The sequence below is a fragment of the Aspergillus terreus genome, genomic scaffold (assembly GCF_000149615.1).
Source record: "Aspergillus terreus NIH2624 scaffold_9 genomic scaffold, whole genome shotgun sequence".
Classification (NCBI taxonomy): Eukaryota; Fungi; Ascomycota; class Eurotiomycetes; order Eurotiales; family Aspergillaceae; genus Aspergillus; species Aspergillus terreus.
The window spans coordinates 1,327,885-1,593,843 of NT_165932.1; the positions used below are offsets into that span (position 1 = coordinate 1,327,885).

The 265,959-nt window shown below is 54.0% G+C and overlaps 90 protein-coding genes across 90 annotated transcripts in view; 44 read left to right on the forward strand and 46 right to left on the reverse strand.

Annotated features, from left to right (window-relative positions):
* The window catches only part of ATEG_06740 (NuA4 histone acetyltransferase complex catalytic subunit ESA1), a gene marked incomplete at both ends in the record, with an annotated part of 1,672 nt that extends 1,502 nt beyond the window's left edge, over positions 1–170 (reverse strand). Inside the window, 2 exons of the mRNA XM_001215918.1 lie at positions 8–72; positions 159–170. Of these exons, the coding sequence (XP_001215918.1) occupies positions 8–72; positions 159–170 (77 nt within the window). The remainder of the gene's footprint in view (positions 1–7; positions 73–158) is intronic.
* Positions 171–715: 545 nt separating this feature from the next.
* cef1 (putative cell division control protein (Cdc5)) lies at positions 716–3,137 on the reverse strand (the record flags this gene model as incomplete). The annotated part of the gene is made up of 2 exons (XM_001215919.1): positions 716–2,690; positions 2,758–3,137. The coding sequence occupies 2 exons, from the start codon at positions 3,135–3,137 to the stop codon at positions 716–718; spliced, it is 2,355 nt and encodes a 784-aa protein (XP_001215919.1).
* A 541-nt stretch (positions 3,138–3,678) lies between these two features.
* On the forward strand, positions 3,679–5,092 carry ATEG_06742 (60S ribosome subunit biogenesis protein NOP53; the record flags this gene model as incomplete). Its single annotated transcript, XM_001215920.1, has 3 exons — positions 3,679–3,812; positions 3,878–4,816; positions 4,873–5,092. The coding sequence occupies 3 exons, from the start codon at positions 3,679–3,681 to the stop codon at positions 5,090–5,092; spliced, it is 1,293 nt and encodes a 430-aa protein (XP_001215920.1).
* Positions 5,093–5,370: 278 nt separating this feature from the next.
* rex4 (putative 3'-5' exonuclease) lies at positions 5,371–7,418 on the forward strand (the record flags this gene model as incomplete). The annotated part of the gene is made up of 9 exons (XM_001215921.1): positions 5,371–5,708; positions 5,782–6,381; positions 6,444–6,490; positions 6,520–6,554; positions 6,599–6,610; positions 6,765–6,945; positions 6,995–7,072; positions 7,128–7,327; positions 7,377–7,418. The coding sequence occupies 9 exons, from the start codon at positions 5,371–5,373 to the stop codon at positions 7,416–7,418; spliced, it is 1,533 nt and encodes a 510-aa protein (XP_001215921.1).
* A 1,198-nt stretch (positions 7,419–8,616) lies between these two features.
* On the forward strand, positions 8,617–9,784 carry ATEG_06744 (uncharacterized protein; the record flags this gene model as incomplete). Its single annotated transcript, XM_001215922.1, has 2 exons — positions 8,617–8,902; positions 8,955–9,784. 2 exons carry the CDS (start codon positions 8,617–8,619, stop codon positions 9,782–9,784), a joined length of 1,116 nt encoding a protein of 371 aa, XP_001215922.1.
* A 530-nt stretch (positions 9,785–10,314) lies between these two features.
* On the forward strand, positions 10,315–11,257 carry ATEG_06745 (putative mRNA decapping hydrolase; the record flags this gene model as incomplete). Its single annotated transcript, XM_001215923.1, has 2 exons — positions 10,315–10,948; positions 11,016–11,257. 2 exons carry the CDS (start codon positions 10,315–10,317, stop codon positions 11,255–11,257), a joined length of 876 nt encoding a protein of 291 aa, XP_001215923.1.
* A 205-nt stretch (positions 11,258–11,462) lies between these two features.
* ATEG_06746 (ubiquitin carboxyl-terminal hydrolase) lies at positions 11,463–12,263 on the forward strand (the record flags this gene model as incomplete). The annotated part of the gene is made up of 2 exons (XM_001215924.1): positions 11,463–11,514; positions 11,563–12,263. 2 exons carry the CDS (start codon positions 11,463–11,465, stop codon positions 12,261–12,263), a joined length of 753 nt encoding a protein of 250 aa, XP_001215924.1.
* Positions 12,264–12,379: 116 nt separating this feature from the next.
* ATEG_06747 (MT-A70 family) lies at positions 12,380–13,774 on the reverse strand (the record flags this gene model as incomplete). Its single annotated transcript, XM_001215925.1, has 1 exon — positions 12,380–13,774. The coding sequence occupies one exon, from the start codon at positions 13,772–13,774 to the stop codon at positions 12,380–12,382; it is 1,395 nt and encodes a 464-aa protein (XP_001215925.1).
* Positions 13,775–14,306: 532 nt separating this feature from the next.
* On the reverse strand, positions 14,307–18,010 carry ATEG_06748 (putative RNA binding protein Jsn1; the record flags this gene model as incomplete). The annotated part of the gene is made up of 3 exons (XM_001215926.1): positions 14,307–14,312; positions 14,366–17,693; positions 17,772–18,010. 3 exons carry the CDS (start codon positions 18,008–18,010, stop codon positions 14,307–14,309), a joined length of 3,573 nt encoding a protein of 1,190 aa, XP_001215926.1.
* A 2,654-nt stretch (positions 18,011–20,664) lies between these two features.
* Positions 20,665–23,142, forward strand: ATEG_06749 (putative signal transducer; the record flags this gene model as incomplete). Its single annotated transcript, XM_001215927.1, has 2 exons — positions 20,665–22,597; positions 22,652–23,142. The coding sequence occupies 2 exons, from the start codon at positions 20,665–20,667 to the stop codon at positions 23,140–23,142; spliced, it is 2,424 nt and encodes an 807-aa protein (XP_001215927.1).
* Positions 23,143–23,848: 706 nt separating this feature from the next.
* ATEG_06750 (uncharacterized protein) lies at positions 23,849–24,878 on the forward strand (the record flags this gene model as incomplete). Its single annotated transcript, XM_001215928.1, has 2 exons — positions 23,849–24,094; positions 24,156–24,878. 2 exons carry the CDS (start codon positions 23,849–23,851, stop codon positions 24,876–24,878), a joined length of 969 nt encoding a protein of 322 aa, XP_001215928.1.
* An 834-nt stretch (positions 24,879–25,712) lies between these two features.
* On the reverse strand, positions 25,713–26,084 carry ATEG_06751 (uncharacterized protein; the record flags this gene model as incomplete). Its single annotated transcript, XM_001215929.1, has 1 exon — positions 25,713–26,084. One exon carries the CDS (start codon positions 26,082–26,084, stop codon positions 25,713–25,715), a length of 372 nt encoding a protein of 123 aa, XP_001215929.1.
* Positions 26,085–27,447: 1,363 nt separating this feature from the next.
* Positions 27,448–28,674, forward strand: ATEG_06752 (uncharacterized protein; the record flags this gene model as incomplete). Its single annotated transcript, XM_001215930.1, has 3 exons — positions 27,448–27,653; positions 27,775–27,834; positions 27,972–28,674. The coding sequence occupies 3 exons, from the start codon at positions 27,448–27,450 to the stop codon at positions 28,672–28,674; spliced, it is 969 nt and encodes a 322-aa protein (XP_001215930.1).
* A 462-nt stretch (positions 28,675–29,136) lies between these two features.
* Positions 29,137–29,595, reverse strand: ATEG_06753 (uncharacterized protein; the record flags this gene model as incomplete). Its single annotated transcript, XM_001215931.1, has 2 exons — positions 29,137–29,211; positions 29,362–29,595. The coding sequence occupies 2 exons, from the start codon at positions 29,593–29,595 to the stop codon at positions 29,137–29,139; spliced, it is 309 nt and encodes a 102-aa protein (XP_001215931.1).
* A 6,231-nt stretch (positions 29,596–35,826) lies between these two features.
* On the reverse strand, positions 35,827–37,297 carry ATEG_06754 (putative transmembrane transporter; the record flags this gene model as incomplete). Its single annotated transcript, XM_001215932.1, has 3 exons — positions 35,827–36,224; positions 36,404–36,772; positions 36,997–37,297. The coding sequence occupies 3 exons, from the start codon at positions 37,295–37,297 to the stop codon at positions 35,827–35,829; spliced, it is 1,068 nt and encodes a 355-aa protein (XP_001215932.1).
* A 1,018-nt stretch (positions 37,298–38,315) lies between these two features.
* On the reverse strand, positions 38,316–40,099 carry ATEG_06755 (asparagine--tRNA ligase DED81; the record flags this gene model as incomplete). The annotated part of the gene is made up of 2 exons (XM_001215933.1): positions 38,316–38,442; positions 38,502–40,099. 2 exons carry the CDS (start codon positions 40,097–40,099, stop codon positions 38,316–38,318), a joined length of 1,725 nt encoding a protein of 574 aa, XP_001215933.1.
* A 588-nt stretch (positions 40,100–40,687) lies between these two features.
* ATEG_06756 (uncharacterized protein) lies at positions 40,688–41,750 on the reverse strand (the record flags this gene model as incomplete). The annotated part of the gene is made up of 5 exons (XM_001215934.1): positions 40,688–40,740; positions 40,783–40,912; positions 41,197–41,367; positions 41,434–41,468; positions 41,738–41,750. 5 exons carry the CDS (start codon positions 41,748–41,750, stop codon positions 40,688–40,690), a joined length of 402 nt encoding a protein of 133 aa, XP_001215934.1.
* Positions 41,751–42,548: 798 nt separating this feature from the next.
* Positions 42,549–45,059, forward strand: ATEG_06757 (putative differentiation regulator (Nrd1); the record flags this gene model as incomplete). Its single annotated transcript, XM_001215935.1, has 1 exon — positions 42,549–45,059. One exon carries the CDS (start codon positions 42,549–42,551, stop codon positions 45,057–45,059), a length of 2,511 nt encoding a protein of 836 aa, XP_001215935.1.
* A 774-nt stretch (positions 45,060–45,833) lies between these two features.
* ATEG_06758 (uncharacterized protein) lies at positions 45,834–47,319 on the forward strand (the record flags this gene model as incomplete). Its single annotated transcript, XM_001215936.1, has 2 exons — positions 45,834–45,900; positions 45,959–47,319. The coding sequence occupies 2 exons, from the start codon at positions 45,834–45,836 to the stop codon at positions 47,317–47,319; spliced, it is 1,428 nt and encodes a 475-aa protein (XP_001215936.1).
* A 921-nt stretch (positions 47,320–48,240) lies between these two features.
* ATEG_06759 (uncharacterized protein) lies at positions 48,241–49,044 on the reverse strand (the record flags this gene model as incomplete). Its single annotated transcript, XM_001215937.1, has 1 exon — positions 48,241–49,044. One exon carries the CDS (start codon positions 49,042–49,044, stop codon positions 48,241–48,243), a length of 804 nt encoding a protein of 267 aa, XP_001215937.1.
* An 8,243-nt stretch (positions 49,045–57,287) lies between these two features.
* Positions 57,288–60,895, reverse strand: ATEG_06760 (uncharacterized protein; the record flags this gene model as incomplete). Its single annotated transcript, XM_001215938.1, has 6 exons — positions 57,288–57,363; positions 57,471–57,583; positions 57,652–58,385; positions 58,439–58,850; positions 58,906–59,034; positions 59,393–60,895. The coding sequence occupies 6 exons, from the start codon at positions 60,893–60,895 to the stop codon at positions 57,288–57,290; spliced, it is 2,967 nt and encodes a 988-aa protein (XP_001215938.1).
* A 663-nt stretch (positions 60,896–61,558) lies between these two features.
* Positions 61,559–62,146, forward strand: ATEG_06761 (uncharacterized protein; the record flags this gene model as incomplete). The annotated part of the gene is made up of 1 exon (XM_001215939.1): positions 61,559–62,146. The coding sequence occupies one exon, from the start codon at positions 61,559–61,561 to the stop codon at positions 62,144–62,146; it is 588 nt and encodes a 195-aa protein (XP_001215939.1).
* A 2,415-nt stretch (positions 62,147–64,561) lies between these two features.
* Positions 64,562–66,584, forward strand: mirC (siderochrome-iron transporter MirC; the record flags this gene model as incomplete). The annotated part of the gene is made up of 4 exons (XM_001215940.1): positions 64,562–64,782; positions 64,836–64,975; positions 65,019–65,753; positions 65,809–66,584. 4 exons carry the CDS (start codon positions 64,562–64,564, stop codon positions 66,582–66,584), a joined length of 1,872 nt encoding a protein of 623 aa, XP_001215940.1.
* Positions 66,585–67,532: 948 nt separating this feature from the next.
* Positions 67,533–68,433, forward strand: cdc42 (Rho family GTPase CDC42; the record flags this gene model as incomplete). The annotated part of the gene is made up of 4 exons (XM_001215941.1): positions 67,533–67,552; positions 67,712–67,831; positions 67,943–68,321; positions 68,374–68,433. The coding sequence occupies 4 exons, from the start codon at positions 67,533–67,535 to the stop codon at positions 68,431–68,433; spliced, it is 579 nt and encodes a 192-aa protein (XP_001215941.1).
* A 770-nt stretch (positions 68,434–69,203) lies between these two features.
* Positions 69,204–70,773, reverse strand: ATEG_06764 (agmatinase; the record flags this gene model as incomplete). Its single annotated transcript, XM_001215942.1, has 3 exons — positions 69,204–70,195; positions 70,246–70,372; positions 70,435–70,773. The coding sequence occupies 3 exons, from the start codon at positions 70,771–70,773 to the stop codon at positions 69,204–69,206; spliced, it is 1,458 nt and encodes a 485-aa protein (XP_001215942.1).
* A 596-nt stretch (positions 70,774–71,369) lies between these two features.
* Positions 71,370–74,421, forward strand: ATEG_06765 (uncharacterized protein; the record flags this gene model as incomplete). Its single annotated transcript, XM_001215943.1, has 9 exons — positions 71,370–71,465; positions 71,632–71,718; positions 71,763–72,029; positions 72,078–72,446; positions 72,491–72,626; positions 72,752–72,973; positions 73,067–73,186; positions 73,295–73,957; positions 74,015–74,421. The coding sequence occupies 9 exons, from the start codon at positions 71,370–71,372 to the stop codon at positions 74,419–74,421; spliced, it is 2,367 nt and encodes a 788-aa protein (XP_001215943.1).
* A 571-nt stretch (positions 74,422–74,992) lies between these two features.
* Positions 74,993–75,863, forward strand: ATEG_06766 (mRNA guanylyltransferase; the record flags this gene model as incomplete). Its single annotated transcript, XM_001215944.1, has 2 exons — positions 74,993–75,580; positions 75,801–75,863. The coding sequence occupies 2 exons, from the start codon at positions 74,993–74,995 to the stop codon at positions 75,861–75,863; spliced, it is 651 nt and encodes a 216-aa protein (XP_001215944.1).
* Positions 75,864–76,523: 660 nt separating this feature from the next.
* Positions 76,524–78,137, reverse strand: ATEG_06767 (dolichyl-diphosphooligosaccharide--protein glycotransferase subunit OST1; the record flags this gene model as incomplete). Its single annotated transcript, XM_001215945.1, has 3 exons — positions 76,524–76,649; positions 76,701–77,730; positions 77,815–78,137. The coding sequence occupies 3 exons, from the start codon at positions 78,135–78,137 to the stop codon at positions 76,524–76,526; spliced, it is 1,479 nt and encodes a 492-aa protein (XP_001215945.1).
* A 314-nt stretch (positions 78,138–78,451) lies between these two features.
* Positions 78,452–81,095, forward strand: ATEG_06768 (pseudouridine-5'-phosphate glycosidase/carbohydrate kinase family protein; the record flags this gene model as incomplete). The annotated part of the gene is made up of 7 exons (XM_001215946.1): positions 78,452–78,632; positions 78,682–78,854; positions 78,936–79,035; positions 79,082–79,123; positions 79,177–79,407; positions 79,454–79,751; positions 79,811–81,095. The coding sequence occupies 7 exons, from the start codon at positions 78,452–78,454 to the stop codon at positions 81,093–81,095; spliced, it is 2,310 nt and encodes a 769-aa protein (XP_001215946.1).
* A 451-nt stretch (positions 81,096–81,546) lies between these two features.
* On the reverse strand, positions 81,547–83,385 carry ATEG_06769 (putative MFS sugar transporter; the record flags this gene model as incomplete). The annotated part of the gene is made up of 4 exons (XM_001215947.1): positions 81,547–82,065; positions 82,126–82,317; positions 82,380–82,783; positions 82,992–83,385. 4 exons carry the CDS (start codon positions 83,383–83,385, stop codon positions 81,547–81,549), a joined length of 1,509 nt encoding a protein of 502 aa, XP_001215947.1.
* A 462-nt stretch (positions 83,386–83,847) lies between these two features.
* ATEG_06770 (UPF0075 domain protein) lies at positions 83,848–85,282 on the forward strand (the record flags this gene model as incomplete). The annotated part of the gene is made up of 3 exons (XM_001215948.1): positions 83,848–83,919; positions 83,987–84,061; positions 84,113–85,282. 3 exons carry the CDS (start codon positions 83,848–83,850, stop codon positions 85,280–85,282), a joined length of 1,317 nt encoding a protein of 438 aa, XP_001215948.1.
* Positions 85,283–86,208: 926 nt separating this feature from the next.
* ATEG_06771 (putative C6 transcription factor) lies at positions 86,209–87,503 on the forward strand (the record flags this gene model as incomplete). Its single annotated transcript, XM_001215949.1, has 3 exons — positions 86,209–86,541; positions 86,603–87,187; positions 87,417–87,503. 3 exons carry the CDS (start codon positions 86,209–86,211, stop codon positions 87,501–87,503), a joined length of 1,005 nt encoding a protein of 334 aa, XP_001215949.1.
* Positions 87,504–88,024: 521 nt separating this feature from the next.
* Positions 88,025–89,531, reverse strand: ATEG_06772 (dienelactone hydrolase; the record flags this gene model as incomplete). Its single annotated transcript, XM_001215950.1, has 3 exons — positions 88,025–88,437; positions 88,495–89,145; positions 89,201–89,531. The coding sequence occupies 3 exons, from the start codon at positions 89,529–89,531 to the stop codon at positions 88,025–88,027; spliced, it is 1,395 nt and encodes a 464-aa protein (XP_001215950.1).
* Positions 89,532–89,876: 345 nt separating this feature from the next.
* On the reverse strand, positions 89,877–90,695 carry fmn1 (riboflavin kinase; the record flags this gene model as incomplete). The annotated part of the gene is made up of 3 exons (XM_001215951.1): positions 89,877–90,185; positions 90,250–90,441; positions 90,579–90,695. 3 exons carry the CDS (start codon positions 90,693–90,695, stop codon positions 89,877–89,879), a joined length of 618 nt encoding a protein of 205 aa, XP_001215951.1.
* Positions 90,696–91,224: 529 nt separating this feature from the next.
* On the reverse strand, positions 91,225–93,459 carry ATEG_06774 (Zn(II)2Cys6 transcription factor domain-containing protein; the record flags this gene model as incomplete). The annotated part of the gene is made up of 3 exons (XM_001215952.1): positions 91,225–91,242; positions 91,295–93,111; positions 93,219–93,459. 3 exons carry the CDS (start codon positions 93,457–93,459, stop codon positions 91,225–91,227), a joined length of 2,076 nt encoding a protein of 691 aa, XP_001215952.1.
* A 1,863-nt stretch (positions 93,460–95,322) lies between these two features.
* On the reverse strand, positions 95,323–97,505 carry ATEG_06775 (MFS transporter; the record flags this gene model as incomplete). Its single annotated transcript, XM_001215953.1, has 8 exons — positions 95,323–95,383; positions 95,511–95,583; positions 95,630–95,763; positions 95,816–95,927; positions 95,980–96,389; positions 96,438–96,557; positions 96,610–96,889; positions 97,112–97,505. 8 exons carry the CDS (start codon positions 97,503–97,505, stop codon positions 95,323–95,325), a joined length of 1,584 nt encoding a protein of 527 aa, XP_001215953.1.
* Positions 97,506–98,372: 867 nt separating this feature from the next.
* ATEG_06776 (kleisin alpha) lies at positions 98,373–100,216 on the reverse strand (the record flags this gene model as incomplete). Its single annotated transcript, XM_001215954.1, has 2 exons — positions 98,373–99,896; positions 99,953–100,216. The coding sequence occupies 2 exons, from the start codon at positions 100,214–100,216 to the stop codon at positions 98,373–98,375; spliced, it is 1,788 nt and encodes a 595-aa protein (XP_001215954.1).
* Positions 100,217–101,188: 972 nt separating this feature from the next.
* pmr1 (Ca(2+)/Mn(2+)-transporting P-type ATPase PMR1) lies at positions 101,189–104,790 on the forward strand (the record flags this gene model as incomplete). The annotated part of the gene is made up of 5 exons (XM_001215955.1): positions 101,189–101,290; positions 101,370–103,860; positions 103,912–104,383; positions 104,598–104,661; positions 104,758–104,790. 5 exons carry the CDS (start codon positions 101,189–101,191, stop codon positions 104,788–104,790), a joined length of 3,162 nt encoding a protein of 1,053 aa, XP_001215955.1.
* Positions 104,791–107,237: 2,447 nt separating this feature from the next.
* Positions 107,238–108,665, forward strand: ATEG_06778 (ammonium transporter MEP3; the record flags this gene model as incomplete). Its single annotated transcript, XM_001215956.1, has 4 exons — positions 107,238–107,346; positions 107,408–107,739; positions 107,804–108,432; positions 108,581–108,665. 4 exons carry the CDS (start codon positions 107,238–107,240, stop codon positions 108,663–108,665), a joined length of 1,155 nt encoding a protein of 384 aa, XP_001215956.1.
* A 616-nt stretch (positions 108,666–109,281) lies between these two features.
* Positions 109,282–111,882, reverse strand: ATEG_06779 (Golgi transport complex subunit COG4; the record flags this gene model as incomplete). Its single annotated transcript, XM_001215957.1, has 2 exons — positions 109,282–109,324; positions 109,361–111,882. The coding sequence occupies 2 exons, from the start codon at positions 111,880–111,882 to the stop codon at positions 109,282–109,284; spliced, it is 2,565 nt and encodes an 854-aa protein (XP_001215957.1).
* Positions 111,883–112,402: 520 nt separating this feature from the next.
* On the forward strand, positions 112,403–113,602 carry ATEG_06780 (uncharacterized protein; the record flags this gene model as incomplete). Its single annotated transcript, XM_001215958.1, has 2 exons — positions 112,403–112,525; positions 112,583–113,602. The coding sequence occupies 2 exons, from the start codon at positions 112,403–112,405 to the stop codon at positions 113,600–113,602; spliced, it is 1,143 nt and encodes a 380-aa protein (XP_001215958.1).
* Positions 113,603–114,204: 602 nt separating this feature from the next.
* On the forward strand, positions 114,205–115,900 carry ATEG_06781 (putative hexokinase Kxk; the record flags this gene model as incomplete). The annotated part of the gene is made up of 5 exons (XM_001215959.1): positions 114,205–114,244; positions 114,304–114,426; positions 114,482–114,507; positions 114,562–114,969; positions 115,025–115,900. 5 exons carry the CDS (start codon positions 114,205–114,207, stop codon positions 115,898–115,900), a joined length of 1,473 nt encoding a protein of 490 aa, XP_001215959.1.
* A 1,524-nt stretch (positions 115,901–117,424) lies between these two features.
* Positions 117,425–119,401, reverse strand: ATEG_06782 (WD40 repeat domain-containing protein; the record flags this gene model as incomplete). The annotated part of the gene is made up of 4 exons (XM_001215960.1): positions 117,425–117,576; positions 117,625–118,477; positions 118,536–119,030; positions 119,084–119,401. The coding sequence occupies 4 exons, from the start codon at positions 119,399–119,401 to the stop codon at positions 117,425–117,427; spliced, it is 1,818 nt and encodes a 605-aa protein (XP_001215960.1).
* Positions 119,402–120,998: 1,597 nt separating this feature from the next.
* On the reverse strand, positions 120,999–123,054 carry ATEG_06783 (uncharacterized protein; the record flags this gene model as incomplete). Its single annotated transcript, XM_001215961.1, has 3 exons — positions 120,999–121,031; positions 121,109–122,043; positions 122,097–123,054. The coding sequence occupies 3 exons, from the start codon at positions 123,052–123,054 to the stop codon at positions 120,999–121,001; spliced, it is 1,926 nt and encodes a 641-aa protein (XP_001215961.1).
* Positions 123,055–123,973: 919 nt separating this feature from the next.
* On the reverse strand, positions 123,974–125,103 carry ATEG_06784 (STIMATE family protein; the record flags this gene model as incomplete). The annotated part of the gene is made up of 2 exons (XM_001215962.1): positions 123,974–124,600; positions 124,651–125,103. 2 exons carry the CDS (start codon positions 125,101–125,103, stop codon positions 123,974–123,976), a joined length of 1,080 nt encoding a protein of 359 aa, XP_001215962.1.
* An 881-nt stretch (positions 125,104–125,984) lies between these two features.
* ATEG_06785 (small nucleolar ribonucleoprotein SNU13) lies at positions 125,985–126,534 on the reverse strand (the record flags this gene model as incomplete). Its single annotated transcript, XM_001215963.1, has 3 exons — positions 125,985–126,135; positions 126,191–126,305; positions 126,513–126,534. The coding sequence occupies 3 exons, from the start codon at positions 126,532–126,534 to the stop codon at positions 125,985–125,987; spliced, it is 288 nt and encodes a 95-aa protein (XP_001215963.1).
* Positions 126,535–127,407: 873 nt separating this feature from the next.
* ATEG_06786 (putative pre-mRNA branch site protein p14) lies at positions 127,408–128,181 on the reverse strand (the record flags this gene model as incomplete). Its single annotated transcript, XM_001215964.1, has 5 exons — positions 127,408–127,508; positions 127,572–127,699; positions 127,786–127,842; positions 127,986–128,009; positions 128,150–128,181. 5 exons carry the CDS (start codon positions 128,179–128,181, stop codon positions 127,408–127,410), a joined length of 342 nt encoding a protein of 113 aa, XP_001215964.1.
* A 948-nt stretch (positions 128,182–129,129) lies between these two features.
* On the forward strand, positions 129,130–133,367 carry jhd1 ([Histone H3]-lysine-36 demethylase; the record flags this gene model as incomplete). The annotated part of the gene is made up of 2 exons (XM_001215965.1): positions 129,130–132,459; positions 132,516–133,367. The coding sequence occupies 2 exons, from the start codon at positions 129,130–129,132 to the stop codon at positions 133,365–133,367; spliced, it is 4,182 nt and encodes a 1,393-aa protein (XP_001215965.1).
* Positions 133,368–134,588: 1,221 nt separating this feature from the next.
* ATEG_06788 (uncharacterized protein) lies at positions 134,589–136,495 on the reverse strand (the record flags this gene model as incomplete). The annotated part of the gene is made up of 2 exons (XM_001215966.1): positions 134,589–135,035; positions 135,089–136,495. 2 exons carry the CDS (start codon positions 136,493–136,495, stop codon positions 134,589–134,591), a joined length of 1,854 nt encoding a protein of 617 aa, XP_001215966.1.
* Positions 136,496–137,031: 536 nt separating this feature from the next.
* Positions 137,032–137,998, forward strand: ATEG_06789 (TFIIIC subunit 6 family protein; the record flags this gene model as incomplete). Its single annotated transcript, XM_001215967.1, has 2 exons — positions 137,032–137,142; positions 137,204–137,998. 2 exons carry the CDS (start codon positions 137,032–137,034, stop codon positions 137,996–137,998), a joined length of 906 nt encoding a protein of 301 aa, XP_001215967.1.
* Positions 137,999–146,044: 8,046 nt separating this feature from the next.
* Positions 146,045–149,408, forward strand: ATEG_06790 (glutamate dehydrogenase (NAD(+)); the record flags this gene model as incomplete). The annotated part of the gene is made up of 3 exons (XM_001215968.1): positions 146,045–146,363; positions 146,423–149,256; positions 149,304–149,408. 3 exons carry the CDS (start codon positions 146,045–146,047, stop codon positions 149,406–149,408), a joined length of 3,258 nt encoding a protein of 1,085 aa, XP_001215968.1.
* A 1,044-nt stretch (positions 149,409–150,452) lies between these two features.
* On the forward strand, positions 150,453–151,349 carry ATEG_06791 (putative alkaline lipase; the record flags this gene model as incomplete). Its single annotated transcript, XM_001215969.1, has 3 exons — positions 150,453–150,522; positions 150,568–150,816; positions 150,880–151,349. The coding sequence occupies 3 exons, from the start codon at positions 150,453–150,455 to the stop codon at positions 151,347–151,349; spliced, it is 789 nt and encodes a 262-aa protein (XP_001215969.1).
* A 346-nt stretch (positions 151,350–151,695) lies between these two features.
* Positions 151,696–153,965, reverse strand: ATEG_06792 (putative mitochondrial respiratory complex I chaperone (Cia84); the record flags this gene model as incomplete). Its single annotated transcript, XM_001215970.1, has 2 exons — positions 151,696–151,864; positions 151,924–153,965. The coding sequence occupies 2 exons, from the start codon at positions 153,963–153,965 to the stop codon at positions 151,696–151,698; spliced, it is 2,211 nt and encodes a 736-aa protein (XP_001215970.1).
* Positions 153,966–154,427: 462 nt separating this feature from the next.
* On the forward strand, positions 154,428–155,190 carry ATEG_06793 (mitochondrial 37S ribosomal protein bS18m; the record flags this gene model as incomplete). The annotated part of the gene is made up of 3 exons (XM_001215971.1): positions 154,428–154,581; positions 154,683–154,918; positions 154,981–155,190. The coding sequence occupies 3 exons, from the start codon at positions 154,428–154,430 to the stop codon at positions 155,188–155,190; spliced, it is 600 nt and encodes a 199-aa protein (XP_001215971.1).
* Positions 155,191–156,560: 1,370 nt separating this feature from the next.
* On the reverse strand, positions 156,561–157,484 carry ATEG_06794 (uncharacterized protein; the record flags this gene model as incomplete). The annotated part of the gene is made up of 2 exons (XM_001215972.1): positions 156,561–156,660; positions 156,931–157,484. 2 exons carry the CDS (start codon positions 157,482–157,484, stop codon positions 156,561–156,563), a joined length of 654 nt encoding a protein of 217 aa, XP_001215972.1.
* A 1,006-nt stretch (positions 157,485–158,490) lies between these two features.
* Positions 158,491–159,505, reverse strand: ATEG_06795 (SDR family NAD(P)-dependent oxidoreductase; the record flags this gene model as incomplete). The annotated part of the gene is made up of 2 exons (XM_001215973.1): positions 158,491–158,702; positions 158,782–159,505. The coding sequence occupies 2 exons, from the start codon at positions 159,503–159,505 to the stop codon at positions 158,491–158,493; spliced, it is 936 nt and encodes a 311-aa protein (XP_001215973.1).
* A 1,203-nt stretch (positions 159,506–160,708) lies between these two features.
* ATEG_06796 (uncharacterized protein) lies at positions 160,709–161,666 on the reverse strand (the record flags this gene model as incomplete). The annotated part of the gene is made up of 3 exons (XM_001215974.1): positions 160,709–161,056; positions 161,117–161,337; positions 161,483–161,666. 3 exons carry the CDS (start codon positions 161,664–161,666, stop codon positions 160,709–160,711), a joined length of 753 nt encoding a protein of 250 aa, XP_001215974.1.
* A 598-nt stretch (positions 161,667–162,264) lies between these two features.
* On the reverse strand, positions 162,265–164,100 carry ATEG_06797 (uncharacterized protein; the record flags this gene model as incomplete). The annotated part of the gene is made up of 3 exons (XM_001215975.1): positions 162,265–163,385; positions 163,619–163,642; positions 163,875–164,100. 3 exons carry the CDS (start codon positions 164,098–164,100, stop codon positions 162,265–162,267), a joined length of 1,371 nt encoding a protein of 456 aa, XP_001215975.1.
* Positions 164,101–164,775: 675 nt separating this feature from the next.
* Positions 164,776–165,285, reverse strand: ATEG_06798 (uncharacterized protein; the record flags this gene model as incomplete). The annotated part of the gene is made up of 2 exons (XM_001215976.1): positions 164,776–165,132; positions 165,190–165,285. The coding sequence occupies 2 exons, from the start codon at positions 165,283–165,285 to the stop codon at positions 164,776–164,778; spliced, it is 453 nt and encodes a 150-aa protein (XP_001215976.1).
* Positions 165,286–165,915: 630 nt separating this feature from the next.
* On the forward strand, positions 165,916–171,521 carry ATEG_06799 (uncharacterized protein; the record flags this gene model as incomplete). Its single annotated transcript, XM_001215977.1, has 9 exons — positions 165,916–165,931; positions 165,982–166,070; positions 166,131–167,834; positions 167,997–168,053; positions 168,227–169,579; positions 169,629–170,016; positions 170,073–171,140; positions 171,207–171,368; positions 171,421–171,521. 9 exons carry the CDS (start codon positions 165,916–165,918, stop codon positions 171,519–171,521), a joined length of 4,938 nt encoding a protein of 1,645 aa, XP_001215977.1.
* Positions 171,522–171,919: 398 nt separating this feature from the next.
* On the forward strand, positions 171,920–173,404 carry ATEG_06800 (TADA1 family protein; the record flags this gene model as incomplete). Its single annotated transcript, XM_001215978.1, has 4 exons — positions 171,920–172,139; positions 172,188–172,504; positions 172,567–172,675; positions 172,740–173,404. The coding sequence occupies 4 exons, from the start codon at positions 171,920–171,922 to the stop codon at positions 173,402–173,404; spliced, it is 1,311 nt and encodes a 436-aa protein (XP_001215978.1).
* A 929-nt stretch (positions 173,405–174,333) lies between these two features.
* ATEG_06801 (U4/U6-U5 snRNP complex subunit PRP6) lies at positions 174,334–177,311 on the reverse strand (the record flags this gene model as incomplete). The annotated part of the gene is made up of 3 exons (XM_001215979.1): positions 174,334–174,477; positions 174,542–176,825; positions 176,929–177,311. The coding sequence occupies 3 exons, from the start codon at positions 177,309–177,311 to the stop codon at positions 174,334–174,336; spliced, it is 2,811 nt and encodes a 936-aa protein (XP_001215979.1).
* Positions 177,312–178,001: 690 nt separating this feature from the next.
* Positions 178,002–178,922, forward strand: ATEG_06802 (dimethyladenosine transferase; the record flags this gene model as incomplete). Its single annotated transcript, XM_001215980.1, has 2 exons — positions 178,002–178,130; positions 178,188–178,922. 2 exons carry the CDS (start codon positions 178,002–178,004, stop codon positions 178,920–178,922), a joined length of 864 nt encoding a protein of 287 aa, XP_001215980.1.
* Positions 178,923–179,122: 200 nt separating this feature from the next.
* Positions 179,123–181,273, reverse strand: ATEG_06803 (GTPase-activating protein GYP1; the record flags this gene model as incomplete). The annotated part of the gene is made up of 7 exons (XM_001215981.1): positions 179,123–179,197; positions 179,229–179,321; positions 179,373–180,250; positions 180,299–180,786; positions 180,860–180,968; positions 181,068–181,077; positions 181,247–181,273. 7 exons carry the CDS (start codon positions 181,271–181,273, stop codon positions 179,123–179,125), a joined length of 1,680 nt encoding a protein of 559 aa, XP_001215981.1.
* Positions 181,274–181,781: 508 nt separating this feature from the next.
* On the forward strand, positions 181,782–182,161 carry ATEG_06804 (uncharacterized protein; the record flags this gene model as incomplete). The annotated part of the gene is made up of 2 exons (XM_001215982.1): positions 181,782–181,825; positions 181,888–182,161. 2 exons carry the CDS (start codon positions 181,782–181,784, stop codon positions 182,159–182,161), a joined length of 318 nt encoding a protein of 105 aa, XP_001215982.1.
* Positions 182,162–183,468: 1,307 nt separating this feature from the next.
* ATEG_06805 (RNA-binding protein) lies at positions 183,469–185,012 on the forward strand (the record flags this gene model as incomplete). The annotated part of the gene is made up of 4 exons (XM_001215983.1): positions 183,469–183,505; positions 183,561–183,724; positions 183,785–184,814; positions 184,879–185,012. 4 exons carry the CDS (start codon positions 183,469–183,471, stop codon positions 185,010–185,012), a joined length of 1,365 nt encoding a protein of 454 aa, XP_001215983.1.
* A 721-nt stretch (positions 185,013–185,733) lies between these two features.
* Positions 185,734–188,029, reverse strand: ATEG_06806 (transient receptor potential ion channel family protein; the record flags this gene model as incomplete). The annotated part of the gene is made up of 3 exons (XM_001215984.1): positions 185,734–186,059; positions 186,113–187,657; positions 187,720–188,029. 3 exons carry the CDS (start codon positions 188,027–188,029, stop codon positions 185,734–185,736), a joined length of 2,181 nt encoding a protein of 726 aa, XP_001215984.1.
* Positions 188,030–194,624: 6,595 nt separating this feature from the next.
* Positions 194,625–195,515, reverse strand: ATEG_06807 (bZIP transcription factor; the record flags this gene model as incomplete). The annotated part of the gene is made up of 2 exons (XM_001215985.1): positions 194,625–195,286; positions 195,347–195,515. The coding sequence occupies 2 exons, from the start codon at positions 195,513–195,515 to the stop codon at positions 194,625–194,627; spliced, it is 831 nt and encodes a 276-aa protein (XP_001215985.1).
* A 5,531-nt stretch (positions 195,516–201,046) lies between these two features.
* On the reverse strand, positions 201,047–202,442 carry ATEG_06808 (branched-chain amino acid aminotransferase, cytosolic; the record flags this gene model as incomplete). The annotated part of the gene is made up of 4 exons (XM_001215986.1): positions 201,047–201,059; positions 201,108–201,803; positions 201,852–202,149; positions 202,208–202,442. 4 exons carry the CDS (start codon positions 202,440–202,442, stop codon positions 201,047–201,049), a joined length of 1,242 nt encoding a protein of 413 aa, XP_001215986.1.
* An 855-nt stretch (positions 202,443–203,297) lies between these two features.
* Positions 203,298–206,041, forward strand: ATEG_06809 (putative protein kinase Scy1; the record flags this gene model as incomplete). Its single annotated transcript, XM_001215987.1, has 2 exons — positions 203,298–204,732; positions 204,783–206,041. The coding sequence occupies 2 exons, from the start codon at positions 203,298–203,300 to the stop codon at positions 206,039–206,041; spliced, it is 2,694 nt and encodes an 897-aa protein (XP_001215987.1).
* A 576-nt stretch (positions 206,042–206,617) lies between these two features.
* ATEG_06810 (uncharacterized protein) lies at positions 206,618–210,854 on the forward strand (the record flags this gene model as incomplete). Its single annotated transcript, XM_001215988.1, has 9 exons — positions 206,618–206,745; positions 206,811–207,690; positions 207,743–208,750; positions 208,934–209,010; positions 209,183–209,787; positions 209,847–209,883; positions 209,932–210,073; positions 210,151–210,503; positions 210,554–210,854. 9 exons carry the CDS (start codon positions 206,618–206,620, stop codon positions 210,852–210,854), a joined length of 3,531 nt encoding a protein of 1,176 aa, XP_001215988.1.
* An 827-nt stretch (positions 210,855–211,681) lies between these two features.
* On the forward strand, positions 211,682–213,571 carry ATEG_06811 (putative RSC complex subunit Sfh1; the record flags this gene model as incomplete). The annotated part of the gene is made up of 4 exons (XM_001215989.1): positions 211,682–212,025; positions 212,093–213,265; positions 213,321–213,405; positions 213,470–213,571. 4 exons carry the CDS (start codon positions 211,682–211,684, stop codon positions 213,569–213,571), a joined length of 1,704 nt encoding a protein of 567 aa, XP_001215989.1.
* Positions 213,572–214,022: 451 nt separating this feature from the next.
* ATEG_06812 (uncharacterized protein) lies at positions 214,023–214,736 on the reverse strand (the record flags this gene model as incomplete). The annotated part of the gene is made up of 2 exons (XM_001215990.1): positions 214,023–214,061; positions 214,131–214,736. The coding sequence occupies 2 exons, from the start codon at positions 214,734–214,736 to the stop codon at positions 214,023–214,025; spliced, it is 645 nt and encodes a 214-aa protein (XP_001215990.1).
* A 694-nt stretch (positions 214,737–215,430) lies between these two features.
* On the reverse strand, positions 215,431–216,780 carry pex20 (the record flags this gene model as incomplete). The annotated part of the gene is made up of 4 exons (XM_001215991.1): positions 215,431–215,546; positions 215,607–215,697; positions 215,801–216,610; positions 216,667–216,780. The coding sequence occupies 4 exons, from the start codon at positions 216,778–216,780 to the stop codon at positions 215,431–215,433; spliced, it is 1,131 nt and encodes a 376-aa protein (XP_001215991.1).
* Positions 216,781–217,275: 495 nt separating this feature from the next.
* Positions 217,276–218,530, forward strand: sec13 (GTPase-activating protein SEC13; the record flags this gene model as incomplete). The annotated part of the gene is made up of 6 exons (XM_001215992.1): positions 217,276–217,278; positions 217,336–217,380; positions 217,451–217,566; positions 217,629–217,659; positions 217,743–218,152; positions 218,206–218,530. The coding sequence occupies 6 exons, from the start codon at positions 217,276–217,278 to the stop codon at positions 218,528–218,530; spliced, it is 930 nt and encodes a 309-aa protein (XP_001215992.1).
* A 778-nt stretch (positions 218,531–219,308) lies between these two features.
* ATEG_06815 (putative MFS myo-inositol transporter) lies at positions 219,309–221,743 on the reverse strand (the record flags this gene model as incomplete). Its single annotated transcript, XM_001215993.1, has 5 exons — positions 219,309–219,650; positions 219,709–220,149; positions 220,412–220,454; positions 220,762–221,286; positions 221,346–221,743. 5 exons carry the CDS (start codon positions 221,741–221,743, stop codon positions 219,309–219,311), a joined length of 1,749 nt encoding a protein of 582 aa, XP_001215993.1.
* Positions 221,744–222,725: 982 nt separating this feature from the next.
* ATEG_06816 (putative AAA family ATPase GCN20) lies at positions 222,726–225,399 on the reverse strand (the record flags this gene model as incomplete). Its single annotated transcript, XM_001215994.1, has 8 exons — positions 222,726–223,077; positions 223,134–223,602; positions 223,664–223,750; positions 223,798–223,971; positions 224,026–224,329; positions 224,385–224,465; positions 224,549–225,274; positions 225,337–225,399. 8 exons carry the CDS (start codon positions 225,397–225,399, stop codon positions 222,726–222,728), a joined length of 2,256 nt encoding a protein of 751 aa, XP_001215994.1.
* Positions 225,400–229,944: 4,545 nt separating this feature from the next.
* On the forward strand, positions 229,945–233,101 carry ATEG_06817 (uncharacterized protein; the record flags this gene model as incomplete). The annotated part of the gene is made up of 2 exons (XM_001215995.1): positions 229,945–230,887; positions 230,973–233,101. 2 exons carry the CDS (start codon positions 229,945–229,947, stop codon positions 233,099–233,101), a joined length of 3,072 nt encoding a protein of 1,023 aa, XP_001215995.1.
* A 656-nt stretch (positions 233,102–233,757) lies between these two features.
* On the reverse strand, positions 233,758–235,706 carry ATEG_06818 (MFS transporter; the record flags this gene model as incomplete). The annotated part of the gene is made up of 4 exons (XM_001215996.1): positions 233,758–233,931; positions 233,983–234,061; positions 234,112–235,233; positions 235,288–235,706. 4 exons carry the CDS (start codon positions 235,704–235,706, stop codon positions 233,758–233,760), a joined length of 1,794 nt encoding a protein of 597 aa, XP_001215996.1.
* A 2,294-nt stretch (positions 235,707–238,000) lies between these two features.
* On the forward strand, positions 238,001–240,253 carry ATEG_06819 (uncharacterized protein; the record flags this gene model as incomplete). The annotated part of the gene is made up of 3 exons (XM_001215997.1): positions 238,001–238,248; positions 238,304–239,956; positions 240,010–240,253. The coding sequence occupies 3 exons, from the start codon at positions 238,001–238,003 to the stop codon at positions 240,251–240,253; spliced, it is 2,145 nt and encodes a 714-aa protein (XP_001215997.1).
* A 2,123-nt stretch (positions 240,254–242,376) lies between these two features.
* Positions 242,377–243,645, forward strand: ATEG_06820 (uncharacterized protein; the record flags this gene model as incomplete). The annotated part of the gene is made up of 2 exons (XM_001215998.1): positions 242,377–242,386; positions 242,435–243,645. 2 exons carry the CDS (start codon positions 242,377–242,379, stop codon positions 243,643–243,645), a joined length of 1,221 nt encoding a protein of 406 aa, XP_001215998.1.
* A 1,603-nt stretch (positions 243,646–245,248) lies between these two features.
* On the forward strand, positions 245,249–248,322 carry phoC (putative cyclin dependent kinase inhibitor Pho81; the record flags this gene model as incomplete). Its single annotated transcript, XM_001215999.1, has 4 exons — positions 245,249–245,533; positions 245,683–245,823; positions 245,877–245,924; positions 246,043–248,322. The coding sequence occupies 4 exons, from the start codon at positions 245,249–245,251 to the stop codon at positions 248,320–248,322; spliced, it is 2,754 nt and encodes a 917-aa protein (XP_001215999.1).
* A 718-nt stretch (positions 248,323–249,040) lies between these two features.
* ATEG_06822 (uncharacterized protein) lies at positions 249,041–249,772 on the reverse strand (the record flags this gene model as incomplete). Its single annotated transcript, XM_001216000.1, has 2 exons — positions 249,041–249,192; positions 249,253–249,772. The coding sequence occupies 2 exons, from the start codon at positions 249,770–249,772 to the stop codon at positions 249,041–249,043; spliced, it is 672 nt and encodes a 223-aa protein (XP_001216000.1).
* Positions 249,773–249,978: 206 nt separating this feature from the next.
* On the forward strand, positions 249,979–251,034 carry ATEG_06823 (mitochondrial 54S ribosomal protein uL3m; the record flags this gene model as incomplete). Its single annotated transcript, XM_001216001.1, has 2 exons — positions 249,979–250,897; positions 250,946–251,034. The coding sequence occupies 2 exons, from the start codon at positions 249,979–249,981 to the stop codon at positions 251,032–251,034; spliced, it is 1,008 nt and encodes a 335-aa protein (XP_001216001.1).
* A 1,909-nt stretch (positions 251,035–252,943) lies between these two features.
* Positions 252,944–255,284, reverse strand: ATEG_06824 (putative JmjC domain protein; the record flags this gene model as incomplete). The annotated part of the gene is made up of 2 exons (XM_001216002.1): positions 252,944–254,967; positions 255,017–255,284. The coding sequence occupies 2 exons, from the start codon at positions 255,282–255,284 to the stop codon at positions 252,944–252,946; spliced, it is 2,292 nt and encodes a 763-aa protein (XP_001216002.1).
* Positions 255,285–256,150: 866 nt separating this feature from the next.
* Positions 256,151–258,225, forward strand: ATEG_06825 (putative para-hydroxybenzoate-polyprenyltransferase Coq2; the record flags this gene model as incomplete). The annotated part of the gene is made up of 4 exons (XM_001216003.1): positions 256,151–257,297; positions 257,442–257,467; positions 257,728–258,007; positions 258,074–258,225. The coding sequence occupies 4 exons, from the start codon at positions 256,151–256,153 to the stop codon at positions 258,223–258,225; spliced, it is 1,605 nt and encodes a 534-aa protein (XP_001216003.1).
* Positions 258,226–258,442: 217 nt separating this feature from the next.
* Positions 258,443–259,942, reverse strand: ATEG_06826 (ethanolamine-phosphate cytidylyltransferase; the record flags this gene model as incomplete). The annotated part of the gene is made up of 4 exons (XM_001216004.1): positions 258,443–258,757; positions 258,810–259,584; positions 259,642–259,759; positions 259,819–259,942. 4 exons carry the CDS (start codon positions 259,940–259,942, stop codon positions 258,443–258,445), a joined length of 1,332 nt encoding a protein of 443 aa, XP_001216004.1.
* A 618-nt stretch (positions 259,943–260,560) lies between these two features.
* ATEG_06827 (uncharacterized protein) lies at positions 260,561–261,573 on the forward strand (the record flags this gene model as incomplete). Its single annotated transcript, XM_001216005.1, has 2 exons — positions 260,561–260,766; positions 260,823–261,573. 2 exons carry the CDS (start codon positions 260,561–260,563, stop codon positions 261,571–261,573), a joined length of 957 nt encoding a protein of 318 aa, XP_001216005.1.
* Positions 261,574–262,069: 496 nt separating this feature from the next.
* ATEG_06828 (putative mitochondrial protein sorting (Msf1)) lies at positions 262,070–262,690 on the reverse strand (the record flags this gene model as incomplete). Its single annotated transcript, XM_001216006.1, has 2 exons — positions 262,070–262,483; positions 262,538–262,690. 2 exons carry the CDS (start codon positions 262,688–262,690, stop codon positions 262,070–262,072), a joined length of 567 nt encoding a protein of 188 aa, XP_001216006.1.
* Positions 262,691–265,013: 2,323 nt separating this feature from the next.
* On the forward strand, positions 265,014–265,711 carry ATEG_06829 (putative NADH-ubiquinone oxidoreductase 21 kDa subunit; the record flags this gene model as incomplete). Its single annotated transcript, XM_001216007.1, has 3 exons — positions 265,014–265,073; positions 265,135–265,631; positions 265,687–265,711. The coding sequence occupies 3 exons, from the start codon at positions 265,014–265,016 to the stop codon at positions 265,709–265,711; spliced, it is 582 nt and encodes a 193-aa protein (XP_001216007.1).
* Between the last annotated feature and the right edge of the window lie 248 nt (positions 265,712–265,959).

Genomic DNA, 265,959 nt, shown 5'->3' on the forward strand with positions numbered 1-265,959 from the left:
GGCTTACTAAAAAGAAGGACCGTCCTTGCGTTGCCGAATCGACAGGATTTCTGCTTTTCTCAACTCGCCATCCTACATGTCGAGTTAGCAATCTGTGTCCCTTGATATCACGTGACGCGATATCAAAAGAGGCTGCAGCGGCGTGGCCGAGAACTGACCTTTTGCACCATGGCCTTCACACCGATTCTATCGCCATAATCAGCACACGCGCCCGATAAAATCGATACGAAATATTCCAAGAAAATATGAATCCACGATTTTCGCGACTTACCGGATGGTAGCCAGGGTGGCGAAGCCCTTTTCGACGGGGTCGGGCGTCCCCGTACCCTCGCCGTGAGAATCTCGGACGCCCATGGCGATTTTTGGATAATTCTCAGCAGTTCTAGTGAGATTTCTTTGATGGAAAGAGAATGGTGGTGGTTCTGGCTGATGGGCGAGAGGGATGGAGGGTGATGGGGAGGACGGAGGGAAACTCCGGACGGGCGAGAATGATGACTTCCCTCCGGGCGGCAACTGGTCGCTTTCGGCGTGCGTCACTGAATGCCACCCAGTGCAGGCCACAGACTATACGGAGTAGAACTACATCGATGCAACACCACCACTAGTGTAGATATTTTACAGTAATTTGTACAACATGTACTGAGTGCTTCCAAAGGACAATCAAATGGATATAATTACATTCTGACCTTCAGACCTGACTAACTATCAACGCATTTCAATGCCATCCATTTACCATCCCTCCAGTCCCAGCGACCAGTTCGTCCAATTCCTCCTTTCGCGTCCGGTAGAGCTCTTGCGCCTCGCGCTCTCGTCGCATGACAAACGCGACATCGTCCCGGAGCTTCTCCAGCCTGCGCGAGAGCGCGGATTCCTCCGAGATCTGAAGGTTGCGGAATGCATCAAGCTCTTCACGGGATTTCTCCAGAGCCGAGTTGGCCTCCACAATCTTGTTGCGGAGCATCTTCGCCCGATTCTGATATCCTCCGTAGTGGAGAGCCAGTTTCTTCTCGAGTTTGTTGCCTCGTTCCGCCGTAGCGATCAGAGACGCCTGGACATTGTCGAAAGCGCCGATCATGCGTTGCTCCTGCTGGTATACATCCTCTTCCTCGTCGTCTGCGTAGTTGGACAGGCCAGGAAGGGATTTCGAGTGAGTGGATGACCACTGCGCATCGAATCCCTCCTGCCATTCGGACTGCTGGGCCGAGGAGGCAGCCTCGGCCGCGATGGCAGCTCGCGCGGATGCAATGTACTCATCGTCCAGTCGCTCCAATTTGCGCGCCTTGCCTTCGACCTTCGCACCTGGAAGAGGGAATTTTCGTGCATCGTGAGCAATCAAAAGCGCAGCTTCCCTAGTGATTAGGCTGGCGATTGGATCCGTAACGTGAGAAGCGCGCTCCATCAAAGCATCAATGTCGAGCACGCTCGGCCTGGGGAGCGACCGCTGGTATACCTGCGACTGGCGTTTCAATTCAGCCTGGGCGGCTTTCTCTCGTGCCTCTTTTTCCTTCCGATCACGCTCGGCCGCGTCTTCCTCGGTGATTTCAGTTGCGACAGAGGGCTCAGCAGTTTCGGAGGGGAGTTCTTCCAGCTCCCACTCAGTTTCTTTTGGCTTAGGGAGTGCAGCTAGTTTGCTGCGAATGCCTTGGCGTGCGAGATTCTCGTGCATCTTTATATCCTTCGGGGTGGCGGGAACAAGCTGACCCCCTTCCATCCGGTTCAGGGAGAAGTGGTCGCGAGGAGTGCGCAAAGGTGTCGCTCCAGGACCAACACCTCCGTGCATGGGTGTCGCACCGACACCATTTGCTTGCCGGAAGGGAGTGGCCATAGGGTTGGGGGTGACAATCTGCTGACGACGAGGAGCGATTCCGTCGAAGCCTGTAGAAGATCCGCCCTCGTGTAAAGGCGTGTTCTCTCCGCCCAACAAAGACGACTGAGTCTCGGTCAACGCCCTGATGTTCTTGATCTCATTGGCGATATGATCCTCTTCCGGGGGTGCGCGGGGAGTCCGAATCGGTGTGCCTCCAACCATAGCCGAGTAGTTTCCAAGCAGGCCTCGAGTTGCTTCTTCGTCTCCTGCCATCTTGCTGGCCCGGTCACTAGCCATACCCATCTTGATAATGTCCTCCATCTCGCCCTCACTGACTTGCGGCGCAGGAAGGACAAGAGCCCTGCGTTTGCTGCTCTGTTCCGCTTCACGGATCTTCTGCATCTGACCAGCACGGGCCGCAGCAGCGAATGCGGCCGAGTTACTGTTCTTGTCGTTCTTCCTCTTCTTTCGCTCGGCATCCTCGTCCTGGTCACCCTTCCGCTTATTCGCAAGCTGTTGCTTTCGCGGATCGAACATCTCCCTCTGGCGCTCATTGCGAGATAGTTCTTCAGTAGTGTCGTAAAAACCCGGCGCAGCTGGCTTCTCGAAGGGGATATCTGCATTGTAATCCATTTCGCCCTTCTTCCGTGTAACCACCCTCACGTTGATGCCCGCATTCTTCAGCTCACGACGTTTCTGTAGCACTGCCAGTCTCCGGGATTCCTCCAGTTGACGCTCTCGGGCCTTGCGCTTCGCCTTCTTACCCTGTGTGTTCGCCAGACGAGCACGCGCCTCGCTCAGCATTTCCTTTTCATCTTCATCAAGGTCGATCGTGTCCGGACGCGCGGGCTTCGACTCAGGGTCAGGATCGAGTTCGCCGGGCCTATGTAGTCACCGTCAGCACAAATCTTCCACAATTCCGCAAATAGGCCAAGTCTTTCGAGACATACCGTAACCGTCTAACATCGTCTGCACTTGGAGCCGAAGCTTCAGGACCAGCAGGACCTCCCAGACCCAACTCATCGTTCTCGCGAGCTTCCGCCTCATCCAGCAGTTTCTGATAGCGTTCCAAGCACTGAGTTGCCGTACGGCCCACAATCGGCGCAATCGTACGCCACTGCGTGGGCATCAACTTGGCCAGGTGCAGCAGCTTCTCGTCCTCCTCTCTCGACCATTCGACCTTTCGAATGCCGGGATCCAGCCACTCAACCCATCGCGCTTTGCATTGCTTCGGTGTCTTCCGCGCTAGCAGCGAGGATACTCGCGCCCACTGGTTGAGACCGTACTTCGACACCTGCAGTCGGTTAGACCCGTTAGCATCACGTCGCATCGCGGTCGTGGCGTAGACTCTTGTTTCGTCGCCGTGAAAATCACGAATCGTATACGTACCGCTGCCCGAAGCACTTCATCTTCGATATTCGTCCTAAAGCACAGTCAGCCGGTAGATTCTTGGGAAGCGTAATGATGGAATACCTACCAGACACCTCCTTTGACAACCGGCATGGTTGCAAGATTCCACAGGGCAGACTGGCCCAATCAGTTCGACAAAATACAGCGACAGAAAAGAAATGCTGACAGAAAAACACGGAGTCTTTCTCGTCCGGAACAACAGGTCCGCAGTGCCCAGTGTCGACGATGGCTGACGCGGGTGTGAAAGTTCGAGTAGGAGCAGCGAGAGAGCCGGCGGCCGTGCAGATTAGCCGCAGAACATTTAACGCGCTAGCCGCCCCTGCGCTCGCCCCGCGCGGTCTTATGTAAGCGGGTCCAGATTTTTGATCCGAAAATATTCAGATCAACGCTTATCTATCGACAAAAAAAAATCCCCCATCTGGCGCGACTGCAACATTATTTGTCTCGGTCGTGTCGTCAAAATGTCTGCTACTGTGGAGGCCCCGAAACAGTTCAGCCAGCCATCCCGTAAGGGTAAGAAGGCGTGGCGTAAGAATATTGATGTTACGGAGGTGCAAGAGGGCCTGCGTTTACTGAAAGATGAAGAGATCAAAGGGTATGTTAAATTCTTTCCTCGACGGAACTCTCACCACGGAATTCTCTTTACTGACCTTGTTCTAGTGGCGTTCTGGCGGAAAAGCCCTCGGAAGAACTGTTCACCTTCGATTCCTTCGGTTCAGCGGAAATCCGCAAAACCCAGCACAAGAAGCGCAAGCCTCTCAAGGCCGACGAGATCCTGGCGCAACGGTCCGCCATCCCAGCTGTTGATACCCGCAAGCGCCTGAACTCCAAAGTGACGGATGGTGTCATTGAGCCGAAGAGCAAGCGACAGAAGAGCGACTGGGTCAGCCGCAAGGAATGGCTGCGCCTGAAACAGGTCGCCAAGGAGAACAACCCTGGAAAGAAGGTTGAGGGAGGTACGCTCTATGACCCGTGGGCTGATGAGGAAGACAATACCCCGGCGATGGAAGACCCGCAATTTGACTACCTGGAGAAACCGAAGCCGAAGGTTGCGCCGGATACGTTGAAACAGGGTCCGATTTCGCTCGCTGCTAATGGGAAACCGGTCCCAGCGGTCCGTACTCCTGATGCTGGAACGAGTTACAATCCGTCTTTCGAGGAGTGGGATCGTCTCCTTCAGGAACAAGGTCAGAAAGAGGTGGAAGCCGAAAAGAAGCGGCTAGAAGAGGAGCGCAAAGAGCAAGAGAGGCTGCGTTTGGTTGCTGAGGCTAAGGACGACGATGGAATGGTCAAGTCTGATGACGAGAGTGCCTGGGAAGGCTTCGAGAGCGAATATGAAAAGCCGGACTGGCTCAACAAGAAGCGACCAGAGCGGAAGACGAAGACGCAGAGGAACAAGATCAAGCGGCGCAAGGAAGCGGAGCGTCAGGCTAAGTGGGAGGCGAGAATGAAGGAGAAAGAAGAGCAACTTGCGCGCGCGAAGGCAATCGCTGAAGAGGTTAGCAAGCGGGACCTTCAAGTCGCCCAGAACTCGGGCGACGACTCTTCAGAGGGAGACGACACTACGTTGCGACGCAGGCCCCTGGGCGGCAAGAACAAGTATGTCTTGATCTATTCTACATCTCGGCTTTGAACTATCACTGACTCGATCATAGGGCCCCCGAAAAACCCCTAGAGGTGGTGTTGCCGGACGAGCTGCAAGACTCTCTGCGATTGCTCAAGCCGGAAGGCAATCTCCTTGACGACCGATTCCGGACTCTCATTGTCCAGGGCAAGCTGGAGTCTCGGAAGCCGGTGACGCAGGCGAGAAAGGCCAAGAGAGAGGTGACGGAGAAGTGGACATACAAGGACTTCAAGGTGCCGGGCGCGGAGTAGATTTCATTTATCACTGTTGGATGTTTCTCATATAGAATTTTGCCCGTAATAATCCGAGCGCTGAATACAAAAGTTCTTTGCATTAAGAGTTGTGCTTTTGTATACTCCATCTACTGTCCAAGTATAAAGTGTCGGTCCAGACTGCCGCCGGTGGGCCGCAGTCCGAAATTTTAATCTCTAGCGCCATCAATTTCCGGCCGACTTGGTTCCTCCGCATCAACAGCTTTTCTCTGTCCTCTTACTTTTCCACCATGCAATAGGTTCTGCTTCTAGTTGGAATGGATCTGAAGAATCTCTCCAGCAATTGGAAGAAACTCCAGGAGACGTTAAAGAAGGAAAGCGTCTCCACCTCGACAAAGCGCAAGACTGCGGACCGCGAACCCCAAAATGGTGCCGTGAAGAAGCGGAAGACCGAGGCCTTGCAAGGAAAAACCAAATACGAACAAGCCCGTGAGATCAAGAAAAGGAAGAGGATGTCTGAGGTCTCTTCGGAGGACCGCGGGAATGGTGTCCAAGAGACTGAAGTGAAAAGTGTTTCGCGGAAGAGTTCCACTGCTACCCTTGCGGTCCGCGCAGAACCCAAGACGGCGAAGGTCAACGAAGGCCGCTCTAAAACGTGAGTTCTTTCTTATGGCCTGGCTCTCTATGCGAAACTACTGGATAAAGTTGCTAATGTCTTTTCTGCACAGCGCCGAACTGGGAAAATATGTCGCGATGGACTGCGAGATGGTAGGAGTCGGTCCCAACCCCGATCACGACTCAGCCCTCGCCCGCGTCAGTATCGTCAACTTTAACGGCGAACAAGTTTACGACTCCTTCGTCAGGCCCAAGGAAATGGTCACCGACTGGCGGACGCATGTGAGCGGTATACTCCCTAGGCATATGGCGGAAGCGCGAACGCTCGAGCAGGTTCAGAAGGAGGTGGCGGAAATCATCGATGGACGGATTCTGGTGGGCCATGCGCTTAGGAATGACCTGGATGCGCTTCTCTTGAGCCACCCCAAGCGCGACATCAGAGATACTAGCAAGTACCCGCCATATCGAAAGGTCGCGGGAGGTGGCTCACCCCGCTTGAAAGTCCTCGCCTCTGAATTCCTAGGATTGGACATCCAAGGCGGTGCTCACTCTAGTGTTGAAGATGCTAAGGCGACGATGCTTTTGTACCGGCGAGACAAGGATGGATTCGAGAGGGAGCATGCGAAGAAATGGCCGGTACGGGTGGTAGTGGAGAAGGAGAAAGGGGACGACCAGAAGAAAAAGAAGAAGAAGAAGAAGAAGACTCGAAAGAGGTGATTGTCTTTAGCACGTTTTATACCCATAGCATAGATATTGGATGACTGCATTGATATAGACAAGACATGGTTCCCACCCCGTTAAGCAATAAATTATCGACCATTGGTTTGATCCGATGGATTTGAAATAAACAGAACCTCCCATGATAAAGCTCAATTATGCCCATATCGTAGGTCGTGCTATTGTTGACCTTGCAAACTACCGGATGTATAGGCCTACTTCGTAGTAGGGATTGACCGCTTTTGGATCTCCCTCCCACTTTACGCGCTCCGTTGGCCGCGTCGCGTCTTCCCGAACTTCAACTTCCAATTGATCGATCCTCCCCTTCCACCTCTTCTTATGAATTGGAGCAATTGAAAATACTGGAATTACTGTGCAGATATCAGATAACTCTTTCTCAAATTGGACCACAGCCATGTTTGCCCTGCAACGCCCATCCCAATCTTCGGACTCGACCTGTCCCGACAAATGCACACCCAACATTCTCCCTTGCCGAGTTCATCACGACGGTCCTGTCAATTCGGTGGATCGCTTCTGGATCCCGGTACCTGACGAAAAAGGTGGGACCATTTGGCCTATGTAGATGTTGGGAAATGCTCATATCGGTAGACAAAGCTCTCCAAACCGCCCACTTCCGTGGCCGGAAATTGCGCGGTCGACATGTTGCGGTTCCAGAAGGCTACCAAGGTGAGTCATCCCATAACGGTGGAAGTTTGTTTGCACTGGCTGACCTACTTCAAAGGAGTTGTTGCCGCGCTTACAGAACGCGTTATCCCGTCGAAACCAGCGGAGAACGATGACTCTGCGCCGGAGGAACCAATTAAGATTTTAGAACAGCAATCGACCTTTAAGGAGGTAGTGGTCTGGGGACACGAGACAATGCCGGCATCTGATGACCCGTTTGTTAAGGGTGTCGAGGAATGGATTAAGCTGGCTGAAGCGGTAAGCTTACTGTTAGGTCTCTGGATGACGATATGCTGATTGAAGACAGATGCATATTCAGCCTAGCAGCGAAAAGCAGCCATCTACATGAATCGACGTCAGGCAAGCTGGACTAGCCTAATTCTACTCTTTGGCTTCGATACATGAATCGTCCGTGGAAGCTGCTCTTGTATGGTCATTCCACCTGGATATGGACGAACACGGTCAGGTAAATCGGAAATTGACCATGGTTGCGGTAATGGCAGCGCTCTCCATTCATCCCTCCTTTCCACAAATGAATCTGGGAGAGAACGCATCCTTTGCGAAAATACGAAAGCGACAGTACATGCGCTGCTGGGCTATTCCACTCGGCCTCTCAGCTCCTTTAATCTGGTACTTCGAAACATAGCTCCATACCCAGAACGACGTGCATATGATTTACGGACACTTTCAGATGAGGGACATTGGTAATTTATGCATGGTTTTAATTAGGATAGAATGAAATCCCAAAAGAAAAGGAAGAAGAATACATACTACTACTTCATGAATCTTAGCACTTCATGGTGGCTTGTGCCAAAATCCCTGCTTAGGCCAACATGCCTCTGTTGGTCAGCCCTGCCTTGGCAGTGGCTTTACCCCTATCAACACTTTATCTCCTTCATAGATTCCTTCATCTGTGAGAACCAGTATGGGAGGTCAAATGCAGCTGGCTGCCAACTCCCTATTTCACAGTCCTTTTGGTCTCCAACTCGCACCCAAGTCTTGGGGGTCACGTCCGTTCTTCCATATCGACTTTCCATACCTTCAACCTCTTTCAACAGTACGGACTATGGGAACTACTCTGGTATTAGACAAAGCCCCAGTTCCAGTATAGGTCAAATCCGATCCATATTCTTATACTAGTGGCCGATGGCTTCGCCGTGACAAGCTGGAACGAGATGCACGTTACATCAAATTTGATTTTGGCGCTCTATGTCAGAAAGTTCTCGCGCTTTGCCCCGATGCAGTCTCTGTTGCAGACTGCCAGAAAATTGAAGGGGGCTTCAATCGGGTTTTCATTTTCACCCTTGATAGTGGCAGACGAATAGTGGCTAGGCTTCCTTTCTCGATTGCCGGGCCAGCACAGCTGACCACTGCCTCCGAGGTGGCGACCATCCAATACCGTAAGTTGGTGTCTCATGTTTCCAAGTTATGTGCATAATTTGACTTGGTTAGTACAAGCAAAGACCAGTATACCGATACCTTAGATTCTTGATTGGAGTCAGGATGCCCAAAGCGCTGACAATGCCATTGGAAGCGAGTATATCATCATGGATCATGCAGTGGGTGTACCATTAAACAAAAGATGGCGGGAACTCAGTGGAGACCAACGGGTGATCTGTATAGATGCAATATGTCGGAAGGTCAAGGAATCGGTCGACCTTGAGTTTCCGGCTTATGGGAGTTTGTATCTTGCGGATGGTCAGGCCGGATGTCGCAATCAACAGGCGTTGGACAATGAATTCCTCATTGGACCCCACTGCGGCGTCCGCTACTGGGACTGCAGCGTAGGGGAAAGCCGTTCCTATCACGACTTGAAGCCCAACCGTGGACCTTGTGAGTTGCCTACAGAATCGCCATCGTCCAGAGTGTTTTGCTAACCAGACAGGGAATGACATTCATCAATATAGCGATGGCCTGATCGATGCCGGGCTTTCAAGACTTCCACCTAGTACCTCCGATGGAGAGAACAGACCATCCTATCACGGCTCCATCGAAGAACACAAAATCCTCCTAGAGCAAGCCCGGATCTTGTTGAAGGCAATATCTACGGATCATAGGATCAAAACATCTTCACAGCCAGTGTTATACCATCCGGACTTGCATACGAGGAATATCTTTGTATCGGAGAAAGACCCCTCTGTAATTACCGGCATCATTGACTGGCAAGCAGCGAGTATCGAACCGGCCTTTTGGTACTCCGACGAGATCCCAGACTTTGCTATATCAGATGGAACTGGGGATGATGTTTATACGCAAGCATTCAATGTGGCTTCTCAGTTCCTTACCCCTGTCCTCTTTAATCCCCGTCTGATGGACGAAACCCTCTTGCGACCTTTTCGTTACAGCTACAGAACCCGGAAGGACGGAGCGGTAGCCCTGCGCCATGAGTTGATTGAAACGACCCGCAACTGGGAAAAGCTAGGCTTCTCGGGCCAATGTCCTTTGCCCTCACCGACAACAGAAGAACTAGCAAACCACGAGCAAGAATACAAGTTGTTTGAGGCAGCGCAAAATCTAAGACGTTACTTGTCGAGTTTGCTCAACACTGCAACTGATGAATGGATGCCACCAGAGAGCTGGGAAACAACGAAGTTGGCACACAAGGAGATATTTGATGAAATGCTGCAGGCCGTGTTAGCAAACGAGGCAGTGGACGATGATCCTGTGAAGGATGAGGCAACCCTCAGGTCAATTTGGCCTCTTAATATTGATTAAGTCGCCATGGTTCGCGATCTATATGATCTATGAATGCGTCGTTGAGAACGCCCAACGCTGAGTGTATATAGAGTGGCTGTTTTCTCCCAGGGTCATCCTTATAAGACTCAAAAGTGGCTATGGGCCAAAGCAAGCTTACCCTCACTCGCCAACAGGTGCTCTCCTTATCATTCGTACAATCGAGGATATATCCAGAGATGATTGCAGTTGGCTGGTACGAGAGTGTCCATTAATCAACAGGCCTGACCGCCTAGCAATTCTGCCAGGAACGAGGATCTGGGGTAAAACACCAATCAATCGTTCTCCATGTAACTGGTGATTATATTCTAGCCTCAGAATAGCCACTATGGAGGCCAACAACAATGGCAGACCTGCGCCTGAAGCGCTTATCTCGAAGTTTGAAATCACCAAGCTCCTCAAACAAGGTCAAATCCCCGCCGCCATTCCCAATCCGTTCACTTGACTGCACAGCGCTCTGGAAGAGGACCATGCTAACACTCACGTTAGACCAGAATGGCCGCCGCATCGCGATGCTCGGAACGATTGATGGTACGCAAGGAATCCTAATTGCCGAACGCGCCGCCTTCGCCACGGAATCCCTCCAAGTCCTCCGTGCATTCCATGCAGCCATCACGCGCGTCAACAACCTGGGCGACAATGACATCTACCGGTGGTACATGGCGTCGTCCGGCTCGGACGCCGCGAGCGAGTCCTCCGCCGATCTCAAGCTGAACCTCATCTGGCCGTGCACGGAACAACACATCAAGAAGTACTCCGATCAGGTGCTCCGCATGGTCACCGAGACCCCCGAGATCTACCGCGACTACATCCGGCCGTACATGAGCGCCAAGCGGGAGGAGGGCCGGCTGAACTGGGTGTTTAATATCCTGGAGGGGCGCACGGAGCAGGAGGATGTCATCCTGCGAGATGCGGGTCATGGGCCTGAAGATGGTTTCCTGATGCTGCCGGATCTGAACTGGGACCGGAAGACGATGGGGTCGCTGCACCTTCTTGCTCTTGTGCAGCGGCGGGATATCTGGAGTCTGCGCGATCTGAAGAAGAAGCATATTCCCTGGCTGCGGTATCTGCGGCAGCGACTGCTCGAGGGGACTGTTCATATGTATCCGGATCTGGAGCAGGATCAGCTCAAGCTCTATGTTCATTGTAAGAATCCTAAACCCCCGTTTATTATCCTTCTATTGAGAAACTTTCTAACACTGCGTGCGAACAGACCAACCGACATACTACCATTTCCACATTCACGTGGTCAATGTGATGCTAGAGGCCGGCAGCACGCAGGCCACCGGGAAGGCGTTCGGACTAGAGAATATCATTTCCCAGCTGGAGACACTCTCCGGCGACGAGAATGCGAGCATGGCCGACGTTGGGTTGACCTACTTCCTCGGCGAGGCCAGCGAGCTCTGGACCAACATCTACGAGCCGCTCAAGCGGGGAGGAAAACCATTGAACTAGATATAGATTTATGATAGACACGATGGAATGACATTGATTACACTGCTATAGGACTGATCGTCTGGTTGTACTATCAAGGCGATCTGGGAAACTGTATAATAAGCGGATAAACCGACCCCGCAATATTGATTTTCAACCCCTCACCTCCATCACCCCAACCTCATTTTCCACAACCATCCTCCACACACTCTCTATTACATCCAAAATGGCCGACCAAGCAGACGCCCCAAGCACCAACAAGGCCTTCGTGCCACTGGGTACACTCCCTCCCCTCCCCTCCAACAAACACCAGCTAACCGCCGCAGAAAACAACCCCGAGGTCATGTCGCACCTGGTGCACCAACTCGGCCTCTCGCCGGCCCTCGGCTTCACAGACGTCTACTCCATCGACGAGCCCGACCTCCTCGCCTTCGTGCCGCGCCCCTCGCACGCCCTCCTCCTCGTCTTCCCCGTCTCGCAGACCTACGAATCCTCGCGCCTCGCCGAAGACAGCCAGCTCCCCGAATACACGGGCCGCGGGGCCGGCGAGCCAGTGCTTTGGTTCAAGCAGACGATTCGCAACGCGTGCGGGCTGATCGGCCTCCTGCACGCCGTAGCCAACGGCGAGCCCCGTAAGCACGTCGTGCCTGGGTCGGATCTGGACAGCCTGCTGCGCGAGGCGGAGCCGCTGGCGCCCGTGCCGCGCGCGGACCTGCTGTACGAGAGCAAGGCGCTGGAGAGCGCGCATGCGGACGCGGCGCGCCGCGGCGATACGGCGGCGCCCCAGGCGGAGGATAACGTTGATTTGCATTTTGTGGCATTTGTGAAAGGCGCGGATGGTAGGTTGTGGGAGTTGGATGGGCGGCGGAAGGGCCCATTGGAGCGGGGTGTCCTCGGCGAGGATGAGGATGCCCTCAGTGAGAAGGCGCTGGAGCTGGGTGTGAGGCGGTTCTTGAAGACGGAGGCTGCGGGTGGGAATCCGGATCTGAGGTTCAGTCTGGTTAGTTTGGGGGCGGTGTTTGATTAATCATTAGAAGGGGTTTACTGCTTTGATGTTTATGGGGCTTGGGTCTCGTTACATGTGCGGTGTTTGGAGTCAGGTTGAGGGAATAGATTGTATGTACCTATGAGTCCTCCTGTCCACTATTGCACCCACCACGTATCCTGGTTGAACTTCAACACCTCATCGCCGCAAGCCCACCACCCGGCCGTTAGATTCCTCGCAAACACCTCCAGCGCAGAGTAGCCATCTCGATGGTCGTCCGACGGCCCAAAAAAAACGGTCTCCAGGACCTCTCTCAAATTCGGCTTTCTCGAATGCACGTCCGGAACAGCCGCAATAACCCTCCTCGTCATAGGCTCATCCTCAACACCCACAGTATGCGGATGCGAGCCCAGCCCACGACCTCGTCGCCCAATGACCAGAATCTCATACGGCTTGCGCCAGAGCCCGTCCAACGCGCAGATGGGCTCGCCATCCGCCGTCGTCTTCGCCCACACCCACTCCTCGCACACGCACATCCCGGCGTCCCGCAGTGCGTCGTACGCGACAGCGCGCGCCTTCCCCGAGTTCGTGATCCAGATGGCCGCAATAGCTCGCGGCGTGGGCTGGAGATGCGTGCGCAAGATGTCCGCCACGCACTGCGTGAGACCGTCTCCTCCGCGGTAGGACTGCGTGCGGTAGTGGCGGCTGCGGCGCACCGATTTGTTGTGCCATGGGGGGTCTAGGAGGATGAGGTCGAACTTCCTGGAGGCCGAGAGGCCTGGGATAGGGGATGCGCGTGCGTCTACAGACATGTCTGGTGACATGGGGATCCTGCACAGGACGAAGCTCGACAGCGGGGGAATGCGGAAGGCCACACTGTCGCTGGGGTTGTCGGCATCTGGTTCTGATGGTGCGTGGGTGATTTGCAGTGTCGCGGGTGCGGACGAGGTGTTTCTCGTCGAGCAATTGTATACATCTGACGGTGAAGCGAAGATGTTCACGCCTGGAGCGAGGATCAACGGTGGATCGTCGCTGGGGGTGGCTGTTGACTGAGCAGATGATTCTTCGTCGAGGATGAGCGGGAAGTCTCCCGGAGGTGGTGGACGACCATCGACGTGGTCGTACTTCCTCTTGGCTTCATGGACGTCATCTGTGGGACTATGGTCCTCTATCACACGTCGAGAGAGACACCAGGCCCCCTGAATATCTGAGTTATTGGTGCAGATATTGTTCAGCGCGTCGCGCACCAGCGGTTCAATGATATCCGCGTGGTAGACGCGCTCCGCGGGCGGTATCCTCTCGAGGAGTCGTGCGCGGGCGACATCTGTTTTTGGCTCTGAAGACAGAGGGTAGGGCTTGTTTAATGGTGTGGATGAGAGAAGATGTGCTGTTGGACGTTTCCTGCTCTCCGCCAGGGCATTTTCTGCTGGGGTGGTCAAGGCGGCCCCGGCTTGTACTGGGGACAAATTTTGTGCCAGGGCAATGGAGGTTGGAATGTCAATGACGAATACTGCGTTGCTGGCATTTTTATACAGGATAGCGGAGTCTGGCATGGTCCTGTTCCATTTTGGTGGATGAGGTGGTTCAGATTGAAGTTGATGTTGTGGGGTAGATATTTCCAGCCGGCACACAAATATATCTTAGGCTTCAGAGATAACCATGTTACGCCAATTTCAAGTCAAGGAAATTCGTCAGTCCTAAACGCACATATCTAGATCACCACGAGTACATGATTCCAAATGCTTAACAAAAATCAACGGGATTCGTCATTGATAACTGGTCTTGGATCCAACACACAGACGATGCTGGAAGGTAAACCACAGCAAAAACACCGCCATGCTCAGACACACATATAGATTGAACACACAATAACACTTTTTCTTCGTCCATTTCTTCTTCCCCTTTTCCAAGACGATCCAGCGTCGGTCTAGGTGTAATCAGGGTCGTTTCGCCATACTACTCTGTATCCCAAAAAGCAGGATAGACAGGAGAAAAAAACGCAAAAGAAAAGAGGAGATAGAATGTAAAACTTTGTACATATAGTTGAAGTCAAAGACGAATTAAATGCCATAGATGAGATCACCGCTAGAACTGTCATGTTAGCTGCGTTTCGTCACAGGCATCCTCTGAGCGGGCCAACTTACACGTCCACGGCGGGCCCCAGCCGACTGTCCCTGGGTCGGCTGAGTCGGATAATTATACGGGGGAGGATACTGATACATCTGAGTCGTGCCCATCACCGGACTGAATTGCTGGGGACCAAAGCCTGGCTGATTAAGCATCGAATTCGGGTTCATTTGGGTGGCAGCGGGCATAGGCGCTGCTTGAGACGGCATCGCACGGAGATTCTCCATGGAGGGCGTTGCGCCCGGATATCCAAAGCCGGAGCTTCCAAGACCAGGGTAGAGGCCACCCGGAGACACGCCTCTAGCCTGTGCCGCTAGATAAGCCTGGTATTGCACCTGTTGTTGCGACAGGGGCATCAGGGGATCCTGACCGTACCCAGGGCCAGCCATTCCGTTTAGCGAGTTCATCGCCCCCGTCGAACCCAGACCATTAACTCCATTGACGGCGTAAGGATCAAACGGCGACGAACCCTGCTGCTGTTCAGCCCCGACAGGACGAACCCCGTCCAAGTTCTGAGCGAGCATGCTTGGAGGGAACTGTCCATTGTACGGCCTGTCCATGGAGGGCTGCGGAGGATAATTGGAAGTCGCCTGTCGGGAAGTGGGACGATGTTGCTTTTCGGAACCAGGAGCATGGTCTCGTCCATGGTTGTCTCTGGACCCTCCGCGGGATGACAGACCGACTTCATCCATCAGGCGCTTGTAGCCCTGGCTCGGTGTGGCCTTCAGCTTGGTAAGAACCTTCGACACGTTCTTTACAGCCTCGGCGCGCATCGAATCATCGATAAAGGGGATGGTAAGAGCCTTGAAAGTCAAGGTGGCGCCGGAAGTTTGGTCGCTAAGAATCCTTTCCAAAACCTCATCACCGGGGCTGAAGAACAGAGCGTTCAAAACGATATCACGAGCATCGGGCTCGTTGCGCTGGTTGATGACCTTGAGAACGGTCAGGTAAGCAACCTTATGAGTGCACAGATGCACCAGATGAGGCACCAGTCTGGGAGCAAGGACGGTGCGGCGCCGGGGGAAGTTGCATGTGTCCAGGAACCAGGTAAGCAAGAGAGCCCCATTTGCGTTAGTTGCCAGCGGCACACTGTGAAGAGCAATGGCCGCCGCGAGCATGCGCTGCTGATCTTTCGTAGCGTGGTGACTTTCGAGACAGGCTCTCATAGCACGAGCACCGAAGCGACCCTGGGCAACTTCCCACATCCGGCTGAGCATCGTTTCGAAGATGAAGTCATTGTACTGAGAGCCAAATCGCAGGCAGCACTGGAGAACGTAGTTTCCGTATTGGTCAAGGAAAAGAGGCACAGTATACGGACGGAGAGCGTCCACGATCATCTTCATCTGGGTGGGAGTCTGGGCCACATCAATGATCTTTTGGGCTGCCCAAGTGCCATTCTTGTGCACACCGATCTCAGCCAGGTGAGGGGCGATTTGGACGAGCATTTGCTCCTTCACAGACTCCGAACAGTGTTCGAAAAGTTTTTGAACAACAGTGTTGCCCAAATAATCCGAGGACAGTTCGGCAATCTCGGGAAGCATGGCGATGGCAGTTTCCTCGATCTCCTGGGGCGAGCACACATTGTTGTCAATTCTCTTGCGGATATCACGGAGACGGGGTGCGTCAAACATCCGCGTCTGAGTCGGTTCAGGAATAGGAGGAATTTCGTCTTCAAAGGCTTGGAAAGCAATCGCGCGCTGAATACTGGCAGTGATGTTCCGTACTTCCTCGTCTTTAGCACCCAGGTCCTGGACGATTTGTCCCATCTCGGGCTGAAGGTCAGAGAGAGGTGGGATCTCGGGGACAGCTGCGTCAGAACCTTCGGCACCTTCGACGGCATTGGTTTTGGTGTTCAGATCCGGAGTCGGGGATGACTGAAGGCCATTCACCCCAGGCGTGCCAGACGCAGAGGTTCCAGGCACTTTCGCATATCCAATGCGAACGGGACCAGCGCCGGGGAAAATTTCCGTCCCGTTGAGCATCGATCTCGCTTGAACAGCACTGTCAATGCGTTCGAAGTTCACGAAACCACAGTTCTTGTGGGTCAGGACCCGAGTTGATTCAATCTTGCCGTATCTGCTGAAGATGGCCGCCAAGGAAGTGATCGTGGTGGAGACCGGAATACTGCCGATCCACAAGGCGCGGGTCGGCCCATCCTGGCTGTTATCATCGGCCATGTCGCCCGGTCGCATCCCCATGTTGGGGACGCCGCCCCCGTTCAAATGCAACAACTGCACCGCATCCGACAGCTCATCATATTCCTCATTTTCAGACAGGTTGAGATCTGCAGCGCTGAAGCTGTTGTCGAGGCGAGACGGAGTGGCGAGATAGTTGCGGATCGACGAGCGCTGTGGCGGCGCTTCCAGAATGCCCGCAGTCCGAGCCCGAGGGCGGTTGACCGACGCATGATTCGCGAAAGCTCGCACTGCAAGGTTATGCTGATGAATCTGAGCCTGGGTGTGGGCAAGTTGGGCGGCGGCGGCGGCGGCGGACGGGGTGACGGTGCCTGAAGGAAGGGGAGAATAGCGGCTCTCATACTCGAGGTCCTCATCATCGGCGTACTTCTCCTTCGCATTCACCGAATACGACCGGAAACGATTGTTGTTGTTCTTAATCATGGCCAGTTCAGCAAGCAAGGGAGGCAAGGAGGAAGTTTGCTGTTGCTGCTGCTGCTGCTGCTGTTGTTGTTGTTGCTGAAGAATGACATCCACTGGAGGTCGTACAAGGTTGGCCCGTGCTTGTTGCGGGGTTTCCGCAAGTCCCAAATAATCCAGCGTCTTCACATCGGTATCGGTGAGTCCGTCTCGCGAAAAGGAAGAATGACTAGGAGAAGCGGGGCCCTCTGACGATCGGATGCTTGTCAGGGTCGTTGCACGGTCACGTCCGGTAGCCCAACTCGTTGAGAACAAAGAGGGCCCAAACGGGCTGGAGGAGCCTAGGAAACCCGTACGCTGCGGCATGGAGCCGGCTCGGAGGCGCGACAGAGAGCCGGAGCTTCTTCCGCCAGCGGTAGTCGAAGTTGTCGCGCCTGTGTCGATGCCAGGTACGCCGGCAGGGCGGAACGGGCTTGTTGACGGAGTGGTACGCGTGGTTTGAGGCATGAAAGGCTGCTGTAGATTCACTTCGTTGAGCGCCCCCACAGGAGAAAATCTCGAAGGGACCGTGCCCGCCCGGGCTCTACGTGCTGGACCATTCATTGCGCCACTGGTTGTGGGAACGAGGTCGGGAAAGCCCTCCTGACTGGGCGACTCCGGGATGTTTTCACGCAGCGGGGTGGAATGGCCGCTGGTTGGGGGACCCCAGATACTGGGAGACACGCCTTCCTCAGCTTGGATCTCTCGCGCGCTAATTTTGAAACGATGAACCGTCAGCTAGGAACCATTTGCGTTGATGCTAAATCCAGGGTACCAGTGAAACACGCACCGTTTGGAGTACAAGCGAGCACCGAGGTCATGAGAAGGGGATCCAGCCCCGAGCCTGGCACTTCCAATCGAGCCTGCGGCGCCATTCAGACCGGGAGAAGACCCGAATGGAGGTTTCACAGCAGCCGACGAGGACAAGTCACTCGGGGAGCTGCGTCCTGTGGAGGTTCCAGACATTGGTTGAGTGGTGGGAATATAATTGAGGTTCATATGACCCTCGGGTCGTGAAACGGGGAGCATTATAGATTATATCCCTCTGCCCTGAGGAGGCAGGCGCCTTATTACCCAACGTATTAATTGTGTTTATGAATGATGACGGAAGTCGGAACGGATGGGGTTCGGAGTGGGTAAATATACGGATCAGTCGGGAGATGCAGATTAGACCGAAAGAACCATATGGTCACGCCCACTTGTTCAGCTAAAAATAGGATATTCGTCGAAAGATGATGATTCGACACCGATTGAGGTACGGCAGATGACGGATTGAGGCAGCGTTGACTCTCAACAAACGTTGTGTGCGTTCGACCGTGGAGGATGACGAGATTGTCAAGGGCGTTCGCAGGCGGGGTCGAAAGGAATACGTAAGCTGGATGTGAACGATCGATATGCAGGGACCGTATGTGGTAAGCCGAATCAATGCTGAAGAGGCGAGCTATTGGACGCGAAGTCGATGTCAGAAATGGGAGGTAAAAGAAGAGATGGGATGGAAGGATGGAAAGAGTGGATGGACGATGATCCGGACGAGTTGTGTTCAGATCCGACTCACGACCCACCAGAACATCCGTCACGAACTGGGTGATGGGCTTACCGTCTTTTTAACCAGTTAAATCCGTCCGTAATGACCGTGAGAACAGCAATGAAGTTGTCCGGATAAGACGGAGGAGCCAGGGGAGTTGTCAAGGAGAAAGGAGAGCGGGCAAGACGGCGACAGTGAAGATCCCGGAGTGCAGGTGGCTGGAAAATGGCACGGACTCGGGAGGTAGAGACGATGCCACCGAGCCAGAAGAGGAAGAGGAGAAATAAAAAGCGATATGCTCTAATTGCGAAAAAGAAAAAGGATTAGAGGGGGGAAGAAGTAAAGAAGAAGAGAGAAAAGGAAACGATGAGGAGTGGACGTTTGTTGAAAGGGGAGAGAGAGGAGGAAGAGGAAGAGGAACGATGGACGAAGCACAGGAGAAGATGGTTAGTCAGTTGGCCGGATTACCGGGGACAACGACGAAGGAACTTGCGACAAGTTGATTATTATTTCTCTTTCCAAGTCATTTTTCTATAATTTCTAGACTCGGGATTTATTTCAGTGTAAATATAGAGATTGAGAGATCTGTATTCTTTCAGATCTTGAGATCGATGGCGGATGGTAGAGCCGGTCGGCGGTTGAAAGAAGCTGAGGTGGTACCTGAAGGAACGCCTCGAGAACGCGGTTCCAGCGTCTCTGTTCCCGTCGTGCAGCCCGAGCTGCAAACCAGTGCGACCCTAACATGCATTTATATTCTCCTACCGCTCTCTACTCTGGATGATCCACTTGACGGCTCTGTACATAAAGACTGAAGTCCGGTGGAGAGTTTATCAAACACCTCCTCATGGGTATCACTCTCATTGTTGTCTTGATGACGCTGATTTGCTGCAGCAAGACGGGGTCTATTTTCAGTCACATTATTCACTCCTCCCTTAATCTCTTTGAAACATCTCCCTGACGAACATAAAGACCCTCTCTACCAGACTGGACAAGTGCCAACGGTCCGTCGAACATCAATTACCGTAGGGAGAATCCATTATTCCGAATTGAGACGGGCATGGATCTAGGTTCTTCCAAGCAATCATTCGTGCCCTTCTATGATGGTGATGATTATTGGCACGGTGAAACATCCCTTTCACCCCGCATTCCGTCTGTCCGTCAATTGTTTTGACGTGGCCTAAACTCGCCCTGTTTCGGAGATTCAACCAACCACTCGCAGAGCAGATGCGGATAGCTTCGTAGGTACCTATGTTCATATTCGTTAGGTACTAGGTACCTTTGCCTATGTCCTGGCCGGTGGGAGATGAGAAGCATTTGGCGTCACAGCTGTTCTACTACCGTATGTAGATCGTACACTCAGAGGGAGTGCCAGGAAGAAAAGACTATAAACAATCGTTCAACCATTCATAGAATCGGAGATTTTCTTCCAAAAAAACCCTGCAAGGGACGCTGGTCTATTGAACTTCCCTGCAAGGGATAATTTGTCTTCCTCATGACACTTGTCTTCACACCAACACAGATACATTCCGGACTGACCTTCAGCAGTAATACTAACAAGGCATAGCATGAAGTTCTCCCTGCTGATCTCTGGTCGTGCCTACAAGCCAGTACGGGATGCCAACGGAGTCCGTTTTGAGCCGGTGATTCCATATGGTTCGCGTACCTGAACCGACCTTTGCGAGGTAGTACTGATCAAATCTGGCCGGTCCGGTCAGACAGAAGATCTCCTCGACTAGCTATTGTAGTATTCATAGAGAAAGGCCTCCGATTGACACCTTATTTGTCTGATTCTCACGTTGAGGGCTTAGGATCATCGTGGATAGATGCGAAGTGTAACTAATTGTGCCTGAGGCATCAACACTTGGGAAAGACCAGTAAAGCTTAGTCATAATCCCGATGGAATGCCTTTTATTTTGCCACCGCCTTCCCAAACTCACTGGTGAAGCTCCTCTACTCATTCCCTCCACATCATCGTGAAAACCTAGGGGCTCCCACCTTTTACCTATATAAGTCCTAATAATTCAAGTGCATGGGATTCGCGATTCCTACGCTGTTTGCATCGCCCCGTCTGGGTCGCGTCTCCCGATTGCATCCGCGGCCGATACACGACCTCCGAGATCCCCTCAACCTAGCCAAACAATAAAGGAAACACTCCAACATGGCGGACGACCACGAAACGCCGACATCTACGGAAGATGAAGGCCCCGTCGAATCCCTCATCCAGGGGCGCGCCAAACGCGCCACCGCCGGTCGACACATGTCCGCCCTTTTGGACGCCGAGGCCGACGACGACTTAGCGCTTCTGTTCGAGGAAGTCGACGACGACAATGAGTTCGCCGTGGACGTCGAGGAAGAAGGCGGGGAGGAAGACGATATGGGGATGGAGTCGTCGGATGACGATGACGATCAGGGTCCCAACGCACGCGCCGACGACTACGAAGGCGAACAGCAGATCCAGAAGGAAGAGAGGGCCGAACGGAAGAAGCGACGCGCCCAGCAGGACCTCCGGTACAAGATTGCCAGCAAGAAAGTCAAGATCGATCCCACCGCTGTGTCTGCGCCGTCTGCGGTTCCCGCTGCCTCCCGGCCGAAGAAAAAATCGGAGCGTATCTCGTGGATTCCGACCCCGGAAGAAGGGCCGACGCGGTCGTCGTCTCGTCGTCAGACCATGCAGAACAAGGAGCTGACGCATGCGCGACTCAAGGATAGCGAGGAGAAGCGTATCCGGCTGATTGCTACCATGGAGGAAGCCGCCAAACGGAAGGCACAGTTCAAACCCAAAGAGATGACGCAGGCTGAACGTCTGGCCGAGGCAGAGCGGGTTGAAAGACTCAATAGTAAGAGTCTCAATCGGTGGGAGGAAATGGAGAAGAGAAAGGCCGAAGAGAGGAAAGCCAAGATCGAAGCGTTGCAGAATCGTCGCTTGGAGGGTCCTGTCATGTCTTATTGGAGTGGCATTGCTACTTGGACGAATGGTCGTCTCACACGCATTGGTAAAGTCGACGTCGTACCAAAGCCTGAGAAGGAAGAGAACGCGCGAAAGAAAAGCAAAAAGGCAGATAAGGAAGAAAAGAATGCGCCAGAGCAGAAGCCCGCCCCGGACGCTGCTAACGGCACTACTGCACAATCTACATCTACGCCCCCGAACCCTCAAACGCTTACGGATCCTCTGAAGTCCACAGAAGAAGCTTCGACGCAGAGCAAAGACCAAGTCCAGCAGAATTCAGAGGCACCTGAAGAAAGATCAAAACGCGAAAATACAACTGGCACTGCCGAAGCGACTACCGCAACTCCAGTTCCAGATCAGCCATCCACGCCTGCACTCGATGCAGCAGGTAAGGAGGCTACGCCGAAACCCGACTCCGGAGAGATCGTTGGAGAAGAATCAGTGGCAGAAACTCCATCGGCTGTGGACAATGAACCACCGAAGGGCGATAAGCCGGCTTCACCGGTTGCAGAGGACGTATCAGAAGGGGCACCGAATGATTCAACTCCTGTCACACCAGCAGATGCGCCGAAGAACGAGGCCACCGCACCAAGCTCTGAGCCACCCGCAGGAGAACCAACACCAATGGAGATTGATAAAGAGCCAACCCCCGCCTCTGCAGCTGCTCCCTCCATCGCAGAGGTTCCAGCAGAGGCGAAGGAAAAGACTGATGAGGGAACGAAAGATCCTGTCTCGGAACCAACGACAGCCGCTCCCCCTGCTCAGCAGGAAACATCAGAGACAAAAGAAAACATCGATAAGGGGACTAAAGAGCCGTCGCCAAAATCGCAACTACCTGCCCCGTCTGCTCAAGCAGAGACACCTACGCCTTCGACTCCTACTGTCGCAGATGCAGCCGCTCCAACTACTCAATCTGGTGACCAATTGACACCCGCCCAGCAAGCAATAGGGAAGTCCGAAATGCATACGGACCAGCCGGGTGTCCCAAAGGAGGAAGAGCCGCAACCGCAGGTTCCTCAGGCTCCTCCCGTCATTGAACAAACTGGGCGGAATCTTACTGTCCTGGAGAATTTCGACGAGAAAACGGCACAAAGTCGCGAATTCAGCATCTATTTCAATGCTAAGAAGCCCCCTCGCCTTACGAGTAAGTTGAGCCGCAACGGACGTGGAAAGGATGGGTAGCTAACAAACAGGGCAGAAATCTCGTCATCGCTGTGTGTCATAACGTCTCTCCCATCGCGTTACCGTGACCCTGAAACTTCGCTCCCTTTTGCAAATGCCTACGCGTATCACCAGATTCGAGAGGCTGTCGCCCAAAAGTATACCTGGAGCGGTATGCTTGGTTGCTATGTTGGCCCGGCCGGGGTTGCCGCAAAGGGCGTTCCAGCGAGGTTTCTCGATCCCAATGCGCCTCCGGAGCCTAAGGAGAGCGAAAAGAAAGACTCTTCTGGAACGGAAGCGTCTAAAACCGAAAAAGAGAAGAAGGATAGTGAAAAGAAAGATCCTGCACCTGCGGCGCCTACCCCCGCCCCCGCATCCGCCCCTGCACCTACTCCGACTCCAGCATCTGCTTCGACACCTGTCCCTGGTGGTGCTTCTAGTACACCTGCACCTGCAACTGCACCTCCGGCTACACCCACACCCGTGGCAGCGGAAGCGGGCGATCCAATGGACGTCGATAAGCCGTAAACGGTGGAGTCGAACCTGTACTTATCTATGATACCCAAATAAATTGTTTGTTCTAGAATACCTCAGTGATGTAGCTATGCCACGGCCGGGGTCATTATAGGGTCACAACTAGCTGAGGAGTAAGCCAAAGTCAGATATACGGCTTACAAGACTTCCCATAGCTACGCAAGATAGAGAGTCTTCTGACGTATTCCGGACACTTCCCCTCTCTATTCATGCTTCCCATCCCATTTTTTTCCCGCTTACGGCTACTATTCTCACCACCAGACTGCAACCTCTCGATACACCCCAGTTCTTACCTCCCTGAGTCACCATCAACCTCAAGTCCCGATGGGTGCCTCAAGAATAAACAAAGCCATCACAGCCGAATGCGACCAATCGGGCCGGCAAGACCTTCTCACCGAAGCCCGGGACCTCCTGGAGCTCCCGGAGGTGACGCCCGTTGCATGGGCGTGTCTCTGGTTTGCAGATCTCTCCCGTCTGCGCGACATGATCAGCATGGCGCGCACGCCGCCAGGCCGGGCGGCTCTACGTCTCGCGTTGGAATCGCTCGGCCCGGACTTTGTCAAGACCTGTAAGCGTGCGTGTGGATTAGACCTGTGATGAGTCGTGCTGAGTTGGCGTAGGGCTGGATCGGGCGGTCCCGCGCTGTTCGTCGACGTCGGTGCTGTCTGCGACGTTTGCGGGGGGAGGTTCTTGTTCTCCTATGTCTTCTGCGACGTGTGCTGGGGCGGCGGAGAGGGCGTCTAGTGAGGGGAAGATTAATGAGAAGAGAAAGTTTGGTGAGGCTTTTGGTGGAGATGAAGTGGAAGAGGAGGACGGCGAGGAATACGAAGAAGGAGAAGTAGGGGAAGAAGAGGAGGGGGAAGAGGAAGAGGGAGAAGGAGAAGAAGCAGAACCTGAAGAGAAGGACGCAGACTACATATATGATGGCGGGAAAGAGATACAACAGGTAAAGTGCTCTCCTCCATGTCCCAAGCACTCCACTACAGCCGGATACTCACAGCCTGCAGTGCTTCGAGCGCGACAAGCGCTGCTGTGCGGTGACACGGATTGCGTGGCGACTTGAAGTCGCGCACATCGTCCCCAGCATCGGTACGACGACACCGGCGTCCGTAACGTTCTGGGACACGCTCGCGCTCTTCTGGCACGAGGAGAGGGTGCGCAACTGGGCGTGGGAGGTGAACGCACCGCGACCCTGCGCCAACAGGATGTGCATGGCGTTGCATGTGCACAACGCATGGAAGCAGGCGCGGTTCGCCCTCAAGCCGACGTCGTTTGGCGTCGGCGGCAATGTGTCGATTACGTTCTACTGGCTGAACTGCAAAATCCCGCCGTCGAAGGTCGATCTGCTCGAGCGTCCGACGCTGACTGGTACGCGGGTGGACGAGGGGACTGACTCGCTCAAGTTCTGGGAAAACGTGGACGACGAGAAGATCTGCTCGGGCGGGGAGTTCGACATTCTGACGTCGGACCCCGATCAACATCCGCTTCCCTCGTGGGGATTGCTGGAGATGCAGTGGTTTCTTCAACGCATCGTGGCGTTCTCGGGGCTGGCACATCCGCTCGAAGAGGATGAGAGTGATGATGATGAAGAGGAGGAAGATTATGAGACACCTACGGAGGGAAGCAGTGATATTGCGGAAGAGGAAGATGCGGAGGCGTTGAAGAAAGAATTGGCTGATTTGATAGAGGAGAAAGAGGAGTATGCGCGCTCACCTGTGCCCGTCTGGTGATAGCAGGAACCTGGGACTTGTTTTCTGGTGGATGTCTAACTAGTACTAATGTATGAGGGAAGGCATAGGTAGCGCAAGTAGTAGTTTTCTAGTTCTTCTACTGTATTCTTTGACTACAACGTTTTCGTCCAAACATCTACTACCCGTAAGGTTAACCGTGGTTTGGCTCAAGCGCGGAAACCGCCGGTAACCCTGGTTGCTCATAGTGGTACCAGGCCTGAAGTATACCGTCAAAGTTTTCGTCTATTTTTTCACACCCAGGGGAATTGCGTGCGTGGGTGAAATGGGCGCCTCATCTTCAGTTGTTGGAGGATCAGGTCAGATAAGGCGAGGGCACATTCTGGTGTGCCCAACAAGCTGCACGCTGTGATATGATGTGATTGCTTTCTCTCCCATGTCGGTATGAGGATTTAGTCAGAATTCTGGTTTCTAGCATGGCCACATCAGCACGCTCAGAGTACCTGCGAATTCTGCAATTGTCCAGATGCATGATAACATCGCGTCAGGCGGAAGGGCTTTCAATCCATTCAATCCGTACGGAGTGCCGTCAGTTCAGATTCGAATGAATCGCAAGAACAGAGCAAAGTGAGGCATTCAACCGAGGCCCCGTTATTGTCGTCATTCTAGATCGCCCGGCCAGAACCCCGGTTGATGCCTGGAGCATCAACAACGGCCAGGGAACGAAGGGAGAATGTTTACTCCAGTGGTCCACTTGGCAAAAGAAAACACACCACACGGACGCGACTGGCGGGGGAGACCTGTCGGAGACCGTTCGGAGAGACGATCCGTGGCACGGGGTTGAGGAAGTCGAGGGAATTGCGTTCCGTCGTGGAGTCAGATCATCCACTTTCTGGGTCCAGGAGGTGTCATATTTGTTTCTCTTAGGTATTCGTGTACGTTTGACCTCATCATCGCCGGACCCCACCAACTACGTTGATTTTCGTGGGGAATCATAACAGAACCACCGTGGGATTCTGATTGATTTCCGCTCCGGCTCATTGTCCGTATTTCCTCTGGATATCCAATCGGACTCGGAGACATGCTCATTGTGTCGAGATTTATGGCGTCATGTCCAGTCTTTGCATCAGAACCATCAGACTTGCACGATTGCTTCCGAATGGCCTTGTTTCCACCCTGACCCCTCCCTTCTTCAGGGGATCTGATCCAGGTTTCTGTCGGAGGGGTGAAAAGCTCTTTGGCCGCCATCATTGGACCTGGACCGATGTCGATCGGACCACCCAGACTCCCTCATCGCTGCAGAATCAGAAGCCCAGACAGACACACGGACGCTTTGTCTAGACCAAAGCAGTGGAGGGGTGGAGCTGACGGACATGGATGCCCGAAGAGTGAGCGCCCCGCGTGGCAGCCAAGACAAAACACCAGCTCATCATGGTCCGATAAGCGTGGCTCGGTCGGTTAGAGAAAAATAATCATCCTGGATACAGTAGTAGTTCGTGATAGGGAGAAGTCGGTACCTCCCCAGGTCAGTCGATGATGTTAGTATAAAGAGAGTCATGGTCTTTGACGGTGATGTCTTCGAGGGGATTTTTTTTCTGTCTTCTGCTCCACCAGCAACTAAATATAGCGACGATTGCGACCTTGAGTGGTGAGGTAAGCAGGGCTGTTGCTGCCTCAGGCTCACTATCCATTAGTCTAGACCGTTCTTGCCTGACGTGCTCGGATTACGTTGACTCTTCTTTCTTGCTCGCCTTCCTCTTCTAGACTTCCGGTTCTAAATATATTCGTCCGTTGCATCCTCATCCTCATCTTTCATCCCCCTCTTAAACCACTCGGACCCTTTTCTGTCGGCTTGTTCTGTCTGTCGTTCCCCCCCTTGATCCTCTTGTACGCCCTCCGCAGTTGATCTCCCGAGCGATTTACCTCGTCTGGAGCTGTGTCAACTTGTGAAATCCCGCATACTATTCGATCTTAAGCCTCCTGCATACTGTACACACCCTCGTTCATTTGGACGCAGAGAAACAAGACGCTACACATCATTCCCATTCCCCATCATTCCCAGCATAGGTATGTTTTATGTTGCTCGCCGGACACACTCGAACTGTCCTTATCTCTCCCCACTCACAGCCCGTTGATAACCGGTCGCTCATGACTGATTCTCAGCAGATAACACCGCAAAGCTTATCATTCCTTTGTTACGTCTGGAATTACACAAAATCTTCAAAGCGGCCTCTCTCTGAGCGCATCTTCGTCGTTCTGGCAAAATCACGCAGATTATCTGGTCCTACTGTATAACGAGGAGAATTTCCCGGCCAGCCGACAGTTCCCCTGCCATTGCACCATCCGGGAACGTATGACTACTACTGCTGCCTCCTGAGACAATTGTTCCCACCAGTCACGCCTTGGGTCCCCCCCTGGCTGCAAATCCCTCATACCTTGGGGATCGATCGACCCGTTGTGCTCCACAGACATTGCGTCTTTTTTGGGGAAGAGGCGCCAGGTACCATTGCTGGGCCATTCCTGATAGGATAGATACGGGTCGCCCTATCCCATCTCGGTGGCACCTTTCAACATCCATATATAAATCTCCTCCGGGTCCTCACCGCCATCCATGACTCAAAGCCATTTCTCTCATCATCGGCGCTCTGCCTCGGGCCCCAATGCAACCAAGGCCAGACCTGCTCGTCCAGCACTACATCGAAAAGGTACATCCTTTGTGAACCACTCCATCTCCAAGCTAGGCACCGGGCTGGTCAGACATTGTGACCCCGACGACGATTGTCCGCCCGAGATGGCCGCCAGCTTCCTCAATTTCTGGTAAGTCCAACGCTAGCATCACATTCCCCCCAATTGTTGTTTCTCGTTATCATGTCGTGTTCCCCTTGCGCATTGGTCATGCTCGCTTATCGGGAATGCTGGTCCTAACTCTGCTGTGTAGTGCCATGTGTGAGAGACAAATTACTGCACCTGATAACTCTCGCCTCTACTGCAGTGAAAGGTAAGCTGATTTGTTCGCCTTATCTCGCCCCCGGAGACCTCAGCCACCTTGTTTAGTTTATTTATATCCCAAGTTCCCCCAACCTTCGGTGCATTCTCTGTTTACCTGATATCATCTGACCGAGTCATTTATCATAGTTGCCGTCGCAAGGACTCTCATAAACCCCTCTCCGCCTCCCTCTCCTCAACTTCCCTCTCTTCTTCCTACACACCTCCTACTTCTCCTCCTTTGTCCCCACGAACCATTGTGGCACCCATGACTCCCACGAAGCTCCCCCCTCAGCAGACCCCGGCTATCCGGATACCGTCCGAAGTGAACGACTCCAAGACGGATCAGGATCCCACCGAATGGAAGCCGGTAATATCGATGAGCGCGGGCACCAGCCCACTGGCGTCATCCGAGGCCTGGCAATATCTCTCCCAATTCCATGGTGGTCAGGTGCCCCTGGCGGTGCGTCGGTCCCGGTCTGACCGTAGTTCGGCTAGCTTGTCGACGCTCATGAGCGCCACCGCCACCATGCCGTCGCTCACCCACACTCCGTCGACGATGGCCTCATCGTTCAGCAGCAATGCATCGGAGCCCATGAGCTACTCGCACGAGCCAGTGCACCGCCCACTGCCGCCGCGTCACAATCCCAACTTCTCCAGCAGTGCCAGCGGCACCAAGGGCCTGGATTTGGTGGTGCCTCACCTGAAGGTCCGTGTCGAAGAGGACTCTCCCATCCACTCGACCCGTGGATCGATCTTCCCGGCCGATAGCTCCCTCTGGAGCGACAGTGCCAGCGAGAAGACGCTCACGGCCAGCGCCATCAGCATGTCACCCCGTCAGGTGTCTTCGTGAAACATGGTCACCCATGATATGAGACTATGATGTTGGGAAATTAGTGAACACGACGAAGAGTGATAGGTTTTACGAGAGCGTATGATGTTACGGATGATGGATAGGCTTTCTTTCTTTTGGACGTCTGGATTTCAGCGGTATCCAGATAGATTTTAATCACGGAATAGGCTTGGGCATGGCTACATAGATAGATCTGGTCAACTGAACAAGGGCCTTACTTTGACTCTCTTCCAATCCATGAAGTTAGGGGCATTGGTCTGGAAATGGCCGCTCCAATGTAACGTCTCCAATGCAACGTAGGTAGCTACTCCATATCGGCCCGAACCGACGTGGAGACGTCTGACAAGACGCTAATAGACGGTAACGGAGAGTGTCCATGAGAATAAATTAACATTGTATAATCTGTTTTCGTACAAGCGTACATCCCCAGGGACGGGAGGAACCCACCCAACTTTGGGCTGTCTATTCCGGATCCGTCTTGATACCAGACTCCAGAAAATCAACAATATATTGCACGAGTAGATTGCGCAGCGGACGCTTGTCGGAACAAGACAGGAAGAACAACGAAAGGAAACAACCTATCCCCTCTTCTCATTCCCATCCCCGAAAAGATGCATATGGTCATCAAAGGCATCGGCATTGTCATCAGATACGCAGCACCGGTAGCAGCCCTTGCTCTCCTTGTACTGTTGACAGTAGCCTGGTTAGTATGAACCCTTTTCCTTTTCCTGTGAGAAGGTGAAAGAAAAAGTAGTGAGAACTTGCCTCGGGCTTCCCGAGCTGTCCACACGACAGCTCCTTGGCGCTCGCCGTGCACGCGCCGGTACAGAGGGTGTTTCCGGTGTCTGTGCCGGTGTTCCCGGACTGGGCGTAGATGCCCGTGACGAGCATGCACAGGGCGGAGAGGAGGTGCGGACGCATGTTGGCTTGTTTTTCGGTGAATTCGCTTTGTTTGTAGGATGTATGGATGAAGCGCAATGGACGGGGAGAAGAACAAGGAGGTTGAGCTAGATACTACGGGGCTGGCGCGCGCGTCGTTTTGGTACTTATATACCGGGGGGAGGGATGGGTACTGGTAGGTCCCTAGGCGCGGTGCAAGGGCGTGAGCATGCGAATAGTATCTCGTGTCGGCTATGTAAGGGACTGGGGCCTGGCATGGCGAAACTTTGACCGGGTTCGCGGGTTGGGTCTTTGGTGCGGAGGTGTCTATCCTGATTGAGAGAGAATGCAAAGCATCCCCTTTGGAATTCTTCGTGGCCTTGGTATGTACCCAGGGTGGTAGAGGGAGTACAGCCCATTGACTCCGGAGCTTGCGCGCGGGAGAGATGGAAATGTGCTTCTGAGAGATTCATTCATGCGCATGTGATTGTCTTCTTGGGTTCTGGGCATGTGGCGTGGATGTCGACATGGTGATGGTGGTGGTGGTGCACCGTCTGAGAGCCGATCTAGGGATAACCAGGGATGGGTCGAAGTTTGTTGAGGGAGACATACAAGATTTCGTGGAATGTCTGAGGAGAACTCACTCCTCTGGTGAGTCAGTGTTATGCGAAGATCAAGTCAAAATGTCAGGATGTTTGTTGGGAGTATATTTGCACTATACTCATAACTTAGTAATAGTGGCCTTATGCACATGCATACGATTAAGGTCTATTGGTCAAAGTAGGAAGACTTCATCCTTGCTCGTTGATCGTAGACCTGTGTGAGAATACACCTAGTATAGGCAACTCAGTGGTAGCTTGTCAGTAGTGTCAGCACATCATGTACCGGAAGACCTTGTTTGTTCCCATCAAGACAATGTCCCCTACGCTGGTTCAATCACCCACGCTGTAAACATCAGTGTAGAGCTGAAGAGCAATTGAAACAACTGATCATACTCGACCCTAAGCGATGGAGCCTATCCATGGCGTCTCATTGTGCGAAGTCATGACAGGCTCCGACTGTCTTCCTCGAACAAGCGCGAACAAGCGATAGGCGCTAAACCCGAGGTCGAACGGATCTCCAGGCGACGGAAATTATTTCCAAGCGAACGAGATAAGACAACTTTCCAGGAGAAGGGAACCCTCGTAGCAAACATCATTCAGTGTGACAGGGAACCTCAACACAGAGAGCATCAGCGCACATCAGCGCACATCAGCGCACATCAGCATATTGACGGTCTCTTTCCATCTAGGTTGTTCGAGCGTAACTTCATGTCGCTCACTATAACTCCAAAGATGGCCCTTTCCGCGCTAGGCTTCTGAGCGTAATCCCGAAATGGCCCGTGAAGAACCTGGTATGTAAAACTCACAGGTGTTAATGGGGCTTATGGCAGTCTTGTCAAGGATTGCCAGCTGCGGGATTCAAATTACTTCCTCTACCCGTGTGGGTGATCCCCTGAGGCAAAGTTTGAGCTTCAAACCGTCCGTTGAATGCTAATGCCAATAGAGACGAGCCCTCCTTTGACTTGACTCGAGAGAAGATTCTGCATCTGCACGCCGTTAGTAATCTTAGATACACCTGTCACGGTGCTTGACAATTCATCCGCAGCATAACAGTTGGCCATAAGCCCGATGAGGACTCAGGAAACGAGTAATTCATGTTTTAAGAGTCTCGAAGGTTCCTGTTCCCGGGAGGGATAATATGGTGGAGCCCCAATGAAGTTCTCCAGGATGTATTTTCCTTCACTAATTAGGGCTCCGATTGGCGCTACTCGACGCCAGGCTTTGACACTCTGCCTCTGTCCACTTCCCTTCCTGTGCAGGGACTGAGAGGTCCAAGGCTTCCCTCTGGAACAGGCACGATATGTGGTCGGTGGGCTAGCTCACATATGGCAGAACCACCTGCCAATGGATGAGAGCGTGGTCGATCTTGATTCTATGTCGGACCGTTGCGTCTCCCTCGGGGATCCTTGGTGCCAGGCCCCTAAACGCTTCCTCGGCGTGAGGTTGTCGATACCTGCTGCCATCCCCAGCATGCCCGTCCGCTGACCCTCTGCATGCAAAGCAAAGCAAAGTCATTCCAGTCAAAAGCCCCTATCCTAGTTACGGGGGCGTGCTCGCGCTCGCTCACGGTTGGGGTCTAGGCTTTGTCCAAAGTCTTCACCGATCACTTTAGGCGCCTCGCTGCTGTGGACAGACAGCGCGTCTTGAGAACCAAGCCTTCCCGGCGCGCTTTAGGGTGGAGATGACAGGCAAACGTGGCACACTGCTGCCAGAACAGGGGGAAGAAGAACCCAACGTGAATCAGGTAGTGAAACACCCCCGACCGCAGGACGGCAATGCTTGCAAGACCTGCTAACTATGTGGAAGAATCATGAGAGACGGCTCAGCTTGTGCATACATACCTCCCGACGATGCACCATGTTGTCAGATCGCCCCTACCGATGAACGGCCAACCAACCCGAGACGACCCTCCCACAAAGACTCTGCGAATCAGGCCGAATCGGATGACGAGCCTTAGTCGACATGACAACGACAGCGTGTATCCCTGATCCTAACTCTGGATATCTTCGGCGCCGTCCGACTACAGCGTCGGAGCCCAAATCCTCCACCCCGGAGGAAAGTGTGTACACCATGCCTTGTATTGTGCGATTGAACATACGACGGCGTTTTCGCTTTCTTGCGTCCTGATTGTCTCTCACTCATACCTGTTCAGCACAGGGGATAGGCCATTACCACTGTTACCAACATTCGCGAGTACGGCTATGGCAACCAAGGACAAATATAAGGCCTCACTCATTCGACTTATATGGGTGAACCGAATCAGAAAACAACCATGACGCAAGGGTGTGACCATATATCTGAACTGTGATCATAAGCGTACTCATCGCTGCTCCCGGGGGACAGGGTACGACTGCACGCTACCTGGTAGCCATGCTGTACCGCAACGCAGTGCCTCTTCCCGGAGCTGTTCCCAAAACTCTTTCCCATCGTGGTCTTAGTATCCACTGGATACCTTGATGAATCATCCCACTTTCGGGTTATTGCTCTGCAGACCATGCAGCTTCTCCCTATTTGGCTTCGCGGAGACTTCCCAATATTCCTCTTGGGTATGAGCAGAGCCAACGTCTGGCCTGTAATTCGCGGGGCAGGAGGACGGATAATCGACAGGCCGATCCATCACGTCGAATTCCTGGAACAAACGGCTTATCTAGCGAGTCCGTGGTTCTGTGAAGGTGTCGGCGATCGTGGGTCAACAGAAATCTCGAAGCCTCCGGGGACATTTCGTTTCGCTCGATTTGGATGAGAAAGGAATCCTTGAACGGATAAGGGACTGTCCAAACTCCGTGGGTGGATATGATCCTGTGTGAAAGAGACTGCCTAGGGGTTGTCTGCTCAGTTTCACGCTGTTGAAAGCCACATCCCTTTCAGAAACATTCCTATGGCCTGCGACCTGGATTTGGTCGACGGAACCATCCAGCTGATACCTACCTCCATCAAGCCGTCAAACCGACACAGAATGATTCTCCCAAGACTTTTCCAGGGCCCTCCCTCTCCGGCAAAATCGGGCCTGTTCCAACGGCCGTGACCGCCCCATCTGCAACGGGATAGAGGTCAAGCATCAGAAAGCCCAACTTTGGACGCTATATCATCGTTCGAGTCTTCATGCTCCCCTGAGCTTCGTGTCATGAAGGCTGCAACCGGTTCGAAGGCATACTGGGATTGCTGATGGCCGAGCGAGCGGTCGAGATTCGGAGGTGCCCACGGTCGGTAGGCAAGGAAGTGGTCATGTGAGTGATGTGATATAAGCGGTTCAGGTGAAGAAGACGTGCATCTATGGCATGTACCTAAACCGTCAGCAGGTCGTCTTCGAGAGGATGACTGACTCTGGGCGATGTTGTCGGCATGCATCTCTGCAAGATACTTGCAGCCCATGGAACAGCAGCCCCTTGGGGGCCTGATTCTATCGGGTACCCTTAATCCGTTGGCGGCGGAAGAAATAGAGACCAATACCGATTGGAAATTCCAGAAAATCACACGTTCAAGGTTCAGGGGCAGCACTGTTCGAACTCTGGCGAGTAAGTTGATATTGGCAAAGCAGGGTAAGTATTAGAGAGAAATGGTCGCGCCCCATTGGCTTGATTGGCCGGCAAACTATTCCGGACCCGTGAGCAACAAGATGGGTAGATCACAATGCCCGTCTACTGGATATCCAGTTGCGACCGTTCCATGGCAAATGCCCCTTCCATGGCGGCGGCGTCCATCGTGTCCCGGTACAACGACAAACAATATTATTGGCGAGCGATGATTGGGGCTGCCAGGAAAATCGACTGGGAAGCGCATAGTCGAAGCACCCGCGCTTAGCCTCCCCATAGTTCAACCGCTGGCAATAGCGGGCCTCATTCCCGCCAGACAGAGAGCTTGCCTGCCCATACGCATACGAGTGGCTGTCCTTTGCCGTCCATGACTCCGAGCCCGAGCCTTCTTTGAGCGACACCTCCACAAGTACTCCAGACCATTTAGAGGAGGAACCCCCACAGCGACAGGATCAGCGCAGCTCTGGTTACCCTCAGTTATGATTATTGTTTTCTCTGTCTATCCAACCTTGATGTTTTAGCTGCCTTCGGACAACCTCGCGTTTGGTCGAGACCCACGCAGTCGTCTCCGGTGCGTGGGAAGAATCCGGCCAACACGGCATTCGCTGGTTCGCAACCTGCGTCGACTGACGTTGCCACAGTCAAGAACACCCTCGAATCTTCGCTGTTCATTTTAGATAGGTTTTTTTCTGAGGTCAAGACGCCCACCACCAATCGTCATTCCTCCCACCACCCCATCGAGCGCATAATCCGGACCTTTCCTTCGCCAAAGGAAACGATACGCCCGGTGTCGAAGATCGACAAAACCCGTCGCCGCCCATCTGTAACGTTATCGGCATTCAGGACAGTATCACCTCCAGAAGAAAGATGGAGCAGCGCGGTCAACAGCCAGATCAAAGGTAAGATGATGGCGCACTGCAGGTTAATGCACTGCAGGTTTCTCTGTTGTTTCGTATGACTGATGTAATTAACATGGCCATAGAAACGGAATGGGTAGCCGACATGATCATTCCAACCAGACTGCTGACGAACACGCAAACACGGAATACTACAGGAGCTTCCTGGAACGACTCTTAGACGTAGTCTGCAACGAAGGAGAGGAGACTGTCTCCGAAGTCATCTCTGTCATACGCTCCGGTGCGTCGCACGACGAGATCCTAGCCGCTATGCCCGCGTCCAGGGGGTCAGGTGGTCAGGAGAGAAGGACGGAATCCCACGGTCGACGTCAGTAGCCAGGCCAAGTCACAATCAAAATGGCTTGGGCTCAGCCCATTTCTCGATCTGCGGGACGTGGTTCTGTGTTTGTGGATCCTAGCCCTGGGGTGTTGTTGGAAGCTCACGTCGAATGAATACCATGCCTGGTCTTGGCGGTCATTTCGTCAGATCCGGGTGATATAACTGATGTTCCGTTGATGGGTTGCCCTTAGGTACTGGCTCTGATACTGATTGGTGTCTAGCCTCTCGTTAGTTGTGCTGGTGAACAGGAAGTTTGAGTCAAAGTTCGTACTTACTATATTTACATCCACATGTATGGTAGGCCGGTAGGCTCCGTCCAACCTGGGACGACGCAAAGGCCTCATCGCCAAAGCGAGCGCCTCTGACTTGGGTATCTCGCGGGAGTTGCGAGGAGAGTGATCTAGCTCGGAAGATGGGGAACAGGACTGGCAGCTCGAAGGGTGAGGGGAGACGGCCTTGGGCCTCTTATCTGTCAGGACTGGGGTGATCTCAACTGTTGACGCGATATTGTGAATTAACAGGCACTTCACGAATGCGAGCAGTGAGTATGAACCCGAGTCTTCTCTAATGAAGCGTAAAAGGACGTGTCAATGCGACCTGGATGGATGGCATGGCGTGGTGTGAGATGACGACGGAAGGAAGTCACCTGCCTTCAACAGAGGCTGTCCGTTAGATTTAAGGTATGAATATAGTTACCGGACCCTTCCATTTCGTTTACATCTTCTCGCAGATCTCTCCTACGCTTTTGAAAAGCTCAGTACCTATTCTCCTCTCCTTTCTCTAGTCGCCCCATACGTCACAAGTACGAAAGCCTCTTGGCTCCCAATGGAATTGTCGACTGGGACCCCCTTATGTACAAACTTGCCACCCCCCAATGATGAATTGTAAGCTCTGCTCAGATCTCACAGGCTGAAACGGAATGTAGGGTCATCGTCCCCGAGATTATTGCGGATCGTTTCGTCCAACTGGAATCGGTAATCCCTCTGACCTTGATCCCGCTTCTTATTCTCAATCGCCAGCCCGGCTGCAAAGACAGTGCCCATGATGCCGCAGAGGACAACCATAGCAAGCGAGACGCTGTAACCGACGGTGTACCGCGGTGCGGCATCCGAATTGAAGATATTACTCGCGACAATCCCACCCAGATTCCCAAGACCGATCTGAATTGCGAGGCCGATAGCCCGCTTATAATGTCCACTTAGGTTGTTCGCCATCCACACGATTGCGACAGGCTGAACGATGTAGCACCCGGTGGTCACGATAAACACAGCCATATAACGGACATGCACATTGAGACCGCCTGGATGAGGACCCTGACATAACAGGATGGTGTACACAATGCTGGCAGATATCACACCAAACATGATGAAGCCATACCGATGCTGTAATCGGTCTGTCAAGAACGAGACAATCACTGTGACGACTACTGCAACCGCCCAGACAGGAATACTGTGCACCTGGCTATCCACTCCAGAGTACCCAAGGGATTTGACAATAGAGGGGATAAAAAGGGCTGTGGGGTAACCAGAGGAAGATAGATCAGACTGCCGACATAGAGCTTCCAGTCAGACATGATCCGTTTCCACGCGGGTCCATCGAGTCGATCCATTCTCGCTCCTCCACCGTCATCACGCGAGTTGCGCTCTCTCAGTAGTTGCTTCTCATCCTCGCTGAGAAACTTGGCGTGTTCTGGCCAATCTGCGATGATAAATTTGACCGGCATCGCGAACACAATCGAGAGGAGTCCTTCAATGATAAAGATCCACCGCCAGCCAGAGTAACCGCCCAAGCCATGCATATGGTAGAGCGCAAAGGCTAGGAGTCCCCCGAAGGCCCCTTCGACAAGACCTGCAGCCCATAAGAATGAGAAACGCTTTTGAAAATCATATCTATGATAGTACATGGACATGAGATAAGCGCAACCAGGAACGAATCCGCCCTCGAAGAGGCCCAGAATGAACCGGCATGCAATCAGACCAGATCCGTTTCTTAAAAAATCCCTGGCACATACACGCGATACCTATTTGACTCCACGTCAATAATAGTAGTGCAAATTGATTCGGCATGCTCACCCCAGAAGAAAGACAGAGCGCTGATCCACGTCGAAGACGCGAATATTTTGAGGATGATGTTGCTGGGGATGTCCGTTAAAATATAAGGAACAAAGTATATTTGCATTGCGATTGTCATCTCTGTTCCTGTCATCCGAAGTTCGGGCATGATGCCTAGGACACTGATATTGCCTAAGTTGATTCGGTCTAAGAATCCAAAGACGAATATGACCCAGAGAGGCACCATCAGATGGATATCAATCTTACGCAGACGTGATTTCTCCCGCGTTTCATCCACAGAAGAAGTCCCATTTTCGGCCATCTCAACTTTGTTGATTGCTTGTGCTGGTTGTTTCTCCATCCTTCCTATGTGTCATCTTTCGTAATTCTTGACCAGGATGAGAGGACTGTTGGTAAGTCAAGACAGACCGCTGCCCTTAACACCCTTGTGAGAGGAGGAAGCTGCAAGGTTATTAAGGGTAGTGCAAGGGCCAGAATATCCTGCGGTCGAATGAAACCTTAGTAAAACATATTCAGCCACTCGATTGTTCCGGAGACAATCCGGCCACGCCCTCTGCCTCGATGGACCGCGATCTACCGTGTATACAAACCGTTGGTCGGTGTGAACATCCTTTTTCGACCTCGTCCCATTCAAATAGCAGGGGCAGAAAGCTAACAATGTATGCGCGTCTTGTTGACCACCTAGCGCTGCATGGACGAGGTATCGTCCTGCTAATAAGTGACGAAAGGGTTTGCCCGCTTGACTTATTTAGTCCTTAGGCTCACTGGCGTGGGCTGACCTGAAACGAAGCCATAAGCAGGTTAACAAGCATGACATTTCGTGCATGTGAAAGGGAAAATACAACACTAAAAGTTCCACCAACGGCCGCCATGGCGCTGCAATAGCTCTTCAAAATCGTCTATGTATCAATAACAGGGACAATATCCATGGATATAGTCTTGTACTCTGCCAGGTTACTACCACCGTTCTTCTCCCCGTTCGCGGACAATTGCAGCCCTGTTTCAGGGATATACGTATCATACTGGGTTGTCGTGACATGGTCGTATTGGAGCCGACGACTGAACCATCCTTTGACGATGGATGACTTATTCGGAAGTCGACGCAGGTATCCGTGCGGTATGATATTGCAGGGACGGCCCAGGAGGAGGTTGAGATGCGGCCGTTGGGGAAGTGAAGTATCCTTTGGAGAAGCAGTATGTTTTGCAAGAATACGCTATGTAGGATAATTATATGGTGCAAAACATCTACTGTTTAATGTAATGTATCTCAACCTCAACTCATTGGAAACGTGATGGTCTATACTCTTTCGTATCAACATCTAAGGCGTGCACCGACCCGTGAAGCGGGGGTACAAGCTGCATTCTCTCACAGTGTAGCGAGCGCACAACCAAGCCAGGAACCGCTCCAGACCCAGACCGTAGCCACCGTGGGGGGAGGTACCGTACCTATCGACGATGTTAGCTCTTGCGCAGTCAGAGTGGGGTAGGTAAATAGGAACACTCACTTGCGCTGGTCGGTGTACCAGTAGTAGGGGGAGGGGTCCATGCCCTCGTGCTTGTAGGCGGCCATCAGCTCGTCCCAGTCGTCCATTCTCATGCTGCCGCCGACGATCTCGCCGACACCGGGCATGAGGACGTCGACACTCTCGGTGACGCGACGGTCCTCGACATCCTTCTTCATGTAGAAGGCCTTGATCTCGGCGGGGAAGTGGGTGAGGAAGATGGGCTGGTTGATCATGTCGGTCATCTTGCGCTCGGCGGCCTCGGCGATGTCGTCGCCGAACTCGTGGGGCTTGCCCTCTTCATTGGGGATGTCGTGCTCACGCAGCCACTGGATGGCGTCGGAGTACTTCATGCGGCGGAAGGGGCGGCTGGGGGTTTTGAAGTCGGGGTTGAGCTGCTTCAGGAGGGCGGCGGTAGCCGGGTCGGCGAGGGTCAGGTCGATGACGCGGCAGATGACGGATTCAAGGTGGTCCAGGAGGTCGTTGAAGGTGATGAAGTCCAGCTCGGCTTCGATGTGGGTGTATTCCGACAGGTGGCGGCGGGTCAGGGACTTTTCGGCGCGGAAGGAGGGGCACACACAGAAGACGTCGCCCATGGAGGGGAGACAGGTCTCCAGGTAGAGCTGGGACGATTGGGTCAGGTATGCGTTCTCGCCGTAGTAGTCGAACTTGAACAGGGTGCTACCGCCCTCGACCTGGGTCTGCACCATGGCGGGCGGGGTGACCTCCAGCATGCGGTGCTCCTCGAAGGTCTGACGGAACGCGCGCAGCGTGGCGGCGCGCACCTTCATGACGGCCGACGCCGTCTCTCCGCGGAGGACGAGGTGACGGTTGTCGTAGAGGGTCTGGGGGTCGGCGTCGTGGGCGACACGGTTGGTGATGGCTTCCTTGTCACCGGCGGCGCGGCCAATGACGGTGAAGAAGTCGGCGTGGAGTTCGCGGTTGTTAGGGGCGTGCTGGCCGGGAGGGACCGCACGCATCTCACCGTGGATGGCCATGGAGGTCGCGATCGTGAGGGTCATGGCATCGTAGGTCTTGGTCAGGTTACCGGTCAGGATACATTGCATGTAGCCGTAGCCGTCGGCCAGGGTGATGAAGATAACATCCTTCTGAGCGCGCAGACGATGGATACGACCGAGCACGCGCACACGGGTTCCCGGGGTATCAGACTCGGGGGATCCCAGCTTGACGACGGCCGGATCGGTCTCGTCCAGACGGATCTTCACGGGCTTGGGGAGAGAAGGGTCTTCCTTGATGACGACCTTCTTCGCCTCCTCCAGCACTTGTTGACGCTTCTCGGCCTCCTGCTTCTCCCGAATGGCGAGCTCGTGTTCCTTGGCGGCCTTCTTCTTCCGTTGTTCGTAGAGGTTGGTGGCCTTCTTCAAGGCGGACTTGGTGGCGGGCTTCCACTCCAATTTGGCGGCGGGGTCGACATTCTCCCCCACGGGGTCGGTCTGGGATTTGCGCGTCAAATATTGGACGCCATCGGCGGGCGGATGTTGCATGAACGCATGGACGAGGGTCTTGTAGGGGGCGGATTCGGAGCCGGTGGCGGAGGCGTCGTCTCTTCCGACGTCCTCGTCGATGTAGATGGACGTCATTTTGGTTGACTAGGGATGGAGATGTTAGGGAGTGCGAATTGGACTGAGAGAGAAAGGATCTTTTAAAGAGTGAAGGTGAGGAGGGGCGGTGTCTGTGACTGATAGATAGCGACTCGGCGGACATATGAGTCACTAGGGGAGGCCTTATCGGGACAAAGAAGGGATGGGAATGCGGCATTGATTGAGATGCGGACGGATTGAAGCCAACTTACCTGATGGGAAGGCTCAGACCGACCTAAAGAGAGATGAGGGAGAGTTCCGCGGAGAGAGATAAACCGCACAGAAGGTGAAGGCGACGGGATGAATTCCCTGGAGGGGTAAATTTCTGGATTTTCCCGTCCGTATCTTCCCCCACATTGCGGCCTGAGCCGTCAGGCATCAAGAATTCATACTCCTGATAACTAACGTACCTAGGTATGTACATATATCCCAGACTTCGGTTATTGAATCCTCCCAGATATGCATTTATTTGCCCAGATACTTGGGATGTTACCTAGGCAATGATCCGTATTGTCAAGGAGCATTTTGGTATGATTTGAGGTCAATAGTGACCTGTTCCATGCAAGGGCGATTATCATAGCCACGCGACTATGAATCGGACTGGTCACTCTTCACGAAGAATTGAGACAGACAATTTCCGTCTATACGGAGTAGGGACATTTGTACGAAGTAGGTATACATACCGAACGGTATATGTATATGACCATACTCTGTAGAAGCGGTGGGCGCCTCTCCGTTAGACCCCAGAATTACTTCCAGAGGACCTCGGGATACCTCTGTGACAGTCTTCTGCATCACATTGAAGGCATTCAGCTAAGCAAAAGAGATTATTTTCATATTTACTTCATTTTGCTGTCTTGAAAGATAGAGTCAGGTGATATTCTGCAGCGGAAGCGGATCAACCTGGATCCGTCCTGTTTAGGATTGAATGGGTTGACTGCATCCATCCATGGATATTGAACACTCGACTACCTTTGCGGGACACCCCACCTCATTAATATTAATCTCTCGTTCCGATCCCCGGAGAGCCTTATCCGGATAAGATGATCTCTGAAGAACGGTCCGTTAGGGTTTGGACTCGTCCCGTCGATACTGACCTCAGTCCTATGACGATCCCGAAGACCGGTGATACTACCGGAATAGCGGGAGTGAGGATGGATCACACCTATTGTGACGAAACAGGACGACTCAATGTTTGGATAGGCTACCGTGATGAAGGAATCTAGGATCGAGACGTTATCAATCAGGAGAACGGACAGAAGAAATAACTACTAACTACTAGGTAGTTAGTTAGACTCTTCAGAGGGAAGGAACCCCTTTTCAACCTTGCTTACATGATTTGGCTTTTCTCCACGTTCTCCGACCCAAACTATTGGCATTTGTTTTCTTCCCCTTTCAATACATTCAACCATCGGACCCGGTTCCTATTCTTCATCTTCATCTGCATTCTTCTTCTTCTTTGATAATTGCATTTCTTCCATCTCCTGGGCATCTACAATCCCCAGGGAGTCGATCCCTTGTTCTACTTCCTTCGTTTCTCCCATGTTCTACTGTTCTTGATCGACTGGGTCCATCCATCCCCTAAAAAATAGTCCTTCGTTGCAGATCCACCCTGCTTTTATATTACTTATTACTTACTTTTCCGATACATACTGTCTTCATGGACTGACGGACACTCCCTCACCTCCGTATATCGTCTGGTGAAGAACCAACCCCCTTTTCCTCTCCCTTCCCAGCAACACTACTACTAGTCCCTCCCCGTACTCACCTTCTTTTTCCCTTTCTGGACTCCTTCTGGACTCCTCCCCCCTCTTTAATTTCATTCCATTCTCTCTTCATTTGATTATTCTTTTCTGTTCCTAGTTTATTCTTCTTTTCTCATTCTTCTTCTCTTCGTTCGGTTTTACCCCAGAGCCAATTCCTCTCTCTTATCCCTTTCCGTGGCCCAGGAGGTTATCTCTTTGTTTGGGTTCCTCTTCGTTCCTCTTTTTCGCCTCTTATTCTTCTTCGGTGGACTTGATATTTTTTTCTATATTCTTCTTTCTCTCTGTTGGAGTCTCTCCTACCCGCGGGAGGTTCTCCCCCTAACTAGGACACTAACAGGTGAGTGAGTCCCTGCGCTGTTCCACCAACCAACCGTTATCCTGTGCACATTCCACTCCACGCCTTCCATCTTCTCGACACGTCGCCATTGGTCTTTCTCCTGCTCCAGTTATTTTCTTCCTCTTTCACCACTTCCTCCTTTCCATTCTACCATTTCCCCATTCTCTCTTTGCTTTCTTTCTTTCTTCCTTCCTTCCTTCCTTTCTTCCCCTGTATCCTTCTTTTTTGTAATTTTTAATCTTATCGGTTGATTCTCTACAGGTCATTCCTTCATCCTGTTGTTCCTTCGTTCCCTCTTGTATCCTCAGGGGACAACCGCGTCGACGCCCTTTCATTCTTCCTCGCCATGCAAACCTCCGATGCCGCAAGCATCCCGAGTCGTCTGATCCCTTCGAAGTTCTCGCATCTGAGCGCCGACAACACCGGGTTTTCCCACGGAGCCTACAACTCGAACAATCTCCCCTTGCAGGGTTTCTCGGACCGCAACGCCCGTCGAGCCAACATTCCCGCCATCAACACCTCCCCCGGACAGCACAACACGGACAACATGGCCTCCTCCGGTGCCGCGTTCGATATGAACTTCACTCCTCTCCTCCCCTCCCAGCTCCTCCTCGGCAGTCCCTTCCAACCAGGTACTCCCTCCGCTTTTGCCTCGCCCCAATTCACCAACTTTGGAGGCTTCCCCCAGACCAATCCCTCCGCCCACGCGCAGAATCACCAGAACCAATTGGGAAGCCCCACGCAGGGCCCGCAGAGTCATGGACTCTATCAGGGAATGATGCCAACTGACGCAATGGCCAATTCCCAGCTGTTGGGTGGTCCTCAATCCCCGGTGGGAGGCATGGGCGGTCTGGGAAACGCGGCGTTTGGCAGTCCCGCCGCGTCGGTGACTCCGGGCTTGCTCTCGGGTACCAGCCGAACCGTCTATCTGGGCAACATTCCCGCGGAAACCTCGGCGGAGGAGATTTTGAACCATGTTCGCAGCGGTCAGATCGAATCGGTCCGTTTGCTTCCCGACAAGAACTGCGCCTTCATCTCGTTCCTGGACAGCAATTCCGCCACGCATTTCCATTCCGATGCCATTCTGAAAAAGCTTGCCATCAAGGGCAATGACATCAAGGTGGGTTGGGGAAAGCCGTCGCAGGTCCCCACGTCTGTGGCTCTGGCTGTGCAGCAGTCGGGTGCGTCCCGCAACGTGTACCTTGGCAATCTTCCCGAGGAGATGACGGAGGAGGAGCTGCGCGAGGAGCTGGGCAAGTTCGGCCCCATCGATACGGTCAAGATCGTGAAAGAGAAGGCGATCGGTTTCGTGCACTACCTGTCCATCAGCAACGCCATGAAGGCCGTCTCTCAGCTGCCCCAGGAGGCCAAATGGCAGGCTCCGAGACGCGTCTTCTATGGCAAGGATCGATGCGCGTACGTCTCTAAGACTCAGCAACAGAATGCCGCCCAGTTCCTGGGGATTGCGCCGGGATATGCGCATATCCTCAACTCGGCAGACCGCGACCTGATCACCAACGCTCTCGCGCAGCAATCCGTCGCTGCTGCTGCCGTGGCCACCACGGCGGGCGGCGTGAACAACCTAGGCAACCGGACCATCTATCTCGGCAACATCCACCCGGAAACGACCATCGAGGAGATCTGTAATGTGGTTCGTGGCGGTCTTCTGCACCATATTCGCTACATTCCCGATAAGCACATCTGCTTCGTCACGTTCATCGACCCGACGTCGGCTGCCTCATTCTACGCCCTGAGTAACCTTCAGGGTCTGATGATCCACAATCGTCGGTTGAAAATCGGCTGGGGAAAGCACTCCGGCCCTCTTCCTCCCGCGATTGCCCTGGCAGTCAGCGGTGGTGCCTCCCGGAATGTGTATGTGGGCAACCTGGACGAGTCCTGGGCGGAGGAGCGCCTTCGCCAGGACTTCTCCGAGTACGGAGAGATCGAATTGGTGAACACGCTGCGTGAGAAGAGCTGCGCCTTTGTCAACTTCACTAACATCGCCAATGCCATCAAGGCCATCGAGGGCATGCGCAATCGGGAAGAGTACAAGCGCTTCAAGATTAACTTCGGCAAGGACCGTTGCGGCAACCCTCCTCGTCAGACTGGGAACGGGCAACAGGGTCGCAATGGATCTGGAATGGAGGGTCCTCAGTCTCCTTCCCCGGCCTTGAACGGTTTCCAGCAAAACCTCAGCCAGTCCGGCTCACAGTCCAGCCCGTCCCGGCCCGCCCTGTCTCCGGCACCCGGCTCAACGGGCTCGCAGAATGGCCAACAAGGCCGGCACCCTCTGCAAACTGTGTCTTCTCCGTCCGGCGTCCTGAATGTGGGGGCGAACAATCCGCTCACTATGTACTTGAACCAGATGTCCGCTCAACAGGCTCAGGAACAAGAGAACCGGCTGAACGACCCGATGGCGTTGGGTTCTTTGCAATCCCAGTCCCAGAACCCGCCGCCGCCGCAGCCTCTGTACAATGGAACCAGCACTGCCGAGCTGACAAACGGGAGCATCGAAGCGCCTCTACATCAGCATAAGCCGTCCAGTAACGGCTTTCTGAATGTCAGCAACGGTCCCACCGGTCCAAGCCACCATGCGACGGCGAGTACAAGCAGCTTGAACGTGCCCCGGGCTCAGCATTCCCGCGCGGTCAGTCTGCCCTCATTCTCGCAGGAACCTTTCGGCCCGGTCTCCAGCCAACCCGGACACACGCGCTCGGGGATCGCCCACCAACCTCAGAGCAGCTTCTCCAGCTTCACATCAGCGCTCGGAGGCCTGAACCACACCGGGTTTGGGCTAGCCATCCAGAACGAGAGCTCGCTGCCCGGCTGGGCCGAGGAAGAAATTGGAGCGAAATGATCCCCTTCTATCAACATGAGCAGCCTGTTTGACCAGCAGTGGGCCTCATCTTAATCCTGGATATCATTCTGTCTTTCCAGTATTATCATCATATTTGCTTCCTTTCTTTGTATTGGTTTGATCAACGTTTTTCTATCCTTCTGATTTGTCTGTGCAAATTTCGTTCTCCGCCAACGCACATTATACAACTTTTAATAATCTTCTTATACCAACCTGTATTGCTAGCTGGGTATGACTTTTCTCCTATCTTTCTTCCCTCTTCCTGTCTTCCTGTTCGGTTGTCTTTCCAGTTGGGTATGAAGACGGCGGGGATGTGGCTATGCCTCGATTGGTCTGGCCCTGGTCTCTTCTTTATGTCCATTTTGCCCTTTGCATTTGCGATGCCATTTGACGGAAGTAATACAGGGCAGCTGAGTGCGCCTGTTGCATGTTGGGTGCGAAACACGGGTTATATAGTTGCGGTGAGGGATGTGGGCAATGGGGATATAGCAAAAACGAACAAGATCACGAATTGGTTCGTACATGCAAAGTACATGTAGATGCATCTCGACATTATGGATCGTATCCAGATTAGGAAAAACATCAACAGCGGATGTGGTCACGTGCAGTCATGAGGAACTGCGGACGCGCTAACCCGTTTGAGTCGGAGCAGAAAGTAACAGCAGCAAGCTTCGCCATCCATCCGTCACTCCTCCATCCCTGATCTCATCTCTCGTGGATGTGCTGTTTTACCCAGACATAGTCTCAGTCCTGTCGGAATCCATTCTTCCCACAATGGCCCTGCCCCCGGAGCAGATCAGCATCAAACGTCGCCGGGAAGAGGAGCCACCGGAGACCCTATGTAAGAACAAGCTCTGGAGCAAGATCCATCTCCCTCAAGCACCAGCTAACACGATCAGACATCCAATCCGAGCTCCACCAGTCCAAACGCCGCTTTACGGACTTTGTCTTCCAGCGCGTCCAGATCACCAGCGATGGCCGGCAGACCAGCTCGCCCAGTCCCTCGCCGCTGTCAACAGCGCAGCGGACGATCCGCAGCCCCCGCAGCGTGAGCAGCTTCAGTGTGCCTCGCACGCGCCCGGCGGCCGCGGCATCGGAAGGGCTCGGCGTCCCGCTGGTGCGAGCCACGTCGCCTGGGGCGGAGTTTCGCGAGGAGAAGCGTCTCGCCGCGGCGCGGAAGGAAGCCGACGAGAAGTTCAAGCGGGCTTTGCATGCGTCGCCTGCTCCTTCGCCTCCATCTACTACTGCTACTAGAGAGCGCGGTGCTACTGCATCCCCAAAGCCTACCGATGTTTCAGCGAACTCCACAGCCGCGTCTGAAGACACCGCGTCAACCGGTGGTGGGCGCGAAACGCCCCTCCGCCGGTTCCAGATCTCGCGCGCCAGCACGCCGATGAGCCTCCTGCGAGGCTCGACGGGGGCCGGCGTGCAGAAACGCAAGGACGGCGCTGGCGGGGTGGCGGTGCTGGTCGAGAAGCTGCGGCGCACGGCGCACTCGCGGCAGGCATCGCTAGTCGCGGAGGCGGCGCTGCGAGCGGACGAGCCGGTGCGTGTTGAGCCGGCGATGACTGCAGAGACGGGGGCGGCGCGCGCGCGCAAACGGCCTGTCGTCAACAAGGCGGAGAGGCAGTGGCGCGAGCAGCGCAAGACGGCCATCTCGGCGGCGAAAGCGCATATTTCGGAGGTTCTGGAGAAGGAGGCGCAGACGCAGCGGCAGAGTAACTGGGACGACGAGTCGGAGCGGCTGGCGCGGGAGTTTGAGCAGATTGCGCTGGAGCTGGAGGAGGAGGGGGTGCGTGGGGATGAGGAGGAGCGGCCGGAGGGTAATGGGAGTGCGTCTGGCGGTGGCAGTGCGCAGGTCGTGCTGCCGAAACCGCCGCTAAAGTACCAGCCGCGCACGCCGAATACGCATCGGGCTGGGCCTGCAGCGGGGACGGCTGTCGAGCCGGACGACGAGAGCGACGACGGCGAGTACGTCTACGATACGTATGTGCGCCGGCCGCTGGGCGACGGCGGGCCGTGGCTCGCGAACCCGCTGGTGGATCTGGAGACCGGCCGCGGCATCGACGCCACACGGCAGGACATTGGCGTGATTGTCATCACGCAGGAGGACGAGGAGTACTGGGAGCATTTTGTGGTGGATGACGAGGACGACGAAGACCGGTGGGACAGCGAGGACGGAGATTCAAACGGTTCGCCCTCACCCAACGGCACATTCTTGCCTGCAGTAAAGCTAACGTCCGTCACCAGCGGAAAATAACCCGGCCAACGACTACCCTGATGAGGAGCTCTCGTGGGACGACGAGGACGACGAGGCCATGGCCGCGTATAGCAAATACCGACGCCACGCGGCGTCCGACGACGAGGAGTTCGATCTAGACGACTCGGCAAGTGAACGGTACTACGGCTACGGGGGGCGCACTCACGTGGAGTCCGATGACGAGAGCTGGTGAGCGCGCGTCCGGGTGGCTGCAGCTGAAGCTCTTAGGCGTGGCTGTGGTAGGGCATGATGTATCGAGTACTTTTTTTGCGTTTGCGTCGGATGCTCCGGGGGAAGCCGGACGGGCCTGCAAGATCTCAGACAGCTGGCTGCATGTGTGTATGTAGCAATCCTTCACCGCAAGATAGGAGGGAAGTGTGCAGCGAGGCTGGGGGAGGTCGTAAGCGGCATGCAGATATGTGAGAGGATGTTTCACATTGTTTGTCTCGAAGCCGCGTGCTTATTTGTCTTGTACTTTGGAGGGTGGCTTGCATGCAGCGTGCAAGACATTCTAGTGACTCGTCAGGGTGTACGGAATGCAGTCCTACATTCCTGATACGATATAGTCCGATCTTAGTAGGGATAATAAACATATCGACTGGGTTCGTTCGACATGCAATGTGAGGGGGTTAGTTATACGGGGTAGGGGGGGTGTGGAGAGCCGCTGCTTCATTTACATGTGTATGTATTGTATTGTATCATACCACACATATTACAGCCTTACTATGTATCAGGTAGTAGTAGAGATAGTATGTATGTATTCCACAATCTCCCATGCATGCTAAAACAGAGAGCCACCCAGTCATAACGAAAGCAAAATTCCAATCCAACGTAGAGGTATCTAGCGGCCGTAAGGCGGTTCTCACCGCACCTCACCCAAGGCAAGGCAAAACGCAACCAAAAGCAACACACAAACAAAAACTAATGCGAGATGCGCCGGGCCAGCACCTGCTCTTTATCCTCGCGCATCCACGGGTACCACACGCCAGCCCACTCGACGACGCCAAAGCGCGGGTTCGCCGAGTCGACGAGGGCGGCAGCGGCGCCGCCGTCGCGGAGGAAGTCGCCGTCGCGCAGACGGCGCTGCTCGCGCAGGGTGGGACACTTCTTCTCCTTGATGAAGCGGTAGAACTTGCACTGGATGCCCTGGAAGCCGCGGCGCTGGCGGTGGGGGAACTGGCGGTTGAAGCTCTCGCGCACCTCCTTCCACTCCTGGCACAGGTCGACGCGGTGGTACCAGATGAAGTACATTTCCTCCTCTTCGTACTTGGGGCGCGGCGGGCGGCGGCGCTCGGCGCTCGCGCTGGAGCCGGAGGTGGAGGCGGCGGGCGCGGCGTTGCTGGAGCTGCTGCTGACTGAGTCGTAGCGGTCGCGCGAGTAGGCCCCGGGCGAAGACTCGGCGGAGCGCGGCCGGTACGGGAGGAAGGAACTGTGGTGGTGATGGTGGTGGGGAGAGTCTCTGTAGGAGGGGAGATGGGAGCTGCTGGTGTCGGAGTAGGGCGAGTAGAGATGGTGGTGATGGTGGTGAGGGCGGTTGGGACTGGTCGGGTAGAGCGGCGAGTATGGAGGCGGGGGAGGGGCGTAGTGCCGGTCTGTCTTGATCACCATGGGTTTGCTGGGGGAGTCGTAGTGGTGGTGGTCTGGGGGGTTGAGGAGCGAGTCGATGGCCATGCGGCTCTGCCGGGAGGACGGCATGTAGCCGGCGTGGGAGTTGAGGGTCTCCATGGGGGGGTGTTGTGTAATTGATTTGGGCGGGTGATTAAAGATTAAAGGTGAAGAAGATGTTGATATAGACGGTCAATGGCGAGGCACCTTTGGGAAGCGCGCACAAACGACCGTTGGGCTGGTCGAGGCATCCAAGAGGTCGAGATAGGATGGAGGAGCGTTGGTTGTATAACGAAAGGACCGGGCCTCCGCCACTGGATAAGCGCTGAGTCGAAGATGAGAAGAAAAAGAAAAAGAGCGAGAAGGTGGGAGAGCGAGGAATAAATCAAGCAAGACTCCTTTTCACATCCCAACAGCGCACCAGACAATCTGGTTGGATGTGTTCGGGGTCCGTTAGTTGTGCTTGACCCATGCAGCGTACCGAATCCTTGGATCGCGCGGGCCTGTCAGACTGGCTGGCGCTGCGCCCCCGGGTCGGAGGAGAAATGGGATGACAGTGGGATGATTGGGATCTGTAGGTAGAGAGGCTGTTGAGTAGGATAGGGTAGAGTTGAAGAGTAGAGAAGGTAGAAAGAGTACAGTAGAGAGAGAGATGGTGTATAAGGTGTATACCCAGATGCAATCGACTGTGAGATATGCAAGGATGAGAGAGAAATATCGCAGTCAGCGCAAGAGGTGATTGCCACCGCGAGGTGAATGGAGAAGAATGTATCCTGAAGTTCAGCACATGGAGAGCAGCAGTAGTAACAGTAGCAGTAACAGCAGTGGAGATCTCCAGGGTCACGTTGGCCAGACAGCTTGGAGTGATGAATGAGATCGGGTAATTTATCTGCTGTCAGTAAGAGTATTTCTAGTCTGATTTTTATTTATCTATTTATTTATCTATTTATTTATTTATCTATTATTATTCTGTTTATTTTATTTGACTATTTTTTATTTTTACTTTTATCTCGCCCCGCGGATCCACGAGAATAAAGAAGACGACATCTAGAGTAACTACATACGGAGATAATAGTCAGGCCATTCGGTTTTCGCCGACCACGTCCTTGGTTCAGACACCACCCGCCGTCTTCCAGCGAGACTTCTAGAAATATCAAAAGTCAAATCGAGACAAAGAAGTCACGCAGAGTATGTCATGATTTCATCAGCGAAGCCTCTATTCTGGCACTAGGAGGTTAGTACTAGTATCAATGTGTTCTACCATAACCGGATGCATAATCGGTATAATCTGTATAATACTAGGTACAAATAATAATAGAACAGTCATTAATATTATATCTGCACTGCAACATACTGGAACTGGAACTGGTTCGGCCGAACTCCTGCAATCTACCCACGGACTAGTGTCGAATCGACACAAATTAAAACCCAGAGTCTGGGCCCGAGGCAGCCGTTGCAAAGACACCAGGAGTCAAGAGGCTTCTGAGACACCCCTCGTTAGGAAGGGAGCTCTCGGTAATTTACTTAACTTTATCCCCGACAGGAGGGCCGGCGATAATCCCCCGACGAAACAGGCAGAGACTTCTTCAGACGGTGGGATCTAAGTTGGGTCTAAGCTGGCCCCGCTAAACCGTCCTTGGACTCACAGATGTTGTACTGTACTCCGGGGATCATCCCAGAAAGAACCGAAGAATATCCATCTATAGTAGGAGGAAGGTTCTGACTGAGCTCCGAAGAAAGGAAGAAAAGAAGGAAAATAGAATTAAAAAAGAAATGATAAAAAAGAATAAAAAAGGAGAAAAGGGAAAAAGGAAAAAAGAAAAGAAAGAAAACCAACAACAACAACAGCCCACGATTGGCCGCGGAACGACGAGTCAGCAAGCTAACGTGCAGTGGCGGGGGGGCACGAACCGTGGTACTGGGACGGGTTCACGAATGGGAGTGCGGCTCTACCGGGCTGACCAGGGTCGGGTTGACAGCCAAGCGGGAGACACGATGCCGGTGGGGGCATCGAGGTTCGTTTTTCCATTGGTCAACATCGGCATTTTCTATCCAGAGGTCTACACAGAGGTACCTGGGCATCCCCCGAGGAGTATATTATCCATTTAGGTACGTAGTACCGTAGATACTTAACTAATAGTTAATATTCATAGTAATATCTATACTCCATACTACTAAACGTAACCATTACTCCTTTCGGTAGGAGCCCAGTCTCCCAGGCTCCATCCCCATCCCAACCGCTGTAGTTCAGTTGGTAATCTGCAGAACCTGCCAACACATCATCCTCAGGCCCTCGGGCCGGATTGGTCCCTGGCTGGACATCACCCCATCCCCACACCCACACACCCCCTCTAGTGCTGAGGGGAAATCGCCCGTAAGCCACCTGTCAGTTCGCGAGATCAGACGGGTCTCGGCAGCGATCGTCTGCCGTGACGAGGCTGGGCAGAAGAACGGACGAAAGAAAGATACATACTACATACATACTCAGCACGAGTCAAGTGTCAATGCAGATCCATCGACTCACAGCATGACATGCGACAGAACTGGTTGGCCATAGCCACCCTCTCGTATCGGTCTTCTGCAAGGAATGCTCCTGCTCCTGCTCCTCCCCCCACATCGTCAGCCGGTCGTCACACCGATTCCTCCCGTCTTGACGAAAACAAGCACTAATCAGACGCCGTTGCCTGTCGTATCCTGTTCTTCATGCTCGGCAGTTGTACTTGGGGGTGGGAGTCTCATCAGGTGGAGGGTCAGCGTTCGGGACTAGTGTTCTGTTGGTTTATTGATAATCCATGATCCATACTAAGATTTATAATATATAATAATATAGAACCATCCGCCATGCTGTTATTGGGTCGCTCGGTAAAGACTTACTCAATCGGTCAATGACCAGAATCAAGTACTCCGCAGGTTGACGAACATCGTTGCTCCTTTGAAAAAAAAAAAAGTCATCTGCGAATTGCCCCCCCTCCACCATTGGCCTGTGCTGAGGGTCTCTTTCCCGTCGATGTAAGTTTAGTTTATCCCGCACGCTGCCTCACCACCTTCTCACCACCGTTGACCACGCTGCCTTGCATATGTACGTACAAAGTCTACCGCCTGCACGATGCATCCCTAGACGCCGGTCATATCGTGTTGTGTCAGACGCCCAATGCACACAGTAAAGTAACTATCTGATGCGTCCACCGGTCTGAAGGATGCCTCTTAATGATCGTCCGCAGTGTAGATCGCCGCTCTATCCCTGACCGGGAGCCACACAACAAAGCATGATTCCATTCTTCAGACTCTGTTCTTCCTTCCGTCATATCCCTTCTTTGTCCCCTCCTCCTCCGTAAGCATCTACCTTCATACTTTCCAGAAGAACGCCACTGCCACACGCAACAAAGAAACGACCCGTCCTCACGCTCAGGTACGCGCAACGCCCAGCCCATCCACCCACCCCTGTCAGTCACTCCTCAACCACCACCCCCCGGCGCGGTGGCGGACCAGTTCCATGGATGGCCCTCTCCTCACCACACGCGTACCCGCAGCGGTCGTCGATCACGTGAGCCTCTAGCACCCTACGAGCGCTGTCTTACACGCGTTTACCACCGAGGAAGCCCGAGATAGTCGTACATAGTCTGCAGGTGGGCCATCAGAAGCTCGACAGGCCCCGTCCCTGGTTGCGTGGTGGCAAGCCGCCCGGTGGATACAACGGGTACAAAGGACATGGACACGACACGAAACGGCCGACACGAACAGGGAAGACACACGGCTCGAATGACACCCAAGAGTCACTAGGGTCGGGCGTAGCGCTTAGGTCAAGGTCGAGGTCAAGTTACACGGCCACGGAGCTGGTGCTATCGGCGGTGTTCGGCATTCTGATAACACGATTCTTTGGGTCCAGTTTACTCCGTAATTTCAGCGGTGAGCCTACCTGGGTAGTTTGGGGGCGGGTGCGCTTGACTCTGGACAGTTGTGGATTGGCAGTTGTTCGGGCTTCTTTCTCTGGGCGACACGAGCCCATTCTCGACGATCGATAGTCGTCCACTGCAGTCCACCGCAGTGCAGTCGTGCGGCTCAAAACAGTACTCCGTACGAGTACCTAGACACCTGACGGAAATACGGAACAGCTAGATATTGCCGCGGGCGCTGGTGGCTCCATCAGCGCGACTATTGACGGATCCGGTTACGCCAGTACTTTGACTAGGGCCGAAATCGATAGCATGCAATGGGGCGGGTCCACCAGTGTCGCCGGTCTCGATATGAGGGCTCCCTTCTAACCACTTTGATCTGGTGCACCGAATCGACTGCCCATCGAGAGGGGTCTGTCTGTCCTTAACTCCGTGCAGTCCGATCTACGCCGTAATGCCAACGGTCAGGCTAAGACGTCCCGTCATCGTCCTGCGGCGCAATTGGACCCCCTCATGCGACGGTCGTAATCTAGAAACGCGCGGTGCAGTCATCGCCAACGGTGGCGGAAGCCACCATCTGGCCCTAACAGCTTTGCGCTCATAAGCGACGACGAGGCCAGGATGAAGAAAAGGCTATCCTATCGGGAAGTTTGGGGGCTGACAGAAGGATTCACTGCGAGGTCGATTAAGCGAAAAAGGGGGGCCAGTGACCACCACGACCGACGACAGTATTTGCAGTCTCGTCTCATCCCGTCGTAATACTAGGAGTAATCCGCATCCTCCATCTCCGACCCGGACCGGACGGGATCGCCCCGTCCGCCGAAGATACGAATGGTTGCAGTGCACGGAGCTGCTCTAGAACAGGATCGCTATGACCTTCCCTCGTCCTCGGCCTTGGCCATCAATTTCTAACGCCTCGACAGGCGCATGGGCGATCCGACATCCTTGGTGCTGCTGTCATTTTCTGCGGTAAGGGGGATATGACAGTTCTCTTCACCCCCACCTCCCCTCTTATCCTCATCCCTGCGCCGCATTGCATCAAATCCCGGCTGCACGGAGTATCGGTGAGAAGGGCGAGGAATGGTGCTGCGCGGTTTTCTTCTTCGCAGCGGATTCCGTCTCTTTTTGAAGGGCTTGAGGTCCAATGGGATGGGTTCCAGACGGGGATCCTGTGGACAAGTGATGAATCGAGCGTCAACTCTCACCGTCCTTGGTCCCTGCAGTCTGGTTCGGTGCTTGGTATTTGTCATTCGTATGCATCTTGGGGGCTGCCTTCATGGCGTGACCCGCCTTGCTTGACCGAAACAATTGACATGGGAGTACCTCATTGTCCTTGGCTGTTCTTTTGCGTCGTGTCCAGTCAGAAGACTGACGATCCATCCACCGTACTCCATACTCCGTACAGTACATTCTTACACAGAACCCTCAGTACTGATGGTGCAGAACCGCCGCCCCATTCTCCACGGCCCCCACATCGTCCTGGGCTGAAGAGCTTCGGCCGTGATGGAAACATGGTTCGACGGATGGAGATCAACCATGAACCATTCGTCCCGTTCTTTGTACGGAGTATCAGCGATGCTCCTGTTTCCATGGCGGGAGAGGTCACTGCCTGTCTGGGCTCGTCCTCCGGGCCCTAAGGGTGATCTTCAGATGGTGACAGCCTGGGCAACAGCGCTAGACAGGGACTACGGAGTAGTGTTGGGCCGACCGAACCAGCCTCCGGAGCAATTGATTTCAAATTAGAGCTGCATCGCACATCGGGAGAGCTGGAGGCCTGGATCGGCGCCTGCCTAAAAAGAAAAGGAGCAATTTCGTTTCTTTGTTGTCGCAATTCATACCCAGGTGGTCGTTCTGGACCGTGTCTATCTCCGACAGTCTCGGTATTGCTCAATGGGGTCATACTAGGACGATGACTACCTAGGTAGAGTAGTACTGTACCCAGGTCCCTAGACCCCCTAGTAGGTATTGAGATGGAGGATTTTGCGATATTCGACCTATCACCGCCAGGGTTGACTCGAATTTTCGACGGGCCCTTTGCTATTGGTAGATCCTCGGAAGAATTGAAGAATTTGGACAATCCGTGACTTGGTCCTAGGGAGTTACCTAGGTACCTGAGACCTCCTAATACTCGTACATCCGTACTCCGTAACGTGTATTCCGTACTCATTGAGCCCCTGCACCAACACGTGGGACTGGCTCATCCTCAACTCAGAGTCACCGAATCGGTGAGAGCACCTACACTAGGCAGATGCAAAATTCTTCGCGCCTCCTTCGTCCAGGAAAGGGAAACGTAGGAAAACGTGTCGGCTGAGGCGATGCAACGCTGCACGGGCAGTCCCAATGAAAACGCCGAATCATCCAACAATGAGATTCTCCTCAGGACGTGGGAGAGACCCGGTAGCTCAGATAATTAATTGCCAGCATCACAGGCGACAGACGTTTCTTTCGGTCAGCCCTCAATCGGTGGTGGCGCTGGCTCATGATTCGCATGGCGACATTCCCGGTTGGGATGCGGCACAGTCAAGGTACAGATGGTCGGCGCCTACTACCCACCGGCCATTATTCTTCTTTCACGAGCATCAACCTGGACCATTCCGTAGGTAATCGAACAGAAACAGAAACCGAGACAGAAAATATGAGGGTCTTCCCTGCAGGAAAATCCTCGCCGAATGCATCGGTGGAGAGTCCTCCGTCCGGAGTAAGACGGTAAAAAATAATTTTAGGTCGATCGATTCTGCCTAATGTGAGATTTGATTCTGCTGGTGACCAAAAAAAGGCAAAAAAGCAGCCGCTTTGTTGGGCGTGCCGCTGACATCACCGTTCTGCACCGACGACCTACCTAGGAACTGACTTGTTTCAACCTCATCTCTTCAACTCCCATATACATAGAGGTACACTGACGAAAGATATCCATCTCCTGTCTAACCATGAACAAAGAAAGGACGCCTGCAGATGACGAGTCCCTCTCCTGCTCTCAGCTGACGCCGGCGCTGAAGGTTTGCCGACTAATGCCCAACTATCACACCTTCCCAGACTGTCGGGTCCGTGGTGGTATTGTCACTGGCTCCGTCCTCTCCCTCCAGGCATGCTGACCGGCTTGATTCACGCCCCCTTTCGCTCCCTTCTTGCCGATTCTCCCGAGGAATTCCTCGTCGGAGAGGGGCTACTCCGGGCGTCTGGGAAACTAATCGGCGCCACCACTGAAGCGATATTATTCCTTCTTGGCGAGGGGCCTCTATGCAACTGTGCCCTTTGGAACCTCCTGTCCGGTCGACAACCGAGCTCTTTGTTCCTATGCCCAGCACTACTCCATGTCAGGAGCGGGATGAAATGCCTCAACCACCCATTCCAATATTTCCAATATCAAGTGCGTCGGCGATCTCCGTCCGACTCCTCTAACCTATCCGCAGCGCGGCCTCCACCGCGGCCCCGACTTCCATCCAGTATGGTCGCGTGTCGGGGCCCAGGCCGATGGTGTACGGAGTATACTTGCCTACTGACGGACGAGAGTTGCTTCACTCGCAGACCTGGGGCGGTGGAGACGTCCTCGACTCGATTACAAACCACGCAACGGCGACTGAGTTCATCCCACGCAGTCCTCCGTATAGCATGACTTGTCCGAGCCACACTCCTCGCCTCGCCACAGATCCATCGTAGTTGTAGGGCTAGCAAGTCGGCTTCATCCGCAGCGGTAGACCCCGCCGATCGTGCCGTGGATCGCGTCGCTGTGGGTGTAAGAGCCGTTGGCACGTACTCGCGGCTGGGTTCCTGACCGGTTCGAGGGCATGTCTCGGGGTTTGGAGGGCGCATATGTGAATGGCCTCGTAGACTGGAGGTGGGGGATGCATGAGGTCGAATAATGATAGGGCTTGTGTTGATGTATGATCATCATGAGATCATTCAGATAGATGCATGCTCGCTGGAAGGCCTGTTGTAATGTCGTATGGTATGGTATGGTACGATACGTTATCACATTCAGGCCCCCAGACATCCTTGTATACTACCTACATACATTTGTGTAGTATCTCACCTGCATTACCTGGCCAGGGAGGTCATCATAAATTCACGGTGCTAGATACAACGTCAACCCATGCTGCTCATGGATGGACGAACTTGAAGCAGACCTCCGCATATGGAAACAGCTTAGGCTTGCCACATGATGCAATTCGCAATTTATCCGGGGGTGTGTTGACGATCCCCCGGCTTTTTTGCCCGTCCAATGTTGAAAGTACGTCGTGTTGTTGGGTCATGGGTGTTCAGGCCTGGTGGTGCCTTTGCCTATGTCTATGGTTGGCCTTTCGTCTATTGCATTGTGGGTAATTTACCTTAGTAGTTGTAGCATACTGTATATGGAAGAGGCGACGGGATTTGTTGACAGATGTATATACTCCCGCAGTAAAAATACAACTCCTCTATTGCATCAACGAAATGCATTTTACTATCTCATGAACTACACAATGTTATCAGCCATTAAGCCACAGCCATAACCATGCCATGCCATACTACCATCGACGAGCTACACTCAGCATCAAACCCTAGACCTAACCTAACCTGAATACAACCAGACCTCACTCAGCATGGAAACCAGTAGCCACCTCGCAACTACTCCAGTCAGCTCGACCACCACCCAGGGACAAAGGGACAAAAACTCACGGATCAGCCGCATACTGCACATTGCACTGCTCCCAGAGCTCATCGCGGATGATGGCCGCACGGAAGCGGACGGCGTCATCGATGCTGCAGAAGCGGAAGATGACATGGCGCGCCTGTCATCACGTTAGCTCTGCACACTCACTGATAACAGCGACAGATAGGCAGGTAGGTAGATACATACGTCGCCAGGAACATAATGGTCAATGATCTTTTCCACGCGACGACTCTGCACAGAAGCCACCTGCAGCAGCTGAACCATGGACAGGCCGAGATCAGCACCGACGGCGCGCACGACGCGGGTAGCGCCCACGGAGAGGTTAAAGGCAAGCTGCGAGCTGACGATGTCGACCTCGGAGCCCATCTCCACGAAGACGGTCATCTTGCGGTCCTTGTCCAGGTCGATGCCGTTGGGGTACTTGTTGTAGAAAGCCTTGCAGGCGTCGGCGTCGCAGAAGACGACGTGCGCGTTGCCAGCCGCGGTGACGGACACGCTCTCAACCATGCCGCCGTGGATCAGGGTCAGCACTTTGGCAGGGGTGCTCCAGCTAGACGGGAGGCCCTTGAGAATGACGCGTCGCACCTGGGCGGCTGGACGAGGGTTAGTTTGTGTTTTTGCTTGAGAAGAGAGAGGGAAGAGAAGGACGGTACCAGGCTTGTCGCGGACGTCTGGAGTACCCCAGGTCTTGAAGGTGGTGAGGTGCTCACGGTCCTCCTCTTCTTCGTCGTCCTTTTCGATGTCGACGTCGGCAGGGGTGTACACGCCCGCGTCGGCGGCCAGGGAGATGGCGTTCTTGAAGTCTAAAGCTGCCAGAGACCCGTTGGTGTCGTTGACAGACATGAGAGGCTCAGCTGGGGTGGCGGTGGACTGAGCGTCGTCATCGTTAGTGACTCCCCAGCCGTTGGTCTCGTCGGCGGCTGCAGCGTTGGTTAGTGGGGTGCTGAGGCAGGTTGAGAAGGGACAGGCTTACCAGAGACGTCGTTCTCGTTGTAGGTAGTCGCTGGGAGGACGTTATCAGTGGGAGACTCGTCGACTTCCTCAGAGGCATCGGGCTGCTGGTCGCTGGAGGAGTCATCGACAGCGGTCGAGGCGGCACTCATGTAGCTATTTTCAGTCTTGGGGAACTTCAAAGCCCTGGCGGCCGCCATGAAGCCCTCCGCGTCGTCGATGTTCACGACAGGAGGCATGTTGGGATCTTTGGGGGAGGTGAGAGACATGTGAGGAACGTCCGAGATGGAAGAGGGTTGGGGGTGATGAGGAGGAACCAGGGTGGGAGAAGAAGAGTGGGAAGAAGAACGAGAGGGAAGTTGAGCGTGAGAAGAAAAGTGAGAGAGAGGACGAGAGGAGAGGCCAGTTCTGAGGTCGCCGCGACGATGGGTGTACTGTCGTGTTGTTCTGTTAGAGGGAAACAAACAGAGATGAAGACACTACACACACCTTTGGAGTCACAGTCTTGGGCGCATGGCGACTTTCTTCTAAGGGGTAAGAAGTCTTCTCCAGAACAGAGTCAAACGCGGCCTGGACAATCCCCATGACCTTCTTGGACCAGTCCATCTTGTTGGGGTGCTGGTTGGTGAAGAGAGGTAGGGAAGAGGTAGGAGATGGCAGAAGAGAATATCAGGAAGAGTGAGGAAGAAGAGAACCTCGCCTAGAAGCAGGAACAAGACGTCGAGACCTGAGCGGTGAAGTAACAGAAGTTGATAGACGGTTCTGTGTGCACTGGCACCCATCGTCATGAGAGAATATAAGCAGATTGAAGTCATCGTCATTATATCATGTCCTCCAAACCCATTCTTTGTCTATGAAAACACCCTAATATATCAAACAGAGAAGTCAAAAGGCTATACATACACAGATCTGATCATGTCGGCACAGGAACAGTCTCCCATCCCTCCTGGCCCTCTTTTCGGTCTTCCACAATCACCTGGAGTCCCTCTCGTCCGCAAAACCCATCATTGCCCGCAATTCGTTCGACCAACTGCACTGTTCCGCTTCCATCTCCAGATGGATCCGGAACCCAGACAAGCTCTTCTCCTCGTTGACCAGGGACTTCCGTGCGTCGTGGATTGAACCACGGCAGTCCCACCAGGTGGTTCGCTATCGTATGGATAAAGCTGTACAGCTTTTCGAACCGACGGGTCGTCCCCAGCCAGGACAACGTGCGCGCGTCATAAGCCACCCGCACATAAGGGTTCATGTAGATCCCCGTGTCTTCAATCTCTTCCACGTTCGACGGCGGGTCTTGGATGTCCGCGTGGATCAGACAGCATTCCGAGGCCTCCCAGAACAACTCAGGTGTTGCGCGGAACCGAACGGGCGACGTCTCGCCTTCTCCCCGCCGCTGGAAATACCGCGCGTCAAAGGCCGCCATGCCTCCCCAACAACTGCGAACCCGCACAGCATCCTTCCCGGCCAGCACGTCATTGCGGCTCTTTGCGTCGCCGGCGGTCGAGAACCACGGGAAAAAAGGGAGACCCATGCGGTACCCTTGCAGGTCCCGCGTGGCATACGTGTCGTAGAACTTGAACGGATTGAGAAAGTCCACAGCGCAGGCGGCGCGATATTGCGCGATGCCCTTGTCGTCGACGTTGGTCGAAAAGAGCAGTTGAACGGCGTCGACCGGGTCAAAGATCACGTCGTTCAGATAGAGGAGTTTGTCGTAACGCTGGTCGGACTCATCCAACGGTCGTAAGGCTCGGTTCCGGGCCTCGGCCAAGAATTGCACGCGCTTGACCCTTGCAGAGCCTCCCGGAATGGTCACCCGGGGCAGACTATCCAGATCGAAATGCTCCTCAAACACGATTGAGCTATTGCACGGAATCTGATCTTCCAACCCCCGCAGCGCGCTCTCCCCCTCCGCCCCGCTGTCGTTTTCATAGATGCTCACAAAGACATTCTCCTCCCCAAGCAGATCGATGAGCCGGAGAAGCCTCGTCCCCCATTCTCCCCCAGCCAGTTCACCGTGTGAATCGTATAAACTCGCCGCGATGAAAACCTTCTCGTTGCGAGGATTGCCCCGACCACTTGGCGACTGCGACTGCGATACGGAATCCCGCAGCGCCACATAATGCGGGGGCGGTCGGGTGTAAGACGGACGAAGGATGGACGTCAGGATGAGCAACGCAAGGATGATGCCCACGAAAGCATGAAGGAAGAAACAGGATCGACGAAGGAGGAGGCGGCGATAGCAACTGGGTCTGCTGGAAGCCGAGAGGAGCGGGCGTGAGGGTTTGAGGCGGCGATAGCCCGAGAATGTGGAGGAGAACAGCCGCGACAAGAATGGAAATCGGCCGATGGGGAACCGCCGCGAACGAGGAGGGATTTGCGATTCGAAGTCGGCCTCATCGAGGTCGAACGTCCCCTGGGAATCCACGGAGGATCGAGCCTCCAGCTCATACTCATCCGGGTGAAGGAGGCGACTAGACATGAGGAACAATCGTCACAGAAATGTCGAGGCAGTTGGACCAGCCCATGCCTGAGAGAAACCTGCCTGAGAGACCGCGGCAGCTGGATGAATGCAGATTGGCGACCACTCACCAGGCAGGCATATTATTCTTACCTGGTCTTTTCCCCTTTTCGTCTCCTTTTGCGAATCGCCAGCTACATAAAGTTCGCTCCACGCACATCGTGAGGCAGTGCGCCGGCTTATGTCAGCCGCGTACCATCGGCCATCATGCGGAGAAAACACATCACCATGAACAGCCGAGTCCTTAACGACACCAGAGGTTCAAATAACATCCTCTCGCAACGATTCATCTCCAATGGGCCGTCGCTCCGGAAGTAACAGCCTAATACAAGCTCACGATGCACACGCCATCAGCTGGGTGGTGCGATGCTGTCCAGGTCTCCGAAGCCCTCCGAGCGACCCCGCCCACTGGCCAATTGTGGCTGTCATACTCTGGTTGTCTGGCTCAAATGCGGGCAGTGGAGTATTCGTTCCCAGGTGACGTAGTGGTACGATGAACGAACGCTGTCTCTTCTACCTTGGAATCACCTCGCCAGTTTCCTTCTACCATTGAGCATTCCTTCCAGACTCGACCTCTATCTTCATACTTCGTCAACTGCGACCTGGAACCAATCTCCCGTCATCATGTCGAAGTTCGTCTTTGCCAACTCCTCCGACCCAGTCCCTGGCGATGGAGTCCTTCCCGCCCAATTCACGATAAGGACCTCCCCTTCGACGGACGTGTGGTCGAAACCCCCGTCCACCGAGCGCTTCAATGCTCCGATTCTGTACCGTTCTATTCCGCTGAAGTCCTTCAAGCGGGCCCGCGTCGCCTTCAATGCCTTGTGGGAGCACCAATACGACCAAGGCGGAATCATCCTCGTGCTGAACACCGCTGATGGTACCCGCAAGTGGGTGAAGACGGGCATCGAGCTCACGCACGGCAAGCCCCATCTCAGCACGGTGGTCAAGGACCGGTACGCGGACTGGAGTCTACAACCTGTGCCCTCCGGCGGAGGCGCCGCCACGCTGGAAATTGTCCGCGAGTCCAACGACGCTCTCTGGATTTATCTGGTCGAGGGGGTGCAGAAGAACCCTCTTCGGGAGGTGACTTGGGTCTTTGCGGAAGAGAACGTGCAGGACTGCTGGGTTGGCCTGTATGCGGCGAAGCCTTCGAAGGAGGGAGGCGATCTGGTGGTGAACTTCGGTCATCTGATCGTTGACCTGGTTTGATTGGACATCATGTGCATACAGCTATGGATGCGTACCTGATTATGTGGCTGCCAATCTGTTCTGAGCTGTGGTCTGGAGTGGCCTCTGCTGGTCGGATGTATATTAATAGATGAGTATGAGTACGTAGTGGCAATGCAAGAGTTGGCGTGGTCTCCTGCACATGTAGGGATCATGGATTTTAGCCGCCGCAAATGGTACTATCGTCGTTTTGTAATGTGATATATTGAAGCCACGCTTCTATGTGTAAAGGTTGTTTAGTTTTATGGCTGTCTGTGTGCAAGGGCTGTCTCATGTGCCTTAACAGGCTGCTTACGAAAGTATATATCAGCGAAAACTGCGCGTGACAAGAGTTTTAGGAACTTAGTAAGTGTATTGTACTGCCACATATTTAAATTAGTCATAAATGTAACAATCGGCATCTTCGACTATGGGGCCTGCCGACTAGCATATGCATAAATGGTCATTTGAGCATCCATACTGGGTTGAGACAATGGCTGAGGATAACCCTTGCACAGCACCCACAAATTCCATGCGGGTACTTGTTCTAGAGTATTTCCTATTTGAGGCTGATAATCGATTTTTGAATAGACATTCGTTGTAGTATATGGAGGATCCTCAGAATGCATCCTTGACAGAATGTGAAGCCCAGAGCAGAGTGATGGTAGCCCAAGTGGGGCCTTGGTCTGCAGGATAGGAGCGGAAGGTTTATTATTGAATCATTTAGTTACTAGTTAGTCCTATCTGCCTAGGTGAATTTCTGCGGGCGGCTCTCGCGGAAAATACGTGGAATCCACATGAGGACGATGTGTCAGATGCAAGATGATCGTCAATGTTAGAAACTCAAGAATGACTCAACCAGCACAAAACCGCCACTCGATCAAGAGATACTACGGTATAACCTGTCTTCTTTATTTCGTATTTACTTTTCCTTCCTTTCCTTTCCTTCTCTTTCATTCTTTTTCCCTTTTGAGAGTGGCATGACCGACCGGATTTGGAGCGGTTATACCCGCCGAGCGGCTATGTCCATTTCGCCGATTATACGAAGTACTACCGGCGTGGGCCTTGAAACATGCGGGTTTTTCGGACATTATGGTTTCAAAAACACATTACGTATGGTCTGTGTAGGAGCACCATTCTTCAAGGCTTTTCGCTACTTTTCGATTTGTCACGAGCTTTGGAGGATGCAAGGGATGGATTCATTCTTAGGCCTTCCACCCATGAGATGAGACCGAACATAAGAAGGTATCTCCCAGCTATTTCAAATGCATGTGAGGGAAGAATCAACATCATAATATTATATATGGTCATATAATAATGATAGGTAGTCATTCGTAATACCAGTATAATTAGTATTATAATAAAATATATTATCACTATAGAATCGATCATGCCGCTCGGTCCGAGTGATCTTATCATATCTGATGGCTGCGCCTTGCCACTCCGCCTGCCACTTCTCCCCCCCCACTCTCTTCCCTCCTGGTCTTTTCCGATCTTCGCTCATCTCCAACAATCCAACCGCATCCCTTCCTCATTCCGCCCCTCACCCTTCCCTGATCTGATTCCTCTCTACTCACTCCAGTGTCTCGGCCCCATCGATCAGGGACGGTTGATTCTCCCCTTTCTCTTTCCCTCGTCCATCCTCCCATGCGTTGCGCGCACTCCCCATGGGTGTGGTTCGAGGTCTGAGCTTCTCGTGCAGAAGATCCCATACAGCTTGTTAACCAAGAAAGGCTGCTTCTTGGGACATACTTATTATTGCTCTACTTCCAACCTCTCGGCGCCGCGGGTGCCGCACTGCCTGTTTGGGCTTCGGGCATTCAGCCCATCGTTCACTACCGACCTAGGTAACTAACCTGGTGGTCCCTGGCGCGTGTTCGTGCATAAGTGCGATCAAATCCATTGGCCTGTCCCTTCGCCCGGGGGTTACGTCCTCCGTGACGGGTGGACTCGAAGCTCTTCCTCTGTACGACCAACCGATCGCACGATCCCGGTTCTCGTCATCCTAGCGCGCCTGAATCTGATCCGACTGACTAGTATATGAATTCCGGTGCCCGACTCCTGACGTCCCACTGGCCTCTCTGCGTCTGTCGCATTACTTTTCCTGGTCGCTGATTCACGTTGCTTTTTTTTTCTGTTTCGGACGAGATACCCCTTTTTACGTTTCTTTTATCCTTCGTCAGCCTCGGACTTTCACCTCCGTCGTCGATCTGGCCGGCCCAGTTCGTATATATTCCGTCGACAGTTTGCCTATATCGTCGCCTGTCCTTACGGCCTGACGCTGAACCGCCTCGACTGTGTACATTCAGCTGAGTTAGCTGCTCATTACTGAATTTTCGCCACTTTCGCATCTTAAATGGACGCTCTGGTGGAAGTACCCCCTCGACAGTTTCTATCAACGTGTCCGGCTGAGCCGCAATGCCCCTGCGTGATTTCTTCTCCGGACCATCCTATGGAACAATCGACCCCATGGAACATCAGAACGAGGAGGAAGGAGACCGGCTCTATCAAACTGGCTACGAGAGTGACGGTCATGGTAGTGAAACAACGTCGGACGATTCAGTCCAGGAAGGTGTCCGGAAGATCGAAGCGATAAGTTTGACGTGGACAACCAGGTCCCTCGTTGTTGCATACTTGAGGTTCGTCTCGACGGCAGTTTGACTCCGTGGAAGTCTGTGCTGACTGATCCTAGTATTTTCCTTATGGCGTTTTGTACATCTTTGGAGGGTCAGACGACTATGTCCCTCTCCGCCTACGCAACCAGTGCCTTCAGCAAACACTCGTTGATCTCAACCGTTTTGGTGGTCCAGAATGTGGTGAATGGTGAGCATAGTATGTCTGAGTCTGCATTCCACCGGCTAACGTTACCGCGCAGCTGTGATCAAACCGCCCATGGCCAAAGTGGCCGACGTCTTCGGTCGTTTCGAAGCTTTCTGTGTCTGCATCCTCATCTACGTTCTGGGCTATATTCAGATGGCCGCGTCTACCAATGTCCAGACGTACGCATCCGCTCAGATATTCTATTCCGCGGGTTCCACCGGCCTACAGATCTTGCAACAGGTCTTCATTGCCGACAGCAGTAGTCTGTTGAACAGGGCGTTCCTGGCTCTCTTGCCTGAATTTCCGTTCCTTGTAACGGTCTGGATCGGCCCGACCATCGCAGATGTCGTGCTACGCCACCTGTCCTGGCGCTGGGGCTACGGGATGTGGTCGGTTCTGCTGCCTGCCTCATTCCTCCCCCTGGCCCTGTCTTTGCTTCTGAACCAGCGTAGAGCCCGGAAGTTGAAGCTGATCAAACAGAAGTCACTGCGGCGGCGCGGATTGGTCGCAACAATTCGTCGCACCTGGTATGACCTCGATATGTTCGGACTGATTCTCCTTTCGGCCGCTGTTACGCTGATTTTGGTCCCATTGACCCTGGCCGCCAACGCCAGAAATGGATGGAAGAATGGTAGCATCCTGGTGATGATTGGGGTGGGGATCGTTTGCCTTTTGGCTTTGCCCTTGTGGGAGACTTCGAAGCGTCTCGCCCCGAAGCCTCTATTGTCTCTGCATCTGCTGAAGCAGCGGACGGCCCTCGCCGGCTGCTTTCTGGCTTTTTGGTATTTCAGTATGTTCCCATCCTCTTTCTAGTCGCTGCTTCCGACTCGGCTGACCTGACCCAGTGGCATTTTACTTTTCGGTTCAACCATACCTCTACTCCTATCTTCAGGTTGTTCAGGGTTATGAGGTTGCCACGGCCGGCCGTGTCACACAGACCTTTGCGTTTACTTCGACGATTGCCGCTTTTGTTGTGTCAATTTTGATCAAGTATACTCGCCGATACCGCATTTATGTAACAGTTGGATGCGGGATGTACATGTTGGGGTTGTTCCTGATGTTGTTTTACCGCAAGGAGGGGAGTTCGCCGGCGCAGATTTTGGGCACACAGGTTGTGGTTGGGTTGGGTGGTGGTCTGCTGAATGTCCCTGTCCAGCTCGGGGTGCAGGCCTCGGCGAGTCACCAGGAAGTCGCCGCGGCGACGGCCATGTTCCTCACGGCGATGGAGATGGGCGGAGCGGTGGGCGCGGCCATCTCGGGAGCGATCTGGACGCACAGTATTCCCCGCAAGTTACGGGAATATTTGCCGGAGGAGAACAAGGCGGACGCCAAGGAAATCTTTGGGAAACTGACCAAGGCGCTCTCGTTTCCGATGGGATCGCCGGCTCGCATCGCCATCAACCGGGCGTACCAGGAGACGATGAACAAGCTCTTGGTCCTGGCACTCATCGTGACGATCCCGCTGATCCCGCTGAGTCTAATGATGGTGAACTATAAATTGGATGAGGTGAAGACACATGGGACCAGCCACAAGTCGGACGACGGGGAGCTGGATGTTGATGCTGGACTGCTGGTCCCGGAGCGTGCGTCCGAAGCGGACGACCACGCGAAGCAAACGTGATGATACGACAGACTGTACATTCTACTCCATTCTTGGGAGTTTATTATATGATAGATGTTATGCGATGACGAATAGATGAGAATCTGATAAATGCACCTTCTTTCTGCTTGGATACGATCGATGCGGTCTGACCTCCCCTAGTCTCGTTATGGGGTTACGGAATGGGGGCAATCTCGGTGATTGGGCCCGTTAGCGACATCTAGTCGGGTTTGAATCCCGTCGTGGGAGGCCCAGGGGACGATGGCTGGGATATTGGCTAAATAGCCGATTTCTAGGGTGTTCTCCGTACGACCTACGAGTCTTTATCTAGGGGAGAATCGGGGACAGTAGGGGGCTGGATGATTGTTTGGTGGCTGTTTGATCTCGTCGTGGGAGTTGCTTTTTACATATAGAGGCCTGGATATAGATCGCACTATTGTTCTTCTCTAGAGTGGAATATAATACCGTAGAAATGAAAAAAGGGAAATTTTCTGAGGTGAAGAGGAAAAGGCCAGACCGGATTGACAGTGCGGGTTGCTCCATCTGCCAGTAGTCGGAGTCTTTAGTCAGTCCCGTCGTCCCAAAGAAAAACGAAGACTAAACCACTCCTCCACCTCGAACGTTCACCACCACCACCACACCACGTCTCTCCCTCTCCCTCACCTCTCTCCTCCTGTGGCTATTCCTCTTCTCCGTCTTTTCCTCCTCGCTTCTTCTACATTCATCCCCCCTCATCCATCGGTTATCCCACTCAGACGGCAGTCTCCTCATCCTCACCTGTCAGCAGTGGATCGCCTATTCTTCCCCTCATTCCTCTCCTTTCCCCTTCTCCTGTTCACCGCATCTTCCCTCGTTCTCCTCCCGAGGGTCTAGACACCAACTGACTTCCCCCGAATTCTGCACTCCTCGTCCTCTCCTCCAACCATCCTTCTCTCTCTTCATTGATCGCGACTTTCACACCTCTTCAACATGGTTGTCGCCACGATTAAGTACGTCTTCTCGTCCCGTCCCGCCGTCTCAATTCCCTTTCCCACCCCCCTTCCCCCCCCCCAAATCAAACCGGTGCCCCCCTCTCCCCCCCCTTTTTATATCGTCTCGCATGCCCTTGTAATCGCTTTCACTGTTGGCTAATCCCCCGTCTTTTCTAGGTGTGTCGTCGTCGGAGATGGTGCCGTGGGAAAGACCTGTCTTTTGATCTCTTACACAACAAACAAGTTCCCCTCCGAATATGTCCCCACCGTCTTCGACAACTATGCCGTCACCGTCATGTAAGTCGATCCTCTTCTTCGACCTCAGCCGACGTATAGATTGTGTATACACCGACGCGTCGCATCTTCCATCCGTGGATCTCCGATCTCCTACTGACTCGATCCTCGTAGGATCGGTGATGAGCCCTATACGCTGGGTCTGTTTGATACGGCCGGTCAGGAGGATTACGATCGTCTGCGTCCCCTCTCCTACCCTCAAACCGATGTCTTCCTGGTGTGCTTCTCCGTCACCTCCCCCGCCTCCTTCGAGAACGTGCGCGAGAAATGGTTCCCCGAGGTCCACCACCACTGCCCCGGGGTCCCCTGCTTGATCGTGGGAACCCAGACCGATCTGCGCGATGACCCCGCCGTCCGCGAAAAGCTAGCCCGCCAGAAGATGCAACCCATCCGCAAGGAGGACGGCGATCGCATGGCCAAGGAGCTCGGCGCTGTGAAATATGTCGAATGTTCCGCCCTGACCCAGTATAAGCTCAAGGATGTTTTTGACGAGGTGAGTTTGGCCGATTGACGATATATTCCGGGGTCATGTTAACCTGGTCTAGGCTATTGTTGCTGCGCTGGAGCCGGCACCGAAGAAAAAGTCCAAGTGTGTCTTGCTGTAATTGGTGGTGTCGCCCTCCCGTCGCATCTTGTCCGATTGAAAGATGTGGAGCATACGAAAGAACGTTGTCATGGAATCTCTGAATAATCGTGATTTTGATGGAACGGGTCACGCCAGTTCATGAGTCGACTGACCCTTGTCACCGTGTTCCGCGACGAACTATTTTGGATGGTTGTCATCACATTTCCCCCCTCGGTTATGACACTCCCTACCCTGATACCCTGAGATTCCGACCCTGTCGCAGACTCTTTGACGACCCATCTTCTTTCAGCCGTGACCCCTCCCTATCCGGTCCTATTCCTATTTCCCTTCTCTTCCCTTTCCCGTCACCTTCTCTCCGGCGCGACCCACCGACCTTTTCCCCTTCCACTGTCTATTTTCGAATCATTTTACCTCTCATCGTCTCTATCGGCGTTGGAAGTCGAGGCGTCTTTTTTTTTTTCATCATCTTTTTCTTGGCTGGCTGATGGTTTGATCTGCTTATTCCATATTCTCGATTTGTTGTCTCGTCTGCGCTGCTCCTGTTACGTGTGCTGTGCCATTTGATTGATCATACTTCGATCCGGGACTAGATAGCTCAGAGACAACAGTGATGACCATATTCGAGCACTGCCAACGGCGTGTAGCGGGGCCTGATATACTGATCTACCGTGGTAGTTTGGACTGTTCATCTTCATTTATATATGAGACGAGGCACATTGCCGTGTGTTTCTAGTTCATCGATTCATCTACATCCCACTGTACAGGGCTCTTCGTAAGATCATATCGCATTTACAGTTCGTCCTTGACCTCCTTCTCGGCGGGCGCCTCGCCCGCCACAGCCTCCTTGCGGCCGTACCAACCGCCGAGATCCTGCCCGGCGCCGGCCTTGACCATGCTGGTGATGATCTCGAAGGCGACCTGGGCGGCGGCCAGGGCGGTGGTCTCGCCCTTGTTGTCGTAGCTGGGCGACACCTCGACGATATCGGCACCCACAATGTTCAGCTTCTCGATGCCGCGCAGGATGCGGATGAACTCGCGGGTGGTCCAGCCGCCGGGCTCGGGGGTGCCGGTGCCGGGGGCGGTGGCCGGGTCGAGCACGTCGATATCAACGGAGAGGTAGACGGGCTGGTCCGGGTCGAGACCGATGCGGTCAATGATCTTGTCGATGATGCCGACGGGCCCGCCCAGCTCGTCGATGTCGTCGGCGTGGATGCGCAGGAAGCCCTGCTCGGGGCCGGGGTTGGTGTAGTCGCTGTCGTCAACGCCGGTGAGGCGGGTGCGCAGACCCGCATGGGCGGACGTCGCGTTGCAGATGAGGCCCTCGCGGCTGGCCTTGTGGAAGAAGCTGCCGTGGTTGAAGTGCGTCTGCTCCGACTGCCAGTACGCCGAGTACCGCACCGGGTTCCACGTGTCCAGGTGCGCGTCAAAGTGCAGCACCGTGATGGGCTTCCCGTAGATCTGGTACAGCGCTCGCAGCGCCGGCAGCGCCACGCTGTGGTCGCCCCCCAGCGTCACCAGCTTCGCCTTGCCCGCCGAGATACCCTTGGTGCCGTGCGCCGCCTCCGCCGGCGTCACGGCCGCCCGCGACCCCAGCTCCAGAAAAGCCTCGTACATCTGCCGCTCCGCCAGCGCGTTGTCGAACGGCGTGATCGGGATGTCGCCGCAGTCCGTCACTTTCGCCCACGAGCTGTACGGATTGATGCCTGCGCGCGTGTTGTACGCCGTGCCGGCCATCTGGCGCGCGCTGGCGGCGCGGATGGCGCGGGGACCGAACCGGGCGCCTATGGTCCTGGTTAGATGAATTGGAGGGGATAGCGGGAAGGAGGCGTACCTGGTCGGTAGCTGACGGCGGTGTCGAACGGCGCGCCGATCACGGCGATGTCATATCGCTCGTCAGGCTCGACGAGACATTTGATCGGCTTGAGATGCGCAAAGCTGGCGATGCCGGTGAAAGTGAACTGGGGCGATGAGTATGCGAACGGTCGTAGGTAGGTAGATAGCGATCAGCCCGGAGTCATACCTCTTGGTCCCATTTTTTCAACAGTTCCGCGCGCAGATGCTCGGGGACGACCTCGGCGTCGTCGTGGTGGGCGTGGGACAGCGCAGTGCCGGCGAGAGCCAGCAAACCGAGCCACTTCATGGTTGATGATGAGGGAGCTGTAGAATGGAGGAGAGAGGGGAGTGAAGAAGAAGAGAAGCATGAGGCCTGATGGAGAAGTATATTTTGTAGATGAAAAAAAGTGGGCCTCGCGGTGACGTCGTCGTGCAGACTTTCCCTTCTGGGATGGATTCTCCTCTCTGTGCAGTGATTAGTACCTATTCCCTCCTCCGTACCTCTACCTAGGTACAACCACTCCATCTTCTTGACTCTTCTGGTACTACTTTATCGCCACTCTATCGTGATCGGCCACTCCAGAATGCCATGCGTCGTGTTGTCGTGACGGGTCTAGGTGCAGTCACTCCCTTGGGAGTCGGTATGTTTTTCCTCTTTTTCTCTCTTCAATCATCCTGTCCCCTTCTATCCTCTGTCCTATCCTCTATCCCCATCAGACGATCCCTTCTCCTGTCAACTTCCTTTTCGAGACATCGCCGGCTGTCTCCACCTGCCCAGGAAGGTAGTTGGACACGATAAGAGGGGATGTCCCATGTTTGATTTGATCAATCCTCCCCGGCTATCTGCACGGCACGGTTCGCTCACCTCGCTCCTTAGGGATCCGTCGGACTTGGAGTCGTCTGCTCGACGGCCACTGCGGCATTGTCAATGTCCGCCATCGTGATCCCAGGTTCGCCGATTTGCCCTGTCAGATCGCCGCCGTCGTTCCGTCTGGAAAACGTCAGGATGGCGGTTGGACGGCGTCCGAATGGCTGAGTAGAGATGTACGTTTGTCTTACTATCGTTTGTATTATTTCTTCCCCTCTACAGTACAAGGCTGATAAATGTAGGAGGAGCGCAAAATGGCTCGTTTCGCCCAGTATGCTCTGGCTGCGTCCGAAGAGGCGCTGCAAGATGCCGGTTGGATGCCATCGACGTTCGAACAGAAGGAATCCACGGTGCGGTGCTTGACTCGACCATCCGATCGCCAGACTAACGAGATGGCAGGGAATCTGCCTGGGCTCGGGCATAGGCAATTTTGACGAAATCTACGACACTGTTGTGGCCTATGATAAAGGGGTCGGTCAACCTCGCTCCGTGGAATTCGCCCGTTAACTTTCCTAGGGCTATCGAAAGGTCTCGCCGTTATTCGTCCCCAAGCTTCTCATCAACCTCGGCGCCGGTCATATCTCCATGAAATATGGATTCATGGTATGTCCACCGCCCTACTATTGCGCTGTCTCTAACCCACTCAGGGCCCCAACCACGCCGCCACAACGGCATGTACCACCGGCGCGCACTCTATCGGAGATGCGGCACGCTTCATCGCGTGCGGCGATGCGAATGTCATGCTCGCTGGCGGGGCGGAGTCGTGCATTCACCCCCTGGCCATCGGAGGGTTCGCGCGAGCCCGCAGTCTGGCAACCAGCTACAATGACACCCCCGACAAGGCGTCGCGGCCGTTCGACGCAGACCGTGAGGGGTTCGTGGTTGGGGAAGGCGCCGCCATGGTGATTCTCGAGGTAGGCCCTGCGAATTCCACGCGGGCCGTATGAAAGCTGACCTCTCAGGAACTGGAACACGCCAAGGCTAGAGGCGCCCACATCTATGCCGAGCTGAAAGGATACGGCTGCTCGGGTGATGCGCACCACATGACGGCGCCCAAGGAAAACGGCGAAGGCGCCCTCCTCGCCATGAGGAAAGCCCTGAAGAACGCACAGCTGCCGCCGTCCGCAGTCGACTATGTCAATGCGCATGCTACGTCTACGGTGGTGGGCGACGCCGCGGAGAACGCGGCCATCAAGACTCTCCTCCTCTCCCCCGGGGGGAAAGAGAAGGCTGCGGATGTGAACATCAGTAGCACCAAGGGCGCTGTTGGACATTTACTCGGCGGAGCGGGGGCCATCGAGGCGCTGTTCACGATCCTGGCGATTCACGAGGTATGTAAAGGTCCCTTACGCGAGGGGTGTGCTAATGCGATTAGAATGTGATGCCTCCGACGGTTAACTTGGAGCGGTTGGCTGATGGCTTCGACTGCAACTATGCGCCCAAGGCGGCGCAGGAGCGCCGCATCGATGTGGCGCTGACGAACAGCTTCGGCTTCGGAGGGACCAACAGTAGTTTGTGTTTCTCGCGTGTAAGGTAGATAGATGTATATAGTGGCGATAATGTATGATATACAACATGAACTTTTGATGGAGTCTATATGACGCCTTCTTTGTCCCTAATATTCTTCACTTGATAGGGCCTCACGTGACCACCCGATGCGGAGCCCCGATCGATCGGATCACGGGGATCCAGAACCACCTACGCTCACTCCGCCATCACCTTTCTCTGATCCCGCCTGGTTGCCGGTTCAGATCACTCGCTCTATTGTGTAATTGGTCTTTTTTGACGACTGGGTTTTTCTTGGATTGTTTTGGAGCTGCCTTGGTCACGATGGCTGCCAACGGCGATAGCGGTAAAGGTGCGTACCATCTACTCCCATACCTACCTTTCTTGCCGTTCTCTTTACGGAGTTCGTCCTGTGTATGAGATCTATGAAAGACGGCTAACTTAGGTGCAGGCGCAGGCAGTCTGGTCGATGCGTCGGGGTACAAGTATTCGGACAAAGACACAAAACAGGGGAAGATCAAGCTGAAGAAGGCGGCGAAGCTGGGGGGAAAGAAGAAGAATGACGGTATTACCCTGCCTATTCTCCATTTCTCTTCTAGTTGAAGGAGGGCGCCCGTCCCTCACCATCAAAATCAAACCAATGCGAGCAGCGCTGATCGGAACGATGATAAAGAACCCCCCGAGTCGCCCGGTTCCTCGCCGATCCTCCCCGAAATCGACGAAAAGACCCTCGCGGCGTTCCCAACTGGCAAGCCGCGCGAGGAAGACCATCTCGAGACAGTCATCTGCAAGACGTGCAAGCGACCCGTGCTGAAGACGACGGCGGCGGAGCACATCCGCGGCTGCATCAAGGCGAAGCAGGAGAAGGCGCGGCGGAAGAAGGAGGCGCGCGACGCGGCCAACCGGGCCAAGGAGAAGGGCGGGGATGTCAAGGACGGCGATGAGGACGCGGACGGCGGCGGCGGTGCGGGCGACGACGCCATGAAAGGGCAGAAGAGTGCCAAGAAGAGCGCCGTCAAGGGCATGGCGGACGACGGCACGAAGAAGGGCAAGAAGCGCAAGGCTGGGGTCGAGGGCGGCGACGATGACAAGGATACCAAGGAGCCCAAGAAGAAGAAGAAAAAGGAGGAGCCCAAGCCCAAGGCGCCCAAGCCTAAGGGACCCGTGGATGTCGAGAAGCAGTGCGGTGTCACCCTTCCGAATGGCGCGCAGTGTGCGCGCTCGTTGACGTGCAAGAGCCATTCGATGGGTGCGAAGCGCGCGGTGCCGGGTCGGTCCCTGCCGTATGATATGCTGTTGCAGGCGTATCAGAAGAAGAATCAGGCGAGGCAGCAGAGTGCGTTCTTTCTTCGCTTTCTTGGTACTATGTGGTGGTTGGCGAGCTAACATCTAGCAGAAGCGGCAATCGATGCCAATGCTCCGCTCCAGGATGATCTGGAGAATAACGGTCCCGTGGATTCGGACGAGGAGAAGGACGCCGTCATGGCGGCGATTGCGCGGTCCCATCCCAGGCCGCTTGTCACGCATACGCTCATCTCGACCAAGAAGAAGTACCAGTACGTCCGGATCAAGGAAATGCTCTCGCATGCGCTGGGGGGTGCGCGCGGCGGCGGGCTCTTCTCGACCGGCGACATGTCTCCGCCCATGGATGGGAATTTGTTCCAGCCCGTCGGAGACATCACGCTGTCTCCTAATCTCCCTTCACACGGTAGCGCTGCTGCAGACAATGCGGGTGACACCGCAAACCAGACGCCGGCGCAGGCAGCGAAGAAACTGCCCCTGACGACGGGGGCTTCTTAACGATGAGCAAAAAGTGCTCGGCGTGTGTTTACGAGTGGAGATGAGTCATGACGAAATTGTACTTCTACTGTTTACGGGATGGGTGCGTCTTGGGCGTTGGACATGTCTTTGTTTGTTTGTTGGATGTGATACCCCGGAGTTTGCTGTAGTACTGGCGTGTGATATATATTAGATTGCCAGATGAATGGAGTATCTGGAGTGTCCAGGAGTATTACCTTCAAGGTTATATACCACAGTGCATGGAGTAGGTACATTTATCGTAGTAGTAAGCTTGGTGGTGATAGTCGAGGGGAGTTCTGCCTCAGGCATCACACCTAACTTCCGCCTCATCTCGTGAGCGTCCTGCCGCTTTGTTCTTCTTCTCCTCCTCCAGCTCTGTGGCTCTTCGATCTTACTTTCGCCTCATATCCACCGCCACTGTGGAACCACAGCTCTTGCGCCTGCGGGCGAGAGCTCTTGATCTGTCCGCGACCACCCCTTCCTGGCGTATACGCACGCCTCCCCCTGCAACGAACCCCAAACCCGATAGAGTCAGTTAGACCTCTTGCCACTCCCCCCGAACACTACCACGATGAGCAATTCGGTCCCCGATCTCGACGCCGTCGGCATCAAGGCCGAACCCGAACTGGCCGACCAGTTCCGCCGTGAGGTCGCCGCCCTCCTCGGCCGCAACAACCTCAACTTCCCCGGCGCCCAGCCCGTCAGCTTCTCCAAACGCCACCTCCAGGAGCTCCAACGCGAAGACTACTATGTCTGCGAGAAGACCGATGGCATCCGCTGTCTGCTGTACTTTGCGCGCGGAGACCCCGACTCGGAGATGCAGGAAATCCACTACCTCATCGACCGCAAGAACGACTACCGCTACGTGCCTGGACTGCACTTTCCCCTACCCGACGACGACACCTTCCAGTCGTTCCACGTCGACACGCTGGTGGACGGCGAGCTGGTCAACGACACATACGAGGACGGCACGCAGCAGCTCAAATACCTCGTGTTCGACTGCCTGGTGCTGGACGGGCAGAGCCTGATGCACCGCACGCTGGACAAGCGGCTCGCGTACTTCCAGGAGAAGGTGCTGAAGCCGTACAACGCGCTGTACCAGCGGTTCCCGGAGGAGAAGAAGCACCGGGTGTTCGCGGTCGAGGACAAGTCGACGCAGGTCAGCTACGGCATCGAGATGATGTTCCGCGACATCATCCCGACGGTCAAGAAGATCCACGGCAACGACGGGCTCATCTTCACCTGCCGCAGCACGCCGTACCGCATCGGCACCGACGAGCACATCCTCAAGTGGAAGCCGCCCAGCGAGAACACTATCGACTTCCGCATGCGCCTCGAGTTCCCCGTCCTCGAGCCTGACTCTGACGACGAGGCCGAAGGCGTCGTCGAACCCTACCCGGACTACGACGCCCTCCCCATCTGCCACCTCTTCGTCGGCCTGAACGCCAACGAGTACCGCTACTTCGGCGAGATGTACGTCACCCCGGCCGAGTGGGAGGACCTCAAGGCCCTCAACCTGCCCCTCGATGATTCCATCGTCGAGTGCTACAAGGACGAACAGGGCCGCTGGCGCTTCCACCGCCTCCGCGACGACAAGGCCGACGCCAACCACATCTCCACCGTCGAGAAGGTCCTACAGAGCATCGAGGACCGCGTCACCGAGGAGGACCTCATCCGCGCCGCCCCCGCCATCAAGGCCGCCTGGAAGAAACGCCAGGCCCAGATGGCCTCCGAGGACGAGGAGCGCAAGCGACGCGCCCGACAAGCTCCGCCCCATCCGAACGGGAACGGCGTCAAGCGGAAGTTTGAAGAGTCTTAGTTTTCGTCCTCTTTCATCGTTTTATTCTTTGTGCTTTGTGTTTTGGGGTATAGGCGCTGGGCGTTTCACTTGTATATGGGTGGAGCTGGGCAGCAAAACGGTCGGTCTGGGCTGGTCTGTACTGTATTTACTCACGGGGACTTGTGTCCCTGGCTATTGGATTGTTGGTTGGCGGACTCATACATGTTAAGACTACGCACAAGACTCATGAAATAGGTTCAAGATGATACATTGAATGGGTAACTGGCACGGGAAAAAAACCACACAAATCATACATGCACGCTTATCGTTTCTTGATGCTCACGTCGATGTTGCCGATCGCCCACGCCGCCACAAACACCGTCAGGAGTCCGGCTGTGATGGTCACGGGCTTGCGCATGCCGTCCCAGAAGGAGTAGTCGTACGTCACCTGTTGATAGCTATTAGATGGGAATCTGAAATAATGTAAGGAGAGACATACCAAGAGCTGTGCGTCCCGCGCTTCGTCGGACAGATTGTCCACGGTCAAAGTGAGGGCGGTGCGGCCCAGGGTATCCATAAAGGTCTTGTGGGGCGTCACAGAGGCCTTGATGTTGGCCGAGTTGGGAAGGCCGTTGGAGGAGTCCTTGTCGAGGAGCTCGTAGCGCACGTTACGCGCGCCCTCAGGCAGGATGACGCGCACGACGACATGCTCGTACTGCACGCCCTCGGCCACCTTGGGGCCCTCGAGGAAGGGCACCTTCAGCACGTAGGCGGAGTCGGAGACGGCGCGCAGGTAGGCGGCCAGGTCGTCGTTCCAGCCGATGCGGAAGCTGTAGTTCCAGCCGCCGAAGACGGGATAGCGGGGCTTGAGCTCGAGGGAGGCGTCGCGGGCGGGCGGCTTGCCCGGGCGGAAGCGGCTGGTGGAGACGTTGCCGATGTCGTCAGTGAAGTAGGGGTCGACGGCGCCGGGCTTGAGGGGCACGCGCAGCTCGCGGATGGCCGACGACGGCATCTGCTGGAAGTTGGCGACGGTCCACTCGACGCGCGAGAACTGCGTCGCCAGCGCCGACCCGTTGTTGCGCAGCCAGTACCGCTCCTCCGTCGCCAGGTTGCCGCCCCAGTGCGACACCTCCACGTCGCGCTCCAGCAGCGACGCCGTGATCACCGGCTTGGTGAACTCGTACCGCACCGTCACCGGGTAGGTGGTGCGCGCGGCGACGGCGTCGTAGGGCCCGTATGTGTACGCCGTGCCCTGGCGCTCCGGGTCGCTGCCGGACTTGAGCCCCGACGTCGTCGTGTACTCGGGGACGTTGGTGCTGGGCAGCTTGAGCATGGTCTTCTGCGTGGCCGTGTCGTAGGCGGACGGCGTGTACGCCGAGAACGAGTAGCTGAGGTACTGCTTGTCGGACTGCTGGATGGCCGCGGGCCGGGGCGAGAGGGCGTTGAGGATGTAGTAGGAGATTCCGAGGGTCATCTGCGACTTGGGCGCGAGCGGTTCAGGGAAGTCAATCACGAAGTATTGGACGTCGCTGGGATGTGTTAGCGTTGAAGCAACCGTGGCGTGTCGTTATCTGGCTAGCCATTGACCGCCGTGGGAGGCCAGATGAACGCACCTGGGAGAATCCACCAGCAACGAATCCACCTCGAAGCGCCCCTTCTCCGGGGCTTTCTTGTCTCGCACCTCGAGACCGCCGACCTTGTCGAAGACCTCGGTGGGCATGGCCAGGTAGTAGGAGCTGCGTGGCTCGGTATCGACGTTTTCGACGACGACATTGATGGTCTCGCGGACATAGCCTTTCTCGAGATTGGTCGTCCGCACCAGATTGACGTTCTTAAAGGCCGGCGGGGGCGTGAAATCGGCCGCCGTCGACTCAGCGGCGCATGCAAGACTGGTAAACAGTCCGCAGACGGCGGCGATGGCAGTAAACGGCCTCATTGTGAGGGGACGAGGGGGTCTAATGCCGTAGACCGCACGGAGGATCTCTCGCCAGGAGAAGATAGCCGAGTGAGGGGCAGGGAGAGAAGAGAGAGGGCAATGGGAGAGGGAGAGAAGAGGATGAATGTATACACTGTTCTGGTGATGCTGAGGTGGCCTACCGCCGGCTTAGTCAGCGCCATACATCCGCCAATTCTCCGCATCTTATCACTGCCCTCTGCTCCTCTTTGCTTTCTACTTGAGACATCGGTCCTCGGCCCTTCGAGTTCTCTGGCGCTCGTGTGGTCTGCTTCATTCGGACCAAAGCAAGCATCATGTTCCTCTCTCGAGCTGCAGCTCGACTCCCCCGAGTCCGAGCACAGCGTATAGCTCTCCCCGCACGGCGCTATTACAGCCTGGATCAGAGCAAATTCCTCAAGGTCTCGGAGGAAATTCGCGATGCAGTCGCCACAGGGAAGCCTGTTGTTGCTTTGGAATCAACCATCTACACTCACGGTATGTACTGCATCATATCGATTGGGTGGGGCTGCACTGACGACAGCAGGGTTTCCATATCCCGAGAGCGTCGCTCTGGCCTCGCTTCTCGAGTCCGTGGTCAGAGTCAATGGCGGTGTTCCCGCGACTATTGGAATCCTCAATGGTGTAGCTCGCGTTGGTCTGAATGCGGACGAGATCATCGAGCTTGCGTCGACGGCAGAGACGAAGAGTGCGCTGAAAGTATCCCGGCGGGATCTGGGATACATATGTGGATTGGTGCTTGCCTCTTCTATTGTCTAGTAATGTCTCTAACTTTGTTAGGGCCTGGCTGGAAAGCGTCTTCATGGCGGTACGACCGTTTCTGGAACCATGATCCTGGCTCACCTGGCCGGAATTCGTGTTTTCGGTACCGGCGGACTTGGTAAGTAACTACAGACTGTATGCAAAGAGGCTACTAACCAACTTAGGCGGCGTCCACCGTGGTGGTGAGAACTCTATGGATATCTCGGGTATGTGCGCTGCATCATCCGTATATTCAAAAACAAGACACTGACCAACCCAGCCGACCTGACCGAGCTCGGACGCACCCCCGTGGCGGTCATCAGCTCCGGATGCAAGAGTTTCTTGGACATCCCGCGGACGCTCGAGTACCTCGAAACCGAAGGCGTATGTGTCGGCACCTTTGCCGACGGCCGTCAAGGCTCAGTCGACTTTCCGGCGTTCTTCACCCGCGACAGTGGCATCAAGAGTCCCAAGGTCATCCAGGACGAAGCTGAGGCCGCGGCCATCATCTGTATGCCACGTCTTCTGGATTACACTACTAGTGCTAACCCTATCAGATGCTCAATCCAAGCTCCCCCTCTTTTCGGGAATGCACTTTGCAAACCCCGTGCCTCTTGAGCAGTCCATTCCCAAGCACGAAATGGACTCCATCATCGAAGAAGCCATCCGCCTCGCAGAGGTCGAAGGCTTCCGCGGTAGCGACAACACGCCCTTCGTCCTGGGCAAGATCAAGGAGCTCAGCGGCGGGAAGAGCGTCGCCGCCAACCGCGCCCTGGTCGAAGCCAACGTGAAACGGGCGACCAAGGTTGCCGTCGAGTTAGCCAAGCTTGAGCAATCCGTCGGCTCCAAGGAGCGGTAAGTCACGGCACCTCCTCCGCTGACTCGGAATGGCCCTAATTTCGAGACGGTCCCAGGCACATGCCAGCTATCTCCGGGTCCACGAGAGCTGACCAGACGACTGAGGCAGAGCCGCCGCAACCCCCAGCCACTAAAAGCCCCGCTACCGACCAGGTCCCAGACAAGGTAGACATCCTCGTCGCCGGCTCTCTAGCCATCGATCTCGCCTGTGACTACGTCCCTCCCGCCGGAGAGAAAACCCCCGCCCCGCTCGCCTCCACCTCCAACCCCGCCGCTATCAGCCAAAGTATCGGCGGCGTCGGCCAGAACGTCGCCATCGCCGCGCACTACCTCGGTAGCTCCGTGCTGTTCTGCAGCGTCGTCGGCGACGACCTCGGTGGCCGCACCGCACTGGCCGGCCTGCGCGCCGAGAACCTCTCCACCACTGGCATCCAAATGCTGACGGGGTCCCGCACTGCACAGTACGTCGCCATCAACGACGCCAAGAAGGACCTGGTGCTCGCGATGGCCGACATGGGGATCATGGAGCAGCCGGAGACGGCGCTAGACTTTGACACTGTGTGGGAGCCGCTCGTCGCGCGCACCAAGCCGCAATGGGTCATCGTCGACGCGAACTGGAGCCCCGCCGTGATGGGCCGGTGGATCGCCGTCGCGCGCCGCCACGGCGCACGGGTAGCCGTCGAGCCCGTGTCAACAGCCAAGAGCCGGCGTCTCTTCGACGGCGCCGACGCGCCGATCAGCGCAGCCGACTGCGTGCCGCACCACGCCGTCAGCCTCGCTGCCCCGAACCAGCTCGAGCTGGCCGAGATGTACGCGGCGGCGCGGGAGCACGGGCTGTTCGACTCCGACGGCTGGTGGGGCGTGATCGATGCAATGGGCATGTCCTCCGCCGGGTCGCGCGATCGCCTCGTCGCGCTGACGTCGGCGCAGCTGGTCGACCAGGGCATCCCGCAGCAGAGCATCCAGCTGCTGCCGTTCATCCCGTGCATAGTCACCAAGCTGGGTGCGCAGGGCGTGCTTGTCACGCAGCTGCTGCGGCCTGGTGACCCGCGGCTGACGGCCCCCGAGTCCGCGCCGTATATCCTCTCGCGGGCGAGCGGGGACGCCGGCATCGGCGGCGTGTACATGCGGTTGTTCCCGCCGGCGGCGGTGCTGGCGGATGCGGACGTGGTCAGCGTCAACGGGGCGGGCGACACACTGCTTGGCGCGGTGGTTTCGGGACTGGCGCGCGGCGCGGCAACGGTCGAGGAGGTGATTCCGCTGGCGCAGAGGGCGAGTGTGCTGACGCTGCAGAGCGCGGGGGGCGTGAGCCGGGAGCTACGGGGCCTATCGAGTACATAGACGACATCCAACATACATTAATCCATGCATCCATACCTACTTGATCTTGTAGGAGAGTTGATGCCCTTCTTGCTCACTGAGTAGATTTGAGCACATCATGAGCAGCCTGAGGCGATTACTGGGCATAAGATGAGCGGAAGACTGGGCGCGCTAAGCAAGTAATCTCAATAAACTGCACCCTAACTACCGTTTCTCCACTCGGGGCCTACATTTGCCCGCTATACTTCCTCGGAACAGTACTACATGTGTCCTTGGAGAGAACCCTCTTCTACTCATTATACAGCCACCCAGGTGAGCTAGTTATCCCTTCCTTCTTCTCTATGTTTTTTTTTTTTTTTTTGTTTATTTTTGCTAGGCTAGAAACCCCGGCATTCGTGCCGTGAAGCGGTCAACAGAGGTTCCCCAGATACATCAACTGAAAATCATTCAAAGGTCCCCATATGCGCTTAGTTTACACTCCAATCTGAATGGTCTCGTGAAACTCCTGCTGGGCTTCATCGTGGGCCGAAGATTTTATAGCCTGCTCGTCGATACAGTTTTCCACTTTCGTATCCATGCACAGCCGGTAAGCCCTCTCCATGTCCCAATAGAAAGGACTCGAAACCGAGAACAGATAGTCAATGGACTCCAGAGTCCGATTACGAGTCTCTGGGTAGAAAAGGTAGATAATGGGGACCCACAGAAGGTTCAACCCAGCGAGGAGGAAGTAGCTGCGACTTCCGATGCTTCCAAACATTATCGGGTTGACCAGTGTGGTCATTCCAACACCAACAGCCCAGCCGGTGATACCAAAGCCATTTCCTTGGGCCCGGAGGTCGGAAGGGAAGATCTCGGTCGGGATCAAGAAAGCGACGGTTCCCCAGGTCGCTGCATATCCGAGGTTGAACAGGAACAGCATCGCAACAGCAGCGGGGGCGAACTGATCAGCTTTATCCGGCTGGTGAAGGGACGCCTCGTAGACAGATCCTGCCTGGAAGAGATACATCTCAGAATCAGAGCTGAATAGGGGGTACGAGGTCTAGGTACTTACTACAAGCTCGACGAGGAACAAAATGACGGAGCCAAGCATCAAACATTTTCTCCTCCCGATCTGATCTACGATCTGCGCACTGATGATCGTGCCCACAATACCGATCGTGTTCAAACCCCCGGCAAGGCCGTTCTGGGTTAGCTCGCTGTAGCCAGCTTGGCTAAGCAGAACGGGAGAATATGCCGTAACGGCCTGTAGAGATGACGGTCTATTAGCCAGGCAATCTATACAACTCCCTATCTTGAAATACTTACTGTGATTCCAGTCCAAGATGCCATAATCTGGAGCCATACACACAGCCAGGCGCGTCGGCCCAGGTTGGCGCCGGGCTTCCCTCCTTTGCCGACCAAGATTTTGGCAAACTGAAGGGGCGAGCTTGGGTTGCCTTCTTGTGCTGTCGCAATGATATCTTTATATTCGAGGTCAATCTCTGCTTGGCCGGCTCTATCGCAACGGATCTTGTTAAGGACCTCCCGAGCTTCGTCATAACGACCGACAGACGCAAGGAAACGCGGGCTGTCTGGCAGCATCTTAATGAATAGCAGCAGGATGAGGGCGGGGATACACTGAAACGCCAACAAAAAGCGCCAGCGAACATCTGAATAGCCATGATTGATGAAGGCAAGGCCAAATGACAGCCAGTATGCGACGGAGATCCCTAGATCTTCAAGGTATTTCTGTCAGTGGATTCTGGAGGAGCTTTATCCGATATCTGGCGCCTCACAGTTTGCAATGAAGACGTATCCTAGGAAGGCTCCGCGGTGATCAGCTGCCGACGTCTCTGATACCAGTACTGGCGCAATCCCAGTCAGTGCTAGCCAGGTCAGCTTCCCGTCAGCAAGGAGTAAGTACGAAGGCGGACATACCACCAGTGCCAACGCCTGTCACCACCCTGGCGACGAGCATGAAGTCTGAACTCTGAGCTGCGGCCTGCAAAGCACCTCCGACGAGCGCAAACAAGGCTCCGATCAAGAGGCCATTGATCCGGCCCAACCGATCGGCTAGCCAGCCACCTCCAAAGCAACCGAAAATGCATCCGAGGTAGTAGATACTCACAATGCCGCCCTGATGGGTGGTGTCGGTTACTGTGCCATCCGGTGCGCCAATTCCAACCTCTGTAACGTATCTTGGAGAGCTGTTGACGCCTCCCATTACACCTTGATCATATCCCTCGAAGAATATGCAAACGAGAGAGAAAGCCTGAATCATAACATTGAGTTGGCGTGGGGATAACCGCCTCCAGACTGTTGCATACCCCATGGTCGTTGATCAAGCGGAAACGCCCTGAATGCAAACTTATCAGGGTGTTATGCTCAGTTTTGTTGCAGCACAACAAGTAGCCCAACCGGTAGAGGTTGGACTATTTATACCGCGCGGCCTACGACCAGACCGGACTATGCCATTTCATCCCTGAATCCGCCAACCCGAGAAACAAACATGCCGGGGCCTAGCGAGACCCGGGGAGAAAGCCCTCGCGGTGCCCCGGATGGAAGGACTGAGGACTGAGAGGGTTGGTGAGAGTGGCGCCGTTTTACCGTTTAGGCGTTTAACCGCTTAACCGTTTACGCGGTTAGGCGTTTAGACCTGGAGCCGTCTAGCCTTTCAACGTAAGGCACTCAGGCACCCCATGCGGCCCAGATGTAAACTAGACATGTATTTAATCTCATGGCCCCTCCCTCTTCTCTGGACGGGACTCGATATTTCTCTCTGTGTTGCGACAGTATGGGTTCTACTGCTTCTGTATCCGGGTCCCTGGACCTGACCGTCCTGGGACTGAATAGTGGTACTTCGATGGTAAGCAAGCAGACGAGATCGAGCAGCGAGGAATGAGGAAGTCATGAAAGCTTACATGTAACCATAGGATGGGATCGACTGTGCTCTATGCCGTTTTCAACAAGAAACGCCAGATTCACCCATGAAGTTTGAGCTTCTCAAGGTATGCTCATAGCACCGTCCAGTCTGACCTGAAGTGTTGACTTTCCATCAGTATGGCGAAATCCCCCTAGAGCAAACAATCAAGCAGCGGGTCATGAATATGATCCTTCACAATCAAACCTCTCCTTCTGAGCTCTCCGAGGTGAATGTCATCCTCGGTGAGACATTTGCAGCGGCCGTCAAGGAGTTCTGTCGACAATACCACGTTGATCTCTCGTCCATCGACATTATCGGTTCCCACGGTCAGACCATTTGGCTTCTGTCTATGCCTGAGGAAGGTGAGGTCCGAAGTGCCCTCACTATGGCCGAGGGCTCATTCATTGCCTCCCGCACGGGGATCACTACTGTGACGGACTTCCGAGTCAGTGACCAAGCAGCGGGTCGCCAGGGGGCTCCACTCATTGCTTTCTTCGACGCCTTGCTCCTGCACCATCCGACAAAGCTGCGCGCTTGCCAGAACATTGGCGGGATTGCCAATGTCTGTTTCATTCCGCCTGATTCCCATGGAGGCATTGACGCCTGCTACGATTTCGACACAGGTCCGGGGAACGTATTTATCGATGCTGTTGTCCGACACTACACCAATGGCCAGCGGGAGTATGACAAGGACGGCGAGATGGGCGCTCGCGGCACAGTGGATCAGGATCTGGTGGATGAATTTCTCCAGACTCACCCATACTTCCGGCTGGACCCGCCGAAAACCACCGGCCGGGAGGTGTTCCGGGATACGCTCGCGTTTGATCTGATTCGCAAGGCAGAGTCCAAGGGACTTAGTCCAGATGATGTCGTTGCTACCGTCACTCGCATCACCGCGCAGGCCATCGTCGACCATTACCGCCGCCATGCCCCGAAGGGCCTCCCGATCGACGAAATCTTCATGTGCGGTGGCGGTTCTTATAACCCGAATATCACGCGGTACATACAAGCACATTACCCTGACACGAAAATTCTGGCACTGGATCAAGCAGGGATCCCGGCTTCCGCAAAGGAAGCTATCACCTTCGCCTGGCAGGGCATGGAAGCAATCGTGGGCCGTTCCATTCCGGTCCCCAGCCGGGTCGAGACTCGGCAGCCATATGTCTTGGGAAAGGTATCACCAGGCAAGAACTATCGTAGGGTGATGCGACACGGTATGCTGTTCGGTGGGGATAAGGACGACCTGTCTCCAGTGAACGAGCTGGTCAACTATGTGAACGGAGTGGAGTTCGACAACACGTGGTGATGCGTTTAGTATTAGGGAATGATCCTGACAATACTGGCACATTGTATAGTTATTCCTTGTGGACATATAACATCGGATAAATTCGAGAGAGAGTCTACCTACTTAGTAGTACCTAAAGGCGTTAGCCGAGGAAACCTTAGTAATAACCTTCTTTCGCGTGACTATGGGGTTGCTTGTGGCTTTCATCCAGAAGCTCGAATGTAGAGTAGTAGACTCTGTACAGCATTCTGTCAGACGCAAATTACGTGGAAGAGATTCCAATGTCCCAGCGGCCCCGGAAAGTGCAGCGTATCTCAAGGGCTTGTGCGTAACGCTTACACCCTCTTCCATTTCCCTACGGCCTCGCTCTAATACCACCCAGGTGACCTTTGCCATCGGCGTAGCATAAAATGCACAAAGACCCGAGGCCCACGAGAGCCCTGCCAGAACTGTGTGGATTTCGATGTACCGTGTACGTATGAGCGTCCGTCCCGGAGAAGGGGTGGTGGTCATAGAGGAGCCCGCGAAGAGACGCACGAGCCTGGAAGTCGACCGATTGGGGAAGTCGGGGTTGCCACCACGCCCTCTCGACCATTCCATCCGGAAGATGCTCTTCAATCTGGCGTGACTGGTCGATTGTCCACTGTCGTCGATAACTCGTGGGCGACTGCAGATCCGGAGTACGGCTCCGATTCACTGTTGAATCCCTGGAAGGCGCTTGCAATCGCCTGTCATTCTGTGGTGCAGGATCTCGCCCAGGTGTATTTTGAGATTGTCTACCCGATGTAGTTCTCTCCTTTCGTGCCTCGAAGAGGCCAGAACGAGGTAATTGGATCCGAACTAACCGCCTTGGACGATGCAGATTTCCGTTATTCCATCGACCATCATTTTTGAGAGCCCTCCGGAATAGAAAGCACCTTGTCGACCAAGGCTTATTTGCCTCCACAATGGCAATGTGTACCTTGGCCTCTGCACGCGCCAGGGACGGCGCTTTATATTCAGAGCGGCGGTCGCCGTCTCAGCTCTCGCATCCGCCACCCGAGCTTTTCTGGTCAGCAGCTACAGAGTCTATCCCTCGCAACCTGGCTGCGGCGAGAGGCATCGAGTATATGAGGGCGTGTGCGCTTCTCAGCGTTGCCGCCATTCAAAATGGTCAGATCCGAGACATGCATCAATATCTGGGGAAGTATCATACGTTAAATATCATGGAAGGGCTATATGATGAGAAGTCATGGCCGAAAGACTTGAGTGCCGTGGAGGTTGAAGTTCGACGGAGACTGGTATGTCACTGTGCCTGCGCGATAACTGCCACCGGCGGTGTGGAACTAATGCCCCTAGTAGTTCTGGTCGATGTATACACTCGATGTGTATTCGGCGACCGTATGGGGCGGCATGGTCCGTTTCAGAGAAATCCAGTCCAATGTACGCTACCCCAGAGAGGTGAATGACGATGTGCTGGATTTCGACAACAGCGCCCAAATATCGGCTATCAGTACCACTCCCGCTTCCAATTCTTATGAGCCCTCTGTTTGGATGCGTGGGTGGAACTTCACTACTGATCTGTATCGAATACTGGAGCATGCTATTGACGGCCAGCGGCGAACGCTGCGCGTGGAGAATGAGAGCCCCTGGTCGTTATTTCGCCCGGACCCTGTCCCGGGCCATTTGATTATGAAGCATGTACAGGCAATGTTCTCGGCTTTACCATCGCAGCTTCAAACAACCAGGCCTGTCACTGGTGATCCTGAGCATGATATTGTTGGATTTCAATCCGCCAATATCCAGGCAACGCTGCAACTTCTGAACATGGTCCTTTCTCCAAACGAGGACCAAGGAATCGAGGAGAAATGCGAGGTAGCCGAAAACGTGCTCAGCGTGTTTACCAAAGTGCCGATTGAATATCTGAAAGCAATCAGTTCCCCGCTGGTATGTCTCCTTGCCGGGCATATGTTGGACGTCTTCCCTTCCACACTTTAGATGGATGAACGCTAATTCTTGAAGCTCTACCACTTGGGGGGCATTGGGATCATTCTTGGATCTGTCATGGAGGGAAGCCTCTCTGAGGTGTCTTATCAAAGAATCCGCAAGCTTCTGTACGCATCCCATATCACCATGTGGCGGTGGTTGATGTCCAAGTTTGCTGATTGACAAGTAGGTTGGATATGGCAGCACTTCTGCATCAAATGGAGTCCGGACTCACCCGCTCCACTGGCGCCGGCGAACGACTCAAAACACAGGTTAAGCGGATAGATGACTACATGGAGACAACTCGGCATGCCAATCTGCACTCGGGGCCGGCAGAAATTGGTCAATCGCAACACTCCGAAGGCTACATACGACCTCCTGCAGGCCAGCCAGCAGACGTGGATGATCCACTAGCCTATTTCGAATTGCCCCCGGACTTGTTGGATGACTGGCCGTGGTCGTCCGAGACTGGCCTGCTAGGTGGGTTGTTCCCGATGGCATCGGCCAAGCCTGATGAATAGATGGCAGTTAACTCATCCTCGGGGGTGCTAGCCCGAGGAGAGATTGGGGTGCAGCAATGCTGTGTAAACATGACGGACTGCTCACTGAGCAGGCCCTGTGAAATATTTATGGCAGCAAGCCCCGGGGTGCCGGTGCCCTCATTAAAGCGGCCTCGTGCAAATAGAAGAAAGTCACGTTGATTCTACAAACAAGTCTGTAGTGACATACATATTCATTTTCATACATAATTTTCATCAATCTACGGCACGGCACCAAGCTAAGGGTATCTATCACCAGTCACCCCAACGCCCTCTCGACCCCCTCAGCTCCCACAACCGGCAAGCGCTGCACCTCCTGGCTGCCCGCGCGGTTCGGCCCCGTCGCCACAAACCCGGCCGGCACGAGCTGCGGGTCCAGCAGACCAATCTGCACCAGCACGCTCGCCTGGTCCCAGTAGATGTTGTGGCGGGCGAGCTTGCCGGCGACAAAGCTGGCCATCATGACGAGCGTGACGCGCACTTCTTTGCCCGTCGGCGGCACGCCGGGCAGCAGCCAGGGGATTTCCTCGGAATGCGTGAAGACGAGGAGGAGCTCGTCGACGATGCGGTCTGTGCCGAGGGTGCGCGAGAGCAGACGCAGAGACTGCGAGGGCGGGCCGGCGGGGAAGAACTGGGTTGTATAGAAGGCGGCGATGTCGCGGGGGGTTGTTCCTGCAACGCATTAACGTCTTTCTTCTGAGGAAGGATAGGAAAGCTATGGGGGCATACCGCCCATCATGGTGGGAACGCAGTTCACCGACGGCGTCTCGTGCAAGCCCGCCGTGCGATCCTGGTCCTCTGCGCCGGCGAGCGACCACCCCCCGCCGCTGCCGACCATCATCTGCACCGCGTCGGCGGCGCGGTCGTCCGCCGCATCGGCTACATCATCCGGGTGGTCGCCAATCAGATTCCGCCAGTACCCCTCCCACAGGGTCTCGACCGCGGGGATGGACCAGTTCCCGCCGGGCCAGCCGAAGCCGCGCTTGAGACAGTCGAGGGAGCGGCTGAGGGCGAGACGAGCGCTGATGCGGTCGTAGGCGGCGGCGGAGGGCTCGGCGAAGCCCGGGGCGGACTCCGGGTAGAAGAAGAGGTGGCAGCGGTGGCGCTTCTTGCTGGGGTGGGCGGAGTAGGCATCCCAGAGGGAGGGGGGTTGGTGGCCAGGCAGGTGGATCTGGATGGGGAGCAGCGAGAGCGAGGTGTAGTCGGAGGCGGTGGAGGAGGAGGTCATGGAGGGCGGGATCTCGCAGGAGCAGGGGGAGTCAATGCTGTTGGTGGAGTGCGGGTAGAAGGTGACGAGGGCGCTGAGACGGGGGAAGGGGTTGGTTGCAGTTGTGGATTGGTGGTGTGAGGCGAGGATGAGGTGCGCGGGTTTGTTGTATGCTAATATTCCGCTGTTAGTATGCATGTATAGATCCCTAAGTGAGGGGGAAGCTACCCAGAATGGCGTATCGCTCGCCCGGCTCGAGGTCATCTTCGCGCTCGTGGATGATCTTCTCCAGGTCCTTGCGGTCTCGCTCGGGGTCCTCGTTTCCTCCGGGGAACGGGAGGTACTCGACTTCGAAGCCCTCGGCCTCGAAACGGCGCAGGAGGAGGGGGTCGAAGCTGGGAGTGTCGGAGGTGATGTAGAGCCGGCGCACGGCCGAGTCGGAGTCGTCCTTCTTGCGGCGATCGGCCGTGGCCAGCGATGGGGATTTGGGAGGCTGGAGCGGCGTTGCGCTGGAGGAGCTGCTGCGGCGACGATGGAGCGCCTGGCGGAGACGATCCATGATGACGTATAGATCGGATGTAGGGCTATAGATGCAGAACGACAGCACGGCAGCACGACAGCACAAACAGAACCAACCTGAATGAACGACAGAATCAGGCAATGCCAATGCTTATATGGCACATCGTCCGTCGTGCAGGAGTTGTGTGATAGTCGTCCGACCCGAAATATACAGCTGGGCTGACGTCGACGAGTGTTGGCATTTCTTGTCGGTGGAACCTCCGCCGTTCCCCGTAGGGCTGGCAAGACACATCCTATCAAGGCACCCTCACTTCCAAGACTGGCATTGTCTGGGCTCTATGGATATCTCTATAGCGCTAGATGCTGGGCAAAATCGCTTGATCAATCAGAATGTCGTCAGCCACCGGCGCTGTTCCTGCACCTCCTCGTTCTCCTCGTTTTCGTCCGCGCCAGCCCCCAGATACCGCACATACGCGCCGCGCTGCAGACTGCGGCGCGCAACCTCGCAGTCCACCCGGATGTCCTCGATCAGCGCCTCCGCCGACACGTAATCGTACTCCGGCCGGATGTACCCCAGGATCAGCAGTTTCAGCGACGTGCCGTAGAAGTCGGGGAGTTTGTGGAAGGTAACATGGCCGGGCGTACCGGTCGCGGTCGGCGAGGGCGCCGTGAGGGGAGGCATGATGTGGATTTCCTTTGCATTGTTAGTCCTGTCTGTTCCGTTCGGTGTTTATCAAGTCTTGTGGTGGTGTTCGTACTATCGATCTCGTGGTGTTCTTGTAGAACGGGTTGTACCCAATGCTCAGCACGGCCGGGAGAATCTGCGCGCTCGTCGACGGCACCTCGCTCTGCGCGGGGTTCAGGGCCACCACGCCGTAGTACACGCCGACCTGGAGGTCGGGGTACTCGGCCAGACCATCTGCGGGGATGTTGGCGGTTGGGATTCCGAGCTGCGTGGATTAGCCTGCGTGACCTTCATCTTTTGTGTTTGTCTTGTGTTCCATCATTCAAGTGCTGGGCGCACAGACTATGGACAGACAGTGACACCCTTCTCCCTACAGGAAGAACGAGATTAGATCAGGCGTACCTCTTTGCTACCCCGCCCAAAGCCCTTGATGACAGGGCCGGCCAGTCGGATGGGAAATGGGGGCTCGGGGCCGCTGTCTGGGCCGGCGACAGGGTCGCGAGAAGTATCTGGACGCATTGCGCAGGGGTTTGCGGGCGTTTATAGGGTGGAAGTGCGGTCAGGAGAGAGTCGGGGTTTGGATGGCTCACGATGCGTGGAAGCGGGAAGAATCCGGGCTATCGATAATATTGGTGCCTGAGGCAGGATTGCTCCAAGTAACTAGTACTCCGTAAGCCGGAGACAGGCCTAGGACTAGTCCAGATCTCGGACTGGTGCTCAAGTAGTATATACTGAACTACACGTACAGACGATGCATACCCAAGCAGTCAATATCCTGTCCCAACCCATATATACAAGACCCAGATAAGTGCAACAGTGGTCGCACCAACAAGGAGCTCTATACAGCTCCAGGGAATCATACAAGAACATATGTACCAAACCAATGCAAGTAACCACAGAAAAAGAACGGCACTGTGGGCCAAACATATAAACAGACAGAAACCAAGAACAAAGAGCCCATTTTTTAATCCCCGGGTATGAAAGTACCAAACGAACAATTAAGCATGAGGTATGTGCAGCGTGACCCATAATACAATGAGACCCAAAATCAAATGCAGGGGAGAAACTATCACCAGTCAGTATCCTTTCAATCCATCCAGAAGAGAAGCAGCACTCACATTCATCACAATGAGCATGGGTATGTCAAATACATCTCGCTTCACTGTCCAGCAGTATGCGCACTCGACTTTGCCGTCCTTAAATCCCAGCTGGTTCATGCCCGCCTCGCTGGCGATGCCGCCCTTGCGTAGGTGGTTGTTCCAGCGCTGGTTATCGTCCGACTGCGCCAGCTCCATGTCTTCCTTCGTCTTGTACTTGAGCAGCTTGCACGTCGTCATGACACTGCCGCGGGAGTCTCCAAAGGCCAGCCGAGCAAAATCCTCGTAGAATTCCACCACGCTATCATCATCCAGCAGCTCGGCCAAAAACACCGGCTGCGGCCGTCCGGGCGCGGTGCTCTCCCCGACCGACCCCCGAGGGGTGAAGCTGCGCGATGTCGTGCCAGACCCGGGCAAAGACGACCCACCCGTGTTGACATTCAAGTTCGGCTCCTTGCCCAACAGGACATCCTTCTTCCATCCGGTCAGAATGCTGAATTCCTTGCCCACAGCGGCGATCTCCCCGGTGCGTCGACACACGATCGTGGGCGTGCCGCACGCGTTGATGAAATCCTCATACTCCCAGAGGGTTCGCTGGAAACATTTCTCCATGAAAATCAGATCATCTCGGTTCAGCGTCTTGGTGGTCGCGATGAAGGAGGGACGGATAGAAGCCAGGGCCTTGGCGATTTGAAGCGTCTTTTGCGGTGAAAAGCGCCGCTGGATACAGGCGGTGAGATTGTGGAAGCGGTTCGTGTAGGCGTACGGCTCCTTGACACTCTCGTAGATCGACGACGGGTTCCGCGGACGTCTCTTGGCGCCTATCTGGAGACTCTGGTGCTTCAAGCTGGGCGTCGAGATCGTAGGCCGCTGGCCATTCGCCATACCATTCGACTTGGCGACCGCATTATTGAGCGCGTGGTCGTCAAACCCGCTGGTCATCTGCGGGCTAGTCGTGGCGCTGGGGCTGGCGAAATTCGGGCCACTTTCGATGGTAAACGCATGTGGCGCATCGGTCTTGGACAGATGGCCCGGGATGACGCTTCCTTGGCCAGACTGCGGGTAGACACCGCCCACGTTCACATGCGCCTGGCCCGAGGCTTGACCGCCCGGCCATTCGTTCAGCAGAGGATCACCGAACATGAAGGGTTGCTGGCCGCCGGGGCTTTCGCCAAAGCCAGGCTGTCCAGTGATCGGAGTATTCGAGAACTGCGCCGAACCGCTTCGCCCCATCGACCCGCGTTGCGTGGCCGAGTCACTGGGGGAATCGCCGGCGCCCGTCGCCATGTGTCCCAGCATCCCGAATTCCAAAGCGCCGTATCGATTCTCGAAGTTCATACTGGACAAATCGAAGTTGAACAGAGCCGGGTCGCTCGGATCAAACAGCGCGCCCGCGAAGGGATTCTGCGGATTGGGGCCGGATACGCCGGTCGTGGTGGGCGGCTGCTGGCCGACAGAAGAGAGACTGTTGGTTCGCGCGGTGGGGTTGGTCTTCAGGTTGAACGTCGGAGACACAGGGGACTGCGAGGTGAAGGAACTTTGGTTGATGGGGTTCTCTTGGTAGACATTGTAGGAGGTCGACTGCGGGGTGGGGTAAAAGTTGGCTCCGGTGTTCTGCTGCGCATTGGCGTTGACGGCATTGGCGCCATTTCGCGACAGAGGCAGATTGTTTCGCATACTGCTGTTGTTGTTGTTGCTGCTGTAGAAATTCCCTCCGACGCCGGGCATCAGCGCGCCATCCGGCGCATCGTGAAGATACTTCGCCTTCTTTCGGACACCGTCGGTGCAGGCATCTTGCAGACCGCGCTTGATACACCGTTGACATGGTCTCTCATCCCCTGCGCGAAATAAAACGTTAGCACTTCAGCGCTTGACCTCGAATAATGCAAAAGATGCGCGATGCGGACGGCCGGCTCTCCGGCCGGGTAAACGGAACAGAGCATACCACACGTCAGATGCGCCCGCTGACAAGCGAAACAGGCTCTCCGCGCCTTCTTCCGGCGCGGTCGCGACGGGTCCTTGGCGTTGGAGGGCGGTTTCTGGCCATTTTCGGCGGGCGCATGGGGCTTTCCGTCGTCGGTCTTCTTGGAGGGATCGGGTCGTTCAGCAGCGCCAGACTCCTGGTCGGCCCCACTGCGATCTGCCGAGGCAGCGGACGGCTGATTCTCGCGGGATTCCACCTTCATCTCGACATCAAACGGGATCAGGCGACGTATGCAGCGGTCGGGAAGGGAGGAGGGAAGAAGGCGTTGGCAGCCGATGACGGCAGCAGAGGCCGAAGAAGGTTGCACTTAGTTCGTCGAGTTGGCGAGGTTGCCACCTGATTCGTCGGAAGAGTACAAAACCGCCCGTGTCGCGCCCGCGAACCAGCGTGGAATCCAGATTGGCGAACCACCAAGAATGCTTTGTTTCAGACCGAGAGCTAGTCCGGGTGTCGTTGCGATGCGATTTTTCGGCGAACCGAGCGCATAGAAAGCAGAGAGCGATGGAGAGTGGAGAGCGGAGAGGGTAAGAGCACGGCGGCCACCGATTGCGGCAGGGGAGGACCTTGCTGACTGTAAGAAAATCGGAGAGGAGAGGAAGATGGATTTCAGGCACAAAAGAAAAGAAAGCGTTTGCGCAATGAACACGAAGAAGAGGAAAATTTCTTCAGGTTCTTTCGGCGATTTTCCTTGAATAATGAAATGAGAACGCACGCAAGGATTCGATGAATCACGCGGCGGTGGACAAGCGCAAGTGGAGCGAAAGCCTTTTTTCTTACTTTGTTGACGGGGCCGCGGGGAAGAAACCGCCGAGAGTGGTCAACCAGCGCGAATTCAATCAGAGGTGCTGGATAGTAACATCCATGAAGAGGGATGAGGATGTATCGGACGAGAGAGTAGCGTAGAGAGGAGAGGAGAATGGGGGAGATGATGATGATGATGATGAGGGGAAGAGGGGAGAAAGGAAGAAGACGTGGTGGAAAACGCGGGGAAAAGGAGGTATGAGATAGAGGTATTTAATAATAATCGCAATAAGCTTCAACACGAGCAGTCGCGTGCTTCGATCGAGTCAATTTCCTCCCACGTTTAGAGGGGGGAGGGTTCTATCTTTCTTTCTTTTTTCCCTTCTCTCGCGTGTCTGTGTGTGTGTCTGTGTAACTCAGCTGCATCCCAGAACAGACTGAATCCACGCGAGACGGTGTCGATGAGCCCCAGCGGACCTGGTTTCAGCCTCACTTGGTGCCCAGCGTGAACCATGTATTTCCGCGTAAGACGAAGTATCTGTAGTTGGAGCGATTGAAAACTTTGGATAGAGAGAGAAAGAGAAGTCTTAGGGAAGACTATCATATGAGGAATAAAAAACACATCGAGGTTATACCTCCGGCAGTCTTGCCTGTGATCTACTCTGTAGGTATGTCGATATCATCTTGTTAGCCTCTTCCACGTGCGCAATACCACCAGATTACTAGTTCGTCTGGATCCGTTCGCCCTGATCCAATCACCGTGTCGCCAAAGGCGCAAATGAGCCATTTTCCAGACCTCGGGTCTTTTCGGGTGTCTTCTGCCCTGCCATCCGTCTTCCCCCGGCATCTCCTTCTCCATGCCTCGGCTGAGCGACCTTCTCTTGATGTCCATACTCCAAGCATGTCCAGCATGTATAAACCGGTTTCATCAGCTTCCCGTATTGCGTGGTGCGTTCAGTCCCCCTGTATTATTGTGATCTGGTCTGTCTCGTGTCGACAGTTGTGCGCACGACGGCTCCTCGGTACCTAGGCTGTGCGCCATTTACTTGGTCGAGGTCTGGCCAAGGATATATGCATGTGCCAAGCGACATGTCTTAGGGTCAGTCTATGGGTTAGAAGATATATGAGAAATCAATCTCGGGTGTATCAAGTAGGAGCTACGTCATTGTATAAGGCGTCTGAGAACCCTTCGGCGGTGGTCAAAACCATTCTATTAAATCCGTCCAACGAAGATGCTAGTCTAATGATCACCCCAGATGCATCGTAGCTGATATATCTGCAATCCCAGCAAATGAACTATATTTATATATGTATGCAATCAACTCTATGCAGCAGCATATCGGCTCTTCTGCCGAATCCGTCCTCCATACCGGAAGAATATATACCTATCAACATCCAGTCAGCCCATTCTCACTAAAGAGACGACAGACGCAAGGGGTACACCGGCACAGCCGGCGAAAATCCAACCCACAACCATGCAGGTACAAACTATAGAGAACAAGGAGAACTTACGGAAACGGCATCATGGCCAGAGTCAGGAAAGCCAACAGCGTGGTGGCCCAGTGATAGCCCAGATTGTTGTACACTGCCCGGTTAGCCGACACAATCTAAAAGACTCATGGCTCGCTTACTTTGAATGCCAAACAGGGGAAAGATTCCCCCAAACGACGAACGTGCACAGCTGTTTGCTGCCAGAGCACTTGCAGCGTACATTGGATACGCGTCGACCAAAAAGGTGAAGATACCCGAGTAGACCAGGATCGTCCTGGCGGACGTGTCAGCAACAGCTTTACAATGGACGTACTGGGAACGCTCACCCGGCCCCGAAGAATGCACTGCCAATGATCGGTACGATCCAGTGTACATGCGGATAGATGGTCCATCCGAAAATAAACAGCCCGATAGTCACCAGCGGTCCTCCGAGAATCGCTACACATCCCTGTTAGCTGGTCCGTTACAAGAATCGAAAAGAGCAGCATACCTGGAGGCAACCGCCATTCGGGCTGCGGATCGTCAGCCTTGCCAGTGGCGGCCTCATGCTTATGTTCGAGCTTGGCGTAGATGCGACGCCAGAATGGATCAGACAGAATCGCAAACAGCATGCCGACTGAGAGACCGATGAATACCAGTCCCCGCTGCCACAAATCCATGCCGTAGACATTCTCAAACACCAGCTGGAAGGCCCCAAAGAACAGGTACAGAATACCCAGCAGAATGGCTGAGAAGATGCAGAGGTTCAAGCACATCGGCTCGAGCGTCAGAAGCAGAAGAGGTCGGTAAATGGAACGCAAGACGGTTTGGGCGACCGAACGTTGGAGTTTCTCGATCGGCGCTTTCCATCGCTCGTCGCCCGTCTCTTTGCGGAGTTTCTGGGCCTTGCGCCGCAGGAGCCTGGTTATGATTAGTAAATGGCAACAGCTCCGGACAAGAGCGACATACACTGGATGATAAGTCTCTGGGACGAAAAGGACAAGCGAGACGAGAATGGCTCCGGTCCAGATAAGCAGAACGTAGAACGTCCAACGCCAGGTTGTGAACGAATTGATGAATCCGCCCACCCTATCTTTGTTAGCTATACTCACGTCTTCAGCCCATTGACACGCCAACTTACACAGGTCCTACCACAGGTCCTAGAAATGGACTCGCTGTGTAGATCATCATGGGCGCACTGAGCTCATTGCGATTGAATAGGTCTCCGACAGTCCCTCCCGCCACACTCAAGAAAGCCGACCCCGAAAGGCCATTGAAGAAACGGCAAACGATCATGGTTTGGATGTTCTTTGCGACAGCACATGGGACGAGCCATATGAGGAATAATGTAAAGGAGACGAGATATATATTTCTTCGGCCATAGAATTCCGACAAAGGAGACAGAAACAACGGGCCAACACCTGACAGTATCCATCAGAAGAAGCCCACAAACCAAAGGACGCAATCTGAACTCACCCAGACCCCAAATGAAAAACGACAGTCCCAACGTAGCCACTATGCGCGAGCAATTAAACTCCTTCGTTAACTGTTCATACGTGACGGTATACATCGACGAGGTGCACGTGCTAGAAGCGATCAGCAAGCATCCCTTACGTCAACCCACGCAGTATTTACTCACACACACAGCGAACCGGTCGAGCAAATCACCACAATCAACCATCGGCGCAGCTTATTGAAATTGCGCGGACAGAGAGGGTCATTCTCTTCCCAACCAACAAGGAATTCATCCTCCGCCGTTCGCTCTCCCGGGGAAACCTTCTCGGCCGCTTCCTCGTCGACCGTGTGGCAACTATACCCGTCGTTCAACGACCAGCTCCGCTCGACGGGACGCGACGAGGTAGACTGCAATCTGTGCATGCGTTCATCATCGACAGTGGGAGTATTGATCGGCGCAAAGATGCCGTCGATATCGTCGTCGGACTTTTCCTGCTGAGCGTGGGCTCTCTCGCTTCTCGTTTCACTCGGAGTCGATTGTCGGCTATCTGCGCTGTTCCGCCGCTCTACTGGTGCAGACATGATCATTTAGGTCGCCTCGAAAGTCACAATCAACATGGAGGATTCTTCTGTACAAAGGGTAAACAGGCGGTGGCGATTAAGTCTGCATTGGTGGTATAGTGGTGTGATACAGTGGTGTGGACTGATTGCGATTTGTCGAAAACTCGAGCTTGGGATAAAGAAGCCGGTGAATTCGCGGAGTCAGTTGAGCTGATACGAGCTGCTCATGTTCGAACAAAACAGGCCCTTGAGCTCAAAAGGAGAAGAGAAGAGGTGAGCACTAAAAAAGTGGAAAAGTTGAACTCGGGGCTCCCGCAGAAGCTCCGACGGCTAACTTGTGGAATAGATCCCCACCGAAGAGTCAAAGAACAGAGCACCGGTGACAAGAGAGAAAGAAAAGCCGAGAGGACGGCCGGATAAGTATTTTTCTGTGTCTGAAGGCTGAATCCTGCTAAGTGGACTCAAAAAATGACTAACGACATAACGCTATCTTGCTGATTAAAGATCGTCGGAGATTGCCAAAGCCGAACATGACGACACTCGGGGGATCCACTGGCAAGCTTAATTCTCGGAAAATTCCCCCATGCGTAACGTACTAAGGCACTTCGATAGCAAACTCGCTTCTATAATACGAAGTACTAAAGGCTACCTATAACTACCTAACCATCCTCATAGGGAAAAAAATACCGTCCAATTCACACCAAGCCAGGAATAGGAGGTCCAGCGAAAGACAAAGAAATCCAATGAGTCAAGAATCAATCCTCCTTTTCATTCCCAACTCAAACTCCAGACTCCAAAGAATCATTAAAACCAGCCGAGGCTTAGAATCAACACCAGGAGAAGAAGAACGTAAGCTGTACATGGGCGCCACCAAATAAGTCACATCATTTACGCGGTCACCTGCATCGGCTGGCTGGCAGCCTCGCCATTGGCACTCTCTTCGGCCCAAGACCCCCAAAGAGCACGCTTGCCGCGAATCTTAAGAGGTCCTCCGACAGTATCAGGTCGCTGTTCAACCTGGACAGCGTCCTTGGTGGCCAACACGAGGACCTCGAAGAACATCTTGGTAGCATCCGCCTTAGACGCCTGCTTCTCCGGGAGTAGATCCTGGAACTTCACCGTCTTCTTCTGTTCCGCGGCAGACTCACCCAAACAGTCACGGAGGATGTGAACTGCATGTTTCGTCCCAATGGCAACAGGCCCGCTGTCCGCCGCTTGAATTGTTTCGTCGTGATCTTCCAGGGGCTGGTGCGTCTCCTCGTCATCACTTGGGTGCACCGCCTGGTCCCCTTCGTCGCCAGGGAAATCGATCTCGGAAGACTGACCCACACCCGCGTCAAGACCAACGCCCTCATCAAAATGAACAATGGTTTCCTCTTCGCCCAGGTCGAGTGCTGGAGCGGTGGCTTCTTCGACGTCCATGTCGGCAATTCCGCTGTCCCGCTTGCGCTTCAGCTCGCCAGACTTCTTGATAGACTCGAGAGAGAGCAAATCACGGATCTCCGGGGCCCATCCGCGGCCACGGCTTGTGCCCAGCGCCTGCGACACGAAGTCGCCATTCTGCTGCATGGTCATAAGGGTCAAAAGGACGGGATCACGAGGTAAGAAAGACGCAGATTGCATGATTTCGGTGCGCTTCGCTGACAATTGTTTCATCTCCCCGGTCTTATATTCGACTCCCTTAGTCAGATCATCCAGATCCATGAGAACCACCTTGCGTCGCTTCGCGCGCTGTGCGTGCTGAACAGTAACATCGTCGTCACCTTCTTCCGCATCAGCCGCTGCCGGTTCGTGGGCAGGTTCTTCCTCGCGATCGGGGTTGAGCTTTTCAACCTCTGCATCAGAAACTTCGCTTAGATTATCATCACTAGTGTCATGGTCGAACCCGTGTTCCTCCGTCGGAAGGGGGAGGCCATCATCCCCCATATCCATGGCGTCACCCAGCAAAGAATCCTGGGGCCCGTCCTGAGGCTCGTTGTGGTCAACATCCATCTTCAAGGGAGCACCATCCTCACCGAGGTCGAGGTCGAGGTCAACATCGTTGAACTTTCCGCTATCGCTGAACATATCCTCTTCCATCGGCCGTGGCGCAGGAGCATCTCGACCCATTTCGACACTCATGTCATGGCCCAAGGGGTCTCCCAGATCCAGGTCAACCAAAGTGTGGTCCTCGAGTTGCGCGGGCTCTTGGGAGACAGAGCGGCGGAAGCTGCTGTCGGGAAGGAGTTGGCTGCCAAAATCCAGCGCAGCAGGTCGTTTACCGTCCAGTTCAAGGTTCAGAGATTGGGGCATAAGCAGGGACGAATCCAAGTTCATGAAAAGGTCGGATTCGGTGAGCACGTCGGGCAGAGTGATACCACCCGGCGCGACGACGGTAGTTGTTAAGTCATTGTTGTTTGTGAGACGGAAGGCCTACAAAATCCATATATTAGCAACGGTCAGTGGACGCGACATGTGTCGAGACATACCATCTTGATCTTCATCAACGCTTCATTGCAGTCGTCCAATAGGTAACGCGCCTTTCGACTGTAGATACGGACGACACCCAACAGCAACTGACCGCTCAAACGCAAAGCCATAGGGGCCTGACCCTGATCAACAATAGCGCTGACACTACTTTCGATATCGGACTGCAAGATATGCGACTTGGAAAGCTTGCGCTCCAAGTTGGCAGACAACCAAACGCGAGCCAACGGCCCGGTTTTCGACAAGAGGGTCTCGGAATAGAACATGGTGACGAGGGGTAATATGAAAGCACGATGGCCAAAAGGCTGGAAGTATTCAGTCCAAGAAGACTATGGTCCAAAAACAACCCGCCCAATGCGGGGGTGATGGGTGGTGGAAATCACTGAGCGTGTCGGTACAATGACGCGCCGTGTATCCAGAAAACAACGGGATCAGCGATCAACCGCTGCGGCCCCTGATGATGGGATCGAAACGACGTGTACCCAGGCGTGAGGATGAGATTCACGCAAATTCGAAGAGTTGCAATGATCGCGTCGGTCGAGACGAGCGTGGTCGCACGGGAAACGGCCCAGAGGGGAAGTGCAGGACGGAAGGGGTTTGAGGCTGGTCAGTGTGGGTTGCGATGGGTGAGGAGAGGGAAACAAGAAGAGGACGGGAAGAGGAGGCGGCGCGTCAGGCAGAGAATGCCTCAGGATTCGCTGTTGATTACTACAGGAACCAGCCGCCACGGAATTTTCTCGCGCTGATTGGTCGGAATGGTGGTGGCTGGGGTCACGTGCGGTGGAATAGTTACGTAACGAGTATGTGTATCACCTGACTTGTGCATGCCGCATTCGGTGCGCCCGGGAGAACTGATCTTCCGCGCCTCGAATCACCCCCAATTGGGTAAAGCGTCAGCAGCTGCCAGTTGCAGACGTCCATGAATACGGAGTAGACAGACGCTGGATCCCAATCGAGTGTTGTTCTGTCGATGAGAGCTGATCAATTGACATCTACATCCCTCCTTCTTTCTCCTGTCGCTGTCGTGGCGCAAGTATTCCTGCCTGTCTCCAGCGCGGATCCCTGTACTTGCTTAGTGTCCACGCTAGTCTCTTTTCCTCCCTCTGATTGATGCAGCTCCGGCCAGATCGCGTCTGAGAACGTGGCTTTTCTCGTCAACGTTGAATCCCCTGGTTCGGACGGGATGATAGCAAGTCTGAAGCTGACCTAACGGGATCGATTTCAACAAAGCATGAGAGATGTCAAGGTCCTCAACGCCTGCGCTTCCTTTCCATAATGCCCAGGTCCCTGTGTCCAGGCCTCGGTCGACCACCCCGGCCATCGTCAGCAGTTCTCCTTCGGTATGTGAATCTTCGGTCATTCCTCCGGACGGAGGCGCTTATTGGAACCATCGCTTAACTGATCGCTTCATCTGGCTAGACATCCACCTCGACATATTCACTCCTCGATCCGAAACAGACCGCTGAACATCTCCAGACCTCTCTTACCCATGGCCTGACCCCCGCTGAGGCGGAGATTCGTTTAATACGCGATGGACCGAACGAACTTCCTCACGACGAACCCGAGCCGTTGTGGCTCCGGTTCCTCAAGCAGTTTCGAGAAACTCTGATTCTCCTCCTTCTCGGGTCCGCCGCCATCTCATTCATCATGGGAAATTACGACGACGCCGTCAGTATCACGTTGGCCGTCACAATTGTTGTTACAGTCGGATTTGTGCAAGAGTATCGCTCGGAGAAATCCTTGGAGGCTCTAAGCCGTCTCGTGCCCCATCATGCCCATCTCATCCGCGATGTTCCTTTTTCGCAGGCCCCGCCGATGGCCGGTGCTGTGCCAGCGGCTCCCAGTGGAGAATTGGAGCTCCAGGATCTGAGAAGTAAGAGTCCTGGCTCGGCGGTGAAGGCTTCCTCGACTGTCCCGGCAAATGAACTGGTCCCAGGTGATCTGGTGCTGTTCACTGTGGGGGATCGCATTCCAGCAGATATCCGCATCACTGCTGCAACAGACCTCACTATCGATGAGTCCAACTTGACCGGTGAAAATGAGCCCGTCGCGAAATATGCGGATGCAATCCGCAACCCGAAGCACGCTGCTGCACACTCACCCAAGATTGTCAGCCCACCGCGGTCACCATTCTACGACGCTCCTGCCAGTGGGGCTGTGGGGGCCGATATTCGTCTGAATGAACAACACAATATTGCCTTTATGGGAACGTTGGTTCGGTCGGGGTATGGACAAGGCATTGTCATCGGAACGGGTGCGAAAACAGAGTTTGGCAGCATCTCTGCCTCATTGCAGGAAATCGAAAGCCCGAGAACGCCGCTACAGCTCTCCATGGATCGGCTTGGTCAAGAGCTGAGCTATATTTCTTTCGGTGTTATTGCGCTGATTGTTGTTATCGGTTTAATCCAAGGCCGTAAGCTTCTTGAAATGTTTACGATTGGCGTTTCTCTTGCCGTTGCTGCCATCCCGGAAGGTCTTCCCATCATTGTCACCGTCACTCTCGCACTTGGAGTCCTGCGCATGGCCAAGAGGGGAGCTATCATGCGGAGGCTCCCAAGTGTTGAGACCCTGGGCTCCGTGAACGTCGTCTGCAGCGACAAGACCGGAACCTTGACCCTCAACCACATGACTGTCACCAAAATGTGGCACTTTGATTGTGCGGACCCGTTTGAGGTCCACAACGACATTGCTTCATTGACCCCTGGGCCGGCAGCCCGAACAGTCCTCCGCATCGGCAACATTGCCAACAATGGCAGGCTATCGCGGGTGCACGCCAACTCGCCGGCAAGCGCATCGTCTGCCGCCGTGTTGTCCTCGACTGATGACCGTGCCTCCGGCTCCATCCGCAGTCGATGGGTTGGCCAACCCACTGATGTCGCCATTCTGGATCTGTTGGACATCTTTGGCGAGGATGATGTTCGCGACCGCCTTAGCGCCCGGGTCGCCGAAACCCCGTTCAGCTCTGAACGCAAATGGATGGGTGTCATCATCGGCAGCACAAACCCCAGCGAGTCCAACGATATGGCCTACATCAAAGGTGCGCTTGAGCAGGTCCTCACGCGCTGTGACACTTACCTCACCAAGGATGGCCGCGAGGTTATTTTGGATGAAACGCGACGTCGTGAAGTCAGGCACGCCGCTGAACAGATGGCCTCGGAAGGGCTGAGAGTCCTCGCTTTTGCCAGCGGGGCTGTTCGAGATATGTCGAGAGGACGACCCATGGGTAGTAGATCTGGCACCCCAGTATCAAGATCTCCCAGCTTGGCCGACGACGATGAGCGGTATAATGGGTTGGTGTTTGCTGGATTGGTCGGGATGAACGATCCGCCTCGGAAGGGGGTCGACAAATCTATCCGACGGTTGATGGCCGGCGGTGTGCACGTTATCATGATTACGGGCGACGCAGAGACCACCGCGGTTGCGATTGCGCGAAAACTCGGCATGCCGATTAGCGATACCCCGGGATCCCGAACCGTGCTCAACGGGGAGGATATCGATCGTATGAGTATGGGTGAGCTGACCGAGGCGATTTCCTCGACGTCCATCTTCGCCCGCACCAGTCCAGACCACAAGATGAAGATCGTGCGCGCCCTGCAGGCGCGCGGCGATGTGGTGGCGATGACTGGTGATGGTGTCAACGACGCACCCGCCCTGAAGAAGGCGGATATTGGAATCTCGATGGGCAAGCTGGGAACGGACGTCGCCAAAGAGGCTGCGGACATGATCCTGACCGACGACGACTTTTCCACGATCTTGCGGGCAATCGAACAGGGCAAGGGTATCTTCTATAACATCCAGAACTTTATAACCTTCCAGCTCAGTACCAGCGTTGCTGCTTTGAGTCTGGTACTGCTGAGTACTACACTCGGGTTCAAGAATCCGCTGAATGCTATGCAAATCTTGTGGATTAGTGAGTTAATGTGTGCCCGCCGATCGGGTATTCTTGGCTAACCCTTGTTAGACATTCTTATGGATGGCCCGCCGGCGCAATCCCTCGGAGTCGAACCGGTTGACCCGTCCATCATGAACCGACCACCACGGCCGCGCTCAGCTCGGGTGCTCACCAAGCCATTAATTCAGCGGGTGCTTACGTCGGCGTTCATGATCATGGTCGGGACTCTTGCCATCTATGTTTACGAGATGGGCGACGCGGACGACGACGTGACACCGGGGAAGCGGTCTCGGGTGGTCACGGCGCACGACACGACGATGACGTTTACGTGCTTTGTGCTGTTTGACATGTTCAATGCGCTCACGTGCCGCAGCGAGGGCAAATCGGTGCTTCGGGGGGAGTTGCCTCTGTTTGGCAATAAGATGTTCAACTACGCGGTTTTGGGGTCGCTGGCGGGACAGGCGTGTGTGATCTACCTCCCGTTCCTGCAGCGGGTGTTCCAGACGGAGGCATTGAACGTGGCGCATCTGTTCAAGCTGGTGTGTGTGGCCAGCAGTGTGTTTTGGGTGGACGAGGCGCGGAAATATTATAGATACCTCCAACGGCGCCGGGCCGTGGGGGTGGGGTACAGTGTGAATGTGTGATGGTGTATTTTAACTTGTATAGAGGGCGTTCCGATTATTTGGTCGCTGTAATTGACTGATGATTGATCTGATGTTTAGTGGTTGCGGTAAGATATATATCTGCGTACGGAGAGATCATGGGTTGAGCGAGAAGGACATCGTGGAAGATTTCACAGGCAACACTGATTGGCCTGAAGTAAGCGATACCGTTGGTATATTAAGCCTACCATAATGTATGAGCGGTTGGCCATTCTGATTCTAGTTGCCTATCCTGATTGTCTTGATTCTACAGTGCATTGCTCCTTGCTGGGAAACGACTGTCTGAGTAAGCAGGATAAGGCCACCCCAGATCAGCACTCCAGGGGAACAATACTGTCGACAAGGTAATAATAATCTAATATTATAATGCCCTACTGGTAGTACAGTATATGCAAGGTACCACTCCCTACGTCAATCAACCCACTGGGGCGGAAAAGGCATCCAGGCACGGGACACACTACTCCGTCGAGAGGCGTGACCCACTGTTTTTACTCCATCGACGCGGGTATTGACTATGGGGAATGAGATGGAGCGGTTCATTGACATTGGTGATGGGTGAGCGATGGAGGATGAACAGGGTCCTATCTGAGCCGCCTAATCCGGGAGAAGCTAGACTGAAAGTGGAACGGAGCTAGGTCCACCCGACCCAGTGCGGCGGGATAGTTTATTTCAGCTCATTCGGAGTCGAGTACCTAGGTACTTAGGTAGTACAGAGTACAACGACTTCATCTGTCCTGCACAAATATGCAGGTACCTAAACCATCTGTATAGTGTATTGACACATCTACCCGAGAGTCTAACAAGCGTAATCCTACTTGAACGTTTACAGAATAGGTAGCATTCTCCGCCGGCCGTCTTCAAAGCCAAGCTAAGCTTATCAGCAAGCCGCCGCAGCCAGACATCCCGAAGCCGACCGAAACGACTTCCTGAAACTTCCGAGCGCAGCATGCCCGAGGGGCCGGTCATTGGCTGATCGGGGAGCGTTATCAGTAGCATGGCTGACGGGATCCGTGGAGTTCCCTGGCCGGACCCACTTGGCGTCTGGTGGCGTCTGCCGTTCTTATCGGGCCTTCTCAGCCAATCGATGCGGGCAGTATCGATGAGCTGAGAGAAACCCGTCCTGATAACCACCCGCGCTGATAGCTTCGATGCGATACGCAGGGTCTGGCGTGGTTGCCAACACGGCTGGTGCTGGGTGCCTAGGAGTGCCCACCCCTGTTGAAAGTAAGATAGATTGCGCTCCGGAGTACGGGGCAACAGCGGTTGATATCCGCGGAGGGAGATAGACGGGCATGCGGGAGATAGCGAGACGCGTCTGTATTGGATGAGGAGGCCGAGGATAGATAGTTGGGGGACGTTGTGTCTCTCGATATCTATCTACATAGGTAGGCACATAGATAGAGAAGGGTTGATGGAGGAGTAAGGGATCGGTCTTATTTATAACGGGTCTTCGCCCAGCCTGTTGGTGCCCGCCACCAGCCAGCCCTATGGCCTATGGCAGAGGTCGTGATGAAGGATGACCTGACGACTCCATACTCCATCTACAGTCGACGGACTAACGGCTAATGTTTACTGACTACTAGGCCATCCCACATAGGAGATTATTAGGTCTCCCCAGACCCATCGGCGAGGAATGCCTCCAGATCCATGATACTATGCTCGGCTGGGTTAGACCCAAGGGCCAGCAAAAGCAAACAGCCCGTCAACCGTGATGGTGATGACAAGATGACAACGACCACGATATCGGAAGGCAATCGATATGATTCATGGAAACTTCGGTTGGGTCGCCACGGCCGGAGGTCTGGTTCTGCAGGCTATTTAGAGGCTTGGCAGAGAGCAAAGATTTGCCACGACCCCATATGGAGATTGCCTGACAATGTACACGATTGTTGAACCTGAGCATCTGGTTGAAGAAGCCATCTATGTGTGATGCTATCTACCTGCCTTAGGTATCTACTGGTATTTATTTACCTAGGACGTTCAGGTGAATGAAGCAATTGCATTGCACCAATTCAGTGAAAACAATTATCAGCCTGACTCAGCTTTTCTTCCCCGCTGATTGGCTGGACGGGGAGATCCCCTGCCGAGTCTATTTGCCGGCCGATGATTGGGCGCAAGCACTTATCTTTGGGCTGGATTTGGTCCGTCCGCGTTTTCCTCAGAAATGGGATCAATTGATGGGATTTCTCTTATTTCGATCTGAAAAAGGTCAATCATACTAACTAGCGGGAGAGACAAGAAGAACAAGAGAGAAAAGGGAGAAAAAGAAAAGAAATCTGATACGAAGCCAAGACGACGACGCGAAAAGAAAGGAAAGCATGAGATAAAGCGCGGATTGCCATCACTAATTCAATTACATTTTCTTATCGGGCGGCTCCACCTTTCTGGCTGCCGCGCCGATCGAGTCCATCCCATCCATCGTTCCCTGCTGCAGGGCCCACCCTCTCTCGCCTTTTCCAGAATCAGCCGCTCGTTTTTATATCCCGGCTCTTCCCTCGTGCTTCACCCTCTCCCCACACTCATCCATCTTCGTCTTCCTCTTCGTCTTCGTCTTCACCTCCGTCTCTCTTCTCGCGACCCGTCAATCCCTGCCTCTCACCCCTCCTCTTCCCAGGAGGCTCTGAGAACAGGTCCTCCATCGCTCGCCGCTTCCATCTGTACCACTCGACCACTCGACCACGCAACACCCGAATACTTCCTCACATCACATCTGTCCACCACCCCACCATCATCATGGCCGATGTGAAGGCCAACTATCTCCCCCAGTATGCCTCGTACAACTGGACCGGCGCCCCCTCCGACGCGGAACAACTCATGACCAATGAACTCGGTGGAAACTCCCGTATGTCGTGCCTGTATCCGGTGCTTGTGTAGCTTTCAATCCCTCTGACAGCCCCCCTCAGGACTCGAAAACTTGAACAAATGGTTCCAGCCCGGCGACCAGGCATACATCATCGTCTCCTCCGCCATGGTCATGGTCATGATCCCCGGTCTCGGTTTCCTCTACTCCGGTCTCGCCCGACGCAAGTCCGCCCTCAGTATGATCTGGGCCTGTATGGCCTCCTGGTCCGTCATCACTTTCCAATGGTACTTTTGGGGTTATTCTCTGGCCTTCTCTCCCTCCGCAACCAATGGTTTCATTGGCAACCTCCGCAATTTCGGCCTGATGAAGACGCTGGGTGAGCCCAGTCCGGGCTCTCCCTTGATTCCGCACCTCCTCTTCGCTTTCTACGAGGTACGGTGACCATTTTCACCTCTCTCTCTCTCTCTCTCTCTCGCTTCTTACTCACAACCGATAGATGCAATTCTGTGGTGTCACAGCCGCCATTGTCATGGGCTCCGTCGCCGAGCGCGGTCGTCTCCTTCCCGCCATGGTCTTCACCTTCATCTGGGCCACCATCGTCTACTGCCCCCTCGCCTGCTGGACCTGGAATAGCAACGGCTGGGCCTACAAGTACGGTGTCCTCGACTATGCCGGCGGTGGTCCCGTCGAGATTGGTTCCGGTTTGACCGCTCTCGCCTACTCGCTCGTCCTCGGTCGTCGCCAGGAACGCATGATGCTCAACTTCCGCCCCCACAACGTCTCGCTCATCCTCCTCGGTACCGTCTTCCTCTGGTTTGGATGGTTGGGATTCAACGGTGGTTCCTCCTTTGGTGCCAACATCCGTGCCACGATGGCTTGCTGGAACACCAACCTGACTGCCTCCTTCGCCGCCATCACCTGGGTTCTGCTCGACTGGCGCCTCGCTCGCAAGTGGTCGATGGTCGGTTGGTGTTCCGGAACGATCTCCGGTCTGGTGGCGGCCACTCCCGCCTCTGGTTTCCTGACTCCCTGGGCCAGCGTGATTCTCGGTGTGGTCACTGGTATCGTGTGTAACTATGCCACCAAAGTGAAGTACTGGATCCGCATCGACGACTCGATGGATGTGTTCGCTGAGCACGGTGTCGCCGGAATTGTCGGCCTCATCTTCAACGCCCTCTTCGCTGACGACGCCATCGTCGGCCTGGACGGCGTCAACACGGGCTCCGGGATGGGCGGCTGGGTCATCCACAACTACAAGCAGCTGTACATCCAGGTTGCCTTCATCGTCGCCTGCTCCGCCTACTCGTTCGTGGTCTCCGCCATCATCGCCTATGCCGTCAACGCCATTCCCGGCCTGAAGCTGCGCGCCTCCGAGGAGGCGGAGCTGCTCGGCATGGATGATGACCAGCTGGGCGAGTTCGCCTACGACTACGTCGAGGTCCGTCGGGACTACCTCGCCTGGACCCCGCAGAAGCACGACCAGCTGGAAGACGGCCACCAGGTGCCCGCCGCGGCCCGCTACGGCATCGGCGAGCACAGCGATATGATGCTCGAGGGCCACCCGCCCGCGGGCTTCTCCAGCCGCGGCGGCAGCGAGCCCGACTCCGGCATTCAAGAGGTCAAGCTGGCGCCCGCGCATGTGGCCGCTCCCATCCCGCCGGCGCCGCGCCAAGTTGCCGAGCAAAATCGGCCCGATGAGGGCACGTCGGCCGAGAACGAGAAGCCGGAGTAAAACCCTCTTATTCGCATTTTCCCATTTCTACCTGTGTTAATTCCCAATTTGTGCTTGATTTACCTTGTTTAAGATATCCACCTTTGTTCGTCATGTCTAGGTTGGCTGAGCCACTATGCATGTATCTTCTTTATACCTGTTGGGATGGGCTGGCGTTCGGATGTATATAATAGATGCTTTTGAGGGTTATCGCGGATGTGATACCATGTGCATAGAATCGACTGATCTTGGATTCACTCTGGTCATGTGTAGACTAAAGTGCCTGTCTTGCGGATAAAGACGTAACTATACACTTATCGTATCTATATACAGACGACATACTACATCGCAGACCGCCGCACCATGCCACGCACCCGGATGCGGTCCTCGCGACTCAACCGATCCAACACATCCGCCGTCTCCCCGCCGCGCAGCACATCCTCCCACTCGTCCTCGTCCATACTCATAACAAGCGTCATCTGCGTGCAGCGCGCAAACGCCTCGCGGTGCCGATAGCGCGCGGTCGCGCCGGCCTGCGCCCCGCCGACATCGACCGCCGCACTGACGAGCCCCGACACGTCGCGCTCCAGCCGCGCCGCGCCCAGCGCGTTGATGCGCCCGGCGTACGACCACAGCCGCTTCTCCAGCAGGCGCGCCAGATACGCCAGCGTCACCGTCAGCAGACGGTCAAAGGCCGACGCCGTCAGGATCCGCGACAGCGGGAGGAGCAGCTCGGTCCAGCTGGCCGCGAAGCGCGGGCGCACGAGCTCCTTGCCCCCTGCGTCGTCGTCATCGGGCGAGTCGTAGGCGTGGCTGGGGTTGTTGTTGTCAGCGTCCGGGTGGTACTCGATGTCGCGGAAGGCGTCTGCGAGGATGGGGCGCAGGCGGTGCTTGACGACGTTGTTGAAGACGACCTGGATGCCGTCGGAGAGGAGGTCGGAGACCTTGGACTCGAAGGAGGAGGCGAGGCTGTGCACGGTTTGGGCGGCGAGGGCGGCGTCGTCGGCGGCCGGGAAGAGAGAGCGCAGGGGGTCCGTCTCGTCCTGTTGGGGGGTGCCGTCCGAGCCGGGGCCGGGGCCCGCGAGAGGCTTCTTCTCGGTGTGGTTCTGCACGATGCGGCGGACGTAGTCGACGGCGACGTCGAGGTTGTTGATGAGCACGAGGAAGGAGAGCACGAGGTGTTCGGGCGGGTGGCCGCCCTGGACCGCGGCGCGGGGGTAGCATTCGTCGCGCATCTTGCGCTGGGTCATGCCGATGAAGTCGGAGCCGAGCACACGCGAGAGCGTCGGCACGACGTTGGTGACGACGGCGATCTGCGAGGTCGCCAGCGATTGCTGCAGTACCTTGTTGACTATGTACATGATGTCGTCGACGGCGGAGGTGATGTGCGGCGGGTCCGCCTTGAGCGGCCGCTGCGGGTGCAGGGTCAGGCCGGAGGGTTGCTCGTCCAGCTGGAACGCCTTCTCGACAGACCGGCGGAAGAAGAAGGTCGTCATGGTGTTGAAGGGGGCCACGAGGCGGTCGCTGATTTTCTTCGCCAGGCTTGACTCTTGGAGGAACTGTGGCGCGGTGCGCTTGGCGGATTCATCTGGGGGCTGCAGGGTGTCAGTACTGTTCTTGCTTGGGGAAGGAGGGGATGAATGTACATTGCAGGTATCGGTGAGGAACCGGCAGTAGAGCGACCAGCGGCCGAGCATGACGGTCATTTCGTTGAGCAGCCCGTCGATTTCTTTCATATCGACGCCCTCGTCGTCAGCCGCGGCGGCGTCGCGCGCCGCTGGTGAGTTCGACCGGGGCGTGCCGCTCCGTTGGGGGAGGAAGCTCTGCACGAGAAAGGTGAAGGCGTAGGACTTGATGTCGGTCAGTCGGCGGTCAACGTGTCTCTCGTCGCTCCAGGTATCGAGGATGATGCCACCCTGGACGTCGGCCTCGAGCTGCAACCGCTCGATGACGCGGTTCATCTTGCGGGGGCCGTAGTGGCGCTCGACCAGGCCGCCATGGCCGTCGATGATCTGCGCGATATGCTCGAAGAGCTTCGTCAGGGCGTTGGCGTAGAAGAAGCCATCCTTGCCCTGCGCTCCGGTGCCGGCGTTGAGGTTGGACCGCGCGCGCGACGCAATTCCTTGACACACGTAGCGGCCATACACGTCCAGACCAACCTCCGAGCGGCCGATCAGCGGGAATAGCTTGAAGAACCGGGTGATCTTGGCGCCGTTGTTCTCCTTGACGGCCTTGTCGAACTCGCGCAGGAACAGACCACACAGCGACTCGGCGGCATTGTCCAAAGTGACGTTGGGCGGATCGGGGACTTCGGCGGTGGGCACCATCTCCGCCGCGAAGGCACCATGGACGACCTCCGATGGGATCTTGGACGCCCGGTTGAGGTAGCTGGCCGCCGTCTCCCAGTCCTGTGGGGCGCCCATGGACCCGGCGACGCCCAGCACGCAGGCCTTGAGCTCGGCGACCTGCTCAACCATCTCCAAGGTAGCCTTGACACGCGATTGTTCGAGGTCCAGACGACGGACGGCGCTGGAGATACGGTCTGCGGTGGCCGCGGCATCGGAGAGCATCCCATGGCTGATGGCGCGGGTGGTGGTGGTTTGGGAGCCGAGATGGGCACGTAGGAGATCCAATCGACCGAATTCACGGGAGAAATCCTTCTGCGAGGCGACTAGGGCGTCCAGACGGGCTGTGACGGAGGCTTCTTGCTCGTGCAGGTGCGACAACGTGGCCTTGATCTCGGCGACGGAGCTGGCATTGAAGATGTCCGGAGGGGGCGATGCGGATTGAGGAGGCGGGGGGTCCGCTAGAGAGACCGAAGCACCCGCATGGCCATTGACGGCCAGGGGAGGTGATTTGGCCATGGTCCGGAGAGAATGAGCGAGGAGTGAGAGAGAAGAGATGATCGATTGATTATCAGGGGAGAGATCTGGCAGTATGTCGAGAGCGGCAGGCGGTGAGTGGCACGATATGATATTGATACTCGCTTCTCTTGCGAGTGAATAATTTACTAGATAATAGTAATAATTGTAGAAATAGACTGAATAGAGACGATCACCTAAGCTATAGAATCAACATAATTCGTCTTATATCTATCCTCTGTGGCCGTGTTGTGTCGCCTTAGGCGCGCCATCCGACGTCATCTGGATAATTTTCGACGGTCACTGGCGATCATCTCTATCATCCCTCTCTTGCGTCCTTCAGCTCTCCGACATTCACCTAGATTTCCAAGAATCTCATTCACTAGAATACCCCCTCTTCGTCTTTCTCATCTTCTACTCACCCCTCACCTTCTCATCATCCCTCATCGTCACCATTGGCCGCCGTCGCAGACCCCGCCACCAACACGCCCGGCGCAAACCCGGCCGTTTTTTGCCTCGCATCATGGGTAACGAGCCGTCGACCGTCGTCGATGAGAACACCCCTCCCTCCGTGCTGGAATCGCGGTCCATCGAGGCGGTGGCCAAATACATCAAAGAGAAAAATGTGCGCAATATTGTAGTCATGGTATGTCCCCGCATTAACCCTAAGGTCTCTCGTGGTCCGTGGCCTAATCAGTGGTAGGTGGGAGCTGGCATCAGCACCTCGGCGGGCATTCCGGATTTCCGTTCGCCAGACACCGGTATTTACGCGAATCTAGCCCATTTGGATCTCCCCGACCCTGAGGCCGTCTTCGACATCAGCTTCTTCCGCAACAACCCCCGGCCGTTCTACGCGCTGGCGCGGGAGTTGGCCCCCGGGCGATACCGACCCACCTTGGCGCATTCGTTCATCAAGCTGCTCCACGATAAGGGCCTCCTCCTCAAACACTTTTCGCAGAACATTGACTGTCTGGAGCGACTGGCGGGCGTGCCGGGGGAGTTGATCGTCGAAGCGCACGGGAGCTTCGCGAACCAACACTGCATCGACTGCAAGGCCGAGTACCCGGAAGCACAGATGAAGGAGGCGATTGCAAAGGGTGAGGTGCCGCGCTGTGCTCAATGCCAGGGCATCGTGAAGCCAGACATTGTCTTCTTCGGCGAGTCACTGCCGGAGGATTTCTTCGAGAACCGCACGCTCCCCGAACAGGCCGACCTGTGCATCATCATGGGCACCAGTCTCTCCGTACAGCCGTTTGCCAGTCTCCCCGCGTTCTGCCGCGACGGCATCCCGCGGGTGTTGGTCAACATGGAGCGGGTGGGGGGATTGGGCTCGCGCCCGGACGATGTGCTGTTGCTGGGCGACTGCGATGCCGGGGTGCGCAAGTTTGCGCGGGCGTTGGGATGGGAGCGGGACCTCGAGGAGATCTGGGAACGCACCAACCCCAATCCGGCGAGTCGCGAGGCCGAAGAAGCGCCGGCTCGCACTCGGGACGAACGGCTTCATGACGAGGTGGAACGGTTGACGGAGGAGGTGGACCGGGCATTAGGCCTCTCCGAGACGTATCAGGACCGCGTGCGACAGCAGATTGAGCGCCCCCGCGGCCAGGCACAGGCCAATGCAGACTCCGAGGAGACGCTTCGCGAGACGGAGGATGCGGTGCGTGCAGAGCGACGCCGAAGTCTGGGGACGCTGAAGCATGTGTTTCCCCACCTGGCGCGATAAACGAGGGAAATTCATTTGTTTGTTAGAAGTACGATACGTAATGCGGTGTTCCGGACATAGTCTACTAACTAGAAGGAAGAATTGCCTTTTTTTTTCCCGTTTGGGGGTCTAGAATCTTCGAATTCTAGAATGAAGATGATCATCTGACCGTTCCGTGGCGTGTTATTGTTGTCAGTTGTTATACTCGCACTAGTATCAGTATTTGGGTTACTAGTATTGACTGCCAAGGGGAGGATACATCACACGCTCACCGTCTTTTGGGAGTATCGACGACAATAAGAATAGTTTAGAGGAATAGTCTAGTATGATCATACTGATGTAGAAGAAGAAACAAGACAAACACTACTCCTAGGAAGAAGAATACCCTCTAACACTCTAGAGACATCCTAAACAAGCCTCGGTGAGATCGTCATCGGTGTGAGTTCTCTAGTGCTGCTGCGAGCCCCACGACCGCCCGCCCGCTGATATCATCCTTCTTTTCTCCCCTCGTCATCTTTTTCCATCTTCCATTCTCCCATTCTCCCATTCTCCCACTCTCCCACTCTCTTTCCCCTCTGTCTCTTCAAATCCCTCTCTGCCATTCTACTCAATTCATCAGCACCATGGTCGGAATCGGTCCCAAGCGTCCCCCTTCCCGCAAGGGTACGTCCCCTCCATTCCACGGTTCCTCCCCCACCATACTCACTCTCCGGCTTCGTCAGGTTCCCGCCATGAACTTCCCCAGAACCTCCTGCAGCAGATCAAGGAGTTCGAGGACATCTTCACCGTCGACACCGCCAAATTGAAGCAGGTTGTCGCTCACTTTGTCAAGGAGCTGGAGAAGGGTGCGTTTCCGCCTCCCGTACCGCGGGATCAGGACTGACATCCTCGTTTGATCAGGTCTCACCGTCGAGGGTGGTAACATTGTGAGTCCATTCAATCGTTCATCTTTATTTTGACTCTTGGGCTAACAGCTCCAGCCCATGAACGTCACCTGGGTGATGGGCTTCCCCGATGGAAACGAACAGGGAACTTTCCTCGCACTCGACATGGGTGGTACCAACCTTCGGGTTTGTGAAATCACCCTGACAGAGGAGAAGGGAGCTTTCGATATCACTCAGTCCAAGTACCGCATGCCTGAGGAGCTCAAGACCGGCACCGCCGAGGAGCTCTGGGAGTATATCGCCGACTGTCTGGAACAATTCATCAACGCCCACCACGAGAACGAGAACCTCGACAAGCTGCCATTGGGCTTCACCTTTTCCTACCCAGCTACTCAGGAATACATTGATCACGGCATCCTCCAACGCTGGACCAAGGGCTTCGACATTGATGGCGTCGAGGGCCAGGACGTGGTTCCGCCTTTGGAGGAGATTCTCAAGAAGAGAGTATGTTACAACTGACATGTGGTTAGTTGCCTTGAACAACGCTGATACCGTATAGGGTCTCCCCATCAAGGTCGCTGCCTTGATTAACGACACTACCGGAACCCTGATCGCTTCCGCCTACACCGACCCTGCAATTAAGATCGGCTGCATCTTCGGCACCGGCGTCAACGCTGCTTACATGGAGGACGTCGGTTCCGTCCCCAAGCTCGCCTATATGAACCTGCCTCCCGACATGCCGGTGGCCATCAACTGCGAGTACGGAGCCTTCGACAACGAGCATGTTGTGCTACCCCTCACCAAGTACGACCACATTATCGACCGCGACTCTCCGCGTCCCGGCCAGCAGGCCTTTGAGAAGATGACGGCCGGTCTCTACCTGGGCGAGATCTTCCGGTTGGCGCTCCTGGACCTCCTCGAGAGCCGTCCCGGTCTCATCTTCAACGGCCAGGACACGTCCCTGCTGCGCAAGCCCTACCTGCTCGACTCGTCCTTCCTGGCCGCCATCGAGGAGGATCCGTATGAGAACCTGCAGGAGACGTCCGAGCTGCTGGAGCGCAAGCTGAACATCAAGGCGACCGAGGCCGAGTTGGAGATGATCCGTCGGTTGGCCGAGCTGATCGGAACCCGGGCCGCGCGCCTCTCGGCATGTGGTGTGGCCGCCATCTGCACCAAGAAGAACATCAAGTCCTGCCACGTGGGTGCCGATGGCTCTGTCTTCACAAAGTACCCACACTTCAAGGCGCGCGGAGCCCAGGCGCTCCGCGAGATCCTGGACTGGGCACCCAACGAGCCCGATCGGGTGGAGATCCTCGCGGCCGAGGACGGATCAGGTGTGGGCGCCGCGCTGATTGCGGCGCTGACGCTGAAGCGGGTCAAGGCGGGCAACTTGGCTGGTATTCGCAGCCTGGATGAGATGAAGAGATTGACTTGAACGGCGTTTATACATGGGGGTAATGTTTATGTTCGGAAAGAGAAAATTAATATACGATAGGACGGACTATAGAGAGACGATACTGAGTGCATCAATGAATCTATTACTTCAGAAGATAGGCCCAGCTGTATGGTTTGAGTTGCGAAGGCTCGAGCGAAGTAAGCCTTGTTAGTTTCATGTCCATCAGCGATGCCCACGCATTCTGACCATCCCTATCTAGGAGAAAAGCTCAAGTCTACCGGAACACGTTGATGACACCCGTTCATCGATGCAGGGCGTCCGATCGCAGGGATACAACTTGTGCCTTGCATGCACCACGTACATACGTACTCCCACCTACGTACACATCCAAGGGCCGGAATGCAAACATGGGACGGTGGACGTCCAGAAAATAAGAAAACAAACAAGATCAGCGGACGAGGTATGTAGGGTCAACTTTCTGTCCATCCCATCTTCTCTCCCTGATACCCCCATGAAGGATACGGGTTATTTTGATACCGCGCTGAGAGGACATTAGCTCGTTGAGATTTAAGTCAACACTACAACGGACACATTCGCTGCTGTATTGGCTATTGACAAAAGGCATAAGACATCCAATGGAATGTCCATCCAGACCTGTCATGGATGATCCGCTCTGGACACAACGTGTCCCTTGATTCACACCTCTGACCACATACCATTCCATTCCTCCGTCCGCCCCATTACCCCCCACGGAAGCTTGTTGTCGGGGCCCCCCTACACAGGCATCCAGGAGGGAGGCATATATAGGCAGGATCCCAAGATCACCCCGTCCGTAACTACCACCGTTGACCTATCCTTCTAATACATATATTGTCTACATACATATCATCACGCCCTCGTACTACCCTCCAACAAAATGAAGCTCTCCCTCCTGCTCCTCTCCACCCTCGCCGCCGGCGTCCTGGCCGTGCCCCCCGGCGGCGGCGAGGACGAGAACCACAACTCCAGCAAGGACGTCACCATGCCGCTGAAGGATATCCCGCTCACCCCCGACGAGCCGGGCTACAAGCCCGAGGACGAGGACAAGAACGAGCCGACGAAGGCGAGCTCGAGCGCGAGCGCGAGCCCTAGCTCGACGTTGGCGGCGACCAAGGCTCCGAAGAAGGTATGTAGCTGTCCATGGATGAGGATGAGATGAGGATGTGCGCTGACGGGTCTAGACTGATGATGAGAACTTGGTTGGGAAGGTGAGTTGATCTCCTGGGTTGGAGGCAGGGGGTTATTGACTGACTGTTTGCTTGGGTAGCTTATGGAGGAGCTGCCGGTGCCGGTGAGTTCGTCCCCTTCTATCTGTGTTTGTTCTGGACAAGGCTAATGCGTTCATAGCTTGTATGTGATAATCCATATCTAGGTACTCTCCCCTGTAAGCTACTAACGCAGTGTAGGGCGATATCCTCGGGGGACTCTAGATGTTGGTCTGGCTTGCTTCTATCACCGCTTCTTGTTAATTACTTCGGCTTGTATCAATTATATTCATCTGATCAATTCTATGTAACATCACTTTTACCCCCGGATCTCCCACAGCCGGATCCGCCCCTGCTCGTTGGCCACCGCCAGCTGCTCCGAGTTGGGCGAGATGGCCACCGACGAGATCCGGCCCAGTGGCGTATTCGACGTCGGCCAGTTGCGGTACACGGTGCACGACGGCAGATGGACTAGACTGGTTAGCTTGGAAGTAAACCTGTAGAGAGGGAAGTACTTACCGATTCGCAAGGCGTCGCGCTTCCACCGACTCGCCATCACGAAGAACTGTCCGTCCGGCGCAAATTCCACATGGCTGATGGGCGTGGTGAGCTGGTCGAGCGCGCGCACCGGCGTCGGGTTGCGCGGGATAGCCGACGCAGCGTCGTCGGACTTGGACGCCGCCGCGTACGCCGCCGCCCACTCGCGACGGTCGTAGACGTTGACCACACCGCTGGAGCTGCCGATGGCCACCCAGCGATCGCCGCCGAGCTGCGTCCGCCCGGAGCGGCCGCCGAGGCGCAGCACCGTCGTGCCGACGGCGCCGGCGTCCATCCAGCGCGCGACCACGCGGTTCAGCCGGCCGTCCCACTCGGACACCTCGCCGTTCTTGCTGGCGACCGTCAGGCCCTCGCCGTCGCTCCACCAGGCAAAGTCGGCGACGCCGCCGCGGCCGTCGACGCGCACCTGCGCGACCCACTGCGCCGTCGTCGCGTCCAGCACGTTGATCAGGCCGCCGCCCTTGCGCGACGACCCGACCAGCCCCACGAACCGCCCGCACGGCGACACCTTGAACCGCTCCATCGACTTCTGCTCCTCCCGGCGGTCGGCCGTGCTGTTCACCTTGTCCACCTTGCCCGTGTCCAGGTCCCAGATGTGGAAGAACCGCCGGCGGCCGGCGGCGTAGATTTTGTTGCCGGTTGGCGGCGCAAACGCCGACGTGTGGATGGGGGTGCGCCGAATGTGCAGCGATGTGAGGAGCGGGTTCGACGCCGGTGCGGACGGCGCAATGTGGTGCAGGAAGAGTGTCGCTGCCGGGCCCGACGACAGAAGCAGCGGGTAATGCGGGTGGAACATGAGCGAGTCGACCGAGGACTGAAGCTGAGTGTTAGTTTCCGTGTAGAGTATACTTGTAGAGGCTGGGGCAACTCACCGGCTGGTCCCGTCCCACATCCTTCAGTCGGTGGATATCCAGCATCTCCTGGCGCAGCCTGCGCTTGCCGCCGCGCGTGTCCTCGAGCTTGGTCAGATCCGTCGCGCCCTGGAGCAACTTGGCCAGCGGCTGCATGGGGGAGATCTCGTCGTCGTCGGTGTCCATGCCGTCGCCGCGGTCCGAGTCCGAGTCCTCGTCGCGCTGCTTCTGTGTCGCCTGCTCCACCCACCCGGGCACCGGGTGTAGTTGCGTGAACTGCCGGCGCAGCCGGCGGATGTATTCCTTGCCGCTGATGATGTCCTCGGACTCGGCGACGCGCAGCTTGCGCAGCCGCTGGTGGCTGGCCAGCGAGATGGTCATGCGCTCGTCGTCGCTGTCGTGCCACAGCGCCGGCGGCCCGTCATCGTCGCTCTCGGCCTCGGACGATGTCGTTGACGTTGTCGATTCGGCGGCGTCTGTCGAGACGGGGCCGGCGCCCGAGTCAAGGAAGAACAGCTGTGGGAGTTAGCCTGGTCGGAGCAGTTCACGGATGAAAAGGCGCCACATACATCGGCATCGTCAACATCGTCCAAATCCTTTCCCTCCACATCATCCTCCTCACTGTCGTGGTCGTCGTCCGCGTCGCTCTCGTCGCTCTCCCGTCCGAGGGCGACCAGCCCGCGCGCATTCTGGCTCTTCAATGCCCCTGTGAACCCGTCATCATCGCCAAAAAGCAGTCTCTCCAGTTTCTCCTCGGCCTCGTCCTTCTCCCGAACGGTCTCGGCGGCGTTGTGCATGTCGACGTCGTCGTCTGGGCGCACCAGCCCGGCCTTCTGGAACGGGTTGGGCTTTTGGCGGGATTTTTGCTTCACGGCGGTTTTGGGCATGGTGGCGATCGCCGGCGGCTAATTGGACTAACTCGGTGAATCGAGACGATTCCGAATCAGGTGCAATGAGACGAGTGCACTTTAGAAAAGAGAGAAGATGCCGCTGTGGAGAGTGGATGAGGCGTGACAATAATTTTTCTTCGCGCGGCGGCAGATGCGGGCGGTGAGATCTGCGGTGGAGAGTGATGGCCACCTTAACCCTCCCTCCACTCATGTGTCGATGCTGTTACATGTACACTTCCGTGTGGCCATTAAGGAATCCAATTGAAGAACATCAATCGCTATTGTTCCACATAAGAATCGATCAACCGTGGTGCTCCGAAATATCGGTTCTGTCTACGCATTCCGTTTCTAGTGCGCTGAAGGCGAGCAGCATGTCAGACCGAGCAATGACTGTGCTAGTTAGGGAAATGGCAACCGTCGATTCATTGTGTGCAGAATGAAGTCCAGTAGTGACTACTTAGCCGCCGCCTTGAGAATTGCCTTTAGCTTCCTCACGAGAAGTCTCCTCTTCGATGTATAGCCCGACTTCGATTCCTGTTCTGCTGGTGATTGATCTGAAAACGCACTGGAAGGTGTGTCCTTGTCGGACATTGCTTGCGGAATCTCAGAATCCTGGCTTATTTTGGATCTCTTCCTCAAATATTCGTAGAAAATAGCAAGTGCCCTCTCCGATACTAGTCGATCAGGATGGTCTTCTGCGAGCACTTCTGGTCTTACTGCGACAACATGCTCTAGCAGCTGGACTGCCTCCTTAACCTGTCCACTTGCTTGATATGCTATAGCAAGCGCATGCTGCGACGCCAGTCGATCAGGATGGTTTTCTGCGACCACTTCTGATCTTACTGCGACAACATGCTCTAGCAGCTGGACTGCCTCCTTAACCTGTCCACTTGCTTGATATGCTATAGCAAGCGCATGCTGCGACGCCAGTCGATCAGGATGGTTTTCTGCGAGCACTTCTGATCTTACTGTAACAACATACTCTAGCAGCTGGACAGCCTCCGTAATCTGTCCGTTTGCTTCATATGCTATGGCAAGCGCATGCTGCGACGCCAGTAGATCAGGATGGTCTCCTGAAATATTGTCCGATTTTATCGCGACAACATGCTTTAGCAGCTGGACTGTCTCCTTGACCTGTCCGTTTGCTCGATATGCTTCAGCGAGTTCATGCTGTGACGCCAGTGGATTGGGATGGTATTTTGCAACGGCTCCGGATTCTATCGTGACAACATATTCAAGCAGTTGAACTGCCTTCTTAACCTGTCCGTTTGCGTGGTATGCTACAGCGAGCTCGTGCAGGGACTCTAGTCGATCCGCGTTATCCTGGGCGAGATTTCTATCTCTCCACTCGTAAGATTCCTGTAGCCAGAGAACAGATTCTCTTATCCGACCATCAACGTATAAGCACCGTCCGACCTTCAAACAGAGCTTACTTATCTCTTCTGTGTCTCTGCTTTGCTCATGCCTCCCTATGCGTGCCACATGTGGCAGGTAATCCCTCCAGATATAACGGTTAGTGTAATCGTCGGAGGGAAAGACTTCCGAGAGGTGCTTTAAAGCCGCCATTCTCGTCTCTTCTTCCCGCTCATTCTGATTAACCCATATCCTGGTCGCCAAGTGGACTAGTCTATGCATGTCGAGCTTAGAGCCACCATCTCTTTTCTCCAGAAACGAGAAGGAGCAGAGTAAACCAATTGCCCCTACCAGCCGGGCTTCTGGATAGGCTGGTGGTAGAATAGAGCAAGGGATTGCCCTCCACTCAATGCAAGACATAAATGCAAGGAGATCTGCCGCCAAGGGATCGCATTCGAGAATCTTGTTGAAAGTTACCGTCCATGTCTTCACGACTGTGTTTGGCAAGTTCCGATATCGTGTTTTATCACCGAAGTCCGTGCTTAGAAGGGTAACAGCATCATGGTCTGTCTTCTTCAATAGGCGCAAATACTCAGAGATCGAGCTTTTGTTTATGTTGATATATGCTGCTGCTTGGGTGATAGCCAATGGGAGATATTCCAGCTCTGTAAGAAGGTTCGTCACGACCTCAGAATCGTCACAAAGACCTTTTCGAATCAACATCTTTTCCAATAAGTCGGTCGTCTCCTGTTTCGTCATCTTTCCTATTTCAATCACATCGCTTCCGGTCAGGTATTGCGCCACGGCTCCATGTCGAGTTGTAAATATAGTTAAGCCATCATCGCTTTCTGGCAGAAAGGCCAGCAAGCCTTCTGTGTGCTGGGTCCCACGGAGTAAGTCAAGATCGTCAGCGTTGTCGACAATGAGTAACCATTTCCCTGCGCTTTTTGAACACAGATATTGTTGCACTAGGATTTTCACATCTTGGACGCTCTCTTGCGTCTGGCGAATTTCTATAGCCTTTGCTATCTCCCCGCAGCCTAGCTCGAATGTCTCCATACTCAACGCTTGTACCCAGAAGATGGAGAACTCTGGATAGTCCGCCTTAACGGAGTATACGAACTGTAGCGCGACTTGTGTCTTACCGACACCACCAAGGCCGCTGAGTGTGAGCTTCTGACAATCTTTCTTTAGAAGGAGCGTTTGTTTCAGTGTATTGAGCTCTGCACTTCGGCCGACAAACTTGTGATTTCGTTGTAAGGGGAGGTAGAAAGTACGTTTTCCTTCTATTGCGTGTGAGTCAGGCCTTTGAATTTCAAGCTGGAATAGCTAGGCTTACCTCGCAGTGCTTCATCGACAGTCTTTATCTTCACCACATCCACCGCCGGTATCACTCGTAGCAGCTCCTTTGCGTATGCCGCTGCTGTTCCCGCCGCGTACGGCTGCCATTTCTTATTCTTGTGCGAGTCAGCGTAGTCGCAGATGCCGCGGATCACCAGGCACGGGAAAGTATTCATCAGGCCCGCCGCCTCCATCTCGAAGCAGAGAACCCCTCCGAATTCCGAGCTGATCTTGTCCCGTTCTATACCGTTCCTCATCACCTGGTTCCCCGACGCAATGGTACCGTAATGAATTATAGGCGTAGTGCTCGTCCGCTCCTCCCTCTGTATCATTCTCTCCGCCGTACATGATAGACAGCTATCCCCTTCACTATGATTGTACTCCGCTTCGAAGAGTTCATCGCTTCCTGCTTCATCGCGGCCGAACTTGGGGAGGTTACCAAGCTTCAAGAGGTGTGGCGACAGGTCACTTTTCCGTAGGTCAAGGTTGGATTGAAGTTTTGTAACCGCGGCGAGAAGGATCATAGGTGGAGCATTCAGGAACCCTGTCCGCGTGAATTCGCCTGGTATTGACTTTCCGAAGTCGTATTGTACCACTCCGCCATGACCGTTTCCCGGCTGGCTCACAACAACGTCGCCAAGCCGAATATCAGCTTTCTTGCTTGGAACGCCGCCTCCGATTCCCACCATCAGCCCAAATCGAATGGCCGGAAACGTGTTCTTCATCTGGATAGCCACTGCCGCAGCGGAGTTGGTGCCCGTCTGGCCTGCAGGCAGACACGCCAGGACGACGTTGTGGTCCCCTATAGATCCTAGCGTGTATATATTGGAATCATTGGGATTCGGAGGGAGGTCTTGATGATCTTCATCAAGTATCTCCCGAGCGGCAGTCAGCTCGACAGGCAAGGCGCATACCCATCCGACTGTGTAGTCGTGGTGACTGAGGCGGCGGGCCATCTTGCTTTGAAATCAGCCAAAACTGGCTTCAACTTAAACTGTAGGCTCGAGGATGATAACTAGCCCGAAGAGCGAGACGCCTGGTTCAGGACTTTTACGAGACCGGGCACATACCCCCCGCGGCTGAGATGAAAATGAGGCTGGCATCACGTGGTGCTAAGTGGAATCAGTAACCACTGAAGGTATACAGTATATATGCGACGAAGTCCAATAGAATCTTCCCGTTTGGCCAGGGTCAAGAGAACTAGTAACCAGCTAGTCAGCCTATGTCCTATTGTTATGGTTGAGTCAGATCCGGGATCATCGGAAAACATCAGATAATATGACTGAAGCCTGAATATGTAGTTTATGGGAGGAGATATGTGGTTGTTCATGACTTTAGTTTTTGTCCAGCCCAGGTGGAGAGATGATCAGTGCGGCCTAAGAACCACACACAGGCTTCCACAAGTGTTACTGTGGGTTACTCGTGCTGCTTGGCTTATACTATGTTGTATGGTAGACGGAGCTGGGCATGGCTTTACGACCAGCTTTAGGCCGATAGAATGTTTAGTGAGAGGACATGGCTATACAACTTATCTACATTTTATACAGGTTTCATCTTTCCCGTTCAAGACTGGAACGGGACTTTGAATACTATAGAAGCAGCCCTATTAGGATTAGACCATCATGTGCCTAGGGTTCAAAAAGGTGTTTCGATGTCTCCCGACATGGAATGCAATAAAGGTCGGCACAATACTATCATCAACAGACAGTTCGTGTATGTACTATATCTCCAGTGGACGGACAGCTCTCGCTGTCATCTTGCTAGTGAAAAGAAGAATATGAACAGCTATGTAATCCCAGACCCCCATATCTTTCCATGCTACCAAACGCCGAACAATAACGCCTTTCATAACTTGCAATGGATCAATCGTAATGCCTAACGGGCGCTGCTGGAGCTGGACGACATTGAGGCCGACACTGACGCCGACGACCCAACACTGTATCCCGGGGCGGGCTCGACGGAATACCGTGGCAGAGTCTCCTTGGACTGAGGACTGTCAAATACCTTGCCGGCCGCCTTGCCGACCGAATCATCCTCCGATTCGATCGTGTCATCCTCCTCCGGACCCAGCAGGGCATGTCTGTGGTCCTGGTCGTGGCCCCGTGCATCAACGTCGTCCTCGACTTCCTCTTCGAGCAGCTCGCGCGACGGCTTCTTGATAAAAGTATCGATGATATAGTACTGGATCGCGTTCATGATGACGGGGAAGAGCAGCATCACAAAGATGATCTGCACGGCGGTGTTGCCCTCGGTCCACCGGAGCGCCCAGTCGCCCACCTTGACGATGAATGGGAGCAGCTGGATTAGGAAAAAGACGCAGATCTTCATGCCCAGGAGGCCTATAAAGTAGATAATAGACTGTTTGAACCACCAGAGCGCCCGGGGAGGCCGACCGTAATTTCCAGATTTGATGGATTCGGGAGGGTTGGCGAGCGGCGTGTACAGCGCGATGCGGTTGAGGATGTGCAGGATGAAAATGAGGATCGGAATTCCCAGAGTAGTCTAGTTTAAGTCAGCGATTTGCTTCAGGAGTGTAAGAGAGAGAAGCTTACATCAATGCCCAAGTTCAACAGGTAGAAGGAGCACGGATTCGGTTTGTATTCACTCGTGATTTCGAGCTGACCGGCCGAAAACATGGACATGAGCAAGTTCGCAAGATGCAGCATTGCAGAACCAAACACCTGCTTAGAAACGTCGAACGCCCAGACTTTGAGCGGTCGCTGAGGTCGCTCCCTCCATCGTTTGTACACCAGCGATAACAGCGCCAACGCGCCAAGGGCGGCCTGTACGAGGAGCGAAAATGGTCCTAGCAGTCGACATTCTCCGGTGTCGTCTGCATCGCCCGTAGGTTCTGGGCCAGCCAGCGGATAATGGATGGTCTGCGCCGAGGGGGAAGAAGTGGGCGCGGTCGTGGTGGTAGACTCTGACGTTATCAAGGGTCCAGCGGAAGCGCAGCTGATCAGGGTAGCAGTGAGGATCACGGCGATCGTCGTTGCGAAGGACATGGTCATTTCATGTCCACCGCGGGGGGTTGGGCGAGAGAAATGGAAAGAGAGGAGAGAAGATGAAAAGGGAGAAAGTCACCCAGGCACAATACGAAGATGACACCGATGGGAAAAGTCGAATAAGCTACGGGCAATTCGTGGCGATGAGACAGAGCGAGTCATCCGTCAGTCAGTCATGTAACGTAACCAGCCTCAGCCCAGCCCGAAGTTAATATGCCAACACGAGCTGATGAAGCTGGAACACGAGGGGGACGAGTTGATGACAGGATTCTGACCTCTCCTTTACCAGCAAGGAGCCTGAACCAGCCAGGAGAACGTGAGGTATTTGAAAGGTGTGCGGAGGGAGGGGAATGAAAGATGGGAGGGAAAACGATGAAACTACAGCTATGGATGGTGTCCCCGCACGGTGGGCGCAGGCGGTCACTAGGTCCGTACTAGTCGCACTTAGTCAGGATATTTTGGGATTCTTCTCATCAGCACTAGTTAAATATCTATAGTAGTTACCTAGGTAGTGATGGTGGTGATTTAAAACCCTACTTAGCTACTTCTGATGAAGTCCTTCGGTCCATACAATTCAACGTCATTCTTCCTGGGATTTTCTGTCACGAATACCCATCATACGCCAAGCATTTTTTGATCACAGACATCTAAGACACTGGTTTCATTGTCTAGCGACTAGTCAAACAGGTGGGTATGGCCAATCTCCGAATAGTGATATTAATCCTCCATTCGGCGCGAATTGTCGGTTCTCAAGTCTGCAGTCTATTCCATTCGTCATTCACATCGTGAATGAACAAGGCAAGGAAAAATTTGGTGCCGAACTTCCCAGTCACCAAACCAAAACCTCCAACTCTAGACCCGAACATCCATCCCCCCATGACTTAGATCATGAGTCTCTCCACCTTGTCGCGGACAGCACGGATCTGTCCGGTGAGGTCGCTAGCCTCGTTGGAGGTGATGCTGGCGGCAATCACGGGGCGGGAGACACCAGTGGCACGGCCCAGGGCGAGCTTGCTGGGGACATAAACGTAACTAATCCGCACACATTAGTGTCCGCAATTCCAGACCGATAGGCGGTTTCACTCACGGGACGTTCTTGTCTTCAGCGAGGAGAGGCAGGTGGAGGACGATGGCCAGAGGGCTGGTGTCGGCGGCCAGAATGATCAGCTCGGAAGTACCACGATTGAGAGTCTTGGTGGCCTCTGTTGAACACCAGTTAGCAAAGCTCCGCAACCCCCAAGGAACAAGATAACTTGCCGTTGGCGCCCTTCTTGAGCTGTCTGTAGTGCGACGCCTGCTGCACGAGATCCAGCAGGTTCTGGGTGAGAGCCTCGTCGGCGACGGGCCAGGCTACAAGGGACCAAAAATTAGTATATAGTCGCCCATCGTCGGGTTCGAAAGTAACCTACCAGCAGTGGGTTCACCGGACATGGTTATAGGTGAGTATGAAATTGGCGTATTCAAACAGGCTCACGCGAAGGATCACTGCCGCGGTGCAGAGGTGGTTCACGGGATGGTGGCGGTTGAGAATGAGTCTGGTTATCGAGAGCGAAAGCGAAGAAGAAAATCTTGAGATTTTGTGAAGGCGGTGGGGGGTGACCCGCGCTAGGCCGTTTTGGGGAGATCTTTATTGATGCCTGGATATTCAGGCCAGAAGCCGGTTGCTCCATCCGAGAAAATTAAGTCGTACCTCTCTGTACCTATTCTAATATTATTTAGGTAAGTCTCGATGCTAGTCTCTGTCATGGCATAATCGGCGCTCTATTGCCTTAACTAATGAACACCCGACAAACTCGCGTCGCCTAGTGAGAACAAGCTTCCGTAGATCATCAGGGATTAGGCCTCATCCCTCCAAGTAGACCCCGGTAAATTCCATCGTTATACTGTGTCAAGGAAGGTATAGGAATCGCATCTCATTACAGTGCGCAAACTGGTAGATCACCGGGCTGCAACAGCTTGAAATCGTCCAGTCCAGATGATAAAGAATACATCCCATAGGTTGATCGCGACAGCCAGCAGTGGCCACCGGTCGAGAAGATTAGATTGATCGTAGCGACTAACCGGTATAACAGAGCTGATCCAGCCTGAAAGATTCCCAATCTGTACCATGTCCTTGGGTGACAGCCAGAAAGTATCATTCTACCCGCCAGTCACCCTCATACCCATGTAGAATAGTCACGAACCCATCAGAGTAGAAAATCGAAGATGAACGCCAGAAACCCCACAACCATCCCATGATAACACACAGCCATATGCCTGCAGAAGGGGTATGCAGGAGAAAAGCGACAAAAGAGAATCATAACGTCATTCTATACCGTGCTGCTGTTTAAGACGTTCCAGATTCTCTTGCCTTTCCGCCAGGTCCTCTTTCGACCTAAGCATTTTTTCCGGCTGGTGATATAGAACTAGACCATAGTCAGCGAGTCTATTCTAACCTTTCCCACATAATCTGATTATCCGAAACATACCAACGAGGTATCTGTTCTGGAAGTTGAATCCATTGAGCTTATCGCATGCCTGTTTGGCGTCGTGAACGTCTTCGTATACCACGAATGCGGTGCCCTTCGAGTTGTTTGCGATTCCCTGACGTATTTGTCTAGAGAGTGTTAGTTTCTGGCAAGCGGAGGAGAAGTAGAGTGAGGGGAAAATGTATGTCAGATCTAACCCCGGGAGATGGCTTACCGGATAGGGCCAAACTTGCCGAAGAGATCGAACAGTTGTTCCGCCGTTACGTTGTAGCTAAATGGAGTCCAACGGGTTAGTAGGTGCGTTTCGCTGCGATGGTGGGGTGCCTGTCTGTTGCATGCAAGCAGGTTGACGGGGTGGGGTGCGATTATCGGCGTGAGAAATCCGAGGTTCGGGATGCAGGGTGCTGCACATACTTGAGGTTCTTGACAAAGAGAATCCTAGGGGCGCAGTTAGCATCTCAGCCGGAAGAGCCACTGAAGAGACGTGTATCGCGAGTGCTTCTGCTGCGAAGGATGTGCGCCAAAGGAATTCGCAAGTGACTGTCAGGAGGGGCAAGAATTCTTCGAGGACGACTTACCGATTGGCTTCGGGGGCGAGCTTCCGGCTCATTCTTAGGCGGGACAGTAAGGATCCTAAAAGAGGATAATCGCGAGAAGATGATGGAAGATATCGAGTGATACCCAAAGGGAATGGGAATCTGGTATGGGGAAGAGGAGAGAGGAAGAAGAGAAGAAGGGAATTAGGAATCGATATCCGCGATGAGTTCGGGACGGGTGCTGCCTTGCCTATTTGGGACTAGCGGCGTAGAGGAGCCTCACTTTGATGAGAAGAGCATCACCAACTCAGGAGCTAGAGTCTCTATAAAGGTGCAAAATGGAGGTTAGGAAGTGAAGAGTCACCGCCATATGAGCTGGGCGTCCTCGATTTCCTCGAGGGTGGTGGTGAACCTCCCCGTGTACGCCGCAAACAGACAAGTTCGTTGCAGCCTCAGGCATCACCCGCGGCGCGCCCGCTTCGCCTTCAACGTCCCTCCCGGAACTTCGTCTCCCTCGCGCCTCTCCTTCTCTTCCTCCATCCTCCCTCCCCCCGCTATATCCCTCTCCGTTGCGTCGCTCAATTTCCGAGTCGCTGGATTTATCTCTCCCGTGGGCTTGAATTCATTTGTTGGATTCTGCGTCTCTTCTCGCTCTGGCCGCACCTGCGGTGCGTCCTCGGTGCTGCTGCGTCCTCCCGCCGCTCTCGACAGAAAGTCGGCAGGCTGACCTTCACCCCTCAACCTTTCCCAGCGTTCCGCCGTGCGACTCTTCCTCCCTGCTCCCTCAATCTCCTTCTCCCAAAGTTTCGCCTCTCATCGCCGACCCCATCCCTTCTCATTGTCCATCGCGTTGCGCTCATTCTGTCAGGAATGACTCTCCCTGTGCCGTCGCTGGCCTATCTCTAGCCCGTGTGGTCGAAACATCCCCTCCCCGCTCTGCACCCGCCAACCGCAACCACCTCCTGTCTCTTCCTCCGGGCCCTGGATCTTCTCTCTATCCCCTCATATCCTCCTAGCGCAATATGATTAGTGCTACGTCCTTTGTGAATCTTCCAGAGGGCCGACCGCCGCGCTATCGCACCCCTTCCCCGCCGCGACGCGCCGTCGAGCCCATCTCGCCATGTGCCACCGCAGACCTCCGTCCCTCAGCGGCGGTCGATCGCCGCGAGATCGCCAAACCAACAACTTCTCGTCACGATCATGTTGTACCCGGTACGAGTCGACCGCCCGTCGCCGACGGTGGTTCTCATCCTCATCACCATCACCGGGCCGGTCATGGTCGGTCCAATTCGACCATCGACACCCTTGCGACGATTGCTCTCGCGACGAGTCCCACCTTTGCACCTCTCACCTACCGTCCTCCATCTCGAAATTCTACCCCCGCCATGTCCATGTTTCCCTCCGAACCCGCCGAGTATACCGAACGTCCAGCCAAGCGCCCGCGGTCGGAAAAAGACCCGTCACCGTTCCATCAGCCTCGGACAAGTTCCGTCTCCGATGCGAACCCTTCCTCGGCCTTTGATAGTATGAAAACCGATGCGGAACTTCTGCTGAACTTCGCGAGACCCTCGAATTTTCCACCGCCCGCCCGTCCCGCAAAACGAGTGAGCATCGACGAGTCGTACCATCAGCTCGCGAGCGATGTCAAACCAGGCAAATTGGGGCTTGGTGTCGCATATCAAGGCTCGAACGATGAACGATACATACACGGAAACAATGGCATACCGCCGTCGCGCATGCGATCTCAATCCGATGGCTCCGCTGGGGTCTCCCGTCCGGTCATCCAGGGTCTACGTCCCAACACAAGTTCTTCCACCTTGCCAACCATTTGGCAGGACGAACGGGATGGAATGGACGCCCACTGGTCTTCGACCTCGAGGATTCCGATGACTGAGATGCACTACAATATGCAAGGCTTCGGAACAATGGGTCTCAGCGCTCCCCAGTCGGCATTCCAATTACCCTCTAAAACAGAGGATGATACGGAATCTGAAGAATCTAGCCAGGCTAGCTGTGCGGCCTGCAACCTCGTACGGATGCCCATGGATACGGGCGACTATGGCGATGATACCTGGATCAGTTGCGATGGCTGTAAACGATGGTTTCATATCGTGTGCGCCGGGTTCAAGAATGATCGTGAAATCCGCACTGTGGACAAATTCATCTGCCGCGGGTGCCGACCAATTCACGGCCAGACGACCTTCGTGCGGAAGTCGTCTCGGGCCCGCACGGCCATTGACTATGCTGGTCTCAATCAAGGCCTCGTCAAGGCGGCCACGGACTCACTGGAGCATCATTATATCGAACCTATTCGACAAGGTCGTATCCGCTTTCTCCCCGAGAACTTCCCCCGAATGCGCCCGGAGTTGGTCACTGCCGAATATTTTGAACGAGGAAGTGGTATGACTGAGCCGATTGTGATCCCGGCGCATCTGAATACTCGTGATTCGATCCCGATAACTACCCCGGATTTTGATGCCCTTGTCGAAGAGGCCTCTACACAGGAGATGTTCGACGAGCTGCTGGAACATGCCACTGAAGAAGAGCAAGGGGTGGAGCAAGTGATTGATTGTGGTCAGGACCAGTTAGACATGGTGATCCCTCAGGGCCTCACGGTCCGAGCAGTCGCCGAGCTCTATGGGCCCGAGGAAAGGGTGGAGGTGATTGATGTCAAATCCCAACAGGGAGAAGACAAGAGGTGGACTATGCAGAAGTGGGCTGACTATTACGAGAGTACCGGTCAGAAGGTGGTTCGGAATGTCATCAGTCTGGAAGTGTCCCAGAGCAAACTGGGCAAGCTCATTCGTCGGCCAAAGGTCGTTCGCGATCTTGACTTGCAGGATGCTGTGTGGCCAGAAGAGCTTAAGGCCGCTGGTGAATACCCGAAGGTCCAGTTTTACTGCCTGATGTCCGTCGCCGACTGCTATACGGATTTCCATATCGACTTCGGAGGGTCCTCGGTCTATTACCACATTCTGAAAGGCAAGAAGACGTTCTTCTTCATTCCTCCCAAGGACAAGAACCTCAAGAAATACGAAGAATGGTGCAACTCTCCCGCCCAGGATTCGACCTTCCTTGGCGACCAAACGAAAGAGTGCTACCGCGTGGATCTCTCCGAGGGGGACACGATGTTGATTCCATCCGGCTGGATCCATGCCGTATGGACTCCTGAGAATAGTTTGGTGATTGGCGGGAATTTCCTGACCCGGTTGAACTATGGCATGCAAATCAAGGTGGCCAAAATTGAGAAGGATACTAAAGTTCCCCGGAAATTCCGATATCCGTTCTTCCAGAAAATTCAATGGTATACGGCATTGAAGTACTTGGAAGAGGACCCGGTCCCTCAAAGCGTCTTGGATGCTTTTGCCCAAGACGAGAACTATCGCTTCCACCGAGAGTACCCTGTCTATTACGAATTTGGAGAGCTCGCCAACACCGCGGCCCCTGGTTCACCTTACCATAACTCGCGGTTCTATTCGCAAGCAGAAGTGGAGGGCCTCCCGGATCTCGCCAAGTATCTGCTGCGGACGGCTCTGATTGCCAACTCATACATCGTCGAAGGGGTGACCGTGGAGGCGAGGAATGCAATCAAACGGTCAATTCCAAAGAACGCCGGTGACCCTGTCGAAACCATTCGAAAGTTCGGAATCTGGGTTGCGTGGAAGCGAGGGAATGAACCGGCCCCAGCGTGGACACGTCCGGGAGTCGTCGAAAACAATCCCAAGTTCACCCTCGCCGAGAAGAAACCAGCCGGGCGACCAAGCCGCCGTTCAGAGCGCAATGCAGACAATCAACGGATGTATGCTGAGAGGCAAGCCGTCCAACGCCTTCCAGAGCAAGTCGCAGAGCCTGTCAGCACGTTCACGAACAATGGCGGTCCTGCCATGCCGTTGAACAGCGATGCGACCACGCCGTCATATGCGTCAGGAGCGAGCGTAGTCAAAGAAGAGACTGCTCCTAAGCCCCGGACTACGCCCAGAGGGTCAGGACTCGGGCCCAAGCGCGTTGCTTGTGATGCTTGTCGCAAACGCAGGATTCGGTGCCATCACAAGGATGAACACGCTGACGCCACGGCCAAACATATGGCACTGGGGGGTTTCGGACCTGTTAGCCAGTCGTCTCTGGCTCACGATGCCGCGTCGGCACTGAATTCCCTGGCAGCAATTGCGTCTGAAGCTGGTCTTCAGGACAATAACGGTCGGGCATTCGATCGGTTTGAGACCGGACAATACGGCACGGCCGCTTTGAGCACCCCACACACGGTCCCTCGGCTTAACGACATGAGCCCCGACGGCCTTAACCAAGGCAAAAAGGGGCGTAGCAAAGCCTGTGATGATTGTCGAAAGAGCAAGGTTCGTCAACACCACTCTCTTGGGGAACTGCCATTACTAACGTTTTTTTCTCACAGCGCCGGTGTATCCACGACGAGTTTGGTAGAATCGACCCTATAAAGGCCCAGGAGCGATCCAAGCCACGAGCTGCGTCTTCTACGAAGAGGCCACGCCCGAACGAAGATAGTCTTGGCTCGATGTCGAATAAGAGGCCAAAACAAGAGAGCACTTCGCCGGTATCCAGGCCGATACAACTCAACCGACACGGAGAGATCTTCGATGCGCAGACAATGCAATCTTCTGCTCACGCGCAAGCTATGGATATTACGCATTTGAACACGGTTCCTTCGGCGACTTACTCTGCTGAAAAGGAAGCACCCGTCGGGCAGACATCATATGCCTCTCCGCCTGCGTTCCAGTCCGACACACTCGTCTCGAAAGATGTGAACCCCGCATCTCTGCCAAAGCCAACAGACTCTCTGGTGTCGCCACCGACATCTCTTGCAGATGAGACTGATGTCTTGCATGACCAAGCGGATGGGGATGGAGCTCTGCACACGCCTAATTCTAGCTCTCGTCACTCCTCCCGTCAACCTCGCCATGTTGAGCGGTACATGCCTGAGGCTCATGCGAAGATAGCCAAGTCGACGCATCCGATTGCGCGTCGGGCGTCTTTTGGTGCGTCGACCAGCGGGACGCGAAAGACCACTCCTGGCCCAAAGAAAGCTTCGTCGCGGCCAACATCTTCGCATGGCAAGACACCAACGGCCGATAAGAAAGCTTCCGCGTCTACGTCTCCAAATCAACCCGGCAAGGGCGCGAAGCGCGACCGACCCGCTGACGACGCGCCCGATGCTGAGAGTCTGCGCCTCATCCGGGAGCTACAAGAGCAAGAATTCGGGTTGCGAAAGCGGTCCACCCGGACATGAGCTGCACCATTGTTCCTTTGGGATTGCATTCTTCTCTCTTTGTTATTTTCTAGACCGCTCCATCGGGCAACTGAAACATATCGACTTGCCGTACAATCAGGATGGGATACTACTTGAGTGAATTTGATCATTTGTTGCCGGGAATCTGGGATTGGGGAGTTCTGAAGAGGATGGAGGAGTCTGGGATCTGGTTTTGTCTCTCATATTTTCTTTTCAATCTCTAATTACCCGCGTGATGGCGTTGTTGCTAGGCCGGAATATCTACATGGGGTGTTGATTCCCTTGTTTTGCACTGAATTTCTTTTCATTTCTCAGTCGGTCTCTCTGGCTCACTGTTAGCCTTGATGTGTAATTGGGATGGATCTGCTGATCGGGGTCATTCCTTGCCATTTCTTGTCTTCGTTTCGTTCGTGAAGCCACTGATTCATATTACCATTCCTTTCCCAGCTGCTGCTGCGCGGATTCTCTTCGTTTGTTTCCATGGCGTTTCACATCGTCTTGCGTTGGCTGTCCTGCTTTGATCTTTCTAACTGCGGCTCGGTTGGTTGGTCTTTTCTATATCCTTTTCTTTTGTCGTGGCCTGTCTATCTGTTTGTTTGGATCGAGTATGTAATAGCAAGAAGATAGTACGTTGTCTGTCGTATAGTGCTCTGTAGGCATTTCAGTCGTCAATGTTTGAATATTTCTGTCCATAATGAAATGAGACCATGTTCGAATTGAATGGAGAGTCGAGTATCTATGCAAAAGGCGCCAATTCACCGTTCAACAAACATATCAGGATCTAACGCAGAAGACAGTGCATGGTGTATTTAAGGAACGGTTCAAAGCACGACACAAGGAGGGATATCAAACAGAAAATCGCAAGGAGAGACAACTATGAACCATCGAACTCCAGCCTCAGCTACTCCAATCCATCTCGTAGCAGGCATACCTGTATCGTCTTTAAAAATCATGTATCTCATCAGCCATCATTGGTCTCGTGGACTCCACCACTGCAACTCTAGGACTATCGATCATGCAATCAATAAAAACGAGTCAATGAATGAAACAACAAACGTAGGGGGTATATCCAATGATATAGCACCAAAATCAAGAAATCGTATAACAGATATAAGGAATGAATGCCAAACGCCAGGTATCGTGGATCTTATCTTCATGGAGACGTTTTTTTTCGCTTTTTTCTTTTTCAGCAAAAATATGAACGTGGGGTATCATTGGGAGCTACACGTGAGTGTCACCAGGTCCGGTATTGTCCCAGCGTTTCGCACGCTTCTTCTCCCAGATGTAGTTCTTGATGACGCACGGAGAGTCATCGGGACCTTGGCAGACCTTCCGGCGATTGAGGTGTTTGAACCGCGGACCCAGCGGGCCGTTCACGTAATGGTACTGTCCGGCAAAGCGGTACTGTCGATGGTCGCCGAGCGGGTAGAACTTGTCTCCCCAGTGGCCTTTAAAGTAGAACCACTCTGTGGGGGAGTCCGGGCTGGCGGTCGAGGCGCGCAGAGTGTCGTTGTCGTAGTCGTAGGTGTACGAATGGCTGTTGAGCAGCGGATCCCAGAGTGGACCGCGGTCGGTCTGGTCATGGAGAAGACCCCAAGGCAAGATGTAGTCGTGCACGCCCGGGGTGGCGTACATGGCGTGCGTGCCCATGGCAGAGTAGATGACGGGCTGGAGCTTGAGTTAGCTTCGGGTCTGAGAAGGTTCTGTGGGTGAGGACTTACTCGCTTGCCGATCTTTTCGACGGCGTCGTAGCTGTAGGCTTCGCCGCCGGAATGCGCACTGAAGAAGAGCGCCTTGGGTTTGCCATGGTGGAATCGCACGAGACAGTGCTCCCAATCGCCAATGTGGTTGCCGAAGCGGACGTTCAAGACGACGTTACCCAGGTTGAAGCTGTAGAAGTAGAACCAGAAGGCGTCGACTATACCATTTCCCTTGTCCATCACCAGGAGCACGGCTGGTGCTTCGCTGCGGCCCCCGGCCTCCCCTTCCTTGACGGGATGGCCCTCGTACCGTTTGCGCAGCTCCCAGTGGATTCGCTCGGCATCTCGATCGCCGGGACGGAGATAGCCGAGCGCCTCGGCGGTTAGACCGTCGATGTCTTCCTCATCGCCCTGCGGGGTATGCGCGGTGTCGTACCACTGCACCCGTTCGTTGGGAGGATCCTCCGGGAGATCGCCGTCCAGTCGACCGTCGCGGTAGTCTGGCTCTGAGTCGGGCGCACTGGGCACGTTCTTCTCGCCTTCGATCCACTCGGGACGGTCTTCAACGTTGTCGTTACTGGTGAGGAAGACGAAGCGACCATCTTGCCACTCGTTGAGGCGGTCTAGGTCCTGGAGGGTGGGATGTTGCCACTGCGACTGGATGGGGGTGTAGTTTAGCGCCGGAGTGGTGTGGTAGAGATGTTCGGCGATGTCGCCGGGCCAAAACTGCTCGCCGGAGAAAAGATGAACAAGCGGCGCATGCTCAAAAACATAGTCTGGAATCCTGCGGTCGGACTCGTTGGTGGGATGATCGGGGTGCCGGGGATCGACCGACCAGAAGGCCTGCCAAGCAGAGGCGGCATCGGTGTTGTTGTCGGGGACGGCGGCGGGCCTGCGGTGCCCAAAGCGGGGCCGGACCGGGCGGAAGTGCGCGGTCCCGCACAGGCCTAACCACCGACAGGCCTTCCGGTCGAGCCACGACCGAGATGAGTCAATCCAGGCGGGTTCGTCACGGTCTTCGTCGTACCAAACAAAAGCGGACGGATTTACCGACCGCACCAGGCTGTTCACCGACACATAGGCGATCAGCGAGGTCAGGATGACAATGGCGGCCCCCGCTTTCTGGACCATCTGCTGACAGAGACCGGGCTGCAGGTCGGTGGAGTTGGAAGAGAGAGCGACGGCGTTGGCGATTGCGAAACCGCCGGTGGGACTCTGAGTCGGAGAAGGAGGCGTAGATGAGGCGGCGGTGGTCAGCGAGGGTGGAAGACCGGACAATGGATCTAGCGAGCGAAACGCATGGGATCGGGGAGCGCCAGAAGCCAAAGAAGCCAAGAGGAAGGGAAGGGTGATCAGAGAGAGGAGGAAGCAGGAGAAGGCAGACAAGTGACAGCGACAGGCCATTCGGCCTGACGCAGGGCCAGACATGATTTTATATCAAATGGTTCAGCCGGCAACAGTCGAGAACAGCAGAGAGTGGAGATGCACGCATGCCTTCTGACACAAAAAGGCAATTGTCCAGTGAGAACGAGGGACCGGGAGCGACGGAAGGGGATTAGATAATGGAGCACCGGATGACGGATGCACTCAGGAATGGGTCAGGAATGGATTGGAATTGGGGGGATTCCGCGCAGAGCCGGAGGAGGGAGAGGGACAGGGACAAGGAGAGGGGAAGAGGAGGGAAAACGGAAGAGGCGGAAGAGATAGACGGTGCCTAGTAGGGCTGATGATCACGGGGATTTGATGTCATCACGAAGTAGTTAGTTGGTTATTGATTGGGGTTTCTATAGACAATCCGGCCCGACAGTGAATAGGATTAATTAACCCTTAATTAATCCGCTTATTCAGGGTCCCCCATTCTGCAGTCGCTCGTCGATCATTGCGATCGTCCCACTTCGCCCTAAATCTTAGCCAGAAATGCCGGACAGCCAATTCCCCCCTCTCAATCCGTCACAGTCACCATCATGCAGCACGAACCAATGCTGGCCGTCGACCCGGCCATGCTTCCTCCTTCTGCCTCCCAAGCCGACGAGGACTCCGACTACGAATATGAATATGACCCTGAAGAGACCGAGGTATGCTCGTTTCCTCCCTCCTGAATCGTCAACTGACCCTCCCCGCCTCCCTTCTCTCTAGACCTTCTATCTCAATCTCGACCTGACCTCCCAGCACGGTCCTATCCGCCCGCCGCGTCGTCGCAATGATTCCTCCGCCTCAACCCCCCGGGCGTCTTCCGCTGGTGCGCCTCCCAACGAAGAGAATGAGCCCACGTTGACCACCACCGAGTCCGACCACCCTCCCGCCGAACCCCTGCAAATCCTTGGCCTCCACACCTCCAACCCGATCATCTCCTATCAGAATCAAATCTTCAGCTGTACTTGGGCCGACCAGATTGGCACCGAGCTCTTCTTCACCCATCCCGAATCGGACCATCCGGACCCCGAACGTGATGCCTCTGCGTCCGCTGTCCCACCCACCACCACCACCACCACACCCCCATTAAAACGCGGACCGGACTTTGACCTCATCGCCGCCAACAGCGTCAAGCTCCTCGGTCGCAAGGCCAATCTGATCTCCAGCACGGGCGCTGCGTCGGACGCTGCCAGTGCGACAACGACCGGACCACTCCCCTATCCGTCCCGCGCCGGTCCCCCCACAAACCAGATGCGATTCCTCGAGCAGCTGCGGCTGATCAAGCAGGCCCGCGGCGAAACCGACTCCGTGCGCACCGTGTTCAGCACCGCGAAGCGCCCACAGAACCTGGAGGAACGGCTGCGCGGCTGGGCGCGTACCGACGAACAACTCGCCGAGATCAGGCGGCTGAATGATGCGGCCATGCAAGGCGATTCGTTCGCCATGTCCGAGTTGGAGCATCTCTACGCGCAATTCGGGAGTCAGGAGGCCGAGTCGTCCGATGCCCAGCACCGCTGACGGTTGACCCACTGGACACAACTGTTCAACCCTAAGGGCTCACCTGAAAAGAGCCGAACGTGAAAGCTTGATTGTAACGCCGGTCTTGTACGCTGTCAGATGGCATGGTGCAGCGTTACCCACTTCCCCGGACTGCCTGCCTCCCTCAGGAATTCCCAGCTACGTTTTCATCCATGCGATGGCTATCACGTGACCATTCCCGCAACCACCAACAATCAACCGGCATGCATACCGGTGTTCGTGGATGACGATCAGCCTCGGCCGTCGTCGATGGTTTAACATCTTTTTAGTCTGGAGCTTGTTGCTTGATGGGATGACCCACCCGCAAGAACCGGTTTGTCCCAGGGAGAGTGGCGTCATGCGACTTCGGGCGACACCGCATGTGATGATACCAGAGATGGCAACTGAGTTGTGATCGGCCGAGGATGACTTCACTACTGAGTATGTCTCTCGATGTTGGTGTCGATGCTTGCGACACAATTGATCAATTGATGATATACCAAATCTGGTTATTGAATGTGTCGATGCTATTAGGACTATTACATCATGGCAACCCGCTTTTCCCATCCGATACCCAACCCGCAATAAACAAACCAAGACCCATGGACAAGCTGCTCGCTAAATAACATCAAAAACAAACCCAATCGCATCCAGCCCAGAGAAGAAAATGCCCGATATTCCCGAGCCGTAGAGACAAAGACAGACCACCCATGCGACCCGAGAACTGTGATTCTGGAATAGCCTTGGTCCGGGTTCTCAGGCGGTATGCTTCCCGTCTATCGAACCCCACAGGGCGTGCGGATTTCTCGATTCGACGGGGGACGGCGGCGGCGGCGGCGGCGGGAATTGCAGGCCCAGGTGCGGATGCGGCTCGGCGTCGACAGACTTGGGCATTTGTGACGAAGCGAGGATGGCCCGCGAGATGTCTTGAGTGAAGGTGGAGGGGGTGATGATGGTAGGACGGGAGCGTGGATGGGAGGTGATGGGGGCGGACATTGTGTACTGTCGTATACTTTGATTTCGTATACTGGTTTGTTTGGTGCTCTTGGAGACGACGAGAGGAAGGAGGTATCCGGTCGACAGAGGGACGTCTAGGAGGACAGTTGGACTGGTGAATTGACTTTTGCGGCGTCAGGCGTCCTGGTCTGGCTGTCAGTCTTGGGCTTTATATTGAGGTCGGCGATGGCACCAGACTCTGGCGCTGTCGGGTGCGGGATTCCCCGGGAATAGGTAGGACCAGGCCAACATGTGATGGGGCTGAGAGAATGGTTCGGGAGAGGCATGGGGACAGAGTCTTTTTCTTCTGAAGGGAATGGAGACTGACCTCGGTGGTGATGTAATCCCAGCGACTGTCACGAACAAGAACCGGTAGAGGCGAAGAATAGTATTCCGTAGGTAGACTCTTTGATCGAGAAGGTTTTCAAGGGTGGAGACTGAGCAGTGTCCGGGAAGAGACTGCTTTTTATAAAGGCAAAGCAAAGCAAAGCAAAGTACGGTGTAGAACCGAAGGACGTTAGGGTGTTTGTTGGATAGACAGATGCAAGCCGGATGTGACGACGGCAGATTTGTTTCGGGCCCAGACAGCTCCTATATATCTGGGGGATGTAGGGGGAAGATTAATTATGGAATATTATTATTGTCTTTTTTTTTTTTTTCTAAGAACTTTTTTTTTTCCTCCGTGAGGATAATCAGCAAACACGCTACTCTGGCATCCCTTTCGTCCCGATTCCAGGCTAGAATCGTTAGTCGAGCGTGTTTGATGCGTGGAGGGATCATCGACTTCGCCCTGCCTTCGTCCACACTACTTGTTAGGGAGAGTCGGGTATCTTAGTGTGCATGCTTGCCACGACGACGGAACGGAAGGGCGGAAACTGGGGAAGAAAGGTAGGGGATGTGGGGAAAACCAGGCAAAAAAGCGGCCGATGGCGGTGGGAAATCGTGGATAAAGGATTCATTTATTTTGATTCTATTTATTTTTTAAAGTATTTTAACCCTTCTTTCAGGCATTTATCGGGACACATACGTATGCACAACACCAACTCAGGAGTCAAGGGCGTCCCCCCCAGCTGGAGTGAATCCCTCAACCAGGAAACATAGATCGTCCCGGGTGAAATCATACAGATGCCTCCAGATCATCGGGAATCCCCGTGAGTGCGGGATCTATCCTGATGCCTGCGCGAGTGAGTTCATGGGACACGCACGACACGCACTTTACCCGGCCATCCCCATCGAATCTATAAAAAAGGCTATTATTATGATGTGTACGGGGGTATCGACACCGCCTGTGTGGACGGAAAATGATGGAAGAATGACACCCAGCTAACGACCTGTGTACTAGGCACTCATTTTGTTCATGCTGAGATCATCCTCCCCAAACCGCTTACCCAGGCAGGCATCTAGATCCGTCGGATATATCCCATCGGGCAAGGGGAAGAATGGATACGACCACCATGCAGGGCCGCGGCAGGGGATTTCCCGGATTTCCGGGGCAGACGGCGTCCTTCCGTTATTAACTACCTACTTATTCCGCCTCGGTCCAGCAGAAAACGGGGCGATCCTTCTGGGGCCTACCACTCTGTCGGAGATCAGGGCCTAGAGGCCACATTTCCTCCGTTCGTTTGTGCCCCTGGACGGTACCGCCTCGCCGCCAGAAGCGCCTTGGTTTTGTATTCTGAATTATGGAGACTTGGGTCAGAGAAACTGAAGTTGGACCGCAACGACTCAACACGATTCAGTCACTGTGCCCGAATCGGGGCTATCATGCCCCAACCGAGCCCGCCGTACTTTTGTCACAACGATCTACGTATCCAGGGGTGAGCTGAAGCCAAACATGCTAGCTTCCTCCTACGGAGGAGTCGGGTTTCCTAGTCGGGTCCTGGGGTCCTCACACGGAACACCCTCATTTCCTCCGTGTCAGACGGATCATGGGGCGCTTGGCATAGGGAGGCCGGGACGTTGGTTACACCCGCTGCATCAGTCTACTACAGTAGTCTGCAGTGCACTGTAGTCTGTTTACAGAGGAGAGGGCGTCATCTGGAATTGTCAGTCTGGGATCGACCTCCATTCCATCCGCATTGTTACGGACTGGGAAAGTGTCCGTGTCATTTAGCAGGCTAGTAGCGTCTTCCCAGCCCCATCCTCCGCCTCACAACGGAACAGACTCCATACCGATGGTTCGCCTCTGAAAGAAGCCAGTCTGGGGCTGGCTGACTGTGTTCAAGCCTCATTACGGAGTACTCCGTACTCCGTAGTTCTTTGAAGTGGACCCAGTAACCAGAGTAGTCCTAGGTAATTTGAAGAAACAAAGCCAGAGCTCTCATCACGGCTTGCATCCCCCTTGTTGATCCATCGCCCTAGTAGTTCAATCAGAAGCCTCCTTCGATGGACCTAGACCTGGGCCTGGGAATTCGACCCGTCGATTCCACCGTGTCATTTACGCTTCTGACTAGTTCTTTTTTCCTACCGCAATTGCTGGCTTGAGGGAATGCTTTCACCGCCAGTTGAGGACAGCTCATCTTGTCCGTTGTCCCGCGGACCCGCCAAGCCTTACTCCGGACTTACTCCGTAGTCGTGTCGAACACCCCGGAACTTCTAGAATGCCGAGATTTCTACCACTTATCAGCTTATCGGCTTTGCTTTTTTTCGGATTTTGGCGGTCAGCGCCCTGGTCTTCCTCAGACATCGGTTTGACGGCCTTACCGTTTGTAAGGCATCAAGGCGGTGTTCCTAGCAAACATCCTTACACTTATTATTATTTAGTCGCGTTAGTCGCGGGTTGGGGAGCTGATGGTATTGCTGGCAGGTACCAGCTCACATTATTTGCTGTTAGCTGCCAGAAACAAGGCTGCATTTATGATGCTGTATGCGGTGCATTACTGATAAGATAGGGATACTTGCATTGGATATATCTCTTGGTGGTATGGTTGTTCGGTCGTTGATTGACTGTGGAGTAGATATGTATCTACCTGCAGCTATTCGTTTATGGTTAATGAGAAAAAATTGCGTTGTTCTGCAGGTCTTTCTAACTATAGATATATTTAACACAATAGGTAGTACTTTCAAGAATATTGATTTCTTTCAATGTAATTGTGCAAAATGCCCTCAAAAAATACAGATGAGATGAAGTCGAAGAGACGATATTCATCTGGGAGCAAATACGCGATGGACTGCTTACTCCAGCGCCTCTGCAGAAGTAGTAAGCTGAATGCACGTCAAGTTACCTCCACTTGATACCTGAGCGCTGGGCTGAAGTCGTTGAATAAGGCGAGTCTGTTGCATAGACTCGATGCCTCTGTGAAAATGCGTTTATGGCTCTGTTGGTCGTTGTTTTTACTTTCATAATCACACACGAAGTTTCTTGCTGCCTTGCTAAATGGACAGGCTGCGAGGCTGATAAGGCGTGATAAGCGGTCACCCAATGCAGTCCACACGCAAGAAAAACACAACTTGAATGAACTGCAATGTGGTTGGCTGAGCCATCTCCATGTATGTATTTCTTCTTGATACTCAGTAGCTTTGGGCAGTGTTGACAGAGCTCTTTGCACCGATCTTGGAGTCTTCATAAATACTCTGAAGCCGCAAACAGTGATAGACGACGGAGGAGTCCCCGTTGCTGATCTAGATTCAACAGCCCGGAGAAGTGGTACCGAAATACCCGCTGTGGCTTTTAGCGGGCTCTTAGCTGACAACCAACTTGCATGTCTGTTCGAACAAGAAGGGAACCATTCCAGGCACACTATTCCGCTGTGAGTTGACTCTGCGATTGGTTGTTTGACGGGATCCACAGGCGAGGCTCCCAGTTATAGCCCTATGGACTAGCACGCTGTTCTCGCCGATGAACCTCAGTCTCGAGAACGATAAAGCTGGCTGCAGTATTTGACGCCACTGTATTGGGTCTAAGCCGCGAGGTGGTCAACCCAAATAAAGACCCAACACGGCTGCTGCCTGGACTGCACGTTCTGGAATCTAGAGGAATTATAATAGTTATTCCGTGAGGGTCGACACATCACATGTATGCCCATCATGAACTATGGACCTGCGGTGATCAGGAGGCCAGAAATGCATGAGTACTATGACCACAACGAACTCCTGAGGGTTCTTGCAGGATATCCTGGCCACAAATCAGACGCTCGGCGACATTGCACTATACTACCGTATTCGCGAGTAGAGAGTCTTTTTTTAATATGCCACGGAATACCGCGATGAGAGGCTCTAGGTAGAATAGGTACGCAGGTACACGGGGATCCTAATGGGACTTCAAAGTGTAAGAGTCTGATTGGTCTAGATGTTCAAGCAACAAGGTACCTGTCTCCAGGTACCTTGGAAACACCAGCTTTGAGTTCAAGATAACACGTGCGCATATAGTATCCGATAGAACTGTAGATTCTTATAACGAAAGAAATATTGAGGCTTACATCGCACCTCAGACAATCAGTATCTGCTCAACGCAAGAGATTGCCTTATCTGGATATCGGAGATTTTCACTCGGACTGGCAACACGTAGGCTCTTACACATGGCACTACCTTCGATCGATCTAGATACATACTACTTTCACCCTGGTTGTCTCATGATCTATCTCGAACATGACCACTGCTGTCTCCAAGACGATGAATACGAAATGACAGCCAATGCTCATGTCTGTCTCAGCTGCAACCGCTCGGACACCGTCACACGATAGATAATGTGTGATAAGCAAGGCGACAGACACCCTATCAACCAGGTACAGCACCTTGCGCGCAGCCCGTGTTGTTGAGCTGTCATGAAGTCTGGACGTGGTCTCCGGGGCCGCATGGCCGGAATACGTCATTGCATAGCCGAATGGGAGAAGATTGCGCTATTGTCGGGACCACCTTACCCATTCGGACGTTCTGGCGATGCATTATTGTTCACGAAGTGGATAGGGGCCTCCGCGCTTTGATTGGGATTACCTCATACAGGCCCATCGAGACAAGGCCAGGAGTTGGATGTTGGACGGTGGAGTCCACATGGACGCCGCTGGTTGGGTCGAGGGGGAAAAGTCTGAACGCACTACGGGGGATGCTCCCCAGAAGAGTGACCCCCCGCCCTGAGAATTTTCCTTTCCTCTTTTGTTTTCAAAGTTTGCAGTTGGAGAAGCTGTCCCATGGGGTGAGCCATTTTTTCTTGGTCGCCTTTGCGTGATCTGGAGAAGGGGTTGGGAAGATGGCGCGGGAGGACTCCGGAGGGCGGGTATCACCCCGCAAGTCACTAGAGGCCGTGGCGGTTGATCCAGGTACGGATCGAAGTGGTGGGATCGACCAACCCCGCAAGTCGGGTGAAATCTCTGATGAAGAGATTTTGGATTCGACGCCATTCGGAGGGGTTCTTTGTCTTTTCTATCTATCACTAGAGGCGGTTGTCTTTAGAGTTAGTACCTACCTAGGTAGTATAGTCACGACAGCCGAAGACTTTGAATGTACTAAGACTCCGGCTGCTGCATCAGTCTGCTTCTCTATACGGGGTACGTTGAGATGCGGCAGATACGCAGTATGTCGACATGACTCCGCATTCCCCGTACTCCGTACTCCAAATGTCGTCTTCAATGTCGGTATCCGTTACGAAATTTGAGGCATTTTCTCCAGGCTCATTACGCCAGAGAAACATGCGGCCTCACATCGCATGCCATCTCTGGCGGCCATGATTTGCAGGTCACTAGCCACCATGACACACCAAAATGCGCGTCAAAGCCTACAGCCCTACTAAGTGGAGTCCTTCAGACCACGAGACTGGCTGTGTCAGCTGACTCAGTGGACCTGTACGTACGGAGTATGTACAGAGTATCCATTGGAGTACTCTGTCAATAGTCTTAGAATGTCTTTGACGAACGTGACTCTCCTGTATGCCTATTCTTATCCTATTCGCCTCTGGTCGCTGTCTCAGATCAGCGGGCAGAGGCGAGATTCACGGCGGTTCTCAGCCACAACGGGGAACTTGTCAGGTGTTGAGGCAATTTTTTCCATTCTTCCATCATTTTTTTCTTTTCAGGTTCCAAAATTAGCGCTGGCCAATCATGCGGGTTCCTTGCGGCATTTTTTTCCTTTTTTGCCTCGTGCCGCTAATCCCGATTGGGGGCCGCGTGCCCCTCCACGTTTGGGTCGAGAATTCTTTTACTCAATAACAGCAGTGGTATTCAGGGTTTTCTTTCCTGAATAGTATTTTGGATATGTATAGGGGAGGAATAGAAGGACAAATATCGTGAGGAGAGTGTATTGAAAGGGGACCATACTCGTAGGATTGATTGAAGGTCGTTGATTCTAAGTCGGACCTAGTGCCCAGCAGGATTGGGGGCACTCTTGCATCATCGAGAGCCTTCTGGACGGCTTTTTTTCCTGGTTGAATAGTAGCGATGATTATTATTATTCAAAGAAAAAACCCACTCTCCACCGCCGGCTCCACCGCGTCCACGGTGACCGGGATAGCGGTGGATCAGCGAGTCTCGAATCGTTACTGCCCCGGACCGGTGCCCCGTTCCTGGCCGATCGCATAGCACCGGCCGGTTGGGGTCATGAACGTGAGGGTTGACGGCCAAGCTATATAAAGCCGGTTCTCCAGAATGTGTCATTCGCGTTACTCGATTCTATTATCACAGTGATTCTTTCTTAGAACCAGTTCTATCCAGATACAACCTCAGTTGGTTGCATGGCTGTGACTAAGCGACCTTCCTTGTTGGCTGTCGTCATTGCAGTATCGGTTTGATAACACCCTCCCCGTGCATGAGCGGTAAGTCACCTTCGTCCACCTCTTCGCTTGTACCACTACGACTATCACCACCGACAATTGCTCTCCACGGCTCTTATCTCTGTCCTCTCTGCCCCCTTGTTTCCCTTGTTCCATCATTGCCTTCGTCCCTCCCAAACTTAATTCCTTCCCTATCTCTGGGTCCTGCGCCACATGCTTCCCATAAAAAAAAGTGCCCTTTGCCGATGACTGACACCGCCTCTATAAAAAGATCTCTCCGTTCACCTCTCCCTCCGTCTCTCTCTCTCAATTGAAATCTCTCCGCTTTAACCCTCCCCCACCTCCGCATCATGGTGTCCCCAGCGACTTCATCCCCACAACCGGACGGCCATGTCAATGGCACCAACGCCCTTCCTGTCCGTCCGGGGCCCAAACTCTTTGGGAGCAACGATGGCTCGTCCTCCGGCACGGGAACTCCCATCGGCTTCCAGAGACACCCTCACAACAAGCTTTTCGACAATGTAACTGGTCCCAATATGCGCCAGCCGTCACCTCAGCCCACCCATCTGGGTTTCCCCTCCAGTGGCAGTCCGCATCGCGTTCTGTCGGAAGAGGATCCGGGTTATGTGGCCGCCAAGTTTGAAGGCAAAGAGAAGCAGATGGAGCAAGGTAAGCCCGTTCTTCAATCCGCGATCCACGATTCTCGTCTAACCTTTTATTCCCCATAGTCATGGACCAGCTGGAAAGCAAAGGCTTCCTCCCCAGCGAATTCGTCGTCGGAGAGACCGAGTGGTTCTACAACCAGCTTGGAATCGACGATACCTACTTCCAGACCGAGTCCGTCGATGCGATCGTCACTCAGATTCTGTCTCTCTACGCCGCCAAGGTCGCGGCGTATGCTCGCGACGACAAGAAGCTGGAGATCCGTCTGGACAAGGAAGCGGAAGACCACGCCGTCTACATCGATACCAGCAAGCCGGGTGTCGCCACGGTCGAGGGTCCGCGCTACGAGCAGAGAATTGACCGCAAGTACATCAACAACTCGACTCCCCAAAACAGCTACCGTGTTGAGACCTTCCGTTCTCCCACCTCGATCCCCGGTGATGATGGCCAGCAGCTCCGCTGTTACTTCGTCTACAAGTGCCAGTTCGCCAACCCTAACCCGGACCCCAATGAGACCAACATCGACATCATCGGTGAGAAGCGTTTCCTGCAGAAGGCGACGGCCAACACCAAGGCTATCTACCAGGAGATCATCACCAATGCGGTGAATCGGTCCGGTCCCGTCATCGAAATGTTCGAGATTGAGAAGAGCCGTGAAAAGAGACTGGTCATTGCCTACCGTCAGGGCTCGGCCATGGGTCTTTTCAGCGCCCTCTCTGATTTGTACCATTACTACCGCTTGACCAGCTCGCGCAAGTACCTGGAGAACTTCTCCAACGGTATTACCGTCATTTCTCTCTATCTGCGTCCCCTCCCGGATTCTGAGATCGCGTCCAAGTACCCGCCCATCGAGGCCGCTATCCACCAGATCATCAAGGAAGTGTCGCTGCTTTACTGTATCCCCCAGAACCGGTTCCAGCATCACTTTGCCAGTGGCCGTCTCAGCTTACAAGAAACGATCTACGCCCACTGCGCATGGGTGTTCGTGCAGCAGTTCCTGAATCGTCTCGGCTCGGAATACACTTCCTTGACGGATCTTTTGGACTCCAACAACAGCGTCCACGCGGAACTTCTGGCCAAGATCAAGAAGCGTCTGCGTACGGAAACCTTCACTTCGGACTACATCTCTGAGATCGTCAACAAGTACCCCGAGCTGATCCATAAGCTCTACCTGGACTTTGCCAACACCCACTATGTGCAGACGGCTGGTCCTGCCGAAGACGATTTCCTCCCTACCCTGAGTTACCTGCGTCTGCAGGTCGATGAGGTCTTGGATGGTCCCCGCTTGAAGCAGCTCATCTCGAGCACTACGGCGAACGAGCACGACGAGATGGTCATGAGCGCCTTCCGCGTGTTCAATGCTTCGATCCTGAAGACCAACTTCTTCACTCCCACCAAAGTGGCCCTCAGCTTCCGGCTGAACCCCGATTTCCTTCCGGAGCACGAGTACCCTCAGCGCCTTTACGGTATGTTCCTCGTCATCAGTTCCGAATTCCGTGGGTTCCACCTTCGTTTCCGCGATATTGCGCGAGGTGGTATCCGAATCGTCAAGAGTCGGAACAAGGAGGCGTATAGCATCAACGCCCGGTCTCTGTTCGACGAGAACTACAATCTGGCGAACACTCAGCAGCGCAAGAACAAGGACATTCCGGAAGGCGGTGCCAAGGGTGTGATCTTGCTGGATGTGGATCATCAGGACAAGGCCCGCGTCGCTTTCGAGAAGTACATTGACAGTATTCTCGACCTCCTGCTTCCCCCGGCCAGTCCGGGTATCAAGGACCCGATTGTCGACCTCCATGGAAAGGATGAGATTCTGTTTATGGGTCCCGATGAGAACACCGCCGAACTGGTGGACTGGGCGACGGAGCACGCTCGCAACAGAGGTGCGCCGTGGTGGAAGTCTTTCTTCACTGGCAAGAGCCCCAAGCTGGGTGGCATCCCCCACGACACGTACGGCATGACGACCCTGTCGGTTCGTCAGTATGTGCTTGGTATCTATCGCAAGCTGAAGATCGACCCCTCGACGATGCGCAAACTGCAGACTGGTGGCCCTGACGGTGACCTGGGATCCAACGAGATTCTGCTCGCCAACGAGAAGTACACGGCCATCGTCGACGGATCTGGCGTCATTGTTGACCCTCAGGGACTCAACCATGAGGAGCTCGTGCGACTTGCCAAGAAGCGGGTGACCATCTCCGAGTTTGACCTTTCGAAGCTGTCTCCGCAGGGCTACCGTGTCCTGGTGGACGAGAGCAATGTCAAGCTGCCGAATGGCGAGCTGGTCCACAATGGAATGATCTTCCGCAACACTTTCCATCTCCGCCGGGATCAGCAATACGACGTGTTCGTTCCTTGCGGTGGACGCCCTGAGTCGATCGATCTCTCCACTGTTGGCAAGCTGATCAAGGATGGCAAGTCCGTGATCCCGTTCATCGTGGAGGGTGCCAACTTGTTCATTACGCAGGACAGCAAGCTGCGTCTGGAGCGGGCTGGCTGTATCTTGTTCAAGGATGCGTCGGCCAACAAGGGTGGTGTGACCTCGTCCTCGTTGGAGGTTCTGGCTTCGTTGTCCTTTGACGACAAGGAGTTTGTGGAGAACATGTGCATTCGCGAGGATGGCAGTGCGCCGGAATTCTACGTCAACTATGTCAAGCAGGTGCAGGAAGTCATCAAGCAGAACGCGACGCTCGAGTTCGAGGCCATCTGGCGGGAACATGAGCAGACTGGTATGCTCCGCAGCGTGCTGAGTGACCGTCTCAGTGTGGCGATCACCAAGCTCGACGAAGAGCTGCAGGAGACTGAGCTGTGGGACAACGTTGAGCTGCGCCGGTCTGTTCTCAACGATGCCCTGCCCAAGCTTCTTCTGGACAAGATTGGCCTTGATACTATTCTTCATCGGGTAGGTACCTCTCTTTGGAGTTCTGAATTCGCCGCTAACGTGCATAGGTTCCTGAAAACTACCTGCGGGCGATCTTTGGCAGCTACCTGGCGAGTCGGTTTGTGTACGAGTACGGCAGCAGCCCCAGCCAGTTCTCTTTCTTTGACTTGTAAGTTCTTCCTGAAGAATGATGCGGATGATGCGGAGATGCTGACTGGCATTAGTATGACCAAGCGTCTTACTCAATCGAAGGCATGAATGATTAGATTAGATGGAATGTTTGTCGGTTTTGCATGAGTGCATCTGCGGTGTTTACATGACTGCACATAGGCAGTGTTACGACCATTAATGAGGGATGTCCATAGGCATGGGATACAGAAAAGTCACGAGTAATCGTATAATACAACGATTGGTTTCCTGGTGATTGAGTCTGCAAGAATTCCGCATGTAGCGTAGCTGTTGGCTGGAGTGAGAGACTGCGTATACTAGGATGTATACCGCAGCATCAAGTCAATGCCATGGAGTAAGTGTAATGCATATCACATGAAGTTCCAATTCACATACATGAAATGTCGGTGCCTCGTCGGTGGCTGCCGTAGCAGACATAGTTCATACCCCGTTCAGCTTACACCTTGAAGCAAACACCTGTATTCTACTTCGACAGCTACTCGACGCACCGAAACTTCGCCTCATCCGTCCAGCTTTCCCGGACCACCAACTCGCCCAGCTCAGTCACAGCAAGCAACCGATTGCTATATTCCTTCCCAGCGGTACCACCAAACCGTACTGAATCCACAATCAGCATAGAATAACAGTCACTGGGGATGTTACTTACCTCGCTACTGTCCTGGTTGAACCCACGCGGGTCCGCCCAGACATGGTACTCTTTTCCCTCGCTCTGCAGCCGCACCTAACAGGTTATATTATCGTCCGAGGAGGTGTAGATTCCGGCGAGTGTGGGCATGGAATCCCAATTGGTATTTATACGCAGGCAGGTCCTCCATATTTGTCCTACTGCAGCTGCCGGCATGGTTGCTTTTGAGCAGCAGCAGCAGCACGAAGTAAGGGACAGACGCGGGGCTTTACTTATTCGGTTTATCTGGTGGTGTATCCGGGATGACGCTACTCAACGCCATCATGACTGTCTTGTATAAATACTAGGTACATGCTTGGATGCAGACTGGACACCTCTCTTATCGCAACAACGAGCAAGCACCATGCATGTCATCAAGATCCTGGCACCCCCAGCCTTTGCTACCGCCTCTCTCACAGGTCGAGCCGTCCCAGGTCCGTCGCAGTCTGTATCCCGCCGCACTCACTAACCGCGACCAGACCCTTCCGCATGGAACGACCTGCACCGGTCTGCGCTGCTCGCCTCCGCAGCGTACGCCGGCTGCACCGAGCGAGCCTTCGATGTGACCATCACCAAGCCGATCCGATCCCCCGTGGCTGATACCGAGGTACTCTACTCCCCTTCCCGTCTGCCATGCTTGAGGCGAGTATCTGAACCGCACCAGGGCTTCGTGGGATACTCCGAGCAACGCCGGACCATCGCAGTGGTGATGCGCGGCTCTGTCAACGGTGCGTTGACCACCCCCACGATAAAACAGCAAGAGGCATGCTAAATGCCGTCACCACATCCAGTCCAGAACCTCCTCACAGACGTCGACACCACGCCGGTGAACCCCGTCCTGTCGGGCGTCACTTTCCCCCCCAACGTAACCGTCATGAACGGCATCTACAAGCCGTGGTCGGTCGTGCACGACGACATCCTCACGGAGGTCCGCGCGCTCCTCGCCCAGCATCCAGACTACACCCTCGAGTCGACGGGGCATTCGCTCGGCGGCTCCCTGACGTATCTGTCGTACATTGCGCTGGCGCAGAACTTCCCGGGTAGAGAGATTGTGAGCACGGCGCTCGCTGCGTTCCCCATTGGCAATGAGGTATTTGCTGCGTTTGGCACTGAGCAGAATGGGACGATGAAGAGAGGGAATAACATCGACGATGGGGTGCCGGTTCGTGGGGTCCTAGCGTTTTTGAAAGGAGCTTGTGCTGACAGCGGCAGAATATGTACGTCTTGTCGCCGAATGATTATAAGCATTACGGGGTTGTGAGTGCCCTGTCTGCCGTTGTTTAGTGGGACGTACTGACGGGCGTAGGAGTACTATAGCGGCGGCGCCCCGAATACCACGGTCCGGTGTGAGGGCGAGCGCGACACGCAGTGTTCGGCCGGAAATGGGCTGGCGAGCGTGGGCCCCGGCCACTTTAGCAGCTTTGGGGTCGCGATGGGGGCTGTCAGTCTCACGGGGTGTGGACCGGCTTATACTCCGAGCGTATCTGAGGGGAGCAGGAGTTGGCTGTGGGGGAGTACAAGTATGGGTTGGTTATTGGCGGGTCTCTTTTTCATGTAATCTGAGGTGATTCTCAATGCGACGTGAATTTCATATATATACTGAGAAATTAGATGGTAATATCTGGCACGTTGAGGTTGAACTTTTGTCCTTCTTCGTACTCGGTGCGCTCGATCTCTTCCAGCTGCGTCCACAGCTCGGGATACTTGGCCTTGGCCCACTTTTCGACTTCGTCTTTCCAGTATTGATAGGGTATCGCGTTGTAGAGAAGACCGATCCTGTTCACAGTGAACAATCATAATTAGCGTATATCCGGGGGGTGTGGGGGGTTACGTACGAATTCCTCGTGGGCATGAGGCCAATCTCGCTGTGCATCTGGTCCAGAGCCTCGGTGGCCAGATCGAACTCACACTGCGCCGCAAGGGCCTCCACATACGCCATGTACAACCGGCGGTCGACGTTGATCTCCAGCAGCTTCACCTTGCTCATCATCTTCATGGCCTCTTGCACGCCGTTATGGTGCTTCTCGCACAGCTTGAAGAAGATCGCAATCGTCTTGTGCGAGGGGCCCTCCTCGGACTGCAGGATCTCGCGGAAGATCTCCATGCTCTTCTCCGGCATGTCGCAGACGGCGTACGCCAGCATGAGCCCGTTCAGCAGCCGCGTGTTGAGGTCCACCTCCGTGTCCAGCTTGAGCATGTTGTGGACCGTTTCGACGTTTTTCGCGTCTTGCGTGCGCGCGAGGCCCTGGAAACAACGCGCGTAGGTATCTGGCTTCGGCCGTCGCGCAAAGTCCTCCGCTTGGCGCATGTGGCCGAACACCAGGAACGCCAGGTCACTGCGGTCCCGCTTGAAGAATGAGGTCATGATCTCCGTGCGCATGCTGACGCCGGTTTCAGGGAACGCCAGTTGCAGAAGCCCATACGCCTCCCAGGCGTCTCCGCTGTCCTGGGTGCGGTCGGTGATGAACCCCGTGAGGGCGTTCCGGATCTTTGTACGCTCCTCATCGTCGTACGACGCAAGGCGCGGCCGGAGGAGCTCGGAGACCCCTTCCCAATCGTGTCGGTAGAGAAGCATGTGTGTCAGTGCCGCTACAGTCTCTGCCTCAAGACGCACATTGTTTTCGAACACGGGGTCGAGGAAGGAGGAAACCCGGTCAAAGATGGCATCGTCCTGTCCGGACAGGCAGAGCATCGTAATAAGCTTGTTCATAAGGGGCAAGTTCTCAAAGGCCATGATGTTGACATCGTAAAGCTCTTCCACGCCTTGAAGTGTCTGCTCGACGTCTCCCGCCTGGATGTATGATTCAAGTCGCAGTTGATGGGTCCGCATATCGGGCTCGAATCCCCACTCGGAAGCCAGCGACGCAAAGTTTGCGGCGAGTTCGGGGTCTTTGATGCAGTTGGCGTACTCGATCAGGCTGTTCACACACGCGATAGTGAGAGACGCCTTCGCTTCCGGGTCCTTGGCTGTCAATTCCTGGACCTTTTCGGAGATAGCAGATGCATCTGCTCCGTGAGCAGCTTGCCAGAGCAGCACAATCTCCAGGGTTTCTGTAACGGGGACCTGCGCGAGGGACTCGAAGATAGGTTCGGCCCAGGCAGTCTCAGACTTTAGGATCGCGTATTTGATGACAGCCTCCTTCGTAGCAAGTGCCGGTTGTTGGCCTTTTGACAGTGGGCATTCATAGATAGTCTGGACGGCTTGCAACAGATCTTGGCCGATGAGGATGTTGACCAGTTCTTCATGAGAAGCAGAGTCAAATTGAATGCCGTGATCCTCCAGTCTCTCGGTAGTCCGACGAAGCTGCCGCCGGTCATTGTTCAGGGCAAATCCCTTCATCACGGTGAGCCACGGGGAGGGGCTAGTCTTCTGCAGCCGATTCCAGAACTTCTCAACAACATGTCTTGCCTCCTCGGGATTCCCATTGAGCGCTTGGATATTGATGTAGGCCAAAAGCGCCTGGCGACCGATATGGTTCGGACCGAATCCATGATCCGCACAGAGCTCCAGAAACGCATAACGGGCGACTTTCTGCACCACCTCGCGGGACTCCGGCAGACACTTGGCTTCCGACAGAACGTAGAGCACGTTCTCCAGGTTTTCGGTCGAAAAGATCCGCTGCCAATCCTCCGGTTCCAGCTCTTCTTCCTGAGCCCGCAAATGTTTCCACGTCACGACTAACAGACGCGCCTGGAAGCCCGTGATCACACCGGGAGTGTCCGCTCGAGCGACGAAGAAGTCCTGAAAAGCCTTGGCGAGCACACCATGCGCAGGACCCCGACTTTTATCCTTCAGTGCTCTCATCAAATCCCGCATCGGCTTCAGCCCGATTTCCGACTGTATTGTTGCCGCTGGGGGTGCGGAGGGAGGAGTCATGGCGAACGCGAAGAAGCTGCGCCGGTGCACATGGTGAACGCTGGGGAGGATGAGGTTTCGAGATCGATGCGTCCGAAGAGTATGCAGCAGGCGATTGCGACAATGCGAGGAGGATAGTGGCTCGTTGTTTAGAATGGCCCGGAAGACCCTCCTAGTGAGATGGGACTGCATGGGGAGAGACTGTGATAATTAGAGGAATAGACAATGAGGACGGTTGATGTCAATCAGGAACGCATGAGGCAGTTGTCAAATGGAAGAGAGAGATAGATTTAGATGTTAAAGGTAGGAAGTCTGGGGGGAAGAGGAAGAAGTTGGCGGGAGAGATGCGGCTCTTGGCGCGCCGAAAAGAAATCCGTCTCGATGCGCTCCACTCCCGCTCTCTTTCTCTTCAGCCGTCTCTCCGCCAAATCCCCTCACATCGTCATTGCTTCGACGCTCCCTCACGAAGCAAAACCTCTCACAATGGCGCTCCATCTCTTGTCCTGGTCGCCTCTGCGGACCTTTGGCTCTCCCACCATCATGGGATCGCTGGCCGCCTGTCGGTGGAATTCCACCTCTGCTCCGGCTCCGGCTCCCAAGCCCTTTGTCGTTCCGCGCAATGCCGCCCATAGTCGGGGTATGTCATGTCTCCCATTTTGTCGGAGTCGATCTGCAGGATGGTGTTGCTACTAGGATGGAAACGGAGTTGAAACAGACGCTAACCGTGGCATCCTACAGTCCCCAAAACCTTCGGCCGCCGTCGGATACAGAACCGCCAGAAGTTCCTCCAGGACCAGAAGGCCCAGGGAGAAAGCCGCGTCCTCGAAAAGTTCCAGACCCGTGATTGGAAAGCGGGTGATATTTATGCGCCTCATGACCTGAGTCCTGCCGAGATGAAGAAGTGGAGGAAGCGCTACAGTCCGTCGACGGACGCTTTTGATTCTCTGAACATGAACCCTCTGGATCTGTATAAGGTATGGATGATCATAAGCGAGGTCAACGGCAGAGAGCAGTGACTGACTATAAGCTTGTGCAGAACTTCTCGATCATGTCCGAATACATCACCCCCATGGGTCGTATCAAGCATAGAAGCGCCACCGGTCTGCGACCAGTCAACCAGCGGAAAATCGCAAAGGCTATCCGAAGGGCTATCGGTCTTGGTCTCATGCCCAGTGTTCACAAGCACCCCGAGATTCTGGCCGCGGAGATGAAGGCGCGCGCGGACGGAGGCGGTCACTTCTTCTAGAACATATCGAGTTGAGCATGCAGGCCGGGCCGGATTCGGACTTTTATTTCTTTTATCTTGTTCTTTATCAACCTGTTCCTGGGTTTCCAGGATAGCATCTATGGGGTTATGTACTATATATCTTGAACTGCGTTTGGGTGAGGATGGGAATTAGACTTGTTAAAGGCGAGCACCTGGTGAATTTTCCCTTCCGGGTTAGTTTTGCCGCTTTCGGTATGAATTATCATAAATGGTTGACACTGACTGGGTGTTGAGTAAGGAGTGGGCGCTATACTATTGTACAAAGGAGGCTGCGCAGCCATAATTAACAAGCAAAAGTTTTCCTAACAATAACCGAATCTATGTGCAACGGACTCCCCGGCCAACTAGGGCATAGAATCTATAATCTGATTTGCTCGCTCAACCAACAGGTTCTGGTGGGCACTACTAAGACCCTCGGCTGTCGCCAATGCACGTCTAGGGACCGGAAAGACAAAGAAGTAAGAATAAGCACTAGACGGGGAAATCGAGTGTCCAACTTTTCGATTGGGCCGCACGCCCGTACATCCGCGCAAAGCTACTGCAGGTCAATTTACAGGGGAACGCCAAATGTTTGAATCCAAAATATTTACCGCGAGCCTGATTAGGGATCCAGATATATTCTCAACAACTCGCGGTCATAATAGTCCTATAAAAGCGATATTATGATGCTTTCTATGAAGCTTATAATGATTCTATCCAACACTATAGAGCCTAAATATGTATAACTGCATCTACAGTGATTACTTTTAGTAAAGCGCCGTGATATTGTTAATGAGAGAGTATATTGAGATTTAAATTGCGGCATTATAGCAAGGACCTAGTGGTAATACACAGCTTACACAGCATTACAGAGTATGTACTATGCACGTCTCAGCCTATCGGCTCCGATCATCCTGGGCGCCATGCGAGCCTTCCTTTGTTCTAACAGCTTTGATGTTCAGTTCATACTCTACCCAGACGGAGGTGGCCTACAGCTTTGGTCATTATTCTATGCTGATTACTGTTCATAACAACCATCAGGCTTTGCTCCCTGCAGCGCATTCCTCTGTTACAACCTTCATATAGCACTCCAAGCAACGATCCTGAGATACACAATCTATCATTCAGGGATTTATCAGCAGTCAAGAAGAGCAGCAGGTGCAATGGAAGGAAGCTTCACGTCATGTGACATTACCCAGACCTGCCAAGCAGCAACCAGTAGCTACACCAATGTATGAACGCTCCTTTGTAAGGTCTAATCCGAAGAAACAAAAAGGAATAGGCTTGCAACGCATTTTGTAGACGTCCCATACGGCCGGTATGTACTAATTCATGATGATTCCGCAGCCCAAGCGCCAGCGCTGATCCTCCTATACATGAACTGTGGCCGAGTCGCTTTCTGAGTTGTCCAGCGCAGAAGTAAGCGCGCGTAACTGTGTACGAAGAAATGTAACCATTCTGGCTTGTACACTACCCAGCATTAGGTCGCTCCTCGGCTCGTTGACAGCAGCCGACTGTCCTGCGTGACAAGCAATGTCTTCAATAACGGCTTGTAGTTCTTGAAGCATTCCCGAAAGTATTTGACGAATAAGGGCCGTCCCTAAGTCCTTGCCCAAGCAGTGATCGCCAATGAAGAAGTCCGGTCTTCGGATCTCGACTTTGCCTTTACTGCTGGGTAGGACGGCGCGGCCCGCGGTTGAGTTGCGGCCGTGACTGTATAATTCAACAATGTGCCTGTACCAAGCAGTAATCTCAGAGCAGATGACGGTGACAATGAGGAGCACCTGCGGCCTTCTGTAGCACGAACATTGGACTACGGAGACGACCGCCCGCAAGGCAGCCTGGTTCATGGACAGGATAGCGTCAGCTGCACGCGATAGTTGAGGATGGCGACCACTACCCTGGGCATGAGTGCACGAGCTTGACTCGACGTGCATGGAGCTGAGGATCCCTGTAGCAACGCTGATGCAGCACCCTTGGGGGTTCTGGCAAAGCCGGTCCTCTTGAGACCGAGTGGCTTCAAGCATCGATGGGATGCCGTTATCCTCCGTGATTAGCATCGGAGCGGAATTGTCGGACAGACTGTCTGTGGATGAGGACGTATCCATTCTCCACGTGGGCGGTAATTTTCTGCTCTCGAAACTGAAAATGTCAAACGCGGTGAAATCGACGTGCGAGTTGCTCGGGAGAAGGGCGTGAACTGATGAAAAGGGGATTTCGGGATCCAGAAAGCCACCGGATGGAGAAAGACGATCCCCGACATATCCAATTTCTGGTTCATCGGCCATCTCCATCGTGTGGTGAGTGCTCTCGGGGTGGTGTTGTGATAGTGTCACGAGGTCAGGCCTGGTATGGATGTGATAAGATGAAGCCATACACGCCATCCATGAATAAGTACGAGCAGCACCGCAAGGTATATGTTACAACCAGACAACCTACAGGGCCAAATTGGTTTATCAGCCTCAGCCACGTTCCATATTATTCTAATATGAATACGACCTAGCCCAAAAGGCGTCCGTCCGAACTAAGTACGCGTCAATCTAGGCTTCATATGCACAAGGTAGTATCCATTATCCAACACGAACGACTAACCACCGCTGATAAACCGACGGCGATAGGGGAAAGACTGATGTGTAGGCCCATTATTGGTCAGTTCACCGTGTTTGCCAATATCTGGCCCTAAGCTTGGTGGCTACAAGCATGAGTGGTCGAGGCTTGCCAGGGCTTGCCGTAGCTTGGTGTAGCGGCAACAATCTATTCCTAGTACTTAATTTTCGCGAACGATACTTGTATTCTTAGTGCATTACGAGTTAACAGAATCCACCTAATCGGCCGCGGTGGCCAACTAGAGCTGTTAGCAACACGTTGCCATGCACCTTGGAGCAGGGGCCATGAACTCCCGCTAGCTGCGGCTATAGCTAACCCCGCTGTCGGTGCAGATTGCACTTTGTCACTCAGGAAGTGGCAAGACGTGTGGTCTCATGAGTCTGGTCGTATTTTTATATAGTATCATACATAGCACATGGGACATCTTGCAGATTTTCGAGAGACGACGTAGTTGCACGTAGGCATTGGACTAGACTGGATGACACCAGTCCGCAAATCCATTACTTTGGGTTGATGATGATGACTACTCTTTATCCGTCTTCTATCTTTATCATTTAAAAGCTATGTTCAACTTCGCAACATAATTCTGGCATACATTCCTTTCATGGCGTCTTCGCGCTAGTTCTCCCCGGTGAAAATACTTCATGTACTTGTTCAGTCACGCGCGCAATCACAGTGCCTTCAGCCGGTTGCCTACTGGGTGCCGGGCAAAGGCTCCCCAGCCATAAACCGAGGGAATCCTTGGTAGCCGATGCCGAGCTCGCCGGCTCCCGGCCGGAAACCGACGATTTCATTCTTGCGACCCTTGAGCTCATCAACGTCCCAAGAGGCGAAAACGATCTTGTTTCTGAGAAACTCTGCTTCGGGGGAGGCAATCCAGACAAGGAAATCGGCGGGAAGAGACACTGTACACGAAAGAATGACCGTTAGTTCCTTGCATCGAAAACATATGGGCGACAAAGGACGGGTCCAGTTTATACTTACTGTCATCATAGGCATATGGCAATTTTATCGTCTCAGCCAGCTTGGCAGACATAGCCGTCTGGAGGAGTCCCGGATGCACATTGTGAAGACGCACTTGCGGGTTCTCGGCGGCAAAGGAGTCTAAGAGCTGAACTGCGGCCATCTTGCTGCTCCGGTAGGCGCCCATGCCGGGAAAAGGGGGGAATAGGATGCCGGCTGTGGTCAGATTGATGAAGGTGACTGGCTTGTCCGTGTCTGCGCTGACCGTCTTGTTTGCCAGGATGACAGCTTGTGCTGTCACCAGCGTACCGACAACAGTAGTCTTGTAGCCGTCCAGAAAAGTAGCCGGATCGGCTTGCAGAAGGGGAACCACGGGGGCCAGGGAGCCGGCACAGTGGACGAGGATGTCGATACCGCCAAACTCGGCAGCCACCTTGTTCATGGCATCGCGTACACCCGAAGCATCGCACAGATCAACCGTGTGAGTGTGAAAGGTCACCTCTGCGTGGCCGGCTCGAACAGTCGTGACGGTTTCCGCCAGGGCGTCAGCGCGTCGACCGAAGAGGATGAGAGCTCGGGGACGCGATGCAGCAAAGGATGCGGCGGTGGCCCGGCCGATGCCGCCAGATGCGCCAGTGATCAGCACAACCTTGCCCGCCGTGGACAGGCCGGGCTGAGTTGGATTGATGCCGGCATACGTGGCAGAGTGAGTGATTTTGGTATAGGAGGGTGGTGTCGCTGCCATTCTGTCAGACCGTGGGCTTCTCTTTGTCTCTGTGTGGGTTTGGTTGTGGTGGTGGTGTAGTGCAAACGACCGAGTGTGGAAATAATCAAATAGATAACTGTCTAGGATTCACTCTGAAGCGATGGATAGGTAGTAGAGCACACAAAATAGCACACAAACCGGCTGAAGTACAGACGGAGGTGAGTGAGTATGGCTGGTCAGAGTACGAGAGGAGGCCAACATTAGTGAATTTAACCTGGTCGCTGACCATCCCCTGGGTGTCCCTCAGACGCCTTCATTGTCTCGGAGACCGGAGGCGAGCGTGATTTTCTTAGCCTCAATCTTGGTTCCATGCAGGTACTTTCTGTATTGATGTTTTGACCAATCATTTCGGATACTGGATTCCACGCTAAATAAAATAACTCAGTGAGATCGAAGGTTACTTGACACTCGGAGTGGAACCGATAATGAACGGGGGCTGTACAGTATTGTCTTTTCGGGGGATTTTGAATGCATGGATCTTGGTAAGTCCCCGCGTTTAGTCCTTTTACACATACATCGGGGGATTTGCTAGCCTGAGATCAGGTACCCACCGACTACAGCAAGCGCCGCCCCTCTTTGTCGCGCTATCTACGGAGCCGGAAGATGCGTGGCTTTGTCGCAAGGCTTGCCATCCGGTTAATCTGCGGCCATGAGAAGATGCCTCGGAAGCCTAGAGATTGGCTCTCCATTTACTCCGAATGGACATGAAGGATGATTCACTTTTATTGACCGTTTTTGCAGGGGCAAAGTATTACTATCTGCGAGCCATTCTTCACAACTGGGATGATTCTAAAGCAGTGCAGATACTAGCCAACATTGTGCCTGCCATGTCAGCTGATTCGCTGGTGGCCATATATGAGGTGGTGGTGCCGGATGAGAACGCTCACGTGTGGCCTGCTGGGCTGGATCTCCAAATGTATACTCTGTTCGGAACCATGGAGCGGACGGCATCGCAATGGGATGCAATCCTTGACAAAGCAGGGCTGCGTGCTGTGGAGGTAAAGGTGTATTCGCCTGTCATGCGGAACTCTGTCATTTTTGCCGCAGCCAAGTAGCTAGTTGGCCTCTTCAGGATAGAGGTCTAAAGATACATTGTCCTGCGAGAATACGAGGGTAAATCGATCTAGCTCATTATTTAAGCTATATTTGTTTTCAGCTGTTCATATCGACCATTACTGGCAATCAAGAGGATTGGGTGAACCAATGGTGCTGAAGCGCCTCTCCTGCAGTAATCCGTTTTGTTGGGTCTAGATTGGTCATTTTGCCCACGAGATCCCTGAGGTCCGGCTCTACATAATCCCAAGTGTGGAAGGGTTGTCTCAGATCGCCTGGGGTGAAGCTGTTGGCAAGAGATACTAAACGCTCATAGAAGGCGTTCTCCTCTCCAATATGTTGGAGAAGCCCATTGAGACCGTCTTGATCGGCGAAGTAAGATATGTGTTTGCGGAGTATATAGCGCCATGAGTCCGGCGCATTTAGCTGGCTGTCACTGACGCGAAAGACCATGTCGTTAACCATGACATAAATCATCTGCGAAGGACTTTAGCGACGTGCTGGAGTTATATTTGTTTATTATAAAGTCACCCATACCACGATACCGAAAGAGAAAACATCCGAGGCCTGATTCTGGCGGGATCTGCACCAACTCTCGGGCCTCCTCCAGATAGCATTGCCACAGAGAGGACCTCTCAGCCATTTTCCAGGCGGCACAATGACCGTGTCTTCCAGATCAGAAATTTGGACTTCTTTAACCCTGATTTGACCGGCCGCATCTTCCTCGTAGTCCACGAGGATATTGTCAGGCTTGATATCTATTAAATGTTAGTAGCATGGAAGGTATATTAGGACTTTGGAACTTTCCATTGTGGAGAATTTCTCTGTCATGTATATTAGCTAGGCCATGTAGCGCGCTCTGAAGAATATAACGTCGCGCATCTTTAGACAGAGATCTCTGACTTAGACGAAGCAAGTCGCCATCCAAGAACGAGTAGATAAACAAATCGAGGTTTTGGATAGTATCAACAACCGCTCGCACATTTGGACAAGAAGACAGTCGCTTTTGCAGAGCCAGCTGGTACTCGAACTCTCCTGGGATCATATTCTTCAAGATGTACTTCCTTCCTTCAGCTCTTCCCGCCATTCAGTCAGTCGCAATTCACTGACCAGGAGTTATTCCAACACGCCTGGCACGATACACACACAGTAGGGGCTGTCGCCGATCAGCGAGAATTTCTTCGACTCTATACATTTGCCCTGAGTCACTCTTGAGGAGTGTAGCTGGAGCGATGGGCTCCGTATTAGACTGCGCTACAGACACGATGCATCTCTGAAGCGGTTGTCCGAGGGGGCGGCGGATGGTTCCTGACAGTGGGATCCTGCTATGACGGGCTAACTGCATTGATAACGACTTGGAGAAAGTAGACAGATGTATGAAGAAGTCCAACATCATTGGCATGGGTTGTTCTTGCCTACTAGACGGCGTCAAAACAACCATTATTCAACGGAAGGGAGGACAACGGGATTCCTGATTAGGATATTTCTTGGCGGAGCTGAGCTCAGTCCAATCAGACAAGGCAGGCATAGATGTGGCTCAAAAGGATTATCAGTTGAAGTACATCACATTGCAATGATTGTATACGAGAAGCCCCGGCAGTTAGAAGCTCTCCGGCGAAGGAGGGCTATTCACCCGCACAGCATAGGTACCTTCCACACCTTCGTATCATCCACAAACCCCTGGTTCAAGACAAACACCATGCAGCAAGTGCTGCAAAAAGCTGCGACCCTCTATTTCCAGCACGATTGCAGTACTCAACCAACGCGCGATTCCTCTCAGCAGCGGTGGTGCCAGTCGCGTAAAGGACCTTGGCCAGATCAACCGGACACAAATAAGGCGGTTGACGCGCATCCTCTGCCAGCGAGGCACTGCCCTGCATCGAACACGCATAATACACGCAGTGGTCTATACCAAAGCAATGGCCCAGCTCATGACTGACAGTACGACACATCCTGGAGAGCCAGAGCGCGGAGAGGAGATCCAAAGATGAATCTATATCTGGCACAGCCGATGCTGCAGCTACCGAAACCTTTAGCCGTTCAGACGGCGTAGGTGTCCTCGACGGGGTGGTCCTCTGCCGCTTGGCAACCGGAGCCGCGTTGCAGCAGCCGTTGATGTACTCTTGACAATGGGATGCTGGCCATGCATGGTCACGCTCAACGGAATGGACCTTGTCTAGGCCCGGATGATAGCGGGCGCTGGAGACAACCGCGACGCGACTTCCGCCGTAGGCGCGTCCACAGACGAAGACATCATCATCGTCCTCGTAGAGGTCGTGATCGACAAGCATGCAGAGAGCGTAGGCATCTTCTGGCAGCATGCTGATGGCCGCATCGAGCAGATCATCTAGATTCAACTGATGAGCGTAGACTTTGTCCGGACAAGCACGCGTGCGAATGCGAATACATTCATCGGAGACCGCCAGACCAACATACTTTGGTGCCGTCTTCGATGATGCCTTGTCACTATCCCATGGAAGAAACTGGATGTTACTTGTTAGAAGCTTGACGGGTAAGCCGCGATAGAACGCAGCCACGTAGTCAAGGATATCTGTTGGCTGGGCAGGGAGGGCATTCGGATAGGCACGCCCTTTTTTTGGATGGGCCCAGTCGCGTAAGAAAGCAAGGCCGTCACCAATGCGAGGCGGTGCGACCACGTACACCGTTTTCCTAGACGGTGTGATCTTGTTCCGATCCCCATCGTCCAGCCACTCCTGGAAGCTCTGAGGGGGATGGTCAGGGTCCAGAGCAAGGTCATCATCAGGGAGGACTAAAGGAGCTGGAAAATGCAGGTGGTCGAGGTCGACTGAGGGTAATGAGTTCCTCTGAGGCGATGTTTGTCCTGTAGCTAATTTTCTTTGCCTCAGGGATGGTTGTCTGTATCCTGCAGCACTAGCATGTTGCGAGACGCTTCCACTGAGAGTACTATGCGGGCAAACCATGCTGCAAGTCGGTGATAGTCAGTAGTCAGATACCTGGTGTTGTTGTCGAAGATAATCTGTAGGAGACACTAACAACGCTAAGCCTATTTAGGCATACGAATCAATGCCTCAAGCGCTCTAACTGTACAGTTTAGCAGGTTCCTATCAAAAGATTGCTCATAAATCCTGTAATGATACACAGAACTTGCAACGGTGTTGTTAGGATGAGTGATATCTTCTAGTGATCCACAAACGGAAGGACTTTGAGCCACTCCCTGCGTTCTTCATCGTTCCTGGCTTCACGATCCAAGAACCTCTTCACCCCTCGTCTAGCTCTCTCCTAGACTTTTCATAGTCTCCATCAGTGACCCTACCATCCCAATGTTTAAAACATCCAGTGTCGCCAACAAATGCATCCATGAGTTCAACCCCTTGGGCCCATAACTCGGCATCCTGCTCCTGCTGCTGAATTTCTTCGTCCGAGAACTGCAATGGAAACGGCGTTTCAGGAGTGCTGCCATCCACCCCTACGCCAACGATATGTGCCCATTCTTTCTCGACATCTCTCAATAGGCTGTCGAGAAGCGGCTCGTAGTCCATCAAGACTAATCCCGGAACCACACTGACCTGGTGCCGGAGAGTGTTTTGGCCCTGTATCGCTTCAAAGACCGTGTTGTTAACCTAAAGACACCGAGCTAGATAGAGATTGTGCAGGGTCTGTGCTCTATGAAGTGCCTTTGCTTTCCGCTGTTCATCTGGATCCATGGAGTCAAAATTTGCTGGCAAAGGGACCTTCCCTAAATCTTCAGGAACCGGCCCATTGTAATCGAGAAACGCTGGGCGCCCAACTTGCATGAAAAGTGGAAGGGCACTGACGGACTGCCAATCAAGAATCCCCAGAATACGGCTTGGGTCTTTAGGATCGACAAATATATTCTGAGAATGAAGATCACCATGCCATAAAACTGAGGCATGAGTGGCTTCATGTTCTGGTAAAACATAAGGTGCCACCTTAATGTAGTTTTCCAACGCGGAGAGCTTTTTTGAGAGGCTAGGCTGGTATTGTCGGGGTCCATAGAAAAGACCTTCAGGCATTAAGGGGTACCGGAGACCTGCCTTTGCAGTCGCAATCTCCCTCCTCGCAATGGCCGTCATAACTTCTGTGGGCGTTGGCCCTAAACGTGGTGCATGGATAAGCACAAAGTAACCATATTATACGAGTCGGAGACGGACTTACATGGACCACGCTCAATATCCAAATCACCTCTCCCGAAGTCAAAGCAAGAAGGAACGGTTATTAGTCGGCCCAATGGCGAATGTTTTGCTCCACACTTCGTTTCCAGTTGAATCGAGATATAGAGGCGAAGTAGAGTCCGATCTGTCATGAAGGTCGTCTTTATAGTACAGCGACCCGAATTTTGAGAATTTGGTTGCTGCTAAGCGCCTCTCGATTTCAATCACTTGGTCCAGGATGTGGGCTTTCTGCTTTCCTTTGAGGGACTCCCATAGATCAGTTAGTACTACCCCGGCCTGCTTCTCCATGAGGATATACTCCGCTCCAAGGAAGTTCCCTGACGCTCGAGGACTCCACGCGTACACTCTTGGAACAGGGACTTCCAGGACATTCCTCAACTAGCTAAGTTAGTACTGACGCGCAAGAAGAAATCGCAGTAGCGAAGCGGGCCATACAAAGTCCATAGTTGCAACCTCCCTAGCTGTGGTGAAGTACGGTCTGCCTGCATTGGGATTTGGAAGTTTCGCGATAACCTCACGTCCATCATCCATAGTAAGCTGGAACACTTTGTTATATTGATCCTCGGAGATCTTGAGCACTTTGGTGCATGATCTCGATCCGATCGCAGAGGCAGCTAGTTGCAGAAGCGCTGAGAGGTCGAACTTGACATAGCGACAGGCAAATTGCTGTCTCTCGTTCCAAAGCCAACGACCCGAGGTAAAGCGATTGAGCGCCTCAAGAACATGCTTTGAGTCTGTAATTCCCTCGGTCTCACTCATCTTCCGATTGCTGGAAGGAATAGAAGCCCCCATAAGTGTATCGCTGTGGTGGCTACAGCGGTGAGAAAGCGTTGCTCCCTGGGATCTTCTCAGGAAGCGGCCCCGGAGGACATTCATATCTAGCGCTTTAGAACGGCTGGAAGATCTGTCATTCCATTGCCATTGAGCAACAGCCCGCCGTGACTCGTGAAACGAGGATGGAAGACAAGACGTGAAGTGGTAGTTATAGATGCGATGGGCCCGTTGGAAGGCACCCGCGTTCCCCACCGATACGTCAGTCGCTCCGCTGTTGCGAAATAAACACTCGACGGTCTCCCGCTTCCCCCCCTCTTCCTCTTCCTCTTCTCTCCTGTTTCAGTCGGTCAATTCCCTCCTCCCCCGATATTGCCTGCTGGTTCAGTCATGTCAATCGTTAATGGTAAGCCCTTCTTCGATTTCTTACTAAGGATCCCCGGCTAAACGTGGTAGATTCCATTTGGGCCGCCAACCCCTCTACCGCGAGGGGTCAGCCTACTCAGCTGTCCTCGGACTCCAAGGGTGAGCGGCTTGCATATGCGGTATGTCTTGGATGCCTACAAAAGATAGAAAGATATTGTCGCAGTCACTAACACAAACAGTCCAACAAATCCATCTTTATCCGTTCCATCGACGACCCCGCAGTCGCCAGACAGTACATCGAACACAAGGCACAGACCACCGTCGCTCGCTTCTCTCCCTCTGGATTCTACGTCGCTAGTGGTGACAGTACCGGTTTAGTCCATGTCTGGGACTGTTGTGGCGAGGGACTCACAAAGGGCGAGTACAGTATCATCAACGGTAGAATCAACGACCTGGCCTGGGACGGTGACTCCCAGCGCATCATCGCCGTCGGAAACGGGAAGCAACGCTATGGTCATTGCATCACATGGGACAGCGGAAACACCGTCGGAGAAATCATCGGCCACACACAGCAGATCAACACGGTGTCCATCAGACAGCAGCGCCCCCTCCGCGCGGCCGCTGCCGGTGACGACAAGAACATCGTTTTCTACCACGGCGCACCCTTCAAATTCAACACTAGCATTCGTGAAAAGCACTCCAACTACATCTACGGCGTCTCATTTAGCCCGGACGGTTCGACGTTGGTCAGTGTGGGCGCGGACCGCAAGATCTGGCTTTACGATGGCAAGACCGGAGAGGCGAAAGGTCAGATTGGGGACGGCGAACACAAGGGCAGTATCTTTGCGGTTTCGTGGTCGAAGGATTCGCGTAAGTTCGTCACTGCCAGCGCGGATCGGACGGTCAAGATCTGGGACGCTGAAGCGGGCAAGACCACGCAGACCTGGCACATTGGAGGAGAAGGAAGCACAAATGTCCGTGACCAGCAGGTTGGAGTCGTCTGGCCGCCGGCTAGAAGCGACAACCTCCTGATCAGTCTTTCGTTGAGCGGTGATCTGAATTACCTTGTCGAAGGCACCCCGGAGCCGCGCCAGGTGGTGCAGGGTCACCAAAACAGTATTACATCTCTGACACAAAGCTCTGGCAGCGGCCAGGAGACCCTGTGGACGGGTAGTTTCGATGGTAGAGTCTGCAGCTGGGACGTCCCCACTGGCGCTGGAGAGGAGATCGATGGCGACAGTCATTCGGCATACATTGCAGGCCTGACTCCCACTCAGGAAGGCAATGGCCGGATCTACAGCGTCGCATGGGACGATACCCTTCGATCGGTGGACGTTGGTGCCAAGACGTACACTGGAACTGCTTCCAAGCTGGCGGGGCAGCCTAAAGGTGTTGCTGCCGGGGATGGCAAGGTGGTGGTTGGAACCACTGAGAGCGTTGAGCTCTATAAAGACGGACAGAAAGCCGGCGAGTTCAAGCCCAAGTTCCCCGTCACTACTGTTGCCGCCCATGGTAGTGTCGCAGCCATCGGAGGCGAGGACTCCACCGTCCAGATCTGCGATATTTCCGGTTCCAGCTTGTCACCAAAGGTTGACTTCAAGCCTTCGCGCAACCCCGTCTCAGCCCTGGCTTTCTCTCCAGACGGCTCCATGTTGGCTGTGGGTGATTCTCGAGGCCGGGTACTGATCCACAAGGTTGCGGATGGCAGTGTTGTCACAGATCGGTGGACGGCGCATACAGCGCGGATCACGTCGATTGCTTGGAATGAGAACAACACCCATGTTACTAGTGGCGCGCTGGACACCAATATCTTTGTGTGGAGCTTGACCAACCAGGGAGATTGGCTCCAGGTTCGAAACGCCCACAAGGAGGGCGTGAACGGCGTCGCATGGATTGCGGGAGGAACCAAGATTGCCTCTGCTGGAGCGGATGCGGCGGTCAAGGTGTGGAAGGTAGAGGGATTTAAATAGAGAGAGCGTCCTGCGATTTGGTCATGGTTCATGTTATTATTGTCTGTAGTAGCGAATAAATTTGGTGATGTTATGAATGGTGCGTGGCAGTAACCCCTGCCGGCGCGTGGAATGGGCGCCTCCACTCAGCGTCAGGTGCCCGACAACTCCAACAAACACGGGGACCGCGACACCGTTGAGCAACACCATGGAGTCTACAACTCGCCCGGTGGTCGATCCAAAGCCATGAGCTAGAATATGTCTCTATCGGGGGACTCATCGACCAGTTCCCGCCGCTTTTTGCGTCCCAAGAAGGTATCTCCCCTACGTCCTTGCTTTTTGTCCCCGTCATGCGCATTTGTGAGCTAAAAGGCAATCTCATACAGCTCCGACAAGCGACGTTCGTTTTACCCACCACCGGTCAACGACTGAAAGGTCTGGTTAGCCTACGAAATCCATACTCTGCCTCGAATGGCGGCGAGCATGAAGAGCGCCGCGGTCTTCTGTCGGGTGAGATTTCCGCGCATCGCGACACTCTCCCGCAGCGGGCGCGGAAAAAAGCCATTGACGTAGGGTCCTGGGTGCGGGCGTTTGTCACCTCAGAACAAGGAATTGGGGTTCTCAAGTGCAGTCTGGCATATTTGCTGGGATCTCTTGCGACATTCGTTCCGCCTATTGCGGCGTTCCTGGGCAATCAAGATGGCAAGCATGTGGTGGCTACCGTCACGGTGTACTTCCACCCGGCAAGGTCGCAGGGGAGCATGTACAAGGCTTTGATCTGCGCCCTGCTGGCCTTCCTCTACGCCGCCTTTATCTCCGTCACGAGCATGTGCGTGTCCATGTTCTTCCAGGACACTCTGGACCTGCTCCCGCTCGGTCATGCGGTCGTCCTAATTGTGTTTTGCGGCGGCGGTCTGGGATTCGTCGGCTGGACGAAGCAGAGACTCGGAGATCCGCTCGTGAACGTTGCCTGCTCCCTCGCGTCCCTTTCGACGATCACCGTCTTGACGAAAGAGGGAAAGGTGCAGAGCGGGGATTTGTCGTTTGACAAGATCTCCCAGGTGCTGAAGATGGTCGTCATGGGGGTCGCAGCCACCATGGCGGTGTCCTTCGCCATCTTTCCCATTTCCGCGCGGAAAAAGCTTCGCGCCAACGTCACAACCGTGACCGGCACCCTGGCGACCATGCTGGCCCTGATCACCGAGAGCTTTTTGAGCGGGTCGGAGGAGGATCTGCAGACGCAGGAGTACATCGTCGCCGCTGCGCGCCATAAGAAGGCATATGGTCTGCTGGACAATCTCGTCAAGGAAGCGAAACTGGAACACTTCGTTGTCGGCACGGAGAGGGAGTACCGGCTGGAAAAGACGCTCGTTCGCTGGGTGCAGGATATTACTCATAACATGGGAGGCCTGCGCAGTGCGGCGCTTCTTCAGTTTCAGCTCCTAAAGCAAACCAATCCTGCCAGTCCACCTCAGTCGATCAGGCCTGGTAGCGAGATGAATGGGATTGGTTCTGAGCCCATGGGCAGTCCTTGGTCGGTGCATGAAGAACGGGCCTTCTTGGAGCCCATCGATGAACGGCCGGAAGATGAGGAAGAAGAGGAAGTGCCTGTTTCTGCTACTGATAGAGACAGGCCGCGCTCAAATCCCGCTCCAGATACGACGGAACTGGACCCTGACCATGTTCTTCTTCCTGCTGATATCTTTGCCATTTTCATTAGCCACCTGGGGCCGTCTATGGTAAGACTGACTGCCGCTTTTGTTGGACCTGCTGACTGACTGTCCGTAGCGGTCGCTCGCCTTTACCTTAAAGGAGATTTTCAAGGAAATTCCGTTCAAACCAGGCCCCGATTACAAGGTGGCCGTGAATAGTCGCTTCCGGACCAGTCTGGATCGTGCGCTGGAGCTGTATCGGGAGTCCCGTGAGGAGGCGCTGAAGACAATCTACCGGCAAAAGGAAGTCATTAAGGTGCAAACGATGGAGGTGGAAGCAGACTTGGAGGAAGTTTCGGCCAGTTGCGGACATTTCAGTTTCTCACTGCTGGAGTTCGGCGAGCAGTTGAAGCAGCTGCTGGCAATCCTGGATGAATTGCAACTCGAATCGGAAGAGCGTCCCAATGGGAGATCGTGGAACTGGCTGAAATTCTGGCGCTGGCGACAGCAGTCCAGCGAAACTGGTATGTGGACCAGCCTGATTTCATGCACTATATTGAATGTTTCTAACCGGGGACAGAAGCACCGTTGGCGGAACAGGTCGCTATACCAAACGGTGCGGAAGCCCGACTGAACTCATCCAGTTCCAATGCACCCTCCTCCACGCGCAGGACTCCATTAGATAAGTCTGCCAAAGGAACCCTCACATATCGGCTCTGGAAATCTCTGGAGGTGTTTCGACGGGACGATACCAAATTCGCCATCAAAGTCGGCACAGGAGCGGCCCTATTTGCGTTGCCGTCCTTTCTCCAGTCGACGAGACCGTTCTACTCCCACTGGCGAGGCGAGTGGGGCTTACTGTCCTACATGCTTGTTTGTTCCATGACGATTGGGGCCTCCAACACCACCGGTTATGCGCGATTCCTGGGTACCTGTTTAGGTGCCGTGTGCGCAATCATCTCATGGTATGTGTCAGCCGGGAACGTATTTGCACTGGCCTTTCTGGGATTGCTCATGGCTACGTGGACTTCATATATCATCATCGTGAGAGGCCAGGGTCCCATGGGTCGGTTCATTATGCTCACATACAACCTTTCGGTGCTATATGCCTACTCGCTTACGCAGAAGGAGGGACATCATGATGAGGACGAGGGCGGCGACAAGCCGATCATCACTGAAATCGCCCTCCACCGCGTGGCCGCTGTTCTTGCTGGCTGCATTTGGGGTATCATCATCACCCGCATCATCTGGCCGATTAGCGCACGCAAGAGGTTGAAAGATGGACTGAGTCTGTTGTGGCTGCGGATGAGCCTGACCTGGAAAAAGGGTCCGTTGTCCACGATGGTGAACGCCGCGGACCAGCCTGGATTCATGACTCCGCGGGAGAAGCTGGAGATTGAGCGGTTCTTGTCACGTCTGGAGGGCCTCCAGGCATCTGCGCGGTCCGAATTTGAGCTGCAGGGAGCCTTTCCCGATGCCGCATACAGCAATATCCTCCGTCGCACACGGAGCATGGTGGACGCTTTTTTTGCGATCAATCTGGAGCTGGTTAAGAACATGACCGCTTCGGAAGGTGAACTTGCGATTCTCCGGTATACTTTGCAGGAACGACGGCAGTTGTCTTCCCGGATCAGCCATCTGTTGTCTGGTGAGTGCAATTACCTCGGTTTGCTCGTGCCCATGATGGATGAAGGGTTCGCTGACATGTACACAGTCATGGCGTCGTCTATGAAGCTTGAATACCCTCTTAACGACGTGCTGCCCAATATTGAACATGCCCGCGACCGACTTCTGGCACGTCTTTTCCGGTATCGCAAAGACCTGGAGGCGTCGCATCTGTCCACCGACGAAGACTATGCGTTGCTGTATGCGTACGGTAGGTGGTCTTCCTTTGTAAATTGGAAACGGCATGGGCTAACGACCTTCAGTTCTCGTGACGGGCCAGTTGTCCAAGGAGATTGAAGAGATCATGGCGGAAATTGGGCGGTTATTCGGGGTGTTGGATGAGGAGGCCGTGAAGCTGGACTAGTAGAGCGATTCGTCGCGTAAAATAGCAGAACAAGACATCCATCTAGAAATAGCAGATGAGCAATTCCGTAGCAGTCATGGCACGACATGTAGCAGTTGTTGCAGACGACCGTCGTTCAGCCATGGTAAGGTCGCATTGTTGGCGGGGAACGTGAAAATCGCTGGATGGAGTCAAAACCCCAGAATTTCATCCTCCTCCCTCCTTCCATCCCCTCATCCATCTCCCCTCCGCCCTCCCCATCGCCCTTCCATCCATCCTCGCATGCCCTCGCCATCTGCCCCATCTCCGCCGTCCCTCGGTCTTTTTCTGGCATGTCCTCCGCCTCATGAACGCCTAGTTCTCCCCACCCCCGGCTTCGCGCTGCCCCGTCGCGCCTCGGCGACCCTCGCAACCAAACCATGCAGATCGACCCGGCGGCCCTGAGTCGGACTGACTCTCCATCAAACGCGATCTCTTCCTCCAAAGGCGCCGCTCCCACGGCGCCGTCTACGCAGAAATCCACCAAGGCGCTGATTTCCGTCCCGCGGCTGGACCTCGAGCCTATCTACACGGACCTGAAAGCCGCTATCGGCGACAACTGGGCCGAGTACAAGGAGGCCATCACCCTGTTTCTTCTAGGTACGTTGGGATCGCAGTTGAGCTTCTGAATCCTGTGGAGGCGTATAGGCTATCTTTGTACCTCTACTAACCCGTCGCCGTCGCGCGCAGGACAATTAAACCAGAGCGAACTTTCGTCGCTTGTCGATCATATCATATGCGCCGACCAAAAGACCGAACATCTTCACAACAATTTCATATGCGCGATCATCGGGAACCTCACGAGAGACCTCCCGGACCATGGCGTGGCAAGTTGGGTGTCGGCAAACGACAAACCGTCTGTGGTGTCCAAGCCGACGTCAGGCGATGCGGCTGAGCAGCGTCTGAAGACGGAGGTGATGCAACTGCCGCCTAGGGACCGACGACGCATCAAGGCGATCCCCGAGGTATGATAGAACCGCGCGAGTGATGGCGAAGTCATGCCGTTGTACTAACGTCTTTGCTCTAGCGCGACCCCAGCGAATTCACCCACAATGAGTTGGAGGAATACCATCTGGCAAAGCAGATCAAGCTACCGAGTCAGGTCCCCGCCAGTGCGGGCGGATTGAACAAGACAAGTAGGTCTTCGCATATATTGTTATATCTGGAGTGGACGGGGCTGACCATACCCGCGCACCACAGACTGGGAACTGGAGATTCGGAAACGGTACGCACAATCACTCGCATCGGAGACGGGTGAATTTCCAGACGCAGAGTCCATCTACCAGCGTATGGTTCCAATATGCTATGAGGAGTCCGTCGTCGGCGGTGCGGGATTCCCCTGTGCCGAGTTCATGGCGATCGCGACGGAGACGTTTGTGAAGGAGGTCCTTTCCGTTGTGTTTTCACGAACGCGGTGCAACGGGCCCTCGGGGACGATCAACGGCATGATGATGCGGAAATACCGCCAGCAGCTCGAAATGGAAGAACTCGCTTTCACACGGGGTGAGATCGTCAAAGACAGTGCGACAGGCTTACTTCCGGTCGAAGCGAAGGAAGCCAGCGTCCGAAAGCCCCTTGGGGTCCGGGATTTACGGCTGTCGTTGGAGCTCGGTGGTGGTGTCCTTAGCCATATGCCTCTGATCGTGGATCAGATCATGGGCGGGTACCTCGAAGACGAGCTGGAGACGGACAAACAAGACCGCGTGGAGGAAGTGGTGGAAATGCCGGACAAGAACCCAAAACTGAATAAGTTCCCCGAAGAGATGGACGTGGACGAAGTAGACCTGGACTGGGAAGGCGGCACAGCGCAAGACCGAGAACAGCTGGGCTCATTACTAGACGAGTGTTTGTCCATGGCTGCTTGAGTCCTCGCAACCGTCCTGCTACCACCATCCAACACACAAAGAGCCCGACACACCCCGTCATCACACTTCATCACAACCTTCCTTTACTACCTTTCTTACATCGACACACTATTTTACCCCGATGAGCCCGAGAAGTGGCCCATCGTGGGAGGTCAGGCGTCCTAGGAGTACCGGAACTGGCACTGTCATGGGAATGGCATTGCCGATTGCATCTGGCTTGGAGTTCACGTGTCTTTCATACCCTTTCTTCATTTCACCTCCTCTTTCTGACTCATGCCGTTGTATCTGTCTTCTGCGAAGCGCGCCTCGAGGTGTCGCGTTGACCACTTCCAACGCGTCCCGGGCGTGTCCTACTCATGCAACGATTGATGCGTCACATTCGCATGGACATCTAGGACCTGAATAGGAATTCGAATGTCCCGCCGAAAACCACTACGTGAAGGTCTCAGGATATGCAGCGAACAGCGAACTCGTCGATACCCATTACTCGATTCGATTCGGTTTCCATCGCCATCCGCATTACTTGAAAAGACCGCGGGTAGCATCACCTGGGTTTCAATTGGCTTGAAATTCTGGATTCAAGTGTCTGCCGCTGGTCTACTGAGCTATATACACCTTTGTTTGAGACGCGGCCGACAGAACGGTCTTTGGTGCTTGCTTATGATTTCTATCCGTGTGGATGAGGGGATCTCTGCTTCATGCTTGTACATTACTTCCTTTCGCCGTAGCTTTGGCTTGTTTCGGTTATAGACGAAGACAGTTTTACGCAGCCCGGTTTATTAGTCTAGGTATAAGTCTATCCAATTCCATTACAAGGGACCGACGTGCTTTCGTTGCTCATTTAGGTGTTTCGGTCCTCTACTGGACCGCAAGCTCATGGGATATAGAAGATAATAATACATTGACCGGTCTTTCATGAATCACCCCGTCTAAGAAATCTGGCTGGCAACCATCTTCAAGATCTCCTCCGTCGACTTATGCGCGTTGGCTGGGTCTTTGGCTACCGACTGCCAGACCTCGCCGTGTTTGGGCTCCGTGGCCACACACTTGGAGATCACGTCGGCTCGTTTCTCCTGTAGGAAAGACAAGTTAGCTCTATGCTTCTTTATGGCAGATAGATAATGGGGAAAGACGGACCTCTGTACCGTGCTGCAACAAGAACTTGTAATACCAAGCCCACCCATCACCAAGGTCACTGTCGGAGACGATGGCTTTCTCAAACCAGGTCATCGCCTTCTCTAGACGACGTTCACCCCAGAAGATGCGCGCCACCGTGATAAACAGGATCGGATCGTTGTCCACCTTCTTGATGGCCTCCAAGCTGCGGGCCTTCCGCTGTGCCCGCGGCTCAAGATGCCAGATGCTCTCACTCCACAGGAGGCCTGATGTAGGGACTTCCTGCAGCGCCTTCGCCATTAGGACCTTCGCCTGGCCGATGTTGTTCGCTCGTCGTTCAACGCGGACACTCTCTGTCCACAGCTCGGGGCTCTTAGGAACGGCAAGACGGGCCCGGTCGAGAACGGAGCGCGCCTTGACCACAGCGCCGGCCTTTTCTTCCAATCTAGAGGCCAGGAGCCACAGAGGTACGGATTTGGGACAGGCCCGTGTGCCGGTACCGTACGCCTCGCGAGCCTGTGGGTATTTGTTCTGGGCTTCGTAGATTTGGCCCTTCATCATCCAAAGTTTGTCAGCCTTGGGGAACTGCTGGAGACCTTGGTTGACGAGGTCGAGCGCTTCGTCGACATTGCCCAGCTGCCGTTCGAACGCAACACTCTTGATCCACACGCGGTCGGTTCCTGCTTCGCGACGGGCAGTAGCCAGAAGCTCCCTCGCCTGGTCGGTCTGCTGGGCATCGGCCTCGAGCTTGACAGCAGCCAGCCAGATATCTTCGTTGTTGGGATTCTGGTTGAAAGCGCGACCGAGAACACGCCGGGCCTCGTCGATCTCGCCTGTCTGCCACTTCTCCTTGGCGAGAAGTAGCCACAACTCTTCGCTCTGCGGGCAAGCCTCCACCGCTTTCTCCAGAACCTGCCACAGCGCTTCTTTGGTGCCGTGGTTGCGTTCCAGATCGGCAGCGGCCAGCCAGATCGACCGGCGGTTGACAAACACGCGCAATGCGTATGCGTAGATTGCTCTCGCCGTCTCATACTTGCCTCTGGCAATACTAGATTTGGCGTCCTCCATCCAAATGTCTTTCCGGTCGTCATCTTCGTCCAATCCCCAGCCTAATGTTTCGCGAATGATAGCGCCGCACGTCAAGATAGCCCCTTCATCTTCACACTTCTCAGCTTCCGCTATCCACTCCTCGCGCTTCAGCATGGCGTTTTCCCTAGCAAGGGACTGGACAGCTCTCTTCATAACGTTTACTTTCTCGAAAGTGCCCATCTGCTCCTGCAGTCGGGCAGCGGCAATCCAAACTTCATGACTAGTAGGAACAGCTCTGCGGGCCTTGTTCAAGACCGCCTGGGCCTTTTCAGGAGTTTCCAGACGAGCTAGAGCAAGCCACAACTCGACCGACAAGGGAATCATTTCCACGGCCTTGGCCAGAAGGAGGCGGGCATCGTTTGGGTCTTCTTCAAGGTTGACCGCTTCTTTCCAAATGGCAACAGACTGAGGGATGTGAAGAATAGCCTGCCGCAGAACATTCTTTTTGGCGCGAGGTTCGGTTTCCAGTTTCATCGCCTCGATCCACAGTCGCGTAGAGCGGTCATTGTTCTTAATGGCGTTGGCGGCAATGACCTTGGCGTTATGGCCCTCGTTAAGCCGGATATTTTCCAGCCATGCGTCTTCACTCTTCGGACACAACTCGCAGCCTTTAGCGATAATATTCCGCGCCGTCACGATCCGGCCTGCAAGTTCCTCCAGACGAGCGAGCGCAATCCATCCAGGAGCATGCTTCGGATTGGTCTTCGTCACCGACTCGAGCAACACACGGACTCGCTTGATGTCACCAATTTCGACTTCTCCGGCCTTCATCTCCGACTGCGTCAAACTCGTAAGATATCCCTTGGGGTCGATACTCGTCGCGCTGCCCGATGCTGCATCTGCCGAAGAACCCATAGCAGCCTGGTCCAGTCGGACCTGGAGAACCTTGTCACGCGCAGCGCTGATGTCCGCAAAGTTCGTTATCGTTCCGTCCGCGCCCTGGGCATCGCCACCGGCACCATCGTCTGCGACGGTCGTTTCGTACTGGGCCGAGTCTCGGGCGCCAGCGATGACGCTATCGGGAACGGCATAGAATCGTTGCCGCAAGTTCTGTTTCGCTCGTCGGTTTTTACCCGTTAGATCTCCGACTTCCGGGAGGTTGGCCCAGTCGTCCTCCGACACAGAGGCTAGGGAGCGTTTCAGATCGGCAAACTGCTGCTGGATCTTCGGGTTCTTTCGTTCGTAGTCTTCTCGTTCTTGAAGTTCACGGGCTTCCCTATACGTGGCGAAGGAATCAAGTCGGCACTCTGTCCAATGTCCGGGGTGAACCCGATGCACAAAGCCAAGATACGCAAAGGAGAAAAGGTGGATGCACTAACCTTCTTGCTTTCCGCCGTCTGTCCATCTTCTCATCTACTTCCCGGTAGATGCGATCGGCCTCGTCATCCTCCTGGTCAAACTGTCCGTATGCGAACAACCCAACTTCATTGTCAGGATCCTGGAACCGCTCGTCCTCCTCTTCTTCCTCTGGTTTCTCGTCTTTTCCGCCCTTCTCACGGCCTGCGCCGTACGCCGTTGGCGGTGCAGCACCCAGGAGCTGGGCTCTTTTCGCGAGAGCAGCCTGGATCTGCTCCGGTGTAGGGCCTTCGCGCGCGGGGCCCAGATCCGAACGAGTCGTAAAACCCGTCGCACCTCGACCCAGACCCGCGACGTAATTTTCGGGAGCGGGCTGGCTCAGGAAGTCCTTGCGTCCAGACGCCATCGTGGGCGATGCGCTTGGAGTGGCGAGAGTGGGAGGGTGAAGATGGAAGGTTGGGATAATGCTGGAGTAAATTATTGGGAGCTTTACGCTGCGGCAAGACAGCCCCGCAACAACCTTCTTCCGGTCCCCGCTAATCTTATCAAAAACTCTCCGCAATCTGGATATTTTTTTTTCTCGCTCTCGGTATACCCCTCGTTCTATTTCCCTCCCTCTCTCTTACTCTGCGGTGGTTTTGATACGTAACGGCTTCAATCGCTGTTCCATCGTCTTCCTATCCACAATGCCTAAAGTCAACCGGAAGAAGCGCAACAGCGCTCCGCAGTCGAGTCCCTACGCGGAGGCTGCGGCGAAGACCAAGGCCGCTAGCAATATCTTCAAGATGAACAAGGATATTGGTCAGCACGTTTTGCGTAATCCTGGTGTATCGGATGTATGTTTTGATTTGTTTCGAAAATCAGGAGAGCTAGAGGCGCTAATTCTTAATGTCTAGGCTATCGTTGACAAGGCGGATCTGAAGCAAAGTGACGTGAGTGGCATTCCATATCTCAACAGGTCCATGATATCGTAGCGTGCTGATCGGTGTTGTCGGGTATACAGGTCGTTCTAGAAATTGGTCCTGGTACTGGTAACCTTACGGTCCGAATCCTCGAAAAGGCAAAGAAGGTTATCGCGGTCGAGCTGGATCCTCGAATGGCTGCAGAAGTCACAAAGCGTGTACAAGGAACGCCAGCGCAGAAGCGACTTGATGTTATTCTGGGAGATTTCATGAAGACGGAACTCCCGTATTTCGATGTCTGCATTAGCAATACTCCGTATCAGGTATGGTCTATGCCTAAGATGCTCCTCCATGTCCAACTGCCTAACATTTCAACCCAGATCTCGTCCCCTCTCACATTCAAGCTCCTCGCCACCACACCCGCCCCCAGAGTCTGCATTCTCATGTTCCAGCGCGAGTTTGCTCTGCGATTGTTTGCCAAACCCGGTGATAAACTCTACAGTCGACTCTCCGTGAATGCCCAGATGTGGGCTAAAATCGACCACATCATGAAGGTCGGCAAGAACAACTTCAAGCCTCCGCCGCTTGTCGACTCCAGTGTTGTCCGCCTCGTCCCCAAGAACCCACGACCGCAAATCAATTACGAAGAGTGGGACGGTCTGCTGAGAATCTGCTTCGTGCGAAAGAACAAGACGATTCGTTCCAGCTTTCTCGGAAAGCACACCGTGATGGACCTGCTCGAAGCCAACTATCGCACGTGGTGTGCGCAAAACGACATTCCGGTGGAGGATGGACCGGCCGATGACGACACGGAGATGGATACTGGCAATGCCCAGGACGACGAAGATATGGAGCCTGAGGATGATATGGACATGGACGAAGACGATGTGCCAGATTTCTTCAAGGAGCAGGCCAATGCACGGGTGCAAGAGGCCCTCAAAAACCGACCGGCCCGGAAGAAGAAGGGAAAGGTGGCCGAGTTGGTACGGGAGAAGGTACGGCAAGTCTTGGAGGACGATACAGGACTTGCGGATAAGCGTGCACGGATGTGCGATGAGAACGACTTCCTCAAACTGCTATGGGCGTTCAACCAAAAGGGCTTCCATTTCAATTAAGATCAACCCGCGGAAGATGATACCACCTTGTTCATTTCAATGCCAAAATTAGAAGCCACAAGTTATTAATGAATAATGATTATCTTCATTGGAAGCCGTTTTCTGGAGACCGGTCGCCGGCTGGGCGGAGGTGTGCTCTCGAGCCTTGGAATAGACTCTGCCAGATGAATGCCTCGCTTAGCAAGAGTTCGATGTCTTTCTCAGTCCAGTCTCTTGTTGGGAGCGCTTGCAAGAACATCATGATTTCCTGTGGTAGCCGCACTTAGTATCGCAATCTAATGGAGGTATTCATATGTTGGAACTTACCTGAAAGTCCATCTTCACCAACTGGTCCGACCATTTGACCAGAAATGCTGCACATACATACAGATGGAATCGGGAGAAGCCCTGCTCCTCAGCCTTGAGTCGAGATCAGCATACGTGCTTCCGTCATGGGAAAATCCAACATACCATATATGTGTCCCACATCCGTATGGTGTTCCGGACGCTCATTTCCCGCATGAGCAAGCAGTTCATCCATCGGAAGCTAAATTGCATGAACTCGACCCCTTCGCTTTCCAAATGTTTCGCAAGATTTGCGTCAATTCGTGCGGTTAGGTCGCGAAGGGCCCTAACCTGTCGATGAATGCCTGGTTGGGCATATATATAGTTGTCTTGAATGCCATCAAGAAGCTTCGTGAGGCACCAAAACGAGTCCGCTTCGACGGCGTCCAGCACGCTTCTTGGCAGCTGACCAGGATCCATGCCCTCTTCGACATTAAGGTCTGTCACATATACCCCCAGAAACACTTGCCAGAAAGGAGTGACGAGATCATTGATGCCTTGAACATATCCGCTGGCTGGATGGCGGATAGCCCACACATAAAGGATCCTTTCCAAGGAACGCTGGGTGGCTTCATAGCTATAAAGCTGAATATGAGGACTCGTACGAGGCACGTCTATGCTGATCTGATGCCATATTGCCTCATCGAGACCCCGGCCGCGTCCTGTGACGGACGATGGAGGGTTTGCAGAGGTTGAACTGCGTTCAAAGGCTTGTCGGACCCCATCGAGATACTCCTTGCGCTTTCTCTCCAAGGTCGAAATCCGTCGTTCACTGTTTGTGGGAAGATATCCCAACAGAAGCTGCCATGTCATCGCACGTACTTCGTCAGGCACACCTTGCCACGCTAAGTTTCTTAGCTCCGTTAGAGGGACCGTGCTGGTCTGCAACAGACGCTTGAATTTGTTGATCTTCGAGATCCGGCTGGAATACATATCCATTTCTTTCGGTGTTGCATCCTTAGGGGGCGGCGCATGGTTGATTAGGTTTAGGGCATTTGCAGGATCTGGGGGTGTTAGCTATGTCCCAGTTTACTTATTCCCGGTGATTTTACCTCTCAGGATTTCCTTGTATTGTGGTCGTAGAATTTTGCCTTCTCCCTTTCGTGCTGTCGGATACATGGAGGGGCCCCGTTCCTCAGCAATATCGGAGCTGTTGGCGCGCTGACGGTTGGGTGCAGCTACTCCCAGCATTGAAGGATTGTTTCCAAATCCCCCGCCATGATTGATAGGCTTCGGCGGAGCTGTGTCGGCTTTTTTGGCCTGCTTCTTACGCATGCTGCTAAGACTTGGTAGACCAAACTCATCCTCATCATCGTCATAGACAATATCCGCTTCCTCTTCATCATCGTCGTCGTCGTCGTCGTCTCCTAAAGAGCTTCGACTCCACGATTCGATTTCTTGGTTCATGATGCCCGAATACGACGCACGAGGCGAGGCGACCCATGGGCTAGAGCGATGAGCTGATGGCGAGATATTGTGTGAATTGGTGGACGAGGGTCGCGGGGGTGTTCGTGGGCGTGGATACTGTTGGGACATGCCTCTGTTGGGAACCACACGTGTTAGCTGATCCAGCCCCCGCCACCGCATGATGGTCCAGATATTTGCGAACGTACTTTAGGATATCCGCATGAGAGTAGGAGGCGCCGACAATTGTGGCCTGGTCGTGGGCTTTTGAGGATCCTTGGGTATGCGGAACAGATGTAGTCTTCCAGAGAGGTGAACCTGCCCGTCTTCACGAGAGTTAGGGACCGAACAACACGCCGGAGAATTGTAGCAATCCGACAATTCAAAATATAGCAAACAGCAAGGGCTCTCACATACTCCGAAGCGTCTATCAATTGCGTGGAATCGACTGGGTCAGCGACTGAATTTGCATGGACTCCAATAAACATGGGGTAAAGAAGTACGAACCAACCTGGACCATCTCCTGGAGGAATTCCGAGTTCGGGTCAGTGATTTCACTCGAATGAGCGCGAAGGGTAGTTTCATAAAATACATACCTGTTGCTGAGACTTCTTTGCCGCCATTGTGGAGGGGAGTAGATGGAGACGGGGACGAGAGAGGGAGAATACGTCGACTTCACCACAGAGTGCGGGGGACGCTGCGGCACTTGGGCGCGGTTTTGTTCTTCAAAGCTCAGAGACAGGGTGACGATGGCTGTCCCATAGTGCGCTAGACAGTAGGAGTCTTCACAGTCATGTCCAACATAGGAGAACAATATTAATTCACGAAGATTGCAGATTGCGCCGCAGAGAAGCGATAGTGTTGAATGCTTCGGCACCGAGAAGACAGTTTGCGGTCGGCCGGCGGAAGGAGGAACTAAACGGGAAGGAAGGGAACCTCCTCCACCTCGCCGCCTCCTCTTCTTTCTCTCCTCCTTTCCTCTCTCTTTCTCTCTCTCTATTCATCAACTCCCATCTCTCCCACCCTTTACACCCTCTTCCCCCTTCTCTTCCTCCTTCAAAGCCCATCTGGGAGTTCTTCTCGCGACCGCCGCCACCCGCGTCACATTTTACCCTCCCCCTCTTACTCACCATGGCCGAACCCGAGGATGTCGAAGAAGATCTCTTCGCTGATCTGTAAGACGCCCAAAAAACCCCTCCAATGTCGCTCCCTTCATCTAACATCATCGGTCTCTTAGTTACGATGCTGATGAGTCCTCAAACCAACCCACGTCGGCGTCGCAGCCTCCAAAGCCCTCCGACTCCGCACCCACAGCTGTCCCGGCCCAGCCCACAGCACAGACTCACATCCCTCAGTCGACATACGATCATACGCAAAGCATGAACCAACACGATGGCGGTTATCAAAACGGTGGAAGTGCTCAGTCGGGTTCCGGTTTCGCCCATGCTGCAGCTGGTCCTCCCTCGGGGGAGCCCGAACCCCAAGGCACCGGCATTAAAGAAGACGGGTAAGTCTTGACCAACTACAACCGCAGAGTCTTTGTTGTTTTCTTCTGTTTTCGTACTTGTGCATTTGCAATGGAGAATTTTTTTTTCCCCTCGAAATTGAGCCACATATTGTGTGGTGACGATGCATGACATGCGTGAGTCGATACTGGGCCATGCCTCCATTCAACACCGCCCATTTCCTATGTGCCACTCCTACATCATCTCCAATTTCTGATGGGCAACAATATCCGGTGATGGTGGTTGCGCAACGTTGGTCCCGTGGCTCAATGAGTTGATTCCCCGGGTTCTTGGAGGGAATCAATTGAATCATGATAGCATGGCGCGATGGAGAGCAACATGGGGTGCTTTGGTCCCAGTCGAGGTCTTCTCCGATAGAGGAGACGAAATCGCAGTCAGCCTTTGATAGAGATATTCTAGTCTCTCATTACTCAGCTATAAAGGGGCCAGACTTTGATGGTGGCCCAAACCATTTCCGTCGTCCAAGCCCAATGGCGTACAGATGAACGAGCCACATCGATGTGACAGTCAACAAAGAGACGATACTCGGTTTCCTGACTCCACGAACCTTTGTCACGAGCGATTATAGTACGGCCGATACTATATAGCTTCTTGTCGATATTCTTCATAGAGCAGAGCAGAGCAAGGAGTAGGAGCCTTGGCTGTGTGGTTGCACGTTGTCGAACAGAATACCTTCCTAGCTTCGGACTCATTAGACAGGCAAAGGTTCTTTGGTCAGAAAGAGAGAGACAGAAACAATTCACTTATTCCGCCTGACATGCTACTCCAACTTCGTGGTCTTTATGATCACCACCACATGCCTTTCGGTCCTGGACAACCATTCCTTGATGTCCAGCGTGTCCACTGGGTTGCCTTGTAAACCAGTGGATAGTTGACTAGAAAAGAGGACGAGGAAGACCGCCGATCACAACAACCGCCGTCAGTTCGTCGACGTATACGCATGATACGAGCGTGATTTGAGCTGCTCAGCCTGGGAACCACAAGCAACCATACGACCTCAAACCACCCGGAGTCCATCATAATGCCTCGGCTGCTTCATGGCAGACATAAACGTACAAGCCTGCGTCATTGCTTGAGCATACATTCGACTTGAGATCTGGACCAGCTCAGCAAGATTGTTCCCAATCACCATGAGCCACCACTCTCGCGCACCACCACCACTTCGATTCTTCTCCATTAAGCCTTTTTTTCTGTTTTGCATAGCCTGTCACCTTGCGTTTACTGTTTAGCCTTTTATATTGCTCGTCCCGTGTGCAAGTTCATGTTATACTGATAGAAAGTTTCATAGGAAAATGTTCATCGGTGGTCTGAACTGGGAAACAACGGATCGTATGTACCCTCCCCCAAAGTCCCTATAGTGAGGTGGATCTGACCTGTGTGATAGAATCGCTGAAGGACTACTTCTCTCAGTTTGGAGAGGTACAAGAGTGCACGGTCATGCGCGACAGCGCCACTGGGCGCTCCCGAGGTTTCGGGTTCCTGACCTTCAGAGACCCGAAGACAGTGAATACAGTCATGGTCAAGGAACACTACCTTGATGGAAAGATTGTAAGCATCATTCTAAAATTTAGTTCATCAAAAGTGTACACAGACTAATGTTATGTCAAGATCGATCCCAAGCGCGCAATCCCCCGTGATGAGCAAGAAAAGACGAGCAAGATCTTCGTTGGTGGTGTCAGCCAGGAGGCCAACGAGCAGGATTTCAAGAGCTTCTTCATGCAATTCGGCCGCGTTGTTGATGCCACGCTGATGATCGACAAGGACACTGGTCGTCCTCGTGGGTTTGGATTCGTCACGTTCGACAGTGAAGCCGCCGTCGAAGCGGCCCTTTCCCGTCCACTCGAGATCCTGGGTAAGCCCATTGAGGTTAAGAAGGCCCAGCCCCGTGGCAACCTCCGTGATGAAGAAGATCGTCGTCGCCGGAGAGACGGATTTCGCGAAAGCAGCCAGGGCGGTGATGGATCGTCTCAGCAGCAGGGTGGCCAAGGACCGGGCGGCATGGCGGGCGGTATGACGCCCCAGATGATGGCGCAGTACTGGCAACGGATGCAGCAGTATTTCGCCCTGATGCAGCAGCAGATGGCCGTCGCCGCGGCGCAGGGTCAGGGGATGGGCGGCATGGGCATGGGCGCAATGAATCCGGCCATGATGCAGCAAATGCAGATGAAACAGATGCAGCAGATGCAGATGGGCAGCAATCAGCAGCAAGGCAGCATGAGCCCGCCGTCACAGAGCTCGACCCCGCAGATGCAGAACATGATGAACCCAGCCATGATGCAGCAGATGCAACAGATGCAGCAAATGCAGAACCAAGGTCAGGGCGGTGGCAGTGCTGGCGGTATGGGCGGCCAGATGGGTGCCATGCCCACCGGGGGTAACAGCCCTCCTGGAAACATGAACATGGGCGGGAACTACTCTGGGCCGCGCGGAGGACCCGGCTACAATGCCCACGAGCAGATTGCCTTCGAGCAACAGAAGTACGAGCAACAACAGGCCCGACGCGCCATGGAGAACCGTGCTTTCTCGCCATACCAGCAGGGAGGTCCGACCTCGTGGGAAGGCATGTACGATGAAGTGCCTCAGCCCAACATTCCCACCGGTCCTCAGGCCATGACGCGTGCCGGTAGCATGGGACGTGGTATGTATCATATGCCTCTTGACCTGTTCATGATCCTCTGGAATTGTAGCTGACCAGCTTATAGGAACGACACCTCAGCCCCAGAGCGCAGCACCCGCAAACGCGCCGACTGGACCCAAGAACGCCGGAAAGCCCGGAGCCAACTACCGCGGCGGTGGACGTGGCGGCCATCGGGGTTTCCACCCGTATGCTCGCTGATGAGGATGAAGTTGTGGCGGATGCAGTGATCTGATCTGTTTCTTGGTTTCTTCTTTGCTTCTTCCTTTAGTTCTTGTCTTCTCTATCTTAATTATCTGGGACGTCTTGTCGATACGGTTATCAATTGTTTGCACTCTTTCCCAAAACGTGTTTGTGGCCCTGTCTTTCTCGAGGGCTAGATGGTTGTCCAGAGCGACAAAACGACGATGTGTCTGATGTATTCTCAAATGGTGTTACAATGCAATCCACGTCTGCTTGATGGCTTAGCTTGAGGATAGCTGCGAATAGTCCAGGAAAACAAGACAAAGCCTCATGACTCAAGTAATTGGTTGATGCCTTCGATATTCTGAATCTACATATTAGGCAAGGCGAATCATGCTCCTCTTTTACTGCACGGCAAAGTTTGAAGTATGGGTATATTCTTGGAGATCACCTGCTAGATACACTATTTTTATCCAAGCTTATATATATGACAAGAGAAAAGGATATCAAGGCAATGTGTAAAACGAACTGGCCGCTTAAAACAGTAGCAAATGAGGCTTTCGCGCAGGTAATGTGAGCAGGGAAAGACTATGAATAAAGTACAACGAAGGGCAGAGAAACAAGATCAAATCCGCTAAATTCGTCAGAAATGCTTCCCAGAATGGAATGTGTCTATGCTTGAAACGAATTCGACAAAAACTATATATAAAGAGCGAGTGGCACATCGTAATGCAATGTCCTAATATGCGAACCCGTAGCCCGGGGCCGTGGGATGGCGACCATCGGGCGAGCCCCGACTGTCGCGGCTTTGTCGACTTTCCCGGCTGACGCTGCGTCCATGGTGGTCGTTGAAGCCGTAGCCGGGCTCGACGAGACGGTCGGTGCTGCCGGTCGGACTCTGGCGAGACCTGGGGTCGTACGGGGGCTGGTCGTGGTAGGGGGCGTAGGGGCCGGTGAAGTTGAACTTGCTCATTTCGGAGTTGTCCTTGCGAGGGTTGTGGTCCATGAGCAGCGATTCGCGGGCATCCAGGGGAGTGAGGTCATCGATATCACGGCCCATTTTTTCTGAGGGGGGTGGTTAGTTTGGTTTAAGACTTGCTGCATGTGGTGGTACTTACTGGCTTCTCTTCTGCGACGGGCGTGAGGGTTCTCGCGGACACACAGGATGATGGCGTTGGTGGCGATGAGGATGGCCAAGATACCGGTCAAGGCGGATTGCACTGCGATCAGGACGATGCCAGTGACGGTTTTGGTCGTCTGCGACAGGCCCAGTTCCTCGACAAAGACCAGCACACAGGCGACGGACAAGACGCGGACGACTTGGATGCTGATGTTGATCCACTGGGTGGATTTGGCGACGTACGGGCGGTGCCACAGCAGCAGAATCAGCATCAGGGCCTCGACGACGAGCTGGCCAACGGACTGGAACAGGCCGTGACCGTTGCCTGCGGCGAGAATGCAGCCCTTGGCGAACATGTACACGATGACGGGGACGAAGAGCCACCAGTAGTCTTTCTTGTAGTTGTCGTAGAAGAGACTGTACTTGCGCCATGTTTCTTTGTTCTCGAACAGACCCGACGCGTCGCCCTCGGCTTTCTTGTACTTCTGGGCCATGCGGAAGATTCGCCAGCCGAAGAAGGCCAGGACGGCGGTAAAAAGGACGAGGGTCACGCCAGCGAGGACTTTGGCGGCCCACGAGTCACCACTGGTTAACTGGTACACGCAGTACAAGACCCAGATACTGTAGAGGATCATGATCAAGTTGGTGATCGTCCGAGCCATGTAACCCCAGTAGTCCTTACGGAACGTCTTCAGCTTCTCGGGGAATGTGCCGTAGAGAGCCCACAGCTCCAGAATGACCTTGAAGAGCAAGATTCCGACAACGATGGCGGCAACAACGATGGCGAAGAAGAGTAGAACGGTCATGAAGGTGTTTGCTGCGGGCACTTTGTACTGCGCAGCCCACGCCTCGAGACCGGAGAGCTTTTCCTTTAGGGTGTCATCATCATCACTGCTGTCAGTAGAGTTCGAGTCCTGACTGAAGGAAGTCGAGAGTTCTCGTGCGACCAAGTCCGCGGTGGTCACGACCATGTTGAATGCGCGCTTAGTGTTGGACGAATTCGAGGATGATACATCGTTGAAGGTAATGGTCGCGTTTTGGAGAAATTGGTAACTGTTCTGGGTGATGTTACCGCCGGTAGATGCTCTGAAGTTGTCGATGGTTTCTTGCATCTGGCCCCACGGGATCATTCCGGTGCTGAAACCGAAGTTTCTGGTGAAACTGCGATAGACGGTGGGGTAGCTGACGCTCAGCATACCGTTAGTGGCCATGGTATGGAACCAACCCATGACATCGCCAAATCCAGGACTTGCGGACGGCGCCCCGGCATGTCCAGCAGTACCGAGGGCGGACAATCCGCTAAGGGCCAAAGCTCCTGCTGCGACACCCGCAGCGGCATAGGTGACACTGTGCATCTCCATGGATTTGCCGTTGGTCAATTCGGACGTGATGCAGGCGACCTCATTACTGTCGTCTTTGGATTTCAACTCGAGCTTTGCCTGTCCATCGAGATCGGGAATGGCAAAGGCGATTGAGGGGATCTGGCTAGCGAACGATTCGGGAATTTCCTGGGATCCTGTCGCTGCGAAGTGGCCGGAAGGAACTGTAGGGGGTGACTGGTATTAGGAGGGCTGCTCCGATAGATAAGGGACTGAAGATACATACCGGGACACAGCTGTTCGATGTAGTTATCACTGCTGCATGGGTCAAAATCCTTGTTATAGATCTCGTTTCCGTATGCTGTCACGGTTAGGGAGGCCGTGACATTCTGTTCCTTTTCGTTGGTTCCAGCAACGTCAAAGACAAGTTGCCGTGTCGAACGTGTGTAGGTGATGTTCAACTTTTGAACCTCAATGTCGGAACCATCTAGACAGGTTGACACTCCGTCGGTGCTGAGGGTGTCGGCTGCAAGAGTTCGAGCTGGCATCAAGCCCAGGGCGAGCAATGCCCACGGCGCAAGCGACGGGGGGTACATCTTGGCGGGTATCTTTAATCAGACGCGGTTGGATGACCGGAACGACGACATCAACGACCGATTGGATTAGAAAGAGGTAGATGTATAAACCGAATATCGAAGTAGCGACTAGGCTTGTCGATAGGGGCGGTCTAGCAGGGTCAACCCGCTTTGAAAGGAAGGAAGATCGATGTATATGGAGTAGGGAGGAGGATGAGCGAGCGAAGAGCGAGCGAAGAAGTGATCTGTATAGGGACTGGTCTCTCCTGGTCCTGTCTCTAGACAGAGAGAAGGTGGAGAACCAAGGAGAAGCTGGTCCGAAGTGAATAGACAGACAAACGACCGTATCACACAGCACACACAGGACAAACAGGACGAAACGAATGAGGCAAAAAGCCAGTGAGCGAGGAGAAGAAAAAGATGCAAAACGACTGTGGAGGGAGAAACCGACGGAACGGTTGAAACTGGCAGAAGGATTGTAAGACCACCACCCACCTGAGGAGACGAAGAGTGGAGGAGGATCAGAGGTGGGAGAACGAGAGGAAGATTTCGGTGGCCATCGCGTGCCTGAGCTGGCCAGTTGTAGGGCCGAATCGGTGGTATCCGTATTGGGCCAGAAATAAAAATAATCCCACGACGTCAAGTGGTTCGAGACTCTGCCCCATTGGCCCCCCGTTTGGCGCCCCCTGAATGTCTCAAGTCCAGACCTGGCCACGCGGCTGATTGGTGTTGGTACAGCTCCACTGCGGGCCAATGGCGCCGGCTGGATCCATCTAGACCGGATTATTGATTGTTTATTTCCGTCACTCTTTTTTTTCATCCATATCTAAACCTGGTATATACGGAGCAGGTACAGACGGCTGCATATGTTCTTTAATAGATATGCATGAACAGCTCACAATGTCTTACCTCTTCACTTTTCGTGTTTAAAGCAACTATGTATGAATCTAGATGAAGACGAGCTGCCCCACTCCACCCGCCACAGGAGTCAACGCCACAGCCCGAGCCCACTCTGTTCTAAACACTATCCGTCTCAGATTCACCACTATTGGCCACTAGGTCGGTGATAACCCCCTTGCCCTCAATAATCGGACCTTCTCTCCTGCAAAGCTTGTGTTCTTCGCATATTCGAGCATCGATCACATTCCAGTACCTCCTCTGAAACTGAGGGCCATCATGATGCAGGGCTCAAGCCTCAGATCAAGCGAAGATGGAGTTGTGGAGCTTCAGCGTCTGGATCGGGCCCTGATATGAAGCGCCTCCATTACCATCCACTGACTGCCTTCGAAGGGGGCTTGTCCACGTACCACGCGACTCAGCATCCATCATCGATCATTCCTGGGAGACTATTAGGGTAGATATCGAATGGTCTACGGTGTCTCTCTCCTTTTCTCCCCCACTACTCTGGCTCCATCGGCCTCCCCCTTGATCCTTTTCACCCTTCCCATTACTCGGGTCTGAGCGTGGGGCAGCTTACCAGATTCGCGTCGATATATATGAGACGCCGAGCATCCAGATTCCAGGATTGTTGCTATTCTTATGAATGATCAATTAATAAGTCATAACTCGCCTCCCGCCTTCCGTCCCGCTTCATTATAATTATTATATCATCCGTAGGATTGTTATTCCAAAATCGTCCCGTGTCTGTTCCTTCTACCACTGTTGCTGCATCTACTCACTGTCCATCGCTGTAAGGTTTGCTTCTGATCGGACAGTTTTCTATATATAGACCAACAGACTGTGACCTGGCAAAATGTCTCTCTTCTGTCGGTCTCTCCTGCTGGTCCAGCCATTGGTCATGATTCATAGGTCGTATTCCGATCGCGTAAAACAGTGCTAGCCACACAGGGTCTCTAAATAGCAACTCCCATCGCTCACCCGCACAACCATGATGATCAGTTTATATTTGGGGTTTCTTGCTGTACAATGATCTCATCCTCTCTGTAAGGGTCTGCCGTGGCTGTGGCGTAGGCTAGGTACCAGATCAGTAAATAGTTACATCATAAACAAGCAACCTGACACATCTGTTGTGTTTGTGACAAACACATTTGCAGTGTTTGTGCTGTATCCTAACATTGGTTGTGCATACCCCTCCAGGCTTTATATATCTCAATCCTGTGCCTGCATAGACTTGATTTGCGCGTTGTTTGTTAGTGATCAGTGTCTTGCATAGGATCACTGCTGACAATGGTTTCCAGTATAGAGTATAGGGAAGATATGGGCATATATATATTGACCATCAGATATGTTGCTTGTCAGAAGGTTCTGTCAGATATAATCACAAACAACCTAGGTTTCATCAGACTCTATCAAACACAACGGTCTGAATGTCAATAGGTTGAACAGCCAATGTGATCCGTAGAATTCGCTTGGTCATATGTGGCCACAATCAGCGTTGCCGCATACTTCAGGTTATCATTTGAGGCAGACTCATCTTAATGATAATGTTACATACCATACTCCAAGGCTTCTACATCGATGGGCGTATTTCACGTGGTATCACTTGTCCAGTAGCCTTGAATTTCTTACCTTAGCATGCGGATGCACTGTGAGGTGGAATTCCTGCTTTGGTGCCTTCGACAATGTTTGCGGTCAGGAATGCCACCAGCTATCAGAAGAGAGATAAAAGGTTGTATAGAGGCAACGACGTACTTTATATATTCATTTTGCCTAATCAATGGTTTTTGGTTGTGTTTAGCTCAATTGCTCTAGATAGTAGGAGATCTGTAGATATGGGCTCCACAACTGGAGCTTACATTTCCTCTCTACCTATGCACCAACTTACGCAATATACAGCGGTCCCAGATCCTACTTGTTGAGTAGCCGTGTCACAAGCGTTGGACCCCAGTTGTTTCCCTGGTTGGAATGGCCAACCGGAAGACATGACAGAATCCCAGCCAGGTCTATTCAGCCATCAAAATACCCCATTGAAGAGCGCATCATGACTGCCACGTGCGCCCCGGGGGGTATGCTCATTGAACCCGAGAGAAGAGCCTTGATTGGGAGGACTGGGTCCTTCTGGTAGAGTCGAATTTGGTCTTGGTGTACAGTCAGTGTATATACCTGGGAAATTCCTGTCGTATGGTACATTCGAGGAACCGACTCCATGCAGGTCTTGAAGCATAGACACTGTCGGATAATGTGAACATAGGCAGATCACCATCTCATCCAGGATATCGATGTGTAGTGTCCGCATTGCAGAAACTTATTTGAAACATAGAGAAACCGAGATGCTTCCAGGTAGAGGTTGCGGCGCATGCTCTTCCAGGCCCGAAGCACACTTTCTATGATCCATTGATGAGATTTGTCAGCCTCAAGATAGGACTGCCATTAGCAAATTATGACACCCGAACATCTCATCATGCTCAGGAATAGCCCCGGATAGAATACGGAGTGATGTCGAGGCATGTCTGCAGTCTCTGAGACAGATATAGTGTACGATCATGTACCTAGAAGTCTTCAGTATCAGGAGCGGATGACGACAGCCCAGTCTGCCGTGGATCTATCATGCCTTGTACGCCGATGACATTCTTTGGATCGCCTTCAAATATCATTGTAAGCTTTCTCGTATTCTGTCGGAGATCCGTTATGAGGACGGTTTCTGAGACTGACTTCTTGTCCAGATGATGATCGACAATGATGGCTGGCGTACCTGCCGTCTGCAGCGAGCACTTCTCGACCTATGCAATAGGCTGTATATTGTTCTGCATACCTTGTTTGACTCGACCCTCTGTGCGTCTAATCAAATGATTCAGCCACCGACTTGAATCGCCGGCTGTGACAGTCCAGGTGATGGTACTGCTTGGGTCAAGACAAACTCGGGACACTGCTTCGCACCTCGCACGGAGTGAGCGAGTAATTTAGTTTTCCAAATATCGGTCACAGACGGTGATCGAGCGCGTTCAGTAGACTGCCAGGCTGAAGATGACATCAAGTCTTGGAGTTGTCGGGCCGTGCACAGAAGACAGCTCTTGTCGCTTCTAAGAGACCAGCTATAGTTTGTCGGATTCGATGCACGGGTATGTCGCAGGTGGAAGAGATGGCGGGTATGTACGCGATAACCCGTCCAGGTGTGTGATGTTGTTCATTTTGTTGAAGGTGCTTGTTGCATTGGATTAATGTCTGCAAGGGCCAGGTTGGGTTCTATTGTTGCTGCAATTGACCGAGTGCCATCAAGTTGCAGTGGTCCTATCCTATCGTTAGTAAACAGATAGAATAGTCGATGATAGGATAACATACCCGAATGTGAAGTCCATCATAGATATCGACTGCAGTATCAGCACGAGATGTTCCAACAAGAACTTAGAATTTGAGCAATAATCATGTGGTGCGAACAGACAGCATGCGCTTCAGGGTAATCTGCAGGCGCATACAACATTGACTTTTGCAAGGATCCAGCCTCTATTATCCTTTCTTCAGCCGTACCATGCAGAGAGTGGACAGTTGGGCAGGGGTACTTCGTATCGGCGCACAGCAACAGCCTCATCCGGACAGTGGCTGGCCAGAACGAACCACCAAGGACGCATGCCACCGACGACAGACCACGCATGATTAACGCCTTATCAACACCCTCCCATCTCAATGCGATGTGACGGACAGGGCCAGATGCAGGGCTCGGATTTCGCCGATATCTAGGTGCCACAGGTGGTACGGTATCTCCGCGCTGGACCAGCGTGTTGCACGACACGACTCGTTATTGGATGCCTCTTTGAGCCGCGTCTGTGTCACTTCGCTTGACGAGGCCGCACAGGGAACGGGATACGAGGTCGAACCCCGTCTGGGGGCAGGTTAATCTGATTCTCCGGCCGGCGATTCAAGACGGGCTGGGGCCCCTCGGCCTTTGCTGCGTATGTAACCCAAGTAGGAGTAGTACCTTTTTCCTCCCTGGACGAGAGTGCAACCTTGCAACCTTGTCTTGGGACACGGTGGATGGTGAAGAAGCACATGGGACTAGGCGTCCCAGCTCGAGCCACTAAACGGCACGCCCGCCCCCCAGACAGCGGCCCCGAAGTGGCAGATTGGCCGTCAGCATTCAGATTCGCGATCGGGCGGGTTGATTGGCCGGTTAGCAGCCGGGTTGGGCACTGCATGGGCTCCGGGTCTGTGGTCGGCCGAAACTGGGGATCATAACAGCGGGTGATATAAGGCTGACCATATCGGTTATCAGTCGATAAGTGCGCGACGGGCAGCGTGATGCGTGGCATTTGTCATGCTGTGATATGAACTCGGAAGACTGAAAAGGAAACTGGTGGTAGTTAGACGGGTCGGACAGACGGACATGTGGCGCCGGCCGATCGGGTCGGTTGGATGAATTATTACTGTATGGAGTTAGGGAGAGACATGGGCCGGCAAATCATGCATTGACTCATACGGGGGGTCGTCAATACTGCCCTTTGCAGTTATAGGTATGCAGACGCACCGTGACACAGGGTCGATAGTTTCGGCGCCTAGGAGTGCTGTTCTTCTGGGGGTTGTCGACATGTAGTGTAGGGGTACCACGTCGGTGGTGGAGGCGCAGCCATTATGATTATAATTTTAATTATATGTACTTGTATTATTATTATCTATTATTCTATCAGTATCGTTATCATATCGCCGGTACAGTCTACCGACCTAGAAAAGTACCGGACGGTGATCTGGTCTGATGGCCTGGGTCTGGGCCCAGATTGCGAAGACAGCGGTCCGTGGATCGTCGGATTGCGCCGGGGAGGGGATCATGGGGAACTGTTCCTGTTGAAATACAGTAGGTCCACGTCGGCATCTCGATCCGACCGGATTAAGCTATCATCCCCTCCACCATCTTCATCTTCATCTTTTGTCCACTCCTGGGACTCTACACCTACACTCCTGTAGAGAAGATGTATGAATCTGACGATCGGGCAATAAACCCACAAACAAACGACTTAGAACACCGGCCGGCCAATCGCAGCCCGATGCGAACGACCCAATCAGAGACGCCGGAGCAGCGGACGATCCCTGTCGGATGGACCCGCAGATTTGGGGGCCAAGACCGATCGAATAACGACCACTTCCGGCGTCCCTACGTACTATGAGTAGATTATGTCGCTAGCGCTAGCTCGAACCAACACTCACCACAGGCTCCGACTGGTCGAGCTGGGCGTTCCGGTTTCACTTGAGGACATCCATGGAAGAGCAAAGTTACCTTACGATGGAGGGGAACACGTCTAGGAGGTAATCGGAGAGAGTCCAGGTTCCATTTCTTATACGGAAAACAGAGAAGAGATGAAAAATCCGAGTCCCAATCATATCGCTGCAGCCCAACGCCCCGGACAATGCATCTATCGGTCGCAGTAAAACTAACTCCACGCGGAGTCCAGGCTTCTCATGCATTGCATGCGCCCTGCACAAAAAAGAGAGAGAGAGAGAGATCAATCTCAGTATAAATCACAAATCGCAGCAGAATCATAGCAGTCATTAAATATATCGTCATCACCCCCTTCCGCCAATCCATCATCATAACGGAGGGTATGCGTGCGGCGAGCACGGGTCCGACTCGGGCGTCAGCGGGTAGCCCAGGAGCGGCGGGTCTGGTGGTGTCGACGGCGACGACTGGTCGTCACTATACAAGGGCGGCATCTGAAGATGGGGACAGCGATTAGCACGGCGCATTGGTTGGGACGCGATGTCCCGGCGGAGGAGGAGGAGGAAGAGCAGCGCGTACCGGAAGCGCGGCGGCGTCCGCGATCTGCTGCGGCAGATCGATGCCGGCCATGGAGGCGTAGCTCATGTGGAAGGGGCTGACGATGTCGTCGTCGGCGTAAGTGTGGTGATGAGGGTGGTGAGGGTGCGGCAACGGCGGCCGTTTGGCCGGGGACATGAGCATAGGCAGCATGGACGGCAGCGGCGAGGCGTAGTCGCCAGCCTGGTAGGAGATGTCGTTGTAGGCGCCGCCCGAGACGGAGTGGTAGGCGGGCGTGGGCGGGGCGTAGGACTGCTGGCCGTAGGGATCCAGATGCGAGTAGGAGGGGTAGGACAGGACTGGGGGCGGCGAGGCCGAGAGCTGTCTGGTATACTGGTTGGTGAACATCTGGCTGCGGTCGTCCTGGGCGGCGTAGCAGTCGTAGGGCGAGGAGCGGTCCGCGCCTGCGCCGCGACTGTTCACGTCGGAGGTCGACTTGGATGCCCGATGGTGGCCTTTGCGAGACTTGGACGCCGTCTTGACGGGGTCCGGCTTCTCTTCTGGCGTGGCCTCTGGAGATTCGGAAGCGGAGCCGGCTCTCTTTTCTAGATCCTCCAGACGACGCTTCAGTTTCTTGCCTGTGTCTTTCCGTTAGCTGCGTGAAGCTCGGAGCGCAGAGCGCGGGAGAGAGTACTCACGGTAGTTGCGCTGGGCAATGCGATTCTGGATGCGGCGTCTTTCAGCCAGATCAGAGATCTTGGTCCAGTCTTCATTGGGGTTGGCATTGGGACTGAAGGCGCTACTCGTGCCGTGGGAGGACGAGGATCTGGTAGAGTGTTGATAGGAGTAGTTGGAGGACCGATGCATGGTGGGAACAATAGAACAGCACTAGATACGGGAGACAGAAGTTTTATGAGGGAGAGATCTAGAAGTAAGAAAAGACTATGATGAGCAGATGCTATCAAGCAGCCGTCAGCTTGATAGAACCATCAGGATTCCGGACAACGGATGCGAGAGGTATTTAAAGACGAGAGAGCCTTGGATGATCAGCTGGAAATAGCTAAGCCCCGGGCTTCACTCGATGCAAACCACGGCTGGCCTGAGACGGCGGTGATTCGAACCGTTGCGATACCAGGTCTAGTCCGTGCTCCGAGGGGCTAGTATGGTAAGAAAAATAATAAACTATCGGGTAAATGAATAATGATTAAATCGAATAACAGAAAAAATAATAAATAATAACAAGAATTATTATTATTTGATGGTGGTAATATTTTCAGATGCAGGTTGACCATGTGTTGGTGAGGAACTTTTCCCGAGTGGACGCACCGCTTGCAGGGCTGCGTCACTAATACTACCTAGTTACCTAGTTACCTCCCTCGTCCCTCCTCATGAATGGGCCAGGACTTGAGGCTGTTTCGTTAGCGGCCCCCGGTGGCCGAGGGGGCCGGACACGACGAGATCAGGCAGTGCAAGGCCAACAGAACAGCCACCCCCCCGGGGTCTGCAATGGTCCACCAATCTCCATGTGGTCGCCAGGAGTTCCCAAGATGGGTATCTGCTGGGTACAAGACCTTGTTCTTGGGAATAGAAATAGAAACAGAACTAGGAATGAGAATAGGAAGAGAAGATAGTGAGGAATGTCATGCAGGTCACCAACAACCGGGCATTTTCCTCCCTCGTCGATGCCCGCGTCCACTTAGGGAGGTCTCCCCTTGCTCGCCGCGGCTCTGGCATATGTAGCTAACAATCCTACAGAACAATCCATTCCGCAGTTGGCGATTTAGAGCGAGGACCCCACGAGTGAAACAAGATGGTGCGTGGCTTGATACGGAGTAGAATGTTGTTGCAAGGAGGGGGCTGAATCAGTGGAGACTAGAGTCTAAGGGACTAACTACCTAGGTAGTAGTTAGTACTTCGTACGAGCCCATCGACACTAAGACCCTGAAGTACCAGGACATCGGTATTAAGACGTAACTCCGTCAGTTACACAGGCCGAGCACCGATCCATCCGCTTAATCCCCTCAAAGGTCCCATTACTCATGATGAATATCATAATGAGTTAGTTCGGGGTTTTCGGGCTGGTTGCGGATTGCGGATACAGTTTGACCTTGTCACCTTCTTCTGTCCCAGTCTCGGATTTGACCGAAGTTCAGTTGCGAGTCTAGTCGCATAGGGAATGTCCATCTCGCGAATCAGCGGGCATGCATGCTGCCCGCCTGAACACGTTCCAATCAATCTCCCCCGCCCAGAACGACAAGAGCCTCAGGGCTCAGGCCAGATGGATTGGCAATATGATCCTCCTGACCAGAGCATTAGACGTTTCACATCATTCTGCCCGTCCGGGGCAGTTCGGCGGAACATGTGCCTCGCCTCGTGTATGCTGCAAGACAAGACAAAGAGCGAGGGTGCACCAGACGCCCGAGAGAGCGAGGCAGCAAAGCAACGGGCTGGCTACCCCACCTTCAACCTTGGATGTTATCTTGAAAGAAGTTGGACTATAGGACTTGACGCGATGGATCCTTACGTGACGAATACCTTGGGTGCCTTAGTACCTACTAACGTACTAGGTAGTATCTAATTCTAGCGACTGCTTGCCAGGGTCAGTGCCTGTGGCCAATCAGTCCGTGTTGGCCAGTTGCTCGAATCGGGACTGGATCAGGTGCGAGTCGACTGTGTACGTATATTATAGATGATTATTACAAAGGATTCCCTGCAGCCTGAATGCATCGCTGCTCGGGTCTCGACTTCCCACGTTGTCCCCCTTGATCTTGGCAACAGCGCTAAGGATAAAGATCTCACGCTCTCCGGGCGGGTGGGAGAGATCGTCTGTCACGTACTTTATTTTCTTTCTTTCAAGTGTATCCTTCCGTCGACTGATTCCCTGATCCCCCTTAGACGCTCGACTAGTAGAGGGGAGTCCTCCCAACACAGGCGGTGTCATCTGATGGCTGATGGCATGCACAGATTGACCAGTGCACTCAGTACCACCCTCCTCGAGGACAGCCTTGCTTGCCCTTCAACAAATGACGCCCCTTGTTTCACAATTGATTTGTTTTCCTCGTCAAAAAAACTCTCTGCAGCGCCCGTACATGATGCCCACTGCCTCTCCATTTGCCTAAACCGGTAGTCGTGCTCCAACATGAAACCAGTCAGCCAGCAACCCTTCCTCCACGCCATGTGCTACCCACTGATTCAGCTCATGCTGCGTCGGTGTTGTCCGTCGATTCGCATGGCATCGGAGTCTCAGAATGGTAGCACTGGCGCGGGGAATGTGCATACCCGACAGAGGTCAATCGCTTCGCGAGCCTTTGGCTGTAGAAAAGTACTGGTAAATCCTGGAAGACATACCTACAATGCCTTCACCCAACATTCCCCATCAGCTACACCGCAGAAGCGCCCGGCGACCTGACGGCGTGTAATCCTGTAACCCACTCGTATACACGTCGTTCCCATTAGATCGCCTTCCGCAGCGCCCATCATCATCCTGGCGGCTGATAGCGCTGACACCGACCATGCCATGCGTCGATATTCCCCGACCGACGGACTCGAATCTTCCAGCAAACATCTAGAAGCCACGCCGGGGGGAGGGGGCGGCCGCATGCGGTGCCACTGATCGGATACACGGCAGGTAGCGCCCCTCATTGTCTGAGGTCTCTGATTTTGTATCGGCTGGGAGGATGCTTATGGCGTAAAGGCGTGGATTGTTTGGGTCAAACGACGACCCGGCGTGCATACTTCGACCTAGGGTTGGGACGGGCGGCATAGCCACGACGCTCCCCTCCCTGGTCTTGGCTGCAGCCGGTTTGACTTCCGCTGGAATTGGGTCCCGTCGAATTTACGCCCTGCAGTGACGTGCCCGGGGGGTCGAGAAGATTACGAATCTCAGCCGCTTTGAGGAACATGGGGTTGCACGTGGGGGGGAGGGTCTGAGAGACTGAGTCACGGTCCTCCTACCTACTAGGTAGGTAACTAGGTAATAATTTGGGGACTATGGTATGGGGATTTGTTCATTATTCGGCCGTCTGAGGTCTTTCAAGGGGATCCCTTTCAGAATACGCTGATACGCTTCACATGTACCGTATATTTGTCACCCTGCAATCTGGATTGATAATCTGTATCTTTAGTCAGTGGTTGCTAGATTTGTCAGGTCCCCGGATATGGCGGTTCAACGTTTGCGAGATAATGGCTATTGTAAGCCACAACTAACTACCTAGTCATGACAGAGTCACACCTGATTTCAAATCAGATCAGGTTCCTACCTAGATGGGAAACTCCTGAGGAGTGTAGGGGATGGCATCATATGCGGCTTTAGAGCCATTATCCCCGAACACGCAACCAAATGCCGAAGACAGCGCAAACAGCAGATGATGGACGAGCCATGGTACACCCTACTATCAAAAGACCGACCCGAGCGGAGATACCAATGACCTCGCAGATCTCCCTGACAGCAGACACACAGAGACACCTCAGTGTAAGCGTATTGCAGAGCACGCAGCGCCTCGGATCGGCAAGGCGTAGCAAAAGGGCTGTCGAGCTATCATCTTGTCACTTCTCTCATCACCCACACCAGGTCGCCCCATTGGGCATGGATCCAGCCGTCAAGACAACGATCGACTCACGCAGCGGGTCGGATTGGCAGCCAGCGTGAACACGTCGCGGCACAACAAGAGCCTCATGCGCACCAACCAGACGCCGCCGTCTCGGAGACGTCGGGGTCGGGATCGGGGAAAGCCGTCTTTTTTTGTTTTCTTTTCAAACCCCGTTCGACGCACGTCGTAATTAAACGGCTTGATCAATATCCCTCTTCGTACTGGCGCCGCATTAGCGCGATACCCGTGGTGGATAACGGCAAAATCGGCCATTTAAATCCGAAAGTCCGCGAGGGGATAACTAACTAGGTAGTTAGACTACAGGGACAGGGACAGGGACAGGGACTCAACAGCCTGCATTCGCATGACCCCCACTGGCCACATCGAGACTGTCCATCAACTCGGTGATCATAGGAGTTGCGGCTCAACAGGCGTTTGCTTTCGACCCTCATGGTGGGAGAGCAGGGGAGACGAGGTCCCTACCTACCTATCTAACCTATGTAGGCAGATGGTTTCACTCACCGTATTCGCAATCCACCAAGGACGATGCCCCTACCCTGGACGACGGGATAGTGTAGTGTACTGTAGTGTAGTCGGGGGGTTATCTCGCCCGACGGGAACCGGGCGAAACTCGCCCCGACGGTTGGATCTTCACACCCACCCCCTGATGCGCGGGCGATGCTGGGTCTGTTCTGGAAGGGGGAACGGACGGGAACGAATCCTGCCGGTGTATATGGTCGGGTTGAAGGCGCATGTGGATCATCCTGAGGTTGCCTAAAGTCTATCGAGGTTGTTGGGTTGACGGCTGGTTGGCGGTGGTGGTGCTTATGCACACGCGCTTTTGCTTCATGCAACAGATGCGCTGTTTTGTATCGTAATACCTGTACATGGGGATACGATATACGACGTACGATATATGGCTAGTCCAGGTGGATAAAGCCCCATAAACATGATTCATTGACTGATAACTATCCTGCCCAAGGACCTCCCGACCCAGACAGTCTTGCCTTCTTACTTTGCCCTGAGGACCCGCTGCAGAGTATGTACCTGTACCTCCTGCAGGGCTGAGACCGGTTAGGCGTCCCACTGGCCTTGCACGACGGTATCCAGGCTTAATGGATCAACATACTCGTCTAGAGGCTGTAAAGTTCAAATATGTTGGATGGCCATGCACCAGGCGGGCGGGCGGCCTGGCACGTTGCACATACATACTCGCCAATACCCAGAGTCCATATCGGTACGTTCCGTATGAAACCAAAAGAATGTCGGTTGTAGATCTATAATTAGGCGGCCAATGAAGCAACTCGTTGATTCGACAGTCAGAAGCTTGCTGTGCGGCTGTGTCAGTTGGGTTCCAGGCTACTGTACGCCATCTCAAGCTGGCGTTTCCTACGCTCATTGGACGTCCGCTCTCGTTTAGAGTGCACGTCTACCACCCCTCGAGCCCAGATACGAGTTACCCAAACAAGAAAGAGAAACATTCATGTGGGTGTAGTAGAGAGAACACCCACAACGACTCCCACATCTACAGCACATTCCCGGAGCACAATGTTAGTGAACAAGTCTATTAGTCTTAAGTCTCTCGCAGCCGAACAGAGCGTGAACCGTCATCCAAAGCAGAAGAAATAAAAGACCCGATAAAGACTCGAATGCCCTTGTATAAAGCAGCGCTCATGCTATCAAAAGCCGTAGGTATAGCAGCCGAAACCATAGAAACATAAAACATAACATCCCCAAAATCGTCTTTCGACACAATCATGCCCGTACCATAACCAGGGTCAGGGACCAGATCGCATTTCAACCAGCCATTTACAGAACGTAACTATATCGCAGTTAGTAGACAGCTCTCGAATCTGACTGGCTGACTCACCTCCAAGGATGCTCCTCATCACCATACTGGATGCCCTCGATCCAGTTCTTCATCTGGGAAGCAATCTCGCCGGCTTCTTCGTTCTCCTTGAGCCCACATTCCACCAACTTCCCGCGGTAGCTGATAGACCGCACAGGGCTCACAATAGCAGCAGTGCCGGATCCGAACACCTCAATGAGTCGTCCTTCCTCAGACGCCTCAGCAATCTCCGACATCCGGATCTTGCGCTCGGACACGGTCCAACCCTTGGGCACCAGTCTCTCGCGGGCCAAGCCCAGCACGGAGTCTCGGGTAACACCCTCCAGGATAGTACCGTCGAGGGGAGCAGTCACCAGCTCCTTCTGACCATCCTTGTTCTTCAAGGCAATAAACAGGTTCATAGTGCCAACCTCAGTCACATACTCCTCCTCGCCAAAGAGCCACAGGTTCTGCTGGAATCCACGAGAGGCAGCCTTCAGCTGCGGCACAATGCAGGGAGCATAGTTGGCGCCCAGCTTCTTGTCACCAACACCACCGGGCCAAGCACGGACCGCATAATCGGTCGCCTCGAGCGAGATGGCCTTGAAACCAGTGGGGTAGTACGGACCGACAGGACTAGCAATGACGAAAAGCAGAGCCGATCCTGGAGGCCCAACGCCGAGGGTGTTCTGCGTCCCGATCACAGTGGGACGCAGGTACAGCGAATATCCGCGGGCGCTGTCACCAGTCAGACGGGGTTCGAAGATTCAGTGAGAAAAAACATACTCGGGAATAAACCGATTGTCCAACTTCACAAGCTCTCCGATCAGTTTCGTCAGCGCATCGCCATCAATGGTAGGGAGCGCAATTCGTGACGTGGACTTGTTCAGGCGCTCCATGTTCTTGTCAGGGCGGAATAGTCGGATTTGGCCCTTGCTGTCTTTGTAGGCCTTCATCCCTTCGAAACATTCAAACGCATAGTGGAACACGCAGGCGGATGGATCCAGACTGAGGTTCTGGTAAGGGACGATACGAGGAGTCTGCCAACCATTCGCGGCTGTCCATTCAATCGAGAGCATGTGGTCTGTGTAATAAAAATATTGTCAGCGGATAGTCTTCCGTCGTTGGAACGAGACACATACCGGTGAAGGTCTTTCCAAACACGAGGTCTTTTGCCGGAGTCAGCTCCTTGGGCGTGGTGGTCTTGGTGATCGTGAGCTTGGAAGCGTCTACCCCAGCGGCTTGCGACGCGGTCATGGGGGTGGCACTGAAGCATCTTTGCCATAGCCGGTTGGTCGCGGGGATCTGGGATCGCACACGAGGAGCGGCCAAACTAGCGAGTGCCTTACGGCGAGTCAATTGATGAAGCGACTTCATGACTGCGCTTGTGAATTGGAATGATCCACGCAATTGAACACGAGAAGGGAATGAAGTCGAGGGTTGGGATATTAATAAGGAGAAAATTGGAGGAGTAACGGGGAGCGGGCAGCCGCGGAGCTTAAAAGCGGATCGATCACTCAGTCACACCGGACCCCAGAACCAACTCCGGCAGATCTAGATGAGTCAGTTCAGGACTAATCTTTGCCAAGTGTTTTATCTGTGTTCTGGGAGATGCCGATATCCGTGACGGTTCCCAAAGCATCGGTTCTATCGAACTTCTGTATATTCTCCGGCATATTCGAACAAAATTATCCCCGTGGGAAACGAGTTGTTCACATGTCCGATATCGCTGACAAACGAGCAACCCTATCTGGCCTTCCTGTTTGGGAAAGTTCGCCAACGAACCGCCGGGCGGTGAGTCACCTGACTTTACCCAACTGGGGTGTTTGTTGCGCGCTATGGTAGCTCTCGGCACGTGATGATATCGGGAATTCCAGATACCCGCTCCATCACGACCATGTGTTCTGACATGATCATTGTTTCTGCACGGCGGACGGGCGTCAAATTCAATTTAGGCTCCTAAGCGGTGGGAATTAGCGCGCCCTGTTTCTCAGTCTTTTATCCTTGGCTTTGGTGCTTCCGAGTCGGGTTCTCCTTATACCTACACATTCTTTTCCGCCTGCGGGGCCGCCGTCAGTCGTTGTCGCACTTCAACCACTTGCAGTCGAAGCGCTACCATTCCAGCTCATCGTCTAATGTTGCACTGGATGCAGTGAACTAGCCCGCTCAGTTCGTTATCCTACACATCAAGAGCTTTCGGCAAGTGGGCGACATCGGACTACTGGTGACAAAATGTTTTCATCGCTCAAATCTCTCAGCTCCAACATATCGGCCAATTACCAAATCTCACCGCATCCGTCGGTAATATCGGGCCCTTGGAAGATTCACGATGGGAAGAAAAAGTCGACAGGGACCTCGGCGTCCATTTTTATCTTTGACAAGAAGGTCCTTGAACCTCGATCAGGCGGACTAGGTGGTCGTTCAAGCTCCTCCTCGGTGAAGAAATTACAGGAGGATGTTGTTGAACGATTGAAACGAGAAGCCAGCAATTTGGCCCGTCTAAGACACCCGTCCATCCTACAGGTCCTGGAGCCTGTAGAAGAGACCCGCAATGGTCTCATGTTCGCAACCGAGCAGATCACTGCTTCGTTATCTGGTCTCTTGCAGGAGAAAGACACGCAGGAAAGCACCTCGAGAGTCGGCTCGCGGACCAGTCGCTATATGGTCGAAGAATCAGATGGAACACGCAGGCGGAGAGATCTGGAGATCGATGAACTTGAAATCCAGAAGGGGCTTCTCCAAGTCGCAAAAGGTCTCGAGTTCCTCCATGAATCGGCGGGCCTTGTCCACGGCAACTTGAACCCTCAAGCCATTTATATCAATGCGAAGTCCGACTGGAAGATCTCCGGTCTCGGGTTTGCCGGGCCCCCTGATTCTACAGAATCACGGTCATCCCTCCCCCCGTTAGCATTGTCAGAGGTACTCTATCAGGACCCACGTCTACCCAAGTCAGTCCAGTTAGACTTGGACTACACATCACCAGATTTTGCGATGGACTCCAATGTGACGGCCGCCGCCGATTTGTTTTCTCTCGGGCTCATCATCATAGCCCTCTACAACTCGCCCCACGCCTCTCCACTGCAAGCTCATTCGAATTTGACGTCGTACAAGAAACTACTTAGCTCTCCCTCTACCACTCCCTCGCAAGGAAATAACTTTCTCTGCTCTGGCTCGATCCCTAAAGACCTTTTGGCCCACGTACTGCCCAGGCTGATCACCAGAAGACCAGCCGAGCGAATGAACGCCAAGGAATTCCAGCAATCTCAATATTTCGATAATATACTGGTCTCTACCATTCGGTTCCTGGAATCACTGCCAGCCAAGAACCCTAACGAGAAGTCACAATTCATGCGCGGACTCCAGCGTGTGCTTCCCGAGTTCCCTGTCTCTGTCCTTGAGAGAAAGGTTCTTGGGGCTCTGCTGGAGGAATTGAAAGACCGTGAGCTCCTGTCTCTGATCCTACAAAACATCTTTGCGATCTTACGACGCATTCCAAATGCGCGCCGTGTCCTTCCAGAGAAGGTAATACCCCAGCTTAAAGAGGTGTTTCCTACGGGCAAAGGAGCTCTGCAGGAACGCGACTCCAGGAGAGATGCCGGCCTCATGGTCGTTCTCGAGAATATGAACCTCATTGCAGAAAATTGCTCGGGGATGGAATTCAAAGATGGTAAGTTTCTCTCGGGAGTTCAATTGTACGTACCCATCTAACCATCATAGATATGCTGCCACTGATACGACTGGGTCTTGATTCGCCTACGCACTCGCTGGTCGATGGTGCCATTAAATGCCTGCCTGTGATCCTTCCTGTTCTCGACTTCAGTACGGTGAAAAACGAAGTCTTCCCGCCGATCGCCTCAACATTTAGCAAAACCAACAGTCTTGGTATCAAAGTGCGGTGCCTCGAAGCGTTCACTGTACTCTGTGGCGGGTCTTCCGAGAAAGAAGTGGCCCTGGAAGATGAATTGTCCGGCGTTGCCCCGAAGAACAAATCCCCGTCGGTAAAGTCGTCTATTCTGGACAAGTACACCATACAGGAGAAGCTCGTACCATCTTTGAAAGCGATCAAAACGAAAGAGCCTGCTGTCATGATGGCCGCACTGGCCGTGTTCCAACAGATTGGTACTGTTGCGGATTCTGATTTTCTTGCTCTGGAGGTTCTTCCCATCCTATGGAGCTTCAGTCTGGGTCCGCTTCTTAATCTACAGCAATTCGGGGAGTTCATGGCCTTGATCAAGAGTCTCTCTTCCAGAATCGAACGCGAGCAGTCGAAAAAGCTTCAAGAGCTCTCCTCTGGAGGGGATTCTGGTGGCTTCCAGAACGGCACGAGAGGCTCTGTGAATGCGCCCAGCAATTCTGCACATACTGATATGGATTCGACGAGGAACAACTTCGAACGTCTGGTTTTGGGGCGTGATTCTGCGCCATCGAATAGCCAAGACCTGGACCCCTGGGGAAGTCTGGGGTCTGAAATCCCGGCTGTCCAAGCTTCCACACAGAGGGCGCCTTCCACGGCATTCTCTTGGGCGTCCAATACGCCAGGCTCAGCAAACAGAGCCGACACCCCGTCTAGACAATCCGCCCTTAGTGTGCGCTCCATCACTCCTGATTACAACTTGAGCTCATTTCCCTCTCTCGAGCCCGCGTCAAGACACAAATCGCCGACAACGCCAGCGTTTCCCGCATTGCAACCATCGCCGTCGGCTTCTTGGGGCATGGCGAGTGCGGCGAGTCCTCAACAACCATTCCAAGCAAGCACTATGGCAGCTCCGCCAGCTCCCAATTATTCTGCCTTTTCAATCCCACCCCCTCCTGCTTCCCAGAGCTCCATGGGGGCGTTTTCAGGCACCAGTGGCCTAACGAGTCCCACCATCCCTACACCTTTTGGTGGGAACGCTATCCCAAAGCCCGCCCTTAACCAGGCCGCACAGCCTCAAGGAGGCAAACAGGGCCTTGATAAGTATGAGAGCCTCTTATAAATTGGTGTGGCCAATGGCTCTCTACACCCTTTTTTTGTCCTTTTTGTATACTTCTTCCTTCCTAATGACGAGCCTTTGTGTTTCCCGGACCCGTATGTCATGCATCTGATTAGCATTAGCACTATTCCCCTGCCTTTTGAGCGAAAGAAAAGTTCCAGGCGAGAGCCACCTTTGTATATACCATTCGATCGCTGAGCAAGAGTAATAGTATGAGCAATTAGAACAATGATGCGTGCACTAGATGAGTTGGTACACTGTCTGCGGAGTACTGATCAACCCGGTGCCTCGCCACCATTTGCTAGGTAGTTAGTACTAGCGGCCTTCTCGGTGGAGCCTGCCGACATGCGACACTCAGCGAATACAACCTCATTCCAGAGGTATCCGTCATACCCCGTTCTTCTTAGATCAATGCTCGCCATTCGTGGCGCGTTTAGGCGCTTGCCGTCGGAACATCGTTTTCTCTGCCGTCACCGCCCCTCCGCATTTGGTCTACCCCTCAATCGCTTACAACCCAACTTATCCCTTGCACAGCACCTTTCCTTCAGCTCCAATTCCGCGTCCGTATCGTCTGCGATGATGGATGAGAAGATCAAACAGCACTACTTGGCGGACTCGCCGCCGACGGTCGTCCGCCTGGAGATCAAATCGCACTTTGATAACCTCACAGACCCGAAGCTCCGGAAATATGCCCACTATATGAGCAGGTTTGACTCTCTTCATCGAATTCGTTCCACGTCGCACAGCGCTGACCTGTTGCGAACTCCTCCAGGGCCGCTTTTGAAGGTACCCGCATCACCTTGCGTCAAGTCTCACCAGAGTCGGAGCCCATCTATGATCTGATCCTGTCCCTTTACCGCGCCTGCAATGGCAATTGGACCGAGCTTTCTCAGAAGACCAATGTCAGCGACGAGCACCTTCGCTTTTTCCTCGAGTACGCGGCTCAGTTCCTTGGCAACTGCGGCAACTACAAGGGTTTCGGAGACTCGAAGTTCATTCCTCGCTTGCCCGTCGAGTCCCTGGAGGCTTTGGCTTCTGTTACTCCCGAGACGAAGGCCGCCTTTCAAAAGGCGAACTCGACTGGAGGGGGTATCTATGAGACGAAGGAACAATCACTCATGCACCTGGGCTATTCTGAAGCCGGTCATATGACGACTTACTACCCGGATTCTCCGTCTATCACGAAGGATGAAATCACGGCCATTGGTGATCTCATGGAGAAGAAGGGACTGCCTCTCGAGAATACAAGGCTGAAGAAGACTTCCTCGGGCGATTACGAGCTGCTTGTTGCGTCGGGAATCTCATCGCCTCCTCCCCGGGACAGGGACCTGGGTGATGTCGATACACTAGAATTAGAGGGCAGTCTAAAGGGAAAGAAGCTGCGTCTGGTTTTTGGTGACCACCTAGAAGAGATGGCAAAGATCGCCCACAGCATAAAATTGGCGGAGAAGAACGCCGCAAACGACACTCAGAAGCGCATGCTTGATGCGTATGCCAAGTCCTTCGGTACCGGTTCGATCGAGGCGTTCAAGGAGAGCCAGCGTATTTGGGTTAAGGACCAGAAGCCGGCCTTGGAGTCCAACATTGGTTTCGTCGAGACCTACAGAGATCCTCACGGTGTCCGAGGCGAATGGGAGGGATTTGTCGCTCTCGTAAGTGATAACTACCGCCATATCCTGTGTTCTTTGCTTACCATCCTTATAGGTCAATCTGGAGCGTACCAGAGCGTTTGGAAAGCTGGTCGACAGCGCTGAAAGCATGATTCCCAAACTTCCTTGGGGTGAAGATTTTGAGAAGGACAAGTTCCTGAGCCCCGACTTCACGTCACTTGAGGTCTTGAGCTTCCAGTCGTCCGGAATTCCTGCCGGCATTAACCTTCCTAACTATGATGACATTCGTCAGAACCTCGGCTTCAAGAATGTTTCTCTCGGAAACGTGCTCGGTGCAAAGGCGCCCAATGAGCCGGTGCCGTTCATTGCGGAGAAGGATCTGGAGGTGTACCGCAGGTGTCGCGATCCGGCTTTTGAAGTCCAGGTTGGCATTCATGAGCTCTTGGGACATGGAACGGGCAAGCTGCTCCAGGAGACCAGCCCTGGGCAGTACAACTTCGACATCTCGAACCCTCCGGTCAGCCCGGTCACCAACAAGCCTGTGTCTAGCTGGTACAAGCCGGGCCAGACCTGGAGCTCTGTCTTTGGGGCCATTGCCTCTTCCTACGAGGAGTGCCGCGCGGAATGCGTTGCCATGGTTCTTGGATGCGACTTCAGCATCTTGAAAATCTTCGGGTTCGGTGATGGGACCGTGGACCTGAATAACGAGGCGGGCGACGTTCTCTTTGCCGCATACTTGCAAATGGCTCGTGCGGGTCTCGTTGCCCTCGAGTTCTGGGACCCTAAGACCCAGAAATGGGGTCAGGCGCATATGCAGGCTCGCTACAGTATTCTACGGACTTTCCTCGATGCGGGCGACAATTTTGTCAAGCTCGCCTACACCAAAGAGGATCTGTCTGACTTGGAGATCCATCTGGACCGGTCCAAGATTCTCACTCACGGGCGCCCCGCAGTCGAGAAGTATCTGCAGAAACTCCATGTCTACAAGAGCACAGCGGATGTCGAAGCGGGCAAGAAGCTCTATGATGACATCACGTCGGTCGACGAATGGTGGGGAACAAAGGTCCGTGACATTGTTCTGAAGAATAAGATCCCTCGCAAGGTGTTTGTGCAGGCAAATACCATTCTCAATGGAGATGAGGTGACCCTGAAGGAATACGAGCCGACCCTGGAGGGAATGATTCAGAGCTATGTCGAACGCCATGTTTAGAAGACTACATAAATATCGAGCTTGAGATCGTAAATAGATAAACTATGAGACGATTAAGTGAATCTGAAAAGATAGTACTCTGTATGTACTTGGCTGGTGACCGGATGGTTAGTCATCTGTTCAGCCTTTACGCGCCCTCTTATCCAAACAAGGTAAGCGCTGGCCTCCTCTCCGACGACCTCAAGTATTGCCCCTTTACCCCAGATCGTCTTCTTCGCACCAACAACTATCAGCGCACTTATATACTCTATTCCACTCCGCCTATCTCACCAATGTTCCTGCTTCTTCAGTGACACGGCACACCCCTGATCGACCTGGGAACAGTGTGCTTGCGATCAACTCGGGACGAGACCCATCGGCCAGCAGGATCGCCGTCAGCCAATTCCAATCCATCGCCATAGATCCCAACACCTTGTCGCGGCAATCAGACTCCCCTGGCTCGCCTCCAAGGGCGCGGCCGATTTGTCTAGCAGATTCCGTTGTGGAGGAAGAAGACGACTATTATACCGCGCCGCCAGGAGATCCCTCCTATCTGGAGGCGTCATCATCCAGCCTCGCCTCGTCGCACCCTCCGCCCTTTTCGTCCCTCGTTTTTGGTCCCGTCTCCGAATCCAGCCATACCAAGGTCCCAGCCTCCCAGCCTGGGCCAGCTTCTGTCTCGACCTCTACTCCGCCGCCACTAGACGAGGAGCCGCTAGAGCCTGACCCATCGTTGCCCATCGTTGCCGATACCAAGGCTTCGTTCACTCGCGAGTCAAAGGGAGATTCTGCAGGAAAATCAGCCGAAGACGGAGAGCCCCCTCCTCCCTATACCGAAGGATCTAGTCCCATTCAATCATTTACCTACGTAATGGCTGCAGCCGGAGGCGCGTCGAGTCTTATCACGCAAGTGCAACAAGTGGGAGGTCCTCCAATCAATACACTAGGTGGTACGGTTTTGATGAAACTGAATGTTTGAGGAATGAACACAGCTAATCGCACTCCTTAGATATCGGTGGAGATGAACATATCACTCTGGAACTCCGGTAAGGATGTTAAGCGGAGACTTCTGAATATTCGACCTCTGACTCTAGTTGCAGAGGAACCCACTTTACTTTGTCGCGCGATGAACTTCTGACTCTCCCCGAATTCGTGCTTTTATCCCTCTTTCCAAATGGTCTGCTTCCCGACGGCCATATGGGAACCTTCCATGAAGGCGATATCTACCCCGTCGACGTGAGTGGAATTCTCATCTCTATTGGGCACCTCCGGGTTAATGTGTCTTGCATTCGCATTCTGACTCGTCTACCTAGTACGATCCGGCGTCGCTCCAATACATGCTGGACTTTTTTCGTTCTGTCGCCCAATCGATCCCATCTTCGTCGCCGTCGGCATCTACATCGCCAGATCTAGATATGTCTTCCGATTCCATGCAGGGTTCCGCCAGAGATATGCTCCATGATCGGGCTGGGATTATCGTCTTGCGCGAGGATCTCGACTTCTACGCGATACCACCGCGACCGGATATAGATCACACGGAGATGATTGAGGTCAAGCGTGCAGCAGCAAAGGCTTTGCTCAAGCAGGACGGGATTTTTTCGGGCTTGCGGAAGAGTGACGAACCCGGTTCCACGGAACAGCACCTGATTGAGATGTTGACTGCAGGGTAGGTCAAAAGCCATCGAATACGTTTTATAATCACTGACACTTCAATAGCGGTTTTGACCGTGACGACCGTTGGGGTCACCGGGCGCCAGAACCTAACAAGGCAGTGATCTGTAGCCTTGCCTTGGCCAAGCTTCGCACAGATATCAGGGGAGATCTGTCCAATAACAATACAGTTGGAATGGCGCAGAAGCTTCTCCTGTTCTGGCGGAAGCCGGCGAGAAGATGCTGGTGGGAGGGAATTGAACTCGACGATATCGAAGGCGTTGAAGGCAAGGTCAAGATCTGGATCCGCAGAGTCTGGACTCTAGAAATGGTGCGATTCCACGATGTTTGTCCTCGGGCTGAGTGATACTAACCGCCTCACAGAGCGTGATTGGGCTTCGATAGCCGCATCCCGACAATAATTGTTTTCGATCCGTTCCCAGACGGTGCCCTTGGAACAGGGCCAGAAACCTCAAGCGTCACCAATACCCCTTTCTTACTTATAATCCGAATTTCGACAGTAATGCAACACTTAGTTGGCGGACAGGGCAGTACATACCGATGGCCTGGCAGATAGACTGCTGAGCAGTTTACAATTTCTCCAACTTCAATTAGAAGCAGCCAATATAAGTACCTATTATAAGGATCATTTTGTCGATTGTTTGTTTGATAGCACCTAGGCTGTGAAATACATGTTGCGTTATGAGTCGTGGCTTGTCAGTACGGTAATTGGCAACTCTACTAGGTAGTAATGGCTGTACAAATTTAGTATTCGACAATCATTGAGAACAATTGAGTCGTACAAAAGAAGATGAACGTCACCTAGTTACGGTAGATGGTTGGATGTAGTTCGTCTGGAAGCTCACGTGATTCACGTGACATTCTTACTGGAATGGGATTAGCGGACTTGTTCTGCTGCGTCGCGTTTTCCCCAGCAGAAAAGGCAGATTCCCGGCACCAAGCTTTGGCTTCATCCAGTCTCTCACCGGTGCAAGTTGATCTTCTCAGAGTTCTTTCCGGGAATTGTCAGCTTTGCTTGATCTCCGGTATCCCAACGCGACATCCCCATTGACGCGCCAATCGCCTGCGATTCGCCCTTTCACCAAATCGATCAAACGGACAACCTGTTCGCGACTACTGAAGGTCCATCCGCAGTCCCGAAAGGGACATGTTTATGTCCATCTAGTCGCCAACATGCCTCCTCTTAGAGGTTATATCACCTCTTACCCTCCGCGAATCCGCCAATATGGAAACGCGCTGCTCACCCCCGTCATTCCCCCCAGCCAGGTCGGCCCTACACCGCGAACTACGAAACGAGGAACCGTTGCGATCAATTACGCAGAAGATGGGTTCGATGATGATGACTTTGATGATAGCGATGGTCCCCGACGCCCCACGGGGTTAAGGAGCCTTCGGCGAGAGGAATCCACGTTCGACAAGGTCTCTTTGGCCGAGAAGCTGGGGAAAGAGATACACGCCCCTGTGGAGGTACAAGGAGTGTTCCGTGACTGGATGATCAAGAGGATGCTGCGACCAGCGTATGTGCATGGATTTCCTATTCTTCAGGCGTCGGTCACCGCTGCTAACACGCAGGGCCTATTCCAGTTGTGCGGACCAACTACAAATACAAGCGCAACTCCCTCTGACCCTCATACCGATTCGCATCGACCTGGAAGTCCCGGCGCACCAGCCATTGGAGCCATTTCCTCTGCCGCGAACGGTGCTAGACCCCGCGATCAACCCTACGCTCCCTGGGTACAAGAGACCGGACCCGTTGCCCGCCTATCGAATCAAAGACACCTTCCTGTGGAACCTGCACGAGGCGCTCTCGACCCCCGAAGAATTCGCCATTGGGTTCGTGCGCGACATGGACCTACCCAACCCGCAAGCTATGACCATGGCTATCAGCAACCAGATCCGCCAGCAGTTGGAAGAGTACGCCGGAGTCGCGCTGCACCCACTGTTCCAGAGCACACCGCCAAAACCTACCCCAGGTCCGCAGAATGGCATCTCGCGAGATGTGTCTGCGACCCCTGCCTCGACTCACGCGGCCGCTACCCCGGATAGCAGGGTCCAGGCGGTCGCGGTCACCAAGGAGCCGTTGGTCAATGACAGCATCCTCAATCCCGACGATGCCTACCGGTGCATGATCAATCTCAACATCAACCTGCAGAACAAACTATACACAGACAAGTTCGAGTGGTCCCTGTTACATCCTCCGGGCATGGCAGAGGAATTCGCTCACATCACCTGTGCTGACCTGGGCCTAAATGGTGAATGGGTTGGCGCTATCGCACATGGTATCTACGAGGCCGTGCTGAAGTTGAAGAAGGAGGTCTGCGAAAGTGGTGGTCTCATCAGCGGGATGGGCGGTTATGGGAACGAAATCGATAACCAGGCTGCCAACGGAGCTGAAGCAGGATGGCGATACGATCCAGAGGGACTTGGTGATGAGTGGGAGCCGAAGGTGGAAACGTTGTCCAAGGAAGAAATTGAAAAGCGAGAAGGAGATCGCGAACGACAGATCCGGCGTCTCCGACGCGAAACAGCACGGTTCTCATCCACTGCCGGAATCACTCCTGAAGTATCACGGCAAGGTAGTGGATATTTTGACGTGGATAGCGAAACTCCGCTCGGTAGAGGCGAACGAAGCAAGCGGAAGCGGCGGTTCCGCAGCCTGAGTCCTCTGGGCAGAGGGGGTACCCCAGGTGGACGCGGCACCCCGGATACCGGCTCGGGGGCTGGTTATGGTGGAGGTGGTGGTACATTGTCAGAATGGTTCGTTGTCTGATCGTCTATCAGTGGCGTATTGCTGACACTTTTGCTACTACAGGGAGCGACAGAATTGGAGATGCAGCAACTGCATGGTTTGGGGCACCGCAGTTTGGGCGGTACGGGATGGTCCTTTTGGCCCGAAGGTGAGTCCTGTCAAGTTGATGTCCATAGCCTGATATGCCTTGATTGTTGCTAACATGCGTCCAGACCCTCTGTCACAATTGCGGTCTTCTCTACGAGCGAGACAAGGTCACTCCGGAATGGTCAAGGGACCTCCACCGCCATGATATCCCAATTGGACGAACGTGACCCGCATTCGGTATTCGTATGGACTAGTCTATTGAACACAGCCCATGTACTTTATAGTTTGGCGATGATATCTCTAATGAATCTTTCAGGGGTGACTTGGCGCATTCATGTTTTATCGTGCTTCTTTCCTGTTTGTTGTCTGCACCGGTCTGGTCATTGGGTCTGGTTTCTACTAAAACTGTGCCTGTTACAGTACGGATGTGTATTTTGATGAGTGGAGATTTTCTTTATCTTTCTAGATCTTAGGTTATGGAGTAGTGGGCATGAATGCGAGACTTGACTCAGTAGCGTTGCTCTGCAAATATAATGTCCAGGTGAAGCACTTGTCCCCTAGAAAGGAACAAGAGGTATACGGGGTATGAGAAAGAGTCTCCCAGGTAAGCCAGACCCATATCATTCATTCATTTCAAGTAGTGTACAGAATACTCTAGTTTACAAAACGCAACGCAATCTAACAACCTCTTTTCGGCGCCGGCGGCTGAACAGGCTCCTACACAATCAATCACATTAGCTTCAACCCATCTGCAACACAGCAACCCACAAACGAGAACGAACATACCGAACACGCCCGCCGTTTTCGGCCTCCATCCCGCTCCCCAGCACCAGCGCTACTCCTCCGTCCAAGAGCCCGTGGCAAAGCACCCACACAAACCGCATTGCGGTTCCCTTCCACCCGAATCCCGGGGGTGATCTTAACCTCCACCGACGCCTGCGCCGCGGGACAGCCCGCACGGTCTGGATCGAGCAGCCCGCGGCGTCCGAGGGCGTCGATGATGGCCGTCGCCATGTCGGACAGTTTCGTCTGGCGCGCTCGCTGGACGGCCTGGAGGGCGGTCGTCGGGTCGGAAGTCGAACTCGTGCCTGGGAGGTCGGTGGGACAGGATGTGCTGGAGGGCGGGATGACGACTGTGTTTGCGTCGCCGATGATGGTGATTGAGGCGTCGATGTGGATTGTGATGCGCGGGGCGCGGGAGTCGGCCTCGTCGGCCTCGTCGTATTCGTCTAGGTCGGTTGCTCCATGGAGGAAGTCTTCTATGCTCGGGGGGAGGCGTATGGAGGGGGAGTATGGGGGTGGAGGGGGGCGGCGGTCCTCGCGCTGGGTGTTTGCTGTTGCTTCGGAGCGCTTGTGGGATTGATGGCGGAGGGAGTCGGAGGGAGGGAGCATTTTGAGTAATGGGATGTATGCAAAGGTGTCTATATTATTTTTGGATGTAGGAGGGTAGAGTAGAGTAGATATGAAAAAGAGTCTGAAGAGGGAGTATACAGGAGATGGCCAGTTTATAGTAAGTGTATGTCCAACAGAAAAACAAAATCTGCGCAATTCCGAACAATAGAGTACAATCGTCAATCAATCATTCCCAATATGTAGACCGGGTGTACCTGGACAGCAGAGCATCAATAGCAGGGTGCGGTGCTACTCATCATGCGACCGTTGCGTGTCAGCCAGAGCCAGCAGAGGCAATGAATCAAGCGGCGGAACGGGGATTCAATGGACTGGCAGCAGTGACAATGGGGCAGCCCTTATTGAGGACAGCAGCGTCTCTATTGTCCTGGCCCGTCAATAGGCGATCTGGTCACGTGATATATACTCCATAGACCAGAATGAAACACTCAGGCCGTCTAGGTTGAAACTCGACATGGATGCCGCATTTTGAACTGAACGGTGGCTGGAATTCATCATTCTCCTGTGATGGACCGACAAACGCCTAGGCGCCTAGGTATGCAGTGTAACCAAAATACAAGATGTGTTCGTCATCCAGGACCAAATTTGGGACCAACTTTCCTTCTTTCGGGAGGCTGGAGCCTATATCCGGGACAAATAAAATAAACAAGAAAGGGGTATAAAACTAGACAATCAACTAAGCCCAGCTATCACCGTGGTTCCAAGCTGCATAGAGTGTGTCATCGTCTGCGGTGGAGCCTGTGAACGGTGTCGGATTCCTTTCATCCGGAACGGTAGAGTTGCCATCAAAGTCTAATGGCGAATTCGGAGGTCAGGTCATTGCGCTGCTGATGTCGAAGTCTTTGAACTTACTGTGCGTGGTCGTGTCGTGATTCGTTTGCTTCTCCTGCGCTCGCTGTCCGCCCGGATAGTACTTGCCGCCAGGGTGTAGAGACTGTGAAGTCTGATTCTTCATTAGCGGGAACAGAGGCCGGTGTGATAGACTCCAGTATACCAGCGTTCGTGCTACGCCAGCCAAACTCCACAAATCACGAACTGGTACTGACTTCGCGAAATTCATCCCCCTCGACATGCACCTCCCGGTCTCGAATGCGGCGCATTAAGGCGAGGAAGTTGCTTTCTCGGAACTTCTGACTTTGGTCATGGCTCACGCTATCCAGTAGCTGTCCGGCCGTTCGAGCTAGTTCGTCCGCGTCGTTTACCCGTGATTGAGGGTCCTCCTTGTTCGACTGCGGGATAGTATCGGATCCGATCCGGACGGTCTCTTGTGGTTCGAAAGATGTGGTCGTCTCAATGTGTGTAGCCTCTACGGTCGTCTCTTCGGTGTGCTCCTGCGTGATTTCGGCCGCCTGCGATGCCATGTCCGCCCGGGCTTGTTCGAACGCCGCTTCGAATGCAGATTCATCGAATGTCTCCGTTTGGGGGTGCTGGTTTGCAATCGCCTCTTGTGCAGCAGGGAAAGCGTTCATCGGGCTTGCGTGCATGGGATAGCTCGGGGCAAAGCTGGACTGGAACCCCTGGGTATAAGGCTGGTGTTGCTGGTTTGGAGTGTGTCGCTGCTGGGGTTGCTGTTGGTTCATGAACTCGTTTTGCCACCCTTGTTGAGCCATCATGGGTGCCGAGGATGCCGATAGACCTGGCTGCTGATGAATCGGATGGGATGGTCCTGAGATCTGCAACTTTTGGAAATCCGCGGCCCAGCTCTGGTTTTCCGCGGGGTGCATGAAATGCGGACCCTGCGCGGTAAAAGGTGCAGCATGACGGAGCTCGGGAAGGGGTGCGCCAGGTATGTTGGACTCGAAGGCAGCAAATTCGGGGTCTAAGACGCCCTCGTGTGGGTTTGGAGATCGGAATCCCTAAGAGATATTAGCGTACGCGCAGAAGGAGTTGAGGCGAATGGCAGTGAACATACCTGGGACGGCGACGACCGCGAGACTATGCGGTCCTGCTGCAGAGTACGGTCGACAGAGGCATGCTTCTGGAAGTTTTGAAGAGCATTCGACGGGCCACATAGAGCATCACTCATGGTGACGGTTGTTATAGAAGCAGTCGACGGTTGAAGCGGGGGTCAGACACGGAAGGTCAACACGGCGAATATCGTATGTACGTCGGGCTAAATTACCACACAAACATCTAGTGAGCCGAAAGATGAATAAAAAGAAGAAGAAGATACGAAAAGACGAAAGCGAGAAGAGACGAGGACGAGGAGAGGAACAGAAGATGGCGTGGGGCAAGAGACCGAGAACTACCGAGGCCCCGACTCACGTGTCTCTGGGGAGCTGACTCAGCCGGCCGCTTTGCCCGATAAGATAACGCGCGCGCCGAGAGGCTCAAAGCGGCCAAGCTGGCAGTCTTTACTGTGCGCTGCGACTCGTTGCTGTCTCGATCTCCGCCGGCCACTTCATCACCACTTGCTCCCTCCTTTCCTCCGTACTGAATTTTATACCCGTGTCAGGTCAATTCGATTGTGTGAGGTTTACGTCTCTCTTTTTCACCTTTACAAAGCTGCAGATCGCACAAAATGGTGTGTTTGGCCCCTTAAGTCGTTCCTGGTCCGCTCTCTAACCACGCGGGGATACAGGCGGCGGCTCAGGTTATCTCCAACTCTGGCCATGAGGATATGATTGTATGTATTACCGGTTCTCTAGCACTTGTGGCTTCCACTCCATCCTTTCCGTGACGCTAATCGCCCGCAGCACGATGCCGGCCTGGACTACTACGGCCGCAGATTGGCGACATGCTCGTCGGACAAGACGATAAAGGTTTTCGAAATCGAGGGAGAGGCACATCGCTTGGTAGAGACCTTGAAAGGGTGAGAGATTTTGTCGGTTGGAATCGTTCGACTAGTCGCTGACCGGGGACAAACAACTGCAGACATGAGGGTGCCGTCTGGTGCGTGGCCTGGGTATGTGTCTCCTGGTTAAGACCACTATTCCTAACCGGATTCCGCAATGTGGTGTCGACTAACATGATTCTCTGGAGCTGTAGGCCCACCCCAAGTTTGGAACGATCCTCGCCTCCTCCTCGTACGATGGAAAGGTGCTCATCTGGCGCGAACAACACCAAAACACGACGTCGCCTGCCGCCGGTAGTGCCTGGACCAAGGTTTTCGATTTCTCCCTTCACACTGCCTCCGTGAACATGGTCTCTTGGGCGCCGCACGAGAGCGGGTGCCTCCTTGGCTGTGCTTCTTCCGACGGCCATGTCAGCGTCCTCGAGTTCCAAGACAACAGCTGGACCCATCAGATCTTCCATGCTCATGGAATGGGAGTCAACTCCATTAGCTGGGCTCCCGCAGCTGCCCCCGGTAGCTTGATCAGCGCCAACCCTGGGCCTGGCCAGCAGCGCCGATTTGTCACTGGCGGTAGTGACAACTTGCTCAAGATCTGGGATTACAAGTATGTTCGAAGACGAGTTACAGCACTTGCACACGGCTGACACAGGACTGTAGCCCCGAAACCAAGACCTACAATCTTTCGCAGACCCTCGAGGGTCACTCCGACTGGGTTCGCGATGTCGCTTGGTCGCCGAGCATCCTGTCCAAGTCTTACATCGCGTCTGCCTCGCAAGATAAGACGGTCCGGATCTGGACCTCCGATGCGTCGAACCCGGGCCAGTGGACTAGCCAGCAACTCGAGTTTGATTCCGTCCTGTGGAGGGTCAGCTGGAGCCCCAGCGGAAACATCCTCGCTGTCAGTGGCGGTGACAACAAGGTGAGCTTGTGGAAGGAGAACCTCAAGGGACAATGGGAGAAGGTAAAGGACATTGAGGAGTAGTGGGTTGGTTTTCTTATTTGCATTTCTTTTTCACCCCATTTGCTATGCTTCTGCCCTAAATGCCATACTTCGCCATAATGGATTAAGTCTGCCTGCATGCAGGCTCCAACGCTACCTGAATTAGAAGGGGAAAGATAAAAACCAAAACGCAGATTCACCATCAAATATTCCAGAAGATGAACGGTCCTCTTCCCGTCGTATCCAACATGTCAACCCATTGTCCCAGCATGATTCTACCGCCTGGAAGGAGTCGCGCTTCATACCCATGAATACAAGCAAAGTCCAATCCTAGATCCACCGGCGGCCACGTCTCGTTAGGAAGCCAATCAACCTCCCCGTCGCTAGGGCTGCCGTCGTCCGCGAGAACAGGGAGGATCTCCCGGTCCGCCTCATAGATCACGAAACAGATCCGCTGCCAAGCAGTGAATCCACCCTCAGCGGTCTGACTAGGTTCCATGAAGCCGCGTACGAAGTTGATTTCCTGGTCGTCGGAATTATGGTATCTTTGAATTCCGCGGAAGTACAAGCGGTCCGCGCCATCACCGAGAGGAATAAGCTCTTGAAACACGGGCGGCCAGTTAAGTGGATCGTTGTCGGGTTTGAGGATAAGAGACTGGATTTCTGTGAGCACCGAGCGGTTCCCAGATGGATGATACATACCATGCAATCCACTTGCGTCAGGTGGTTGTCCAAATCGGCGCACGACTGACGCTTGTCGAGAGCGCTCCGCGATCCCGGGTATGGATGGATGCATGCTTTGCTCGTTAGCTATACAACATCACCAGAGGGCTTGAGGGTTCTTCGATGACTGACAGTAATAGCCCAGCCACTGCGTTTCGAGGACAGGGCTATCGTTCTTCGTAAGAGCTGCAGGCCTGTGTTCTGGAGCCAACTTGGCGTACGATGCGTGGAAGGTCGCCTCGACCGGGTTCAGCAAATGTCGCAGCCAGAAATTCCGAATGTGCAGGAGCCTTTGTATGTCCAAGGGGTCCATATCTAACAGCCCCGCCAGTATCACGCGGTCATATTCAGACCGGTAGGAGTAGACCGATCCGATGTCGTAGTCTGTCCGGAGACACTGCACAGACATATCCGGATCCAAGGCCACGCCGGTCAGACTCTGTTGCAGACGATATAATCAGACGTCCGCACTTTCTCAATGATCAGTAAACACCTACCAACTGCACCGCACAAAACAACTCCGACGGTCTCTCCAGCTGCTTCAACCCATGCCCCGAAACAGGCCTATTAAGAAACTCCGAATCCCTGAGCGCCTCGCGAATCCGCCTAAGCGTTTTCGCACCCCCGTCTGTCTTCTGCCCAGCCAGATGAAACGACTCCAGAATCATGTCCCGGAGCACAGTCAACCACAGCGTCTGCGACTCCTTCTCTCCCTGCTTGAAACTAATAGACTGCGCGAGCACGACCGCCCGGATCTGATACTCGACCTTGAGCTCGGCCGAGCTCCTGTCCGGCGGTGTATCGTAGATGTCGCCGAATCTCTGTCTCCAGATGGAGGATTCAGCTGGGATGGTCTGCTCGGCGAGCGATTTGCAGCATGATGAGAAGTGTGCGATGTCGGAGTCGGTGGGGAGGAGGTAGGCGATGCGTTGGATTATCTGTTGCATCATTCGATAAGTAAGGGTTTGAACCAGTACTTCAAGGAGAGATGACGTACCTCTGTTGGAAGGTTCAGGAGAGAATTTGGGGGTTGAGCTCCCCCGGAGGCCTTGGGGTTTGAGGTGTGCATTTGAAATGGGGTTTATATCTGTGAGATCAGTGAGTAATTTTCATCTGATTCGAAGATGAGGATAGGGAAATAGAAAGTGGTCGGAAGTGTGAAGGTGAGTATGGCTGTCTGCAATGTTAGTGAGAGCTCACTTTAGACGATTGGGCTTGAATATGATTCTTCACCAACAGTCCTCTGTCAGAATGATAACACATTCATAACCAGAGTATAAACTTTCTCCCAATACATCAACGGCTTGACTGTTCAATCTTGATTGGAATAATGTTGGAAGGCTCTCGCATTGCAAATGCAATTGTCTATTGGTCTATGACAGAGTCCGTATATATAATATGTACATGAAGAAGACGCAGAAACATATCATCAGGCCGCCTGAAGATTGTGACGGCCCCTGCTCAAGCTCTCCCTGACACCCCATCCATTCGCAAGAAGCCCTTTGACTTCTTCCAAGCTGAGGCCGCTCATTTCTGGGTAAATTACCCACACTCCAAACCAGCCAACGAAGCAGACAACTGCGTAGGCAGCAAAGGTCCATCCCGGGGATAAGAACTCCATCATGGGCAGAAACGTCAGACCCACGACGAAATTCGAGCCCCAGTTCGTTGCCGTGGCCAGCGCAGATCCGATGGAACGGACATTCAACGGGAACAGCTCTGACTGTTGCCATGGGACATTGCCCAATCCAAAGGCGTATGAAGCTGTATAGACGGTGAGGCAGAGTAAAATTCCAAGTGGAAGCAGCGAGCTGTGGGTATCTTCTTCTGTTCGGGCTTGCGGCCCAAAGGCGGACTTGGGTATATCCAAGGACGAAAAAATCATTGCACAAACGAGGAGAGATAGCGTCATGACGGGTATCGAGTAGAGAAGTATGCGACGACGCCCGATTCTGTCAATAAGGGAGAACGCAAGCAACGTGAAAATAAAGTTGGTCAGGGCCACGGAGAGCGAGGTGAGTGTCGGCGATGAGAAGGACAGAATCGAAAAGATCGTCGCGCTGAAGTACATGAGACTATTTCACGACATATTAGTATATACACACCACGACACATGCACCAGGAAAGATAGTACCTGTTGAACCCGCAGAGCTGCTGAAGGCCTTGCAACATCATTGCAATAGTCAAAGCTCGCCGATTCCCGCCCACAAGGAAGAGATCCCGGGATGTTTGCAAGACGTTCTTCGCCCACTGAAACTTAGTTCCCGAATCGTGGGAGCTATGGCCAAGCTCCTCCTCCTCCTCGGCTACTTCCTGCTGTATGTCACGGAGGATGCGCTTGGTAATTTGGACGCAATCGGGATGCTCCTGGTAGACCTTGGCCAGAACATCCATTGCTCGCGTGTCGAGCCCTGCCTGGACAAGCCAGCGCGGAGTTTCTGGGAGGAAGACAACAATAGCAAATTGTAGGAGTGCCGGGATAATCCCCAGGCCGACGATCCAGCGCCAGCCACCGGTAACGGAAGAGAACATCCAGCCCACAATGTAAGCTATGACTTGACCCCCGGTTATAAATAGACACAGTATCGTCACTAGACGGCCTCGTGCGTGAGATGGTGCTAGCTCCGAGATATAACTGGAAACCCATTAACCCCCATTGTCGCATGGCCGCTCGACGGAGAAATGACCTACAGTGGAGTCACCAAGCTTGCGCCGCCCACCGCTAAGCCCACTATACTCCTCCCAGCTATCATACCCCACACATTATTCGTCACAGCTTGTATAAAGGCACCCAGCGCGAAGAGTGTGTCGGCAGCGAGGATGACCTTTCGACGACCGAGTTTGTCGGCCAAAACGCCGGCGAGCGGGCTTGCTATCAAAGCAAACAAGCTTGTACAAGAAGTTATAAGGCTTTTATCAAGTGTATCGAGGGGTCTGTTTGACAGGTCGGATCCGATAGACACCAACATCGACGAAATGACACCTGTGCTAGAGGTTCGAATGTCAGCGCCGAAGTCCTGCAAAAGAGATGCCCACTCACTCATAGCCAAATAATAAACCACTAATACCCGCAGAGAAAGTCAAAGCCCAGATAAACCATCCTCCTGAGAAATCTGTATCTGGACCGGTAGAGGACCGTCCGACGTCGCCATGGCTCGGAGAGTTCACGGCCGCCGCGTCCGATGGCAGGAGAGGGGCGTTCGGGTCCGAACGGTCATTATCGTCTCCGCGATTCATATCTCGAAGCTCTGTCTCCTCTGCGTCGTCATCTGGAGACATTCCACTGGTGTGTGGTTGAGGTTGTCGACGGCTACTCCGGAATGTTGCGCGGATGTTGGAGCTCACGAGACCCACTTCCCCGGCTCTGACTAACTTAACTTTCCGGACTAGATCAAGTGGAACTACCAGCATACGGAGTATGCTACTACGTCTGTCTAGATATTAACTTCCACATTACTTCTCTAATCCTGACATTTCATTCCTCTTCATAAATACTTCGCCCTCACAAAGCCACTTAGTGCTGCACCGCAACTCCCGCCTCATTGGCCTGGGAGCTGATCAACTTCTTGTAGGCATTGACCGTGCCATCAAACTTGGTCACAGTTCCCTTGTCGCAAACCCAAAGGCTGGTGCAGACATTCTGCAGCATGGTCACATCGTGGGAAACCATGACGACACCTCCCTCAAATTTCTGCAGCGCCTCCGAAAGCGCATCCATACCTTCAATATCCAGATGGTTAGAAGGTTCGTCGAGAACCAAGATGTGCGGGTTAGTGAGCGAGAGACAGGCGAATGCCACACGGGACTTTTGTCCTCCGGACAGGAGCTCCATTCTTTGGAGACCAGTCATTCCAGTGATACCGAATCTATGGGACAGTCTCTCGTTAGCAGGAATCATCGAATGTGTCAGAAGCGGACTTACGCTCCAAGATGCCGACGGTATTCTTCGTCGGTCTTTCCGGGATAAGTCTTCGCCATGAAGCCCACCGCACTTGTGGTCAGATCCAGAGCGTCCACGTGGTGCTGCGCGAAGAAGCCAATACGCAGCTTTCCATGCTGCGAAATCAAACCGCTCGTCGGCTGAAGCTGGCCGGTCAACAGCTTCAACACGGTTGTCTTACCGGCACCGTTGGGCCCGACAATACCGATACGAGAGTCCAGCTGGACATCGAGATCGACGTTCTTGAGCAGAGGCTTGTCTTTAGTGTAACCGAAAGAAACCTCTGACATCTGGACAATCGGCGGAGAAAGCTTTTCAACCTCGGGGAACTTGAAGTGCACGACGTAGTCGCTCTCGGGAGCTTCCAGGACTGGCATTCTCTCGAGTTTTTTGATTCTTGACTGCGCCTCGGACGACTTGGCTGCATTGTAACGGAATTTGTCGATGAAAGCTGATCGCAGTCAGTATCATTGCTCTCGAATGGGTGCAGTGGAGTAAAGTGTAGCACAAACCTTGAAGATGGGCTCGCTCCGCCATCTGCTTCTCATATTCACGCTTCGCATTCTTCTTCCGCTCCTCCTTGGTCGCGTAGAAGGAATCTGCTATTGTTAGTCATTGCAGTTGGAGGTTGTTCTGGAAAACTAACCAAAGTTGGCTCCTTTGTAGTAATCAAGGCGTTCTGAGTGTTGGTGGATAATATCGGTTGCAACCTCGTTCAAGAAGGCTCTGTCGTGAGAGACCACAAGGACTGTGCTGGGGTAGCCTTGGAGGTAATTGGACAGGAAAGTAATGGATGGAACATCCAACATGTTAGACGGTTCTATGTAGAATCAGCATGAGTGCCTAATTTATGCGCGGGAATGAGAAGGCTTACCGTCCAGCAGGAGCAGATCTGGCTCGCAGAACAGAGCTCGTGCAAGAGCCAAACGCATACGCCAACCACCAGAGAAAGTCTTCGTAGCATACTGCTGTCTTTCAGGAGAGAAACCGAGACCAGCCAATATACTAGCTGCGCGCGACTCTGCTTTATCTGATTCCATCTCTGCAAGTTTGGCGTAGATGTCGTTCAACGTGATGTCCAGACCCTCCCGCTCATGGTCGAGTATCGCCGCGTCCTTTGATGTATCTGCCATGGAGGATCTTTCGGCCTCGATCTCGTTTAAGCGTTTGCTGATTTTCTGTGTGGGGATCAGTATAGCTGTCGGGTACCGTACAAGAACAGGAAGTCCTCACATCTTGGTCGGCGAGAAGACGTTTGCGCCACACGTCGGCATCCAGAACAGCCTGTAGAGCTGGAGTGTCGTCGCCCATAATCTATTCAACCGTTAGCAGACCATCCAGGCCGTCCAACGGAAGGAAAAATATGCGATATCAATAATTTGAATGAAATCACCTACCTCTTGCTCGACATGGAGAATGGAAATGTGGCTGGGAATGGCCACTTCTCTGCGACTCAACGCACGCAGGAGAGTAGACTTTCCGATACCGTTCTGACCGACCAGACCATAGCGATGACCGTAGGCCAAAGTCAGCGAGGCATCCGTCAGAATGCGGTTACCACCGACAGAAATGTCAATGCTGTCGACCTTGACATCTTTGCTCTTGGACTGCGAATCCGAGCCGAGCTGAAGCGGGTTGACAGCCATGAAGAATTCTTCATAAGACATGGCCTCATCCTGCTGGTTCAGCAGACGCGACGCTTCATACTCGACCGTCTTCATCTGCTTCTTCTCCTGCTTGGCGCGAATCTTGCGCTCCGCCTTTTCGAGCTTCTTCTTGTCGACCCGCGACTCGACCTTTCTGGCATTGGCCGACTCCAAGTCGACGTTACCGCCCGCAAGGCCCAGGGTCGAGGACATGTTCCGCTGCGAGCCGACGTTGATGGCCTGGTCCAGCTTCTTCGCCGTGAAGGGCATCTGCCGGCGTTCGGAATCGACTCCATCCGCGGCACTCAGGGAAGAGATGAACTTCTCCACCAGATTGCGGATGGCCTTCTCGTTCTGCTCGGAGAAGTCCCCAGACGCGGAGACGAGCAGCTCCGTGACCATGTCGGCGGCTTCGGCCAGCGGAGAAGGTGCATTGGCATCCTCGACGTAGGCCTTGGACGCATGGGTCAAGTAGCCCTATAAAACTTAGCACTTGTCTGCGACTATAACGGTGATCTTGTATGTATCAAGAGACTTACAACGGAGTATTCGGAGATCACATGGTCGAGACCAGGAATCTGAGATTGGAGTTCCGCCTCCATTTTGACAAGGAGGGATGGGCTCCGAGACTTAGAAGAAGAGAGTCGAACGAGATAATGACGATGAGTCCAATGTCCAAAGCTTGATTCGGTTGAGGCTCTTTTGGTCCAGGGCTGGAGACGGGTTCAACTTGTCGTACGCGATGACCACTTTTTTTGAAGTGGCGGCGGTTTGTGGAGTCGGAGCTGTCCCGATAGCGGGTGGTCTCTTGTACAGGCACGCCGTTAAAGTCTACGGCGGCGACAATGAGATCGCATCGATTCAAAATTACATTAAACATGGATGAATATGCTCTGTTCATTTCTTAATTTACAAATATTTATTCCTCATATTTCGATTTTTGTAATTTTGCGACGAGAGATAGCTGGTTTCATCCCACCAGACGCTTATCATATTCTGCCATATCTTACCGCCTGTCAACTAGTTATCAGCAGCATATCTTACTAATCTCGCAGACTCGAATTGATGCATCATGAATTGCCCCAGATTGACATTCGCTTAGGCGCGGAGTGGCTATGACAGCGGGAAATCTGGAGACGACTATATCTATCATATGCCACAGGGTCGAACATTATGGAACACACTCAAGCGGTGTACTTAGCGCATGATGAGGCAGCCGCCAAGTTGTCGACGATCATGGCCTTCGCCCACCGCAAGTATGTCATGGCCGGGCCTGTGTTTGGATTCACTTGCAACATCTGACAGCACTATGTCTCTGACCAGACGCAGAAGAGGAAACCATGGTGACAGAATGCCTCCTGCAGACGCAAGTCAAGAAGGAAACACGACAGTCGGACTGGTTGGGGACGGCTGATAGGGTGTTGCAGGGATTGTGAGAATTGAGTTGCTCATGATCGGCGCTGAACAGTTGTCCATGGAACCGTGCAACCCTGGCTCGCCCCGTCGAGTGTGAAGGAAAATAACAGCCTTCCTTGTGCCATGGTCCATCTCCAGACGAGATGGTCGAGCTAATAGTCAATGGATCAATCCCTGGCGGGACCCAGCGGTCGTCCCTGGTGACCTGACCTGCCTCACGCCCTCGCTCTCATCCCTGTTGGGAATAGTCGACTCGATTGTTTGTCGAGACAAGGGAGAAGCCGACGATCATCATGCGATGCTCTTCTCATAGGTTCGCGGGGCCTCTGGTCCAGTGGTTGCGGACGGTGCAGCAAGGGCGGTCAACAAGGGAGCTAGTTACTTATCATTATTCTGAAACAAGGGGAGTGGCCGGGGGGCTCTGCTTGCGAGGGTCTACGATGGCTCCAGGAGTTGGCTGCAGCAATGGATATCGCTTAGGCTAACCGCGTAGGGTCTAGAGGTGACTATTAACTTTCAGCCGTCTGGGATGCGCTGGGGATGGGGTGCCACGTATGACTGACTCTGGAGGATTCCTATTAATATTCTGGCTATTGTTGCGGGGATCATACATAATGCCGAACTGCCTGAAAGAGTGTGTCGATTCCAATGGTTTCGAATTCCTCGTTATTAAGATCTCGAAGCAGAGAAGGGTGCCACCTTGCGGCCTGCAAGGTACGTACTACGTGGTATGTGTTACCCTGCCTTGTGGCCACAACTATTTGAGTACTACATAGTATGGTCATGAGATAGTCGCTTAGTGTAGTTTGATTGAAAATGATACTCATTAGGTAGGATAAATCGATAATGACAAATGTGTGCTACTCCGTAAATTAAAGCTACCTATATACAATATGATTGTTCGTGTGTTAGGCGACCAAACAAAGAGATATCCTGGCAATAATCATCAATGGCAACTAGACGCCGAAGAGAACCGAACCTGACCTGGTCTTCAGCCTCCAAGGATAAGGTATCCTAGCAACAGCAGATCAGAAGCTCCCGACAGGGAAACCACCGCGCGACCCTAACCCTGTCGGAGGAGGAGGTTCATTTCGCGCCTGGAGCCGACAGACCGATTTGGTGCGATGGGTCAACAAACACGGGCGCCAAAACCCCCAGAGCCCCATCGGCGACTCCGGAGTCGACCGATGAGGCCCCATCATCGGCCGGTCTGGTCGGAGATATTTCCCTTCGAGAAACTCGCAGGACCACGTTCCCTCCCGACAAATTCGATCTATCATTCCCGATCTGCTCCTGGACCTCCTAATTAAGCTTACTACCACAGAGTATCCATCCACCGTTGGCCGGGCATTTGACATCTGAGAGGTACGGGGCCCGTTAGTCGGAGAGATTTTGCTTTTTCTGTCAGGTCTCGCTTCGCTGGCGTGCAGGACGAAGACTCAACTATTGAGCTTTAAATGGAATCAATCTACGCTTGAATTGTGAAACCCCTCGGATCGAGGCCCGGTGCGACAAGTGATCGGGGTGGTGTGTCGTCATCTCTGGAGAAGCGGGAAGTTGAGCGCGTCTAAACAAGGAAGGAAAATACGGTGGAAAAATAATGGAGACGGGAGAAATTGAACGGTTGGGATAAAGATGGGTTCTCTGACTAGTTATCCCGCTTGTTCCTTTCAGAGCCGTTCCTTGGAACCGAGTTGTGATAACGGGTGGAAAGGGCTCGCTCCCATGGTTCGTCCGGAGCTCTGTTCCAGCGATCGACCTGGGGATCGATGTACGGAGTATGCATCTTGATCTGAAGTTCACGACGGAGATGCGTTCCTGGCTAGTCAAGGGGAACACAATCCACACCCTCGAGCTATCGTAACTAGTGACATCTTCAGCCAGCCGAGGGGACACAGAAGTGGGGATCGCTTACCTACGAGGTACTACTAGGAAATTGGGTGGTCAGCCGCGGTACCACTTGAATCAAGCATGGATCGTCTAGAAAATCCTGCTCACGGTGGAAGAGAGATAACTGCTTCTTCGGAATACTGAGACTGGTGCGCATGTAGAGAACAAACATGGCTTTGTTGTTTGGTCTCGTAGCTGGTCTACTTAGACACAAGGCGTACCTAGGTACCTAGTACCTAGTACTGATGAGATGGTATCGATACCATCGTGGTGAGCCTTCATCTCGGCCCAGCTCGCCTACTCCGTACTCCGGGCGATGACGCTGGATGACGAGCTGAAAGAAATATCTCAAGATCCACTAGTCGGGGCTGGGCCGATTCCAGGAGGTCCAGTGGTGACTATCATTGGCATCTTGGCGGATACAAGCCCAGCAATCAATCATCCCGCGCTGGGGCAGAAATCCCGATCCCTTTTTCTTTTTTTGCTCTTTTCTTTTTCTTTGCTTTTTTACCTCTCCCCCTCACTGGTGGTTTAGCCGGGGGGATCGTGCACCCCTAGTCCCTCACCTGCAGCAATCACATTATTTTGGTGATTGTTACTATGGGAATTGGATAATGGCGTTACTACTATTATTGTTGTTGTTGCTGTTGTTATTCGTATGATTGTGTTTGAGACTTCAGTTTGATAAGTGTACTAGTATGGTGTCCCTGATAATAGTTAGGTATGGACTGGGATTGTGACAAATTAGGACTATGTAGTTGGGTACCTGTAGGTACCTCTGTACAAGGACAGAGTATGCAGGTACTTGTAGGTACTTCAATCACATTGTTCTTAATTATTAAATATTATCATACTTCAATTCCTGGCCAATTCCTGATAATAATGATGTAGATTAGTATCTTCGGAGTTACGTCTCTCCATCCCTTCCACCTGATATTGACCGTTGGATGTTGATCAGAGAAAGTTACTTTCTTTGACTATTGACGGGTAACTTCCCTTCTTCCTCCTGTCCATATCAAACCCTAGAAGAATCTGAAGAATCCCTAGAATCCATCCTCACCTACCTACTAGCCACTACTCTGAAGAATCGCTCTGCGGCTGCTGGGGGTGGGCACTCCTAGCGTGACCGTCGATTGGGTTCTGATTTAGTTTGGCCGCGCGACTCGAACTCAACAGGAAACCGAGTGGCCGTGTGTCCCACTTGCGCTGGATCGATGATCTCGTTCGGTCTGCTTCTGTCTGGTCTTGTTATGATCGGGATTCTTCTTCCTCTTCTTCTACTGCTTCTTCTTGTCGCAGTTCTTGCCAGTCTGTTACCTGGCTTCCACCAGCCAGTGTTCTTCACCATCTTCCCTCCGGTCCTCCCACTCTCCCCTCATTATTCATTCATTCCTTCACTACCTTACCTTACCTCCCCCGTCCATTAATTACCTTCTTTTTTTAGCTTGGTCCCCATTCCTTTGCTCAACCCCCCTCGTCCCCCTCACCACTAAAACACGGCCATTTCATCCCTCCTCTCCCTCTATCCCACCACTCCAGTCCAGTGAACCTCTCTCTTCTCGTCCGAATCTATCACTGGATGCGACTCGGTTCTTCACCTCTTTTCTCCTGCTAGATGTCTCCCGCCCCGTGATCGTTCTCATGCATGATAATGCCGACGGGTGGTTCATGGTCTCGATCTAAGATCTTCAATGTCGCCAATCTGAGCTTCATGGTGTCCAAGACTGTCCCCTGCGCTCTCTCAGAATGGAGCATGTATCAACGGTGAGTCTTTGCATTCCCTTCCCTCGCCTTCGTTTCTGTCTCTTCTGTTGACCGCGCTCCACCCGGACGCGCGCGCCATGTCCAACTCGTGCGACGTGTGCTCCAACACTAACCACCCACTTCCCACCGTGGTAACTTCTTTTTCTGACCACCATACCTCTCAGTTCTGTGCTATCAGCACCGTCGGAATCGCGGCGACCGGCTTTGCTCTCGGTCGCGTAGATCGAGATGTCCCCAAACCGGGTCGGTTCCGCAAAAAGACCTCCCCTTCGCATGATCAGTGCGCACGCGCGACAACAGACGAACCCCTTTCGCCGCTATCCGACACCGTGCAGTCACCCCCCTTCCAATCCATCGCGTCCCCAGAGAGCGCACAACCGCCAAGCAGGAAACCGTCCGTTGTAAATCGAGAGGGTCCTCACAATGGAGACGCTGCTGAAGCACCCGCGTCACGCCGAAAGTCTTCCCTTGCGGGCATAATATTGCGTCGTCGCGGACAGACTTTATCAATCCCCCCACCTCGAGCTCCGGAGGATGCTTCCGCCCCGTCGCCGTCGCATTTCCGGCGTCCATCTTCTTCCTGGGTGCGACGACTCTCGTTCCAGCCGGAGAACCGTTGGTCCTGTCAAAGTCCGGTGTCCCCATCGTTCCAAGCCGGCACGGGTTCCATCAACCCGCGCCCCGCAAGCCAACGTCGCGCACCAAACAAGCTGGTCAAACGGCCTCCCTCCCAGCACTTGAACGACTCTACCTCCGGCTCGGCGCCCCCCTCCCCATCCATACCAGGGATTTTGCGACGACCAGCTACCAGCTATCAGCGGTCAGAAACTCAAAAACACAAAGCAACTCACAGCCTCAATTTTGAACCTAGCTTGATAACCTCCCTCCCGACCACCGCTTCCCAGTCCGACTATCCCCTCGATAAGGAAGTTTGGCAGCCATATCTGAAATCCGTTTTCGACGAGCTATCCGACAGGTGGTCGCGCAGGTTTTCAACTGCCACGAGGCCCATGGATGGAGGTTTGCGACGGATTCTTCCGAATGTCGATTCTGTTCCGGGCCCTTATGCTGTCCACTTCGATTTCGAATACGCGACCGACACCAGACGCTAGCTTGGAGGCATCAGCTCTGGCGTCTCCTGTCCAGTTCCGCGATCCATTCAAGTCCTCCGGCGCCGCGCTTGACGAGGATAAAAATAACCCCCAGGACAACAAAGAACGCCCACTCACTCAACAAACCGAGGCAGATCCCAAAGCACCAACCGCAAGCATAGCCCCTACAGACACCGGAATAATCGCCGACTCTACCCTTTCACGCCCGAAACGAAGGGCGATTTCAACCCCCTTGCCTAGCGCACCCAAATCGGAAGGACCTATCCTCGTTCCTTCCCGACCAAATGAACGGCGCAACATCACAGACCCCAATGTTTTCCGCCGACCCTCGGCCTTGTTGCATTCAGAAGCACCTATGCCGCTCCGTGGGAGGATCGCGCCGCGACAAAGAATCATCCCCTCGTACTCGCGTATGGATATGGGCCAGACTTGGCGACCGCTGAGTTCGGATACTGCCGCGATGTCCTCGTTCCACGGTTCGATTCGGCTGCGCCCTAAAAGACACTCGATTGCCGCATCGGACCCCGCTTCCACTATCATTGGGTCTGACGACACCCGTATCTTCACATCCGGAGACGAAGATGAGGACGATTTCTTGAGCGACACCGCTTTTGACTCTATTCGCACCAATCTCACTGTCAATAGTAGTTTGGGCCTCCGCACTCCTCGGATCGAGACGATATTTGACCAGGACTTCTCGTTCGGCTTTGGGGATGAGAAACCGCTGAATGCGGCAAATCTGAGCACCTTCGAATCTCGACAGAATAAAAGCGACTTGTACCCGCAGTCCGGCGCAAATCCGATTTCTGCTTCACTTGAGCCTCGTGAGGACCAAGATATCCAAGAAGAGGATAGTAGGATCTCGTTTCCATCGGATCTTACCGATGAGGAAGACAACCGCAGCCTTCTTGCGGCTCTGCCGAGTGAATCAAACGGATACCTGGGGCGCTCCCATGCGTCACTACAGAACCATGGACCCGCAGAACGTGACGTCTTATTCTCGTACCAGAGACCCGAGATTCCTCTGGACTTGAAGGATTCCGACTCACGCAGCTTCGCAACAGAAGCTTGCGATGCGTGCCCCAAGTCGAACATATTCGACTGGTCTGAGCAGCCCAAAAATGATCGCGAGAATTCCGGCACCGATGGGCGTCCTCGCACGGCGGTTAACGGGAAGCATGGCCCTGACGCCCGGGGCAGCCGTCCGCCAATGCGCAGGGCGCCAACAACCTTGCATCTCCGAAGTCAGAGTGTTCCTGTGGCAAGGGAGTCAGCTGTCGCCAACGAAACGCGCCAGACATCCGGCAAATTTGGCACATGGGGTCTAGGCAGTAAAGGCGTCAGTGAAGACTGGGATAGCGACTTTGAGTTCGAGGATGCAGATGATAGCGCCATCAGCGAGAATCTAAAGCCGAACAAGACGGTTCCTTCGCGTGGCATGATTGTGCCTCAAGCGATCATGGAGAGGCAGGCCAGTCTCCACGGTCAGTTTGGGCAAGTGCAAGAATTGACGTTACTTGTGGAGGAGCTTAAGCGTCTTCGACACCAAGGGAGCTTCCTAGGGGTTGTGCGTGGTCCGTCCAGTGAACTATGGAAGGAGGCAGAGGGCATTGTCAATCTGGCGACACTGGACGATGGGGACCACGACCATTCCCCTCCAGGATCGCCGTCATCGCTCACCTTTAGCTTCGACGACTCCGAAGGCGAATCTTCGAACGATCCCTCCAAGCGGGTCAGTGGAGGGTCATGGCATGGTTCTCTCTCGGAGCAGTTCAATGCGAGTCCGACGACCCCTGGACCCGAGATCAAAGAAGACTCCTCGAAACCAAATTCTGTGTTGGATCTGATCTATCAACAACGCGCCTCCCACGACCCCACCCTCATGAGCTCTCATCTTGCAAGGTCGAAGAAGCTCCCTTTCGACACCCAGTCACTACGAGATCTCGTGGTTCGAGCGGGCGTTGTGACTCGTGCGCTGAAAGAAGTAGTTCGCAAGGCGGAAGGCGTTACAACCGACGCCGACGAAAAGAAGCCTCCCTCCGATCCGCCCTTCCGTCGCATCTTTGACCAACCGTCCTCGTCCGATAATTTCCCTCCCATAGAAACTCGCTGCATTGCATGAGCGTTACAAGAGCTTTGGTTTACGACGTCACTCTTCACGTCCTTTTATGTACCATCAAAAGTTTTGAACACGAAAATCGGCATGCGAGATGACACGATCCGACGACTCGTCCACCCTTTCCAACTAATGGATTTCCTTCCCACGTCATTCAGGATGATACCTGGGGCGATATTCTCCTTTGAATACGCCTCTATTTTGTACAAGTGAATTGTTGGTGTACATTCCCCTAGGGACTTGTATGTTTGTGTATTGTTGGCGGCATTGTCTTGTCTTTATGTTGGTATTGTTTCCTTCGTTCTTTGGGTCGTCAAGGATCCCATTGGCACATTCTTTTCTTCACTCTTTTCAGTTCATGGCAGGTGTACGGATATTTGGTTGATTTGTGAAGAGGGATATATTATGGGATAATGGCGTGTATGGCAACATCATTCGTGGAACGAATCATGTCACTTCTAGACGAAGTCTGGTAATGAGAATTGAGCATTCAATATCGCTTCCAACATAGCGCAAGATATGCATGGCATTAAGTAGTGGTATATACATTAGTCTATGGTATGTATGGCAAGTATTCTATCAGCACTTTTAGTCATCACATAACTCGTATCAATCGTAACACTCATGAAGAGTAGTCGTCTTGGGGTCAAGCATCGTAATGCTCACTCCATATGCTCATTGTCATGAGCTTGGGCTGTCGCAACGAACTCGTTGGCGAACTTGCTTTTTTCGCGGATCTTCGCCCCATACAAGTAGAAGAGCAGAGGGATCGGCGCTAGGACGGCAGCAACACAGCCCAGCAATGTGCCCGTCCAGTTGACTCCTAACGCATCGAACTGACGGAGTTAGCATACGGACAGATGTAGTAGCGCGGGGGAGGTACGTACCATGTACGTCGCAAACAGGGGGAACCCAGCACCCGCTGTGGATCGCAAGATACTATTCGCCGCGAGGGCCGACGCTGCACTAGGAATCCGTCAGTTTCGCTCAGAGTTTAGCCTGGTGAAATCACTTACAAGAGAAGATATGCGTCGACAATGTAGTTAAGACACTGGAGGAAGATGCACAGCAGCCCGAAGCCGGTCAGCAGCCCGGAGACGGCGGGCACAGCCCAATGGATATCGGACGAGTAGCCGGACCAGCCGAACCAGAAGAGGCCGGCGGCAAAGGCGACGCCGCCGAGGATGGCGGGCGGAAGACGCCACTCGGGGACGGGCACGCCGTGATTTGCGGCCAGTTTGCGGTTATAGGCCGGGTGGAGGGCGAGGATGAACAAGCCGGCGAGGAGCTCGCCGACGATGAGGCCGAAGTAGGCGAGGCCGGCGACGCCGTTGGAGAAGCGGTGGATGCGGTGGAAGACGATCGGGTAGGCGGTCATGAAGAGGTAGAGCAGGCCGTACAGGAAGGCCATGTAGAGGCTGAGGAGGAGGAGGATGGGCTCAGCGACGAGCATGCGGAGCGGGCGGCCGAAGTTCTTGCGGACGAGCTCGGCGAAGTCGACCTCGATCTCCTCCTGCTTGGCGTGGATGCCCCAGTTCCTGGTGCGGCGGCGCAGGTCGGCGGCCTTCTCGACGAGGATGACCGGGGGGTAGGTCTCGCGGACGAAGAGGAGGTCGAGGACGAAGGCGGAGGCGCCGGTGAGGCCGGGGAGGTAGGCGGTCCAGCGCCAGCCGAGAGCGGGGCTGTCGACGATGAAGCCGCCGATGAAGGGGGCGAAGAGCGGGCCGGTGAAGACGGTCATGGTGAAGATGGTGATGGCGAGGCCGCGGTGGGCGTTGTCGTACATGTCGGAGAAGACGGCGGCGACGACGGCGATGGGGCAGGCGCCGAAGAAGCCGCCGAAGAAGCGGCAGATGATGATGGTCTGCAGGTTCTCGGCCGTGGCGACGGCGAACTGGAAGACGGTGAAGCCGAACACGCCGATGAGGATGGGCAGGCGTCGGCCGAGCAGCTCGGACAGCGGCGAGAACAGCGTCGGCCCGCAGGCGAAGCCGAGCACGTACAGCGACAGGCCCAGCGTGCCGACTTCGGTCGAGACGTTGTATTGCGTCGAGACGGCCGCGTTGGCGGTCGAGTAGATGCTGCTCGTGAAGGTCGAGTTGAACGTCGTCCACGCTAGGAGCATTGACATGGCGATTCTACCAGTCGATTAGATAGGGTCCTGATGAGGCGACGGCATTGGCGGGACTTACTTCTTCTTGGTCGGCCAGTTCTGCGGGTGTAGGGGATCGTCTGGCCCTGCGAATTCAACGACGTATTCTTCTTTCTCGGGGAGCGGCGGCGGGTATGGTTTCCCTGCGCCGAACTCCGGCAGCGGGCGTCTGGAGGGCCGCGACTTCAGCGCGCCGACGGTGGCGCTGTGTTGGCTTCGTTGCGTCGCGATGCGACTCAGCGCGGTTGGGTGTCGCTCCAGGCCGGTCCCCGGCTGCGTCTGCGCGGTCTGCGTGCGCGACATGAAGTCGATTTCCTGGAATTGCGACTGCGACGAGTTGGAGGAGCTGGTCGACAGGGAGTAGGAGTCTGACTGGGAGTCATGGTCGTCGTGGTCTCGACTGTGGGTGGTCGTCCTGGAGCCTTTCTCCAGGTCCGCGATGTGCGACGTCGCATCCATGATGGCGATTGGCTTGTATAGGGAGCTAATGTATGGCGGGTTGAAGCTGGACGCCGTGCTTTTAAGCCCTCACTCACGGAGTCATCGAGGCAATGCGCGAAGAAAAAATTTTCTTAGTGTCGACGCTCGAACCAGTCGAGATCGCGGAGCACTGACGATGGACGGCCAAGACCAGCAGCGGAGGCAACTTTTGGATCCTTTAAGCTTCGTCGGCGGATGCGCCCGACCAGTTTGCCACTTGCTATTAATGTCTGGATTAGCGGGGTGGATGGAGATGCAGATGAAGAGGGACTGCTTTCTAGAGTTCTCTCGTGGGATCGTCGACGATCTGTATATGTTAGTGCATTGAGTCTACTCGAGTGGACGGGAGAAGTATACAGAGGAGATATCATGCGATTCTAGAGATGCGGAATAAACTACCGCAGGGACAACATACTTGGGCAGTAGGTACTGTAAGGGTATAGTTCCGCATTCAGGTGTTCCATTCCACTCCCTATATGGATCTACAAGTACACATTCAATCAGTCTCTCTTCTAGAACATTCAATGCTCGTCTGTACCACCTACTTCAGTAGTAGACACTGAACTCGTGGTGGCTGCAGCACATTTTTCCGATGCGATCGCTTAACAACGGAGATGACGTCATGGTCTCCATATACAATATTCTGTATTGGTGGACAGTTTGGAAGAAGTCCTGACATTGCATACTATATCTGTGCATCTTTATATATCTTGACGTTCGTATAGCTGGTTATAGCCCATAATCAATCATGCGTAGTTGAGATTATGCATAGACATGTACGTATATATATATATATGTATATATATACGGAGCATATATTCCATGTACATATGTATCTGCATCATAAGACTAGAAGACCTTATTTACGGAGTACTCCGTACTCCCCCTAAATACCCAAGATGGAAACAAGCAAACGTTGAAGGCCAAGAAGGCTGATTCAAGATAAGCTAGCGGATTCAGAGTGACTCCAGATCCAACGTCCAAACAAGCCAGGATGTCTCAGCTTTAACGATTCCGGATCGGGACTGCATTAGCAACAGCCAGACGGAAATGATTGGCCCGTCCGGAAGAGAGCAGTGTCCATCCCACTTTCGTTGTGACCACCGGCGTGATCCCTTACCGACAGGATCAAGGAGACGGAACAAGGCAACTTGGGGTTGGGGCTTTGAGGAGCATTGAGCTATTTTGTCGGTCTCGATATCCGTTACTCCTGGTCTGATATATAGTATTATACGAAGTATTATTATTATTGAAGGGGATGGAATAATAATAATAATCAGAAATAAGAACCAATAATGATAATAATAACCTCGGTGGAGTCGCCGCAAGAAAACAGAAATGGAACCGCCGATCTCTCCGCTGATTGGTGGAGGCCCTGCGGGTTCCTGACACTAGAAGGTCTGGGCGCCCCACTCGCCGAACCTGAAATTTTCAGGGGATCAAATGGTTGCTCAAACAGGAGAAATCATCATATCGTCCTCGGAGTAGTACTACTCTGTACGGAGTAGTAGTAGAGCCAGGAGACAAGAGTGTATTACGATCGAGATGATCATATCATACCATACCCTAAAGAAAGACCAGGAGAGCCGTGGATCGAATATCCTCCTAGTGCGTGATAAGACCAGTTTCTATCTAAAGAACTCCTCCCCATTCGTCCTGTAGATGATGATTGTCGGCTCAGGGGAACCGTCCCAAACTGTCCCATGCGGTGACAAGACGAGGGTTTCTTTCTCTCTGGACTGCAGTGTTCAATGCGCTGGTGTTTGGTGTTCGAACCGTACGGTACCAGCACCGCCATCCCCCTCGCACAATAATATTAGCCCTCCGTCCTCCCCACACGACGCTTTAGTGTCGGTGGTAAATGATAGGCACCTCGTCTAGACCACTCACTAGCAGACAAGGGAGTTTAGTGCTTGTCTCCTCTCATCCGCTCTCTTCTCTTCTCCTCTCCTCTCTTCTTCATCGTGTCCCGTCTCTTTCTCCCTTTCCTTTCATTTCCTTCTCCCCATTTCCGTCACTCTTTTCTTCCCCGGGGATTTTCCTCTATACACTCCCTTGATTTTGTCCTTTATGGTCCAGACTTAACCTGGACCGCCACTCTTTAGGGGGATTCTTATTCCCGTTCACTCCTTCATCCCCAAACCCGTTCGAACCCTTATTTCGGTCGTTCTCTGCTTATCCTGCTCAACACCCGTCGATCTACCCTTTCTCTAGATACATCATAGATTCACTTCATGGTCTACGAGCTGCGTTGAACACCACTTAGGACGACCATGCTGCGTCACCGACACCGAGCCCACCATGGCGCGCATTTGGTGACCCGGTCTCCCCATCGTCCCGACCCTGTTCCCCATCACGAATCCCCAGACTTTGTCGTCCCCGGCATTCCTGATGTCGTGAAAAGAGCGCCCATGCCGACGTCAGAATCGGACTCAACCTGTACCTCCGACAACCCTAACAAGTGTGAGAAACCGACCAGTACGGCATCCACCACCACCTTGCCCGTTGTACTTGGTGCAGTGTAGGTCCCCCCATCCGTCTATGCATCGAGAGGACTGGGGACTAACGTGATCTAGGGTCCCGATCGTCTGTGCTATCATCGTCTTGATCTACTTGCATCGGAGGAATGTGAAGAAACTGCGCAGCGAAGATGCCAATGACAAACATAAATCCCTCGACTTCGGACTGGACATGGAGCCAACGTCTGGAAACAAGTCGATGCGCCAGATGGAAAAGCCAGCCCATATGCATGGAAAGGGCATCTCGTTAGACATCGGCCCGAGCCCCTATCTTCTTCCCCCCGGACTGCATGGCTCCCACGATTCCCTCCATTCCTTGTCGAGATCTATGGTCGGCGATGGCGACAAATACCGCCCCGCAGCCTCATTCTTCGGTGACAACGCTTCTATTCGCTCGCACCCACGTGGCCTGCATGATGATGCTGCCAGTTTCAGTGGCTCGACCCGAAAGGCTGGTCTTGGTGATGATATGAACCAAGGCCTCCTGCGCAATGCTCAACGGATGTCCCGTTCTTCTCCGCCCCTGTACAACAACAGCCCTCCGAACGAGAGCACCAGGCGCGATCCCAATGGTCGCTCCACCCCAGCAGATACGGGTTTCCAGTTGGACTTGCCGAGAAGCCCTAGCCCCGTCCTGATACCTGGAGCTCCGGCCATCATTGAACCATCCACGAATACCCATGCCGGAAAAGAGGAATCGACCAGTGCTGCGTCAATGGGGCATGCCCATACGACTTCACCTTCCGTGGACCACTCTGGTCCCGCCGACAAGTCGTTTGACGCCCATACCCCCGCAGAACACCGTCTGGACTTTACGCTTAGCGATTCATTGCCTACCCAGCTGGGAGCAGAGCCAACCTCGCAACCTACATCTGCTCCCCCGCGGATTTCTCTTCCCCTCAGTGAGGGAAGCGATTATGGCGATAACCGAAAGTCCATGTTCGTCATCCCTGAGGTCAATGTCCACGAAACCGACAAGAGTCACGAGAGTGGCCCAGCTCACCCAGACGTCCCGCCCACGCTGCCGGAAGAGCCTGCTGCAAACACGAACCTGACGGTCGATCCCCGCCGTAACACTCGCCGGATGACTCTTGGGCTTCGTCCGCTGCCCCCAGAGGACCCGTCGGACAACCCCGAGCAGCGTGCCAACCGCATCCGATCCTTCTACAAGGAGTACTTCGACGAGAGCAAAGCCGGGCGGGAAAGTTACTATGAGGACTACGGTCCGGAGTTCTATCCTGACGAGAGCTACGCCTATGATCCGGTCACTGGCGAGTACTTTGATGCCGTCCCCGCCCCATTCGCCGAGCCGATCAATCGCCGTGCGATGACGCCGCCTCCCCGTGCTCCTCCCCGGTTCCAAGGACCAAGTATGCACATGCCTACTGGCTCGATGGGTGGGATCAGCGATCGATTCCACCCTCCCGGACCGCGCGCCTTCTCTTCGGCTTCAGGCAGATTGCCCGGTCCTCGTGCTCCGCGTAGACCCGTGCCTCCCCCGGCGCCTTTGCAAATCCTTCCTACGCCTCACATGCTCAAGGATGACGCGATCATGTCGGCCATCGATTTCGCCCCCGCCGGCACCTTCAAGGACCAACGGGAAGGACGGCCAGAGACCCCCATGGGCGGCATGCGACCCTTCAGTCCGGGCCTCCGAGCCCACACGCCTCTCGCCTCGGCGTTCGATGATCTTGCCCCCATTCCCAGCCCGTATGTTGACCGTCTCCGAGACCTGACGTAGAGCCACACTGACCAAATTCTAGACATGCCCTGCGAAAGTCTGGAACGTACGACAACCTCGACTTTGCGCCTCCGCCTCGCTTCAAGACGGGCGACACGATGAGCGATGCGGGTAGCATCCGTAGCAACCGGACCGGCATCTCGAACACCCATCTGAACAACATCCGCACTGGTGCGTACCGTGTCAGCCGCCTGCCCGCGGAAACCGTGGGCACGAAACAGGACTTGATGTCCTCTCTTCACCCTAAGTGGGAGATGCGGCAATAGATCTAGCCACGGTTGATTAATCTTATTTTCATATCCTTGGCGATGTCATGACATTCCACTTTTTTTCCCTTTGGTGGCCACCCACCACGTTACGATCTATCGCTTGTTTGTCCACTCTCCATCGGTGCTACGTTTCCGCAACCTGGCCCGATTTAGCAATCGTTTGATGCCAAGGCGTACACAACATACAAGGGGTTTTGTTCTTTTCTTCTCTTGATCTTTCACTGGTTGAATGCCATGTGTGGCCATTTTCTTCGTCACCATCTGCAAATATTGGCAATTCTGGACGTATTACATGTTCAATGGGATGGTTCCAACTTCCAGCCTTCTAGAACATTGGGTGGATCCGGGCGTTTGACGGTTGTATGTATTGTATTGTTGACAATTGAATATGGTGTGATTGTGCATGAGAGATCCATGTTAAACCATGGATAATGTAGACTCTGTAGGAGGTATCTACCTATCTGTACTGCTTGTCTACGGAGTAAGAATCAGTTACTGGATTGGGTGTCGGGGACGTCCCGAAGTGGTGATGCAATTCGGTAGGGAGACACGCGACCGACACCGTTGACTGTCTCCACCAGCATCGTCATGATGTTTCGCAGGAGCCTCAAACCCCTATGAGATATGACCATGGTGGCGAAGAGTTCTCAATGTCTCGAAGTATCTACTGTACTGTTTGAATACAGAAGATTACCTAACGGGATAACTACGGAGTTATTATTCTAGGTATCGTCTCATATCTATGTCATCCATGGGACCGATATCCGCAACACACCCAAGGAACGAGATACAAGATACGCGTACGGAGTACGCACAGAACCGGACAAGAAAAGCCCATGGGTCGATGGAAAGGTTCGTCCGCCGAGCTCTGGAACGACGTGTTTACAGGACTATACCGGAGAATTTGTCTCGTTTCCGACCGGCTGCGCCAATGCAAATGACGAGAGTGGTGATACGTCCGCTGCAGGATGCTGGTGCATGAGCGAATCTACAGAGTACAGTATGCGGAGACTGATAACTTGTATGGAGTATGTACAAGTGGTGATAGGTGATACTACATAGATGTTACCTACGTACAGGATGCACGTAGTATCGGGTGGGCTTTTTTGTCTACTAGGTACGGAAAGACGATTTCTTACGGCCACGTCTGAGCAGAGTGGGAGACGACTGGATGGATCCCCGGTATCAGCAAACTCAAATAAATGAACCAGTTCGGATCCGATTTTTTGCTTACGGAGGGGACAAGAATGAGAATCTGAATTCCTTCTTTTCCGCTGATCTTATTTTTAGAGAAAGTACAGAGGACGGAGTACACCCAGTGGAGGCATCTGTGCCGATCGCAGCCAAGTTATGTACAAGTTATGTATCGGGATTACCGCACTCAGAACATCAGGTACACACCCAGTAGATACTTGAGTACGCTTCTACGGAATTCAGCATGTCAACTGTCTGACGGATTGGACAATCTCATTGACATGACCTAATGCGTCCACTTCTCAATCGAACACGCTGGAAATAAAAATAAACAGACTCCGTACTCAGAGACCACAATACGAACGGCGCCACTCCGGGGACAGGCTAACAGGTAGCGAGGCCGGATGCAGAGCGAAGTCTCTCCACTCTCCTCCTCCACCCCCCATCGTTTTTCTCTCGCTTTCATTAACATAACACCAGAGATCTCCCTTACGTCTGGATCTCTCCCTTCGATCTTCCCTCCCGGGTTATCATTACTTCTGGTTTAATCCATCTATCTCCTCATGAACCCATGAGATTCAGATCGCTTTGGGTATGCACATCCCCCCTACCGTCCGCCTACGCCGTGTCCGTCCCTTCCCCTGACTCCATCTCCAGGCCTCCCATCAGCATCACCTCCAACATTGTCGGCCGGTTGATGCTTCCAGCCATCGCCCGTTGCTCTCCCTTTAGTGGAGCCTTCTTATGATTCTGGCGGCGACACGCTTCTTTCAACTACCCTTTCAACTATAGTCACTCCTTTTCGATAATCAACATACCGTGACGACGGGGCGGTGCTAGGTAGAATCGCCTGCCTCCCGACATTCGACATTTGAATCAGCCTCCCCACGCGTCAATCGCAACTAGATTCTGGGACAGACTTCAACATGTCTTCAGGTACAACCTCCTCTGATTGATCCCTTTATTTGATCTAACTCTGAGCAGCGGCTGCACCATCCGCCGCGGTGGAGACCACCAGCGCGACGGCCGCCACTGGTACATCAACGGAAGCAGGACACTCGACGACCTCGGTCCCTACCACAACCAGTGAACCCACCTCGACGCAATCAACAACCTCGTCTACATCCACCACGTCGTCGACGACCTCGCAGCATACCACGTCTCAGCAGCCAACCACCACGAGCTCGACCTCGACGTCGACCACGACTTCAGAGCCCACCACCAGCACCACCACCTCCCAACCTACAACGTCCTCGGTTGTCACCACCTCTGAAATTGTCACGACTTCTTCGTCCGGCACGAGCGGACCCGAGACCCTCACCATCACCTCCACCGACACCTCGGGCCTGACCAAGCCGACCACAACTGGCAATGCCGCCTCCACGACCTCGACTGGTTCGTCCTCGACCTCCACAACGGCCGCCGCGGGTGCCAGCGGGGGCTCGGGGCTGTCCGCGGGTGGCACGATAGCCGTTGCCGTGGTGGTGCCCGTCGTCTCAGTGGCCATCATCATCCTGGCGGCCTTGTACTTCTGGCGCAAGTGGAAGGCCAAGAAGGCCGCGGAGGAAGAACGGAGAAAGGAGGTGGAGGAGTACGGCTTCAACCCGAACAACGACCCGACCTTGCCACCGGTCATGGGCGCCGCCGCGTACGAGGCCAAGGATGACGTCTCAGGGTACCGCGGATGGGGCACCACCTCGGCGGGCCGTAAGGCGTCCACCAACCTGTCCAGTGGTGCGGGTGTCGGCCTGACCATGTCCGAGGCGGGCAGCACGCCTGGCTACCAGCATGCCGCGACGCCCAGCGACGGGACCATCCAGTTTTCCGAAGGACAGCTGACCGCGGCCGAGACCGAGCCCGTTGGAATTCTGGGCGCCGCGCCGGTGTCAGCCAACAACCACCGCACGAGCGACATCCACCGGGGCCCGTCCAACGCGTCGTCTGCCTATTCGGCCGCCAACCGCTCGGATATCTCTGAAGAAAGCCACATGTCTGCGACCCATCCTACGGGTGGTTACTACGATGAGAATCCGTATTACACCGACATGCACCAGCAGTATACCGCCTATGGAGACGGACCGTACGTGCCGAATCAGCCCGTGATTCGCGACGTCCAAGCCCGGCGTAACACCCGTATTGAGAATCCTGCTGTTTTCCCTCGCTCCGGAAATGCTGGTATTGCCCAGAACTTCTGAGTTGTGGGTGATGCTTGTTCTCGCTACGTTCGTTTAGTCGGTTTTGATCGCGCATTGAGCATTTTCAACGGAACCGGGACTCTGCCCAGTAGACCCGGGTTTCCTAGCGGTTAAATAAAAGCGAACAGCCATGCATTTTATCTGCATTCCCGACATCTAAGCTGGTGTGTTTCGTTGGGGTATTCCTGGACATTCTGCATTCGCTTGTTGGATATGGTCCACGCCTTGTGCGCCATTCCTCCTGCCGAGGCATACGATCTGCTTTCGTTTTGACGTTTCTTTTGTGATCTTCTCATACCCTGGAGAATCTTCTCCTTCGCGGCTATGGATTATACTCCGTCCGCCTTCTACATTTCTTTCTGCGTGAACTTGTTTTATATATCCCGATTGCCGTCGTTTCGTTTATCTTTCTTTGTGTTGTTCAATTCTTCTGGATGCATTGTATAGCTGTACTGTGTTGTGCTTGATGGTCGATCGTTTTCTGTCTTCTTTGCGGTGCTCTGCTGGGTCTGGATACTTGTGTTAGTAGTTAGTATATATCTCGTGCACGTGAATGGACACATAACGTAACTCTATGTACTAGGGACTTGTCCTTGGCAGATGCGGCTACAGAGAATTAGGTAGAGAATACTAGGTACATAAGAGGGAGATGGAGGTACATTAGAAGATCAAGCTTGACACGTTCGACATTGGCGGCCGCTGGTTGGCCAGGCGGTGGGAACGTGGGCACACCGATTGCGATGATTGGTCCGGGCGCAGCTTGCTCTCGCTGGCGTGCAAAGCGCCCTTCTTCCAATCATCCTCCCTCGATCGCCTGCTCGAGTCGCGATTCTCCCCCAAATCTGCTGCTGCTTTTCATTTCCCTCCCCGTCGCTCTGTCGGGCCTGCCAGTGAGTGCCCCGCACGTCGCCTCTCTCCTGGCCCCTCAGGTCCAGGTCCGGTTCCAGTACCTAGGTGGGTTCCGCCCGCAGCAATTACTGCCGGCGACACCATTACCACTACCACCACCACGACCACTCTCGCAACTCTTCGCATCCGCTTCTCCCGATCCTTCTTCCCGAGAGACATGTCCATATAGTCTCCTTCTTGCAGCTCGCCGATGCCCTGCATCCCTCTCGCGGATCGTCCTTCATCCTCCGGTCTACTCCGCGGTCCCCCTCCGAGCTCCTCCCCCCACGTCCGATACTACCTACAGAGTACGTCTACTGAGCTTGGAAGTTTGTTGCACGCCCAGGCTGCCACCAAGTGAAAGGCCACACAGCGCATCGACATTTGACTTCGATTTGTTCAATCTTGCTAGACTGTCGCTCCGCCGTCTACCAACGTCGTCTTTGACTTCGACCTCCGACTACCGCATCACACCTACACTCCCACCACTTGCTCTCAACTGTCCTTCTCGTCCTGTTTAGGTCGCAAGACCACTGTGATCGAATCCTTCTACCTCATAAATACCTACACACCGCCAGTCCGAGATCCACCGCCGACTCACCGGGCTCTACACTGCGACTGCGTGCTTAGAGACAGCAAAGCAAGTGTTGCGCTTGCAACGACAAACCCTCCAAGATGTGCGTGCTGCAGCGACTATACGCGATGCCTTTCCCTGATGAGACTGACACCGACGCAGGAAGTTCGGCAAGCAAATCCAGCGCCGACAGCTGGATCTCCCGGAATATGCGGCAAGTTTTGTCAACTACAAAGCGCTGAAGAAGGTCCGTCTTCTGATCCCCATGCCACTGACTACCGTGCGCAAGCTGACTCGCGACAGCTCATCAAACAACTGAGCGCCACCCCGACGATACCCGCCCAGAGCGCCGCTGGCGAACCCCAAAATGTGCCCGAGGCCCAGGCTGCTCTCCGCGCGAACAAGGAGGTCTTTTTCTTTCGACTGGTATGGATCGGAGATCATGATGTGTAGGATGCGCTTGTTGACCGCTGGTAGGAACGAGAAATCGAGAAGGTCAATGCGTTTTATCTGCAGAAAGAAGCCGAGGTTTGGACACTGCCTGATTGCGCTGGACGAGGGCTGATTCGGTATAGTTCTCGCTACGGTTGCGGACTCTGGTCGATAAGAAGAGAGTCATTCAGTCGCGGGCTGTGACTAATTCGAAGGCTCCGGCCAATTTTGTGGCGCTGTTCGAGGGGTTCCAGCAATTCGATGGTGACCTGAACAAGCTGCAGGTGCGTTTGGGTGGTTTCGTCATACGGTACAAGGTGTGCTGACATACGTCCAGCAATTTGTTGAGATTAATGAGACGGCCATGTCAAAGATCTTGAAAAAGGTGCGTTACCCTAAGAATCATTGTCGTTCGATAGCTGACAGAATTAGTGGGATAAAACTTCAAAGGTACGCTTCTTTCCTTCCACTAGTAGGTATCTTCGATATCTAACTACCTGTAGTCGCGCATGAAAGAACTCTATCTGCATCGTGCAGTCGAAGTACAGCCGTGTTTTAATCGCGACGTGCTACGGGATCTGTCGGATCGAGCTACGACCGCGCGGCTAGAACTCGAAGCATGGGCTGAGGGAGAGAACATCCAGTTCGATGCGGCTCGCCCCGCGGACCGCATGGTCGTTCAATCGTTTGGCCCCGATGAAGATGATCTAGACATGCAGATCCTCCAATCGGCCACGACGGGTAACCTCCAAACCCTGCGTGAGTGGACCGCCAAGCTGCAGTCTTCTCCAGACGCCCGTGATCGTGCCACGCGGACCTTCCTTGCCGCCATCAATGAATTCTCGGATGACGTACTCCAAGTTCTTCTGGAGAGCGGCCTGGTGGACGTGTACGCGGAAGATGACATCAACGAGCGCAATTGCCTACACGAATCCGCCATCTCAGGGCGGGAATTCGTCTTCAAAGCCGGCCTTGCCGCGGGCGTTGATATCTCCCGGTCCGATGTCTACGGCAGAATCCCCTTGCATTATGCGTGCATGCACGGCCGCGTGGAAATGGTTCGAGAACTGTTGGCGGCCGGCCCTCACACGGTCGACATGATGGACCACGACAACTTCACACCATTGATCCATAGCATCGTGAAGAATCAACTAGCCTGCGCCGAGCAGGTCCTGTGCAACAACGCTCGTATTGATCCGGCCTCAGAATCCGATCATATTCCCCTGAATCTGGCGTGCCAGCATGGATCGCTCCCGATTGTGAAAATGCTCCTCGAGCGTCGAGCAAAAGTGCTCCCCGACGCAGAGGGCCTCTACCCTCAGCACATGGTGGCACGCGCTTCACAGTCTCCTCAGCTGCTGCTGTTGCTCAAACAGCACGGGGTTGACCTGAACCAAAGGGACAAACTGTACCAGTGGACGCCCCTCTTCCATGCGGCCAGCGAAGGCTGTGTTGACTGCCTCCGTACGCTTCTTGAACTCGGAGTCGACTCGGACGCCATCGATGAGAAGGGCCTCGCAGCGATGTATTATGCTGCATGGGAGGGCCATCTCGAGTGCATGCTCCTCCTGTGGGCCGAAAGAGCCAAGTCGAAACCTCCGCAAAGACCACTGGACATCATGAATGGGTTGAAATTACAAGGGCCCGGCGGTTCTGTGGACTCCCAGATGACAGACTTTGCTGCGCCAGACAGCATGGACACGGCGGATGGGATCCCAGACTTGGAATTGCCGCCACCCATCATCCCGCTCCGGCGGTATGGCCACAACTTTCTGGACAAAAAGGTGTTTGTCCAGATCCTCTTCGAGCCGGGTAGCGCTGGCTCGATATTGTTTGACCAGGCGGGTCGTCATCCGGCTGCTCGCTTGACCATCTCGTCCAAACTGTCGGACTTGATCCCGCGCACAGTCATGCTGCCCATCCAGGAAGACTCGCGGATCATATCATTCCAGATCGATAACCTGGAGACGTTCGCAGTGGATTTCGAGATCTTCCCTACGTTCGGTTCGAAGGTGATTGCCAAGACCGTCGCGTTGCCTGTAGTCTTCAAAGCAGAGGATTCCAGCACGGGTTCGTGTTGTCTGCCGCTGTTTGACCCTCGACTGCGTTCGATCGGCCAGCTACGGTTTGGCTTCCAGGTCATCAAACCCTACCACGGCGACCCGCTGGAGATCACGCACTTCGCGACATACTGGAAGGCCACCAGTGCAGTGGACTCGGAGCACAATGGATTGGTCACTGGGTCGAGTTTGACGGGAGACCATGTGCAGCTGTTCGTGCAGCTCACGAAAGATGGCGTCCCCATTCTCCATCCTCGATTTACCGTGGACCACCACGGCATCGAGATCCCCGTCTGCCACCTCACGTTAGCCCAGTTCCGGGCCATTGGCGCCGAGCGCGGCGTGGACCGGTCCGAGATGATCCAGTTCCTCCAAACTCGCGCAGTCGAAGACCTGGCTCAAGCACATCGCGTGCTCGCCACCAGTTTTCTTTCGTTGAAAGAGGTTTTCCAGCATCTTCCGCTCGGTGTCAATGTCAATCTGTCTATTTTGTATCCGTCTGCGGCCGAGGAGCGGGCGCTGAATATGACCTCCTTGTTGGATGTCAACAGCTTTGCCGATGCCATTCTGACGGACGTGTTCGACCAGGCGCGCGTTGCACGAGAAAACAACCCTGACTTCATGCGGTCGGTGGTGTTTACCTCGTACAACCCGAATATTTGCATTGCTCTGAACTGGAAGCAACCCAATTGTAAGTCCGCCACAACTATTGACTTCCTGTAGCCGGACTAAGTGTGATACCAGATCCTATCCTGCTATGCAACGATCTCGGCCAGATTCGAGACCTGGCCCGTGACGTCGGTTCGCTTCCGGATATTGATAGCAGCGGACGAGCGTCCATGTCTATCAAAGAATCCGCGCGAATCGCACAGAGCAACAACTTTATGGGCCTGATATGCCGCTCCAGTCTATTGGTATGTTCCTCTTATGTTTCCCATGGACGATGCTAACCGGGATAGAATGTCGTGCCTGCACTGGTGGAGACAATCAAAGAGCTCGGTCTTGTTCTTGTAGCCGATACATCCGACGAGGTCGAGTCGCCGGAGCAGAAAGATGCTCTGACCGCCACCGACACGATGGGCGTGGCCGAGTGGGCATACCGGATGCCCGATGGCGTGAATGGAGTGATGAAAGCAAACGGCATCCTCCGGTTCAACGATACGATTGACATGTGATGCTTTCATTTGCATTTACGGCGCCTGGTTGGTATATATCCGAGAATGGATCTTTCGTTTGGTGCATTGTACCGATGGAGTTTGTTTATGGAGGATGTGAATGTTGTACTGCTATCGGTTGTTTCTTCTAAGCTAAGACTAGAAATGTACGAGTGGGGAGACGCCGGAGCGCCCTGCTATTATCTAACTAATGTACATCAAACATACTCTATACTGTACACGCTATGCTCATAGATTGGAAGGACACAGATTCATCCAGGATGATATTACATCCCCCTCGGCTTGCCCTTGACAAGATCCCAGCCCCAGTGCCGGAGCGCCTTGACGACCTTGGGCGTGATAGCCGCTGTAAGAGGCACCCGGAAGACGATCAGACTCTTGTGGATGGCGTACGCAAAGACGATCTGCGTCCAGAGGCCTACACAAGAAACCAGATTAGCACGTTCCATGACTTGTCAACACTCCAGGGAATACATACTAGCTTCCTCGCCCGCCTTCTTCTTCTCCTCCGCAGCCTCGGCCTCCTCCTTCACAGCCTCACCCTCCGCAGCCGCCGCATCGATATCAGCCTGCTGCTGCTCCTGCAGACTGGGAAACACAGTCCCCGCCGCCGCCTTGAACGAGTCCACCACCACCGCCTCGTAATGCCCGATGCGGTCCGCGCCGAGGAAATGCACCGCCGCAAAACAGAAGGGGAAGTCCATTGCCGATAGCAGCAGGTACACGCCGAGCGCGGACCAGCCGTATTCGCGGGAGAGCGATTTCAGGCGCTGCGAGAGCGATTGCCCGTTGGGCTGGGCGGAGGCGCGGAAGGTCGATGCGCTGAAGGGGCGGGTGAGCGGCGAGCGGCGAGGGATGGAGAGCGGGGGTCGGAGGGTCGTTCGAGAAGATGTGGAGAGGAGGGAGGGCTGTGGGCGGAGTATGGTTCTTGGGATGAGGTGGTGTGCTGCGCTGGGCGGATTTGGGAGCCAGCGGGTCAGAAGGGAGGGGCGGAGCATTTTGTGTGGTTGAGTTGAGTTGAGTTGTGTATAGGAGGGGTGCGGTGTGGTGGGTGTATGTCTGCGGAATTGGATGGATGAGGAGGGGATGTATATATTAGGTAGAGATAGGATTAAGACGGTGTGAATGAGTCGGAGTCAGAATTGTATAGATGAGTGTGACGTGCATATCAAAATATTACTATCGATGATTTTCTCGGCCCGGCATGTCCGATGCTCGCATCCTCAGGCATCCACGCTCACCGCCTTCCGCTTCCTCCCTACTCCGTACACCAAAAATCTCGACTCCAACAGACACTCAAAGCCAGCCTCAACCCATCGCAGCAGCCATGCCGCCCCGTCTGCCAGTGCCGCTGGCCCAGCTCTCCCAGACGCTCTGGGTGCAGCCCCAGCACCTCCTTTCCCGCAGCACACCGACCCGATCCTTCGGCATCCGCTCGCTCAACCCGCCCAAACCCTCCCGCTTCAACGTCGGCCCCGACCTCCCAGTGCTCAAATCCACGCCGACCGCGGCGCTCGACCGCAAAGCGAACACGCTCCCGCTCCGCACGGGCGCCGTCGCCATCAAAAAGGGCATGACGGGCGTCTACGACGCCGCGACGGGCCGCCGCATCGCCTGCACCGTGCTGCAGCTCGACCGCGTGCAGGTCGTCGCGCACAAGACCCGCCCCCAGCACGGCTACTACGCCGTCCAGGTCGGCGCCGGCTGGAAACACCCCAGCAACGTGACCAAGTCGCTGCTGGGCCACTTCTCCGCCCACGGCGTCTCGCCCAAGCGCCACGTCTTCGAGTTCCGCGTCCGCGACGAGGCCGGCCTCCTCCCCGTCGGGCGCGACATCCCCGCCAGCTGGTTCCGCGAGGGCCAGTTCGTCGATGCGCGGTCTACGACTAAGGGGAAGGGGTTTGCGGGTGTGATGAAGCGCCATGGGTTTGGCGGTCAGGACCGCTCGCATGGTGTCAGTCTGACGCATCGGTCGATGGGTTCGGCGGGCCCCAGTCAGGGCGGTGGCTCCAGAGTGTATCCCGGGAAGAAGATGGCGGGGAATATGGGGAATGAGCAGAATACGGTGCAGAATTTGAAGGTGCTCAAGGTGGATCCGGAGAATGGGATTGTCGTTGTGCAAGGTATGTCCTCCTCGTGGTGTATGTGAGGTGCTGTGCTGACTGAGTTAGGTGCTGTGAGTGGCCCCAAAGGCTGCGTGGTCAGAATCCAGGATGCAATCAAGAAGCCGTGGCCGGAGATGGCGGAAGCCGAGGCATAGCCGGTGCGCGGGACGTGTTTATACTCGCAGATGTACTATTACTGTTTCTAGAGCGGCGTTGTATATGATACATAAATGATATCCTTTTCGTGCCATCACCTCCACTTGCGTAGCGCCGCTAAGCCGAATAGTCCGAACCGAACGCCAATATGCATGACATAGATGTACAAACGATGCATGGCATCTCAGCTCAATCCTGCCGGAACGGATCACTGCCCTCGTCGAGCAGCTGCACAACCGTCCCATCCTCCGTCTCCAGACTCCATTCCTCCGTGCGGAACTACACCAACCCACGTTAGCAAAACAGCCCATACACATACCCATAGTAAGGAAAAGGAGAGGAACATACAAAACTCATCCGATCGGGCCGCACGCTCCGAAACCGCATCTTCCCCTGCCCCTTGGTCCCCTTCACCCAGAACGAGATATCAATCCGCCCATGCAGCTGGTTCATCTCGCCGCTGATCCACGGGATCTGCTGCGCGAAGTAGATCTCGTCGCCGAGGATGGCCCGCGCCCGCGGCGACGTCCGCAGCGCATACAGCGTGCTGCTGACCACGCTGCTCGACGATTTCTGGTAGTTGAAGATGCCCAGCATCGCCGCGCCCACCGCCACCGCGAACAGCGGCAGCGTCCGCAGCCACTTGCGGTCTGTCCCGACCGACGGTAGTTCCCTGTCTGCGCGCCGCTCCATCAGTGGGCCGGAGTTGGCGCCCGGCGCGGGGATCAGCGTGCGCCGCGGGGTGAGGGTGCGAGTGCGAGTGCGAGTATGTGCGAGGAGGCGGGCGCCGAGGCGCTTTTGGAGGGGTTGGAGGGTCATTTTGTCGGCTGAGGGAGGTGGTGAAAGGGAATGGGTGTGGAGGGTCGGGGCGGGTTGATGTCGAAGTCGGAATGATAAAGTTGGTTTGCCAAACAAGACAAACTCGTCGTAGTATGATCATAATCCGCCAGCGCAACCACATGGACATCTCATCACCTCTGCTGGCTCCAAGTCACAGGAATATTACTTTTATATCTGTTTGAGACGGTTTCTTTGCTGCTATGGCTACGACAAGACTACGCAAAGCGTTCCGCTATCCGGACGACTCGGATGATGGTCAAGGCCGCGAGGAGCTAGACGAAGAGGGTCAGTCGGTTACCAGCGATGCATGTCTGATCTCGCTTGCTGACGACCTGCAGAGCAGGAGAAAGTAATTCAGCGCTTGCACATGCAGAATGACAAGCGCAACTCGGAGTACCGTGTATGCGTCCGTGTGATCTGCGTGGGGACTGCCTGCTGAACCATCTATATAGATCATCTTCGCCGTTCTCCCGCTGTTCTCGACGGTGGTGTTTATCCCCTCGCTCTTCTCCAGCGGAGCAAGTGCGCGCGAGACATTCGCATCCTTCCTCAGTATCTTGTCCCTCGTGGCAACGGCCTACGCCATGAAGTATCTTCCGTTGCGGCACCCCGATCCCAAGGGGAAGCGGCCCGTCCGCAACCCGGACGTCGCCCGGCTGCAGGAACTGGTCCTGCCTATCGACGCCGCGGTTTGTGGGCTGCTGGCGCTGATATATCTATTTTCGACGCCGATGGATTTGTCTGTTGGGGTTCCGTCGTCTGCTTATTTGCTCCCTGGAGGTAAGTCTTGTCCCCCACTCCTCGACAAGCACAGGCTCACATCTCAGCAATGTTAATCATAATCGTGATCGCCCGGAGGGTCATGGTTTCCGTTGACCTGAGCCATCTGGAAACCCTTCGATATGACTACAAAGGTGCCTAGGAGGAGTCTAGGAACAAAGATTCTTATCTCTGTTGATTGATCATGATTCATGCATTACATAGCTTCCATGTACCAATAATATCCATCAAATGGAGCTTCGTCTCATTGATTCCAACGGCTCATAATCAAACGCTTATCGCTCGCGACTAGCTGAGTGAGGTTTGCGGTGTGGAGAAAAATTCGTCAAAGCTCTGCAGAGCTGGGTCAACAGGAATGTCATGGTCTTCCGCCAGACCGCGTCCTGCCATCTCTTGCAGGAAAAAGTAGTTTTCGGGTGTCTGGGGCATCTGAGGGAGCTCCTCCAGTTGAATACTGTGTTCGATCAGCGCTTGGCTGCGCTTCTCGTCGGCCTCTCTTTGGTGCTTCCTCAGCCGATTGATCTCGTCGTCGCCGGCTTTCTTGAGCCATCGAGCATTCGAATGCCGTTGGTCCACGAGACTCTCAACACTGCGGGGGTCTGCGATCTTCTTCGTGTCATGGCCGAGATGAGTGCTCGTCGGTTCGTACGGGGTCATCGAAGGGTCTCGGCGGCACTTGGCACAGCTGCAGAACTTCTGGCACTTCGGACAAATCCAGTGGTACAGCTCAAGGACATCCTGGGGCTTGATGTTGAACGCCCGGAACAGGGTGCCGTAACAGTATTTCAGACGGCAATTGGAGCACGAAGCAAGTTTCCACGACGGATCAGCGTACTTGCAAACATGGCATCGCCCGATTTTCCCGTCATTATCACTCGGGCGCGTCTTTCGTCGTTTTCGAGCTGGCGTAACGTCGTCCGAGTCGCTAGGGATTTCTACCACTTTTTCAACGACTGGCTTTGTGATGTCAACCCACGGGCGCTCTCTGAGCTGTTCCTGACAGATCTCGGCGAGTGTCTTTTTGCCCAATTGCGCTCGTTTCGCCGGAAGACACGGATATGCTTCCTCGGAGCTTCCGGTCAGCCTCATTAATAGATGTCTCCAGTCCTCATGTTTTCCGGTAAGGTCATCCCAATGAAACTGTTCGGCCCATTTGAGCTTGGAGATACAAGCGCAACTCCTCCCCTGGACATAACATTCCATACAAATATCGTAGGCATTCTCGCCATCATCGCCGGCACACCATGGACAGGTCAGAAACCTGTTGAAGATGTTACCTCTGCAATATGAGCACGTGATATTGCTGTCAAACTCGATGTACTCAACATCCTTCTCAGCCGGCGCATCGAGCACAAAACTTTCAGAGAGCAGAATCTGTGTGTATAGATTGAAGAGCTGTTCAAAATCCTTGAGCAGTTGCTGGACTTTTCGGCTCGACATCTGAGACTGGTCAATTTGAGAGAGGAGGCCGGAATAGTGTTGAAGGGAGTAAAACACAATGGCTTTATTCTTATATTGTTCGTCCCGGCACACCATTCGGGCATGCGGCAGTGCTTCGTTCAAAGCCAGCTTCAAAGTCTGCACCGTGGTTCGATTCCACGCTACTTTTATCGTTCGCGTACCTCGATTCCACACCTGGTGTGCCGCGAGCGGAGGAACCAGAATGAAATCCCCCACCCGTTGTTCAACGATGTATGTTGTAAAGGGGGCAGATTTCCAGGCGTTAATCTGAGCAAAGTGGTCCTCAATGTCGATGTCATGCCCGAGGACAGACATCCAGTACTCGGCGACCACATCGCGGTCCTTGCTTTCAGTCATAAACCAGACGGACGACCCAGGCTTAGTTGGCTTCCCGTTTTCCATCCTGCCGTCAGACGCCTCGACCATTATGTTCTGTCCCAAGCTCGCGCACATTTCTTGGTGGGCAGGAGTATATGTGCCTTCGTGACCGATATAGCACATCAAGTTCTGTGCACGCATATCCACCGGTAGACAGCTCATCAGATCACCAGCCGGTGCTACGGGCACCCCGGAGGGGGTCATAGTTTGAGAGGACGGCACGGTACAGGATCCTGGTCCCTGGAATGGTTCTGGTGACTTGTTCAGATAGAAAAGGGTTGGAGGAATGATTTGCCTCAGCGTCCTATGCCATTCTGTGGGACAGTCAATGTCTTTCAGATAAAGCCGTTGCCTGTCCGGGTCTCGATAATTGTATGCGTTCCACTGGCTGGTCAGCATCGGCATATTGTCCAGATAGTGGCCAATGGTCAGTGGAAGGTCAGTCTTTGTGACTAAATTTCGAGCAATCTCGGCTGGAGTACATTGTTAGAATGGCCTTACCCGGAGGAACGTGCCACTTACTCTTCTTAGAGTATCGTGAACGTAGCCATTTGGCGGAGAATATAGAGCCATTCAGCCTCTCATTGAAGCCCCCAATGACTAGCGGTTTCCCACCCAGTATCACGAGACCCAAAACCATCTTTTCGAATTTTTCCAGGCCAAGGTCATCAATGGAGTGACAGTCTATTCGGTGGGCATACTCAAAGTTTGGTGTAGAATCAACAAGCGCGGCGATGTCCACATCGGGGGAGATAGGCTCGAAAGCCGCTCGAGAACGTTGGGAGCGCATTTGGAGTTCGGGGATCGAGACGGCGGCGCAGTAATCGGACGAAGGAATCTCCAGATGGGGTCATGGGACGGTGTTCTCGAAGAGTTGTGGAGTTCAAAAGGCAGCTTTGGAGAGGCGAAAGTGAAGCATTTTCGCGATTGGGGCCCCGATCACAGATAATTTGCAGGATAGTGGAGGCGGTTGATTATTGCTGGGGTGACAACACAAAGCGCGTAGCCACAGATATCATTCACACAACACAAGGCTGAGGCGGATTATCATACAGGTGGGAGTGAGCTCCCATACTTCGGTGGGCGCGTTCCAACAAGGGCGGGGCGCAACCGAGTCGAAGATAAGCGGAAATCACGTCGTCAGCTAGATTGTCGAGTCGGTCGAAAAGGAAACCATGAGGTATGACTGCGCAGTGAGGAGCGGAAAGCGCATTATTGTCTGAGGAATGAGTGTAAGAAGTGTGTAAGGCGTGGTGTTGGTCGAGGCTGGCGGGTTAGTCCCAGGCACCGCTCAGTCATGTGGGCCGGCGTCATTTCCACCACCTTAGATCTCGACACTTTCTTGTGTTTATCCTACTCTTGCATTCATTGACTATAGGTACTCTCTCCCCAAATGAATTGTCGCAATGTATAGCAGCTGAACTGACGACTACCACTGTCACGCATAGGGCCGCACCAACGAAAGGCGTTCTGTCCGGACTTCCGGATTTTTTCCATCACCAGTCTATGAGCTCTCTACCAAAGCTGATTATGCGCGAATCTATTCTCACACCTTTTCCCCGGAATAGCTCGACGAACATGCATTCTATCTGACCGCGACGCCACCGAAAACCAGTCCCCTGCTGCAGCTCCTTGAACCCGCCGTGATCATCCATAATGCGTCCCACGACCTCCGCCCTACTCCGACATGCGCAATTGCGCCAACGTCTCGGACAGAAGTCACTATCTACAACAAGACATATTCATATTCGTATGCAGCCGCGGTGCGCCAATTGGCCTCATTTTGCCAATAACAATGCCTTATGCAGGCCTACAAACACTAATCTCCGTACCATCCCACCGAAACCAGTCGCATTGGCCAAGTACAGCTCCAGTAGCCCAGCGCCCTCGAACCAGCCATCGACGACAGCATTTCTAAACCCTGTGACTCACTATCGTCCCCCGCAGACTGGCCTGATTGCATCTCTTCCTCAATCATGGATACCATATGCCGAGCTACTGCGACTCGACAAGCCCGCGGGCACATACTACCTGTTCTTTCCCTGCGCATTCTCAACGCTTCTTGCCGCTCCCATGGCATCTTCTACTCCACTGGAAGTCCTCTGGACTACGGGGTTGTTCTTCACTGGCGCTTTGATAATGCGCGGTGCGGGGTGTGCGATCAATGATCTATGGGACAGAAACCTCGATCCTCATGTTGAGCGCACCAAATTCCGCCCAATTGCTCGCGGCGCAATATCCCCACGGAATGCCGTGATATTCACTGGATTCAACCTTTTGGCAGGCTTGGGAGTCCTCCTGCAGTTCCCCTTCCAATGCCTATACTACGGGATTCCCAGTCTCCTTTTGGTGACGACATATCCTCTTGCGAAACGCGTCACCTACTATCCACAAGCCGTTCTCGGATTGACCTTTTCGTGGGGTGCCATCATGGGTTTCCCCGCCTTGGGTATCGATCTTCTCTCCAACCACGACGCTCTGGGTGCAGCGGCGGCGCTGTACTCCAGCTGCGTCGCATGGACGGTGCTATACGACATGATCTATGCCCACATGGACATTAAAGATGACGTTGCAGCAGGCATCAAATCGATCGCCCTCCGTCATGAACACAACACCAAGACCGTCCTCTCCGGCTTAGCAGCTGTTCAAGTGGGATTACTCGCTGCTGCGGGAGTCGCTGCCGGCGCGGGACCTATCTTCTTCGTTGGTAGCTGTGGAAGCGCTGCGCTTACTCTCGGGACCATGATTTGGAAGGTTCAATTGAAGAACGTCCAGAATTGCTGGTGGTGGTTCAAGAACGGCTGTTTTCTCACGGGGGGAGGAATTACACTGGGGATGTTCCTGGAGTACATGGCGCAGACTTTCGGCATCTACAAGGAAGAGGATAAACCAGCGGACAATTAGTTCTTCATGTGTACAATACTTGACCATATAGAATGTACTCTAGTGCTTTACATCGTTTATGCTGACAAAGTATGGCTGAAGATTGGCGGATGGATGTCACATGATATTCGGCATTGATGCTTAGTGAGCACGAATTTATCGGATAGCAGTTATCGTCATTCCATGCCTCTCCATACTATCATTCAACCTTAACACAACATCGCCACCATGTTTTCCAGAACAGCCTTCGCCTCGGTATGTTCAGTTTGCATATCCCATCTGGGTTCTTGCGAAAAAGAGCTCCCCGACTTCATCAAATCGTTTCCCGGCTTAACTAACAGACCCTTCAGGCATTCCGGCCGCTGTCCCGGCCCTCATACATCCTGCCGTCTCGCCCGGCGGCCTTCCAGCTCCCCTCGATCCTCCACGCCCGACTCCTGTCCTCCGAAACGAGGTCCGCGATTGACAAGGCGATTGCCTCCGCCCCCGTCGTTCTCTTCATGAAGGGGACCCCGGAGACTCCGCAGTGCGGTTTCTCCCGCGCAAGCATCCAGATCCTGGGCCTGCAGGGAGTCGACCCTAAGAAGTTTGTTGCGTTCAATGTTCTGGAGGATCCTGAGCTGCGCGAGGGTATGTTGCACCACCGTCCTTTCACGGTATTATAAGCTTTGTTGGAACTGACACTTTCGACTGCAGGTATCAAGGAATATTCTGACTGGCCCACCATCCCGCAATTGTATCTTGACAAGGAGTTCGTCGGTGGCTGCGATATTCTGATGTCGATGCATCAGAACGGCGATCTGGCAAAGATGCTTGAAGAGAAGGGCGTGCTGGTTGCTGCTGACTAGGCGTCCGCGGTTGTTAGATTGCCATGTCCGTCAAGTATTATAATCTCATAGAGCGCTGCAAATGTAACATTACGCTAGTGAACAACTACTCATCTCCCTAGTACGACTACATATGAGTACGACCGAGGTTGTCAAGTTGATTGGTAACCGTATGTACATCAGCACAAGAGCTTGGTGTTGAGAGTATTTACAATTTAAGACAAGATCCCATCTCCATCTACGTCGAGGCTTCTTTCGCCTTGGCCAGGTCTTCGACCACGGCCTTCTCCAGCTTGGCGCGCTGGCGCGCCTCGTACGCTTCCCGGCTCTTCAAGATTCGTCCGACGATCTCGCCGGCATTGACATGCTGGAAGGCGTGGGTGGACGTTTCGCGGAAGATTCCCATGCGCTTCGGCGCGACATAGGGATCGTACGTCAGGGGAATGAAGGTTGTCGGTCCATGGTAAACGGCATCTGGCACGCCGATGGGCAACGCTTTCAGGTACGGCTCCGTCGGGGAGAAGGGCGCAGAAAAGACGACAGCGTGGACATACTGCGCACTGTTAGCGAGGAGATACGAGTATCCATGTGGGGTGGTTACTCACACGACACTGGAGCACGCATAAACCACGTTCAAAGATGTTCATGATAGGGTAGTTGAGCCCCTTCCAGTGGTTGATCACATCATCGTCGTGGATACCCGCAACGACGAAAGCAGGCCCATAGTCTTCCCCATGCTCTTTCAGCCGTTTCTCCCTCTGCTCCGGGTTGTACCAGCCCCGCTGGCGACCCTCCGACTCCTCCTGTGCTAGCACTTGTCGGAGGAACTCGATATGTCCGGAAGAGAAGAGGTCGAATCCCCCATCGACATAGACAATGCGCTGGCCCGGTTTGACTGATTTTCCGCCCACGAGCGTTTCAAACGTACCCGGCTCTTGCACCGTGTTGTCAAGCTTTGCAGAACTAGAACCAGCCCAGATCCAAACCTGCGGACCCGGTTGCAGACCACTTTCGTCAGTAGCATAGTCGCGGATCCTCTGCATCAGATTGTCGGCAGCCTCTTTCCGCTCTTGCGGGCTCCCAGAGCCTTCCACACCGGCGAGACTATCGTTCACATTCTTGACGAAATGCCCCTTTGTACACAGCAGCATGCGACCCACCAGATCCGTCGTGGAGATCCCGGGGGTTCTCTTCACCACGCGGAACCGCCCCGCGGCCTTGACGAACCGGTAGCAGTCGTCGCCGTTGCTGTCGGAGGTGATATCGTCTCCATGCACGACATACTTGCACCCATAATGCGAGACCCACGGGAGGTATGTCACGTACGGCGCGTGGGGGACACACCGCGTCACCCAGCGACAAGCTTCCACCGCCGCTACACTGGATATCCCCGAGTCAGTCACGAAACAGACACCCGGGCTGGAAGTCGATACTCACCGCTCGTCTAACGTCATCACCGTCGGACCCTTGTTCTCGAGGATGGCTTGGTCGGAGTGCACGCCGACGTAGAGTTCCGTTCCCAGCCTACGCGCTTGGAGCATCGCACCCGCATGACCTATACCCCTCGCACCGCGTTAGGCGCTTCTTCCTAAACACCAAAGGCAGAATTCTTACCATGATGGCTAAAATCGAAACATCCGTCGACCCAGATGCGGTCCTCCGAGATAGGAACGTCCTCCTGGGGGTCGACCGGCCATTGACCGGGAGCGGGGACGGTTTCCTCAGGACCGGCGCTCATTCTTGGGATCAGACAATATACAATAGAAGGGGAGGTATTGGATAGGCGCTTTCGGCAGTCGGCTACTAAAGAATATTGCGTTCCGTTGGGCCGTATAGAGTGGATGGAGGGGTTGAAAGAGCAGTTGGCGGCTAGAGGGGTAGAAACGAGGGGATGTTTATTAAGGCTGTGGGGAATGGCAGAAAAGGGGTCACCGGCGAGAAGAGGTCTGATATCATCATACGGCCTATTCTGGACAATTTTGTGCAAAATATTGTCGTTAGAGATGTGCAGGAGATGGGATTGTTTGGTATAGATTCTAGAAATATTCTTACATGGATGGATAGCCACTGGTAGAAGAGAATCTCACAATCGCAGAATTGCAGCACTAAATCTAGATGCAAAGCTATGCATACGAATAATAAACATTCAGTATTCAAGTATTCATATCCATTTATGCAAAAAGATCAGCCGTCATTAGGTATCTGCCTATGTTCCTATGTATGGATGTATAGTACTTCCAGTCGCCCCAAGCGAAGCCCCTTCCCGCAACCTTTCGACTTTCTCCGAGCAACCCTCCCTTCCCCGCATGCAAATATCCATCGAGCCTGCTACCTCTTCTCCTGAGACCAAGGCAAGATGATCTCCTCGTCGTTTGCGCCTAGCCTCACTCGGCGAGACACCGGGAAGTCAAGCATAGGCCATGAAACCGCAACCGGGGCCATACCTCCCCCCTTAACCAGCGGAGGGGGCTCGTTCGGGCCCCAGAGCGCTGCCGCCATCTATCAACACATCCACGACATGGCTACGAAACGGATTTCCACCCTGGATTACCTGCGAAGAGCGTGAGTGACGGTACCCCGGCGTATTCGCACCATAGCCGCTAATCCGACACCCCCAGTCACGAAGGCCGCATATACTGGTTCAACACGGTGCACTTCTCGCGCGCCGACATCAACCGCATCCCCTACTTCGAATCCCGAAAGCTCGCCCGCCGCGCAATCAACTACCTCCTCCTCGGACTGTCCCTCCCCCCGATCCTCGACGTGAGCTCCACCCCGGCCGAGTACCTGCGCGCCCTGAACGCCCTGTTGATCGAGTTTGAGACCTTCCAGCAAGTCCACCCGCCGGATGGAAGCTCGTCGTCGACGCTCGCGCGCGCGCGCATCCCGCAGATGTTCAAGCGGGCCGCCCACGCCGGCGGGAAGACGCGCCGCGCCAGCTCGGCCACGGAGATCGGTCTGCCCATGCAGTCCAGCGATCCGTCAGACCTGAAGGCTATGGCCGGGAATATTGCCTCGTCCACCGCGGCGGCTGTCTCGTTCCCGCACACCGAGGCCTCGGAGCTGCTCCCCGGAGAGGAGTACTCGTATCTCCTGACGCCGTCGTTGCCGTTTGAACCGGACTATTTCGAGACCTTCATTACCCTGTGCGATGTGCTGATCGATTGCTATACGCGGCTGGTTGCCTTGGTCTCGAGTCCGTCGCTGTGCACAGTGGCCCTGGGCGAGATGTTCGCCAAAGCGGATACCAAGCTCCGGAAGATCATGGTGGCCGGCGTGGTGAGAGAATTCGAGGATGCGAGCCGGAATAACGCCAAGAATGAAGTCGCGGGGGTCAGTCGGGTGGTTCTCGGTGGGCTCATGGGTTAGCTGTTTGGACAGGAGCTATCTCGGACAGAGAGCTGTCTAGGAACACGCCGATACGATATACCATAATTTCGGGATGTTATGTAAATGGAGTTGGAGTTCTATTTGGATATGGAAGGCTTATTTATATACGTGTGGATACCTTTTACTTTGCATATACTTGTGAATCAGATGGTGATTTCAAGTGGAGTCTATGTTCTATGGCAACAGAAAACATCTCGTCCGCTCCAGAATAATGATTGAAAGAACAGCTCGCTCAACAAAATGCAGAATGGGACAACTTTTAACCATGTCGTATGCCTCGTGAGAAGGGAGGAAGGCCAATGAGTCACAAGTCGAAGGACGCGGCGCAGATAACGGAATAGAAGAGAGAAGTAACGCCAATCGCACCGTACGCTTGGAAATAAGAACCGATTGACGCCAACAGATGCAATCGCTGAATAAGGTGATGCAGGGTCCGGATGTCAACCCCGTGGGGGAAGCAGGGGTATTGTCAAGATCACAGCTTCCCGCTTTCGCGCTCGCGCTGCTCGCCAAACACCCGTCGGCTCATTTCAAGGACGGCCTCGAATCCCTCCTTGCCCCTCTTGGCGTTCTGGCTGAAGCGCTCCACGCTCGCCTCCTCGACCTTGTTCTTAATCTTCTGCCATCCACCGCAGAGCGCGGTGATCTTGGCCTCCTGGTGGAAACTCGTCGTCGAGGATGGCGTGGACGGCGTCGGACGGTAGACAACGGTTTCTTGCACGCTCAGAACATTCGACCACGTGAGGTTGGAAGAGCACATCGTGACGGTCTTGGAGTTGGGGTCGACGTAGGAGATCTCATAGACGTGGGAAGTGGCGTTGCCGCCGAAGAGCGAGAGAACCCATTGCGGTACGGACTGGTTGCATGTGATGAGACGTTCAGTTCGCAGCTGTTTCGTACATGGTTAGCTTGTGGATGCTAATAGCTTTGGAGAGCAACATACCACGCCGGTTTCCTTGTCCACCGTCCGCGATATCGTGTCCACGGCCACGACATGCGTGGACTTGTCGTTCCATGGGCAGTATTTGCGCCAGTTCGCAGTGGAGACTTCGTCCCAGGAATAGTCGAACGTACAGGTCGAAGAGAAGACCTTCATGGTGACACGCGACACACGGCAGCAGCTTTTGTCGGGACCTTGGATGACTGAACGAGGTCGAACGAGGGTGAACGAGGTGAGGTATTCCTCTGACCCCTTTGAGTGATGACGGACGATGTCAAAGAGTGTCTCAGATGAGTCAAGTAGACGCGAAGAGAGCGATAATAAGAATGACTCTTTAGTCTTGCTTTTCCGGTGAGAGAACGGGAGAAAGCACAGGGGATGCTGGAGGCGAGATAGTGTGGACGAGAAGATGAAGAACGAAGAAAACTACAGAAGAGGACTGGAGGCAAATATTAAACTACACCCTGAATAATCAAACACCTGGAGAAGGAGAACGTTGGAGAAGACGGCGCGGGTGGCGATCCAGCGATGTTTTATTCTTTTTTTTTTCCCTTCCCTTTTTCTTCTCGCCCTGTTCCCCTCTTTTTCCGGACTCTCGACCAGCCACGGGTCGGGAATTCTCGGCAGAATCCAGACTTCCGGCCTACGGTACACCGGATCCTTGGTCTGGTAAGGTACAATGACAGGTACCTTTTCTCTTTGCATATCAATACAGAGTGCATAAAAAGAATAAGATATGGATGTAATAGAAAATCATATTTACTTGCTGACCAGACTGTCCTTGGGGTGATAATCCGGAATATCTACAGTACTTGTAGATATTGCAAAGTATACTTACGCAGTACTACTACCACTACGGATTACGGCTCCGAAACTATATATGTGTTCATCATCTTGTCATGCGCAATTCAAGAGTGTGACTGGGTTTGGATGACTTGATAAATGCCTATAGAGTGATCGTCCTCGAAGGGACTCCATAACTTACATCATAGCTATCCATCCATCTTTTCGTTTCTTGTTGCTTCAAGTGTCAACCCGCTGTATTTCATATGGCATATCATAACTAATCACATACCTATAGGAACCAGGAGCATTAATATGAATTTAATCCCCGCACGGTCAATAACAGTGTCGGAGTAAGCAAACTGCAACCCAGTCGGCTAATAATATACCTCAGGTACCTTAGTAGTTGATAACCACCCGCTCCCGCGCGCGCGCATCACCAACATACCTCCTCCACACTCATCGTTCACCCAGTCAATCTTCCATCCCTCTATCCCCAAAAACAGCCAAATCAACACAATGGTCGAGCTGCGCAAGCGCAAAGCCCCTACCCAACCGCCGGTGGCCGAGAAAAAGAAAAAACCCGCAACGACAGCCTCCAAACCAGCTAAGGAGACGTCGCAACCAGAAAAGCCCAGCGCGCCTGATACCATCCCCAAAGTCGGGGATACCATCTCTCTGGATGATTTCGGCGGAGAAATCGAAACAAATGACGGCGCGAAAACGACCCTGAAGAAGCTCGTCGACGAGAGCAAAGCTGGTGTTGTGCTTTTCACCTATCCCAAAGCTTCGACCCCTGGCTGTAAGTCGAGTCCCAACCGTGCTCTTTCCACCCTCGCGGGAACATGTTTTTGTCGCAGTGGCTCATGCGCTCCAAGGTACGAAGCAAGCCTGCATGTTCCGGGATGGTCACGACCATCTGACATCCACTGGATTGTCGATCTTCGGCTTGTCGGCGGATTCGCCCAAAGCGAATACCACGTTCAAGACGAAGCAGAATTTACAGTACCCTCTACTCTGCGATACCTCAGCCACGTTAATTGCGGCCTTGGGTCTGAAGAAGTCTCCCAAGGGCACAGTCCGAGGTGTCTTTGCCGTCGACAAGAAAGGCACTGTGCTTCTACTGCAGCCCGGTGGCCCGGACGCCACAGTCGCAGCTGTGCACAACTTGATCAAGTCTACCACAAGCGACAAGGATGTCGAATCCAAGGATGAGAAGGAGGCGGAAGTCAAGAATGATGCCCAAGAGGATGCGAAGGAGTAACTCGGTCGATGTCGGAAATGCACCTTGATGCGCGGACTGCGCTTTAGTTACATATCTTCTTAAGGAGTACTAGGTATGAATCTGTAAGGCTCTTGGATCAACAGTCTTTTTATGATTTGCAACCATCAAGTCCCCTGATTATGGGGTACTTCCAATACTGTGATGTATTTGTGTATCTTGCTTAGATAAGCTATACGTTGTGCGATGACCGGAAATATCATTGTTCCGCAGACTCCCGACGCTCATGCTTCAACTCCACGACCCTGATCCTCCGCAAGCCCAAGCGTTTCTAAGGACCATTGCGGCCTCTAGCGTCAGACTCTCTTTCATTCTTGAATTGAGAAGGTACGGATATGATATCCCTCACTCTAAGATATCTGCAATCTCCCTGTACGAGAATTGTGTCTAATAAATGCATCGACAGGGTCTATCATGTCTCGCGACATTCTGAAGGCGGCCAAGTCCGCATCCAATGTGGTCGCTGTCCACAAGGTGAGCCAGTCTATGCGCCGGCCTCTCTATCTCCATATCCTCCGGCATTAACACCCCGCAGAAATACACTGTCCAGTCCACCGGAGTGTGGGAACGCATCCGCCGTATCTTTGCCGTCGACCCCAACCGCTCGACCGGTGTCCCTCTGAACTCGCAGTTCCGCCTGCCGACCCCCGGTGCTCTCCCTCCGCTGTCGTACGATGACCCGGTCACCATCCCCGCCGGCGACATTGCCGACAACCCGTACTGGAAGCGGGATGTCCGCAGAAACTACCCCCGCCTTAGCACGGTGAACCAGGCGGACGCCGTCGGTCTCCTGACCGTGGGCAGCCAGGCCGCGCCCAAGGAGAACGTCCTGCAGGCTGGTGAGGCTGGCGAGAAGCAGCTTGTTTCAGTTAAGCAGGAGGGAGAGGAGCGTGGGCTGGCCGCCTTCTTTGAGAAAAACAAGACCGGCATCCAGGGTGTGCTGGGTCCGAACGGCATGCCGCCGTTGCCTTGCAACATGAACTCCTCGGCGTCTAAATACCAGTTGGATGGATCGCATGGCTATCCTGAGGTGTAAGTTCCTTCACTCCGCGGATTGTCGGTTGTCGTTTAACTAACGAGAGGAAAGGTACCCCTGCCGCACTTTTGTTTAATTATTGATCAGCTTAGAGTGAATATACATATGAAGTCTTTTTCTTTCTCTCCTTGTTGAGTATAGATTCGGCCGTCTTAATCTTGACTGTCATTGTAGGCGTGGGGCATCTTTTCCGGGTGATGGCTTTGCCGCATTCAATTAGGGTGCGGACATAGCTTCGGCTATATATTGCAGGATCTGGACCCTCCCATGGGAGTACTGAAGATACTAATAGAAACAGTTCGCAGTCGTCAGTGTATGGCTTAT